The 207,833-nt window shown below is 40.0% G+C and overlaps 10 protein-coding genes across 21 annotated transcripts in view; 3 read left to right on the plus strand and 7 right to left on the minus strand.

Moving 5' to 3' along the window:
* Window positions 1-1,241: 1,241 nt before the first annotated feature.
* On the minus strand, window positions 1,242-27,905 carry thoc2 (THO complex 2). 4 transcript variants are annotated; one of them, XM_042430761.1, is made up of 39 exons: window positions 27,659-27,903; window positions 24,543-24,598; window positions 22,846-22,937; window positions 22,447-22,498; window positions 22,231-22,301; window positions 21,800-21,921; window positions 21,553-21,686; window positions 20,486-20,646; window positions 20,133-20,225; window positions 19,679-19,834; window positions 18,842-19,014; window positions 18,437-18,632; window positions 18,305-18,343; window positions 18,020-18,150; window positions 16,958-17,059; window positions 15,770-15,854; window positions 14,845-14,938; window positions 14,606-14,686; window positions 14,404-14,500; window positions 13,786-13,903; window positions 13,472-13,651; window positions 13,025-13,189; window positions 12,153-12,428; window positions 11,774-11,915; window positions 11,031-11,188; window positions 10,403-10,531; window positions 10,151-10,282; window positions 9,852-10,036; window positions 8,958-9,133; window positions 8,460-8,562; window positions 7,851-8,236; window positions 7,552-7,610; window positions 6,018-6,053; window positions 3,882-4,013; window positions 3,654-3,720; window positions 3,429-3,574; window positions 3,157-3,233; window positions 2,295-2,341; window positions 1,242-2,174 (listed from the first exon to the last, which is right to left on the minus strand). In XM_042430761.1, exons 1-38 carry the CDS (start codon window positions 27,721-27,723, stop codon window positions 2,314-2,316), a joined length of 4,695 nt encoding a protein of 1,564 aa, XP_042286695.1. In that variant the 5' UTR covers window positions 27,724-27,903; the 3' UTR covers window positions 1,242-2,174; window positions 2,295-2,313. The 4 variants fall into 4 exon arrangements, 2 of the variants coding, with proteins under 2 accessions (XP_042286695.1, XP_042286696.1); XM_042430762.1 differs by having other exon boundaries at window positions 1,242-2,177; XR_006099550.1 differs by lacking the exon at window positions 1,242-2,174 and having other exon boundaries at window positions 2,317-2,341; window positions 3,157-3,235; window positions 3,430-3,574; window positions 27,659-27,904.
* Window positions 27,906-28,499: 594 nt separating this feature from the next.
* On the minus strand, window positions 28,500-49,440 carry stag2a (stromal antigen 2a). The gene is made up of 34 exons (XM_042430981.1): window positions 48,354-49,440; window positions 42,811-42,938; window positions 42,637-42,715; window positions 42,146-42,304; window positions 41,318-41,414; window positions 40,335-40,411; window positions 39,996-40,200; window positions 39,736-39,887; window positions 38,744-38,817; window positions 38,350-38,473; window positions 37,862-37,960; window positions 37,592-37,671; window positions 37,348-37,455; window positions 36,856-36,964; window positions 36,607-36,724; window positions 36,377-36,480; window positions 36,185-36,277; window positions 35,981-36,070; window positions 35,689-35,892; window positions 35,508-35,578; window positions 35,239-35,326; window positions 35,028-35,108; window positions 34,579-34,671; window positions 34,283-34,457; window positions 34,031-34,170; window positions 33,838-33,939; window positions 33,400-33,548; window positions 33,146-33,274; window positions 32,823-33,031; window positions 32,280-32,520; window positions 32,023-32,133; window positions 31,750-31,876; window positions 31,339-31,416; window positions 28,500-30,681 (listed from the first exon to the last, which is right to left on the minus strand). Exons 2-34 carry the CDS (start codon window positions 42,852-42,854, stop codon window positions 30,658-30,660), a joined length of 3,834 nt encoding a protein of 1,277 aa, XP_042286915.1. The 5' UTR covers window positions 42,855-42,938; window positions 48,354-49,440; the 3' UTR covers window positions 28,500-30,657.
* Window positions 49,441-50,035: 595 nt separating this feature from the next.
* epd (ependymin) lies at window positions 50,036-54,132 on the minus strand. Its single transcript, XM_042430982.1, has 6 exons — window positions 51,907-54,132; window positions 51,702-51,733; window positions 51,460-51,597; window positions 51,168-51,354; window positions 50,982-51,063; window positions 50,036-50,871 (listed from the first exon to the last, which is right to left on the minus strand). Exons 1-6 carry the CDS (start codon window positions 51,980-51,982, stop codon window positions 50,745-50,747), a joined length of 642 nt encoding a protein of 213 aa, XP_042286916.1. The 5' UTR covers window positions 51,983-54,132; the 3' UTR covers window positions 50,036-50,744.
* Window positions 54,133-68,325: 14,193 nt separating this feature from the next.
* Window positions 68,326-72,256, plus strand: LOC121910557. Its single transcript, XM_042431798.1, has 4 exons — window positions 68,326-71,241; window positions 71,360-71,517; window positions 71,743-71,941; window positions 72,063-72,256. Exons 1-4 carry the CDS (start codon window positions 71,089-71,091, stop codon window positions 72,252-72,254), a joined length of 702 nt encoding a protein of 233 aa, XP_042287732.1. The 5' UTR covers window positions 68,326-71,088; the 3' UTR covers window positions 72,255-72,256.
* myo1ca (myosin Ic, paralog a) lies at window positions 71,832-90,836 on the minus strand. Of its 5 annotated transcripts, none has more exons than XM_042430874.1 (34): window positions 90,736-90,836; window positions 84,693-84,938; window positions 81,481-81,639; window positions 81,261-81,376; window positions 80,780-80,978; window positions 80,460-80,540; window positions 80,123-80,302; window positions 79,910-80,008; window positions 79,403-79,516; window positions 79,240-79,311; window positions 79,027-79,146; window positions 78,842-78,924; window positions 78,589-78,694; window positions 78,413-78,493; window positions 78,223-78,314; window positions 77,999-78,093; window positions 77,809-77,855; window positions 77,607-77,687; window positions 77,301-77,406; window positions 76,536-76,653; window positions 76,330-76,443; window positions 76,068-76,144; window positions 75,557-75,625; window positions 75,038-75,122; window positions 74,761-74,920; window positions 74,561-74,644; window positions 74,360-74,453; window positions 74,194-74,249; window positions 73,970-74,105; window positions 73,473-73,543; window positions 73,289-73,386; window positions 73,096-73,195; window positions 72,913-72,981; window positions 71,832-71,917 (listed from the first exon to the last, which is right to left on the minus strand). In XM_042430874.1, the coding sequence occupies exons 2-33, from the start codon at window positions 84,708-84,710 to the stop codon at window positions 72,955-72,957; spliced, it is 3,138 nt and encodes a 1,045-aa protein (XP_042286808.1). In that variant the 5' UTR covers window positions 84,711-84,938; window positions 90,736-90,836; the 3' UTR covers window positions 71,832-71,917; window positions 72,913-72,954. The 5 variants fall into 5 exon arrangements, with proteins under 5 accessions (XP_042286808.1, XP_042286809.1, XP_042286806.1 ...); XM_042430875.1 differs by lacking the exon at window positions 71,832-71,917 and adding an exon at window positions 72,221-72,261; XM_042430872.1 differs by lacking the exon at window positions 71,832-71,917 and adding an exon at window positions 89,458-89,563 and having other exon boundaries at window positions 72,564-72,981; window positions 90,736-90,822.
* Window positions 90,837-92,275: 1,439 nt separating this feature from the next.
* Window positions 92,276-101,781, plus strand: arhgap35b (Rho GTPase activating protein 35b). Of its 2 annotated transcripts, XM_042430223.1 has the most exons (8): window positions 92,276-92,748; window positions 92,864-92,927; window positions 95,121-99,012; window positions 99,332-99,473; window positions 99,905-99,982; window positions 100,172-100,303; window positions 100,529-100,634; window positions 100,757-101,781. In XM_042430223.1, exons 3-8 carry the CDS (start codon window positions 95,293-95,295, stop codon window positions 101,166-101,168), a joined length of 4,590 nt encoding a protein of 1,529 aa, XP_042286157.1. In that variant the 5' UTR covers window positions 92,276-92,748; window positions 92,864-92,927; window positions 95,121-95,292; the 3' UTR covers window positions 101,169-101,781. The 2 variants fall into 2 exon arrangements, with proteins under 2 accessions (XP_042286157.1, XP_042286158.1); XM_042430224.1 differs by lacking the exon at window positions 92,864-92,927 and having other exon boundaries at window positions 92,276-92,604.
* Window positions 101,782-107,098: 5,317 nt separating this feature from the next.
* LOC121909666 (Down syndrome cell adhesion molecule-like protein 1 homolog) lies at window positions 107,099-159,001 on the minus strand. Of its 2 annotated transcripts, XM_042430221.1 has the most exons (33): window positions 158,573-158,969; window positions 149,530-149,850; window positions 146,805-146,951; window positions 129,700-129,846; window positions 129,325-129,603; window positions 127,590-127,865; window positions 126,941-127,237; window positions 126,225-126,497; window positions 125,075-125,359; window positions 124,784-124,903; window positions 124,507-124,683; window positions 123,728-123,927; window positions 122,742-122,838; window positions 122,508-122,636; window positions 122,265-122,432; window positions 122,080-122,150; window positions 121,183-121,423; window positions 119,944-120,090; window positions 117,602-117,757; window positions 115,694-115,833; window positions 112,940-113,093; window positions 112,210-112,327; window positions 111,926-112,089; window positions 111,716-111,814; window positions 111,198-111,386; window positions 110,389-110,676; window positions 110,107-110,262; window positions 109,937-109,967; window positions 109,694-109,812; window positions 109,425-109,577; window positions 109,025-109,225; window positions 108,375-108,686; window positions 107,099-107,824 (listed from the first exon to the last, which is right to left on the minus strand). In XM_042430221.1, exons 1-33 carry the CDS (start codon window positions 158,826-158,828, stop codon window positions 107,391-107,393), a joined length of 6,345 nt encoding a protein of 2,114 aa, XP_042286155.1. In that variant the 5' UTR covers window positions 158,829-158,969; the 3' UTR covers window positions 107,099-107,390. The 2 variants fall into 2 exon arrangements, with proteins under 2 accessions (XP_042286155.1, XP_042286156.1); XM_042430222.1 differs by lacking the exons at window positions 107,099-107,824; window positions 108,375-108,686; window positions 109,025-109,225; ... (20 more) ...; window positions 124,784-124,903; window positions 125,075-125,359 and having other exon boundaries at window positions 126,347-126,497; window positions 126,948-127,237; window positions 158,573-159,001.
* A 2,862-nt stretch (window positions 159,002-161,863) lies between these two features.
* On the minus strand, window positions 161,864-173,794 carry scn4bb (sodium channel, voltage-gated, type IV, beta b). The gene is made up of 6 exons (XM_042432052.1): window positions 173,484-173,794; window positions 172,865-173,182; window positions 168,944-169,107; window positions 168,643-168,862; window positions 166,582-166,711; window positions 161,864-166,357 (listed from the first exon to the last, which is right to left on the minus strand). Exons 2-6 carry the CDS (start codon window positions 172,956-172,958, stop codon window positions 166,261-166,263), a joined length of 705 nt encoding a protein of 234 aa, XP_042287986.1. The 5' UTR covers window positions 172,959-173,182; window positions 173,484-173,794; the 3' UTR covers window positions 161,864-166,260.
* Window positions 173,795-177,892: 4,098 nt separating this feature from the next.
* On the minus strand, window positions 177,893-189,122 carry mpzl2b (myelin protein zero-like 2b). Its single transcript, XM_042432141.1, has 5 exons — window positions 188,768-189,122; window positions 181,075-181,244; window positions 180,210-180,420; window positions 179,654-179,822; window positions 177,893-178,743 (listed from the first exon to the last, which is right to left on the minus strand). The coding sequence occupies exons 1-5, from the start codon at window positions 188,826-188,828 to the stop codon at window positions 178,563-178,565; spliced, it is 792 nt and encodes a 263-aa protein (XP_042288075.1). The 5' UTR covers window positions 188,829-189,122; the 3' UTR covers window positions 177,893-178,562.
* A 14,039-nt stretch (window positions 189,123-203,161) lies between these two features.
* pafah1b2 (platelet-activating factor acetylhydrolase 1b, catalytic subunit 2) overlaps window positions 203,162-207,833 on the plus strand; it is a 12,789-nt gene continuing 8,117 nt past the window's right edge. For 2 of the 3 annotated variants that reach the window (XR_006099737.1, XM_042432142.1), the window contains exons 1-2: window positions 205,233-205,457; window positions 205,830-205,911. Coding sequence is in view for 2 of the 3 variants with exons in the window: in XM_042432142.1 (XP_042288076.1) it covers window positions 205,831-205,911 (81 nt within the window). In the remaining variant the exon portion in view is untranslated. Of the gene's footprint in view, window positions 203,244-205,232; window positions 205,458-205,829; window positions 205,912-207,833 lie in introns of those variants that run through there. The other variant, XM_042432143.1, reaches the window with a different exon arrangement.

The following is a 207,833-nucleotide window of genomic DNA, read 5'->3' on the forward strand; positions in this document are numbered from 1 at the left end:
GTGCCCAAATGAACAATGAAACATGTTTTTTGCTCGCTGTAATCATTCCTCCTGTTCATACTCACCATGTGTGCAAAAATGTATTTTGGCATTAAAAAGACAGTAACTTTGGGAAATATCTACTTGATTTGACTCATTTGGACAGCTGAAGCTTCATATTGGCTTCAGATAAACTTTTAAATACATTCGTCCCCCATCACTTACATTGTAAGTGCATTATGAAGGGATCTTCTAATGATCTATGAACAGGAGGAATTATTACTGCAAGAAAAATGTGTCAATATTAATTTGGGCACCTGACTTGTTTTAAGACAGACTTGAGAAATGTTGAAGCTCTCCTTTAAACATACATCTACTGTATGTAAAAAGTGATTTTAAAAGGAAGTATCTGTATTTTGCAGGTCCCATAATCTCTTAACCATTTTCCAGTTTTCTGGAAAGAACAATATAATTTGAATTTCTTAGTAAGTTCATTTATAAGCAGCTGTTGATGTGCAGTTTCTCCTCCACTAAAGTCCTAATACTGGGAGAAAGAAAAAAGAATTATAGGACACTTTATTCTCCTTATTTGCTGGACTGTGTGTTTTCATGTAGACATATTTGAATGCTCAGATTACCTACTGTGCACTGATTAAATGTCTACAGGTTACACAAGAAATCTGTTGGAATTAACTGAAGAAGTTTACTAATTTAACAGTTTGTACTTTTTCCTTACAAGCATTACCGAATTACCTTCCAGTGACTTTACAGTTACATTTTCAGGTGTACATACAGACCCTCACTAGGATTTCTTGAGAGCTATGTGACCTTTAAAATAAAGCGTTACTCATGTATCATGTAAAGCACTTTGTCCGTTAAGGAAAAAAAGTGCTATGTAAGCGAAGTCCATTCACCATTTCACGAAAACCTGCTGAAGAAAGGATAGAAACGCCATTTTTACTATGTACAGTGTTAGATTTAGAGTTTAATGTTCACTACAAGGTATAAATAAATCATTTGTCTTTTAATGTAACTATTTCCATGTTAAGTATAGATAAAACAGTGTGATCAGCTCTACTTTAGTGCTCTGGTTCAACAGGCTACAAATAAGAATGAACCTTGAAAATGAAAATTGAGGGATGAGTGTTTAAACTGTTTCTACCATCCAACTGTATCTGAGATAAAAACAGTAAGAATTCAGCCCTGTGGATAATCAACTTCCTGTTTGTGGAGCAGGAAAGAAAGAAAGGTAAGAGACAATATCAAAGTGACACACTAGGAAAACTTATTTATTGGTTTTTGTTTGTTTTTTAAAAAAGCTTACACTCATTGAGTACAGCAGATAAAATCTCCAAAAGTCATTTCGAAACATTTCAATTTGGAGTACAGTGCTTCAGAATGTTTTTGTCTGATTTTTCTTTACAATTCTATATTTGAATCAAGGTCGAACTGGCATTTTTATAAATTATGTAAAAACCTGATTAACACAAAACCACAGAAGGACACTGTCAGGGACATCCAAAACAAAAAAAGGAAAAAAAAAGAAAAAAAAAGAAATAACATGATGTGAATTTCATGTTACCCTCTTTATTATTGTACACAATATACAAACTGGTCCTTTATATCATTTTTCTAACTTATGCCTACTGTCTTACTCAGATTAAAAGGTGGAGATAAATAAATAAAAAGTATCTAAGTATCTCAAAAGGATATGAGGTAAGTGAGTATGGAAAGCATGTTAACTCCAATAAAACGAGCAAAAAGCAAAGCCTGACGACGTACAAAAAAAAAAAAAAAATACAAATTTTCAAGCATGAGATTATTGAATCCATGACCAGATGCTACCAAGAGATCATTTCATACAGTAACCACTTTTCTAAATAGAGTAACAACATTGTGATTAGAGCAGCACATTGTGCCCTTACTGAATAATAAAAAAGAAAGGGGAAAAAAAAAAAAAAAATCTTTCCGCTGGTTTACTGTATGATACTGAAATGGAAAAAATAATGAGGTGATCTGTAAGTTGAAATAACTAGAACTAACAAAACTTGGGAGGGGAGTTTACCAAAACAAACAAACAAACAAACAAACAAAAAAAAACCCAGCACAGGCAGAAATGAGAGTACGAGTTAACATTAACGTAGCACAGATGGAGCTGCGGGCGTCTTGCAGATAAAAGCACAGCTTCTCCAGTTCTGCTGCGGCGCACATGGATCAGAGGGGAGGAGAGAAAATACATCAAATATTGACCAAACACAGTAGTCGTTGTGTCAAGAGTGTGTTCTTTCTTTTCAAAGCAGCTGAATATGTCTTACCTTCACTGATTAGTGCACATTATCTGTGCTTGTCGGAGGATTTATGAGTATGAATGTTAAGGGAAATGGTGAATTATTGATTGTTTTCCTAATTAATTTGTCAAAAAACATCTGTATAGTTATAGTCAGTATTATTTTCATTGTCTAACTGTGGTATCAAAAAGCTGCGATCCAATTCAGTGTCCAGTGATGAACCCCAATGTAAGGAAAGTATTTTTTTTCCAATTACAGGAAATGACAGAAACATTATGAACACTTGTGAGCAGTGCCAGTGCGTAAATAATGTAACTGCCTTTTTTTGAAATGTCCAATTGAAATGATGAGATTCAAAATAAGGAGCACAAATTAGTTTAGTGATGGCTTGGCACATCGTAGCGGAGCAGGGCCGCAGTTATTGAAAACAGAAATGAGCGTACAGTTAAATTAGACAAGTTGAATGGTTATAGGCTGAGGATCAGTGCACTAATTATGTTTACAAGCAAGTCCTGTTGGCTGGCTTCTCAATGAAATTTAGCATCCACCGCAATCCAGAACAGTTATTGCATTAGAGTGTGTTTAGTGACACACGATGGATAAAAATGGAGGCAATTCTCTTGTAATGGAAACTAAATAGGAAACAAGTTTAGTGCAGTGAGGCTGCACCGAACACGTGTTGAAACACTGGTACACACAAGCACAAATCTTTACATAATCTAAAAAAAACCAAAAAAAAAACACAAGCTGTCATCTGTCAGTGACGACCACAAACAGGCGGCTGTGATTCACTTAAAAGGCTACGATTTAGAAATAAAAATATTCACACTGAACAGTACAAACGATACATATGATTGTGATTTAGGTGTCGCTCTATGTTTAAGGATATTGCTTTTTCTCTTCCTTTCCTCCGCTGCTGTCCCTCTTCTCTTTCTTTTCAGATTTCTCTTTATCGTGTCTGGACTCCTGCAGCACATGAACACAAAGAGAAAGAACGATTTGAGACAACTGTTCAGATCAGCAGTGATGGAAAATAAAGCTACATAAATGGTTAACATGGATTTAAATCTACTGGTCAAACAATGAAAACCTGTACTAAAAATGAGAGAGATCTGGCTAAAATTTCATGTACTCTGGAACAAAGTGACAAGCACAGTTGACCTTTTTTCCTCCAGAGGAAGTTCGCTCAGGTTTCACAGACTCGCCCTTCTCTTTACTGGAAGATTTGGATCTTTTGCTCTTCTCTTTTTCAGCTGACAGCGGGGAGTCACAGGAAGGACTCGTGCTCTTGCTGTTTTTGGAGGAATCTGGGGAGAAAAGTGTTTGTCAGTGATATATTTTGCTGTACTTGCTGGGCTGAAGGTTACTTCAGAATTATGAACTTACTGGTTCCATTCTCGTCCTTTCTGCGTTTGGATTCTTGGCTCGTCTCACGGTCGTTGACAGCATGGTCCTAACACAAACATACAGTATGTTATGATCTCTGTGAGAGATTGACAGAGAATATGTAACCTTTCCCTTGTTGCTACTTCATGATTACTCCAACTAACATGAACACTGTCTAACTTCAGAACAAGAGACATTTAGAAGGCTTAAAACTTGTTAAATACTGACTCTTTTCCTGTCTTTCCGATCCTTTTCTTCCTTCTTCTCTTTGGATCGGCCTTGCGTGTTCTCTGAATCTTTCTTCTCCAGCTCCCTCTCTCTGCTCTTGGACCGGGCAACTGAATTGTAGTTGACGTGGTGCTGTGAAGATAATTATATATTAAGAGAACAAAACAAACAAAAACATTTTTAATGTTGTCAGTTATGGAGTGGCCCCTCATTCAGTGTTAATGAACCAACATGTTCAGGTTATTGTGTAACAAATAAATGACCCACATTAGCAACAAGACAAGATGATGATTAACAGTTGTTTCTCTTTGTTGTCGAGTGTTGAGTGATTGTATATATAAATTACTGAGAATTTAATTATATGGAAAAACCACCACATGTAGATCTGATTAATGAGCTGTTTTCTTGTGGTTATGTCACCAGTGGGTATTTGGAGCCTGGGAGTTGTGTACTCAGTATTGATCAAGTGGACTGATTGTGGTCAGAGTTTCATTCACTACGTTATTGTTGAGTTCTATGTGCATTTAAGTTACAGGAAGCACTGCTGTTTCATAAAAACCTGACACAAATGTGTCCAAATGGAGCATGAACTTAAACCCAACACTCACACTGCAGTTACATGTTGTTACAGTTGTGATTTATTATTACTGTCATTCACAGCTGCTTGTCTGGTTGTGTTCTGGTCATGTCGGAGTGACTGGAGGAATTGCTGGAAATTCAGATATAGACAGACCTCAACGCAGTGTTGATGCTACAAGCCTCGACTGAGGCCCAGTGACCCTTTTGACCAGGACTGGAGGATTAGTGTTAGTTCCCAGCGAGCAGGGACCTCTACTTGTGGCTAAAATACTCTTTAAGAGAGTTGTCCATAAGCTATTATATTGCATGTTAATAGTGTATATTTCCTTGGTTGTTGGTGTGGGAACGAAGGATGTCTTACAATGCTGTTCACTGACTGATGTTTTTCATAATAACTCAGAGCATTCAGTGTAACACAAGGCATTTTTGCGTTTCAAAGTATCCGACCCACTTAAACTACATATTTAATGTCTTATAACACTGAATCACAGAGACAGTAACACTGACAATGATTGAGAGAAAGAAGATGTGCAGTGATGACACAATAATCCACACAGACACAAAGACTGAATTGTAGAATTGCCACCTCTACTAAATATTAGCTTGAATGGGGGAGAACACTGATGAAATTATTATTTTTTCTATTTGTACTTTATTTAGGTCAGTTAGTTCAGATTAGTTTTATTTTTTTTTCTGTTTATCAGTGTCAGAAAACCTTATTACATGTAATGTGATTCAATATTGTGACAAACAAAATAGGGCCCACAGCTGTGTGGTGTTTATGTTACATGTTTCAAATTGAATTTGGGTCACAATGAACTGGAATTACTTTTGTTGTCTACTATGAATTTCTGTCATCAGTGACCACTTCTTATTCTATTACAGAATGAATCAGGCAATGGGGCAGATACATGTTACTGAGTTGTTGATACTACCTCAGAAGATCACTTTTGAAGCTTTAAGTGAAGCCCTTAAAGCTTCAGTAACCAATATTATTTATATGAACAACAGGTTTAGCAGGAAAGGGGTTGCTTGTAGTGACAAACCCACAGAGAATTATCACCTGACTGAAGTCCTTCTCATTTCTACGAAACCTTTTAACCTTTTTACAGCTAATGAGATATTTCTCTCAAAAATTGCTGGAAAGCAAAAACAGACACTGAATCTTAGACTTGTATTTGTGAGGTGGGCAGAAACATGACATCCATGAATGCTAATGTCTGTTTGCGCCTGCTGAATGTGTCAACAGGTGATTGTATGCCAACACAACTTTATTAAAAAGGTGATAATTTGTCAGAAGTAGCTTGTTCGGCTGCCTCCAAGTGGCCAAAAAATATAAATTAACGCAGCTTTAAAGATTACTATCAACTTTGGTAATGGTGACACATTCAAATCAATCCACTGCTTTCCTTATGACAAAGTGTGAGGATACAACAATGGACAGATGAAGAAATCACAGACATGAAACATGAGTTATTTGTTGTCAACATTTTTGGCACCTGAACAAAGAAAACAGACAATCAGAGAGAAGGTACGAGTAGCAGTGTCAGTTCAAACCTTGGACGTGGACTCCTTGGGTTCGTTGTTATTGTCCTGTAGGGATGAATGGAGATGACAGATGAGCTGGGAGGGGGTGGGGGGTTTGGGAGGAGGTTGTCAGACAGCAGTAGAGTCGGAAGAAGGGGTGAGGGGGTGGGGAGTCTGGGCTGGCCGGACCAACAGCATACTTCTCCCTTGACCTGACCTTCAAGGACTAAGGCTTTGACAAGGTTATTACATAGAGGAGAGTTCATAGGCTCAACATCTGGAATGTCAATATTTAAATTGGAAAGACCCTGAGCATATATGAAATAACTGCTAGTCTTATTACTACAGACATGTCTGCAATTTCAGGCAGCATTATATTAAAGTCCTACAGCGCAGCTGGTATTTCAATACATCTAAAGTGCAAGTGCTGTAAATAATGTGTATGTGTGTGCCTGTGTGTGTAAGACAAATCACTCAATTCTTATGTGCTTGACTGCATCCCTATATAGGTAACTGTTGCTGTCACTTACAGTTCAGGAATGGATAAGACACAGGGAGCCTATTTCTCTGGTGGAAGGGTAAAATAAAGACCTATCACACGCTTCCAGTGGTTTGGGCAACGCTCCAGACGATTCAGGCTTCGCCCACTCTTTCCCTCACTCTCTCTCTTTGTTGGAGCAGGCTTATTTTCCTCTGCATTTTTGGCTGATTCAAAACTGCGACATTCATTTTCTCCGTCGTTCCCGGTTGCTGGTGGCTCCGATTTTCCATTGGATTCTTGCCAGGAGGTAGTACGACTGTTGATGCTGATGGCTGGTTGTTGTGGGGATAGTGCTGTAGGGGCCGGCAGGACTGACTGGAAACACACCGCGTGACGTGAAGGCTGCATGCAGGCCGTTCAACAAACGGGGATAGAAGGGGGACCGATGACTCAGCCGCAGTAGAGAGGCACTCCTACAGCAGAGCGGTTTGCTGAAAACCATCCTACTCTGCGCAGGATTCGGGCACGATGAGAGGAAAGCAAAAAACCTTGCATCACTTTAACCAGGAAATCTTCTCATCTCGAAAAAAAATGGGGGGGGGAAAAAAAAAAAATCTTGGGCACCATTTCAAGTAGTAAAACACTGCTCTCGGTGTAAAAACAAAAACAAAAACAAACTGGAGAAGGCGAAAGCTCTTGATTTGGCAAGCCATTTTACTTCAGGTGCAAAAAAATCCACAAGGAATATAGAAATGCGTATAAAAAAAATTCTTCCCAAGGCACACTGACTGCTTTCATTAATATGAAAATAGATAAATATTTCAATATGAAAATACTCAATATATACAATATTCTCTTGGCTAAGTCCTTCAGGGGGTTTTCTCCCAATTCTGCAAAATATTATGCTGATGTCCATGGAATGCTTTCCAACTCCCATGGATTTGGCTGGGATTTCCAGATGCCATGCCTGCATATATGACAACTCTCCTGGGTGATCTTCAGGGATGCTGGAATGTGCAACGGCAGGGAACGCTCCGGCAGATAGAGAAGAAACGGGCACAGCCTTCCTCAAGCCATACTAACCTTAACAGACGAGGAGTGGGACGGAGAAGAGTGGCTGTCGAGCTTTCGTCTTTTGTGATCTGCAAAGACAAGAGGGGTGACATTTGTTCTTATTTGAGCTGCACGTGACCTTAAAAAAATTCCATCCATCCATTCATGACTGACAGACATGTTGAAAATTCCTGCGAGCTTTTTCCTTATTTGGATTTGATGTATTCAAGTAACTGTGTTGAAATAATTTCAGGCTTCTCTTTAATGTTTCTGTATATTTTATGTGGAGAACACAGCTGTATAACAGACTACCAGAAAGGATAACTTACCCCTCTCGGATTCGGCTGACTCAGATCTGGGAACTGGTGACTTGAGGGACCCGGCCGCAGCACTCCTGTCGCCTTTCTCCTTGCTCTTGGACTCCTTGATGGCGTCGCGCTCCCTGGACGGCTCCATGGGCTCCCCGTTGCCAGCTTTGGCCTTGTCGTCTTTGCTGTTCTTCTCCTCGGCCTTCACTTTCTCCCTGTCTGCCTTGGGTGTCTTCTCCTTACCCTCACGTGCCGCCCGCTCCTCCTTCCCCGCTCTCTCATCTCTCTGCTTCTCCCGACGGTTCTCCGCCTTTGTCTCAGGAGTGCTGCCTGGTGTCTTTTCCTTTTTCTCTTTTTTCTCCTTCCCGCTCTTCTCTTTGTCGTCCCGTTCTTTAACGGCTTTGGTGCTGCAAAGAGGATGAATTTTTTTTTTCCTTTAAAATTCTTTGTTCAAAAATGTTTCATGCAAGATTTTTCTGATCCTAATACGATATTATATTCCTACTACTGTATCAAAAAACTTACAGGCAATAGAAACTACAGTGTAGAAGACTTGATATCACTACTCAAGGTGAGTTTGGATGCTTTTTTAAGTTTTGTTTGATATAATGCAGCTCTTGATATGTCTACCTGTTGAGAGCACCGTTCCCATTGCTGGTGGTCACTTTGGCCGCTGCACTGTTGGCTTTGTTCACTGGCTTTGTGGTCCCCTGAGATTTATCCTTGCCCCGATCTGCATAAAAAAAACAAAAAACAAAAAAAACAAGAACTGTATGAGCACATTTAAGGATATATCTGTTAGGCATAAAACAGATACCAACAGACACCTTTTTGGGAACCTTTAATGGATATTCAACCTATTATTCACATTTATATTGCTCTGATTCTCTGGTTAAATGCTTTTAGGGAGAAAATAATATTGCAGATAGACAGCAAAAAATACAGCCCAAGCATTTAAATGATTATCAGCTGCGATGGAACAATAAATCTGAAACAGAATGAACACTGTAGAATAAAACTAGATCAAATACTATACATCAAACTGTAGCATACTGTACCTGCTCCCTTACTTATTAGCTAAAAGCGCTGCATTTTAATAACAACCTTGCCAGGTTTTTCATCACTTACCGCCATCCTCTGATGTCCCCTCCTCTGTCTTGCCCGTGTTGGTGGCAGGCTTGCCTGTGCTGCCGGGGCCGTTCTGCTGATTGGCAGGGGTGGCACTGCGCGCTGGCTGCTCCTTATGGTGAAACTCATTCTCAGGGACCATGTGCACCTTCTGGCTTTTCAACCGACCTGAATAACTGCAAGACGCATAAAAGGTTTGCACAAGGCAGAGACAAAAACCTCATAGAACTTCTGAGTGTCACACGGTGCAAAAAATATGACTTTCAAACTGCGACAACAAAGCTCAAGTAATTGAGCTTTATCGTTGCAACATTCCCCTGCAAATACAAACAAACATACACACACATCTGTATATGGATAAGAGAAGTGGCAGCCACTGGAGGCCGCTGATGTTTCCCCATGAATCCCAATCTGCATCTGTATGTATGTATGTGTGTGCTATGAAGCAACTGAACTTGCTATAAAGCTTTAACAACTGAACACTACATTAGGAAGTCCAGGTCCTACCGATTCATGGCAGCTAGATAAAAATAAACCTTTTTACACCTGATTAATACATGGAGGCTACATTTCAGACACAGTGGAGGGAAAAAACTCCCATGCCCCCTCTAGAGCTAAAAATAAGATGCACTGCATGAATCTGCCAGTATATGTTAAAATCTTTAACAACTTGTCGAAACATCCCTTTTTATAACGACGCACAAACATCTGGGATGCAACATCACTCGCCGTTCCCAGATGTCTGAACGCAAATGTGAGAGAAAAAAAAACAAAACACCCATAATCTCAACAAATGAAATAATGCGCACTATTCTTTTTTTCATTATTACCACACATAATATATGTTAACTGTATGCTCCACAGAGAGCTGAACAGCACACAATGCTGTGTTACCCCATTGCTAAGGCATAGAGGTCTGGCCTCTTGTCCTTCTCCTCGAGGCAGATCTTGTGGACACGGCACTCCAGCGCTTGGCCCAGGTTCAGGACTTTGGGATAGCAGGGTAGGATCTTGGTAAGCACGATGAGGATGTTCCGGATGTGGGTGTAGTCTCCGGTCTCCAGGCAGTGAACTGAAGCCTGGATGGGGCAGAGACGAGAAATGATTATAGATAAATACACACCTTTAACAGAACTCTCAGAATTTTCTCAGAATTTCTAGAAGAAAAATGTTGGTAAAGGTGAAAAGCTCACTTTAGTCAGCATGTAGTGCCATTTGTGCACCACATGCCTAAAGTTCTCATAATCTAGCTGATCCACTTTGTTCCCTCCATCGAAGCCTGTGGCTCTGAAGATGGTCAGGAAGCCTGGGTAATTGCCACACTCCTGTGACCACACAATAAGAACAGAGAGATTAATTCCCAGATCATTTTACATCAAGAAGTGTTACAAATAAATCAGATAAAATCAGTGTCACGGGTGTAGAGAACAGGTAGAACTGGACACCTTCTCATAGATTGCACGGTCGCTGTGCCAGCGGGTCACCGTCTCCAGCATGCAGCAGAGGAAGCGTCCGTAGCGGTGAGACTCGTTCTCTGTACAGCTGGCCACCGTGTAAATGATGGCAGAAAACACCTGCAGAGTGACACAATGTAGCGTGTTTGCTTAGACAATTAAGTACAATGTTAAAAAAAAAAGAATTACATGTGGAAAAAGCTTCAAAGTCTTCATGAGTTTTACCAGATGGTACATCAAAGCTTTGATGTTCAGTATCTCAAAGCTGCACTTTGGGAAATATATTGTGAGCTCAAAATGGTTTTGATAAGCAAGCAGGTAATGAGCGTCCCTTTCAAGCTGTAATCTGATGGTTCACCCTAGAGCTTGTTGAACTGCTCAGATTTTTGACATTTACATTTATTCTTTAGTGCTACTTAAACTGATATTTCTACCACTTCTGTTCTGCTTAGAGGGCCAAATTACAGCCTAAGTTATTCCCCTTTATAGATCACAAAATTAATGTTTATTCATTGTATTAAAAAGGTACTCTGTTGCTTTAAGAAGGCTGCTATAAAACCAGAGTTTAAATAATTATTATCACCATTAATGCATAAGTCTGAGTATATCAGTGTCTTACCCTGTCATAGCACAGGAGGGTGCAGAAGTTGGGGGTCTTCTGCTGGTGGACCAGCTCAACGAAGCGGGCGCAGTACACGGCGTCGATGGAAGAGAAGATACAGCGAGGGAATAGACAGAGCTGCAGGAACTTTGTGATGGTCTCGTTCTTTGTGGATTCTGCCAGTAGACATTTAAAATTGAATTAGTAACATCGACAGCTCCAATATTGATGATGTGATCATGGCAATGATCAGCTTTGTTTCAATGCCCCCCCTTGTCCCCTACTGCACTAACAGTAGCGCTACAGCTAAAGACTGTTTTCATCATTGATTAATCTGACAAGTCTTTTCTCAATCAATTAATCGTTTTGTCTATAAAATGTCAGAAAATAGTGAAAAATGAGTCAAAGGTGATGTCTTCAGATGTCTTGTTTTGTCTGATCAAATGTCCAAAATCCAAAAGCTTGCACCATGAACGTTGTGTCCTAGAATTGATATTTTCGCTTTATTACAGGTATTACTGGTACTGTATATATCCAAACCATCTACTTCTGAAACCTTAAGTCCATTCATGTTGTTGAATATGTGCATTTTGGAGGAACCAAACTTATGCTTTGTCATTACTGTGGCCAAATGTATGTGTATGTGTGTTTGGGTCTATTTATGTACTTTTTAAAGATCAGAGAAGAGACAGCATTGTGGGAGACACATGCTGAATAAAATGAATCATTAGTGACACTGGCATGAACATAAGGATACTTACTGGCCAACAACCAGTTGTCTTTCTCCAGTTTGAGGCGGTGTAAGACCCTTGAGACGTGCTCCAGCTGCTTCTTCTCCTCCTCCTGCAGTTTTTCCTGCAGGGCAGTGCAGCGTTCCTTCTCCTTCTTTTTCTTATTTAAAGGCTACATCAGAAAGAAGACACAAGAATATTCACACCATAAATACACATAACACTCAAAGCGACCTATAATAATCATACTCATTTTACTAACACTTCTCTTATACACAATCACTGTAGGATCACCACAATATTATAAGAGCACTATGTCTCTGAGTCTAAATGATGATATAAGTGATCTAAATGTACGGGGATTCTACTGCTGCATTTATTGTAAACTGCACTGCATAAAACAACTCACTATCTCAGGGTTCTCCTCGATGGCCTTGATCTGGGCCTTGAGCTTGTTGACCTCACGGTCGTAGGCAGCATGAGGTACAGCCAGGTCGTACATGGTCAGGGACCAGAAGGTGGCATAGAACTGAGGCCGGAGGTCATCCCAGACCCTGGCTGGATGGAGGGACACCACAGCCTCGTGCACTGGTGTCATTACCTGTTCGCAGGCTGCCACATACTTCTGTACCTTTTGCTGCTGCCGGTTGCCTTTCTCTGCTTTCTTCAGCTCATCGTACTTGGACTGTGAGTAGAAAGTATACAGTGAGGTGTTAATTTCAAAAAAAGGTGTTATTCTTTATACCAAAGTTGTTTTTTTGGCGATGGTTTGACTGAAATAGTTGATGATAAATGATGACAAAATGCACAAAAAGTAAATGATATAAAATGACAAATATGCAGTTATAGTTTTCTATACTTTCTGCACTTCAATCTTACAAAAAACAGTTTTTAAACGTATCAATCTCCTGATTTTTTTTTTTTTATCTCTTACCTACCCACTGCTCTCATTAGACTTTCAGTGCAAGCAGCTTCAGCACATTTTCTAAGACCTAGTGCCTTTTTTCTTAAAATTTCTTAAGGCCTTAAGGCAGTGTGTTGAGAAAAACTACTGCACCTTGCTCCATTTTAGTCATCAAAAGAGTCAAAGTTTAGCCAAGTCAGCTGACATTAGTTTGCATTTACAAAATGAGGAAGAATGAGGCAGAATAGTGTGAACATATCGACTGCCTGACAAAAAATATATGCCTCATCATTGTCTTGATCACAAAGATCTGAATCTCTCTCCGTGACGTAAATGTGACATGATGCACTGAGGCTCTGACAGAGGAGTCCACTCACCAAAATCTGATGGGCGTACATTGGCCGAGACAGGAAGAAGGCAGCATCATGTGGAGTGTGGAACTGGTTACAAAGGATGTCAATGGAGGGAACTCGTTTGATGTAGTCTTCTGTGCTGAGGTTGGAGGCCAGAAAGCCACCAAACTGCACCAATGTATCATGACACTGCAGGATGACAAAGACTTCTATCAGCATCGAAAAGATGGATACTGTTTTACATTTATCTTGTTAGGGGGTGTAAAGTTAATCTGTAAGGTAGCAAATGCAAACAGAAATTCATCACTTCAATTCATTCACTTGCCTCTTAATTTTTTTGGTGGGTAATTGCCTAACAGATCATATGTGTGTTAATTTTTGATTTAATAATTGACTGTGGAGACATTTACTTGTTTAACTCAAAGCTAACAGAAGATAATATAGAGTAATATATCAAGAGAGAGTGTATACCTGGTCATAGAGGTGGCCAACCAGTTTAAGATGTTTCTCTCCGCCTTCTAAGAATACCACGCCATTTCGTTGCTGGGCCATGAGTAGACACAGTGGCAGGGCCAATTCGTGATCCAGCAATGCATCCTTCAGACGCTGCGATGACTTCTTAGTGTTCCTGATCTGGCCAAAGTAGCCACCCTGTGGACAGAGTCACATCCATAAAGATAACGTGGACCTGAGGGCAGGTGCAGCACTGGTCCAGATAATGATATAGATCTTGCAGATACTCGGGAGACTGCATTAGTAAATGATAACTGTACTTGAGTCTATACCTCAGCTTTGAGTTGCTCCCCTCCTGTCATGGCCTCTAACTGCTCTGACGTCATCTCATCTGTGATCTCGATGCCAGCCATTTTCTGCACCACTTCTTTCAGGATCAACAGGTCAAAACTGCAGGAAGACAAAGGACATATAAAGCAAATCGCATTTTCATTTAAGGAGCGGAGCAGGTTTCACAAACAACCCGTGTCCTCTTCCTAACATGGACATGTTTAAGAATTGAGTGTACATTGTGACAATTATAAGATCTAATTTAGAACACCTTAATGACATTTTACTGTCAACATATTTGTGTGTCTTGCTTTTAAACAATGTAATTTACCTATAATTTAAGAAAATAAACTTCTGACAATGACAGTATTTTCAAATTAAAGGGTTTTTCAAATAGAAACGCCCTAAGCCGTTAGCAAAAAGGTAGGGAGGCAGTTGTTACTATCTGTTTTCAATAACAGTTTATCTTGTTGTATTTAATATAAATTATTCAACATTTTTAATTGACATTGAAGGCAGTGTTACTAATGTGGCGGCTTGTCCATCCAGACCAACCATATTAATGTATTAAGATTGGACTCCTGCAAACCATCCATCCTGAGTTGTTTGGAGCTACTTACCTCTTTCCTGCTTTTAGCTGGTTGGTGACATACTGAAGAAGGCCAGCCAACTCAATTGGGTATTTTCTGAACACAGCTCCACACAGACTTGCAAGGCCTTGGTTGACAGGAGGAACATGTGTGTGTTAGATACTCATTAAACTTCAAACAGTTTCTTTCCTTTTGCATGCAAATGAATGGTGTGACTGTTTAAGAAACATACTCTGAAGCCATGAGGAGATGGTGGTGTCGTCATGCTTCATCTTCTCCTTCTCAGGATTGGCCAGAGCCTCAATGATGCAATCTGAAGACAGAGTTAAGTGGAACAACCTAGAAAATGGGAAAGAATCCCCCTTTAAACATACACCCCACTGCCCCCAACATCACACACACAACCACACAAACACACACACGATCTCTGATGTTTAACTAGCTGAATTCAGAGGGAATAGCATAGGATACAAGCCAAGACATCATAGTTGAGGGATGTGAGGTATTTCAAGGAGTCCACCACTGGAACAATGAGGTTGTCGTACCACTGGATCTGAGACAGCATCTGATAACAGGACAGAGGAGACGAGAAAACATCATCAACTATAGAGGGTATACATTTTACCTGACCTGGTGCCACCCCCTTACCTCCACCGAGTGGCCAAACAAATCTCTTAACTCATTTTACGGCACACGTGCATCCACACTTCACTATCCACAGATCAGGGAGTGAACTCAATGAAAAGTGGAAGTCATGTTGAAAATGCCGATGTGTAGGCAGAGATGTTTAAACATGCTGACCACTCTACATGAAGCATCATCCTATTACTAGATGTGCAAAGATTCTTTACATTAGATTATGTTAATTTACACATCTTGCATATTATAGAGAACAGAAACAGAAGTGTAAGGGTGTGAGGATATATCATAGCACAGTCACATTGAAAATGTTAAAAATGGTTTTATGCCTAAGTAGGACAAATGCTAATGGTAAATGTTACAATTATTGCAAATGCAAAAGACTATGAAGCCTGTATTGTGTATCATACCAAAGTTATGACTGTGTAAGTGCTGATTGTTTTTGTCAGTGCGGCAGGAACACAGCCCCAATTTTGTGAGTTTTTGCTAAGTGGCTTTTACTTTGATTCATGAATGCATGATTTGTAGGCAGAGCACTAGGTGTAAGCAATTCCCAAGACGGGCGCTAAAGCGAGGCAAGTCTGCATCGCTGCCAAGAGAGAGAGCCAGGAAAATATAATTAGCGTACGGAGCGAGTAAGGTGCTACGTGCTGTATCTGCTGTACCTGATAAAATATGAAATTAGTTTGTCTTTGTTGTATGTTGGTATCATTCAAAATGAGCCTCAAGTAAAATAGTTATAACAAAATACACTTACATAATCAAAAAGGATGGTGGGGTTGCTATGGCTCAGCTTGCCAATCTGCCTCCCAGATTGTTTCACATTCTCTTTGGTCAACCGCCTAGGGAGGGAAAAAGCATAAGACAGCAGATTAAAAAACACAAGAAGATGCAAAGAGTGCTGTAAGCAAAGACTGTCACTTCTGTAAGCATCACAGCAGTTACAGTTGGATGCTGTTATGGTTGTCGGCTTAAGATGAAAGTAATGTTATCGATTTCTTCAACAGCGGAACAGTGTTAGAATAATTACTTGCCCGACACATAAAAACAGCATTCCAAGTGCCATTTTAAATTCTTGTGCTGCCTGTGTTGAACTGTCCTTTTAATACAGCTTAACTTGAGATGGCTGGTGAAAAACAACACATTGACACATCTCTGCATGTTTTTACTATCCAATCGTTGTTCTTGGAACTGCGTTAGGTACACTGAGAGCTAGAAACTGGAGTTTAGTTGATTCTGATCTAGTCCACCCAAACTAAGTGGTGTTTTACTATGTTTGCAAATATTATAATTGCAACTTTATATGTTTTACAAGACACTTTCACTTAATTCCAAAACAAAAAGACTCAAAGACTGTGAGATAGTGGAGAAACCTATAAGAAATGAACTTAGCAACTGACAACTGCACAGTGACTTGACATGAATTAAAGGTAGAGTCAGTCAGTTCTGGAGGAAGATTGTTGATATTTGAACTAAACACTCAAGGAGCTCTGCCCCTCAAATTCATGTACATGCATTGCCAAGGCAGTGACCAAAAGAGAAACATGGCAGAATCCAGAGCAATGCATCAGCTGTAGAGTCACTTCTGTTACACACTTTATCACAAGCAGGATATTTGTGTGATTTAAACAGCTGCCTGCTCAAATTATACTTCACTAAACGCAACAGAAACAGAAGCTGCTGTGTTTACATGCCCATTTACAGAGCCAGGGCTGTGTATGGACACCAGATTTTTTTTCAGAACACACACAGAAGAGGTAGCTAGTGAACCATGAGGAGAAATTTGCTAATTTTGACAAAATTTATGTATGTATTGGATTAGAATTGCTGACTCTACCTTTAATGGGAACGGCTTGCTATTTATTTGTTTGGACTGGAGACAAAGCACAAATATGGTAAAGAAAGATGCATGATGTTATAGTAATGGTACACTGGGTTAACTTACTTCATAATGTATTTCGCCCTCTCCACAGTCTGGGCTTTGACTTTAACCAAAAGTGGATGGCTGGAATATGTCTCGTTCTTCCATTGTCCATATAACCGGTACCTGAGGGAGCATATGTGGAGGAAGCACAATTAAAAAGAAGGTTTCAGCTATGCAGCCCTCAAATACATTGGCAGGATCAGCAGAGTAGGCTTGTAAGCTTAAAGGGAACAGTTTTAACATAAACCAAGCACGTTCAAGCAACAAAGCTCGTAACTATAAACAGTCTTTGCATAGTAAAATAGCCACCTCCAATCTAGCAATCAAGCATAATGTTGAACTTCTGTTATGTCTGTGACTATTTGCCATAAAACAGCGGGGGTGAATTTCTACCTCATTTACTTCTAGCCCTCCAGTTTAATAAAAGAGGATTGCTCCTTAATGGTTGACTTGCTCTGATCAAGTAACTTGCTGTGTGTCATATTTGGAGCAAGCAAGGTCAAGGAGTATTTAAAAATCCCTTATGGTGCATCAACAAATTCAGCGCAAAGAGCAACCCACTGTAAAATACACCGACGCAGCAGAGCGTAAAGAACTGAGCTACTTGTCCATCTTCAGTTCATATTAAATCCTTTCTTTTAAAGTGTTGAAACATTTTACGGTGGGAGACAGTGAAATCATCTACAAAGTGCTACTATCTTAAATAACTAAAGAAGTTACATTATTAGCTGCAACAAACTGACACTGACAACTGAAAGAACAACCAAAACCTTTGGGAGCGCAGAGTGTCATTGCTCATCAGCAGCGTGCCAAAATATTCAAACAAAGAATCTAAAAATAACAATCTTGCATTGCTCGTGAGCAGAAAAGTTGGTTTGCTGAATAACGCATTTACACAATCAAGGTGAGTGTGAAGAACTGGAATTGATTGTGTGTGCTACTCTTTCCTTGCCAGCTAGTGAACATCATCCTAGAGCGCTGCCTAAGGGTTTACTCATTTACACAGCACCACATGTAGTGAGCGATACACGTGTGTGTGTGTATAGGTGTCTCTCTCTGTGTGTGTGTGTGTGTGTATCTCACCTGTGCTGGTAGGGAAAGAGTTTGAAGAGACCCCACAGTTCCTCAGACATGCAAGCATTACACTCCATCAGAGAGAGAGAAGGGAGTAGCACTTGGTCTGCAATGCTCAGGAAACAACTCAACAGCGTATCCTGCGATGAACATACAAATCAACATGAATAAGGTCCTAACAGTCATATACTACAGAGCTAAACTGGCAGATCCATTTAAGCAAAACTCTCTTGAATATTCAGCTACAGCCTAGTCCTATATTTAAAGATATATATACACACGTTTTATACTTACCAGTTTGTCTTTGACATCAGGTCTGCCATCACTTTGGTACTGAGAAGCAAAGGACACCAAATATGAATACAAGTCAAACTGAGACTTAGGCTTCAGTGCAGATGTAGTAATGTGGTGGTTACAATATGGTACCTCTTTCATGAATGCCTTGCCCAGACGCACAATCTTGGCAAAGAGGATGGGGTCGTGGGAGAGGTGAGGGCCCAGGTAGCAGAGCATGCTGAATGTGTCCCTGCGCAAGTCTTCAAAGCTCTCTGCAGGCCTAGGGGCCCGCTTGTTCCTCAGTGGATGCATCACACATCCCCTTGCTCCTTTCGGGACGCCAGCCCTGTGAGGAACAGATCAGTGTGTGAGAGACTGTGTTTTCTTTCTTTTTTTTTTTTAAACTTAGTTATTTACTGAACGTGTATTGAAATGCTGGTATCAAGAAGATTTACAATAGTCAGTTCAAACTGTGGTATGAGAGGTACTTGAGCATGCTTTCCGGTCTGACTAGATGTGGTGGGCAGTAAGTGAAACATTAAAAAAAATCAGCACCTTTTGTAGAGAGGCTCCACAGTCAGGTGCACAAGCTGGCAGAGTGCCAGTGCAATGGCCTTGTGAGAAGTCGCATAGAAGGAAGGCATCTGGTCCATAATACTCTGGGCATGGTGCCAGTCTCCAATCCTAAGCAGTGCTTCCAACAGACCAAGCTTCTGGTTATCAGGTGGCTGTGGGCACAGAAAAAAGCAGCAAATGAGTGTCTGCGTATCATTTAATATACCAAAGTTCAGTGACATTCAATATGGCAGAGCAGAGCACTGGCCAGAACTGAGTGCGGCTTCTGTCACACTCCAAAGTGATGGATTTTTAAAACCATTCCTTTCTATAATATTTATAAGGATGAAAACATATATTAGTTAAACTAGATCATAATATAGCATCTTAGACTATTTGGACAGAAAAATGTAAGTATTCACAGGCAGCAGAAGTACATTTATTAGATGTGAAGTTTGTTACAGAAGGTGTGCTTTCCCAAATTTTTCACACCACTAAACTCTTAACTGTGCTTATATACCGACAATTTGGTGTGAATTTTTAAGTTTGATATAATTCAGTGTTTCAATGTAATGAAATCAATTTTTAAGTACAGTTTAGCTTCGCTCAGTCTGTCTCTACATGATGATTTGACTTCAAGTGATACAGAACACAGGCTTTAGAAGTGGGCATTTCCTGCTCCATCCCTGCAACACCCCCCTTGTGTTCATTAATCACTCTCACTCCTCTTCCTCTCATCATCCATGCAGACTTGACAGCATCCCTCCAGAACAGGCCAAAATCTTTGATATCCAGGAATTTATAAGTAAATAATATGACAGTTAATGTTTCTGATACCTGCTCATTCTTCTCTTCCTCCTTTTCCTTCTCCTTTTCTTTGTCTTCATTTTTCTCTGAAGGTAGCACAACCATGACCAGCTTGCGAGCAATCTGCTTGGCCTCTGAGATATCTCGTTTGTGTTCCTCTACAATGGCGACATCTGGTGGCATAAGCTGGAATGACAAAGATAATTCTTCAGTATTAGAACAAATTATACTAGAGGCTTTACATTTCATACGGGTGAAATAACACTAAACTTTGTATTAAACCCAAAGATCTGATATAATTAAGTGAATATATTTGCCACATAAATCACCTTGACAACATTAGAGGATTACAGTCTGCCTCAGAAGTTGCTATCTTAAGGTTTGCACCACTCGTATTTCCAAATACACGCATATGTGAATTGAATGGTGACCACTTTGTACTAATGTGGCCATTAGCTAGACTCTAGCGGTTCCTTTTCCTTACATGTACGTAGAGATCTTCCAGCTCTATCAGGTTATGGTGAAGCAGAGCAGCAGCAATGTGGTAAAGTGACTTGGGGGTTTCCTCGTTGGGTTCCTAAAGATAGACACAAGAAAATAAATGAATACATTATCATGGAAATCAGACATATAATTAAGCGACACACATTAAATATGAGTCATGCCATAATCTTGAGGTTATAGTTTGGGACTGTTTGGACAGATATTTTAAAATATAAAAAGGCTACCACATGAACATATTTAGTTTTGGATTTGCCTACTTGTGGGTTAGGTCATACTATTAGACACATTTTCTTGCTTTTATTACTTTTTAATACCCAGAGTTGATATACTCACCTGGTAGAATTTGAATTTAAATCCCAGGATGTGGCAGAGAGTGAGCGGCTCACACATGTAGGACTTGACGAGGGACAGGAAGAACTCATCTTGGTCGGATCGACTCTCATACACCTCCAGGATTATGTCCAAAACACGATTAGGGTCTAAGTTGAAACATCCTGTAGGCAAAAGAAATGGGAAACCTAAGCAGGCAACAGAATAACAATAAATAGATAAGTAAAGACTTGTCCAAACAAGCAAGTGGTCCGTTAAGGGAAACAGGTTATTCCAAAGCCTCTGTGCTGCTGAGGCCTGAGTCCTGGTTGCTTTCACACCTGTAATTCAGTTCATTCGGAGGTGATCAAGGCAAAAAATTATTCTTTGTTGCCTTTTGGATCTGGTCCGGTTTATGTTCACACTGGCTTTTTACAAACAAACCAAGAGCTGTAAACATGAAGTTATACAGACTGACAGGTAACTCACTGATTGGACAGTTTTGGTAATTGTTGTCCTGCATCATCAGCACTACACAGACCCTTGTGGGCAATTTACATTCTGGTCAATGACAGCAAGTCATGCAGCACTAAAATGCTTCTTTTTTTGTTTATTTATGTTGTCTGGTGTCACAAAGAGCTCATGCAGAAATAACTAATTCTGAGCATTATCAGTGTCAGTAAACTGCAAATCAACCACATGTTATAAATAATGAAAAACAGGTTGAGACAAAGAGGTGTCTTATAACACAATATTACAGGAAGGTATGACTGTGGCACAAAGGACTGGCAGGTAGCATATGGGGACATATTTTCTGTGATATATGCAGGTACTTGTCTCTGCATGATAAGAGTCAATACTGAATGCTGAAGTGACCAACAGAATAAGGTCAAATTACTAGAGGTTTTGGTGAGAAGCCTGGTGATACAATAACCCCTAGTATATCCTCACTCATCTAATCAAATATTGTCAATAAAAAAAAAAAACACTCCGCACAATCAACAATACTGTACAATTTGCATTTGACATTTGCAAAAGATACAGAAGCACCAAATTCAATGCAGTCAACCTAAAAAAGATTTGTTTGGTACCTATGAGGGACTTGATGCTCTCCAGTACAATGTGGCTGGTGATGTTGCCCGACAGGTCTTGGCCAAGCTCAGTGATTAGTTTGGCATAGCCCTCATTCTCCTCCCTTAGCAAGTTGAACTTCTGTTGCTTGTAACTGAGAGAAACAAAATTACATAAATATTGGATGCACACTATAAAGCACAATAAGTATGCCCAGTACATTAAAATGGATGTTTTCTACATATTTATGTTTATATCTCTACTTACAATAGTTTAGTCTTGATTTTTACAATCTTCTGATTGAACTGATGGGCTTGTTTTATAAGTCCAAGGGATTCAAGGGTTTCTGGATCCAGCCGCTCTTTCAAGATGGCCTCTGGAACAAAAAACTGATAGAAGAAAAAAAAAATTGTGGTTTATTATTACAGGCCTGGGCATTTAAATCAATAATGCATTCCATGACTCTTACACAGTTGTAAACATTTCATCTTAAGTGGCCAAATTCTTATATACTAACTACACCATCTCACTTGCAGGACAATGAAAATTTATGAGTACTCTTGTATTTTGGGGGACACAGATGCCTTTCTTCAGGCAGTCTTTGTATTCTCTTTCACCCTGAAGTGGCTGCAAGAATAGTTTTTTTCCGTCAGTTATATAAACAAAATATTATGTTAATAAAGTAAAACTGTTCTTACCAAACATGCTCCCACCAATTGTGTGTAATGGTCACGTTTGTTTTTTTCTTCCAGTGCACCAGTCTCTAAATCTGTGAAAAATAGAATAAATAAGATATAATAATGAATTATGACACAAAAAATATAAGTTTGCTAAACAAGATATTCTAATATTGCAAGCTTTAATGCAGTACTTCAGATTATGTAAAAGTAAAATGTGTAAAATAAAAAGTTTACCAAGTATACTGAACACATCTGCTAAAATTGATGGCATGTCATCTCTGAGTTCCTGAAAGTAAAACAAAAGAGAACAGACAATGTTAAAGCTGGACAAAAACAGAATGCAATTATTTGCTGGCACAGTGAGACCCAAATCACAATATTGTGTTCAAATCAGTATCTTCTTATTAAACTTGTGTAAGAGACAATGCTATCACAGTATTCGTATCCATTAGTAGAGACTGCTGTGATATGGATACTACAATTTAACACGTTACACCACATTAACTCTTCAAACATAATTTCTTACTGAGATAATAAACAGCAAAAGGTTTTTATGTCTATTCTTTAAAACAGTGCAGACACTTCTATATATTTAACATTGTTTTAAACAACTCATGGGAAAACAAAAAGTACCATCATGTCCCCAAGGACGCTGGCGACAAGATCCAACTTCAGGTTCCCCTGTACAACTTGCCAGCAGAGCTCGTATAAGGCCGCCTGTATATCTGGACAGGTAAACAGACAAGACACAGTTCATCATCCAGGCAAGTGAACTTAACGAACTGACAGGTAAATACTCTCTTATTAAATCCAAAAATAAATAACAAATAACTACAAATTGACCTAAATAAGGTACAAATACAAGACACAAAAACTGTATTCACTATTCTGTATTCAGTGTTCACCCTCCACTTCAAAAACATTTAGAGGCACGTTTAGCAACAATTAATTCCTTGATTTATGTGAATAGGTCTCTGTCAGTTTTCCTCCATTGTTCCTTGCGAAACCGCTGAAGCTCTGTCAGTTTCTCACGGGACTGTGAGTGAACAGCAGTTTTCAGGTTCTGCCAATTTCTTAATTGCACTGAGGCTCACACTTCACCAGACATGCACTAGGGATCAGATGCTTAGCACTAGGACTGGGAAAACTAACAGATAAATGGACCATCATAACAAATGTTCTGAAAACTTTATGTAAAACAATTTACTTTCTGTGCATGTCACTTATTGGAAATATTTCAGTAAGCAAACACTCAAGTTTACTGTTGTGCAACAACAAAGTTATGATGACATTCATGAACTTATTACACTGAAACACACACGCTGCTAGGGCTGTGAGATATGACGACATATATCTTGTGACGATAGAAAAATGTCTAATGTTTCATATTATGATTGTTTATTTCATTGTGTCACAAATCAAACTCTTCACTGCAATTTTTTTGTCATTTGGAGTCTGTCCACCTTTTGTGCAGATTACATTGATAAATTACTGTTCTTAGCTTTTTACTCACAAAGCTTTTATTGCACTTACAGTAACATAACGAGTGTAGTTGTCATCATCTCAAGTACTTCACCTGGTTCAATGTCTCTCCTCTGTGTGTGCAGCACACACACTCGCAGTGAACCACAGAGAGCAGAGGAGAGTAGCACAACCATAAATGACAGAAAAATGCAGTAGAGACTATGTTTGTTAATATTATTTACCTAATTTATGCGCATTTGTTTCATTTCAGTTCAGTGCGAGACTCTTTGTGTTTTGCTTTCATTTATGGTCGCGCTGCGCTCTGTGGTTCACTGCAGGCGGGGCTGAGCTCTCTGTGTGTGCGCTGCACACACAGCACAGCAGAGGAGAGACAGTGAACCAGGTGAAGTGGTCGAGTTGATGACAACGACACTCGTTACGTCAGTGTAAGTGCCATGCAGACCAGAAATTATTTATTCATTGAATTTACAGAAAATGTGCTATATCATGATATGTATTGTTATCAGGATATGAAATGATCTATATCGGGATACGGGATTTTGGTCATATCACACAGCCCTACACACTGTTGTGACTGGGTTAGCCACACATCACTACTTGACAGAGAGTCACATTATGAAAATGCTGCCTGCAGTTTGACAGTATTTTGAGAAGTTGGAGAATGAAAATATGCTATTTGTGAATGATGTCAACGGAAACTAAAATGTCAAGGCAACGCAGCCAAGGATTTCTTAAAGATGTATATGTTTTCAGTAATGGAGGATGGATGTATCTGTTTGTACAACAACAAAACTTAAATAAATTGACAGAAAAGGGCAATAGAACTGATATAATTTTCAACTTACCTCTAATCTCACTTCCATGATCTGTTTTCTCTGTAAGGTCTTTGCAGAGTTGTACGCTATGAGGTAAAGAGACAAAATTTTGGTCAGCCTTAAAGAGAATAATTCAAGATTTTCTACAAATCAGACAGACTCCCAATTTGCAGATTTTTTGTTGGTCTATAAAACCAATGTAACTTAATTAGGCTAATGATAATAATAACAATAATAATAATAATAATAATAATGACAGAGGAACATTATTTGAATTTTGAATTGACTAACAAAGAGGCAACAGTGTTAGTATAAAACTTGGACTCTGGGACTGAAGTGAAACTACACGAGCAAACGGAGGGAGACCAAACAAAACATCAAAACTCAAAATATATTGAAAATATTGTTTTGTCACATCAATTTCCTAGTGAAGTAAGATCTATTTAGGAATCATAATGAAAGTGGGGCATCTGATTGTTTGAAGCCATTATATGGAGCTTCTTTTTAACATTATATGTTCTCCTGCAATGGATATGACAAATGGATAAAAGCTTGGCAATACAGCCATCAGTGGTACTGGATTACATGACAGACAATGGTGTCAAATGAGATGTGTGTGAAGTTTCTTCTGGCTTGGTATTACAAAGGTACTACTGTTGCCGTATCCAGTTTAATGGTGTATGGGTTAAAGTTAGTGAGAAACTATGCAATATATTTCGCAAATCTTGCACGTCTGGTTACATTGTTTTCCAGGACCTCTGCCAACTGCTACAGCAGGCACGGTGGCATTCATCCACATTATGAAAAACAATTCCCAGGAAAATCTTCTCAATCTGGCTGTGTCCAAGCACACAGAACCTAACTCAGGGATGTCCTTGTTGGCAATTCAACTGGCCTTGAAGAACGAGCACCGACAAAAGCAGACTGATCAAGCACTAAACGACTTACATTAAAACTTACAATTGAACACAATACACCACACCAGCTGAGAGCCAGCGTGTATGTTCTGCACAAACACAAACACACAAGTGAAAATAATAAGTTAGTGGGCTGTATCATGTGGACTCTCTCACTGACTGCCTCTGCCACCCATTCAACATGCTCAAACAGTTGCTGATATGGACCAACTAGTGCCAACAATGCTGGCCGCACTGCAAGAACTGCACGCAGTGCTCAGTTAAAGATGCTCAATAAAACACCCTAAGGTACATTAAGGTCAAATACAGTGGTTGATTTTTGCATAATAGGGTGACAGGGCAGATTTTCACTACTTTAAGCAACAAGATACAGCACTAATTCAACGTTACACCCTTGCCTCTCTGACTTCCCACTATTGCACAAGAACAACCGACTGATGTCAGACACAGATAGACCCAAATGTCCACAGTAATATTAGACAGCCTGTGAAGAAAATGCATTATTTTACTTGAAATACAGTGGTTACGTAATAACAATGTGACACTTTAGTTAGCAGCACATAGAGATTGCCCTTTCACTTGTTGTCAACCACTGAGAGATCACTGCATGGGATGGCATCCCTGAGGAGGTGGGGGTCTGTAGGGCTTGTTGACATGGAGGCTTTATCAGGGACCTTCTGACTGAGGGATTTACGACTGTGATGCCCAAACAGACTCTCTGTAATCATGCAATGAGTTGTTTTGTGTGAAGGGAAATAAGTATTTTTTTCCAACTGAAAAACGTTTGTTTAGCACTTGTTGGATGAACTTTGTTATGCATGTTCAGTATAAGATCTTTCACAGACTGTGTACAGGCATGGATCCCTAGCAGATGCAGAGACCCACCGGTGAAATGCATCATTTAAATTACATGTACAAGATTCTCTCTTAGATAATTTTACAAGTTGATAGTTTGATCTGGAGCAATTTTCTGTCAAAGTGTTATCAGCTACAGTGACATGCACTACATATATGACTAAGAATTAAGTAGTCTGAGTTGATGCATCTCACTGCAGGCCTTTTCTAACTATGCAAGGCCTACATCGACTAATAGCAGCTAGCACTGTGGATGAGCCTATTGTGTCTTTGCCTGCAACTTAAATAATGGCTGCGCTGAAGAAAACAAGTGAAAATATCATTCACGAAACCATTTTCCTTTGAACAATGACAACACTAAAAGCCCAATTCTGTGTTAATTTCAAGATGCTGCTAGGGGCACCCTGTGCCCAAGATGAGTGGATTTGGCGATGAAACGTTAGTTAACGTTAGTGTGAAAAGTTAGCGCTAGGTGTGTTGTACAGATATCATCGGTTATGGTAGCACCGAGGGCACATTGTTACACCACATTATAGCTCTACTATTGTTGTAGTAAGCCAACTGATGGGGTTAACTACATAAATATCTAGTTTAATATACCGTTGTTATTTGAAGAGGGAGGTTAAACCGTTAGCTGAACATTAAAGTTACGACTACATGTCCGAAGTGACGGTACAAGAGGATTTAACCGTCAGCAGAGAAAGTTTAAAGTCATTAAATGTCGTGGTTATTTTTCTTTTTTATGCTGCAATTCCCAGCTAATACATCAAGGGAGGCTATCGACATCATAAGCGCTCCAGCTAACCTGCTAGCATTAGGTTAGCTAGCGTTATATGCCAGGATCCAACGTTTCCCTCCACTTGATTACCATTACCGTTAACCTTAAAATAACGCGGACTAGCGATAGACTTTTAACCGCCTGCTCGTCAGTTGTCTGTTGACAGTTGATGTTGGCTAATTATATTAACTTTGGCACAATATTTTCTTCAATTTAGAGGCTAGTACATATCGATACCAGCCCGAGAGTGGGCTACATGAATGCTAACTAGCTTAGCTTTGATAGCCATCGTGTTTACACATTCACGAATGAATTTAAATAACGCCTCCACTACACAACAATGAATAAATAGAGCATATTCACTATTAAACGACTGCAACTACATGAATTGTTTATTTTTTCAGAGTTAAATGGCGGTGTCAACTGTTCCTTAGCTAGCCGACGTTACCGCTTATGTTAGCCCTCGCAAACACTTGAAAGACTGGCCTTGGATTGTAATGCTAGCTACGTAATTATTATAAGTAGTAGTAACATAAATCAACAACTGTTAAACCACTGTGACCCCTAACACTGTGTCGAAATTCAGATCCACTTACAATTCGTGTTTTCCTGATTTTTCCCAGTTTTTTATCCATTCACCAGGGAGGATAAGTGTCGCCATCTTCCATACACACACAGCCCGGATGTCTAGTTCATCATGGCACACACAGGGTCAAATGTGCTGCTGCAGCCAGCTCACTGTTGCATGGTGGGACACTCTGACAAAGGCTCCTATGCATGCAACACTTTCTCTTCAGTGTGTGTGTGGCAGTGCAACTCTCTGCATGCACCTCAAGGCTCTTGATTTAGCAAAGTACTAAGTAGTAATTTAAAAGGTTGAATTACATTTACCTACCCTTACACAACATAATTTTACACCAGCGTTATTCATTAAAAAGTGTGTAATAAAGCTCCCTGATTATAAATCATAACTGGAGAGCCATGGTTTCCAAAGTCTCTGCAGCACTTCAAGTTCATCTGGACAAGCCAATTACTGTTTGCTTGTTGAATGTGTGCACATAGTACATTGAATATGTATTATTATCTTTGTGCTATTCACATCCTGCTTACAGTTCACAGAAATGGGTTCACCTGTATAAAGTCATTCATTGTGTATATTTCTGAAGATTGTTGTATTGTTATTTTTGTGTAAGCACATTGAGAGCCACTAAACCGGAGTCAAATTCCTTGTATGGTAACATACTTGGCCAATAAAGATGATTCTGATTCTGATTAGAGAGATGAAACCTTTTTCATATGAAAATATGAAATAGGTTTAATATGGATAAGTGTTGTCAACTACATAAAAATAATCTAAGACATATACATTCAAATTAAGACAGTATTTCTGTACAATGAATGGTCATTCATACCAAAATTGGAGGTATGTTCTTAAAATTATCACACAGTTGCAGTGGTTTATTCTGTTCATGTTACATGTCCAGACATAAATACACACCTTAAAGGATGCAATGGGCACTTTGTAAATAGAATAAAAACACAAATTTAATATACACAAATATTTAAATATGTGTGTAAACATACAGATGTATGCACATTTTCAGCAGTTCAATGCAAAACAGAAAAGATCCCAAATGAAATGATTAATGTAAATTCACAGGCAATTCTTAGATGTATTTTTCTCATTGCCTAACATGAATATTTTGTATGTATATGGTAATGTTTAAGACCATGTGATCTGTTTCTCCAGTTGATAGTGAGATTTTGAGAAAAATCAGGGATTTGTTTTCTAGTGATATATGAATATACCTTTATCCATAAAATGTAGTTCTGCCAACCAGGCCAGTACATAGAGGTAAAGAAATATCACAACAATACATTGAAAGACAAACAAAAGTGTATGTATACTTGCAAATTAGTAGATTAACTTCAAATAGTTACATTCTATTTCTTTAACCTTTTCCTAAAATTTCAAGCAAACAGAAACTGCAAATATAAAATGAGCACCGATTCACAATATATTACACATTTGTAATTGTATAATATACATTTCTGATACTATTATAGTTGGCTAAAGAATTCTAAACTTTAGAATAATTCTATAACTCTTATACACACAACAGTGGTACATCAAATAAATTGGCTGATTGAAAAAAATGCTCTGCACACTTGAAAACTAAAAAAAGAACAAGAACAACAACAAAAAAAACAATACACACCGATATCAACCATTTTTCAAATCCTTTCTTTTAAAGATTGTAATTATGGCATGTCTGTGTTATTAGATATTATTAGATACTATACAGTGGAGAAAAATAGTCAAGATATAGGAGAGATTACATGTTTAAGGTTGAGTCAAATCTTTATGTATGAATGCTCCCAATATTAAAAAATAATTTTAGATGTAGCCATCAGTTTGTCAAATTACTACATTTGGGCAATGCATTACCTTTTCACCCATTCCTTCTAGAGAGATGAAAAGAAAATACAAACAGCTGGCCATATATATATAATAACATAATCATTTCCATTAAAAAGGATTATTTCAGCATCTATGTGAAATAACATGATTAGAAACCATTAATTTACATTTGATTGTCATTACAAAATTTCTATAAATCAAAGTCATCTATAAGGTATAAAAGCAGAACACATACATTTCTAAAAAATACCATCACAAAGAAATCTGAGAATGCCATATATCATTTGTGGCAAGGCCTTTGAACAGTATGAGACGCCAGTTCACATTATACTTTACTGTATACATGTTTCGATATAAGGCTACATGCCATGCCAAAATCTACAGTTGAAAAGTACAGCAGGTGAGCACAATATCATTGACACCTTTATAATGTAATGCAGTCCCATTCAGTAGCCCCGCAATAAATGCTGCAATTATGAAGCTTATTATGTTCAGTTTCTGTTCAGATTGCGTCAGAGAGGTGTTGATTTGAGGCTATGATAATTTCTAAAAATATGGCTGTAAAATTATCATTGAGTTGAATCAACACCTCTGTGACAAAGTGCAGTGTCATTATAGTGTCCAAAAAAATAACTGAACGCTACAAATATCATAACAGTAGTATTTATTCCAGGGCCGGTGGTCATGAAATTCTGCTCACTCCCTGTTTATTGGCCACTATGTATTTACATCAGACAATTTTTGTCTACTGAATGAAAACGATTAAAGGTATATATTATTCATTTGAATTTCAGTCTGTTATTGTCACCTCACCATGCACCTGCCACATAAGTACAGTCAGTACTAGCACTTTTATTAACCCAAACAGCATAACATGTTGACAGCAACTGCGACAGCTTAGTAAAAGCTAACATCGTGTTGTTTTTAGGGCAACTGAGCAAAACCAGAAACATTTCTCCTGCGGTGACAAGTCTGGTGTGTGAAAGTAACAATAAAATTCAAATTCAAGCTCTCCCTCTACGTTGTAACGCAGTGCTGAAGAGGCAAACATTGGTGTGTAACAAACCATTTTTAGTAGTCCATTTTGCTCCATTCTGATTTTCAGAGAAGAGTCATCCATAATATCTTCTAAGGATTTTGATGACACATTGTCCTTGATGCATCCAATCCGTATTAAAACATTGGAACATTAAGAACCTAAAGACATACAAAAAAGTAATTAAAAAAAATACAAATCCACAATCTTATAGGTAAGAAAAACAACATTATGGTACAATTTTACCCTTGTAAGATTTTTTCTTTTCTTGGTACATGTTGCATGTAAATGTAAGTTAACGTCAGTAAATTAATTTGGACAACTTGTTTAAACAGTAAAGCATCCACACCAACTAATCCAGGATTGTTTTATGTATACAGTATAGTCTGTATTTGGGGATTTTACAGATGTTTCAATGGATATTTTGGTGTTTTTTTGTCATTAGGCTTGCCATATGAATCCATTGTAAATGCTGTGAATCCAAGCTGAGTACTACTGGTGTCTTCTGTGATGGAGCAAGCTACAAATGTTTCAGAGCCAACTTTCAAGGCAACAGGAGGTGAGTATTTGATACTTAAAAGATAGATTTTTGGTGGAGTATTCCTTTAACTTACTGTGATATCTGACCACATGAAGAACAAATACTGTTCATAATTATCACTAAATAATGAGTCTTGATGAGAAAACTGTGTTACCTCAAGATAAAGACCCAAATATTACGAGCAACCGTGGCTTCTGTGCAACACTAAAAGTCACATTTATAAAGTAAGATTTTTAAAAGGAAACAAATGGTGCAATGAGAAGTGGAAAATACCTACCGAATCATCCATGATGGAAGATGGATCAAAGTAGTCTGGCTTTAGTTCGGTTCTTTCTCTGCGATTCTTTGATGCCGGCTGGAAAATAACAAATCAGTCATAACAATGCACCAGAAAAAAAGGAAATCTGATCTTAATAGGTTTGTCAAAGAAGAGATCTACTACATCTATTGTGGCAATCAAATGCTGACAATTTACACAGATGGGATATAATCATTCACTTTAACTGATATGCAAATTCAACACCACAAGAGAAGCAATAACATTGCGTTAGTATGTACACATTGATCACAGACATTCATGTACATTACATGCAGCATCATCACATCAACATCAGTTGTTTTCGACCACTTTCTGTTGTTTTTTTTCTTTCAAGGTACACAGAATCCAGATTAATGTTTCTTAAATTACCAGATCAATATCCATTGTGTCAAAATCCATGCCCTCGTTGATGTCTTCCAAGCGGTCCTCCGATGACATCATCACATCCTCCACTATTGGCTCCTCATCATCCTCCATGAGTCCGGACCCTCGACGTCTGAGGAGTACACAAGGGGAAACACTTCAGCGGGACATGTGTAAATTGTGCTTTTTCACATATTGTCTATTAGCAGAATGTTATTTCCAGCTCTCCTCCACAATTTAAACTCTATCAATGTACTCTTAAGAGCAGTGCCATCTTACGTCGCTTGCTGCATGTGGTTCCTCATCTTGGCATACTGCATGCTAACCCGCTCTTGCTGTTGACGGGCCTCCGCTTGTTGCCTCTGTGTCAACATCCAAGTGACCTGGGTGCTGTGGGACAGTGTTCAGTATTTAATAAGACTTCATAATTCTGAGTGTAACCAAAGTAGCATGGTATGCTGTAAACAGCAGCAACATTTGTAAATATTAATTTTAAGGTAAGTTAATAGAATAGGTGTGTAGAAAAGTTTTAGTACTTGTAATCGATAGAAGCCTGGTGGTGATGGTGTGGCTGCTGCTGGGGAGGCACAGGCTGATGGGGAGGCTGCTCTGTTGGCAATGTGTATGCGGTCGTGTAGCTGTCCTCTGGCCTCATCTTCTTTGGATCCCTTAATACAGTAGAGGTGAGATGGGGCGAATGCATCATCACTGGCGTCTGCACGTTCTGCTCACGGTTCATCCACACTGCATCACTGCTGCTGCAGCTGTTCTCTTCCGCTAGAGAAAATCATTTATTTAATGACATACAGTAACTACTTGTATTTTACGGAATGCATGCAGTGGCCATAATAATGTATGCAGTATATAAATAGATGTCCCCTACTGACTGACACATATCGTTCAAGTACGCATGTATGACAGTTCAAAGGCCAAAAAAACAGCGTTACTAACTTTGTGACTGTGGATTTGGCAATTTTAGCAACTTTACCAACAAACTATTAAAATTACTTATTTATATCTACGAGATGTGGCACAGACAAATACATTACAAAAAGTGTAATTAAGTTAAAATTGCTCACCCTCAGGCAATTTCCTTTTGCTAGCAGCAGCAGGCTTGGACTTCTTACTCCTGATGGTGGACCCTCGACTGCTGATCCCACTGATGACAGACATGGTGTCATCGTCCCCTCCAACTTGCAGGGAGTTCCTGTATGAGATGAGGGGCAGCCAGCAGTCCTCTCGCTGCAGGGCCATCTGAAACGTCATGAATCGTTCCAGGTACATGTGACTGTAGAAGTCAGGATGACAACAGTCACGGTTAGAAGCTTTTCAGAGTTCATCAGCTCCATGCGCACATCAAACATACGTAAATCACTGCCCACGTCTTGTGCCTCAAACTTACACTGTCCTCTTGTCCTGTCGAATTAGTTTGCTCGAGAACTCGCTCAGGATATCCAAAAAGGCGAGATTGAGAGGTGGACTCCCCTCTCCTTGGGGACTAGGTTCCTTAAAAGCAAACTCAATTCCATTCCTAAATAAAATACAAGGGAAATAATGAATGGAGGGTCTTGCTCGTTAAAAACAGATGTCATTGTAAGAACTGAGTGGCATGCAAGACTGTAAACCACAAAGATTTTGCTCTGGACAATTACTTACTTATGTAACATTGCAATAGCCTCCCTGGTCTTCAACTGATCCAAGCCAAAAGTCAATGAGAAGCGCCGGGCAAGCTCTTTAATGCCACAGAAGGCTGACGATGATCGATCAATATTGAAGCCAAGTTCAGACAACATGTCGTTGAATAACTACAAGAAAAAACAAAAGAAATATACTTTTCCACATTTCTTCAAAGGTGGTTTCTAAATCCTGAACTAAATGCATTTATGATCCGCAGTAACTAACTGTTATTATAATACAGTCAAAAGAAGAAAAAAGACCACCATCTTCCTATGTTAAATTGGTATGAAGGCATTTTCTAGAACTAACAGTGTACTAATGTGTCTTAAAAAGTGAAACAAGGCAATCTGGTATTAAAACATTAAGAATCTAAAGACATCGTTTCAAATGATTTTCCACGAGGGCCAAGATTCTTACCGTTTGCAGGCTCAATATAAGTGTCTTTGCACATTGTATTTTGTCGATTTGTCTTGTTTTACTCATTGTTTCCTTGATGATATCTCCATAGTCGTTGTAATACTAAGGAGAAAGGGAAGGAATACTGTATTAAGAAGAGCAGGGCCTAAGGGAATTCTTTATAAATTAATGATAAAAAAGGGTTTAAACCTACTCTCATATACTGTTTAAATATATCTGCTCCGGTGTTCATTTCCACAACATTGTAAACGATTAATTTGCAATAGGCAGCGAGAAGGTTTCTTCGCTTGTGCAGAGCCTCTATTTTACTGGCTTCATCATCTTGCTGCCCGTCTGAAAAATACAATATGATACAAATATTAAAAAAAAAAAAAATCATTAACAGTCTGTAACTTTTTAAACATAACTGTAGTTGGTTAACACAAGAATGGTGATTGACTCTGACCTGTGCTGTTGTTGTCATCATCCTGATCAATGAAAACTTGATCCAGGATGAAGTTGAGCAGCTCTGCCTGCAACGAAGAGTCTGGCGTGTAGACCAGAGGCTCCAGTTGTTCCCGGCCTGAAGACATAATTTGGTGACTGAAGATCAATAGCAGATCACATAGTATGGTGAAGGCCTGGAATAAACACAACACTTCAGCGTTTATGAAAATACTGACCAACAACATTTTCAGTTGCAGTAATGAATGGCCGATGTATAAAACGAAGAAAAGAAAAGTCCAGTCAGCGTAATCCCACCTGCTCTTTGACTGCGGTGTTGATGCTGTTTAGGTAACGCTGACACATTAAGCAGAAAGCTCTCATTTGCTTTCTCAAGGTCACCATATCACCCTAAAAGGAACAAATATTCAGATAAGAGTACAGTCCTTTCAAATGAACTAGTAAACACTTATTACAGGATTATAATGTGAGGCAGATTTGTGTGAATTTGAAAATATGAGCTCAGCAGGTCATAAAAAGAGTCAGTATCATAGTTAAAACCAGCAACACTTCAGTGCTCATGAGCGTTATTTACTTACTACATGCTTTCAAGCTGATTATAATACTATAATAATGTCTTTATTTGCCTAATTTATGCATAGAAACTGTACATATATCCCATTTTCACCAGATTTTTTGATCCTTCCTTTCCTTCCTACAGCTGGATATCTATGTGAAGTATCCTAAAATGCTTCATATGTAAATACCTTCAATGAACTGCTGTCTGAAACCTTTGCTAGATGCCACAGGATGATGTAATGTGTGCACTGCATTGCATGAATCACAATCTGGTGGGAAGAAAATCAAACAGATCAGATTAGCTGTGATGTTCCACACAATGATTGCAATTGTTGGCTTTGCATTTCAGGAACATGACTGACAAAGTTAGAGAAGACTCTACTGTCAGGGCTGTGATACCTGTTCAGGCATGTCCCCGTTCTGCAGACCTGTGTTGAGTAGCCGGTAGTTGCTGGTGAAAAGATCCCACTTGGAGAGGTCGTGTGCACTGGTAGCAGAAAAAAGAACACATGAAAATTAATACTAATACATAATAATATAATTTACATTCATTACTCACATCTAACCACATAAAAGAAAACCAAGACACAGTATATATGGAGTTGCTATTGTCTTCAACAAGTAACAACATATTGAAATCATAAGCACAAACTTGTTAACTGCTTTACTTGTGGAAAGCACTGATCTTCTTGAGCGTAGAGAGAACTTGGTAGGCATCATCATCATCTGGTTCTTCACCCTGACAAAGAAGAGATCAAACCCATAAAATCCTGGACATTCACCCTTGCCTGTTCACACGTTAACATGGTTTCAAACGATCCAGGCAAAGAAACATCTTGCAGCACCCACCTCTAGCAGGAAGTCCTCCAGGAGTCTGCTGAACTTATCTACGAGCTCGTCGAGAAGCTGGGAGCGGGCGATGTCCACACGGTTGAAGATGGTGAATTCCTCGTTGCAGAGGTAGTGGTAGGTGGTAGAGCAGGCCTCAAGGACCTCAATGTCTGTGTGCTTATCTACCACCTCCCAGATTTGCCGCAACAAGGCGTCCAAATGCTTAATAAAAGCACAAGACATAGTTTCACTGGCACTGCACGTAATTTACAAGTTGCATAAGTTGGATCAAATGTAAAAATTGACAAACCTTTTCTAACCGACCAGTTGTGTAGATGTCAAGATCAAAGTACTTTGGTATTTGTAGCAGATTCGTCACCTTATCAATATCAACGCAGTACTGTGACAAGGAAAGACAAAGCAGGTAGGTTGAATGGTTAGGGATCAAACCTCTTCAAATACACAAGTCAACTGCATGTAGCTGTTGGCTTTAGTGCAGAACACATGCAATTACCTTTGCCAATAACAGAGGAAGCGCAACTGCAAACATTTCTGTGATCCGTGTCCGATCATCCAGCTGTGTTTTCTTCTCCTTTGCAGTCAGGACCTTTTCCATGCAAAAAAGCCCAAACATTAGCAACATGAAACTGAAAGAAATCGAAGAAACAAAGTTAAGTCCCCAAGATGTTGAACATGCGGTGCTCACCCTCTTCCCTGTGCCCCTGCCTACTGGAGGGTGGCATTCACAAGCCTGCCGGATGGCACAGAGCATGATCTCAACCAGAGCCGTCTCCTGCCGATCACTCAGCGCTTAAAATCACAGACACAGAAAGTTACTGACAATGTAATGAAAAGAAAACAAAATGAAAAATAAAATTGGGAGTTAATTTTCTTAATATTATGAGTCAGTAATTGACTGAGACCTTGGTTCCTTACCCTCCTCCCCTGGCATGGGCTCATCCAACAGCAGGCTGATCATAGTCTCCCAGTCCTTCAACAGCTCTGACCCGCACTCCCACAGGCTATCCACCAAGTAGGCCCCATGTTCATGGAGCTGTAAAACATCAAATGTTATTGAATTAGATGAAAATATGTTGAAATGGGGTCAATTCCTCACACTTCAAACTAGATTAACTGACTTTCTAAAACTCTACAAGCTCAGGGTTAACATCCAGGAGTGATTACCTCGCTCTCCAAGAAGAAGAAGACAGTAGTCTTGATAAGGCTACCATTGAGGCTCTGCCTGCCCCTCCTGGGTAATCCCTCCTCTTCAGGACCTCGATGGCTGAAGAGCCTTCAATCAGCACAATACAAAAGACTGTTAAAAGTGCCTGGTGAAAGCAGGTGAAAAACATGATGATCAGGAGACACATTACCAGAATTTTTGATTTCAGAGGAGTTTCTACAATAGTGCCTAAAATAGTGTAGTGTAGTGTTGTGTTGTGTAGTGGAGATAGAATATTCCTTTAAGTCATTCTTCCACTGTGAGATTAACTCACATCAGATGTTGCCCATGTTTCTCTCAGATTTCTGATTCGCTGAGTGGGAGAGAAAACTTCTTGACAAACACAATCCCAACCAGACTGGGCACTAAAATCATGTGATGTGAACTAACATAAATGTGTTGATGATATGAATGATATAGGCTTGTCAAGTTTTAAAGATGATGAGACTTACTTCTTAAACAGAAATTCTCCTGCTGAAACAGCAATGGGTCGATGTGCTGAGTAAACCAGGTGATACACACTCTCACAGTCCTCTGCTGTCAGAACCTCATCACTGCTCCTGTTACATGACATGCATACGTTCTTAGTTATAAAGGCAAGTTTATGTAAAGGATTTTTTTCTCAAGGAAGCTAAGATCAGAAAAGAAATATCTTTTCCAGAAAAATGTGATCCCTTTAAAGTGGAGGTAACTTACTGTAAGACAAGTGTCAGAAGTTTAATGGCTTGCACAGCAACATCATATTCCTTGTCCAGTGTCATCGACACGATGCGGTCCTGTCAATGAGAGTTCACAAGATAGCTCAGCCTAGGAGAACTCCAGAGCATTAGTTGTCACATCATGCATAGATATAATGATGTCAATATTCCGTCATTACTAGCAAGTTATCAGCATATAAAGAGGCAACAGGTGGCAAGCCTGTACGTTTCCAATGATGTACAAGAAGTGATACAGCTGCTGGCTCACCTTGAAGCGACTTGTGAAGAGCTCCAGCCGTGTACCAAGCTCTCTGCTGTAATACAGGCCTTGCAGGGCAGTCAGGCACTTCAGCCGCACCTCACCTTGCTTGAAACACAGTAAAAAAAAATTAAATATTTATGATATTTGAATGCCAAAAACCCTTTTATTATTATGCATACATAACACATAAAATTATATGTGCTAATTAATAAGAGTTCTCCCTGCCTCTCCATAAAAATCACAAAGCACAGTTAGCACCAGTGGTGACAAGAATTTGACTGCAAACAATGTAGAGAAAATAGGGACCTTTTGTGTGTCCATTTTCCTGTCACATCGCTCCTGTAGTAGCTTTCCATAACTGACTATGATTAATTTAAGGACCCATTGGAGATCCCAGGTCTGTCACAGGTAATACATTCCAAAATAAAGTCCCCCATCAAAGTAAGAATCCTTACATTTTTTATACACAATACAAATGCTAACAGTTAGCTCACCTTGTCGTGCATTGTCCAGCCAACATACTTCAGGTAACTGTCATTGAGGAAGGCATCACTGTACAACTTCATCCACACTCCGATCTCCTCAATACAAATAGCTCGAATTTCAGCAATGGCGTCACTGGCAAACACAAGAGAATCGATACAATTTTATTAAATCTATAACTTACCCTTGCGTAAACAGAACTATTGAGAGCAGCAGAAGCAGTCCTCATTTTGAGCTCAAATCATAGACTCATATTGGTGTAGGCATCGATTTGACACTAGAGGGCGCCAAAAAGCCAAAAATGAACGCGATGTAAGGGGAAATCTCACTGTCATATGTACAGTGCCAGTCAAAAGTTTGGACACACTTTCTCTAATACAGTAAGTCAGTCAAGGATTCACATACCGGTATCTGTGAACAAACACTCCTTTGAAAATTGCATTCATCATGTTTTCGATTTCATCTTGATTTTCTTGAAGCTGAAAGACAAACACAAAATTATACTTTTTAAATAATTTCCATAATAATTTATAATAATTTGCATGCCCTGTTCAACCCTCAAACACAAAAAAATATAACATTTGAAAAGGGTTTGCAGGACAAGTTCTGGTAGGAGTCATTTAATGATGTTACAGGATAATGCTGTTATTCTGTAATATGTATTCAACAAATGACAAAAAGACTGAAAAGACCAAAACCAACAATGAGTTAGTCTCAACATTTTCCGACATGCCTACCCTAATAATGTTAAGTAATTTCCTAAAATAGCATTATTAGTTTACTCATCCAAGGTCTATCTTCAGCTGTGAATTAATGCACATTTGGTGCAGCTGTATGTGGGATTAACTGAAAATATACTGAAGTGCTCATGTTCATCTTAATGAGGAGGTCTATGGCACAGAGGAACAAGCTACTGTATACTTTATCAGGCTTTGGCTAGAGAGGTAATGCGCAGAAATAGTACAGAACTTGTTGATCTTGGTCTTTTCATGAAATTTGTTGACAATGAGGACAATATAGCATATCATCAGTAAACTGATCCGCACACTTTTTAAAGGATGTGTATCGACTAAAGTAAACCCCATCAAATGCTGATCTGGTCTTTACTTACTACTGCTGGTGATACCAGGACAGGCAAAATACACAGACTTCCTAAACACCATTGCAAACAAATCTCTTAATGAATCTTTTATCTCTTCTCTCTTTTTCTTATAAGTAAAGAGCAGCGTACAAAACACTCAGGAAGCAGCATCTCATCTTTAGCTGGTTAAGACAACAAACATCACCGGCAGTGACAAGTGTGTGAACATGGGCATTACTGTTGAAGTGTTTGGAGTCAAAATGTAGTGACAATGGATGACTGCTGCAATTGATAGACATGTGATTTTTCTTCTCACCTCTTTCCGCTTCTGTAACAATAACTCCAGCCTATCATTGGCCCTTTTTGCAACGACTTTGTTCCTCTCTGCCTCATATTGTCTCTGTGTGTTGTCCATATTGATGCTCAGGTTTAGAGCGACGTTCACCAAGGCTGTCATCAGCTTCATGGCTGACAAAGACGACAAAGTTCAGATGCTTCTGGGACAAAAACAGCACGAGCATGCAGCAACCACGGAGCTGAAATGCATCTATACCAAAGTGCACATTAATAACTGACCTGCTAGTGTGCTTGTATGTCTAAACGCCCTGACTTGTGAGTCAGAAAGACCTGTGAGCAGTGAGATGATGGTGTCCATCATATACTCGTCGTAGATGATGCTGTACTGACACTGACGCACCAGAACTGATATGAAGTCACAGAAGCTTATCCTGAATTTCTTCCACTGTGGCCCTGACAGAGTTAACGGGTAGTCACCGCTGTCCTGTTTGACAATGGAAGAGACATCATCGGATTCAGGTCAGGAGCATCTTATTTGATATACACATTTTCCTTTATGTCTGTTAGATTAAAAACACCTTTTATTTCAAGTGAATGTAAAAACACAGCTTGCATTACCTCATTAAACTCCTCTGTCATTTTTCGGATGATTTCGGAGTTCTGCATATGGCTAAACATCTCAGCACTCACAGCACCTGTGAGAAGAATCACACAGTGGCAGGAAAGTTCAGATTATTACGCCTGGGCCACACAGCCTAACTCTACCTGAGCAGCACGTGTGTGTTGCTGAACTGCTGCGGCTCGCAGGCCTACGGTGTCCACACAGACAGCATTGCTGCTGCAGCGCTGCTACTGCCAGCTCTATCTATCTATAATAGAATGTTTCATATCATTTCATTTACAATTTCATTTATATTTAGTTTAGACAGAAAAAGATAAAAAAGCATGTGCTCAATTGTGAAAAATAAATAAAGTGAATATGTGAGGTGAAAGCGGCTTGATGGAGTCTGGTTGGGGCTACTTCTGTGTCAGCCACATACACTCCTCACACAGGAAGGGTTTTTTTTATTGATTATACTGATTATTCTGCCAGTTAAACCCCGCTGTCACCACTCCAAGTGATGAAAATCCCTCCAGACAACACCAAGTTCCCCAAACGAGCCATCAGGAGTTGTGGATAGAAGCTCCATGTGTCACCGACTCTCCATGCTGGACTTCCCTGCCAGAGAGGCTCGCTGCCCCGCAGTGGTGACACTTTAAGTCTGTGACATATTCATATATTTGAAACTATAGTGAAAGGTATAATGTTGCTGGTATGATCAACAGATCATGTTCCCTGTCTATTTTTATTGGGAACCGTGCACATCACGCGGAAGAAAAAGACGAGACCCTGAATCTTTAGATGACTCGTTGCAGCAGCCGTGTGTGAGCCGGGCGTCTCACGCGGCCTGTGTGGCCGCTCTAATCTGTTAACATGGGTACTGAAATGAAAAGCACACGACGCACACACACTGCTCACACAGGCTGTGTGTCCCAGGCATTATTTTGCTTTCAGGCACCCAACATGCAATATATTAATACACATCATGTCAGATATTTACCTTTACAACCAGAGCACTGAATGAAGAAGTTGATTAAGTCCAAGAGAGCGATGTCCCTGTCCTGTTTGTATGCCTCGATCCAGTCATCAACAACAGACTAGAAAATAAAATGCAACCAAGACATTTTACCACATCGTTTATTCATGCATCAAATCCAAATACAAAAAGAAATCTTAAAATATGACTGTATGTTAACGATGGTGATGCTGTCTCAATACCACTACTGAAAGACTTACCCCATTGCAACCCCATTACAGTTTAATCAAAGTTCCTCCTGTAACATACTGTGTTAATTTATAGCTAATATTTGGGAAACATATTAGCTATGAAGAACTATACTTAACATAATTTTACTTTAGATACAATTGGTTAAGAGTCTACAGCCATGCTAATGGCTCTGTGGCGCTGTACCTAAGCATAGCAGTGCTTTAAGCTAAATGCTAACTTAAGTACTGAACAATAGAACCTTTGACCTGATGATGGCGCTTGATTAAAGTCAGGGGTTCAATGTGTCTAAAATTCATCATTCATGCTCAAATTTCACAGCAATCCTTTCAATAGGAAAGTCATCACCAAACCTCACCAAAGTCAGTAGGATTCATCCTCTGAGGACCAGGAATGTGTGTACAAAATTTCAAGGCAATCCAAGTGGTAGACCGATCCACTGACAGACCAACACTGCCATCCCTAGAGCCATGCCTCTAGCAAGGCTAAAAATATATCCCATGGCTACCACACTAGTGAGAATATTTTCAGAGCTACCAAACAATGTGACGAAAATGAGATGAAACAAGACACAATCTCTTCACCACATTATTGTGCACCCACCTGTGTGGCGCTCTTCCCCATTTTAACCACCTCAAACAGGGTCATACTCTCCATCCCGTTCGCCTGATGATGGCCATTCACCCAGCCAATAGCAGTTCCCCTCCCTCCTCCCCCACCTTTGGCCTTGTCTCCAACGGCCCTCCTCCCTTTCTTGGCTGCCTGATGGAAAGAAAGAGGTTGAACGAAAGATTAAAGTGTCATTGGTTTATAACATAAGAACTAACGGTGCATTAAATGTGTGTGTATACTGACTCTTATCCAGTTACTGGGAATTACAGAACTCTCACAGTGTGGATCTAAATCATATTAGAGATATTATCTTATTCTATGATAAACGCTGCTACATTATATCACAGTGTTTCTACTCTGTGTTTCTATTTTGGGAACCAGACAGAGGAGGCCCATGCTGGGATAAACTCAAGCTTCCCTGTGACCCTGATTACACATTGAGAAGTATGAATATATGACAATATCATGTTGGAAAAACATACCATGCCTTTTCCTGTTTTTGCATTTTTGCCATCAGGATCCTCAAAGTCAGTATCTGAAGACAACTGTGAGTCTGCCTCTCTGTGAACGACACATCACAACCATGGAGCTGAATTCAAAAATCACTCAAAGACATGTTTAAATTTGATAATACATTTCTGTGGTGCACCACTTACTGAGGAAACTGAATTTCTGTTTGCAAATCCTGCGCTGCTATCATTTCTTTAACATTTTCTGGATCTGTTGGGAGTAAGTGCTTCTACTGCTCTGGACCCCAAGCAAGAAGGTATCTCTTGCCCTGCACCTGGAAAATAAGACAAAGCACAGGAGTTTGTTGTTGAATGATTACACTCGCTTTAATAAAAGATGGCATTTGCTGTGGCTCATTTAACCTCAACAATTACTACACTAGGGCTGTAACTCATGATTAATTTCATTATCAATTAATCTGACAGTTATTTTCTCAGTTAATCATTTAGTAAATAACAGAGTTTTTTTCCATTATTTAGTAGTAAATAATGGAAAAAAAACATGGTGTAAAATGCACATCATAGTTTCCCAAAGCCTAAATTGATGTCTATTCATATTGCTTGTTTCCAAGCAACATCCAAAAATATTAAGTTTACTATCACTACAGACAAAGACAAGCTCCTCACATTGGAAAAGCCTGAACTGGGAAACATTGTGCATTTTTGTTTGAAAAACTACTTTAATAATTAATCGATTATCAAAATAGCTGCAGATTTTTATGCTGTTGACGGCAAAGCACTACAGTTATATGAGTCATGTACCAGTGAGCACAGGAAATCCCCAAATAATCTTTAAAACAGCTAAAGGGTTGGTGGGTCCTAACAGTTGCATGGAAGCCTCAGTAATCAGGAAATAATGCCTACGCAACTGACTAGTTTCCCCTCATACATACAGCAGATTGTGAAAGTTTTCTTAACTGCATTTACATACTAAATAGCACCCTGAGCTGTTTTTCATTGTTTTTCTCCTGAACAGACATGACAGATGCATCGCCAGCTCATAAAACATTTTCAAAGCTTTTCTTTACTTTTTAAAGCCACACTTTAAAAACATTTGTGCTACTCTACCGTTATATTGGCCCGTTGCTACTCTTTACAGCATACTGCCAACAACTGGATATGTCATCAACATCTACATAACCACTCACATCCCTGCGTTTGTTGAGCCAGTGCATGTAAGTATAACATGTACAACTAGAGCAAACACTGTAAGGGCTTATTCTATTAAAACATTTCTTTACTAGTGGTCAAAAACTCCAGAAGATACCTTTAATCAATCACTAAAACAATTACTTGACTAATCTGATAGTTGACTGACAGAAAAATTAATCACAACAACAATTTGGATGAGCTTAAGTAATCATTTTTTTAATTCTCAAAATCAAAAAATTCTACTTTTCTATGGCGTACAGCGACCCAGTGCTTAAGTCATTCAATTAATTAGTTGATCAACAGAATGATGATTGATGTCACCTTTGACAGCAACAGTTTGTCATTCATCAAATAAGAATACCAAACATTTGCTTGAAACTTCACATACATGTGGATTTTGGTGTTTTACTTTGTTTCATACTACTGTAAATTTAACAGTCTGGGTTTATTGCCTGCTGTTCAGGGCATTACTGTAGATACTGGTAACAAGTGATGTCATTATTTACATTTTACAGACAATATGACGAATTTACTCAGAAAATACCTGATAGAATGATACTGATAGCGAAAGCAGTTGCAGCCCTACCACAGTCAGAGTTCACAACTTACTGTTTGGAAAGCACCAGTGGTGGAGCCACCTGTACCGCGGAAGATGCAGTAACACAAAACTAAAGTTTAATCATCCAGTTTTGAACTAGTAGTACAAAGAAGGCTGAAATAACAAATCCAAATTATGTACAGCAAATTTAAGCACATTTTATGAGGACTGTGAGAGTATTTACAACTGGCTTATGAGAATTCATTTAATAACTGTTTTTAAATAACGTCAATTTACATGCTCCATAAAGATTGGTGAATATTTGAATAGTGATCTTGTGTAGTGTTATACGTGGCAGCTGTACTTGCGGGCAGGTAAAGTCTCTAAGCATTCAGCAAAATAGGAGGGTTTTCTTGAAGTAAAATCGACCATTTTTCATTGGCCAGGTGGTTATCTGGCAGGCCAGTATGACAGCAGTGCTGAACACTAAATCTACAAATTAGTTTCTGCTGACTCAGTGTTTCCCCTAGAATTTTTTTCAGGCCTGGTGGTACGTACCGAAAAAACCTTAAAAGGACAAGGCACGCAGGATGGCATATTCGTGCGGTCGGCTTCAGTCAGGCGGCGCAGCAGGCGGTCTGCAATTTATATTTTCATTCAAATTTTTGCTGCATTTATATTTATAATTTAAGCTGCATTTATTGCATAAAAATAAGCTGCCCCTCTCACTTCTTCCACTTCTGTATTTTTGCTTGAGTTTTGGAGAAAAACGTTGATATATTTGTTTGTTCTTCACCCGGGTTACAGCTTTATCTCTTTTTAGGCGGTGCCATGCTAACGTTAGCTAACCTGTATCCCATACACTCTCGCTCTCGCAACAACGCAGAGGTTGACTTAAATTTTGGAACAGTGTTGCACAGAGGCTCCCAAACGCATATGATTATTGATTTCTCAATTAATGGATATTTGGCGTTATTTTTGGCATTTAAAAAAAGATCTTTTTGGCCTGCTAGGGGTTCTTGTAGGCCTGTTGGCCGTCCAGGCCTGTACAATTATAGGGGAAACACTGAATGGACATAAATTACATCTTGAAAGTTGTCTGTATAAAAACTTGGAGGAGGAAGCCTGATGGTCTGGGGCTGTATTGCTGGATCCAGAGTGACTAGCACCCTGGACCAAAAGGGTGACCACAGCATTTTGTAGAGCCACACAATAACAAAACATACCTCCATGCTGCCAGAATTAAGAAAAGAACAAGACGGTAGGCTTCAAATCATGAAATGGCCAGCACTGTCTCCAGAGCTAAATCCCATTGAGCTGATTTGGGATGAACTGGATTGAAAGGTGGAGATTCCATTTTTTTTTTTTTCAAATACCTAATTGTTTATTTGTTCTATGCTTTAAATTCAGGTGGGGCTGCTCGATTATGGCAAAAATTCTAATCACGATTATTTTGGCCAATACTGAGATCACTTATTTAACACGATTACTCATGGACTCACAGAACAGAAATGCTTCCATTTTATTAAATGTATCAATCCACACAGACTCCAAGATACACACAAGTAAACGTGCTTCTCATGGAGGGCTTCGCTTTTTTTTTTTTTTTAACACTGCAAGTCTGTTTCTGTCACGTTTAATGAAGCGTAATCTGCACAGACAGCTGTCTAAATCACACAAATATCCCACTGTATCCGTGTTTTGAACTTATTCATGATATCTATATTGATTGATTGGCTCCCAATCTGTCTGTGAGCTCACCTGTTTCACTACAGGCAGATTAAATCGCTACTGTGGGAAATAAAATCAATGAATCTAGAAATGCAAACACTATTGATTTCTTCCTGTGGAGCTGACATGAAAACTATTTTGGTTCAGTAAATTTCCGCTGTCAGTCAGCCTGGTGAAGGCAGGTTAGCCGGCCACTGGTGCTGACAGACAGCCGGATCTGTGGACAGAGACCTGAACGCAGGTTGGAGTTGGTGTGGATTGAACGTATTGAATGTGTTTACATGCCACTTACATCTCGCTTCCTATTTGGATTCCCAGTGACAGTGAGTTTGGGCTTTTAGGGAGGGGTGAGAGCGCACTCCTGTAAAGGATAGCGGTACGCTGGATTCATAACACAAGACAAAATGCGAAATGGAATCCAGCACAATAATTGTTCTCTCTCGATTATCTTGGTGTTGGAACTGTTGGAAGCCAAAATCGTAATTGAAAATAACATGTGATTAATTGCAGCCCTAATTTCAGGGTACATTGAGACATTAAGCTATAGTAGGGCTGGGAAATACATTGATATTATATCAATATCGTGATATGAGACTAGATATCATCTTAGATTTTGGATATCGTAATATTGGGATATGGCATAAGTGTTGTCTTTTCCTGGTTTTAAAGGCTGCATTACAGTGAGGTGATGTAATTTTCTGAACTTACCAGACTGTTCTAGCTGTTTTGTTGTTTTGTTTGTTGTTTCTAGCTATTATTTGCCTTTAGTCATTATATCCACATTACTGATGATTAATTATCAAAAATCTCATTATGTAAACATTTTGTGAAAGCACCAATAGTCATCCCTATAATATTATCACAATATCAATATCAAGTTATTTGGTCAAAATATTTTGATATTTGATTTTGTCCATATCGCCCACCTTAAGCTATACACTGTAAATTTCAATAAAAACTGGAAAAATTGAGGTGTTCTAAAACTTTTGACCAGTAATTATGATTATTGTTATTGATTGACAATATAGAAGATATGTTAAATGTTTATTTGTAACCAGTGTCACCAGTACTGATAAGCATTAAGAAATAATGTGTAATATGTTGATGTTATGTTATATATGTTCTTTATATATAAGAGTTTCATGCTTCTGCAGTACTGGGAAATGACATGACATGATATTGTTATTTACAACCTCACCATATTGCACTTAATGAGCAGCCCTGCACTTTCCATGCATGCAAAGTCTGGAAAACATGGAGAACGTCTTTTACCTTTGCTGTGAACTTCTCAATAATTCCATTAGTTAAGTGTATTGCATTGTTTAGTAAAGGGGAGACTCAGCTACTGCAGCAGTGTATGTAGGGCAGTCGAGCTTTATGTTAATCTGGTAAATTTTAACCATGTTATGTCATTCAGCTTGACACATAAAGTATAGAAATGTCAGTGCTTCACTACTTTACTCAGTGACTTATTCAGGTTGCAGCAGATTCAGATAAGGGACATCTGCGGGGGCGTGTTTACACAACTCTAGCACACTATATCGGGCAACCCCCGGCTCCAAAATACAACATAAACATGACAAGTTGGTCTTATTCTGAACAGGCGAGGACGGTAAGTGGAAATGTGTGGGTCTGCAATATATAGCCAGTTACCTTCTTGGACAAGTAATATTATATCTCATTAGTATTTTCATGGTAAATCGTTGTGATAATAACTCTTATCATCGCTTTCAATCAGAAACAAGTTGATCCTAAAACAGCTGTGACGCGCAGTTGTTCACTTCCGAACTACAAACAACTACAGATGTTTCCGAGGCTCATGAGTGTTTTCCTGACTTTGCTACGACGGCCGAGCATCTCTCTGCCCAATGCGAGCTAATCTTCATGATATGTGGTGTCAGCCGAGACATTATCGAGCTACTTAGATTCTCTCGTTGACTGCTTAACTCGCACCGAGCTACGTTAGGATTCACTTCTTCATTTTTGGTTGCTTTGCTGCATTTTTCAGCGTCAGATTAGTCGCTAGCTAAGTTAGCATTGCCGTTAGCTGTAGCTGGCTAACGACACACCACTTTACTCCAGCTGTACAGGTTAGGTCAACCTCAATCACGGCTCTTTATTTTAATTTATTCCGATAACGTCACATCTCTGCTGTAATGACTCATGTTATCGCTAATGTCAAGTGTCTATTTAGCTAGCCAATATAACAGCATCAATGACAAACTCCCTGAATGTTAGCTATCCGCCATTTTACTTTAACGTTACTTACCTCGTTTAAATCAAAGGCGGACTGAAACCAAATAATCCAAACGTTGCTGACTTTGCAAAGAGGATGCTTTCGTTAATTTCCTGCACAAACTGTCATTTTCCAAAACTCAAAAATAATGGTTTTATTTGCTAGCTAACGTTAAGAGGCTCCCTGGTACAGTTTGTGTTTTCGTTGTTAAGCATGCAGCACACACACCACCTGTCGGAGGCTCCTTGTACTGCCAGGCAGTCAGAGGCCATATCATCCTGTGAGTTTACTGCCAGTCAGTCTGGGGCCATATCATCCTATGAGTTTACTGCCTGTCAAGAGGTCATGTCATCCTGTGAGTCAGAGGATGATATGGCCTCTGACTGGCAGTACACGCCTCTCTATTATCCTGAGTGCCCTAAAACCATCTGACTTCTGCCCCTGTGATCACAGTCTAATGTTGACAGTCACCAATCACACAGAGAAATCACCACGCATTGTTTAGATCCCAAGTTTATCAAACACAGTGTGTTGGAAAAATGTCCACAAAGACATCCAAATCTGACATGTATTTGCACGTCTCTGTGAGTGAAGAGATAGCCTACTGTAACTGTTACATATGGCCAACAGATAAATCGTGTTTAATTCACAGATAGTAAAAAAAAAAAAAAAAACTGTACAGATTAGATAAAGACCTATAACTTTGAGAGTTCTCCTAGATGTAGTTCTCCGAGATGTAGGAAAACATGGTTACCATGAAATGACCAGTTTGGTAGAAATTGTAGTAACCTGACTGTCCTCAATTTGACAAACATTAACTCCTGTCTTAACCCACTCTTTAGCTCATCTGCTCAATTAGTTGGTTTATTGATTAATTACATAAAAACATCTGAATGAATAATCCATGCAATTAGGACTATTGCACATTGTAATATAAAATATTAGGAACTCATTCCTACTGTTTTGAGGTGTAATAGATTGTGACCAAACCATGTGTTGATTGTCAGTGGAACAAACAAAGACCTTGAAGGACTAATAAAATCACCACAGTTTCAGGCTGGGCACCAAGATTAGTCTCACCAGTTCAGTATCCAACCATATGTGAAATATGGTTACGATCTCCTCTTCTGTTCCTGAGTTATGGCGTTGAATAATGTCCAGAAAAGTGTTTTTGTGGAGCATTGTGATGCAACAGTGAAGTTGACCTTTGACCTTTTGGATATAAAATGTCATCACTTCATCATTTTATCCTATTAGACATTTGTGTGAAACTCTGTCATAATTAGCGTATACATTTGTGCCAAATTTGAAGAAATTCCCTTAAGACATTCTTGAGATATCGCGTTTACGAGAATGGGACTGTGTTTGATAACACAATTAGAAACAATAGTTTTTAATATTCTTTCATGCACTACCTAGGTAAATGCTGGTTAAAAATCATAATAATGTCTTTATGTGCAGTGAAAAATGGGGTGTCCTAATTTCTCACTGTAATCACTAGAAGGCTCTGAAAATGATCATTCCGTGATCATTAACTCTCTCATTTTTTAGAGTAGTGTGTATCATGATGGCCTTGACGTTGGTATGAATCATCAAGGTCTCCAGACCAGAAAACTCTTGATACAACTCAGTAATAATACAACAATACAGATCAAACTGATAGTAATTTTAATATATTGATAATGACTATACTGATATTAACACTGTTAATAGATTCTTTTGGAGACAATGATTTCTTGAACTGTCAGTTTAAATATTTTTGTTTTAGCAGATATTGTGTTTGTGTTGCATATTCTCAAAATGGTGTTAAATAAAATGACCAAAAACTAATTGCCACTGAATCTCTGAGAAACACAGCTGAGCTGCAGGGTGTAGTCTGCTGTTTACACTGTATTTGATAGGTCTGTACAAGCCACAGAGAGTGGAGAGCACATGGCATCAATTTGGGCATAGCAGGTACTTTTTGCCCGAGGCCCCCCTAGTGGATTAATCCAGCCACGCAGTTCTGAAATGGTTGGTTACTGTACACAGTCAAGCCAAAATCAAACACTTCATCAGGAAATAATCTTGGCTGAAAAAAGTACTCTTCACACCATTGACAGCTTTGACATTTTATTGTTCCATTAATCATATCTTACAGGTTTTGTAAGCAGTTCCAACTTGAAAATCCACCAACTGTTAGTAATTATAACTAATTCTATAATCCATGTCACCTTTCTTTCCTTAAATGAAAACGTATGTATACAGTATGATCCCTTCAAAGCCATATCTTCATTGGGGAGTGGAAGATCAAACAGGTGTGAGGCAGTGCAGTGACACACAAAGAACTCAGGTCACACGTGAAAAAGGAGAGAAAAGTCTAAAAGTTCTGGCAGGCCACGCTTGGATAGGGGTTTGATTTTCTGCTGCATGGTGAGGCTTCATCTACATGAACTCATTGAGGAAACTATTTACTGTCCCTTCAGGTGTCTCCTCCACAGGCAGTCCGAGACAAAAGGAGGGGACCACGAGGAGATCGGGGTCCTTGATCTCGAGTTCAACATCCGTGTTGCTGTAAGAAAGGGATATAGAAATTACATTGTGGTCATTCATCCTAACCCTAACCATTATAAGTTGCAGAAAAACCCCTGTAGTGTTTATTGCTTCAAGCATTTTACCAACCTGATTAAGAATGATGTGGACTCAGTGAAGTAGAGTGTGCTCACAGGCAAACATCCCATGGTTACAGACATGATGTAGTGGCCTGAAAAAGAGAAAACATTCAAGTCATGACAAATGTCACCAGTATCAACTCTATATCTTAATCCCAAAACAGGCTCATGCATCATTCTATAGCATCTCCCCCACCTTTCAATTCTGGCATTGATCCTGTCCACGCGTTGATCTTTAATCCCTCCCCTTCAATGGATGGACTCCCACTGTGTAGCGTAGACAAAAACGTGGCATCATCGGGAATATCTAGCGGTTCCAGGGTTGATTGCAACGACTTTTTCTCACAGCTCTGGTTTTTGCTGTCAATCTCGTAGAATACCCCCTGCCAAGTGTAACAGTGACACACACAACGACACAGATTTAAAAGTCACAGCACAAAACCGTTTTACGTGGTCTGTGATATTTATTCAAGCAAGGAATCCGTTACCTCTTCAAAAAACATCAGTAGATCCAGACCTAGTGATGTGTTCGTGGGGTGGCTCTCGTTTGATCTGAAGCGCAGTTTCTTGCCCATTGACTCGTAAGTGAACGCACCAAATGCTCTAATCTCACCCTTTAGGGATATCTGGTTTCATTCAAAAGCATACATTGGGAAAGAAAGAGAGAGGGTTTAATTATATATTGAAAACAGTTCCAGCCCTGGTGCTGTAAAAATCATAGAAAACTCACCACAGTCATGAATCCTGTCATATTGGGTGCATCTGAAAGAGAATAGTTTCAGTTAGAGGGCTCTTAACACACGCTAAAAACAAAGTGTCAGACATTAGGCACATTTTTAGATTAATATAAATCTAATGGTCTTGAAAGATCCCTAACACATGGACAACTCATACGTAATTGAAGAACAAAAAATGATGGAGCTGCTCATTCTTACGGCAAGGCTGATGGTGCTCTGCATGGGTGGTGGCAGTCAAGCACATGAGGACGAAGAGCGTGATGGCTGCATACATTTTCGTGTTCCAGAGAGAGACACAAGATTAAAGGTAGAGATGGCAAAAACAACCCGAAGCGCATCTAACTTTCAGTGAAGTTACGGCTGCTTTTATAGGGCTAGATAGTGGTGCAGTCAGTAAGTATTGCGTAAAAAGACCCAGGATGATAGCCCCCTGGACTTCAAACATCAAGCTGTCTAAACATACAAGTCTCTGTCTTGGCTGGTGGTGACCCAATGAGAGGATTTTCATAGGCTATCTTTTGTGATTGTTCAGCTGTCCTCAGATGTCCTCATGTCATGTTTATCTTGCCTCATGCTTTCAAAAGTGTCTTTCAGTGTGTCATGTGTAAACTGAAGGTGGGAAATAGAGATATATCTATTTAACTGTACATTTATTGATAACAGCTTCCAACCTACAAAGATAACATGGCCAAGAAGTACTGTATGTAGGCCTATAGCTATATTTAAAAAAAAAAAAAGCCTAGATTGGCCAGACATGGGAGAATTTGTTTGCCAGAGACTGAAACCTTCTCACTTTCTGTTCCATAATTGCTGCGGAACCACATTTGATGTACCACACAGGTTCCAAGAAGTAGTTCCTCATTTCTAACAGTCTTCTAGTGTCAAAAACTGCACATACATTATACTGCACAGTGAAGATAAAACATGCATGTGAAGTAACAAAATGCGAAACACATTTTTGAGTGGAGGGAGACTCTGATCAATTTAAATTTACTTTTATGAGGTCTTAATTTTACAATGAACATTTGATTTCATTTCATGTAATTTTTGTTTTGTAATAATTCGTTAATTCTTCTCAGGAGTGAAATCCCATCAACCTTGATTTGATGATTCATTGATGATTGATGACTATGGGGCCTCCAATTGTAAAATACAAAATCCTAGAATAGCCTCTATCTGTGCTATCTGTCAACTGAAACCTTCCCAAAAGAATCAGTCTAAAATGTATTTATATGTGTGTGGAGGTCTTAAACTATAGTGAGGTATTACATTTATCTCTGATATCCACAGTCACCCAGAGGAAGATAATCACAGAAAATATATTCACAAACTGTGATCCAAATGATTTTGACCATAAATCACTATATGTGCGTTTGATCAGTGTTTGAAGCTAAACTATCCAAAGGTCAGGTTTCATATTTTTCCACGTTTACACCCCCCAGGTTGTTTTCCCTGTCTGTAACTGGAGTGTTGTCCATTACTAACACAACTACCTGTGTGTTCAATAAGGTTAATGGATGGATATTTAAGTGCAATTCAGAGCCCTAACTCGGGTACTTTAATGATCTTGGTGCCTGGTTAGATTTTAGGTGGCTATCACAACTGACAAACTGACTCCATTAAATGTTTTTATTTGAATGTTACAATTTGTTGTAACCCTTTATTCAGAAAAAACATTACACATAGACAATGAAGAAGAAAAGCCAGGTGTATGTATAATGTCTCTAAATGTAATAGTGAACTAACACATTTTACAATCCCCACTATGAAGCTGTATAACAGACTGAAGAGTCTTGGTTAGCAGTAAATTAGGCAGCCCCCCAAAACACCCTTATACTTTCTTTTCTAAAAGTGATCCAAACTAAATAGAAAGCCTGTGGTGTTTATACCAGATCATCTGCATGAGCCAGGTCAGAAATGTGTTGTTGTCACAACTACACTTTGTGCAGCTGTCTTTTGTTCTTCTACACACCAAAATGTCCCTGTTGTGTCAGGGCTTTCAAGCAAACAAGTCAGTGCACTCTGACAAGGGAGAGACAGCAATAATTTGTTTATCTCATGTATTTGACCGGGTTAAAGATGAGTCTTTCTTATCTGATACTGTAGGCTACAGTTGTTTCAAAAATTCCAAAGGTTTTGGTCGTTTTTATGTCAGTAGCGTTCTTCATTGGAAAAGGCTGCATTTATGTACACGTTACATTGTAAAAAGCAAAAATGAAGTTCCAGCTGCACTGAATTTGTCTTGAATATGATCTCTTATGGAATAAAAGCTTTTTTTCTGGTTTGTTAGTGCACTTGTGTTTGTGTTTGTTGTGTGACTGTAGCACATTTTGCTCCTTAAATGTTATATTAGTGGCACTGGTTTCTTATGAAGCTAAGTGGTCACATCTGTACAAGCATGTGTCATTTTTAAATAAATTGACTTCATGAACAGGTAAACACACCTAAAGAAGATAGAAAATAAATGTTGTCATTTAGGACAAACTAATTAAAATTTTTCTTCCTCATCACAGTTTTAATTTTTAAAGGTTTTATTGAGTAGTAGTAGTAGTAGTAGTATTGAAAACTGAAAACAATAGCTCAATAGCCCTTCTGACAGCAGACAGTTTTGTCTGTCATTGCAGGAAAAGCACAGGTGTTACTCATGACATAACGAGGGCTCTGATTTATTCAAGTGTCCCAGTCAGCCATGACATTGAGACAGAGATCCAGCATGTACAATATGGGTACCCTGAAACTGAAGCAGCTAATGGAATTCAGCTGTCATTAATTTTATTATTTGCACCTGTGCTTTTCCTACTGAGACATGTTAAAATATCTTCTGTGAAAAAGACATTGATGTCTATCTAAACTTTGATATTAGCATGCTATAGGCTTTTTAAAAGTACAGAGTAGCCCTCTAAATACTTCTATGAAAATCTCCTCTAAATTGTTCAGAGCCCTTGTAGTCATGAACATGTGATTAACATGTACTTTGCTTACTATAAACTAGGATGCTATTCATTAAAGAAGTCACTAAATGGAAAGAAAATGCATAACAAAACTAAAAGAGATGCGTGTAACCACAAACGTATGAGATTGAAAATGAAGGGAACATTGCAGTGGGGCAATGTTCCCTTCATTTTCAATCTCATTCATTTGTAGTTATCAAAATGAGGGAAGCCCTTCTCTTAATGCACCACTTCTTCTTCTACCAACCACATCATAACAGTTCAAGAAGATTCAATATTTGCACGGAAACGACATAATTTATGTATAGAGTAAATAGTTGGGGGCCTAATATTGATCCTTGTGGGACACCTTGATCAACAATCTGGGGACTTGATTTAAAGGCATCAGCAACAACAGTCTGAGCTCTACCAGAAAGATATTTGAAATATCTAATGAATCGAAATGATTACATAACTACTTTGTATTCCCATTAACAGGCCCTCGTTATCCTGATGTTACTTTTGAACAGAAAATTGAACAGTTTTGCAAAAAGCTGGTATTTTTGGTATGAATTAACAATTTAAAGGGATTTAAAATGATTTAAGAGATTCAATTAGATTTAAAGTAACACTACACATATACAAGCAATACACTTGATGAAAACATTTCAAATATTTGAGGCAATACATTTGTATTCATTGATTTTTGCATAAAGAAGAAATATGTATCAGTGATAACATTATGAAACGTGGTGTAGAGTAGATTCATTTATATATTAATTCAATGAATTGGGTCATAAATGTCTTGGGGGTTACAATAGGTTAACCGAGGAGCTGAGGTTGACCCGAGGAAATCACGTTAGCAATCTCAGTGTCTTCCTTTAAATCACTTCTCAAATCTTACTTTTACAAGAAGGCTTTATTATAGTAAATCTGTTGTTTGCCCTGTTTCTATTCCTCTTTTATCATTTTAATTTCACGTGTTTTTATTGTACACTTTGCTCTATCAGGTCTTATGGTCTAACTTTTGATTATGTTTTTGATGTTTTTATCCTGACTTAGTGTACTATTTTATCTTGTTCTGTAAAGCACTTTGTATCTGTTTAAAAGTGCTATACAACTTAAGTTTATTGTTGTCATTATTATTATTATTATTATTATTATTATTATTGTTGTTGTTGTTGTTGTTATTGTTGAATAAACTTCCCTTATTTTAATTTTCATTGTTGTCTAATTAAAAGTTGTCACAGCTACACTTTGTGCTGCTGTCTTTTATTTTTCTACACACCAAAATGTCCCTGTTGTGTCAGTGCTTTCAAGCAACCAAGTCAGTGCACTCTGACAGGGGAGAGACAGCAATAATTTGTTTATCTCATGTATCTGACCAGGTTAAAGCTGAATCTTTCTTATCTGATACTGTAGGCTACAATTGTTTCAAAAATACCAAAGGTTTTGGTGTTTTTTATGTCAATAACCAGCTTGTTCTCTCTCCCAACTCGTCACATATCGAAGCTTGGTCAGGACCCCATGGCGTCACTTTTTAATACTCTGGGTACCCCTTTAGCGTCATTTACAACGTGCAGGGTAGTCTGATAGACTTCTGTTGAACTCCCACAATGTCTGAAATAGACGCCATGAGACTGATGACGTCTATATGAGGTGACAAATTTCAGCCTCGTCGCCAGAATAAAACGTTGGCATTGTACGTTTCTGCAAAGCACAGATGCGTTGAATATATACATTTCAAACCCTGTAATACGTAGCATATTAACATTTCAAAAATACGTATCATATCAACATTTCTGAAGTGACGTACTTCACATGTCATCTATGTAAGCTGACTGACTTTCTTATTAGGAGGTGGAGGGGTCAGTGGGTGGCTTGCGATGTTGTTGGCAGAAAGTTGGAAATCAGCAGAGAGCACGGCTCGCGATCACCTTGCCGTTGTTATTTTATTTTTTATTTTAACTCAAACCATGATCTTTCCCTAATCCTAACCAAGTGGTTTTTGTACCTAAACCTAACCAGACCTTAACCACCGCGTTGTCACACCATAAAATATAATGATTTTTTAACAGTGACTGCCATGATACTGCGCGTTGGAGAATTATGCTAAAGGGGTACGCAGTGCGTTAAAAAGTGACGCCATGGGATCCTGAGCAAGCTTTGATATGTGACGAGTTGGGAGTGAGAACGTGTTGCAATAAGGTTCTTCACTGGAAAAGGCTGCATTTATGTACATGTTGCAACATTGTAAAAAGCAAATCTCATGTATCTGACCGGGTTAAAGATGAATCTTTCTTATCTGATACTGTAGGCTACAGTTGTTTCAAAAATTCCAAAGGTTTTGGTCGTTTTTATGTCAGTAACGTTCTTCATTGGAAAAGGCTGCATTTATGTACACGTTACATTGTAAAAAGCAAAAATGAAGTTTCAGCTGCACTGAATTTATCTTGCATATGATCTCTTATGGAATAAAAGCTTTTTCTGGTTTGTTAGTGCACTTGTGTTTGTGTTTGTTGTGTGACTGTAGCACATTCTGCTCCTTAAATGTTATATTAGTGGCACTGGTGTCTTAGGAAGCTAAGTGGTCACATCTGTACAAGCACTTTGGTGAGAATGTGTCATTTTTAAATAAATTGACTTCATGAACAGGTAAACACACCTAAAGAAGATAGAAAATAAATGTTGTCATTTAGGACAAACTAATAAAAATCTCTCTCGAATGTAAAAGCATCACAGTTTTAATTTTTAAAGGTTTTATTGAGTAGTAGTAGTAGTAGTAGCAGTAGTAGTAGTAGTATTGAAAACTGAAAACAATAGCTTAATAGCCCTTCTGACAGCTGACAGTTTGATCTGTTCATTAAAGAAGTCCCTAAATGGAAAGAAAATGCATAACAAAACTAAAAGAGATGCCTGAAACCACAAATGAATGAGACTGAAAATGAAGGGAACATGGGGGATTATGAAAATGAGGGAAGCCCTTCTCTTAATGAACCCATTCCCCTTCTACTGACCACATCATAACAGTTCAAGAAGATTCAATATTTGCAGGGAAACAACATAATTTATGTATAGAGTAAATAGTTGGGGGCCTAATATTGATCCTTGTGGGACACCTCTATCAACCATCTGGGGACTTGATTTAAAGGCATCAGCAACAACAGTCTGAGCTCTACCAGAAAGATATTTGAAATATCTAATGAATCAAAATGATTACATAACTACTTTGTATTCCCATTAACAGGCCCTCATTATCCTGATGTTACTTTTTGAACAGAAAAGTGAACAGTTTTGCAAAAAGCTAATTAACAATGTAAAGGGATTTAAAATGATTTAAGAGATTCACTTAGATTTAAAGTAACACTACACATATACAAGCAATACACTTGATGAAAACATTTCAAATATTTGAGGCAATACATTTGTATTCATTGATTTTTGCATAAAGAAGAAATATGTATCAGTGATAACATTATGAAACGTGGTGTAGAGTAGATTCATTTATATATTAATTCAATGAATTGGGTCATAAATGTCTTGGGGGTTACAATAGGTTAACCGAGGAGCTGAGGTTAACCCGAGGAAATCACGTTAGCAATCTCAGTGTCTTCCTTTAAATCACTTCTCAAATCTTACTTTTACAAGAAGGCTTTATTATAGTAAATCTGTTGTTTGCCCTGTTTCTATTCCTCTTTTATCGTTTAAATTTCACGTGTTTTTATTGTACACTTTGCTCTATCAGGTCTTATGGTCTAAGTTTTGATTATGTTTTTGATGTTTTTATCCTGACTTAGTTTACTATTTTATCTTGTTCTGTAAAGCACTTTGTATCTGTTTAAAAGTGCTATACAACTTAAGTTTATTGTTGTCATTATTATTATTATTATTATTATTATTATTATCATTATTATTGTTGTTTTTGTTGTTGTTTTTGTTGTTGTTATTGTTGAATAAACTTCCCTTATTTTAATTTTCATTGTTGTCTAATTAAAAGTTGTCACAGCTACACTTTGTGCTGCTGTCTTTTATTTTTCTACAAACCAAAATGTCCCTGGTGTGTCAGTGCTTTCAAGCAAACAAGTCAGTGCACTCTGACAGGGGAGAGACAGCAATAATTTGTTTATCTCATGTATCTGACCGGGTTAAAGCTGAATCTTTCTAATCTGTTACTGTAGGCTACAATTATTTTAAAATATATTGTTTTCAACCATTTGTGTTCTTTGCGTTATGTATCAGTGATAACACTTTAAAACATGGTGTAGAGTAGATTAATTTATAAAAACTTAGCACATTTTAGCAAATTTGTGTTTGGTAGATTATTTCTTTGTTGTAACAATGCTTCTTGGCAATAACTCTTATACCGTTGGAAAGCCTGTTTATTTCCCTTTTAAATGGTGCCACAATTGTAAGGAACATGCATTTGTGGGATGAGCAGCAGAGCTGAGTATGTGGGTTGTGCCCAAGAAAAATTTGCCAAATCTTCTCTGCCAATGCCAAACAGCTTATTTTGCTGTTGCTATTGACTCTTGTTTTGAGCTTTTGGCAGCACCTATGAGCATGGGCCCTGCTACAGTGGTCAGTGTCTTCTCCAAGAATCGGCATGCCACGTTTGACTGATCTGGATAGGGCCCGTGCCATAGGGCAACTTCAAGCTGGTGTTCTGCAAAACCAAGTTGTGGCATTATTTGGAGTGAGCCCTAGCACCATCTCCAAAGTGAAGGCCAAGTTCCATGTAACAGGGGATGTCAGAGTCAGGCCGCGAAGTGGGCGTCCCAAGAAGACGACACCCCAAGAAGACCGTTTCCCCACCCTGTCAGCACTTAGGTACCGTAGGCTGTCTTCTACAGATTTGCAGTCAAGGTTTGCAGGACGATATGGCCAACACCTTTCTGCCCAGACAATTCGGAACAGATTGCACGCAGCCAATCTCCTGTCTCATAGGGCTGCCAGAAGGCCTGCCATGACTGCCCTTCACCATCAGGCCCATTAACACTGGTGTCGGCAACACATGCACTGGAACCTGAACATGTGGAGGAACGTTATATTCAGCGATGAGTCCAGATACTGCCTACGGCAGTTGGATCGTAGGGTCAAAGTGTGGGGAAGACACAGAGAATGCTATGCTGATTGCTGCACCGATAGAGTAACATCTTTTGGTGGAGGCAGTGTGATGGTGTGGGGCGGCATCTCCCTCACTGGAAAAATGAGGCTTGTCATCATTGGAGGCAATCTCAATGCAGAGAGATATCGAGATGAGATTCTGTAACCAGTGGCAATCCCATATCTCCACAGTCTGGGACTGAACTCTATCCTCCAAGATGACAACGCTCGCCCCCACAGAGTGGGATTTATCAGAGACTACCTCCAGAATTTGGGAGTGGAGAGGATGGAATGGCCCACCAGCAGTCCTGACCTCAACCCTATTGAACACTTGTGGGATCAGCTTGGGCGTGCTGTTCGTGTTCATGTTCCAGAGTGACCAACACAACCACGTTGGCTGACTTGCGACAAATGCTGGTTGAAGAATGGGATGCCATCCCACAGCAGTGTGTGACCAGGCTGGTGACCAGCATGAGGAGGAGGTGCCAGGCTGTTGTAGCTGTGTATGGTTCTTCCACACGCTACTGAGGCTCCTGTTTGCTCCTGTTGACCAATATGTCTTGTTTCTTCAAGCTTCAATCATCCAATCCACCAAACACCAAACAATGTCAATGGCAGAATAAGCTGTTTGGCATTGGCAGAGAAGATTTGCTCATCCCACAAGTGCATGTTCCTTACAAATGTGTTACAACAAAGAAATAATCTACCAAACACAAATTTCCTTACTTTTTGTGCTAAGTTTATTAATTCAATGAATTGGGTCATAAATATCTTGGGGATTACAATAGGTTAACTGAGGAACTGAGGTTGACCCAAGGAACTCACGTTAACAAACTCAGTTCTTTTAAATCACTTCTCAAATCTTACTTTTACAGGAAGGCTTTATTATAGTAAATCTGCTGTTTGTCATGTTTCTATTCCTCTTTTATCATTTTAATTTCACTTGTTTTTATTGTACACTTTGTTTTATCAGGTCAAAATATCTTCTTTGAAAAAGACTAATCACTGCTGTTGTCACATTTTAGGCTTTTTAAAACTGCAGTCCTTTAAATGCTTTTATGAAAATCTCCTCTAAATGGTTCAGAGCCCTTGTAGCCATAAACATGTGACTAAAATGAACTTTGCTTACCATAAACTGTGTAGCATAGGATACTGTTTATGAGAGAAGTCCTAAAATGGGAAGAAAATGCAAAACAAAACTAAAAGAAATGAAACCACAAATGTAGGTGAGGGTGGGAGGTGGGGGGTATCTAATGAATGACTACATAACTAATTTGTATTCCCATTCACAGGCCCCCATTATTCTGATGTTACTTTTTGAACAGAAAATTGAACAGTTTTTGCAAAAAGCTGGTATTTTTGGTATGAATTAACAATGTAAAGGGATTTAAAATGATTTAAGTGATTTGTGATATGTTAGACACTTGATGAAAACACTTCAACTATTTGAGGCGATACATTTTTATTCACTGACTCTTGCACAAACCAGAAATATGTATCAGTGATAACACTATGTACTATGTGATGTAGAGTAGATTAATTTGTATATTAATTCAACTAATATAAATGTCTTGGGGGCTACGATAGGTTAACTGCAATTACACAGTAATAAACTGTGAGACAGAGACAGAACAGAGACAGAGATGGTTTTGCATGTCTGTTTTACGGCCGCAGACAGATGAGTTTTGAACCCTCTTTAACACTTTCTGTAACACTGACAAACTATGGCCTCATCTCTGCAGAAGTACAGTACAAAGAAACTGTCTAGACTTTCCTGCTGGCATGCAAGACTCAACAATATGCAAAAGTGAAACTGTTGCATCACAGAGGTAGGTTGAAACCACCAGTTGTTAAGTGTTTCTGGTGAAGAGGGATTTTTAATGATTTTATGCAGATTTTCTGATATTTTGAAACTAATTGCAGGGCTTATCACAGCGGAAAGGAAACTTCACAAAAAGATCTCATCTTTGCCCGACCTGTTTCTCCTACACATATTGTAACTCCTCTAGACACCACTATGAGATATGTATATTTTGTCATACCTGTACTCATGTGTGGGGTCCAACATTAAACTTTTAAAACTTGAAAATGTGACTTTACAGCATGAGAAATGTGTGTCATTATATGTAAGCGTTACCTGCCTCGTTACAAAAGGTAAAAGATGTTCACTGTTAGAGACCCGCAGCTGTGGAACTCCCTACCTGAGGAACTCACGTTAGCAATCTCAGTGCTTTCTTTTAAATGACTTCTCAAATCTTACTTTTACTGGAAGGCTTTTGTATAGTAAATATGTTGTTTGTAAAGTTTCTATTCCTCTTTTATCATTTTAATTTCACTTGTCTGTATTGTATGCTTTGTTCTATCAGGTCCTAAGTTCTTTTTTATCCTGACTATGTGTACTATTATAATTATTTTTATTGAATAAACTGCCCTTATTTTAATTTTCTTTTAACTGTTGTTTAATTAAAAGAAAAAAGTACCAACTTAAGTCCCATTTTGTTCACAATATCTCAGGAGTCTTTCTCGAAGCTTGTTTATATGTCTGTAAATTAGGCCTACATACTGGTATTACAAAACTCTTCTTTTTTAGAAGCAATTTGATATCATCCATTTGTCAGGTATGAAAAATGTTTCACAGAACAAAAACAACGCAACAGAAATGATGGAAAAAAACATTTATTATCTTTTAAAAGTTCCTCTATCCTGGCAGCGTGGACTGGCACATCAGATTAATGCATTATAGTCTATTTAACAATAGATTTTAAACAATTCAAATTTACTTTTATGAGGTCTTAATTTTACAATAAACATTTGATTTCATGTATTTTCATGCATTTTCATGCAGCCTTACTATGCAGACCACTCCGCCTGACAGATTTATGGGTTCATGTTTATGTCAAAAGCAATTTATGTTTCTAGTCTGTATAGCAAAGATTCTTAGGTTGGGAATGTAATGTTGAATTTTATTTTCTGTGTTTGTTCAGCATGACTTGTGCACTTTAAGCTATAGTTATGTAATTCTGAGACAGTTTGATTTATGATGGTTTATATATTAAGAGGATTGTGCATGATTATATTGTAGGCTTCTACTTTACTCATGGATGAAGTTATGTTTTTGATTTGTCCTCAGCCCAGAACAGCTATTGCCTTTTATTTTTTTTCTTGTCTTTCCCTCCTCACCTACTGTGTGTTAGTCTCATTAGCCCTGCCCTGTTCCCTGTGTCTTCCCCAGCCTATCACTTCCTTTCCTGTTCTCCTGTTCCACCTGCACCTCATTTTAGTTTGTATTTAAGTCCTGGTTTTCAGTTTAGTGTTGTTGGATCCATTCTTCTGCTCTGCTTTGGTCTGTATTGTTTAGTTCAGTTCTATTCAGTTCAGTTTTGCCCTGCACTGCCTGTACTCAAGCTTAAATAAAGAAGTTATTCTTCAACCTTGCTCTGCCTGCAGTCTCCTGCATTTGGGTCCATCTGCTCCACTGACAGGTGCAGGACATTTATCTCTGATATCCACAGTCAACCAGAGGAAGCTAATCACAGAAACGATACACACAAACTGTGATCCAAATAATTTTGACTACAAATCATTATATGTGTTTTATCAGTGTTTGAAGCTAAACTATCCAAATGCCAGATCTCACGCATGATAGCGCCGGCCAGAGGGTGTTAAGGAGAATTCGCCAGAAAGAACATGGTCAGATTAACTAATGATACCGTTTGCTTTCTGGACCACACGCTTGTTCCAGATGGAGGACAGGTCTTTCTGCTAGACTCCAATGATCTTGGAGCAGACTTTAACAATGCTGTTTAGAGTTTCCCTTGTCCTTAACTGGAATGTTGTCTATAACTAACACAAGTACTGGTGTGTTCAATAAGGTTAATGCATGAATATTTAAGTGCAATTCAGAACCTTTACTCGGGTACTTTAATAATCTTGGTGCCTGGTTAGATTTTAGGTGGCTATCACAACTGACAAACTGACTCCATTAAATGTTTTTATTTGAATGTTACAATTTGTTGTAACCCTTTATTCAGAAAAAACATTACACATAGACAATGAAGAAGAAAAGCCAGGTGTATGTATAATGTCTCTCAATGTAATAGTGAACTAACACATTTTACAATCCCCACTATGAAGCTGTATAACAAGCTGAAGAGTCTTGGTTAGCAGTAAATTAGGCAGCCCCCCAAAACACCCTTATACTTTCTTCTCTAAAAGTGATCCAAACTAAATAGAAAGCCTGTGGTGTTTATACCAGATCATCTGCATGAGCCAGGTCAGAAATGTGTTGTTGTCACAACTACACTTTGTGCAGCTGTCTTTTGTTCTTCTACACACCAAAATGTCCCTGTTGTGTCAGGGCTTTCAAGCAAACAAGTCAGTGCACTCTGACAGGGGAGAGACAGCAATAATTTGTTTATCTCATGTATTTGACCGGGTTAAAGATGAGTCTTTCTTATCTGATACTGTAGGCTACAATTGTTTCAAAAATTCCAAAGGTTTTGGTCGTTTTTATGTCAGTAACGTTCTTCATTGGAAAAGGCTGCATTTATGTACACGTTACATTGTAAAAAGCAAAAATGAAGTTCCAGCTGCACTGAATTTGTCTTGCATATGATCTCTTATGGAATAAAAGCTTTTTTTCTGGTTTGTTAGTGCACTTGTGTTTGTGTTTGTTGTGTGACTGTAGCACATTTTGCTCCTTAAATGTTATATTAGTGGCACTGGTTTCTTATGAAGCTAAGTGGTCACATCTGTACAAGCATGTGTCATTTTTAAATAAATTGACTTCATGAACAGGTAAACACACCTAAAGAAGATAGAAAATAAATGTTGTCATTTAGGACAAACTAATTAAAATTTTTCTTCCTCATCACAGTTTTAATTTTTAAAGGTTTTATTGAGTAGTAGTAGTAGTAATATTGAAAACTGAAAACAATAGCTTAATAGCCCTTCTGACAGCAGACAGTTTTGTCTGTCATTGCAGGAAAAGCACAGGTGTTACTCATGACATAACAAGGGCTCTGATTTATTCAAGTGTCCCAGTCAGCCATGACATTGAGACAGAGATCCAGCATGTACAATATGGGTACCCTGAAACTGAAGCAGCTAATGGAATTCAGCTGTCATTAATTTTATTATTTGCACCTGTGCTTTTCCTACTGAGACATGTTAAAATATCTTCTGTGAAAAAGACATTGATGTCTATCTAAACTTTGATATTAGCATGCTATAGGCTTTTTAAAAGTACAGAGTAGCCCTCTAAATACTTCTATGAAAATCTCCTCTAAATTGTTCAGAGCCCTTGTAGTCATGAACATGTGATTAACATGTACTTTGCTTACTGTAAGTTGCGTAGCATAGGATGCTGTTTATTGAAGTCAAGAAATGGGAAGAAAGTGCATAACAAAACTAAAAGAGATGCCTGATCGACAAATGAATGAAAGTGGAAATAGATTGAGAGTAAATAGCGTGTCACAAGGGAACTTTAAAATTACTGTATGAAAGGAAAGTGCGGGGGTGAAGGGGGGTGGGGGGTTATGAAAACGAGGGAAGCCCTTTTCCGAATGCACCCCTTCCCCTTCTACTGACCACGTCATGACAATTCAAGAAGAGCTCAGCTTGTTTCTATCTGAGAGGAAGTCAGCTTGTTTAAGTAATTTCCTCATGTCAAGTAGCTTACTGTATGTTATGACTAATAATGGCAGTACCCTATTATTTACCAAAACATAATAAGTTATTAACCTTTATTTATTAGATATTTTGGGGGAAAACAACATAATTTATATATAGAGTAAATAGTAGGGAGCCTATCATTGATCCTTGTGGGACACCTCTATCAACAATCTGGGGACTTGATTTAAAGGTGTCAGAAACAAGTCTGAGCTCTACCAGAAAGATATTATTTGAAATATCTAATGAATCAAAATGATTACATAACTACTCTGTATTCCCATTGACAGGCCCTCAATATCCTGATGTTACTTTTTGAACCGAAATTGAACAGTTTTTGCAAAAAAGTTGGTATTTCTGGTATGAATTAACCATGAAAAGGGATTTAAAGTTAATTAAGTGATTCAATTAGATTTTAAAGTGATACTATATACTAAGGGTGTGCCCAAATATGAATACATTATTCGGCAAAGCACAAATAGTGTTTTTTTTTATGAATATTTGTTTCATAAAAATATATTCGAAAATGATTTGTTTTTGGGAAGAAAAAAAAAACCCATGTCAAATACCAGCACGCAAGTCGGTTACATCGCTATCTCAGTCTCTCTCCTCTGCTTCGCTGTTACGTCTATCATCAGATCTCAACGAGGGGAGTCACATCCACTTGCTACATGGTGCACATTTCCTTATTTTGACATCAATCCCGGAGTTCGGGGTGTTCCCCAGAGATAAAGCTGAGCTACTGACACATGTGAAGTGCTCCAAAGGGACTCCATAGCCTGTTGCTCCCCTTCTCCTTTCCACAAAATTGGGTTGTAAAAAATAGGCAATAAATGAAAAGTGCAAAGCAAGAATCGCCTTTGAAGTTCTTCCCTACATGTTACACGGTGTGCTGTGTCTGTGTTATGTGCGTATAAATAGGCAGAGGTCTGTCTGCAATGAGGCGATGAGTAAAGTTTTAGCTCAGTAGTCAGTGCAGTCGTCTATGATCTGGGAGACTCCAGTTTGACTCCTTCATATGGTAGTTTATTCATGAACACCTATTGTAGCACTTTAATTTTCTAAAATTAAAAGCGTAATAAAAACAAAAACAGGATTTTGAAGCCTCTTTTCACTTTTATTCGAATACAAATATAAATACAAATAATTTTGCTGCCTCAACAAATACAAATACAAATACAAATACTGGGCTCTCTGCACATCCCTACTATATAATGTATATATAAAGTAAACATTTAATGAAAACACTTAAAATATTTGAGGCAATACATTTTTATTCACTGATTCTAAACCAGAAATATGTATCACTGATAACACTATGAAAAAAGTGGTGCAGAGCAGTTTAATTTGTTAATTCAACATATTGGGCTACCATAGGTTAACTGCAATCACCCAGTAATAAACTGTAGATCAGAGACAGAACAATTTATAGTTCTTGTAGTGGCTGCAGACAGATGAGCTTTGAACCCTCATGATCACTTACTGTAACACAATCAGGTCTGCAGAGGTACAGTACAAAGAACCTGTGTAGACTTTCCTGCTCGCAAACAAGACCCAACAATATGCAAAAGTGAAACCGTCACACCACAGAGGTAGGTTGAAACTGCCTGTTGTTTAATGTTTCTTGTGAAAAGGAATTTTCAAGGATTTTATCCATATTTTCTGATATTTTGAAACTAATTGCAGGGCTTATCACAGCAGAAAGGAAGCTTCTCATCTCATCTTTGCCCTGCCTGTTTCTCCTACACATATTGTAACTCCTCTAGACACCACTATGAGATATGTATATTTTGTCATACCTGTTCTCATGTGTGGTGTCCAGAATTAAACTTTTTAAAACTTGGAAATCCAGCATGAGAAATGTGTCATTAAATGTAAGTGTTACCATTGAATAAACTGCCCTTATTTTAAGTTTCACTGTTGTCTAACAATTCAACAATAATTTATAAGTTACTGCTCTGCCCTCATATAGTTTAATAATGGTAAGGTGAGTTATAAAAATCAGCTGCCCTGCCTTTTGTACACTAAACAACTTGTTGATTACACCAGAAAAACAAACACACCTATACAGCACAGCATACACTTTAAACGATATTCATTGTGTTCACTGATCGATAAATGAAAGCCTTAATCGACATAGAACTTTTTTCAGGTTTCACAATGACGATAAAATATCCCCAGATGTCATTCCTTTGAATGTTGGGTGACTTCCCATAGTGTATGCATTGGATTAATCCCTGACTTGGAATTCACCTCCAAGAAATGATCAACTCCTTCATGGTTGTGCAGTTTTCTGGAAGAGAAAGCTGTTCCCTTGTCCATAAGGAAAACTAAAAATATATACTTTCAATAATGCTTTCAGTTATACAACTGAAGCATACTTTAATAGAATGTGGCAAAGGATCTGACTAAATGAAAATTAAAGTAAGCATTTCAAGGCTAGAGATGTGCCTGAGGGCCATATGGAAATCTGCAGTCAAATAGTAATTTTTTAAAATAATCTTTATTTATTCAGGGAAATTTGACTGAGAGCCCAGCTGTCTTTTGCAGGAACGCCCTGACCACAGCTGCAGTTATGTACATTTATACCTCGAAGCTGCCAAGTACAACCACAGTCTGACCACAGAGCAGCTCCACTGGAGGAGATGGGGTGAAGGGCCTTGCTCAAGGGTACCTCAGTGGTAGTAATGAGGGAGAGGCAAGTGCTGCTTTTTCACTTTCCTCGCCCAGATTTATCTGGTCCAGGGATCGAGCTGGAAAACTTCTGGTCACAAGGCCGCAGCTCAAACCTTTAGGCCATCATTGCCAAATGGCGAATCATGAGTTCCTTCATGAGGATAACTCTGGAAGCAGTGCTGAGGAAACTTCCACAGTTGATTCCAGTAATCAGCCTCAAATTTTGTTTGCCCCAAGCCAGAGAAACAATATTGTATATAGCACATGACACTAATCATCATCTTTATTTGACAAGAACTCTTTAAGTTACAAAGCGCCTCACATAACAGCATGTTACAAACCAGCAATAATAAAAGCAGATAGAAAGACTTATTGGTAAATAGGGATATTAGAAAGAAGTTAAATAATATACAAGAAATAAAAAGATTCCGACAAAATCAGGATAAGATCTCAATAAAATAATCTAGTAACATGACAAAGGCTCTGCCACCCCTCTTTCCTTTTCACAATATATGCCCAAATGTTCAACAACACAATTAATTCATATATTTGTACAATATATATGTATATATTCTATTTCTTAAACCTGGACTCATGAACAGACTAAAACATCTATTCATTTAGATCTCAATCCAAATACAGGATCATATAGGGCAAAAAATAAATAAAAAATCCAAAACTTGTCAAGGAGTCAGGCCAAGACAAGCATTAAAGGTAATCAATAAAATCTTAAAATTCTTTATAATACATACTGGGAGCCAGAGTACGGAGGCTGAAAGTGTAATGCGGCAGAATAAAATAGATGTGTATGGAGACAGTAAAATACAGTGGAATAGAAAACTTGCAGAGCAATTATATAGTAACAATGTTTATATCTTTCTAAAAATGTCACCCCCTTGACTGATGATTATGGAGGTACTGTTAAGCGCACCATTCTTCATACGAGAGAAGTCGGTATGTGTTGTATATAATTCAAGAAATCAAAATCAAGAAATATTTTATTTACATTCAGATTTCATTTGTGATAATAAAAGAATGGAGAAGAAAAAAATTTAAAGTATTATGACCTGTTTTAAGTTCAGATGTCGAACTCTTTGTTTTACCAGAGTCTGTGTCTACTGCTCTGCTTCTAGGAACCATGAAATAGGAACTACTACAAGTTTTCAGTGAGTCAGTCATGAATGAAAATGAAAATGATGACAGGGGCCTTTCTGGCAATTTTTTTTAATGTTTTTTTTTTTAAACATTTTTGTCTTCTGTGAGATTCAGTGAAACTGTGTCGGTCATTACTCATCTACATCATGGGACTTCTTGAATATTCCCTGAGGATGCACAGTCAAATCTGACCTTCACCGTCTCTTGAAAAAAAAAAAAAGTTTCAGATTTTAGTTGTTTTAACACTATATTGACAACACAGTGGTTTTACCACTGTGGCTGGCTTAGTTAAATAACCATGTGATGAAACTCAGACTATGACTATACAGATGAAACTGCAGATATAAGTCATCTATGTTGTTATTCACTGTTTAATTTAACAAGGACATTATTGAATATTGCTGTAACTGTGCCATAGTGGAAAAGAAAAATTAAATATATAAAATGAAAGCATGTTAAATACACATAATCTGTACTCAAAGCCACAAGGGCATAATCAAACAACATGAGAGGAAACTCTTTATTACAAAGATTAAAATAATAGGTAACTAAAAAATGAATAGGTATTATAGACTAAGGCAACCTAAACATTTAATCAGTTCCGGCTACAAACACACATTTCCCACATGTCTGTGAAAAAAAAATTACAAGATCCATTTTCTTTGTGTATTGCCTAAGATCTTTGAAAAAAAAAAGGTATTACATCTAATGCTATATTAGGCTTCTACTGAACAACTTCCTCACATTTGCGTGTGACCACAAGATGTCATAATAGAGAAAGAGAGTAAAAAAAAAAAACTCCAGATCTGCAGAAACCGAAAATAAGAACAAATATATAAACCGAACGTGAGCTTCACAGTATAATGAAGATATCTTGCTCAGTGTGGTGTTCACTGCTCCTCCAAGGTAAGTCTATGCATATAGATATTTTGGACATGAGTTTGATGATTTGGGTATTTGTAAGCAGTCTGGGATACTTCTCAAGTCAAAAGCTTTTACACACCTTCTCATTCACTTGAATGAGAATGTGTCAAAACGTTTGACTGGTACTGCTGTATATAGATTAATATTTTATTTTTTGAATTATTTACTGTATCACCATGTGAGCATCTTGTAAAAAGAAAAACACAGCAGGCAACTGTAATCAAGAGACAGATGCAATGAGTGCATAGTGAGTATATGGCAGTGTATATAAATAGAAAAATGTGTAGGAAACATCTTATTTTCATTTCTTGGACTCAGTGTCCAAGTCAAACTTCAAATAACGCTTGTCAAACAGCTGTGATATTTCTGGATTTGAATTTGTGTAGACCTGAGAGAGCTTTTGTTGATAAATTACTAGGAGACACCATTGGAGGACACTGTTATGCCTAATCAGCACTGCAGTTTGGATAGAGAGGTGTTTTCAGTGAATGAGAAACATGATGAGTCATCAACTAGTGTCAGACATGAGACTGTCTTACACCAGCAACATGATTCAACTAAAAGACTAAAATGAAAAGCTCCTTCTCTCCACAGATTAATCTAGACAGAGCCAAGGAACCTGAATGAAAACATAAACTTAACACTTCTAATTCCGGGTCTCTTGTATTAGGCCAGCAGTGTGTAGTCTGGAGATTGGCATTCAGGATCTTGCACAAGCTTTTACATTTGCAATGCCCCCAACAAAAGGAGTCAACAATAGAAAAAATGCTTCCTTCCACACTGAAACCATTTAGAGGAATTAAGACGCTGCTTCTACTGTACCAATTGTAATGTTACTGTATTACATAAGATGTATGGGGACTGGAAAATATAGACAAAATGTGCAACATAACCCATAACTCTGGTTCTGTCTCTCTTCCAGATGACTGTTTGGTGGTCTGCTCTCATCCTCCTTTGCTGTATACTTAACTGTGTGGAGACTTCTGGTCCATCTCCAGTCCAGAAGGAATACAGCAACTCCTTTCTCCTCACATCTCACACCCGAAACCGTGTCAAGACGCTGCTGAGGGAATACGTGAGTGCTGAGAAATGCTTGCTGCCCTCCTCACTGGCCACCTCATACCTTTGTACACATCAAGCATGAGCTTTTCATGAATATAACTCATTAATTATTACTGTGTTTACTTTAACAGAAAAAGCATCAGTTGGAAAATGTGGATTTTGAGGACAAAGGCCGGCAGTTAAAGGACCTGCCGTTACTTTCTACAGATTTCTACAGCTGGCTACAGCTGACGGTTAGTGTCTGTTTGGGTGTTTCAAAAGAAATTCTACAGGAAGTCACTGTCTGGTGGTAATCATGCAAAACATTTCTTCAAAGTTTTCTGAGAATTTCTTCCATTATTGTCATCTTTTCATGTCATAATAGAGGGAAAAAAAACCAAAACCTGATGACTGTCAATGCCTGCTCTTGCAGAATGTAAAACTTGTGAAAATTTGAGAGGAATTCCCCTTTTAGAATTTAAAACATCGAAGGGGGGTTGTGCAACATTTTTATTATGTAATCATGTGGTTGTCTCTTGTTGTGTGCTAAGGACTGGGAACGACTACACACTGCTCTCTGGGATATGCAATCCTTCTGGAACGTGTTGGAGTTGAAGAGAAAGCAGCTGGAGAAGGAAAAGGAAGAGCGGATGCCAGCGAGCACGTCTATACCTCGGAGCATCAAGCACGTTCAGCTGGACCTGAGGGACCTGATGAACAAAGTCAGCAGTCAGGTATCACTCCTCCACAGTTGTCTTACTGAAATCCACCCACGCTGTGTCCACTCTTAGCCCACATACATTTTCGAGGAAGTGACACCAAGACTGATCAACTTTGTTTTGCTTTCCTCTCCAGATGAGTAAAATGAAGAGGTCTTGGGTGAAGCCAACCTCCCTCACCGTACGGACTCATCTGAACCCAGAAGCCAACTCCAAAACAGTATGGGACAGCCGAGTAGAGGGTTATATCATTCTGAGGGATCTAGACCTTTACCTCACCAAGCTGGCAAGAGATTTCCTCCTGCTGGCTTCAAGAACACGCATCTGACTTGATACTGAAAAGGAACAATAGTTGTAATAACCACTTTAATCAGTCCTTTAGTTTTGTCAACATTTACAAAGGGCTGTCATTTTAGTGAATTTGCCTTTTTTTTTTTATACATGATTTTTTACTGTATATTTAACGGGTTTCTTGGGTATTTCCCAGAGTTTCTGTCTTACCTCTAACTGTAAGTTTGCACAAACTCCTAGAAAAAACTGAGCACTTTCCAACATCCTGTTTCTAACCTGAACCCTCAATCTACTGGACTTTCCACAGATATATTTACTATTTATTGACATATTTATTAATATGCTATTTATTTTAAGTGGTTTGTTTTATTTCTTTTACAATACAGAGATACAGTGTTTTACATATGACATTTTATATTTGATAATGTGAAAATATATTTGTATATGAATGAAAATAAAGAGACGAAGCATTCAGAGCTGTGATGACTTCATGTTATGATTTTCTAATCTTAAAAAAAATATCGCTTATCAGTATTTATTGCAACATTGAAGACATTTTTGTAATAATTATGATGTCTATGAATCAATAAGGGATCTTGAGGACGTTGTGTATGCTTGTGGTATCATCCTGTTTGCTGCAAACTAACAAATAATAACTTCTGAGTGGCAATCCTCCATTTAGCTAAAAGGATTACCGTTTGCCTGGTTCTCCCAAATGAAGCCTGCACCCTGTTTCTTCAAGTGGTGTTGATCTGTGGGGCAGTCTGCGGAGCAAAATCAGATTGAACATAGTCATCTGGCTGAAATGTTTTTACTTTTAAAACACCCCTTCCTCCCTGCAGGCTCCCCACATGACATCAGAGCAGCTGCTGACTCACCACTAGCAGATGTCCTCTTTTGCCTTTGGCCACCTTCAGCTCTGAGCCCCTGACGAAATCAATGATTCCTTCCTTGCCGCGAGCCACAGCAAATCTGATACTGCATGCCATACAGGAGGTAATAAAGAACATGCTGTTAGACTGGCAATGGCTACGTCTACTGCCTCAGAATAGCAGTCCGATGGGGTCTCACCTGCCCGGGCTGATGTTGACGTAGTTGGTCTTGCTGGCCATCATGGCAAGTTTTGTCACCAGCTCAATCACATGGTGGCAGTGGAGCACCACATCGCCCTGTGAGGGAGACACAGCTGGATTTAGAGTGACCATGGGGATGCAAACTTGTGAAGAGTTGTGACTGCTGTGTTCTACAATTGTACCTTCTGCTTATTGTCCTCACTGGGCATGTGCAGAACAAACATCCCATCACTGAGGGAGCTCACAGAGATACCTGTTTAAAGAACACAATCACAAGTAACGTTGGGTCACAATGAATTAATCAGTAACATTTGTCCGTAGAAACAATGTTAAAGTGAATACTGGTTCAATATCTGTCGCACTGTAACAACTGTCAATCAAAAACACTTCCTTCAAATAGTCTTCTACTCAGTTAAAAGCATCTTTCTTTGAGAAACAGCTCTTTTTCAGCCAAAGGATGACAAGAGTATTAGACAATAAACATAATTTGGTTGCCATGGATATTTCTGCTGAGGTGCACAGAGAAGGTACAATAATTGAATGCTGAAGGTCACTAAAGAAATAAACTTAATTTTAGGGAAGGAAATGGAAAAGACAGATTACAGCTATAATAAATCTTCCTTAGCAGTAAAAATACACAATGATAAAATGATACATTGCTCTCAGGGCTGGTTTTCACCTCTCAGAGCTGGGTAGTCAATTCTCTGCTTGATCTTGGTCCTGTCCACCAGTACGGCAAAGGTGTTAGTGAGGAGCAGCTGACGAGGGCGAGGCTTGAAACCCCTCCTGTCGTATTTCGTGACTGAAACGCCGTACTGAGAAGCACAAGCAGACAAATTACCGTGAGGGAGAAGTTACGAAGCACGAGATCATGAATCTCGTGTTAAAAAAGTTTCATCTCACCTGCACTTTGTCATTGCCGAGCGTCTGGACCACTTTGAGATTGATTTGCTCACGTTCTAAATAAAGCAATGGGAGAGTGAATGTTGCGTGTTTTTTTTGGTGCATCTGTGTTGTAAATGTACAGAGGTAAACTATGTGATTGTGTGTACAGTGTATGGACAAATACCGAGCCTGGAGTCCAAAAACAACCTGCCAACACTCTGAGGGTAGCTGTCTTTCTGATCCTTGAAGATCTCACTGGCTACAACCTTCTGTGTCATCTAGAGGAGAGACAAAAAAAATCAAGCAACATGAAAAATCAGCAGCTTAATAAAAAAAAAAAAGAAAAAAAAAGAAAGTGAGATCATGTGTTCTGTAGTTAGTATACCTGCTTCTTCCACTCAGGCTGCACCCTCCTGCAATACTTCATTACCATGTTCCGCATGTGCAGCCTCCGCAGGTGCTCGGAGGCCTGTAGGGCATCAAAGAATTGACAATGTAGATTTGAATTTATAACTCTACAGATTCAGTTCTTTGTGCTCTGTGCGTGATGACATGTTAGTCAGCTGAGCGACCATCTGTTTGTACCTCAACGAGGGAGGGAGGAGGTGTCGGCCAGTTTTTGTCCAAAACACTCTTGGGCAGGTTTTTGCATAGCTTCTTGAGGAAGGACTGGCGTACGTGATCCAGGAAATACTCATTCTCAGGGCAGTATTCCTCATGACGGTAGATGAAGCCTTTTATGAACCTGATAAGTAAAAATTAAAAAAAGACAGATAGAAGGAAATAGTTTTACTATACATAAAAAAATGCAGTCACAAATATACATACAGTAAAAAACAGTAACAAAGTATCGGTCAAGCACCTGCGTATTAAATCAGCAGCCTGTCGACGCCTCTTAGCCCTCCTGCGTGCTTTCATCCCTCGCCACCCAGACTGGATCACTATCACTACACATACACACACATGCATATATTAACAGCAAGACAACTTTTATACTCAGCCAAAGAGAACATCCCGAGGTTAGTATAGCATAGTTTACTGAAACAGAAAGACAGTTTAGGCCAAAATAAACATGTCAGGAAATAAAAATAAAGTTAAAAAAAAAGCATGGACACTCAAATGCATGGGCTGCAGTTATTAAAATGTGGACCACGTGGACTTTGATGGTTAGGGAAGTAAGAACACTGTATATCAGTATAGAATCATCTGTTGAATAATGGGCCCACAAAACTATGATGGCCAATATAATATATCTGATTCGTTCTGTAGTAGTTATGTAGTAGTTATGCTTGTATTTATTTCAGTTTTTGGGACACAGTGGGACTGTTCTGAGGGAGAAGGAGGAAGCTGCGAGGGAGTCAACAGTGGGAGGTGCACCGACCTGCATGTCTGATGCGTTGGTATTTGGCTCTCTCCCTGTAGCCTCTCCATGATGTCTGCAAGGTCAAAGCTGGAACACAACAAAGAAAAGAGAGCGAAGGTGGATACATGCTTTTCCATTGAGGTTTTTCCACAGTTCCTGCTGTGGATATATGATTTATATTTACAGCATGAGATATAATTCACTGATTAGACATGTTGTGAATTATCAGGCTGTGTGGTGTATTTATTATATATTCAAAGTGACTGTGTTTAAAACATGTTCAATGTGTTAGAGAGTGACATTCACAGTGAGGATATGGTTTGATGTTGCTGGTACGCTTATTCTCCACCTCACGACATATAGCAATCCATTACAACGACATCACAAACTATAACCTCGGAAAGAGTATCGTCATCAGCTGTCTTACACTCTAAACGCAAATTACAATTCACACAATATCAAACATTCCATCTTCCATTTTCATTTTCAATTGTCAGCTTTATTTATAATCCTTACCACTGTTGCTCACCTATATCTGGCTTTTTTGCTTCAAGTGCATCTTCTGTGGTGAAGAGAGTTTTTGGGAAACGGATGAAGATTTTTGACCTGCAGAAAATGGACCAAAAAATGCGATTGGCACAAAGGTAATATGCCTTTTGAGGAACACAAACTGCATTGTTTTTATGCACACGTCCTGTCTGGGAGGCCCCTCAATCTTCTCTGTAACTTTCTCAGTACTGCGGGAACAAATACAGTTGGGGAACCACCATTATTAAACTCTCCACTCTTACCTGCCCAGTTTGTACTCTTCTGCTTTGTAGCCCAGGTGGTTGACCAGTGTGGACACACCATCTACGAGTCTGCCGTGCCAGTTGGGCCACGTCTCAGGACACAGTGGCTTATACCTACATACATAATTATAATGATAGAAGGCTGAACATAAAGTAAACAGAAGGAACAATTACTGAGGCAGTGAATCATTCAGAGAGAAGGTCACCTCTGTAGGAAGGCTTCGAAGCGACGCCTGTAGGCAAAGCCAGCTCTCCTGACCCTCAAGTTTTCCATCAGGCCCAGGTACTTCACCTGGTGTCTCACCAGAACTTCATCAAACCGACCTGCAGGGAGAGATCTTATTCTCTGGTGACTATGATACACTTAAGGCAAACATTTAGTTTACACACTGCAAGTTGTAAAATAGTGACTGAGGCCTTTATTTACCTCAAATGAAAAGACAACCTGGCTTTATTTATTTTTTACTGTATATATCATTAGAGACCTGCCTTTATTTCTAATCTTCCTTATTTTATGTCCTTTTTTTATCATTTAGCTATAAACCTTTTTGTCTGATTGAATCCCATGTGTTAATTTGCTGGTGATGAAATGTCCTGAATCTCTTTCATATTAAAATGTTTCAGATGGCGTAATCTCTTCCCTTCCCTGGAAGCCATTTTTTCTGAAACAGCTGCATGAATCTTTGTGTTTTATTGACAGTGGAATTAGAGAGTGAGGAGAATATTTCTGTTAAAGGGGAGAAAATTGGACACCCAATTGCCAGTATGTCGTGACAACTGATGGAAATAATGCTGTGAAAAATACATTTTGCGATTATTTTTTATTCCTTTTTCCCTTATTTGTACATACTATTAATTGGGACCTGAGTATTTATTATTGTTATTTTAAAAACTAACTCTTATTTGAGAATATCAGTAATGTAATATACAACAAACTCTTATTACAACACATACTGTAGTATAGAGCATACCTGGCTGCTTGGCATCATTAGGCTTGATACAGCGCACATAGGATGGCTCCTTAGACATGAGGATCTCCATAAGTTTCATCAGGCTGTTTTTAAACTGTGTGGCAGCCTAAAGGACAGATAAAAAAAACCCCATGAAACTGTGGGAAATTATCTCTGTATGTGTGTGTGTGTTGGTTTGTGAAACAGAGAGAGAGAGAGGGAGAGAGTAATAAGGTAGTCATAAGTGTCTTATTATTACTGTTTATAATTGGTTGACAAGGGGGAAAAAGGAGGGGGAGGGAGGAGAGAAAGCGAGAATAATTTTACCATCTCTGGGCGTTTCTGGTCTATCACTTCCTCTCTGTGGAAGCAATGACTTAGTATCTGGTTGTCTGACTGGCACATGACCTGAACAGAGACCAAACCACACAACCACATGTCAACACAGCAGGCCCCCCTCTTCCTCTTCACTCGAGCGATGACACACAGGTTTGTAAAGGTTGTGGTTGTCTATTTTCATAATGCTCACCTCTTTCAGGTTTCTGTTGAGCAAATCATTGTTCTTGTCTAGGAAACCTGAATAATACAAGCATAAACAGTACAGTATGTCATTAGTGGGTAGTGGGGCATGCTCTGTAATCAATGTCACCACTTGCAAGGCAATGAATGCATGAATAAAAATAGTCAACTGGTTAACCTAGTGATAAATTACAGCTTACCATTGACATTGTAGTTGACTTCACCAGCGTAATGCAGCAGCCTAAACTCCTCTCTACTCATTACCCTGCGAGTTTTTCCATTTGCCAACTTGTGACTGAAAGACATAAATGCACATGGAAATGTAGAAACATACACTACGTAGTCTTGCTGATATAAGAGGCTGCAGTTAGAAGAGTCTTTGTATGGTATGTCAAAATAATATCTGATATAACATGTTGCTTACGTGATGAAATGGGGATGGCTGCCCAGTGAGTCCTCCAATTTCTCTAAAAAGGAGACATCACATGTCTCTCCAGGTCTCAGACACTCCTCATCCTAAAAGACAGTCACACTGTTTAACTTTATCTACAATGACAGAGGGAAATATAACACTATATGCAGAGACACACACTTAAACTAGTTTTCGTGCACACCAGAATGGAGATGATGCCTCTGTGCTTCTCCTCTATCAGGTCACAAATGATCTTGTTGTCAAAGTACTGCACCGTCTCCCACTGAAATTAGACGGAACAGTGTTGTGTTGGCGTGGAAATATCAATATCAGTATCAAACTTGGGTGTTTTAACTACTCAACCAACGATGGACTCACCGCAATTCCCTCTGTCTCATACTCCTCCTGCTCAGATCTGAGGGTGAGCTCGATGAACAGCTGTTGGAGCTTCTCGTTGCAGTAGTTGATGCAAAACTGCTCAAAACTGTAGGCAGAAGTGCAAAAGAAATGAGGCCGAATGCATACTGGAGTTATAATAGAGACAATAGAGGTTACTACTGATGAAGAATTTGGTTTACAGCCTGTGCAGATTTAGGTACAATAGAAAAAGGGAAATTAATATAACTCATACCTATTGTTCTGCAGGACCTCGAAGCCATAGATATCTAGAAGCCCTATAACTGAGGAGCCTTTACTGCTGTGGTAGATTTCATCCTACATAACATATAAAGTAAACATTGTAAATCAGATGGTAGAACAACACAACTACATAATGGAATTTTAGCTACTGTCCTTGATTTGTTATCAGAACGGCACCTTCAGAGCAAGTGATTGGTTGATCTTCTCCACCAACCAAGTGAAGGTCCGACCATACACAGCCTTGGCTAAGGCATCGCGGGCAGACACTGCCTGCTCGAAATTTAGCGGGCTGATCATCTGTAAGGCACATAGTATGACACGGATTATAAAATCACACAATACACAACAGACAAGTGAAAATATACAAAACAAGGACAAAAAGATTGTCACCTCCTCTCCTTTGGCGGTGAGTTTCTTGTGAGTGAGAGCCTCCCTGAGGGCTGAGCCATCGACACCCAGCAGCTGCAAAACAACACATCTGTTCTAAGCGCTGCCTTTTTCAACTGTTTGTGCATATTTGAACATCCAGTAATACCAGTGGGACTTTTCTGACCTTTGCAAGATTTGTTATCTGAGTCTCAGTGGTGATATAAGTTTCTCCTTCCTCCCCTTCCCCAAACTGAGTGTTTCCCAGATGGAGAACACTTCCGATGATATTCAGCAATTTCTGAGGTCCAACACAAGAAAAACAGTTAACAACAATCTCAAAGACGAACTATTTGTTTTTTAATCAAATGAACATCTGTGCAGTCAATACAAGACATTGTATTCTTTGGAGTTATCCTGAATGCTTTTGTGATGATAAGAAATGTTATGTGATTTTTGGCAAGTGTAAAAAGAGACAGTGGACATATTCATGGGTGAAAATAATATTCCTAGCATAATGCAAATTGTCAAAACATTGCCTGTCTTAGATCCATTCCAATGACTCCACAGTTTAAATGTTTCCACTTTAATGTGGTAACTGTGGTTAAGCAGAAAATATGAGTGAAAAACGAAACAGCTGTCTTGTCAACTGCATTCAGGCGACTATCATTCAACGGTGTGTGATTGTACTAACCTGCACTTCTTCTTCAGTGAAGCCAATAACAGACAGAGCATTCATCACAACTTTCCAATTATTCTTGTCACTGATGGAGCTGACTCTGGGGCAGTTTCCCTGAAAAAGACAATTTAATATTAGGCTACACCCCAACTGGCAATATAATTGCACAGATTTTCGTTTGAAAACAAGTGATTCATCAGTGCAATCACACTTCTGAGCCACACACACCTTGACCAGATACTGGTAGTTCTGAGGGTTTCTTTCAAGGTCCAGCATGATAAGCAGGTCGTCATCCCCTCCATCCAGAAGCTGATAGAAGATGTGGAAGTTCCTCTCGCCATGGTTCTGGTGCACTACACGAGATTTCTCCAGCAAATAGTTCAGGATGTGACCGCCTACTGGTGCCCCCTATGGAAAAGGATGGGAGCAGATAATTAAAAGCAGGTTTAGTACTTCATAGATTTAAATATTTGAGCTGCTGTCCATGATATAACCAAACTAAATGCAATGTTATTAAAGACATTATTTCTATAAAAAATGGCAAAACCAAGGAGGGAGTGTTCACCCTGAAGTCAAACTGGACATCCATGTATTTTCCAAATCGGCTGGAGTTGTCATTCCTTAGTGTCTTGGCATTGCCAAATGCCTGCACAAAGCAGGATAGACAGGAAATTAGAGGGAGGAAGTGAAATTAAGACCAACAATAGAATAATAAAATCAAACAATCAAGAGAGAATGCTGAGTATTTATAAAACACAAATGTACAAAGGTTAGTCAGATTTTCCAGATCAATCAGATATGCTGAGAAAGATAATTCAGTCTGAATTTGCTGTGTTTTTTATTGTCATACTGGCTGTTCAGTTTGAAATGCCAAAGGTTAAATACCTCCAGAACAGGGTTGGATTGGAGTAGGCGGTCTCCGAGGGCAGCCATGTGATCATTGGTGGGGCAGGTGATGGCGTAGTAGAGGAGGATCTTCTTGGAGGCTTCTGTTTTACCCGCTCCGCTCTCACCGGATATGAGAATACACTGATCTTTCCTCTCAGTCCGCATGGCCCGGTAAGTGTTGTCTGACAAGGCGTAACTAAGGGAAAACGCAAGAGCAGCGTCAGCTACAGATCAATATAATATGAAATCACTATGGTGGAATACAGTGCAAACAGCAGCGCAGTGCACAAACATATAAATGATGATCAAATATTTAGTTTTATGATCAATTTATGTGGGCAAAATTAATATTCAAACAGAAATTTCATAATTACAGCAAGAGTTTCATGGTTCTCAGTGCACCGTGTGATTGTTTGGATGGCAACTGGCAGTGGAGGAGTTTGGTAAAAAACATGCCTGAGGACAAAGAGGGACTCACATGTGAGGCGATATTTCATAGAAGCTGACCCCTCTGTAGCGTTCCATCTGCGGCTTGGAGTAAATCTCCAGGTCTTTGTAAGGGTTCACTGACACCAGCACTGAGCCAATATATGTCTGAGCCAAGATATGAGCAGAACAGACAACACGTTCAAACATGTCTCACCACACCAACTGAAATGTTTTGGAACATACTGTATGAAGACAGGTAGCTTTATTACATAGATGAGGTTTTCTCTAAAGCGTCGCCGCAGATTCTCTATGAAGGCTGCCTCACTGTTGTAGTTTTCCAGCAAGACAAAGTCCTGCACCCCGACCCTGTCCCGGGCAGTCAGGGCACTCTCCATCACCAGACGCACTCTTCCTTCAACATCCACCTCCTACAGGAAGATAGAGAAGGAGAAGCATCACAAAGAGAGTTACACCATTCAGCAGTACTGCAAACAGTAGAAGAGTCAGTTATTCTGGTTCACTATCTGTGGACATCCTGCCTTCCAACAGCCTGTATGGAGTGATTCGAAAAAATGAGACTGAATGAATAAATCTGACTTACTCTCTGGATCCATGAGTTGACTTGTATTTTAAAAAAAAAGGGAAAACCGATTTCTGCTCTTGCTGATAGCCTTCCAATAGATGTAATCACACTGTTCACAAGCAGGGGGCACAAAAGACCACTTCCCATTTCATCTGATGCTACATGTATCCACTTATAAAAGAATTAACATCTGGTGCTCAACATTACAATAATTGCCACATAATATATTACAAAATAGAACTGATTTATGAAAAGAGACAAATGGCAAATGACTCAAGACTTACTGACCACATCACAAAACAACACTCTGTAAAAACACAAAATAACAGCTCCAGGGAGCCTCACCATGATTCAATGGTGAAGACATTTAAAGAATCCAAATGATAAACAGAAAGGGTGGACTCTTCTATTATGAGACAGAGAGATAGTGTATTATGATGTATGTACCGTACACACAGCTGTATATCACCAGACAGGGTTAAAACCAATGCAACTAAGGAAAGTGTGTGTACATGTCAACCCTACTGTGATGGTAAACATCATAGTGCAGACAGGAAATAATTACCAGTCTGCTGAGTGAAATCCTCAGATATGACCTAAAGTAAGATACACCTGCAACCACATGCACAGTCATGCATAGAACTGTACAAAGAGATAAAAATGTCAGTAGTCAATACTTACTGATGATAAATATCAAGACACATAAAGCAGTGCGAAATCAGTGCACTACAGCCTAGCTCAACCAGCTGCAGTCTCTTCAGTTTCAAAGATACATTTATGAGGGAAGCCCTGCTGTTTTTCTTTTACATCTATAATTGAAAAAAGCAAGCAGAAAGTGGAACAAAGGGGCTAGACTTCCACAGAACTTCTGTTTTTCTTGAATGCAAGAGCCTCTCTAGGGTCTCATTTGGCTGGTTAATACCGGTAAAAGGTCATTATCTCTGACCACTAGATGCAGGAAAATCCTTAAAAAAACAAAGAGGACAACAGTGGAAGATAGCCAAGAGGCGAGAGCAAAGGAAAGTCACCGGACACTTCCGCTGCAGCCACCCCTCTCTGCTTCACCTTGGAGTATTGTTCTCCCATTCCTGCAGGTGGGCTTTCTACAGATAGTAATTACAGTTCACAGTCAGATTTTCCAAAGGATACAACTGAGGAATGTCAGGGTCAGGTTTGGGGCAGGCATTCAGTAGATGCCACTAAAGGTTTCTATGCCATGTGTCAACAGCTGTGCATGTTTTTATTTCAAACACTGAGGATATTTGGGTTTTTTTTGACTGCCAAACATAAAATTTGCACTTCTGTTAATAACTGAGATAAGAGGTGAAATAATCGGCAGTGCAGACCAAGGATTATTGTTACACTGCTTGAGGTGTAGGGGATTCAACGAAGATGCACTTGTTGACAATTTCAACATTTCCCATAATTCTTTGACAGTTACTATGAAATGTGGTTCATGGAATTCAGGGGACTTTTTTCCACTTAATTTAGTAACTTGAATTGCGGAAGAATATTCATGCTTTAGTATGATGTAAATCAGTACATGTGGTTACAGCCTGTCGCATATGTCACGTAGTTCACTGTAGGCTTGCATGTCATAATGAAAGTTAGAACACGGCTCCGTGCATTCAGCATTTACATTGAATTTTCACATAGAAGGGAAGTGCCATTGGCCAGCGCTGTGAACTTAGACTTATTTGGTCTGAATCTTTCATTCCATTTCAGAGACATACCTTTTTAAGTGAATCTCTGATGTTTTTCAGATGTACAGTAGCTGCTGTACTGACAGTGTCTGTGCAGTGTCCACCTCTCGGATGTCTTAACATCAAAATCTGTGCAATTATCTGTCTATGCTCACTATTTTTTGCTACTTGAGAGAGACAGCAGTAGCAGTGCACCCATACACATCAGACTTTCCATGCAAAAAAACAGTTTCTTCATGTTACTCAAAACACAGCAAACATTGTTGTCAGTCTCTAAGCAGTCATGAGTTACACCTCTTTACTTTCATCCCAGGAACTGTATCACCATAACATGCAGAAAATATTGACTTTAAATGGTGGAGCCTCATCCGAAACTTCTTTGCTTTCAAAACATGGAAACACTTTTGCTGCTGTGGTTGCATAATCTAAGAGGAAGTTAAAGGATGAAGTGACACTGTGGGGAGGTATCTTTACGGTTACAGGACTGGGATGGATATTTAACCAGAAAACAAGGCCTAATCTTTGCAGCTTTGTTGTCAGTGAACTGACCTGAGACTTGTTACAGCAATGAGAGTCTGATCTGACTGACAGGCTCCTGGCAGGGCTTGATGTGTGATTTGATTCTGAGTATCAGGGAGTTGTAGTGTAATCTGCAGGTTTGTACTATAGGTGTTGCAGCAGTGACAACCAGTGAAGAGGCTAACCTCACAGTGGGACTTGGCTCTAGGCCCCATGACTAAGCTCTGCTGTGCCGATTACATTCGGATTGTCTTCCTTATAAGGCATGACCCACCACTCAGTCCCAGGGCGAGCTGCTCTGGTACCACAGCTGGCTCTCTACCACTGATGTGCCAGTAATGGTTATGATGGAAACCTACCAAGTTTATCCTCTTTGGACTGCTTGAGTTGAAGCTTATACAAAAATCCAAAATACACTATGACTCATAGGCATGCAGAGCAAAAAAAATTGACTCTCAAGTGACTCATTGTTCTGTTTTGGAGTCTCCATGAGTGACTGTTGGATCGGAGTTTGTGCTTTACTATAGGAACAGATTGTGCAGACATAATAACACACACACACACACACACACACACACACACACACACACACACACACACACACACTATACCCAGTCAGTGTGCAGCACCAAATGTAAAAACACAACAAGGAGCATCATGGTAGTCAGGCTCTTACCCTGCCTTGGTACCTCATCCTGTCCTGTTGTTCCTAGAAGAAGGCTGAGCTGGTGGTTCCCCCTCGGGCTGCTGCTCCTCCTCCTGTGTCAAACTGACTCCTCAACCTTAACTTCTCATCCACATTTGCCCATGGGCGACAGAATGAGGTGACTTATCTTCTTCTCCCCCCCCGTCAGTCAATCTCTCACTTTCTCTCAGCCTTAGTCGCTTCTCCTCGTCTTTCCTCCTCCTCGTCTGGCTCCCCCTGTGAGGACACAATCGCTCACACTCAGGCCAAAACACCAACAGCTCCTCTTGTTTATACCTTCAATTCATCTTCCCTTTGACAGGTCAAGTAAATGTCCGCCTCTCCCTGGATCCCTCTCCTTCCCTCTAAACTATAGGCTCCTGCATGAAACAAGGGCAGGAACTCCGCTCATACGTCACACAACTGGACAAAAAAAAAAAAAAAAAAGTCTAGGGAAAGTATGCTGTTGAATGGTGCCAAGCAGAGAGAAGCAGAGAGCTGAAAGGGTTTGGAAAACTTTGCTAAGAGCCCCAAACTACAAACATGTAATCACTATGCAACTACAACAGGGAAAAAAACAAATCACATGAGATCTGGGTACATTCTTTCTTTCATTCCCTCCTTGTTTAGTTTACTCCCACCCTTTTCTCCCACAAGTTGAGACTAATTCGCATGGGAGTTATGGAAGCGTTTCACCCGCAAGACCGCCTGCCTCCTCATGGCTGTCCTCCACTGTTGATGAAATAACTTACGCCATCATCAAAATATCAGTCATATTCTCCAGCTCCTTGGTTTTCCTGGCAACAATATCATGCAACTAATTTTAACATATCAATAATTTAACATAAAATGTTCTGTCTGCATTGACCACCATATTCTTCTCCTCTTTCCCCTCCAATTCTTGACATGTTTGGGGTGGGGTGGGGTGGGGGGGGTGTTGCTGTGAATGCCTCTTCATGAGAACAGCGCCCTCCTCTGGTTTCCCTCTCCTCCTCCTCATCTTTCCTCTCATCCCATTTTCCCTCACTCCACGCCTCACTCTCTTTCCCTTGCCAGCATCATCAAATATCCAACACTGAGGAATCTGAATAATGCTACCCAGATGGAAAAAGTCTCTTGCTCTTTTTCACAATCTCTTGCTGTCCCAGTAGTGCATAAAACAAGAAGAAAATAATCATGCTGCTCCATCCCTACCACTATTACATATAAGTATTATACACAAATAGGGAAGAACTTAAACTGTCTTAAAGGATCTTGTAGCAGTTAGTGTCTCTGTTGCCCTGCCTCATTTACTATACATGGCAAGCAGCCCTGCCAGGCCCACCCTATGTTCTCTCGCTTTTTTCCAGTCAACAGCTTTCTCACAACTTTTCTTTCTGAAAATGTAGTCTCCCAGTTCCCTCAGTTGCTAATTGTATGTACGTGCTCTTTTCACACCTGCATCACCTCAAATGATCAGTCATTGCAGGTCAATTTAGCGCAAAAATCAAAGAAACTCAAACAATGACTAGATACTTGATCATTTGGTTGCCTCATAAAAGTTGACTGCAGCAGTTTGGTAGGTATTGTTGTGGTCTCCTATCAAAGCCAAACAGTGTTGTGAGGAAATATTCTGGACAAGAGGTTATGTGGCCTGTACATTATACTTCAGGATACAACGTAATCTTTTGAAGTGAACGCTGAAAAATTAATAAATCTAGAACAATTCTGCCTATTGTTGGGACCAATGTTTCTTTTTAGATGGGTGCAGTATGTTAAGTAAACCAATATGAGTGTATTACAGTTTATGTTCACAGAAGCACTGTGAGTCTATGCCTGGCCACCAGGTGCTAAACTGTGCTCAGCCCCTGGTTTCCCTCATCTGGGCGTCATATGGGCCTTGCCCTTAGTCTAGACTCTCACTTGGGACAAATTTGGCAAGGAAGACCCCCCTGAGGCTATTACCTTCAACAACACAGCTCCTACGGTCACTGGACAAAAAGATTATTGGAAGCGACCAACATTTATTTAGAGTACAATAAACATTAAGCCACTCTTCAAAAATTCACCATTTGACAGGTTTATGCCTTTCTTAAGTCCAATTTACTATTTTAGAGTCATTAGAAATGTCAACTTGAAATTTTCTGAGGTCAAAACCATGGAAAAGGATTCTCAGACAGCAGACCTAAGGGCACCCAAGACATAGCATACGTATGTGACCACATGCATGTGGAAAACATGAGGGTACTCCCCTGACACATCTGGTTTCTCTAATCTGTACACATTAAAAACATCTGGTGCAAGTTTATTGCATGCTAAATTAAACTTAAGTCAGTCGGAAAGAAGCTACAGTTTAACTGTAGAGTCCATCTTCAGCACCTGAGCTCATGTTGTATCATCCTGAGTTGTTTTTAAATTAGTGTTCCTATCTTTGTTTAGCAGTTCCTGTAAGAAGGATTTCCTTCCTAGCTGTTTCCTGATGTTCAAGATCTTCCATCATGACCGTTCGTTTGAGCTCGGTTCTAATCTGAACTACTCCTTTTTAAACTTTACGTGTATGTGTACTCGTATGTATGTGTATGTGTAAAATGCAGAAAATCCAATATGTTATGAGCGATGAACTGGAGTCTAAAACTTGCCAAGAGTTTAACAACTATTAAAATATGTATGGTAGGACTGAGTTGATTCATTTAAACCAACTTGTTCTCAGGAGTACACCCACTTACTGCCCCAACTGTCACGACACCCACTTCTGTCAAACTCAAAACCAAAACACTGTAAGATGTAAGAAAAAAAATAAAAAATAAATATATATATATAAATATATATATATATGTGTAATGATATCTCAAAAGAAAGTCTCTTCCCTCCTCGAATGATTCCTACTTTGCAGATACGGCCCTCTCTGCCTGACTTCAATTTCATATAATTACATTAAAAACTAATTCTGAACATCTGACATCTTATGGAAGAAATCCAGAAATGCTAGCATAACCTTCTTGTCATAAACTGTCTGCCTGTGTGTACTGAGTCTAAGATATAATGGTTTTCCTTCATTTTGCACCTAAGTTGCTAAGGTTTTCCGATTCAGTGTAACAATGAATCATAGAGGAATGATGACTTATTTGGGTGGGGTGGAAAAAAGGGTTGTTTCTCTACTCTCTCTCTTTTCTCCGCCTCTGTCTCTCTCTCTCTCTCTCTGTCACACACACAGACAATGTATGTGACAGTATTTATGAGACTATCTCTTCCTGTCCCTTTAACCTATGCTGCAGTATTTATGCTTTAATGTAAAGCTATTATTAAGTTGATATGGGATATATTTGAATGTTACCTAAACTAGCCTCCCTGACTGTTTATTATGTTCATGGTAGAGATGCCTTTTCCCACCTATTGTCCATCTGCGCTGAGCTCCCTCAGCACCCATCTGCTGTCCCTTTCACCCCGTTCTCACCTTTATCACCTCTCATCCCCCATATCCCTGTTACACCACAAAGACTACTTTATAAATTGATCAAGGCGTAAAACAAAACCCCATCAATCAACGAGCTGTGGACACACATTTGTATATGTTACAGGATGTAAGAAACAAAAAAACACAAAAGGAAAAAAAGATATCTATTAAGGATCTAGTGATTTAAAGTCTTTTTTCTGTTGATGAGGAAAAAGCAAAGTCAACATCAGGATGAGGAAAATGTTTTAGGTCAGTAATGTAACTTCCTTTGCATGATCACTGGGACAAAACAAGCATGAGCTTATCACTACATCAGCCCCGCTTGATGTTCTGAATTATAGGAAGACTTAGGGCTCTGCCTAGTGGTGGTAATATTAATTGCACTGAATTGGCTCCTATGCTGCTATTTTTGTGAAAGTGATGGGTTGCCATAAAATTTGGGTCCCACAAGATGAATCCTTTTGAATGACTTTTCATCTAGGGCCACAAACTGGTGAAAACTTACACTGTCTAACAGTCCAGTTCATAACAAGATGATTCTAAAACTAATAACAGAACTCAAGTGAGCCTCAGCTGTAATTTGAGATTAATGCCAACACAGCATGCTAAACATTACATACTGAATTGCAGCATGTACAGTATGGTATGGAACAGAGATGTCTCTCTATTTGCCATCAACCCAAACACTTTAGGTTCAAAACCTAAGGGACACCTGTGTGGCCACAGACTTTAAGTCTTGTATTATTAATTTCCACAACTAAGTACTACTAAGTGCTATACTACTATACTTAAGTACCATTTAAGATAGTGGTACTTGAGTAGTATTCCATTTTATGGTACTCAGTACCTCTACTCCACTACATTTATTTGACATAACATATCAGTTCATAATATATAACGCATATTTTATGGACTAAACTTTCCAAACGTATGTAGAATTAGCTCCACTTTTACCTGCAGCAGCAGTTAAATTCTGCTTATTTGTTAAGGCATCGGTAATAATAATAGAGACGGATGAACACTAATATAACACACATACTAATACAACTGTAGAAAAGGAGTCATTGTGTATGAGTACTTTTACTTTTAAGTATATTTTTTTTACTTTTACTCAAGCAAAGCTTTGAATGCAGGGTTTTATTTGTAATATATTATTTTTACACATTTAAGTAACGGATATTTCTTTGACCACTTTAACTAATTTAACTCGACTACAGGACAAGCATAACAAGACAATTGTATGTATCTTGGACATCACCACACACATACATTTACATGCCTATCTGTAATATACAATAAACACATTCATACAAATGTACCTACCTGGTCTCACTTACTAATCAAAGGGCATGAGCATCCTCACTGAAGTTTCTCACTGTGAGCACTTTGTCCCATATCCTACTATCCAGTAACAGTCTGGTGTTGGCCACTATTTCGATTACATGTACAGCTGAAGGTGAGGCTCCCAGACTTTACCATCCATTACCAGGATGACTTTTTCCCTGCAGCCTAGACTAAATGCTCTCCCACTCAGAACGGCTAAATCCAAACGGATAAAATTACAACAACACAGCAGAGGTACTTTCTGGACAAAAGCTTCAAGTCTTAACCGCATTAAGCTTTCACTGCAAAGGTGATACAAAATTTCAGGTAGTTTTTAGCCTATAAATCCGCTAGGAGGCGGCAACGCTAAAGTTAATGTGTCTGCCAAAAGTAATCAGATATGATGCTGATAACTGGTGCCAGATTCTGGAGAGGGAAGAGCTGAAGGTTTCTTTACAAACCTGCTGTATGTCAGACGTAAAGTTCAGTCTAGATCTATGAGTATTTGAGACAATTGGGACATAATTTATAAGGTTGCCACAGTTACACATCGCTGTCTAGATATAATTTCTATTGAAATTATATCGATATATTTTCTGTGGACCTTTGGGAAACTGCTATGCATGCTGCAGTTTGATTTCCTTTTAACTGTGGCCTTCTGTCTGTTAACTCTTTAACGTTAGTTCTTTATCAGCCTGTGATATATAATTAACCTTAATCTACAGGCCCTATCCACTGTAGCTACGTCGTCTTGTGATTATTTAAAATTAAATATATGCTATTGCACAAGCCTGGGATTAAAATGTAGCCAGCTATTTATTTTTTGTTATCTAACGTTTCTAGTTTGTTATGATGTGAAGCTTAGTTTAACTGTCCAAAGACCTTACAATTACCGGTTTGTCTCTTGTGTTTCAACGGCCAACTGATGTAACGGTTCTGTCAACAACTTTCATGACTTGCAGTAACGTTAACTATTTTTTTTCAACAATTTAGTCAAGTTATAGTAGTAACCATAAATTCCATTACTTATGTAAAAGGAAACTTCGGTAATTTTCAACCTGGACACTATTTTCCCATCATTTGGTGTCTAAATGACTAACGGGGACAACAAGAGCGCCTCAGCTGGCAGCGGCGAAACGGGCTGCAATCCGACGGGGCAATTACGCCCCGTCAAAATAAAAGTGCTTGTTTTGCCACTGACAGGCTCAGATTGTTATTTTAAGTGTCTGAACATATTATGAAAAGGATAATACAGAGAAAATAAACTTTTTTCTTTACCTTTCGCGCGATCCGGCCTGTTTGTTATTGTATCTAACAAAGTCTAGTTGAAAAGAAGCCTCGCCTTGGAGTCTCGCGAGAGTTGAGTTATTGCAGGAAGCCAACGGTGCAAACGTGAGTGAGTCATGGATGTATTATAAGAGCTCTTATAATACATCCATGGTGAGAGTTGGAGAGAGGAGTGCCTGGAGGAGTTCATTGTCTTGGAGGACAGAGAGCATAGCTTATTTTTTAAAATCTGAAATATTTCCAGTCATGGCTTAATATTTAGCTGATTTCGACAACTCTCGTGTCCCGAGTCTCGCTCACGCTGAAGTCTCGCGAGACTCGGTTAGACAATAATAAACAGACTGGATTAAGCGAAAGGTAAATAAAAACGTTTAATTTCTCCGTATGGTCCTTTCCATAATGTTGTTAGACACTTAGAATAACAATCTGAGCCGATCAGTGGCAAAACAAGCACTTTTAGTGGACATACAATGACGGGGTGCAGTTGCCCTAAAGGATTACATTACAGCCCCTTTTGCTGCTGCCGGTGTTATGCCATATTTGGTGACCAATCAGATTCCGTGACCTGCAGTGTTGGAAGCACTTAAATCCTTACTTAAGTAAAAGTATCCTATCAATACCATAATGTAAAAATACTTCATTACAAATCCTGCATTTCAAATCATACTTAAGTAAAAGTATAGAAGTATTACCAGCTAAATTTACTTAAAGTACTGAAGCAAAAGTGCCAATTTTGCAGTAAATCAGGCTGTGACTGATATATTAAAATGCTGCTTATGCATTCCCTCATCAGTATTAATGATGTACTTTGTTAAATTTATTTAGTATATCAGCACGACACTTTGGGACCTGAGAACTTCTTCCAACACTTCAGGTCACGAAATCTGATGGGTCACCAAATACGGTGTAACACCGTTACAGTGCTCTCCCTCAACACTGGACCAATTTCAAAAATTGTTGTCCCCATTAGTCACTTAGACACAAACAGATGGGAAAATAGGGTCCAGGTTGAAAAATCCCGAAGTTTCCCTTTAACCGAGCTTACTGCAAAATATATGATCTCACATGGATAACTAATAGGCCTAGTTACAATATAAAATATTTACTTAAAGTTGGTGTAACTTAAGAAAAATAGTTTGTGTAGTCCTAATCTTAACGCCACTTTTTCTTGTTTTTCCAATTTACCTACAATTTTGTGTCATAACACATAAAAAGAGCTGACATGACTGTGGTGCCATTCACAGGAGGCGCAGTAACGTTGGATAATATTAAGCAGATAAATGGATATTTTATCAAAGAGGGGATGCAACTGCATTTTATTTATCTGGTGTAACAAAAAATGATTATCTCTGTAACGAATGGCTGTTCTGGGGCTACAAAGAAATGGTGGCAATACTTGTGAAATATAGCCTGAATGCTGAGAAATGGATTACTTGTGAGTAACGAAGCCCGCAGACGCAGCGCGCTGACTGGTGAGCGAGCAGCAGCGAGCCGACCTGGTGCAGTTGTGTGAGGGCGCCGCTGGGTGAGTCCCTCTCTCCGCCGCCTCTGTCTCCACAGCTCCCTTTTCCTAAAGAAAAGAAGAGGAGAACTAGGTCCGGGGAGGAGGGCCGCCGCCATTATCGGAAAGCTGGCAGAAATACCACTTTCACACACGCAATCTGCTCATAAATCGACCAGGACGTGAACCATTTCTGTTGCAGCAGAAGCATATTTCAGACGAAACAAGGCGATTGCAACAAACTCACCGTTGTCTCGTGTGCGCGACCGGCCCAGCATTATGTGGGCACAACAATGGACAGAATAATTATTGAAAAAGCAACGTGGTGAACCGAGAAGAAGACGGCTAAGCAGATTTTTGTACGTCTGAATTTCTTATGAGGAAAAAAAACCCCTTGCAAGAACAAAATCGGATCGTTCTATTATTTGGGATATTTATTTCTTCCTTTCGCGTGTTTAATTGCAACGCAAACAGTGATGCTGAACAGGAGAATGCAGGAATAGGTAACGGATATTTAAATCAAATAACCCCATCGCACAAACTGTAGTATTATCAGGATCAGCTGTGAATTGAGACGACCCATAGTGTATTCTGCGGCTTTATGCTTATGCACATCAGGCGGCGAGGGCTGCGGCAAGCGCTGGCCTGACAGATGCAAGAGGAGAAAGGGAGAAATGCGATGGTATGTACCCTGCATGCTCTCTCCTCTTATTTATGGGCTATTTCCTAGTGAAGCGGTGAGTGCTACACCCTAGACAGCTGGGTAAATAAATTCCCTGTCGGTGCGGAGAAGGTAGGCTATCCCAGATTTCGGCTCTGCAATTTCATTATGTAGACAGCAGGCCTGGCGTGGTCAGCCCCTCTCTGTGCACCCTAAAGACCATGTTAACTGTTAATCCTTTGCAAAACATATACGTTTCAAAATTTTTATCCAAGTAAGTAGATTATGTAAGTGAAATTGTTTGAAGGTGCGCTCGAGTAATCTGTATGTGTTTAGATGTTGCTAAATAGGGCAGTTTGGTTGTTTTTATCTGCAAATAACTTGTCTGCTCATTTGGGTATCAGGCCTAGCTCAGCTGAGCGGTGTGGACTGCCCATGGTTGCTTTTGACCCTGCCAAAGCTGTTTGTTTCTGGTCCCTTCATGTGACAGGTTATTCATTTCATTATAAGCTTATAATTCACATTTTGTCATGACGTCTGACTCCAGTGACTCATACACTCATTGTTGAAATTTTGCAGTTGGTCATTTCTGACCCTCTATAGAAATTGTGTGCAGTTATTTGCAGAATGTAGTCAGTACTATAATAATGGTAGCATTAATCAATGCTGTAATAATAGTGGAAGCTTTAAGGGTCTTAACGGGGTGAGCAAGTTCAGAGATCTTTTTGCATAGATTGCACGTGTCTGACTCTGGTAATAAGTTCTTCATTCATTCACTGTTTTATCTTTCGAAATGAGGCAGATAGCCGCTGCTTCGTTTTGGTTGAAAAGGTGTTGAGTAAGGCTGAAAATGGAGACTGAGGTGCTTGTAAGATAGTCATTTTCATGCTTGTCACCCCACTCAGTGATCAGCTGACATTGTCATTTAAAGAGCACCACTCCCACCATGTTTTCTCATAAGATTAATGTAATCATTTTGATCATGGTTTGGTATTATAAGAATTTATCATGAAATGACTGGACTGGAGCTGAAATCAATATAAGATGAATTGATAACAATTTCGATTATCAGTTAAGTAATTTATCTTGTAAAGCAGAAATGCCGAAAAATGAATCGGATCAGCCTCTTAAATGTGAGTATTTGCTGGTTTTGTTAGTCTTCTATTATTGTAAATTGAACAAAACAAACAATATGAAGATGTCACCTTGGCCACTGGGAAAATGTGATGTGCATTTTTAACTCTTTTCTGACTTTTTTTTTTTAAACAAATGATTAAGTTATTAGATACGAAAAAAATAATCACCAGATTAACCAACAATGAAAGTATTTTTTAGCCACAGAGTGGTATATTAATGAAATTTGCAAATATCCTGTCAGCATGCTGCCTCATTTAAAATGGTATTTACTGTAGTTTTGCCAATCCATTGCCTATATCAGGTGATGCTATCACTGGTTGGCATTGCTGAACTCACACTTGTTACAGACAAAGACAAAGTGTTTGACTTGATACATGATCTAGGGCATAGTCACGATCATGGATAGTAATTAAAGCCTAATAACTAGTTGAACTGAGAATCATTTGTTGTTCTTAAACAATATACTAGCCTCAATATGATTAGGTATACAAAGGAAATGGACACAAAATAGAATAAAATCTGCCACTTTTCATTCTCTTATTCCATGATTAGATTGCTTAGTTATTAAGAAGGATAGTAATTTAAAAAGGCCCTATGCAAAGTTGAAAATTTTATGAGCAAAAATTAGGGCTGAAACTAATGACTATTTTCTCAGTTATTTGTAAAATGTCAGAATATAATGAAAAAGGCACCTCACAATTTCCAAACAACAGTACAAAACCCAGAGATATTCAGTTTTCTACCATATATGACAAAGAAAAGCATCAAATCCTCACATTTGAAAGGCTGGAAACAAAACGTTGGACATTTTTGCTTGAAAAATAACTTTGTCGATGGACTAATTGATTAATGTTTGCATCTCTAGCAAAATTAATGTCCATTACCAAATATAGTAGTGTGTTTTAATAATATGTTTTTATTTTATCATAGTTACCTAGTATGACCTAGGTTTAACAGTCTGACATTTGACCCATTGGTTAATGAAGTTATTTCCCTTTTTAATCCAAAATGTATTTTTGTTTATTGTCCAGTTTAGCTGTCTGATTTCTTTTTTGTTTTGTTTTGTTTTTTTGACAGGATCTGACTCATATAAGGAATGAATGAAAGAACCCCCGGCTCTTTTTTAAAATTGGTACCCTGCAGAAGAAACTGAAATCTGATCTCTGCGGATCAGCAACTTTATGGACAAACATTCAAGTGAACTCCTTTATACAGTGCCTGTTTATGGCAGGATGAGCGTCAGAAGACTATGATGGCGAAAAAGCAAGATGTCCGATCGCCCATTTACAACCTCATTGTGGTGGGTTTGTCAGGCACAGAGAAAGAGAAGGGGCAATGTGGGGTTGGAAAATCCTGCTTGTGTAATAGGTTTGTACGGCCTAGTGCTGATGACTTCTACCTGGACCACACATCAGTGTTGAGCACCAGTGACTTTGGGGGTCGAGTGGTTAATAATGATCACTTTCTGTTTTGGGGGGAGGTGTCACGGGTTCTGGAGGAGGGGCCTGAGTGCAGAATGCATGTTGTGGAGCAAACTGAGTTCATTGATGACCAGACATTTCAGCCACACCGTAGCACTGCTATGCAGCCCTACATCAAACGGGCAGCCGCAACCAAGCTGGCATCAGCAGAGAAGCTCATGTACTTCTGCACAGATCAGCTGGGCCTGGAGCAAGACTTTGAGCAAAAACAAATGCCTGAGGGCAAGCTGCAGGTTGATGGCTTCCTGCTATGTGTCGATGTCAGCAGGGGCATGAACCGCAACTTTGATGACCAGCTGAAATTTGTCACAAACCTATATGGTCAGCTTAGCAAGACTAAAAAGCCCATTGTGCTGGTCCTCACCAAATGTGATGAAGGAGTTGAGCGCTATATCAAAGATGCACATACCTTTGCTATCACTAAAAAGAGTCTACCAGTAGTTGAGACATCTGCACGCTCAAATATAAATGTGGACCTTGCCTTCCTCTCTTTGGTTCAACTTATTGATAAGAGCAGGGGCAAGCCCAAGATCATTCCTTACTTTGAAGCCCTAAAGCTCCAGAGTCAGCAGATAGCTTCGGCCAAGGATCGCTATGAATGGTTAATCAACCGTATAGTAAAGAATCATAATGAAACCTGGTTAAACACCAGTCGACGCATGAACACCTCCCCAGAGTACAAAGAATATGTCTTCTTGGAGGGAACAGCTAAATGCAAGAAGCTTTTTCAACAGCATGTATACCGTCTGAAGCAAGAACATATTGAGAGGCGTCGCAAAATATACTTGAGCACTCTTCCTTTAGCACTTAGTTCCTTGGTGCCTGACCTTGATGAGATAGATCAGCTGAGCTGGTCCGGGGTACAGAAGGTTCTAGAGTCCAAGCAGCACTTTGCCCACTGGTTTGTTGTTCTGGAGGACTCTCCATGGGAGGACACGTCTCACATTGACAACATGGAGGATGAGCGAATCCCTTCAGACCTACTGGAGACTGCAGAAGCAGAGGAAATATTTAATGCCCACCTGGAACATTTGCGCAATGAGTGCAGACGGGCAGAGATGAGGCTGGAGTTTAAACAGAAGTTAGCTTCCTCTCCCTTTGTCACACCTGGTAAACCTTGGGAGGAAGCCCGCAGCTTTATCATGAATGAAGAGTTCTACCAGTGGCTTGAGGAGCCAGAGTACTTGGACCTGTACAACCGCCATCAGAAGGAGATCATTGACCGTGCTAAAGAAGACTTCCAGGAGCTCTTACTGGAGTACTCTGAGCTTTTTTATGAGCTTGAGGTGGATGCCAAGCCAAGCAAGGAGAAGATGGGGGCAATTCAGGAGGTTTTAGGGGAGGAACAGAGGTTCAAGGCACTACAAAAGCTTCCAGCTGAAAGAGATGCTCTAGTATTGAAGCATATCCACTTTGTCTATCACCCTACAAAGGAGACCTGCCCTAGCAGTCCTCACTGTGGAGACTCTAAGATTGAACAACTCCTAGTTTCACGTTTCCCCACTTGTTACCCCTTTTTTGATGTGAAAGCTCATTTTGGGGACACCAAGGCCGACAGAATTAATCTTGTCATACTGGGGAAGGATGGACTGGCCAGAGAATTTGCCAATGAGATTAGGGCTCTCTGCACAAATGATGACTGGTATGTGTTAGATGGGAAGATGTATGAGTTGACACTGCGGCCTATTGAGGGAAATGTACGTCTTCCAGTAAATTCCTTCCACACCCCGACTTTCACACCTCACGGATGTCTGTGTCTGTATAATTCAAAAGAGTCCCTCTCCTATGTGGTTGAAAGCCTTGAGCGACTTAGAGAATCAACTCTGGGACGAAGGGATAGCCAGCTAGCACAGCTGCCAACATCACTGCTTCTAGTCACCAAAAGAGGCGTAGGATCATATGTGGATATTGGTGGAGAAACTGCCTTAAACCTAATAACACAGGGACAGCAGGTTGCAAGGAGACTGCAGTGTAGCTTCTTAGACCCAGCCTCCCCTGGTGTGGGCTATGGCCATAACGTCAATGAGACTCAAATCAACCAGGTGCTGAGGAGCCTTCTGGATATTAGGAGGAGCACATCCTTTAGTAGCAGCTCCCCACCACTCCTCCCTGAGCCTCCAGGTCTCAGAGACTCTCCTCATCAGCCGGCCCCAGAGGCAGATCTTCGTATTGTCATGTGCTTAATGTGTGGAGACTCCTATGACATTGAGCAGCTCCTGTCCCCTTTCCTAATGCATCAGCACTGCAGGCCCATGTCTAATAGTGGCACTTCTGTATTGCTAGAGCAGACAGTTGGTGGACACAAGCTGGCTATAGAGCTCTCTCTGCTCTCATACCATGCCTCCTTCACTTTGCGGAAGAGCAGGTTGGTACATGGCTACATCGCTGTGTACTCGGTCACCCGAAAAGCTTCCCTGGAGACCCTGTGTGCATTCTTGTGTGAGGTTCAGGACATCATCCCAGTCCAACTGTTGGCAGTGGGAGATAGCCAGGCAGAGCTCACTGATAGTGACTATGCCCGTGAACAGCAGATCCAGGGGGAAGAACTAGCCCATGAGATTGAGGGTCGTTTCAACAGCGTGGTTTGTGGATCTGGGGGTGTGGTAGGAGGCCTGCACAGGATAGAAATGTTTCATCCTTTTCTGATGGAGGTGGTTGAGAAACGCAACATTGTGGAAGCCACACACATGTACGACAATGTTGCTGAAGCATGCACCAATGAAAATGTGTACTCCCCACGCTGTAGTTCTCCCAGTCCTGTCACCATGTTCCTGGATTCAGAGGATGATGTAGAGCCATCGCCACCGTACTATGATGGCACACTCACTTCTCACAGTGGGGGCTTCAACCTGCCTGACTTAGATTCCAGTGACATTTCTGTCATCTCCGATATCAGAGACTTTGAGAACAAACTCAACAACAAATTGCCCCCCCAAGTGAGAGTTAAACCGGGTGTCACTTTTGACTTCCGGAAGGTGAGTCGCAACCCATACATAGATACACTGGGACACCGTCGCTCCCTACCCTCTGCTGTTACCTGGGTTCCTGGTGGGGATGTGGGCTATGATCCCTCAGACTATGCTGAACCCATTGATGCTGTTTCAAAACCCCGCCCTAGCAATGAAGAAATCATCTACTCAGTGCCACATGACAGCACACAAGGCAAAATCATCACCATCCGCAACTCCAATAGGATGCACTCCAATGGAAATGGCTCAGACAGTGAAGCCGACAGCAGCTCTCTTGAGCGAAGGAGGAAGTTCTCAGCAGCTGGGGTGAAGCCTCGCCTTTACCGGGACCGCTCCAAGCGTCTTGGCAAGTTCAGCAGCTTTCGCACGAGCTTCATAGGCAGCGATGATGAGATGGGAGCTCTTCCAAAATCCAAGGAAGATGACTTTGGGACCCTGAAAGGCGAAAGTCTGGTTAATGAGGAGAGTGAGGACCCAAAAAAGAGGAACATTCTCAAGAGCCTGCGACGAACAGCCAAGGTGTGTATTACCATCTTCTTCCACAGAAGAAGTAGCTCCATGACCTCATATAGAAATTACTGTTAATTAATGATTACTTGTTTAACAGTTTTCTTAGATCTTGCCCTCATTAAAAACTGCTGTAATGTTTATCGATATAATTGTGATATTATAGATGCCATAAAAACATTTAGGATGTTTTAAACCTCAGTGTTGAGTACCTGTAACACTGTAAGTACACAGTTGCTACGTAAACAGTATTAGCAGGTTTTAACTGTGGTAATGTCTTGACATTACATTTGTGACTGAATGTGAGTTCTGTGTCTGTCTGTCTTCGCAGAAAACAAGACCAAAGCCCCGTCCAGCTATTCCCAAGCCCCCGGAGAGCAATTACTTTGGGGTCCCCCTAGTGAATGTGGTATCTCCAGACAGACCTATCCCACTCTTCATTGAGAAGTGTGTCCGCTTCATTGAGACAACAGGTAAGTTGTTTTGTTTTATAATCCTTTTTTAACTACTGTTAAGGAGCAGTCCATTGTGCTGTTGTGTATGTGATGTTTGCAAAATTAAATTTTAAGCTTTACTCTGTCAATGGTCATTTATCAGTTTTTATTCTTTACTATAAATAAATATATTTCATGAAATTAATGTTATTGAATAGTCACCTATGTAAACATGCTTATTGTTAGAACTAAACCAGTGCACCTGTTCATGACCACAGTGTGATGTGAAAGTTATACAAAGGTTTACTCAGCTAAGTACTGTTCCAGAAACTGCCAGCATCTGTATTGTCATGTCTGTTTGCAATGGGGCTAATGAAGTGTTTGTGCTTTGCTTGTTTCCCACTGTGCACCCCACCCACCCTCCCTCCCCATGTCTTCCCTTTTTCTCTGGTGTGCTCTTTTTTCCTCAGGCCTGAACACAGAGGGTTTGTACCGCGTAAGCGGGAACAAGTCAGAGATGGAAAGCATGCAGAGGCAGTTTGAACAGGGTGAGTTGCTCATCTGACTTGTTTGAACCAGCTGTTTGACATATAATTATATGGCTACTTAATCAAAACATAAACAGAGAGTTACCAAAGGAAAGTGACATGCAACTGATTGTTCAGTCCTGATGACAGCTACTACTGATCTGTTCATTTTCTCTGATCCCTTTTATCTCTCTCATTCTCCTTGTGCAGACCACGGATTAGACCTAGTGGAGAAAGACTTCTCCATAAACACTGTGGCTGGAGCCCTCAAAAGCTTCTTTTCTGAGCTGCCTGAGCCCCTGGTGCCTTGTGCTCTGCAGGTGGACCTATTGGATGCTTTCAGTAAGCAAACATTGCTGGGCTGGGAGGGTCTTGACTGGAACATAAAAAGATTATTTCTTTAGGAGGGGAGAGGGTAGGGAAGATTTTGTGAGACCTGCTTTGCTCTGTATTAGGTGTTTCAGTGTTGACAAGAATCATTTTCATGGTAGAACAGCGAGATGTGTCGGCTTCAAATTACTCTGTGCGATGATGAGTTTTAATAATGACTTGTCTCTGTGTGTACAGAAATCAATGATAGAGAACAGAGGCTATACACCATGAAGGATGTCCTGAGGAAGTTCCCCAGGGAGAATTATGATTCCTTCAAATATGTAGTGAGCCACTTACACAAGTAAGTTCCCCATCTACTTTTTAAAATCACTTTATGGCTTTGTTGATCTTCTGGTGGTAGACACCCATCTGTTTTTGCTGTACCATATGATGAGAATGAATAAATTTGTGTGTTTTTCTCAGGGTGAGCCAGCTGAGCAGGGTGAACTTGATGACCAGTGAAAACTTGTCCATCTGTTTCTGGCCCACTCTGATGAGACCAGACTTCTCCACTATGGACGCCCTGACTGCCACACGCACCTACCAGACAATCATCGAGACCTTCATCCACCAGTGTGCATTCTTCTTCTACAACCAGCCCTTCCTTGACTCCCCCACCGGCCTGGCAGGCCTCCCTGCCTCACCTACCACCACCCTCACTGGGAGCTCTGCCTACTCTTGTTACCGCTCCTCTCCTCCCCACACCACCACGCACTTCAGCCCCCTGCAGCAGTCCCCACCCACCACCCCCCAGTCTCCTCTGCAGTCCCTGCTCCCTCCCCTCCACCAGCACCCCCACTCCCACCACTCCCCTGCTGAACAGGAGACACTGTGAGAGACAATGAAACCACGTGTGCCCATGATGATGCTGGACCTTATCACCAACACACACACACACACACACACACACACACACACACACACACACACACACACACACATACACAAAACCCATGTGCACTTGCACACTACATTTTTGATCATGGACAACCTAGATTATGAAGAGAGGGGATAGGAAGTGTCTGAGAAACTTCCCCAACCTGCTATTTGTATCCATACTTGTGCGCATCAGGGTAGGCTACCGTTATCAGTGACTCTTCCTCTGCCCTCTGAGACCCTGATCTCCTGGAATTTGACGTCAGGTCAGAAGTGGAGGACAGAGGGCGCTGTCACTGCAAGCCTCTCTTCTGTCAGCCACCACTTATCCTACACTACCAAGAAAGAGAAACCTCTATGCCAAGCTGGAAGACATGATTTGTGGCTACCATGTTTTTATCTGTGTAAAACTGTTTTAGTTTTTTTTTTTTTTCTCATGAAAGTACTGCCACTGGATTTATAGACTGTTCCTCTGTAGGTCCTTTGGGCAGCAGTTTGCTCCATATAGCAGAGGTTCTTCTGTGTCTGCCTTTGGGGTTTCTCTCATCGGCTCTACTTGAGGGGTCAGCATGGGGAGGGAAGGGAAAGGGGTGGTGGGAGGGTAAGGTGGGCGGGGGGGTACACATCCAGGGATGCACTTTAATGATCACTGTTGTTTTCCCTCAAAAAGTTTTTTTTTGACATACTGTTTTCTTGTGTGTTTTTAATTTCACAGCTCAAACAGCCATACCCATTGCCTCTACAGAGCTCTGGCAGATCAAACTTTGTTTACATCAAACTTGTTTTTGTATCCACAAACTTATCTGAAGCACTTTTTGATAGTGTAGTGTTCAATTTGAAGAAATGCCACATTGATTACTTGTCCATATTGTTTTTTTTTTTAGTGGTTGAGTGTGGCATCAGTGCTGGCTTGTGAAACAAGATCCTTTTGTAAAAACTTATGTTCTTTAAGTTGATCCACAAGTCCCTTTTTTTAGGTTGATAGGAATCTACTCATATTCCTCATTCATCCAGCCATGTGAAACATAGTTTTCTTTTAGCGTTTGTTCTCTTTCTAGCTGTCAGTTGATCAGATTGGATGTTTAGGGAAGTTTGGTTTATTTAGGCCATTATAATATCAATGAAGACTTTGCCTGCCATCAGTCAAGTGAAGGAGACATTTTTCCATTGTTCCATCTTTGAATGTGTAACCTAGTCATACCATAACATAACTGTTGCAATCTGGTGTCCATGGAAACCACACGCTTGAAACATGATAGGTTGCTGGATGTGTTGCCGTGGCTGTCTATCGAACCAAGCTCTGTATTCATCTAATATTAAGGACCTTTTAATTCAGAAGGTTTAGTATTCTTGACGTACTATTACCGCTAGTCCTGCTATACAATACAATGATCAAGTAGAAACTGAATTTTTGTGGATGGGGCACATTTCAGGAAGCACCACCGGCCATTTCCCTGCTCTAGTGAAGTAGTAGTTTTGTGCTGGCATATTGTCCTCCCTTTCATGGAAAACAAGCAGCACTTTTTGAGTGGTAGCACTGTTAATGAAGACCTATGATTTTAACCCTTAAACTAGTAAACAAGTAAAAAAAAAAAAAAAAAAAAAGGACAACCAGACAAACAAGTTCTGGATGATTGTGGCTCTGTTATGGTTCTTGGTTGCAACCCAACCAGATTTGCTAGATCATTGGTTGTATTTGGGATCATCACTTAACTGGTACTTTTGGAATCGCAATGCTGTTGGAAGTCAGTCATTTTATGTGTTCATCAGACTAAACTGAGGGATCTTCTTAAACTGCTCAGAGCTGTAAGCTGTAACATTAAGACTGGCACAGAACCAACCAAGCAACTGTCCCCTTGTAACACAATTCATGGGAGTATATAACCTTACTGCATCGCTTAAACTTCTGACACAACCATGGCAAATCTGACACTCAATGAGCAAAAAGTGAGCGCATACTACTCTATAATGGTTGTTTATTTGTATGTTGGGGAACACCACCCTTTAGTCAATGGTAGAAAACATTTCTAGTGTGTATTTCAATGATCGAAAGTCCATTTTTACAATTTTTGTGAATGGTTCAAGGCCACTTAAGTTTAGTGCATGATTTAAAAACACACCGAGGGGAGAAGGATGAAAGCCTCTCCCTGTTTTAAAACATGAAATTAGAACAAAACAAATACTAAAGAGAAATAGCTGAAACGTGAAAGTTTATGTACTGTGCACCAAGAGCAAACCATGGAATTTGTCTGACTGAGAATAGTGTTTGAAGATGAAGGCCTTATGTGAACTGTATAATAGTTAATAAATTAAATCTTGTAAAATTGTCCCTGGCTTTCTTGTGATGCCTGTGTATGCGTGTTTCATTGATCCTTTTGCAGTCCGAGAGTTACCTCGTTTATGTCAGATTTTGTGAATCTCAAGTTTGAAATGAGATTGGAGCCTCACAGTTAAAAATGTCATTTTCTGATTATAATTTACACGCACAGTAACAGTTAGATTGATTAATATTGTGACAACAATGGGGCCCGAGGAATTAACAATATCAAGCACATCATTCTGTTGATTAAAAATGTCACTATTATGCACAAATGGAGAGGAAGTGCCCATGACAGTTTTTGAAAAGCCCTATTGCACCCTGTTGCCATCTGACAATATGTTAGACAGGCTATTATTATCTACAATTACCACTGGAATAGTGCAGTGTGGTTTTCTGTTTTCCTGATTGACAACTTGGTAAACAAACACAGCAAGGCATGAATACACGGCTGCTGCTGTGTGCTGTATCTGGTACATCATTAACAAATAATCTCTACTGAAACATGACTTCACCAGCATATTGTCTGCAAAGATAATTAATCTGTGTAAAACACAATATCTCTACAATGGATGCATCCTTCCAATAAACAAGCTTAATTCTAAAATTACATGCAGAAAGAGTTCTGCTGTAGTAACTAGAAGCTGTAGTATTTGGACACTGTTGCAGGCGACTCTGAAAAACATCAATTATTCACTGCATATCCGTCATGAGTGGCTGAACTCTTTTGGTAGAATACCTTCGTCACAGTATCTGTTATCCTCTGTGCAGGGGGCAGACATTATAATGTTATGACGCCATCTTGTGGTTGGTGTCCTTTAGTGTCAGCTGTTGTCCAAATGGCTTCAGCCAAATAGTAGAGAGCTGAATCAGAGTTGCTGTCTGTACTGTGTAGGAACTTTACTAATCTATGCTTACTATATGTAGATACATGCCAGATATATGCCATACTGTTTCTCCAGTCTAGACATATTTTCTGCATATTTTCACACATGAAAAAGCACATATGAGTCATTCGTTGGATCACCCACTTTCATGTTTTGATAGCGATAAGAATTCAAATCTGTCAGAGGTCACTGGCAAGACGGCACTTGGCAATGTATTTGTCCAAATACTATGTACATTATACTGCATCTACAGCATGTTCTTCTGTAGGCGTGTTTACTTACAAATGAGTATAAATGACACATTCAGACATTGTAAATTCACATTGAGTATTGCTTTTGGTTTAGCCAATTTCATACTGGATAAGTATTTATATTTTCATATAATCTATTCTTGTAGTACTAGCTGGGAACGATTATCAACTCCAAATACTCTCTTTACTTTTACTCTCTTCCCATCTCATCTCAGGTCCTGATCTGCATGAACTGCTGCTTTGGCTGTTTATCTTAATATGAAAGCATTCAGATGATATGCAAACAAACCTGTTGAGAATGACAGAAGCCGTGACGTATGAAAGATAGCTTTATTGCACAAGGTGTTAGAATGATCTTTTTAGTTTTTGCTTTCTTTTCATAGAAAATGTACTTTTGAACACAAGCAATTGCTATAACAAGCAACTCAAACAAATGTTTGGGATACCCTCAACATTTTTTTTTTTAGTTTTTGATTTTCATACATTTTTTCCTTCAATTTTTCCCTTTTAGCAAGCATGCAATGACTTTTTTGAGGATGAACAAAATACAAAATAATAATAATAAAAAAAAGTAAATAGGACAAATGACGACATCAAAAGACCTTTAAAAAAGAATAAAAATTCAACAAATTAGTATCAAAAACATAAAGGGAAAGAAAAATGTTTTTTTGCCCATTTCAGAAGTAAAATATTTTATTTTTGATACTATTTCAATTTTGAAATTGGGGCATTCAACCCTGATGTGTCCCCTGATTTATTCTGACGAAAATAGCTCTTCATACAAAACTGTGTTTTATGTACAAGACTTAATCTATAAACAACACTGACAAAGGTAGAGATGATGGATCTAGTATGTTTAGGGTAGTGATTTTTTACTTTAATTTATCTGAACAGGGGAAAAGGACAGGAGCCTGAATGCTTCAGGTTTACAGACCGACTCCAGTCCAGTATATACACAATAGTAATTTGTGTGACCAAAAGAGCTACGAGTCCCTGATTTCACTTGGCTGAACTGGTTTTAGCCACAGGCCGCATACCATAGTACTGTTTGACCTCTGGAACCAAAAAACAAATAAACCCCTCCCCTAAACAAACAAACAAAGCAAATGGATAAAGAAATATAAACCACAAAACACTATCATGGAGATGCTTCAGAAAGACATTCCAATAGGTTCTTGTGTGAATGTACAATAGCGCAAAATGGAGGGAGATGGAGATAAAGAAAGTGGGACATATACAGTACTTCAGACAGGGCAACAACAAAGATATCAATTTGAGTGAACATTATATAATTTTCAAAACTGAACTCCCTGACATATAACATCTCTCAACATTATATTATTTTACTTCATTCACATCATGACTGGGATTCCTTCAGCTAGTTGTCTTTCTTTCTTTCTTTCTTTGAAGAGCAAAGGTCGGCTGAGTGACATTGAGGCTGACTGAGAAGTTGGTGGGATGATAACTGTCACTGTGTAGTGGTCAGTTTCTGCCATTCATGCTACAAAGAGAGGCTTTAATACTGTATCATAACTCCAGACTGTGACCACTTTGCAGCAGCCATGACACTGATTTCCCTAAAACCAGGAAGGTTAAAATTTAGTCACCCAGTCAGCCTGCCTTTTCAGGAAGTGAAATTAAAACTAAGTAGCCTATCTTGCTTTTCCCATCTCGACATAGGGACACTTTCTGTCCGCACACAGAAACACTTTTCTTAGTCGGTCTACATACAGTAGCATACAGAACATCCTGTATATATACTAATCTTTTTTCTTTCTTTAGTCCAACCTTTTTTAAATTTCTTCTTATTTAAATTTCATGATTGAGCGATTGTCTCGTTCTTAAATTTGACATTAAATTGCTGTATATACTACTACACTATTGTAGTACATACAATTTATACTTTGTCATAATTTCACTTAAATGTCAATAATATACCTACATAGAAATATATATGTAAATTCTTTATAATACCAAATATTCTCTATTTGTAATGTGAGAAATTATAGCTGGTTCATTTGGGTTGTCATGATGGTTTGTTTATAAAGTTAGACACTGTTCAGCTGGAGAGAGATGTGTGGAGAACATTACGGAGATATAATTTTTTTTTATCCTTCTTGGAAGTGAACCTGAATAATTTCTTTTGGATTAACCGTTAAGAGAAAATCTGCCAATAGCTATTTGGGACTTTAAGAGACACATAGAGGGTGAAAGATACAGTAAGAATAGGGAACTTAACTGGAAGTCCTGCAAATTGACAGTAATACTCAAACTATGGAGGACAGTATGTGTGTGCGTATGAGAGACAGGATGGCCACACAGCTTCATACTGGCTATCGTAGTCCTCATCATCATAAACACAGAGCTTTTAGCTCCTCAATTATAGTCAATATTTCCAAATGACCACAGAATCGCTTCCTGTATTTTTTTGCTGTGTGACTCCCACGAGAACTGAGTGGAGCTGAGCACCAGCCGGCTGGAACTGTTAGTTGGAGTTAGTAGTTCTTTTATAGAGTCCCAGGTGAACATGAAAAAGTAAGGTTAGCTGGGTCTCTGTCTGGGAGAACACCTATCCCGAGGAAAATTAGACAGGACGCTGGGCAGTTCACCATTAGTTGGGTTTAAAGAAAGGTGGTTGCATGCCCTTTCTGGCCCAGACTAAAGAGTACCAGAGTGGGGCTGGCTGAGGAGTGGGACAGCAGTGCATGTCTGTGCAAGAGAACGGACTACACCAGTGTGTATGACTTGGAGTAGGCCCCCACACTCTGTTTCTGCAGTCTCCCCAGTGCAGAGGAGCTGCTCTCTAGCAGCGAGTCTCTGGAGCCCCCCACCTTGTTACTGTTGGTGGGGTTGCTGCTCGTGCTGGAAGTGGAAGCTGTTGCTGCAGTGTTGGAGCTGGGCATGGTGAGAGTCCTTTGGGGCAAGGTGGCAGTGCCTGAGCTCGCACCCAAGCTGCCCAGCCCAGAGTGGCCCAGCGTCAGGGCCTGCTGCTTGGCAGGGTCTAGAGTCTTGTGACGGCCCTGGGTGTGATACGCCCGTTGCGTCAGGCTGCGGATAGAGGCTTCCCGCGGTGGCACAGCTGGGCACGGGTCATGCAGCTCCCCTTGCTTGCGGAAGAATGGGTCTGTCTTCATGTAGAGGGGTAGGTTGCAGAATTCACCTGAGAAAGACAAAATAAGAGTCAGGTCAAGACCATACAATGTAGTCATTTTGAATTACAAAAGGCATTTTTGTCGTGTTGTCATTTCAACTGCTTAAATTAATGATTTATATAAATAAATTTGGCCTGGCTGATGATACAATGATACTGTGTCAATAGGGGCAGTAGTACAGAGTCTATATTGAACACATGCTTCCTTGTGTAGCTTGAGTCATTCTTGGTTGTTAAATAAAAAAGACTTTTTATTCAACTAGGATCATTCATAGTGACAGTGTCATTCCCTGGTCTTAAATGAGGTTTACCTATTTATCTACCGAATTACCAATTCAACCTCACTGTATATTGGCTTTTGTTTGGTATATATTTATTTGGCCCCGTTTGTATCAGGGTATCATTGGGTCACAATACAGAGGCAGAAGAAAGAAAAAATCTGAGGTCTATATTGAGTGTACTACACGTGACTTGAGTGCAAAACACCATAACAATAACCATGTATTATCAAAGGTACTAAAACAAGAAAAAGAAGGAGTTCTCGTCCTTTTCTACTTACTTTTGTTAGCGCGGTGGGGAATGGGTACAGCCACATTTTTACCACGGTCATAGTCCTGCGGTTTGGGTGGTGAGGCAGTGAAGCGGCAGATGCCAGGTTCAGACGGCGTGCTGAGGGAGGTCATGCTGTCTGCAGGGTCATTGGTTCCTGTGGTCATTTGGTCAGAGGAACTGTCGGAGATGAAACACTCTGTAATGGTGAACTTGGCATGCTGCAGGTGCTCCTCCAGCTTAGCGTGCTCATAGGCCCTCGCCAGCTCCTCATAGGTGGAAGAGGCGCTCTCTGTTGACACCATGCTGTTGCGTCCCTTATCTGGAAAAACAGAAATACATGATTTTGGAAACAGTTTCCTTAACTTCTGCTTTTTGTGAATGCAACGGTTATGCTGCCTCAGATAAGAGCTCATATAAGTCACATGTTTAATTTCCTTACATTGGCTTCCATGTGGTTTGATTGATTTCCATCATGCTATGGTGTATTTGTACATATGCCTCTAGATTGTGCTTTCATTTTACTAATTTAAACTATAGACTACTCATTCTTTTCCTAAACTAACTACCCCTTGGTGTGAAAACTAGAAATTGGAAATGTAAATGTACATAGTAGTAGTAGTGTCACTGTGTCAGTGGTACTGGCTGGGGCTTACTCACCTGTGTCTTGGGAGAGGCTGGCGCTGTAGCTGTCACTCTCAGTGGCCGTGATGCCATGAGAGCCCATGGTCCGCCAGTCTGAGGTCAGAGTTCGTGCCGAGGCTGTCGACTGGCTCTGACTTGGTCGGCTCAGGGTCCACTGGCTGGAGTACCTGTTCCTGGAGCTGTGAGCTGATTTTATGCTCTTCCTGGACACAGGATCTGAGAGAGGTCACAGTGATCAGAGAACAGCTTGGTAGTACAGAGACTGTGTATCCATGTATTGATTGTCTTTGGTTAACTGTCTTATTATCTTTATGACTGAAGTGGATGTAAGTGAACACATGAGTCAATAAGCTTTCGCCCGGATTTACCTGCTTAACGTATTTCATGTCTTAATTGACAAGTAAAACAAACTCACTCGTGCCAGGGCGGATGTCTGACATGTCAATCAAAGGCCCTGAATTCTGGATAAGAGCCTGATGGTGAAGAGACACGCCTGTGCAGAAGTTCTGCGGATTCACTGATTGGCTGAACTCAGTGTCTGTCACGGGCACCGCTGCCTTGTCCTCTCCTGTTACAGGTAAGAAATTAGCAAATACAACAGTTATAGAAAAAATAATGTTAATTATCTGATATAGGTTACTAGAAAATGACATGCTTGTGTTTTTGTCAAGTGTAGCCACATGCCTATCTGTTTGATGCCTTCCTTGTCCTCAATGAGCAGCTGAACACGTGGGATGTCAATATGGAGCCTCGGTCCTTGAGGAGGGCCCTTCACAGGAGTGTCTATACTGCGATTGTTCTTGCTGCACACACACATGCACACACACACACACACACGGAAACAACACATTTAGTCAGACTTACTGTATAAGGTTTTTTAAAACATGTAGACCTGTAGACACAGTAGACATACAAGATGTCTCTTACCTGATAAGCATCTCAGCAAGGCTCTTAGCATCTATAAGGAGACAATATCTTAATTAGATTATAATTGGCTGTAAGGATTATCATTTCAACTTGTCACTCTATGTTACATTAATCCATTACACACAATACCATTGATCTCTCTCTGGGCTCTCACTTTTCCTTTCTCTCACCTCTGAGTCGTTTAAGCCTCTTCTCCTTGCGTTTCTTGCGGATAATGAAAAGCAAAGCAACACCCAGAGTAACCAGGATGACAGGAGAGCCGATGGAAAACAGCTTTTTCACATCATCCCCTTCTCCGCGTGCTGATTTAATGGGAGGGATTGTACCTATGGAGAGTAAAGGGAAGAAAATGAGAGATTTAATACAGAAAAGTCAGTGAGAGAGGTAGAGATGACAGAAGACGGGCTACTGAATCAGTAGTCTATAGGTGACACACTGTATGATATACTTACTGCCATCATAGTCAGTGGTGGCAAACTGGGAACTCTGATTGCCACATCCAGCACTGTTGCAGGCCTTCATTTTCAGCTCATACCAGGTGGCCTCACGCAGCTCACTGAGAAAGAGCTGACTGGTGGAGTTGGCCTTGAGGCTCTGCCAGGCCCAGGTACCTTTGGGCCTAAAGTCCAGCATCAAGTCAGTGATGGGGCAGCCGCCGCTGGTCCAGCCCTGCAGATTGAGACCTGCATGTGTGGAGTTGATGTGGGTGAGCAGCGGCTGATCCTTGTTGAACACCGGCTCTGTAGAGAGGACGAGGTCAGAAGGAGGTTAGTAATGCCAACAAAGCAATATTGTACAGCTGCATTTCCTTGTAATGCTTCTCATGTATCACTTTCCCTGATTGCAAACCGTTAGTCACAGTAAAGATTGTCAGAATTTATCGAATTTGTTGCACTTTTGATCCTCTATAATTTCATGTAGAGACTGGGACTTCATCTCATTTCATATCACAGCAGCACAGCTATTTTGAGGCAGCTGTTACTAGTAATGTTAAGTAGTAATTTTCTGCGAGGAAAAAAACACACACATGAATTCTATATATAAAAATGTTTTCACACACTAGCATTGACTAATCTTGCGTATTGTGAGGGGGTAGTAGGCAAATTACCTTAAAACAAACATCAAATAGGAGGAAAAAAACAAGCAAGATTTAAAATTCAAGATTTGTCAAATTGGCCATTTAAGGTGAGTTATGTTCAGCAACTACAGTTTTTTTAAATGGGGTCCCAGAGTTACAGTCTATCTAACTACCATTCCTCACCTCTGCCATGTGTTTTAGCCTCAATGATCTCACTGATGCGCCCTGAGCCCACGCTGTTCTTGGCAGCCAACTTGACCTTGTACCACGTTCCACAGCGCAGATTGTCCAACCTGAAGGAACGTTCGCTGGAGCTGATGAACACATCCCTCCATTCCTCTGTGTTGTCCACAGAATACTGCAGCACAAATCCTGCAGAATCACACATCACAAGCTTCATGTCAAACACAAGTACTTCGAAACAACTGCTGCAAATCCAAATCATTTAAGACTGTGGAGGATGTTTGCTGCTGCTACATCTGTTGGACACCAGGGGGCAACAATCAGCCACAATCAGCTCTAGTTTGCCTACTTCTTACCCAGGAACATTAAGCTCATTGTTTACACTGTTGTGTGCAGCATTAGTACAACTGACAACAGCTGAAGCACACTGAACAGGATCTGTCACGTAAAGTATTATTTTTTATGAGACATCTGCAAGGCGGGCAGGTGTTTCTCTGTTCACAGAAAGTCTTGTGTACCTCTGATGGAGCTTCCACCGTTGTCCCCAGGGATCCAAGCCAGGGTGATGGAAGAGGTGGAGGTGGTGGAGACAGTCAGACGGGGCTGGTCAGGAGGAACTGGATGTACAAAAACAGACAGTGACTCACCAACTGAGCAGAAACATCATAAAGCATACACATCCTCTACCAGTCAGTTCCACTCAGATACATCATCCATTTTCTTCTTACCTTGCACCACAAGATTGACTATGATAGTGTCAAAGCCCAGGGTGTTAGTGGCCGTACAGGTGTAGTACCCAGAATCCTCTGCTTTGACTGAACGCAGCACCAGTGTGCCATTGGATAAGATCTGCCGCTGACTGTCGGCTGTCACTGGAATGGCAGAGTCCTCACTGACAAATTACAGACAGGTTACAGATGTTAACACCCTGGAGAAAGTTTTGTTATCTTTACAAGCGCCACTGTCTGTTTGAATGATGTTGACATATAAGTGGTATATGATGAACCCTGACCTGTCTTTGGTCCATTTAATCGTGGGGGCAGGCTCTCCCACTGAGCTGCAGGGCAGACGCACTTCCTTCATCCAGGGTGTGGTCACTGTGCCCCCAAAGGACAGGATCTTGGCCGGAACTGCACACAATGACATAAAAATATAGAATAATTACAGTGAATCTTTATCACATACTTTGAGACACAGATGATGATACTGTAGATAAACCAAGCCAGAACAAAAAACTGTTTCAGCATCTCTCTCACTAAGTACTTTAGGATGTCTAACTGTCCGTCTGCTGTTTGCTGAATGAGTGGCCCGGTTTGCCTGAGGGGAAAGGCCTTTATTCACTGCAGAGGGAATAAAAAGCTGTAGTGTAGTATTTTAGTGTAGCCCCTTCTTTAACCTCTTAGTTTCAGTCTATCTTTACTCCATAGATCCTCCCCTCTATTGATTTCTCTCCTGCTACCTCTCTCCCCAAGGGTCATTTTACTAGATAGGCCCTGTTCATCACCACATAATTAACAACAGCGTTTCTCGCAACATACCCAGTACTCAATCAATACTACAGCTGTCAATCAATAGCAGGGAGAGCAGACAGAGACAGAAGGAGAGAGAGAGTGATGAAAAGGATCTGTGCACAGGAGATCATGTGGCCGTTTCATAGCCATTTTTAGAGCGCTCTCCCTCATAACCTTTACAGAAATCTCTTTACCCTTCTCCTCCACTACAGGCTCGCCTGGAGGACTCACCTTTCCCAGCAGGCTCCACTGTGACCTTTGCGCTGATGTTGCCTCGGCCGGCAGTTGTCACGGCTGCAGCCCAGATGTGGTATTGTTTACCACGGCTAAGGTGCGTGATACGGTAGAAGAGCATCTCTGGGTTGGCCTCGTACTCACTGGGCGCCTGGGACGGAGGGCACGCAATGTCATGTTAGCAAACTATGATAACACAGTGACAAGACAAGCTGGGTGGCTGCTCTTGTATTAGAAACTCTACCAGACTGAACAAATATTTCAAGTTACACAGCTCAAATGTGTGTTGAAAGAAAAACAGTCTCAAATTTAAGTCTTTTAAGTCTTTTCTTGGAAGTGCACATTCAAGACATTTTGACTTATCACAGTAGGAAAAGCACAGGTGTTAATGATAACATTAACGATGGCTCTGCTCTATTCAAGTGTTCTGGTAAGCATGAACAATACCAGGACTCTGGAATTCAGCCATCGATTATTTTATCATTTACACCTGTGCTTTTCCTGTGGTGAATGTCGAAACGTCTTCCATGAAAAAGGCCTGTAGCATCATAACTGTTTGTGAAGCAGTTTTCCCTTTTTGGCGGGAAATTGTTTAGAAACATGTCGGTATCTGGAAACAATGAAGAACTGAAGGAAAACACAAACCTATTCTAGAGGAGCTGGCTTGCAGGTAGACATCAAAAAAGGTGTGTAAAACCGCTCTAACACCGATGTAATATTTGATCTTAAATTCTATAAGTCATCATTTCAGCACATCTTGCCTTTTTAAGGATGAAAGCCAGTTTAATCACTTCAGTGACATATCTAGTGTATAGTTCAGGTATTTAAAAATGATAATTCATTTGGTGATAAACATAAACATAGAAATAGAGTAAATAGTTATTTTCATGAGTTTTTGAATGTTATTTTTTACAGGGAAGTATTATTGTATTTTCTTATCAACTTTTTTTCTATTTGTATATACAATATACTGTATATATGTACAGAAGTGGTTTTATTTATTTTTGCCTTTTGATTAATGACAGGCCAATTATACATGTATTGTTAATTGAACTTAATTTTTTATATAATATATATTATTTTTAGTTTTGATTATTGATATTTTACATTTATTTTTACACAGTGACCTTAAGGATATTTTTATTTTTTTCTTTGTTGTTTAAGGTATATTTATATTATTTTATAGACTTAATCACAGCTTAATTTAAATTCAAGCATCCAGATGTTTTTCTATTTTTTTTATTTATACTCAGTATTTCTCTAGTTTGTATTTGCTGATTTTTGGATGTTGGAGGCCTTTCTTCATATGGATTTTGTTCTGTGTTCATGTTGTTCCCGCTATAGGTGTCACTCAGATAATCTTTTAATCGGAAGAGGTCAAGTTGTGCTAAATTGTTGATCAACAGATTTTAAAATAAAATTATTGCATTTCATTTATGAGTGTGTGGCTTTTCACTCCATTCTTTAGTTTCTGGGATAGAGCTAGATTAGAGCAGATTGCTCCACTCCACTGGTGTAAATTAATTTGAAACAAATTAAATTATTTCTATCCATTTAGGCAGATGTAGTCGCTTGGTTACAAAAAAAAATAACACTTTGTGCCTCGATACTGGATTAAATGATGTGTTCACATGGATATCTTTCCTACAAACACATCTTTGAAGCGATATTCACACATGCACCTGCAGGCACACAAACACACACATGCCAACGCGTGCTCAAAAACACTGTTTTCTCTCAAGTCAATCCCCGGTTCTATCGCTTTAATCTGCTCATCTCTCAGTGCTCATCTTCAGTTCCTTCACCATTTGCTTTCCCCTCTTTTCCTCTATCCTTTTCTGTCTAGCTCAGTGAAGAGGAGAGGATGGAGGGACAGAGGGAGGGAGGAAGGAGCATATGAGTGTGTGTGTGTGTGTGTTTGGGGGCGGGGGGGGGGGTGCGTTCGAACATTCCTCCAGCATAGTGGCGGTGTTGTGGTGATCCAGGGAGTGATACAGGGAGATAATGAAAAGACGGACAAAAGCACTCTCATCTCGATGTGACTGATACCCTCCTCTGCTCCTCCCTTCTTCCCTGCCTATCTCTCACTCACTCCCTCTCTTCCTCTCCCCTCATCTCTCTCTTTTTCCCTCATTTCCCCTCGGTCTATCCCTACCTCTAATGGTGTGTCTCTTTCTTTCTCTCAACCTCCTTCTCCCCTCCCTTCCTCTCTCCTCCCTGCCTGTGCTCATTTACATGGCACTCATGTACAGAGAGGGAGGAGTATTTGTGAATAATAAGAAAGTGAGATTCTAGCCTGATATCAGATTTCACTGTGCGCTGGTGTTTGTGTGCACATGATCTAACCACAACTGAAATGCCACACATGCATGTATAAATAGAAAATGTTGAAATGTGATGCCTGTGTGTGTGTGTATGTATGTGTGAGAGCGTGTGTGTTTCTGATGCGGCAGTGTGCATGTGTGAGCTTGTTCTCTGCCTCATTTGCATATCTACGTCTCATCACGTTGCCAAGACAACCTCATCTGTTCATCTGGGAGGGCAGGAAATAAAGCAATGGTGCAAACACGGTGAAAGAGAGACACAAAAAGATACACACACACACACGCACGCACACACACATACATGCACGGTGTGTTAATAATTGTGGTTACAAATACATTTTTCAATTGGTAGATTTTTATCAAGTTCACAAATGTCTCAATTCTCAATCACCTGGAAGATTTTCTCCTCCACAGAGGAAGGACTTACCGGCTGTCCAGACCCTGGACTGGAGCAGTAGATGGTGTACTTGCGGATAACACCATTTGGTTTGTGAGGAGGTAACCAGGACACAACCACACTACTTGGAGAGGAGGGGACTGCCTTGATGCCAGCCGGTGGACCAGGAACTATAGAAAACACACAGGCACATCAGCACGGCGGGCGTATATTCTATATGTATATGCTTCTATGTGTCTTTTTGTGTGTGTGTGTATGCACATGCTGGGTGTTGGATGCCTATTAAAGTGAGCAGGCTTGTTTGCAGATTGCTAGTCTTATCCTGCGCTAAGCCGCTCTGGGAGGACTTGGAGGAAGTCCCTTTGGGTGGTTGGTGGTGACATATGTTCATTCAGACATCGGTCAGCAGTTCTGACTTTGTGACACCCAGCATTCTCTTAACTCTCAAACCCACAAACAGATTAGACAGTGGTGTCTGATCCTCTGTTAGCCACTTCAGCTTGACGCTTTATACTCTGATTATAAGTAATCAAGCTAAAGGCACGAGGAGAGTTTAAAATGGATGCACGATTTACAGAAAAACACATCAGGACACTGGATACATGAAAGGTGAACAATAATGCTTTTGTCACATAGGCCATACAGTAAGGGGCTCACAGTGTCAAGCCTATTCAATCCCCACCATAAATATAACTTGCTCTTGACAGTGGGCCTCATCTGGGGTCTACAGAAGGAGGCTACCGCAGTGTAATACCAAGCCCTCTAAATCCATCCCCCAATTCCTTTTTTTCCTTCATGTGAGGCCCCCTTGATCCAGTCATTCAGCCAGTCCATGCCCTTGGACTACTTCATCCAGCACTTTACATGAGCAGGGATAAAAACAACACAAACTCTGAAAGGATTGATGTGGCGAGGTTTTAAAAGTGGGAGGTGGGGATGAAAGAATGGCGAGAACGATAGGTGCAGTTCCTAGGGGAGTGATGATGGTGGCGGTGGAAGTGGGGAGGGGCAGAGGGGGCAGTCATCATTATCATATCCATGTCAAAGTAGGAGTGGCGGTGTGAGGGTGTGTGAGGGTGTGTGTGTGTGTTTGTGGGGGGGGAGTTAAGTCCCATCTGGTGCCCAAAATCTGCCCAGGACTCCAGACAGACAGACAGTCTGCTGCACAGCCAGCACGGCCAGCGTGATGATGAGGAAGAGAGGCACAATGGTGCTAAGTAACCAGCCCCATCTTCATGAATGCATTATGGTCTACTGTACTAATCAGAGGTCACAGTAAAGGGCTGATACACTCAACCAAATACACAGAGAGTGAACTAAGTCTAGCAGTCTACTCTACAGTAAACTGGCTCAGAAAAAATACTTTGCTATCACATTGTTATTGTGACTCTTTTTGGCCCTCAATCGGCTGTATTTCCATCTTCAACCCCTGTTACCCCCCAGGCCCCTCCTCCTCACCTCCTCTATAAAGAGACATGGATCTGGCTGTAATCCCGCCTCCAATGGTGTAAGCACAAAATTAATTCTCTCTAATCCAAGTGGAGTTAATCCCTATGCCTATGGCAAGAGGGCTGGTGGAAAGGATGCAGGCCTGGGCTGATGGCTGACTCCTAGATGCTATATGCTGCGAGAGAGCACCCCTCCTCTCCCCCGGTGTCTCCCACCAGCCCTCCCTCAGCCCTGAGCTGTGGACCCAAAGCCTCTTAATTCTCATTAGCACTACTAATGGAGCTTCCCAGCATAAATGAGCTTTTGTCATGGGTTTGAAATACAACCCAGCACCCTTTTTTATCTATTCCCCCTCCTATCTCCCTACCGCCTTTACCCTTTACCCTCAAGCTCAATGCATGCTTTCTTCTTTTTGGACTTTTCCACACTTAAACATATTGAGTGAATAAATCAAATGCTGGCATTTTTCCTGTTTGTGTGTTCACTCACGGTCCTCTCGGGTTTGGATATACAGGACGTTGCTGCGGACCCCATCTCCAGCTTGTGTGTAGGCCAGCACCTGAACACTGTAGTTGGTAAATTTCTCCAGCCCTCGCAGCTCCACCTGTTCACGTGTGGTGGTGATATTCTGCATCTCTCCCCACTCTGTGGAGAACAGGAAGGGAAAACTGTTTAAGAGAGGAGTGTATGTTATCTGGTGGACTGACAACACAGAGGGACCCTGTCTCCTACAAAAAAACATTTACATGCTACTAAATTGTTTTGCTAAATATATTTTGGGGAAAATTGTGAAATGTTGTTGATACAGAACTTTGGTGACTAAAGCACTTGATTGAAGGACGGGTTCACAATTTTTCAAGTCTTTCTTGAAACAATAGTCAAGTGCCCATATGAACGCTGGATCAGGTTTTGCTCATTGTAATCATTCCTCTTGTTCATTCTGAAGATCCCCTCATAATGTGCTTAAAGTGTAAAGTGACAAAATACACTCTTGTGTATGTTTTGAAAAAAATGTATTTAAAAGTTAATCTGAAGATAGTATGCAGCAGTATGTAAAAAGGGAATTTGGCTCTAAAAAGACAGACAACAATATACTGTATATTGACTTGATCTGAATAGTTTGGGTGGCTGAAGCTTCATATTAGCTTCAAATATTTTTTGAAATACATTTTTGCACGGAAGGAGGCTTGTGAATTTTGTCCCCCATCACTTACATTGAAAGTGAATTAAGAAGGTGTCTCTTAATGTCCAGTATGAGCAGGAGGAATGATTACAACAAAAACAAAATCAGTCACTTTTCATTTGGGCACCTGAGTATTGTTTTAGGACAGACTTTTAAATGCACAATATGTAATTTCTGCTTCTAGGGGTCTCTCATTCAACACAATAACAAAAGACGGAGTTTGATGACGTTGTAAAGTAGCGTGGGATCATGGGAGTTGTTGTCTTCACTGTTAAACAACCAGCCTTTCAACCAGGTTAGGATTCCTTCAGTGTTCATCGTTCAGGGTTTTTTTTTTTACCAGGAGCTGAATTATCTGCAGAGGTCTCCTCTCCAGAACAAACAGACTCAGGGATTAAAACTCGTAAAAACACTGAATAAAGCATTTCACGTAAAAAATCAGTGTTTCTCTGACGCTGTTCGGCGGACACAGGACGTCCAGGAGGGGCTCCTTGTGAGCTGAGCTGCTGCTAACGTTTGCTCAGATGGTTTTTCTGACAACTCAAAATCCAGACGTCTGATTACTAAAATCTTTCATCTGGTTAATAGATATACTTAAAAATGACCAAGATCTAAAAAGTTTATCTTAAAAGCGTGGCTTAAAATGGGATAAAAGTCAATTTATGCCAGTTTCTGGTGGACAACCAGAACGCGGACGTATTATCTTGTACACGTGTACTCTTTGGTAGATGCTATTGTGGCGGACAACCACAACGCCGACATATGTGCACAAGATGTTTATCATCGTATACTCTTTGGTAGAGGGGGTATGACGCCATTGAAAAGTGACCAAATAAAACGGACTGTTACTTGAAAATAGCAGATTTCTCTAGGTTTGAAAAATGTTGGAAACATTTGGAATAATGTAAGTACACAACTCAACAAAAAATATAACATAGGTCTAGTTGTTAGACAAATGAGGAATAATTACATATTATAGCTTTAAGGTTAGGGAAAGATCATACTTTTGTCTCGTGTCACAATTCAGTGCTGAGTTATTCAATGTTTAACCAAGACCACAATCTGTCTTACTTTTACCAAATTCTTCAGTAGCCTAAACATAACTGTAAAACCAATTAATATGGGGAGCTCCTGTGGTTTAAGCTTTAAGATGCTGCCCATGAACCTTAACATACGCAGTTCACATCCGACTGGGGACCTTTGTTGCAATTCTCTGTCTCTCTACTGTCTGTAATGAAGGAATAAAAATGCCCAAAAAATATGCTTGAAAATATTAATCATGCTTTTGTTGCTGTTATCTAGATGTAATTTCCCACAAAACATATTTGCTAAAGCTAATTAGTTAGGACAATAATGAACAACATTTTTGTATTTGCACAGACATAGGAACTGCACACACACACACACACACACACACACACAAATCTAACTAAACCTTGCAGAAAGAAACAAGGGCAAACACAGACTAATTCAAAGATACACAGGAACAGGAAGTGCTTTATGAGATAGGTGCTGACACACATTAACACATACTGACTCACAACACTGACAAAGAGGTAGGTGGGTGGGTGGGTTTGGTGAAGTTTAGAATGAGATAGGTGATAATTACTCTGCATTGGCCACTGGGCCTGGCCCCCACAGCACCCACCTCCGTCAGGGAAGAGGGACCAAAACACAACCCGGTAGCCTTTCAGCACACCGTGCAGCGTCAGCCGTGGAGGCTCTGCCCATGTGATCACCGCCTCGTCCGACGTCACCGAGATGGCTCGCACGTTTTGCGGAGGCTCACTGGGCACTGGGGAAAGCAGGGGGCGAGTGTTAGTGCTGCATCGTTCAAATATATGAGTTTTGAGGTTGTTTTAATGATATCTCTGAGGTTATTGCTGTCGATAAGAAGACCTGACTGATCTAGCATGGCGGCTGAAGCACTGAAAATTGATGACTACTCAACACCACAACCCACAGGCAATCTCTGCTGAAATAAATCAGTCAAATAAGCTCAAATTAGCTCTCAATAGCTCCTTGTTCACTGCTAGCTTTTAGAGCACGGAGGAGAGAAGGAGAGGAGGTGTAGAGGGGGGGTTGATGGAGGGGTGGATGAGCACTGAGAGAGAGCAGCATGAATAGTAAAACAGCTACACCTTAAGGGGTTAAAATGCAGATGAGGAGGGCGGGGTGAGCTGAGATGTGGAGGATAAAATCTGAAGGAAGACAATGTTCATCTTTAAGGTAATTGCAGTTGTAGAGGCAGCATCAGACTACCTATCTGGACAATTACCATCACTATTACTGTTACCATGATCAGTGTCTACCATTACTGTCCACACAGACTGGGAGGATCCATATATTTCTGTCTGAAAGAAAGGATCAGCGGTGCAAAAAAAATAAATCTAAGAAATAAAAAGATGGAAAATAGAGGAGGGATGAGTAGGACGAGAAAGAACCAATGGCAGGGAGAGGAAGAGAAAAAAAAGGGGCAGACATTTAGAGAGTAATGGGGTTCCTTGTTCCTCTCTTGCTCTCTACCAGCCTAATGAGGGTGCTAATTAAAGTAGAAAGAATAATGGGGGATGTGCTTCAAATTCATTTCTACCATTTTGTTTGAGCGTTTGTCTGTGTGCATAAGTGTATATATATGTATACTAGCTGCTTTAATCTATGTTTAATAGTATAATATATATAATAATATATTCCATCCCGTTTGTGCATTTACCCTTCTTTTTGACAAATTAAAGAGATATGCTGTATGGATTTTTTCATTTCTGTCTCTCTCTCATGTCCTCCCACATTCTCTCCTACACTGAGTCCGACAGCCTGCACTCTCAGTAGTGTCTACAGTCCTTTCCCTTCATCTTGCCATCTACTTCTTCTCTCCCAGCTTTCTTACCATCTTCCAGTGTGGTAGCGTTGATCTCAGTACTGGATGGGCCGGTCCCAGCTCTGTTAAAGGCCTGGACCACAACCCCGTACTGGGCAAACTTCTTTAGGTTGTCCAAGGTGTACACTTCACTGTCCCCCGTAGCTTTCATCTCCACTATGCTGTACTGGCCGTTGCTGCCTGGACCGTTCTCTCTGTAACCGATCTGGTAGCCTCGGATCACCCCGTTCTGCAGCTCCTTCTTAGGAGCCTGAAAGAAATATGGTGATAATATTAAGCTACATGTCAATCTTCATCCCTGTTTAGCTGCATTAAAAACTGTGCAACATTATAACTGGTGAGTTATTGTTTTGGAATTTGGCAGTAATTTGTTAAAAATGTTGAAAAGAAGAAGAAGAAGAATGAAAATGCAAGATTTTATTGCATTTTATATTAATTCTGGATAATCTGAGCTCCTATCACTGTAATTGATGTAACTGATCTCAACAAATGTATATTTGTTAACTCAGAGTACTTTGGCCTAGTGCGTCAGGTTACACAAGGAAGTAGAAGTGAATCAATTTTTGTCATTTAAAAAAAAAACAAATTAAGCAGTTTTATCTATGTTCCTGTAATGTTGCTGTTCCTCATAGAGCACTAATAACAGCACAAACATCAAACATTTGCACTGCTAGCCCTTTCTTCTTGCTTGGGAACATCACTATTAAAAATTAAGACCGTCACTATGTTATGTATTCATAAATTAAATGTTGCCAAAACAAAAAAAAATATGTAGGTTAATCACAGTTAGCATGCTAAGCAATCAATGTTAGTGTATAACAGTGATTTTCACTGTGACTCAGCTAATCAGAATAAGCATATATAGTAAGACACATGGTAGTAAAGTGATAACAGTAGTGAGTTTACCCTCCATGTAACCCGTATGCTCTGAGATGTCATCGGCTGAAGGATTACTTCCATCGGCGGCCCATCAGGCGCTGTTGATGGAAGATGTCAAATAAAGTGTTACCGTCAAAATTCATAGCCCTGCTCCATACGGAGAAGTGAGAAAGACACTCACAGGATCATTAGAGGAGTGAACAATCACTTACGTGCTTCCTCAGTACTGATTGTGAGCTCTTTGCTGGGAAGGCTACGGCCAATCTTGTTGTAAGAGTACATGCGGATGCTATAAACACAGGCCGGGTGCAACTCTACAATGTTGGCCTGGTTGTTGGTAGGCGAGATGTTCCTGGTGGTGTACATGTGATCCCAGGAGTCTGTTGAATGTGGAGAGATTTGTAAGACATGCATCTTAAAAATCTGACATGCAGACTTAAGTTTTGAAAACCTACCTGACTTGTTCTTGTATTCGATGTCATAGCTGGTGATGATGCTGTTTCCATCAAACCTTTGGATCCAGCGAAGGTTCATGCTCCTGTCCTTCACCTCCCTTACTTCCAGCTCAGGGGGATCCGGTGGTTCTGTGTGCGTGAGAGAGAGAAAATTGGTGAGAGCTTTTCACTAACTGAAGACGTTCACTAAGATTTTCCCATTGGACTGTACAGTTTGTGGTAGAAATACTGTACCCTGCACAGTGAGTTGGATGAGCCCTCGACCCTCTCCGTAGGAGTTGATGGCATGGCAGGAGAAGAAGACAGAATCTCCCCGCTCGGCTGGGTTCAGCTGTGAGCATCAACACAAACAGGCAAAAGTTACAATGTGCCAAAAAATATACAGAAAATTCACAACAGACCTCAGCAGTAACATATATCACAAAAATCATATTTAAACCAAAACTGAGCATTAAATCCTGAATCTGTGAGGTCAGATAATTTCACTTCTTTCTGATAGAATATACTTAAACTAATACTTCATTCATTGCTACAAAGAATAAGTCGACATTTTTGGACATACATTCATTTTCTTGCTGAGAGTTGGATGAGAAGATCAATACCACATATTTATCCTATAAATATAAGGCTACAGCCAGCTGTTGTTGGTTAGCTTAGTTTAGCATAAAAACTGGAAACAAGGGGAAATGGCTAGCCTGGCTCTGTCCAAAGGTGAAAAAAATCAAAAGCGTGCTAAACAAACAAGATGTTTGTTAATTAGTGAGCTTTATAAGAGCTGGTAAGACAGTGCCGGGGTTGCTGTTTCCAGTCTTTTGCCAAACTAAGCTAATGACTGTGACTGTTGCCTTCAGCCTTATATTAACTCGACATATATGAGAGTGGTATTGATCTGATCTAACTCTCAGCAAGAAATCGAATAAGTGTATTTCCCAAAATGTCAAACTATTCCTTTCAGAGCTGAGAGAGTTTATAGCATTATTGACTTAATTTGCCTTCTACTGCTTTACTTTTTTATTTCACAAGACACTTGTGGACAAACACAAGCCAACACTGCATTTTACAGAAATAAAATTAACTGTTCATTAGACTAAATAACTAAACTTTTTTGCCAGATAATTTATTTACATTACTCTTTGCTCTGTATTCTGTTTGCAGCATTAAACAATCCCTCTCAGTTTTGGTGTATTCTGCTGAGTTTAAATGTCTGCTCTGTATCTGACCTTCAGGGTAGAGATGACTTCGTCCCCCTTCTTGTTGATGGTGATGGAGTAACGGGGGTTTCTCTCAGCGTCGATGACGGTGTCCCCTCTCTCCCAGCGGATGATGATGGGCTGCTCACCCCGCGCTGTGCAGTTCAGCTCCTTGGTCTGGCCCTTCCTTGCCATGGTGGTGTTGGGGTGGCTGGTGATCATGGCAGGAACTGAGAAAAAATCACAGACACATGTCAGTGTGACGAATAGTATTATATGGGGTAATGAAACGAGGGAACAGAGATGTGGTATTGGAAACCGAGGATATATTACAGATGTATATCTCTATTTCTGCCCTTCGTTCTCCATTTTCATTTCACGCTTCAAGCCCCGCTAGCCCTCTTGCACTACCTCCTCCCTGTCTGCCTTCTTCCTCTCTTCTTTCCATACTCCTGCTTCTATTCCTCCGTTCCTCAGACATAGATTATTGATTGTAGGGGTTCCTGAGGTTTTGTTTTCATCACTAATTCATCAGCCCTTTTTCCCCGCCAAACATTCAGGAGCACATAGACCGGCAGCCGGAACACATCAATCAATAGCATACCCCCAGTTAAGGATATACAGGACAGAGACAAGGTTTTGTTAGGTTCAGTACAGGCCGCACTAGCCTGGGGCAAAAGTGCATCTAAGAAGAGTTGATTCCCCACCAAACAGCTCAGGCTTGTCTCTGTATACAGTACGTGCAATCCTGGAGATGTGGTTATGAAAGGAAATGTGCTCAAGCCAGAGAGAGAATGATTGACACTTACTCTTGACAGTGAGGATCATGCTCTTACTGATGTCTGAGCCTACTCCATTGGAGGCCTGACAAAGGTAGTACCCGCGGTCGTCCTCAAGCACATGACGGATGAGCAGAGAGCCGTTTGACATGATCTGGATACGGCCAGTTAGAGGGACTGGATGGTACTGCTGAGGGTTTCCCACACCTACATGGCACAACACAAAGCAAATGCATGTTACTGCCTTCATTTTTCCTTGTTTATGTGACCTTGATATTGTGATGTTGCTGGGATGTGATGGTTTTACCTTTGGCATGTTTCCACATGACTTTTGGAGGTGGGTAACCCTCAACAGAGCAGTTGAGAACGCCAGCTTTGCCATAGATACAATCCTGGTTGTTGGGCTGCACCACAAAACGTGGTGGCACTGAGACAAAAAGTTGCGATTAACTTAAATGAAAGAAAATCTTACATTAAAATGGGAATGTTCTTAAAATAACAATTCAATACAATTCTATGCTCCCTCTGCACATTAGCTATCACATCACATCTGACCTAATTCATCATCATGTCATTCTCCGCTCGCTCAATCCCTCACCAGTAACAATCAACTGCCTTTCCCAGCTGACGGTGGCAGCGGCGTTGCTGGCGATGCAGGTGTAGTTTCCGTTATGCTTCAGTGTCACCTTGGAGATTTGCAGGGAGCTCATGAACTCTTTGGTCTCTATTGCGACGCCAGAGGCGGAGCCTGGCACGATGAGCTGGCCGTCTTTGTGCCAGGTGATGCGTATGGGCATGTCCCCGGATGACACCACACAGGCGATGTACATGAGCTTCCCCACTGAGGTAGAGGGGATATCGAAGGGCTGGATGAGGGGCGGCACTGGGGGAGAGAGGAAGATTGACGAGAGTCAGTGGAATAAAGGCAGCGATAGACGTAGAAGAGTGGCAGTGTGGCCATCTGGAGCAATGCTGAGAGAGAGAGAAGGTCATTGGCCAGTGGGCCCCCCCTCCCCTTCAACCCCCATCTCCTGCAGCCCATAATAGCTGCTCTGGTTAGAGTCCAATTGGCAGGAGGAAGTCATTCCGTTGCCATAGTAATGGAGGTTGGGGTGGGGGTACTACAGCTGAGACATCTGGGGGATTTAATCTAGGCTTCATTATTATTCATCTAATTAAATCAGAGACACACACGCAGGCACATGCACACACCCTTAAACACCTCTGCAGCTGCCCTGCTACCATCGTTACCCCACTCACAGACAAAACAAAATGACACAAACTGAGACATGAATCTATCCTAAAACACACAAATCTACCTGTGTCATACAGCATTACTGTGGAGCTCCACTGCACAAGTTTGAACATGAACATTGCTGCTAATGGCAGTGACCAGGTATTCTGATATCCAGAAATATTTTTTTGCTAGAATGCTAATACTAACATCTGTTACTCTACACATCAAGGTTGTTTTTTTTTACCAACCTGACCAGTCAAAGAACAAACTTTTGGTGATGTCAGCTTTCTTTAGATATATTGCTTTCTCACTACTGTTTGAGACATTTTGTGGATACAGTGATGTGTGCAAATGCCCATAGTATGCAGGAAAACGTCTTTTGGGAAAATAGTGTGAAGGTACAGCAGTGTCACTCTATCTCTATTGTAGCCTCACTTTCGGTGTATTTTTCCCTAAAAACATTTCCCAGTGCAGTTTTATCCATTTGAATCCATTCATCTCTTCTTCTTACCTTTGACAGTGACATGGACAGTCTGGTTGATTGACACCTGGGGCTGGATCAGAACGCTACACAGGTAGGTGCCCTCGTCCGCGCCCTTCTGCACGTCCGTCAGCCGCAGGGTGCCGTTCTCAAACACCACTTGACGATGATTATCAGGCAGCTGCATGCCGTCCTTCAGCCACTTGATGGAGTAATACGGGTAGCCAATCACACGGCATGTTATGTAGGTGTTCCTGCCCGCCACTGCGGTGATGTCCCGCATGGGTCTGATTCGGGGCGGACCTGGAGACACAGGGAAGAGAGGGAGGGGATGGAGGGAGGAGGCCGAGAGACACACAGAGGTCGGAGAGAGGGGCAGATGAGGTGAAGGAGGTCATGGCAGAGCAAGGGAGCAGCCACGGAGACAGGAGGTGAAGAGATAATGGTTGAGGGATAGAGTGATTGGGGCAAGTTGAGAGGTGGAGAGGGAGGTTAGTTATGCTCCCTTTGCTAAAATCTGATTGAGGATATGTGTTGATTTTTCACCTACTCATATATTCTGTGTATCTAAATGATTGTGTGTATTTCTGAATTACTCTCAGATATATAGAAAGATAGATAGATAGATAAATGCATGTACTGTGAGTGTGTGTCAAATGCAAAGTGATCTATGCCTCTCACTATCCCTCATGTGTTTGTATAGAGTCAGGTGTAGAGTGCATTTATATTGAAAAGCAGACAGGCACCTCTTACGTTTATGCGCGCTTGGTACTCGGCGCTACCGGCCGAGTTGCGTGCGACGCAACGATACACTCCTCCATCTCGAATGAGCGGGCTGCTGACATTGACGTGTGACACGGTCAGGCCGTCAGACAGGGTGTACTGGCTGGTCTTGTAGGTGGAGTCTCGCACAACAGGCTCATCGTCCAGCGTCCAGGTGATGGAGGGGGGTGGGGCTCCTTTGGCCGCACACATGAGGGAAAAAGGCTCGCCGGGGTTCACCACCCGCTCGCTGAAGGAAGACACGATACGAGGAGTACCATCTGAGTGGAGAAACAGAGAGAAAGAGACAAAATAGAAAATGACATAGTGAGACGATCTGGAAATCAGCAAGTTCAACAACGGGGGTTAAAATCTGCTTATGCTGATGGTTTTGTGTATTTATTAGATGACACACAACCCAGCAGTGTCTTATTTATGGATGTATCAATGACATTTGTAATGGCAAACAATTTATGCACCGATATTCAAATGAAGAATTCAACAGTAAACGTAGAAGCTATAAATTTTAAGACTGTGGTTTCCTGTTACAGTGTTGTAATAAAATGCCTGCTGCATCCCTGTTTATACAGCATCTGTTCTTGTTTACTTCTCTGACAGTCTCTGTCCACATACCCTCTAGCAGAATAATGGAAAAGTCCTGAGCAGTGTGGCCCTTGCGGGAAGCGAAGCACTGGTAGGCCCCAGAGTGGAACTTCTGTGCTGCGGTGATCTGCAGCGTGTCATTGTGTTGTCCCTGGATGGAGATGTGCTGGTCTGGGACGATGGGCTCTGTGTTCCTGTACCAGGTGATGGTGTATTCTGGAGAGCCCTCCACAGTGCAGGTGAAGAACAATGTGCTGCTGATGCCAGTTTTCAGATTCTTAGGGGACAAGGTCACTCGGAGCGGATCTGAGAGAAGGAAGCACGAGGTCAGAAAACATGTCCGACAACATACATCCAGACAAAAACGTTAAAACATACATTTTCTTACTTTTGATTTAGGCATTTCTTGTTTTATGTTTCACTGTAAAGCAATTTGTATCTAAAAAACTACATGTAATTTTTTATTCTTATAATATTACTTTTGTTTTTTTTATCATATAAAGTATGTGTTGCTTAAAAACTACTCTTTATTTTCGATTTGGTATTGTTTAAACTTGATGTGCACAAGTTTTTAAAGGGTTTTCTGTTATAAATGCAAGGATTATAAAATGTTATGTTACCACTGTACAATCAATTATAAAAATAAACCCTTTAATTAGTTGTTATTGATCAATTTATTAGTGGTTATTAATGCTTCACAGAATGATCATCCATTAGGTAAAAATATATTTTAGGTTGCCAGTTTTTGAGTAAACATTTGTTCTCTACTTCCTGTTCCTGTTTTGTAAGAGTTTATTATTCTTGCAAAACATGAATGATTTATTGATTAATTTATAAACAAATTATAAATCTTTTACTGGTACGCCTTGTAATGTGATACCAATTTTCTCATCTCTTAAATGACTGTAAAATAACTCAACTGGATTCAAAACATGACACCTGGATTCATGTAGACAGCAGGCGTTTACATTCACAGAGACAGGGAGAAGGAGAGAGCACAATCAGTGGTGGTGACTCAATCATTTCGACGCACTCATTAAAAAAGCAGCTGGAGATATCTCTTCACATCTCTGTCCACTTGTGTGTGTAAGTGTGTCTGTGTGTGTGTGTTTTTGTGTGAGAGAGAGAGAGCGTGTGTATGTACGTGTGTGTGTGTGTGTGCAAATGTCAGTGAGCAATAAGGCAGCTGGTGGTGTGTGCTGGGGGGCATTGCTGTGCCTCCCAACCCCCCCCTCACCCTGTCAGAGTCACAGAGTGTGCTGCCATGATGTGCCCACTGGCAAAGCCTACCGCCTCTCCATTCTCTCCCTCTGTCTCGCCTTCTCCCGCTCTTTGTTTCTTTGTATACTTTACACAATGTATATTTATCTCCGCCTCTCTTATTATCTTGTTATTACATTGTTGATAATGTCATTCCAGCAGTGTCTGGATGTCTGATCGTCCCCTTTTTGACCCCTTGTCTTTATCTCCGTCTTCCTCACCCTCCCTCTTTCTCTCTGATGGTGAATGGTGCTGGCAGCTCTGTTACGGATTCAGTCTCAGTCAATTACAGCCCTGTCCTCCCGTTTTGAGACATGATATGATGGGGCATCATACAGCTCGCACACGTTTGTTACAGACACACTCTAGGTGCGATTTATATGTGTGCCTCAAACCAAAAGAAAAGGAGTTTGTGAACATGTGCGTCTGTCAGCCTGATTCACTGAAAAGACAGCGGGAGTGTGTCAGATTGTTTGCAAATGTGTGTGTAGTCGTGCTCACACACCTATCACGTGAAGCTGTCCAGACACCTCCTTTGAGCCAAAACTGTTGGTGACCTCGCATGCATAGCTGCCGCTGTCGTCCTGCCTCAGGTCACTGATGACCAGCCCTGTCAAACGCCGTGTCCAGCGGGCATCTGAGGGTATCGGGCGACCATCTTTCAGCCAGCGCACGGTGGGGCCGGGGTAACCTCCCGCTGTGCAGGGGAGCTCGATACTCTGGCCCGCGTACACCTCCCCTGCTTGGAAACTGTCCAGGATGGTGGGTGAGGACTCGTTGGGGTCTGGAGGGCAGAGATTGGATCATTATTTTGTCAAGACGAAAAGAAATATAAGACTAACATGAGTAAATTAGACAGAGAGGGAACCAAGCTGCTCACCCATTACGGAGAGCCTGGCTCCATTGCTTTGGCGCGTCTCGCCGCTGTACTTATGCTTGGTGATGCACCGGTATGTGGAGAGGGCATCCTCCTTCTGAACATCAGAGATGTAAAGAGCCCCGAAGGAGGTCAGCGAGAACCTGTTGCCTGAGGAAAACATATTCAGTGAAGACAAATATTAATTACCCCCAAAGGAAAACTACTGACAGACAGAAACATCCAGTGAAAATCCTGCACTAAGATGATTGTTCTGGTACAGATCCATTGTGCTCATTGCAAAACCTTATTGTGCTTAGAACAAACAGCTGCCTGAACAGTTGGCACTACCTGCCTGATAATGTTGCTTCCCAAAACTTGGCACTCTTTTAAGGCGTGGAGGACACACAGCGGTCACTTACACCACCCACAGATAAAGCAAAGACAGATTTACTATCCCTCTACACACAATGTAAAACACTCGGGTACCACATTATCTACGCCAATCTGACTAACATTCATACAAGTGCAGTGTAACAAAAATAGAGGGCCAAAGATCAAGTGTGCCACTATGTGATGGGAGCGGCCTGTTTTCATGCTGTGCTCACTGAATGGAGGAAGAGAGTGAAACCAAAAGCAGAGAGACATAGAGGAGTAATGAGCACTAGTCCGTTTAGCCAGGTATGTGCTGTAAAATTGTCAATGTTGCACATTTAATCTTGCATACAGACACACACATATACACTCATTCCCTTTTGCTTACTGTTTGTATATGTTTTTGTGTTTTCTTGAAATACTTGGACCTTATTCCCAAATCCTATGCCATCCAAAAAAAACATCCTCCAGATTCACCACTGAACAGATTCAAATAAAAGAATATATCTCATGTATCTAGAGGGATATAGGTTCACATTTTAAGGTAACTCAAACATCCATTGACTGGATCTGAAGCTACAACTAAGCCTACATTTTGATGAAAGGCTGTAAAGATCCCATGAAACAGAATCTTTTGAAATTAAACTGCTTTTCTCTTCACAATTAAAAGAACACACTCTGTGTTTAATGTTGCGCCCCTACATCATGTTTCAAAAGGAAATACATCACATTAAGGAAGCAATGATATCATGTCATGGGACCTTTAAACATATAGCAACAGTCTCCCAGCTCAAGTCTGACCTATTTTAAATGGTTTGAACAGAATACAGTAAGCTTTAACTATCGCCAACATTAACTATCGCCCATGTCTGGATCCAAAGAGACCAGCGGCTGGATTGGCTGCCTTCATGTGCACTTGTGTATTTATCAGTATAAGTGTTTTATCTACAATCTCTGTGTTTGTCAGGATCTTGCAGAGGGTTGAGCAGGTATGCTGAAAGTAGCAGTTATGGACTGTGCATGTGTTTACATGGAATATACTGTATGACCCAAGAGGAGGCACAGGCTGCAATTTCACTGCAGCCTTTGTTTGCCCCCCAGAATGAAGCCTTACAGGATAATAAGCACTTTAAGACTGCTACTCCCACAACACCGATGACTCGCCTGTCACAACACTCTGACATAGGCAGAGAGAGAGAGAGAGAGAGAGAGAGAGTCAGCTGGATCTGTCAAAGCCACACTTTCTGTCTTTAGCATGGGGCTGAATTCATCCCCTCTGCAGGGACGTGCTGCTGATTCAATCACATTATTTCCTTCACTATCTGTCCATCTTAACTGAGTGGCTTGTTCAGAGAATCAGCCCGTCTGTAGTCGACTCTCTTCATCTCTTTGTGTGAACCCTTGTCTGTCTCACCCTTTTCCTCTCTCTCTCTCTCTCTCAGCCTCTTATCCCAGTCTCCAAGCAGAGTGGCAGACAGAGTAAAATATTAATTACTAAATCACTGTGCTCCCTCAGCTTTTATTCATGCTGACTTGACTAGATAACGAGAAACAGAGCCAATGTGCATTAAACGCGCACATACACACACATACACACACGCAGACACAGCTGCAGCAAAACATGCAGACATGCATACACGCCGGCGCTCTGAGTAGAAAAAGGGTGCAGTTGTTGGTGTTGCATAATGTTGTTTTTCACTTGTGCCACCTTTACATTACACTTAAATGTTATAGTCTCTCTCTTGAGGTACGACAGTTTGATTTTCCAAGTATTGAACGTTTTTACACATACCTGTAGTCTGCCCTGATTTAACTCATCCCTATTCATTAAGCATCTAGAATTACGTCTCAAACATGTATGTATTTTTTTTTATTTCATCTGATTGGAGGAAATATGTGAAATGCACAGAGGAAGGCCCTTGTTGATCCAACTGTTTTCTTTTTCCGTTTTCTCATGGAAGAATTTTACCAAAAACTAAATAGATTGAGACATATACATTTGTGTGGGATTTAAACCTGTATTTAAACTTTTTTCTGGTATGTTGTTGGTATGGGTTCAAGGAGTGGTCTTTTAGCAATCAAAACTATCATTTGAACATTTTGGTTTGCACATGCCATGAACTAGGAAACCAAAGGGACCATTAGGTAAAAAAAAAAAAAAAGGAAGTGCCCATGGACCTATAAAAAGGCTCTGAACAGACTATTTAGAGGTTTACTGCACATATTTTTATCAACTATAAATGGTTTTTTAAAGAGTCCTTTCACCCAGAAAGAAGCTTTTTGAAAGAAGCTGTATTGCCTAGAGGATGGCACACATTATTGGATTTTGTATGAGCATTGGTCAGAGTCTCAATGAGACCCATTCATGGAAAAGATGCAACATCTTTCATTCATTCAGAAGGGTCCGGGGGGGGGGGGGGGGGGGATTTTTTAAAATTTGTATTTGTATTTGCTGGATCAGGAAAATAATGGGCATTTTTGACAGAAAAAAGGTTAACAGTATTGCAAATTGAAACTATTTAAATTGCAGTGTGAAGTATTATTCTCAATCTTTACAAAAATGCTAAACATACATTTAAAAACAGAGAAACAAAATATTTGACTTACACATTTATACTACTTTTAGAACATTTCATAATTGATCATTTTTTTCTTATAATGAAAAACAAACAAGTTTATGTCCCCCACACCTCTCTCATGCCTTTTCCAGCTGTCATTGCTTTTACTGTGTACACGACACATAATGCATAATAGCATACTTCTTCAAATCAAGTCAGACTATTATATGCAATTTTAGTCCTTTATTTGTCTGCCCTTGTCTGTTAGGTTACACACATTTATTTGAGGCTGATTCAAACCCACAGACTGCTTGAAAGGGGAAAATATAAATGAACGATGCCCATGAGCAAGGCACTTAAAATCCAACTGCTGTATTGACTGCGTGCTCAGTGGTGTGACTGTGTGTTCACTGCAACTGTACGGGGCATTACTCAAATTAATCGTATGTCCTTAGCGAACCTTTTTCGTGTAATAAAGGTTCACTTTCATTTTATTTTCTAATCTGACAAAATGCCCACAGCCTCGCACACTCACAACAGGCCAGACTTGCTGCTATGACAAATTCCAAAGTGGAGGAAGGAAAAAGGAAAATAATGGAAATATAAATGTGCGAGAGAGAATAGGAAAAAATGCATGACAGAGAGTCTATAAATAGGATATATACTGTAGCCCATGTGGGTCCAAGACTTTGTGCGTGTAGCATGTGTTTGTGTGTGTGTGCGCGAGTTAGTAGCAGCCTCATTTTCTCACATGCAAATGAAGGCGTCGGCGCAAAGATAACGAGGCCCATATTTCCACCTCCTCAGTGGGGCCATTATTTATTGATGCTCTGCATCTTTCCCCCTCCCTCCCACTCTCACGCTTTCTTCATACTCTCCCTGTTGCTAGGGTCTTCTCATCGCCATCCTGTTATGATTTCGGTGTACTTTCTGCAATTATTAAAGCGCAACGTGTTTACAATCATCAAGGACAAAACCATGGAACACACTGGATTGTGTAACTGCAAAAATCATAATGGTGAATTGGTGGTAGAAGTTAAGAAATTAATTAAAAAAAAATAGCATCACTATGAAGTTGCTAAATATTTCTTTTCAGATGTAAAAAGGTTTCATATCTAATCACAAATATTTTGCTAAAAACCTACAACATAACACACCATCTTTTAGTTCAATCTGGAACTTTGCAGGTGTCTAAAGTTTAGTTCCTTAAAATAAGGACAGTCTGTGGAATTTATTTAGCTTTTAAACCTTCAAGAATACTCAGCTGTGTTAGATGTCAAAATAAGGTTGTGAGTCTCACCTCCTCTCAGAAAGTAGTGGAAAATACTTGGGGCCTGGTCATTAGCAGTTTTATGTGCTGGTCTGAAACTAACTTCTCTACTCTCAACAGGAAACTAATTTAGCTCTTGCAAGTGAATCTGACCTACATGCTTTAGATGAGCAAATTTCCACACTATCAGGACTAATCTATTTTAGGAGACAACCTTTTTACTCTCTTAGCAGGAATTATCTTATGACTTTAACCTGTGTGAAAAACAGTTTTTCTTGTATGTGAAAATGAACATGCAGCAGTTATAGCTCTAAGTGAAAATACCGGTGTTCCTATGGGAGTTCCCAGTATGGACCCCATATCTAATCAGTTTGGAAAAGGCTAATGAGCTATCGAACTCACATCCCTGTTTTCCTTCTGGCAGATCACTACAATCTGATCCCTGGAGTCTTCATCTTACTCAACACTGTTGATGGTCAAAGGCAGTGGTTCCTTGCCTTGAAGGGGTTTCCCAGTTAAATGAAGGTTAGTGTATTTTCTCTGCTCATTATGATGACTAGAAGTTAGCACAAGGAGAAAATGTGCCAAAACAACTGAGGGTCAGAGGTTTCACTCCTCCACAAACTGACAACAGTCTAAATCCTCAGATAGATTCCTACAGTGCAATATGTTTATCCTTTAAAGAGTTGTGATCTAAAGTTAGCAGCTTGGAAGGACTTTAAACACTCATTCTGAGGGTTATTTTTAGGTTTTTTTTCTCCTGCATTAAAACCCAGCTGTATATTAATTGTACATTTTTGTACATTTTTCTGCCTCAAGCCCTTGAAAAGAAAAATGGAAAGTGGTTTCCTCTTTCAGTTTCTGAGGTATCTATCTATAGTGACATGTTGCTGAAATACCTACACATTAATATGAGGCGATAAACATCACATATTCTTATACACATAGTGTATGTCTGCCTTTGTAATTGATATGAAGGGCAAAAATAAGAAATGATGTGTAATTCTTTAGCTCTACTCAACTTTAAAAAAAAAAAAACTGTGTGCAGTTGCTCTAAACTTTTAACCAAACATTCATTGTTAACAATTCTTACTCAGTAAAGTGGTTTATTTTCAATAAACCTTCAAAAGAGAAGTATAGTTAAGTAAGACATTTTTGGAGATATAACTTTAATGATAAAAAAAAATCCATATTTTATTTATGTATTTCATGAGCAGAGCAGTTAATTGATGTAAACTTGATGGCCGACAAGCATTTTGCCACATGAGATCCAAATATTCCCAAAACACTGAAACACACATGCATGCAAGAACACAAATGAACCCACAATGAATATGAACATGAAAGTTTAGTGAGCTGTTGTAATTTGGCAAACAAAATGAAGATTATGTCCCTATAAATGTTTTAAGTTGAAAAATTGGGTGATATTGTGAGTTTGACGTTAGAAAATTGCATTCTGTATCTCTGCCGTACTCTTGCTCTCAACTGCAAGTTGCAGAGAAGAATTTGAAAGAAGGTGAGAAGAGAGAGGGGAGGAGGGACGGATCAAAGACTTGTGACTGTCACAGAAAGAAGAAGAAAGAAAAAAAAAAAAAAAGCAGCGTATTCCGGAGATATTCTCTGCGGTGCTCACAAATGCAGACATGCTTATGCACACACACACACACACACACACACACACATGCATGCACATACAGAATCACCAACCAGGCTTAAAATAGGACAAAAAATATTTCCCTGCTGAAAACAAAAAATAATAAACTATGCTATAAAATTAGCACCGTGGAGTCAGTGAATGGCAGAGGTCCGGTTTTGCAGCAGAGGAATGTGTTAAAGCAGAGATTTGATTTAGAGAGGAATGAGTGGAGGCAGGAAGAAAAGACAGTAGAGGAGTAAAGCAAAGGGAAAGATGGAGAGCAGAGAGGAAAACTGTGGAGGAGATAACAGTCCATGTCTGTGTGCTCCCCTCCTTTCAAAACCTTTATGCAAAAAAAAAAAGGGGTGTTGCATCTGTATTCAAAGCGAGCACCCACTCCACCCTCCCGTTGCTCTCTCCCCTCTCTCTGCTGTGTACATTAAAAGCCCAAGTAGAAGCAGGTGTCAGCCAATTAAATATATACACTTTCCTGGCTTTTATTCTGCTGCACACTTACTTAACATCTATGAATGGCGCCCTCTTAACTCCTTTCAATTCACATTCAAAGCAGGTTTTATTGGCACAACTGATGTGTAACAACTAATTGTGCAATGGGAGCCCACCCCGCTGCATCTCCTCCATAAAAGAGACTTTGTTAACACGACCGAACTGTTCAGACGGAGCACGAGTCACTCTGCCAGTTAAGGCTACACTGCATGAGCAATATCTGAATCTCTACGCTCAATTCTTTCTTTTCCCCTTCTTCTCTGTCGCTTGTTCATTTTCTGGAAAGGAGGGCGAGACGCAGGACGTCGGAGGGGGAGAAGGAGAAGAAGAAGAAGCCACGGCTCTGTCATGTTTTCATTAAAAAGCCACGCTTCACTGTCTAATCCTAACTGCTGTCCTCTTTCCTAACCAATTCTGACTGCTTACCTCATCTTTCAATCATGCCCTCTCTGCCTACCCCTTCCCGCTGTGTTGTGCTGTTCACCGACTCACCGTGAGTAAAGGGGATGCTGGAAAGTTGAGGGGGGACAGAGGTGAGGAGCAGACAAAGGTGGAGGTTGAGGAGAGGCAGGGGGAGAGAGAGAGACGCAGAGCAGACAGACGGAGCAGAGTCCAGTTTCCACTGCGATGGGACCACGTCTCTTCTGCTCCACTGACTGCTCTGTCCCAATTTGCCCTGTGTGACTTTAAACAGTAAACACTGGGGGAGGGGATGATGTGGAGAGGTGTTGGGGTGGGGGCGGCCTATGGAAGAGGCTGAATGGACAGCGGGGACAGACATAAAAACTGTTCATATGCAAAAGACGTCGTTTGCGTACATATAACTCAACACAACGCTGCAGAGACGCCATGTTCCCCCCCATAAACCCGTCCAAACCAGACAGGCAGACGATGCTGCATAAAGCTAAATGGACCATCTCAGATAGAGGGAGCGCTGAGGAGATTAAGCATCAGTAGAGGCATCAGAGGAAACGAGGGATGGAGGGGAAAGAGGGTGGGAGGATAGGAGAGAAATGGTGAGAGATGTAGAAATAGGACTCCATTATTCATGACGTGTGTTTTATGTGCTTGGTGACATCTGGGACAGCAGTGATAATGAGAGTCCCGGGAGAGAGAAACCACATACATACGCGCACACACACACACACACATACACACACACACACACACATCCCGATGCACCACACCATACAGAAAGCGTGCCACCATGGTCCAAACACCTACCCTCAACTGGATATCCCATTAACTCCTATTGAACTGTTAATTGTATGTGAACTAAGGCTTAAACATTGAAGTTCTTTAAAAAAAATGTCACTCAGTAAAAGTAAACATCCAGCGTCAGAGGTCTCGCCCCTCCACCTTGTTTTGATTTAGCCGCAGATAAGAGACAGAGCTGGATATATGTTGTGTATCTGCCATCATATGCGTGCGTGTGTGTGTGTCTGTGTGTGTGTGTGTGTGTGTGGTGTGTGTTTGTGCAGCAGTTAAGCCCTCTCTCTCTCCATGCTGGGCAATGACACTCCTCTGCCACCAGCACTCTAATAGGGAGGGACCAGGCAGCTCACAGTGCTGCTAATGCAGCTCACTGCCCCGGGCCATGGGCTAAGCTGGAGTACACAGCATCACACACACACACACACACACACACACACACACACACACACACACACACACACACACACACACACACACACACATTTACGGTGTTTACCAGAAAGGACAGTTGAGATCCCCAACTGAAAGCCAAATGAACATAAATACACTCAGAATCAAAGTATCAAATATCACAATCTCACATTTACCAAAGTCAAATAACAGAAATGATCGTCCACATCAGAATCATTATCATCAACAGCTAGTTGAAAGTGCTGTGTAAAATCCACTGTGTTGCTCTTTAGAGGTGGTAATCACCGAAGATGGTTTGAAAGTAAAAGAGATCACCCGCTGGCCTCTGCTCAACAACATTCAGCGGGTAAAGTTTGAATCTGCATCCCATCTGCCAAACAGGAAGAAGCCTCTTTCAAAACCTCTCATTTTTAATCTGTGGCTCACAGTTCAGACTATACTGCTGTCTCCTGAAGGTGCCATAAAGATGTTTGTATTCATTCACCTGAGGGAGATTGGTGCAGTGGTGCAGTGGTTAGCACTATTGCCTCACAGCAAATATACTAAGTTTGAACCCAGAAATTGTCAGTTTGGTCGTCTCTGCATTGGATTGTTCTCCCTGTGTCTGCATTTCCTCCCACAGTCCAAAGACATGCAGGTTAAGTGATTTGGAGACTTTAAATTGCCTGTAAGTGTGTTTCCTGACTACTGTATATGTTTTTGACTTATAACAGACTGGTTACCAGTCCAGGGTATACTGGTATAGGCTCCAGTCCGCTTGGGTATTGATAATGGATGAATTTACATCCGCTCTTCTCCAACAACTCGTCTCTATCATCTCCTCTGTAATCTTCTTACCTATTCAAGGTAACTTTGATAAATTAAAACAAATTAAATTGATGATGGTCATGATTGGATGCATTCAGATGCTTCCTGTTCTTTGCGTTTCACCACCACTGTGTCTTGCATGCTGCTTGTCCCTTCTGCTTTTTCATAATTTAGTTCAAAAATATATTTTAGGGTTGAATCTCAAATCGGTTTTCAAAACTTCTCACCTTGTCATCATCTTGGGATCTATGGTCTTTTAAAAACAAATCCCCAAAACAAACAGTGGGTACCTTTACAAACCTGGCAAAGTGTACATAGTGTTCTGTATATGTTAATAGATATCCTATGATCACATTATCTACTGAATATACATATACTGGACATTAATGTAGACACAAACTGGCAATATCACTCTTTGCAGGATACCATCCCGTTGTCCTGCAGGTGACTTGCATCTGCACAATACTGAATTTCAATTTTGGAGTGAAACAAACCCTCTTTATGTTATAAATCCACAAAGAAAATACTGATTGCCATTTGCTCTGTATCTGTATTTGCTCTGTATAATATGTATATTATAGTGTATGCAGGACTGAATTGTTAACTGAAGTCTAAACAGAGTGTGACAGTACAGAGAAACAGAGTGAGCAAACATGCTGTAACCATGTTGAATTATTGACTTGCTTACACATGACATTTTCTATGTACATACTAATCCACCGCACCAACAAACAACAGCCGAGAAACATGGCACCCTTTTCCTCAGACATTTCTATCACATTAACCCCAGAGCAGCATTTTAGATCCGCTCACCTCCTTCACCTTCCCGCCCACCGCAGTCAATCAAGGCCTGCAGTGTTGATCTGGCCTTTATGTGTGTTTGGACAGCTAATAGTGAGGCGGATCAATAGGTCTGATTGAGATGTCATGTAGGAACATGGCACTCGGATGACCACCAGGGATCCCATTTGATCCCCGATCATGTCTGCTGTCGGTCTCCGGACAACCAGCTGCGTTCACAGCAACACCGTAAAAAAGAAATCTCTCCATCAGTATCACTAAAATATGAAATTTATCACAAAAAAAAAAAAAAATCAATGTGGAATTTGTCTATTATGGGCTTCATTAACTATATCTGATTTTGGCATACACCTCCAGTTTCTAGTTTTTTTTCCCCTAATTTCCCTTATTATACTGGGAAATGATATGGGAAATTTATTTGAATACTCTAAAATGCAGGTAACAATGATTATTAACCATTGCTGAATGATGTCAATTTAAACCATTACATTAAGAAATGTTATAAGGATTAGAGAGAAAATGACTAAGAAGAAGACAGGAATGAGCCCCACAAAGATGGAGGGAGTAAATCAGAACCAAACTTGTTGCCATTGCAGCGAGCTGTTGAGTAAATAAGCATTTCCTTAAATACAATTTCTTAGTAGAGCCTGCTGTAATCTTCTCGCACTAATCCTTCTTTCACTAGCCTAAACAAAAGAGTGGAAGAAAGCGGGAGAAAAGGGGTAAAAACCTCTTTACTCAAATCCTATTTCTTAACCCAATCCATGCCACATAAACCCTCTACTCTCTTCCTCTAAGCCTTGACACAAGCTCTCCTGCTTTCACTTTCCTTAACGACTCCAAGTGTGTGGTAGAGGGGAAGACTTACAATAAGAAGTGCAGATTAACAACTATCCTTTACAGAGCCAGTGAGTAAAAATTATTTGGTTACTCTCATTTGATAAAACACTAAAATGATCCTGCAGGAGTTGGACTGGATGATATGACCTTAAATCTATGTAATGATCCCCATATCTTGTAACAATACTTTGTTTATACATCACTGCATATGTTTTCTTTCTCATTGTAACTTACTTCTGCCATGTTTAATTATAGTATGATCAGTTAAGGATACTGTGCTTTTGGCTTATTGGTTAGTTGCTTCTGGTTATTTATTGTAGCTACTTTATAAAGTAGATATTTATTGAAAATATCAACAAATCCTGAAGATTTCTGCAATAATATAATAATGATAATAAACTTGAAAAGAAATAAAAAACAAAAAAAACCTATGTAAATTACACTAATCCACTGAATCATGATTTTTCTACTTGTTTTGTTATGTTGTGTAATATTGTTTTTCCCAGATCTCAGAAATTAATTGGCGAATACAATGTTATCGTAACCAATAGAAACGATGGCAAAAGCTGTGAAAATAAGACCCTAGTTTTTAATAAACTGTAATTATCTTTTAAGACACATGATTAGAAATTTGTAAATCAAAACCAGACTTCGCCAACTCTCTCTCAGTTTTCTCACACAGCCTGGCTTGGAGGGTGAGATAGTGGCCAGATTTCTGTCAGAGTGATGTGCTCGCAGGGGCTTTCCCATCTCTCCCTCTTACACTGATTGACACTGATACACTGATGCACTGTAAACATGCTCATACTGCATATGTGTGTTAGTCTCTGCGTGTGTGCGTGCATGTACTTCTGTGCTGGAGTGTATTTGACAGAGACACAAAGAGAAAAAAGGCAGGGGAAAGCGATGGCGGCGGCGATAGAGTGTGTACATGTCTGTGTTAAGTGCACGTGAGCAGGCGTGTGTAGTAGTGTGTAAATAGTCAATAATAGCCGACACTTGTCAGCCCTCTGCTCCGTACACACAAAGCCCGTGGTTGGGCCATTGTTGAACTCCGCCTCTACGCTACCCCCCCCGTAACTGGGCCTCTCAAGCAGAGATAATTATGCCTATTGTGCCCCTTGCACACGCAGACAACGTGCACACACGCACACACACACTTGTTTGTGCTAATTAACACACCCACCACGTGCCTACTCAACCTAACTGAGTAAAAGATGGCTGCCAGCACCCCATCTGTTCCTGCCCCGCTCTCAGTCGCTCTCAGCACATTGGGGCAAATGTGAGAGGGGCAAAAATATCCAGTGAAAGTGGAAGAAGCACAGACAGAGGTGAGTAAACTCATTTAGTTGCATTAGAAACTTGTTTTTAGACGTTAAAAATAAATATATTTCCATGTTATTTTGTCATTCCGTAGTTAGCTGCTCATTGTTAAGTTTATATGTTACTGCCATGTGTATATATACATTGTAGTGGCACTATCAGCTGCATGATTTAGTCTTTAATGTCTCCCACTAACCCCCACCCAATGCCCTGCTGTGTGCCACATGGGACAGAGGAGGGATGGGTGAGGGAGGGATGGTGTGAGACCAGTAGGGGGGCGGGGAGAGGGCGACAGTCGATGGGGTTATGTTCCATGAGCCCTGGGGACGCCACGTGCTCCCGGACCTCCTCTGTCACACCACGTCCTGAGCATAACAAGACAGCCGTCGCACAGCAGATCGGAGCAGAGCACAGCCTTAATGTTTCCCGATTTAATGTTTAATGAGCGCTCCGTATTCAGGCAGGTTCATGCAAAATCTGAAAATGGCTTTATTGTGTTTCTTTTGAGGGGGATGTGTGGGTGTGTGCGTGTAAGGGGCAGGCTTGTACATTTGCTCTTTCTAGAGGTGAATGTGTGTCTATGTGTCAGACCGGTGTTTACAAGAGTCTGCGGTGTCCCAGACAAGTGTATCTATTAATGTATTCCTGCTCTGAGTGCACAAGCACAGATTTACAAACAGACACCGTGTCCTCACACACCCCTGCTCTCCATGAGGTCCCTCTGCCTCTGTCACCTCTCTCCTCACTGCACCTGTGTGGAGCCTTATGACACTAACTTTTCAATTACTGAGAGGAAGCTGCAGTATATACATACTGTATGTGAAGCCTTATATATGTATATATATATGTACATAGCTTTGAATGATTCAGCATACTTTTTCAAAGCTTTGTTGCAAGTTCTAGTGTCTTTTTTTCACTGTTAAGTATATAACAAATGAAAAAAAAAAATGTGTTCTTATATTCAATTCATTAAAATTAAATTATTTGCTAATGTTGTACTGCAGATGATGAAGTTATGTAGTGGAGATCAAGTAATGAACTTAGATTAGTTACTGCAACTTGCTAAGTCCACTAATTGATGAACCCAACTGTAATTTTCCAAGTGTTTCCAATTAACCCCTGTGGTACTCTGTGTGTGTGTGTGTGTGTGTGTGTCTTTGCTGGACTGTCTGACTTCCAGCAGAGACCCCCGGGGCACAGGATTGATCAGTAATGTAGCCTGTAAGTGACCTCGCCACCCGGTGACACCCATTAGGATCCAAAATCACATTAAGGCCTGATAATGCAGCATTTAAACGCTGACGGGCTAACACAGGTTAAATCCAACCTTACTTTCACAACAGTGGCTACACTAGACCGATGTGATCAGATACACGTTTCCTTTAACAAACAGTGTCTGTTTTGCAACCTATATGAATGAAAAACATTTCTGTATCTTGTATAATTTGACCCTGAGGGAGCAGGAGATGGAGTGGAAGTTTAGAGTGAATAAGAAAATGAGAGGATAAGAGTAGAAAACAGTACAAAGAAAGAAAAACAGAGTATTTAGGGACAAGTAGCTGAAGTATTAATGTGTGTCATTTCTAATCTCATCCATACGCTGTAATTGTTTCCCATCTATTATTGCATTTTACTGGGTTTTATCACCATGTGTATCAAATTACTTTGTAAATATATAAACAAGACCAAACTATGTGGCAGGTGGATTAGATGGAGCATAGTTGGGCATCTTCTGTGGACCACCATGTGGCCGCAGCCATCTGCTGGTCCAGTCTCTATTCATCGGAGCCACTCATTAGCTTTCTGCTGGTTAGACTGACGGCTTCGATCTGCAAGCTGAACCCTCTCTGTGTCCCAGTGTTGTTTTTATTCCCGTCCATAAACCCTCCATCTCTCTGTCTCCGCTCCAGCTCTCCTCCTTCAGATCATTGCTCAGACTAGCAGGCCTCCATTGTCTCGTGAGGGTCACACATACACGCACACACGCACACACACACACACACACACACACACACACACACACACACACACACACACACACACACACACACACACAAGGCTTAACTACAGGGGTAGTATGGGACGGGGAAGAGAGAAGGAAATAGGTCAGTCTGCCTGCACCCCTCCCCTCCTAAACCCCCTCACTGTCCTGGCTGGACAGAAAAGTGGGGCAGGCAAGGGGACGGACACACACACACACACATAAGCGCACACATATACGGCTCCAGATGGGGAACATGTGTGTTTGACAAAATGGAACCTGTTGGGGTTCAGAGGGCATGGCCGCGTTGTGTTATGTCATCAACTCAACCTTCAGACCAGTATGTGATTGTGCTGCTGATCAGAGTCTGAACATAATGATTCCTCAGTGCGAAGGCAAAGGTATGAAGTAAAGATGAAGTACATGATTTAGATTTAGACTTTAAATTCAAAGTGGGCAGTCTGCTCAATTTTGTATTCTTAGTCTGTATTTAGAGGGAGAGGAGGGAGAACAGAAAGTAGAGAAAGACAGAGAAGGAGAAAGTGGAAGAAGACACAGGGAGGATGTGTGGCGGGATTCAGCCTCAGGTGGAGGACTTGCATCACTACCTTTTTTTTTCTTTTTCATTGTTATATACAGTAAGTACACAAATCAGACCTTGTTCATGCATCCCTTATTAGAACAGAGTCTTTTTTTAAAAAACTACACATAAAAAAAGTTTGTGATGTGACAAGGCCTGCCCTGAAACAGAATATTCAACAATGGATGAATGCTTTAACTTGCTGTTTGCAGTGTGTTTCAGCTGACGATGTCCCTCTTTATGAACAGAGTACCATTGAACATCACAGGCAGAGTATTTGTTACCACGGAGACAGCTAATGGAGATCTGAACAAAATAAGACATGTAAAAGAATTGTCTATCGCTCTTTGCAGAGTGATCAACTCACAAAAAAAGTGAGGGTATTTTCTTGCTTTCTGCCCAGTGCATGCTGGGATAGGCACCAGCCACACAGGACCCTGAACAACAACAAACAAGTAAGGAAAATGGTTGAATGAATATTTTTGAAAAAAAAAAAGGCATGTGGGGAAACTTTACACAAACATATATGGATTTACCTGCTCAAAAGCTGTCTGTGTTTCTTAAGTCGGGCATGAGAACACAAGAAACAATGACATGGCAAGACAGGTGACCACCCACTCACTCGCATGCTGAGAGCTTTCAGTCACAAAATCAATTTTAATTTTCACATCTTCATTAGACCAATCCAGACAGTCCTCTGCTGGCCAAGAAGGGGGGCAGAAAGGCAGAAAGAGAGTTTGACCGTTGATGTTAGAGAGATAGTTAACTGAAGAGTTGGAGATCAGCATCAATAACGTTTTGCTTTGGACTGTTTATATAACCTCATTATCTACTGTATATGGATATTCACTGTATGTGTCAGGGTTAGGGTGCATGTTTGCATATTGTTTGTGCATCCATGTGAGAGTGCAGTTACAATATTCTGATTCTTGTTGTTCTGCAGACGTTTCACAGAGAAGTTTTGCTGCTGATAGGTGGCTGCGTTGATTGGCTGTAAGGGTGATGAGGTCACAGTGTTGATTAGCGGGGAGGTCGGGGTCAAGGTCGAACACAACCTCACAGCGCGTGCTTGTTGTGTTTGTGTGTGCTGCCGCCGAATGCCGAGTTCAGTGAGCAGCTCATCATGTTCAACATCTGATCCTCACACTCACTGCTCATCAACTGACCTATATACCCCTAATTACACACAGCAGCCTCATATACACAGCAACACCCCGTACATAGAAACCATAAATACACACACGGAGGACTGGCGCATCCAAAGTAGAGCAACTGTATTTATGTTTGGGAATCATGGGAAGTCATCCTGCCACTGTGAACCAAACATGATAGGACGTAACGAGGCAGTGAGCCAATCAGAGGAAAGGTAAATAGAGAATCACTCTTGACTTTTAAGTGAAACAGCAAATCGGAAAAGAGAAATAATGAAAGACGTGTTCATTTAAAATGTGATTTGAAAACAACAAAGTTTAAAATCTCATTCAATAATTCACTGACAGAAATTTTTATGCAAGTTCAATTTAAATGTATTTAGATTTTTAAAAATAACATGAGAATAATATCTGATTAAAGTGAATTTAAAAATAGGGAGCTTTGTGAGTTTTTGTAGTAAAAGCCAGAATTGAAGTGGAGCACTGTTGGAGCAGAAAGACATAGAAAATTGATGTAATACATCAGAGTTTTGATACAAATTGTACCACAAGCATGTTTTAATAATTCCCACAAAAAACATAGTTTTTTTACTGTAGTAGCGATTTTAAAGCTCTTCTGTCAGGGTGGTAACTCAAACACAAATAACTGGAACACTAATAATTAATTTAGAAAATACACTGAAATGTCTGAAAATAACAAACTACTCTAACCTTGGTGCATGTGTATGTTTGACACAGTCTCCGTGTGTTTTGCATACATATAATATAAAACGCCATCTGCCAGGACCTGAGGCCATTCTTGCCCTACTACCCTCCTTGCTTCTCTTCCTTTGGTTCGTCTTCCCCTCTATCTCTCATCCCTCTTTCCTGCATTGTTATTTCAAGCATTTTGAATGTACAAATTGTTAAAGAACAATCATGCACACGTCTCAAACACACACACACACACACACACACACACACACACACACACAAACACACACATAATACTGTATATAATCACATAATAAAATACGCATAATGCATTTACAAACAGCAAGACAACACACGTAAGAGCTATAAACTATATATCTCCTTCTCTCTCTGTTACACTCACACACACTCACACACACAAATGAGGTTAATGAAGATGAATGTGAGGGCACAGTACTATTGACATCCAGTGTCTCTAATTGTGGCCATGTTCTTCAAGGACATGGTGGTAAGACAAGCGGGGAGAGGACAGGAATAGATCTGATGAGGAGAACTGTGGAATAGTCATGCGACGTAATGTCAATCACAATTAAATTCAAGATTTGACATTAAGGGGGAAAAAAATTGTATGTGATGAGATGTAAAAGTATTGATAGCAGAGAAGGAAATGTCTAAGAAAGGAAGAGGAAGACGGAGGGGAGTGAGGGAGGGAGGCTATTCAAGCAGGAAGGAAGGAGGAGGAGGAGGAGGAGGAGGAGGAGGGGGACCAGATCAGTGATCCAGAACAGTGAGCAGACAGAAGACATGAGTTAAGAGTTCGGTCAAACATAGAGCAGAGCGGTGCATCAGCCATCCACACGCGCGCACACACACACACACACACACACACACACAAAGAAGATAAAGACATACCCAAATCTTAAAATGCCAACCAATCGGCCAACCCCATGATGCTCCAAATTCATTCCTGTGGTGTCTTACCTGGGACGATGGAAACAGTGTCTCTCTCCCAGGACACGACACTGACGTACTCCTGCACGGCAGCGGGGATGAGGCACTTGAACACAGCTACGTTGCCCCGCATCGAGCGCTGGTCCGCCACCCGCACGGTGTAGGGCTCCCTGAAAACTACACAAACAAACACATGATGTTGGGGTTACTGATATGTCAGGCCAAATGATTTTCCTACCACTGAATAGCTGAAGCGTGATGACACAAATAAATTTTTTTTTATCATAGAAAAAGGTCAACTTTAAAGAAATTGTTGATGTGCACAAAACATCTCCCATCATCTAACCAGAAGATGTGCATGCGATCTCGCAGCAGTCCAGTGTTAATCCCGTTCTGACAAAAACAATAATCTACTCATGTTTACATCATCAAAAACAACACATTAACACTCCAGAGAAAAACACCCTTTCATCAGTTACCACAGCACTCCACATTTATTCAATGGAAATTATTGGCCTACTCTTGTGTATTGTTTGAACTCTTCTAATCCTGCCTCTGCTTTCACCACAAATGGCGCAAGCCGCCATTAAGCAGGATAATCATGGAAATTATTTTCTAGCTTTGGCATGACATCATCATGAGGCATTGATCTACTGTTTTTCTACAGAACCTGATATGGATACAACAGGGAGGAGCGCATTCAAAGTAAACTAAAAGGTTATTGGTGCTTCAGTTTATGCAGGTTCATGCAATATTTCACACTCTGTTGAATGAGCAGGGACTCATTAGCAAAATCACATGAAAGCTAGGACGTATCTGAAGGTTGCTAAGAAACTGGTTTGGAATCCCTTCCCTGGTAACAGACACGATGACAGCGTGCATACATTCCTGCTGCAAGAGGGAAACACATGCAAGTGCATGGAAATTTACATTTTCTTTAAACAGATGAGTAGAATAAAACAGATCTGTTGAGTTCTTTGAAATACTACAAAATGAGGCAGCTCTGATGTGAATGTGCTTAAACATTTGGACTGTCGTTGTTAGCAACGATGCAGTAAAGGTGATTCAAATAAAATCCCAGTTGAATCCCAGTTGAATCCCAAATTTGAACCCCTCAAAAAACATAACGTCCGCATCCTGTCTGACCGCTCCTTGTGCACCAGAGCTGCCGGGGCCCGACAGAGGCCGCTGGCTGCAGGATGTTTGGTTCATGCTAATCCCTCGTCTCCTGAGGCCAGGCTTTTGGGTCATGTGGGAATGAAGGCAGCAACCGGCTGGCATGCAGCTCAGGGTCCTGGCTCAAATCCTCAACTTGGCGCTAGTATTAGTATTAGAATGAATATGAGTATTAGTTCAGGTCGGTGTTGGGAGGCAGAATATGAAAACAGATGTTGATGGCAGGAGGGAAGGGGGAGGGACTGACTGGCCTGAATGAATGATGGGGAAGGGGGGGAGACAATAGATGCAGTGTAAATATCATCCAGCTGCAGCTTTACTTGATCTAAATGTTTGCTTGGTAAATTTTAGTTTCTTCATCATGTATCTCTGCTTGTTCTAGAGCTGGATGAACCCAAACCCCCAGACGTGCTATTTTACTTTAGATGAGGTCTGGCTTATTAAAGCAGCCTCACACTGTCTAATCAATGGAAAGCACCAATTAGGTTTGTTAATGAGAGATAATTAAAGAAGTGTGCTGTTGCTATATTTAGTCTGGCACAAGAGGACAGTTTGAAGAACGAGGGAGCAGGGAGGAGAAGGAGGACAGATGAGAGAATAAGATGGCAACAGAGGCAGCTTCTGGTCAAATTTTCCAAAAATAGACAACCTCCAATCTCTGCTAGTGTTTATTGACTATTTATTCTAATTGACTTCTGAAAATAATTCATTTCTTCTGTGGTTACCAAATAAATAACTTACAGCTCCAAGAAGAGTCCTGAGATATTTTTGTATGTACACTAACTGTATACTCAAAAAGGATTAGTTTATAAAATAAATAAATTATTAGATTAGCATATATTTCTATAAAAATGGTGGTCACTGAAGCTTAAGACTATATGTCCTTGTTTCTAAGTGTTGAATTAGTTTTCACTCCTTGCAAACCTTTAAAAGTCATTGTTTGACAAAAAAATCCAAGTGGCTGTCAAGTTCTTGGCGGCCTTTGTTCTACTGACCTTTTATAAAGTGAAGGACTGTCAACAAGGATGAGCCAGTAATGTGATATAACCTTTTTCCTCCTCATCTGATCTGAATTGGGTTATATCATCTAAAAATCACACAGGAGTTGCTACTTAACTCTAAGTACTTTAGGGGTTGTGTTTTGGATTTCATCCTTCCAGATGGTGCGCTGCCATGCCGTAGATGGAGTTAAAGGGGTTATGTCGGTGTAAAGCGCAGTGGTTCATCACCAGCTCAGTCAAATAGGTGTGAGAGAAGGTCCAGGCCTGGTGTAGTATGTGATGCAGATGTTCTCTCTGTAGACTGTGTTCTAGGTCAATCTGTGTTCAGGTCGAGATGGGCTATTTTAGGGCAGGTGATTCTGTGTGTGGGGTGTGGGTTGGGCTTTTTGCAGCTGCCAATCACATCTGCTCTACTTTATGCTTTCAGAACTGTCTCTTTTTGCTCTGTTCCTCATCATGTTGAGTCTCGTTTTGACCTTTTGCTCCACAACTCCTCTTTTCTATCTCCATCTCTCAGATCCTTCAGTCAATCTTTGCTCTAAGACCCCCTCCCTTCCTGCACTGTCGGACCAACTCACCAGCTTTGATGCGGATGTTGGGGCTGCGGATCTTGCCCGCCTGGTTTTCGGCAGTGCAGAAGTAGTCGTTGTCATGGATGTAGCTGTTGTAGGCGGAGGGCGAGAAGGGGTACAGTTGCAGGGTGCCATTGGCGTGCACGTGACGGATGTGGGGCACGTCGTAGATGTCGTCGCCGGTGGCCAGGTACCAGCGCAGTATGGCACTGGGGGTGCCCCCTGCTGGACAGGGCAGGGACACCCCCACCGAGCTGGAGTAGGTTACCCTCTGCAGGGAGGCATTCACAAAGTACAGCCTGGTAGAGCCCACATCCTCACTGTGTACTGCAGGGGCAAAACAGACAACACAACATCAGTGAACACACCAAGGTGAAGGTGAGAGGCCAACAACAAACACCTGTTAATGTTCCACGTCATATATGAATCAATGTACGCTAACACTGCTACTGAATCAAAGAGACTGGCGCCACATTGATGGGCGAAAGATGGACAGAGTGGGAATGTCCTTCAAATGTGTTCCAAAATAATCAAAACAAATGTATGTCAAATGTCCAGCTGCAAACATCAGTCATGTGATGCAGAAAGCCAGGGATTTGGGCTAAAGCTTGTGGTGGTTTAGGTGGATCGTTGGGGGAGGAGCCTGTTACCTCTGTACAGTGTGCACACATACACAAACAAAGAGCGAGAGAGAGAGAGAGAGATAGGGAGGGAACACGCTGATAGGTTATGTGATTGGAATTTCTATGCCAGACGCAGAGATTTAAGTCTATTTAATCTCCTTACATATTTAACACACACACACACACACACACACTCACACACATACACACACACTCACAAACACACACATACAGGAATGTTCTTCATTGGCACTCAGATTAAACACATACAGCTCCAGCAGAGAAGGGAGAGTGAGAGGGGAGAAAGGAAGAGGAGGAGGAGGAGGAGGAGGAGGAGGAGGGGAGTCTCTGAAATTTGGGGTCATTATAGAAAAGATTAGAGGAGAAATAAGTGGGGGGACACTGCTGACAGACAGATGTGGACGTTAACCACCTCTGAATCTCAATTATGTCATCTAATACATACACATCCCACCACATGTTCACCCCTGGTAATGTTCAGCACAGCACAGAAAGTCTTTAAAACATCATGGAAGATACTAACAGATACTGAGAGAATGAGGACTTTGATCCAAATTGGATAAAATTAGCACTCAAACTACTGTGGTAGTTATTTCTTTCTTTCTTTTTTAACAAAAAAAATAGATCAAATTGATTGAAATTGATTCAAAACAATGTCAACATTTAATGCATAAATATATGATATATGATATATATAATGATATAAATAAATGTAATTTTTCAGTGGCAGAATCTATAAAGTTTGAATATATTCATATTTAGATTAAGATGTAAGACTGTTTAAATTAAATTTTACAATTATATAAATGTTATCACTGACTTTAGTTGATGTCTGAAAACATTTTACTGACAAAGCTTCAGGTGTTTTGGTGGTTACAACAGGTTTTTTGTTGTTTTGCAGTGAGACAAGATGGTCTTTGTGCTTCTATACTTAATCCTCTCTGATGACATGTTTCCTAATGCCGATATAATCAACAGATATGATATAAAACTGTATATTTTGTCCTATGTTTTTGCAGTGAGTTTGCGCTACATTTACAAAACAGATCTGATCATTTCTTCTGTTCTGGAAACATTTTGTAAAAACTTGCATAAAAAAGTAATGAAAAGAACATAAAAGCTGAAGGTCTGAGGTTCTGTTACAACTCAGCACAAATTGCTTCCAAAATGTCATAAAATCTGTTATTTTGCATGGCAAAATGGATAACATAATAGGTTAAACACCTGCTGATTGTTAAGCTCACTTTAAATAACACCAACCAATCACAACTGCTCCTGTACTCAATGCACGAAACAGCCATCATGTCTTCTGACACAAAGGCACAGACATCTTATTCTGTGGATGCAACTTTCAATACTTAGATTGATCATTAAATTATGTGTCATTATTAACTACCTAGCAAAATGACTGTCCTGTTCAAGGAGCTTTGTTGCATAATTTTGAAAATTATATAATCATGCTATAAAGTTGAGGAAACTCAACTGGAGAAACGGAGTAACATCCTTGCATTCAAATTTTAAGGTATTAAGTTTGTTATATTGTTGTAGAGAAACACAAAGTCAATCAAATATGATTCTGACAGCAAAGACCCCTCTAAAGCACTAAAACCAAACACAAGAAAGTAACTATATAGGACTGTCCAGTGCACCCAAACATTTAGACTGTATGTGGACTTAGCATAAATGTGTGTTTATAAGGCTGTTCAGGCCATGCAACTTAAATGAAGTGTAGCTTAAAGCTATGAGTGATGTAGACAGAAAAACATTAGCAAATACAGCCTGGCAGAATCAATCATTGCCATCAACACTGTCACTGTTTTGGCACTAAGCTCATTGCACCACATCGAAGAAAAATGCAGCTATCTCTTCCATCCAGGGGGGTTAGTCAGTAATTCCAGCCTCTTTTCAAAGAAGTGTTAGTGCTGGACTAGAGATTGATAAAGCTGGGCAGCATGTTACAGATGGTATATGAAATGTGTCTGGCAGTCCGGTGGTGGGCTGAAAAAACCAGGTCAGACTCCCTCCCCTCTGCAGATTACTGATAATGGCCCCTGAGCATAAAGCCCATATTAAAGATTGCAATATCTATAATCTCCCAATGGGGGGACAGGACTAAAGTGGAGGAGTGAGGGGGTTACCCTGAGAGCTTGGGGTGGGGGGGGTGGGGGGAGCTGGGCAGCAGGAGAACCTCTCCAACAGTAGATTATATGGCCTGGGGGCTCGGACACTGGGGGGCTGGGGAGTACTGGGAACTGATGGAGCGGGAAGTGGAATAGAAAAGGGGATCAGAGCAAACTCCCACCACTCAGAGTCTGTCAAAACCAGGCGATCCACACATGCACTCACCCAACACACACACACATGCATACACACACAAACACATTCATCCACACACACACACACACACACTCCAAAAGCAGCTCTCGGCGCTCAGTCACACTGGGAGGAGACAGAGTGGGTTGCCATGGTGGCACTAGCACTTGAAAGCTGCGACTGAGTACAAAAACAATGCAACAATTTAACCTAACAACAGTGACCCACTGAACAATCTAAATTTAGAAACTTTAAGTCACCAAACCCCAGATTTTGCCACATTGTGTCACATATTTGCAGGTTGCAAAAAAAGCAGCTGAGGTGAGCAAAAGTGTTTAAATGGCATAAAGGTGGAAACGGAGCGCATAGGCTGCCTACATAAAAATTGTATGCAAATAGTGTTCATACAGTATAGAAAGAATTGTGTGTCAATGACTGACATGCCAGCGGTGGCTGAGCGAGTCAGTGATTGGATGAAAGACTGCTGTTTAAGTTAGGTGTGGTCAGAAACAGCGTCATTAGTGCATCACATTGGGTTCACTCATAAACTCAATAATCCTGCTTTGTGCCGGCCTGGCGGAGTTTCCACCCCATTTAAAACCAACAGAAACATCACACACCACCACCTGTGCCAACCTGCATTGACAGTTTGTGTGGCAAGAAAACAAAATGCCACCTTTTACCGACAGTGAGGTAAACAACAGAGACTGCATCGTCAGCACATCTTTCTCATGGCTAAATCCAAATGGGACTTTAATGTCTTTGTCAAAGGTATGAAATTAATGTTAGGTCACTCGACCTATCACACAGATGTACATTAGAAAAACTCATCCTCAGTGTTACAACAGCTACCTCTGACTGTTTGATCCTCAGCTAGGTCAATGTCAAACCTGCCACCTCACAAACACACACATCCATTGAGCCATTATACCATTTACACCACAAGTACATTAGATCGAGGAACTATTCCCCAGGTGTCTGCACGTTAGATGGTCATAGATAAGGTTAGATGCTGGACCAAACAGAGCAATTTATCAGTAACTTCAGGCTTAATTCATGGTTATTCAATTTAACAGTGCCTTGAACATATTGTTTTTTATTACATTAAAGTTTAATTTCCTAAAGTTAGCTTCTTGCTTGATAAACATTAGGAAAAAAGGGAAAGATATGTGTCAATTACAGTCTTGAAAGTGACAAGGACACACAAGGACTGTTATACAGTCTTATGTGAGCTTATGGCAGGTGGGTTAAAGTTGGGTCAGATTCCATTAGAAATACAAAGAAACCTGCAAATAGGCTTTAACAATGTGAGACAACAATATCCCATGCCCCTTGTCTATTTTGGGGTCACAAACTTTCTCAGCTGTGTGTGTCCATGAGGATCTGACCCTAGCAGCGTGTAGACAGTCTACACGCTGATCGCAGTATTGAAGAAAGCTGTGGGGGTTCCTGCGTTGCTGCTGCAGCTCACCTGCACCCAGGAGGCTTCATCAACCTCGTTCAGACACAGAGCCAGAGAGGAAAACCAAGCCCTCACTTGGAAGGTGTTGGAGCACTGACGGCGCCGCTGGAGCTAAAGCTTAGCCTGTCAGAACTGCAGCCACTATTTTATACATCCTGCCAGAGAGCCATGCATGAATATGTATGTCAGAGAGGCAGAAGTCATAACCTATGCAAGGTTTCATCATGCATAATGCAGCTGATCTACGCCTCTCCAGGATGTGAGTGTGCACGGGAGTGTACACACACACACACACACACACACACACACACACACACATACACACGACACTCACAACTGTATTGTGATGAGGAGGTAAACAAACCCAGAACCCCCAATGTTTCACACATTCTCACACCCAGAGCTGCCTGTGCCCAACCACAGGCATAATACTGTCTCATGTTCTTCTTCTTCTTCTACTTTTCTCAACCACTTCATTCCAATTACTTCTTTTGGTAAAACAATTTTCACAGCATGTCAACTTTATTTGATTTAATGATAGAAATTGCTGCATTTTGTAAAGGTCAAAAGTAGAAAGCAGAGATGCAACGTGCACATCAGCCGTGTGATCTGTCAAAAAACGCCTTCTACCTCTCCCTCCTCTCCTTGAGCGCTTTCTGTTTTGGAAACAGCTTCATTTCCAAACAGATTGTAAGTGTCTTGAACTTCACTTTCTTCCTGCTCTGCCATCTCTCCATCTCTCATCCTTCAGGTGTTTTTGGGAGAGACTTCCAAAGTTGTGTTTTTGATACGGGGGCACGAGGATTGAAATGGTGTGTGGAAACATAAAGCAGCAGAGGAGGAAGTGGGAGGAGACGCACTGTAAGAAGGGGTGTGAATTGAATATTGGTGGGCTGCGGGGAGATAAAGATAGGTGTAAGCTTATGGATAATCCTCAGGGGTCTGGCATAAGTAGGTGGTTGGTGGGTGGAGAAGTAGGGGGGAAGGTTGTTCGGGTTACATCTAATCAACGAAGGGGTATCGCCGCTCCCCACCCACTGTCTTTCTGTACACCCTGTCCCCAACAATCTGCTACCCACCCCACCCACCACCAACCCCCTGTGGCCTGTGCTGTGTCAGTAAAAAAAAAAAAAAGAAAAAAAGTGTGCTACTTCAGCAGTCCCCTGGGACCTGCTCCCCCTCACATCAAAGCAGCCAGTTTCTCTCTTAATGTGAATATCAAATCTGTGGATCACAAGTCCCAGCACAGTCTGCATAAACTGCCCCTCCCCCAACCTTTAATTCTGCCTAGTGATGAGGGAGAGAGAGGGAGGGGAGTTACTGCGAGAGGAAGCGATGGAGGGAGGGAGAGATGGAGAGAGAGATGGAGATAGAGATAGAGAGAGAGAGAGAGATCCAACAAAAACAACTACTTGCTTCAGAGATTTGACATTTGCCGAATGCACCCTCCTTCCGAAAATGTGCAGCCCCAGCATCCAATAAAATTTGGAGGGGGTCTGACTCAATTTAGCATCAGTGTGGTGATACAGAGTTCTTGCTGGAAAAAAAAAAATCACGGTAGTGTTCATTTGCATCTTTTTTTTTGTTGTTGTTGTTTTTAAATGATAAATTCTTAGTCGTAATCTCGTCGGGATTTGTAATAGATTTTTGGACGAATGGGAGAGCAGGGATGCCAGTGACAGAGCTGTGACATCCAATTGGTGAGCTGGGAAGTGCAATGAGCTCCGTTTCCCTGCTGACAGCCTCACACCAGCACACTTTTACCCACCATTTGGCATCAACACTGATTAAAATTTGACTGCAGATATTTTTTATTTGTTAGGTTGTGAAGGATAAATGACATTTGTGTTGCTGAATTATAACAGCAACACAGCAACAGCCAGTTTTGGGAGCTAAAAGTGTTGAGGATGTAAATCAGGTTGTTTGATGAAACATCAGACCTTGACATGTTATTTTAAAAAATGTCCAGGAACAATCAGTTAATAAGATTTTTTTTTTAATTCAAAATATTTGTTGGAGGACATTTCTCCCTTTTAAAATAAACCAGAATCATATATTCTAGGACCAAATTACAACCAAGACCACACTATAAGCTCAGTATGTCTGCTTTAATGGCCTTTAAGATGGATGTTTTTTGCATTTATGAATGTAAAATTAAATAATACCAGATTTGAGCTGGCAAAAAATGAAGACCTGCACCCTGTCTGAGTAATGATTGGCACCCCTGTGGACCACACAGCTCTGTCATTGAGTGGTGCCTATAGCTCACATTGCAGTTTTAATTGTGCAGCCTTGCAAAGGCAGCACAGGGAATTGGAGTGAGGAAGGAGGGGGGGGAGGAGGGGGGGATTTTTGCATATTTCTATTTGTAGGGGGTGAACAGTGGAGAGGACAAGAGTGTGCCAGGGTGAGAGATCACCTTATTGCTTTACAGGCTTCGAATTGTTGAACATATATTATTATTTTTTTGTTTAATTGATCACGTTTTAAACGGAGCCTCAAAGGCCTACAGCAGGCCTGTGTGTGTTAAATTTGATTTTATTCGCTGCTAATTAATCCACATTTACAATAAATACAATCTGCGAATTTGAACACAAATAGAATTATAGGCAAAAGATAAAAACAAATTTTTGTTTTCAAATTACCAATTAAAAAACACGATAAAACCCTCCTTTAATTGGGTATAATACTTCAAATTACTGAAACATTACAGACATTGTGCTCTAATAGGGTAACTGTTATTATCCTTCAAGCAATTTTCAAAAGATGCGTTAATTAGCCTACACCCGGACTGCCTGCTAAACCTGACGGTCTCTGACATAATTTAGCAACATTTTTATGTGTTGTGTGTGTGTTGTGATCATTTTGTCTGTATTTTTTCGGTGTGAAGTCTCGTGAATAAATGAAGTGAACTTACTCTTCAGTTTCTGCGGAAATAACACCCAAAGTGTTCAACATTTTACAGCAAAACCGACAGGGGTGTCCCCGTCACTTCCCCTCCTCTGCGCGCGCCGCCACGCACACATACACACAAGCAGTGGAGCACGCGCCGGCACGCGCGCGGACACGTCCGCGGGGTCCAGGTGCGCTATTAGTGAGGAACATGACCGGGCAAGTCTATAATCTGCACCCACGCCCCTGGAGTTTCTCATTTGGTGAAATAAATTTGCGCATATTAATATGATTGCGCTTAACACAGAGAGGCTCTGAAGTCACAGCTTTTCAGCTGAATAATTGAGATAAATCAACGGCAAACATTTGACAAATGTAGTGAATTTAAGAGTTGAGTAAAACACAACATAAACAAAAAAACACGAGCAGCACATATGTGGCTAATTGCTCATTTATATTCGCCGACATTTAATGTGAGAAAATAACAGAAATTAAAATTTAATTGAATTAATAGCCAGTTTTGATCCACTGCAGGCTGTTTGCATCGAGAACAGTCAGAGTCCTACATCCAGTGAATTCTCCATATCCCAGAGTTTTTGGATAAATAAATTTGCACCTTACAAGGCCTGTGCTAATGAAGACAAAACAATATGTAAACATGGCTCCAAACAGGCAGGCGACACAAAGGCCTAGAAAATGCTCTCATGTGGAGATAGTTTTGAATTTCTGTTATTTTCGACGCAGATTTGTCCAGGATTATTATAATGCACTGTAATAGCTGAAGATCAACTTTGCAATAGGGTCAGGGATTTACTGCATATACTGAACAAAGAAAAAAAAAAAATCAATTTAAACAAACAGACATCCCTTTGCATTTATACATTAAATTAAACAAAAGACAAAAACGAAAAGAGCAATAAGGAAGACAAATCTGAAGGCACTAATTATGGCCTTTATGTGGGTGTAGACCTATTAAACTAATAAGGCCGTTGTGGAGAGAAAAAAAAGGCCTTTTATTGGTTAACCAATTTAATATGGCAACAATTTGTCATCACACGGACAAAATAAAAAGAATTAGAAACCCTCAAAATCTCATCCTAAAAAATGAGAGCATCTCTGTGGAGAGGAGCGCTTGTGCCAAATACAGTCCATCAAAACAGCTGCAATTAGCAAAGGCTACACAATCAAGAGCAATCCAAACATCAAAAATCACAAGCACACCCCTTAAAAACTTTACAGGAGTGGTGGATTTTGAAGAGAATTTGTTCTGATTTTGTAAAGCAATTCATATAATTGCACGTTTCACCTGTTTTCATTTCTCTCTCACCCTCCCTCTGTATTTGCACCTCATTCTCCCTATTCAGCCATTTTACATATTCATAACTGGAGTTGGTAATGCGAAAACAATCCGTGCTATCAGCACCATCCGAGGCATCACGGGCCGCAGCATAAAACCGCAAAAGTCAGGCACAAAAACCACTTTATACCTTTACTTCCACAATATTTCTACCTGTTCAACTGCGGAGGTTTTATAAATGTTGATTTAAAGAACAATTTCCCCTAAATTCCTAATTACAAGGCATGCGGTGATACATCAAAGCACAAGCCACCCTTATCATTCACAGCGACAAATTAGTATCAGCTTCGATTAATTATCACTTTTCATTCAACTTAAAAACAGTAAGACTCAAGCACACAGTGTACAGGGTGTCATATTCAAAGCCTTTTTTCCTCTTACCTTCTTGGAGAGAGTACAGCAGGAGTAAAGTTACAAGCCACATGCCATAAATAGCAGGTATATTTTTCAGGAATATTTGGCAATCCTGGCAAGTGTGAGGCGCGGTTTTTTGGCCAGGTGGGTCTCCGTGCTGGACTGGCGACTGTGCTCCCCGGAGGTCTCTCCAGCCCTGCTGCCCCGCTAAGCATGGAGGGGAAATGAGAGGAGCCTCAGCCCCGCCCATGTCCCCTCCTCTCTTCCCAAGACTACCGTGCATACAAATCCATCCTCCCTATACACTAATCAAACACCGCGGAACGATGGGTCACAGCAAAGCAGAGGGTTGATATGAGCTGAACAGTGGGATTTTGGTCCATTTGTGTCCAAATTGCCAGTTTGTGTGAGCGGTGGAACTGCGCAGACAGATCTCTTGGCACCTTGGAGAGCGCACCCACCTGTGCGCCCCAGATGACCGCGTTTCTTTGCGCAATATAGACCTACAAAAGCCGCTCAGGCTGTCGTGAAGACTCTAAAAAATGTATACATGTCTTTTCCTCTTGAGTTTGGGCATTAATCACAGGGACGTGGAGCTACACCACAGAGTACAACTGTTTTTTCTTTGTCTTTCGGAGCCATGAAACGTGCGTAGACATTTGCGCACAGAAATGCACTGCGGATAGAGAGGAGGAGAGAGAAAGAGAGTAGCGGGGTGTGGGGCACGACACTTTCCACACAGCAGGCACAAAACACAGCAGGTAAATAACACCTAATTATAAAAGGTTTCAGTGAACCCTTAAAAGAATATTGAGCAACTTTCCAAGCGGCTATTTCCCCTCATTCACTCTGCTCTCTGCTGCGCCAGATGTGAAAAGCTCCACTGCATAAGCATAAATTAATGGAGGACGGTAAGTGGCAGGCAGGACACTCCCAGTTCATCGAATATTTAAAGTGACTGTGGATGCCGGTGGCGGATCTGGAAAGTGACCCTCTGCTGCAACAGACGCTTCAGATCCAACTGTCCTGCACAAACCTCCGGCCGCAGAAAGGTTGAACAATTAAAATTATTATAAGAAGACATTAAAGTTAATTCAGTGTAATTCTGAGTTAAAGGTTGACTGATTGGTAAGTTAAATTTGCAGAGGAGAGCCTGCACAATCAGAGAAAACAGAATGCCACTGGTGCGTCTTCAGGAAAAATTATTAAGTATTATTAGGCTATTAAGTGTAGGAATAAGTTGTTTTAACATTTAAATACAGACATGTATAGACCTCAGACATATTAACACTCCACACAACAGGCCCTGAGGCCGGCAAGTATGTGGACAGATCAGATACTTTTGCAAGGGAGAGACCGCTGTCAGAAATGATACAATGAACACCAGAGTTGTGTGATTTATTGTGGATTTATGTAATTAATTAACTATACATTAAACTGTTCAACTGCTTTAATTTTGAACCTAAATACCAGCTTGAAATAGGCTCAGAATCGTATGAAAGTAAACATTTTCCCATATAAGCATCAATAGCAATCAATAAAACTGGCAGAATTCTAGATATGTGTATTCGTCTGAGGGTCACTCATTGAAAATGTTGTTGTATTTGAACTTAAACAACTTCAGGAAAAGGTCAGCAGCAGCTCGTCTCCAGCACTGCTGCCTGCAGCGGCCGCTGAGGTCTGACCGGAGGATCAAGCCTCTGACTCCACAGGCAGCTCTCTGCTGACATCTGCTGGTTCAGTTTACACAAGCACATTTCTGCACAATGATTTAACATTTTATGCCCATGCAGATGTGATTTTATTTACCAAGTGGCACTTTATTGTACTAATTTTTCAAGCAGCTTCAGTAGATTACATAAGAAAACAAGATAAGGATAGCTTTGCTGTAGAATAATCTTATTTGAAGAAATTGAACTAATAAAAATGTTGACATAATGTTCATTCATTCATTCATTTTAATGCAGTTGCATAAAGATTATAATATATGATGCATTGTTTCATAGCAACCATAAAGGATACTGTGGATTCTTTAAAAATCAGCTAAAAACCATCTGTTCAGACAGGTATTTGGGTAGCATGTGGTATTCTATGTCATCATTTGTCTCTTATGTCTGTTCTCCTTGTATATTTCATCTGGTGTCTTTGTTTTTATTTATTTTGATTTGATTGTATGTCATCTTATTTCTTTGACTGCAAAGCACTTTGTGACTGGTGTCTGTGGAAGGTGCCACATAAATAAACTTTGCTTGTTCTGTAAAGAAAGTGACATCTAGTGAGCAAAGTCGGCACAACAGAATCAAGAGTACAGAGCACATAGAAGAAAAGTATCTGTAACAAACACAACAGGCAGTTTGATACATAATACTAGATAGATGAAATATCAAGCCCCCAAATGCATCATGCAAGATTTTATTTTTGCATATTCCTTTAAAATCCCTTTACTTTTGCATGGTTGAACACAGCAGATTTTATTTGATTATTCATGTATTGCCGATGGGTGTACAAAAAACTTTCACCCAGTAATATGATCACAGACTCCTAATCATTCCCCCACCACTCAAAATATCAGAGAGATGGAGTGTGATGTTATAGTTCATGGAAAGAAAATGAAAATAAGATCAGTAATTTGCTTTTAATATTCATTTATTAGCAAGCAGATGATGGTTTATCTCCCTATCTTTCCACTGTGCTGCTGTAGGGATCAAATGGGCACTTTAGAGCGATTTCATTTTGCCCTTCAATTTTTTATTCATATAGCCCAATATCACAAATAACAAGCTTTACTCAGGGGGCTTTACAATTTGTAGCAGCATACAGCATCTTCTATTCTTAGACTCTCTATTTGAATAAGGAAAAACTCCTCAGAAAACCCCTTAAAAGGGGAAAAAATGGAAGACAAACCTACAATAGATGTGTGTTTAGAATAGACCAAGATTAAAGTTACAGTATGGGAAAATAGGATGACAAAATTATTGATAGATTGATACATTAATGAACATATATAACAACGTTGATGGAGTTGCGAGAGACAGATTAAAAAAAGAATGATCAAAAGTATGCAAAAACACTGGATCCTACATTCCCCATAATGCAACATGATAGAGTCGTTCATTTGACCCTCCCTGTAGTCTCCAAGTTCTCAAAGTTGACATTATACTAGTTTCCACATTCTGACTAGTATTACCTACCCATGACTAGTAAACTGTCAAATTGGTGGAGCGCCCTTTTTAAAGTGAACATTTTTCAGCAAGAAATGTAGTCACTGTACCTCAGAGCAACAAGAAGTAGTGCTGACAAACAGCATAACAAGACAGATATTGTTCCAAACTTTTATTAGATTTCATGTTTCTATAATAAACAGATTAAGAGCTGATATGCACGGATGAGAGGTTAAAAATAGGGACATCATTTGAGGGCGAGCCAGAGCGTTGTAGCTGTATATTTATGTGCAGAGAGCAGCGGTGGAGTATGACTTGGTGAGTCTATTTGCTCTTCAGGGTCTGATCGAGTACAGGGGCTCCAGTCCACTTGATGCTCCTCTCTGGATGTTCCCCATTCACCCTGCATCCCATCATCCTGACTTCCCTGATCCAGGACATCTCCCGCAGTTGTATTGCTTGCAGTATTTGTCACAGTAACTTAGTGGTGCAGTGTGACAAACTGTCACTGTCAGAGTATCAACTTCTGCTGTGATTTGCATAGAGTCGGTCGTCATCATAAGGCCCTCACCGACACAATCTCAACATTGAATCAGAAGTTTTGTTTCCTCAATTCATTGATTCAGTGAGACTGTATTCAAACAAATCACACTCCTCGAGTCTAAATATACAACAACTGATTGAAAACACACTCTTCGACAGAATTTAATTATTTGATTTCATGATCCCTGCAAAAGTTTGTCTTCATGTTTCCAAGTAACAGCAACAGGCCAAAAGTTAAAGATCTTATTTCTTGACAACTGTATTCATAAACCTGCTTGAAGGTGGAGTTCCCGCTTTTAAGGCAAACAAGAACATGGTAACCACACATATGACAAATGTACAGTATGTCGTCCATAATATTTCTTGCACCTCATGTACCTCAGTGGTGGAACTTAAGTGGATTTACTCAAGTGCTTAAATACAGTTTAGACATACTTGTACTTTAATTTAGTGTTTCTATTACTTATACTACTATTCTTTTACTCCACTACATTTCATATATTGTATACAGCCAGAGTTGCATTTTTAAAGATGACAGTGGATCCCAACCTTTTGGGTTTATGACCCCTTATGAAAAAGCAGTGTCTAGTTGGGATCTCATGTTTTTTAACTTCACACATAGTTTCATTTATTTTGAGAGGCCCAAAGAAGTCAAATTATCCAATATTTCATTTAAAAAAACAGCAAAGATGAGAGAAAAGTCCAAAAAAGTAAGACAACATTTTCACAATCATTGCACGATAGCCCAGATTTATCTTGTGACCCTTTGGAGGGGACCCAACCCATAGGTTGGGAACCACTGGATTAAACTAACTGTATATTAAGTGGTTAAAACTAGCTCTACAATATATCAGTCACAGGGGGCACACTACTAAACAGGGGGCAAAACTACTACTTTTACCTCTAAACTTTAAAGTACATTTTGTATTTTTACTTTAGTAGGATTTTGAATGAAGGATTTTTAGTATTTTTAGTAGTTGTACTTAAATAAATGATCTGAATACTGAATATTCTTCCACCACTGGTGTACCTGCAATATCTTTCTCAAAGATCCCATGAAATGGGACAGTCGTCACAAATTTTTCAGCAATTCTTCCTTTCTGCCAGTCCCATCAAATCATCAAGAAATACATCACATTGAGTAACTAATGATGTCATGTCACAAGACCTTAAACAGTGTTAGCACCTGACTATTTCCTCACATATGCTGTTTGGTTTCTTCTCGTCTCACTTGGGTGAACAATGTGACAAACCAACACTGATTTGGACTATTACATACACAAAAATATACATCTTTTTAAAGTGCCCAACACACACCCTTTATAATATTGCTTCGAGCCAGTGATTAAAGACTGGAGGCACATTATTATTAACATAACAGTGAGTTTCAGGAAACCACCAGAAAACACACCTCACTATACAGTACGTTCATTTAACACATGTTGCGACTGGGGAGGCACGCTTATATCTGACCTGACACAGTGTTTAAGCACACGTTTGTCCCACGCTCCAGAGGTATTTTTTAAAAAACCTGACATTCAGTGTCTTGAATGTGCAACAGCAGCTGAAATTGTATTTTGCTGTTTGAGTTTGATGCAGATACAATCACCTCCTGATGTGATGCTCAGAGGACTTTTAGGAATCATCCCTGTTTGGTACAGTCAGTGGGTGACACAAAGAGCATCACTAGTCTTATTTCCAGCTTGAGCAGGGTATTTACTTGAACTACAGCCCCCCTACTCAGCCTGCTATCTGAGACCTGATCCCATGATCATTTCAACTATGAATTTATGGGGCATTTACTGTACCCATGGGCAGGGCTTTATCACAGCAGTGCATCTGGTAAAAATTATTTATTGCAAAGAGTAAAACACTGACTGAATGAATGTTTATCAGTATCCAGAAGAAATGAACCATTTCCATGAGGGGGCACATACTAAGCAAAGGGAATATGTTGTGTCTAATCCAGGCAAATAGTATCCAGGGTCACATCACCAAACAGTGCTTAGCCTTAGCCTGGGTTAGCACAATGAAGAGCATGGCATAAAATGGGATTTACATTTAACCTCAGAGCTGATGCTACCAATGTTAGTATATTAGAACATGTTTTTTTAAGTGTGTGTGTGTTTTTTTACCAAAAAGTTTACTGTTTTCAAGCATTGTGTCTAAAATCTGGTCCACGTTGCACATGCTTAAAATGCATTGGTTATTTGTCTTAAAAGCAGCATCATCGGAGGGTCATTCATTTTTCTAGGGGGTGGGGGGTTTGTTTGGGGATTGTCTATCATTTCAGTTCAGAAGCGTGTTGTATTATTACTGTTTGCTGAGTCTTATAAACTGTTTTGCAATATGTAGTTGTCCTCGCTGACGGAGGAGCATAGAAGCACTAACAGGCACCTGTGTTTCATATCAAGCAAAGAGAAGGTACAGGATGAAGAGCTGGGCTGAATCCTATAATATTCTGTCAATACTGTTTGTGTTAGTACTACTTAAATCATCCCTTGTTTTATTACACTTGTCTGAATAAATCAGACAACATGCTTCAGGTGTTTTGTGGAAGGTAGCCCCAAGTTGAACACTGTAAAATCAAAACCAAATTTTGATTTTGATTTAGTGGGCTATTATAAAGAAGGGCTACTGTGCATTTGGTGTTAGTTAAAGAAGGATTCAACCCAGCTGTAACTACATTACATTATTTCCTGTCTCAAGCATATTTATTTTGTTTTGACTCCAAATGAAAAACAGTCAAATATTCATTTTTTATATGTAGTCTGGCTGTAGCCACAGACAATTATGTATATACCATGGCTACAAAGTACTTTAAACAGTGCACAACTGTTCAAAGCACTTTGAAGCCACAATATAGTACTCAAAGTAGTGCATCACTGTGCAAAATGACATACAACTGTTTAACACATTTTGGTGATTAACCCACACACTCGAACAACTTGTACACACAAATTAAAACATGCAATGTGCACATAATTTCGTTTTAATCTTAAGAGTTCAAAAAGAAGCAATCTACCAGAGACACTGCTTACAGATCATAAGAAGTATGCTTTCACTGAGCTTATACTCACTGCATAATCACTGTAAACACACGAGACCATTGTGTCGACACAACGTTTCTGTCCTGAAATGCATTACTGTTCCTTCTTGGGTGCTCTGTGAGGCATTTAGAGTAATAACAAATAGTCAAATTACAAACATAAAACCAAAGAAAACCAAAGAAAAGGACAGTTGAGCATTCAAAAATTGGTTAACTTGCTTGGTAAAGTTCATCCATCAATAGATCCATACTCATTATGTTTGTAGTGTTCAGAGCCTTTAGAAACAGAATCTATCATGAATGAAACCTCTAACAATAAGTAAAGACTTTTTGTTGTTGTGTTGTGTCCTCTCTCTTCCTTTTGCATTGCTACAACAAAGGTTTTTTCCACAGAGGTATAGGACTTATTGGATTTGATAATCATGCTCTGTGTGCAATCAGACCACATTTCATTAAAATTCATTTGGCAACTAAAAGTCCGAACTTCACGCTGGTTTAACTTGTCTAAATGTTAAACTGTTATCAGGGCCTATTCTGCATTCTCCTCAAAACACTGACACAAACAAATCAAAGATAACACCTTCAATGTGTCCTTTCAGGTAATGTACTGAGCAATGTGGGCAGAGGAGGTAGATATGTAAAAAGAGGGGGGAAAAATAAAGCTGAAGTGTCTCTGGTAGGTGCCACCATTTTTTCAATGTATTTTACTAAATTATGTGCACTTGTGGTTTGCACATTCTTTAGTTGTATATCACCTGCACTATTACTCTCCTGTGCATGTGTGGTAGCATTGTGTGCACATGAGCATATACTGTATATTCCGCTTTGATGGCCACAGCCAGGCATAATGTTTAAAATCCCAACTTGAACATAATGAAGTTGCGTGTGTGCAAACATATGCGCATATACAAATATATGCAAAGAAGGTATATAAATATGAGTACTCATATACATGCACTTTCTCATTTCTTTTTTGGTGTTGGTTTTGAATCAGCTTTGGATCCTGAGAGGCCATTTTCTGTGTTGTCGATCCCTGATGAAGTTACAAGGCACTCCTTACTGCAGTGGGGTAGGGAGGGAAAAGAGAAGAAGACAGATTAAGATACACAGCAACACAAAGAAACATCTCGAGCTTGCTTCATTTATTATCTACTTCTACTTGTGTACAATATCTGAGCTATCTGAACATGCTGCCAATCACCAACAATGTACAATGTACTCTGATGAAACAGTATGAAAAGGTTGCATTGCTGATAAATATACAGGTGGTTGGAAAAACTCACTTTTTCTCCTCAATCTTGGAAAGAACAAAGAGAGTGAAGTTCTTGAGCAACATGAAGCCCATCAACAACGCGATGCCTCCACCTACAGCTGAGGCTATGATGATGGTCAGTGTGTTGTCCACCACCCGCACTGCAGACATTAATGGACAGGTTCACAATTTTTCAAGTCAGTCAGGTGCCCAAATGAACATTGACACATGTTTTTCTGTAATTATTCCTCTTGCTCATATAGAAGATCTCTTCATAATACACTTTCAATGTAAGTAATGGAGGACAAAGTCAACAGTCCTCCTTCTGTGCAGAAACTAAAAGTTTATTTGAAGCTAATATGAAGCTCCAAATTAGTCAAATCAAGTCATCAAGTCATCAAGTGTTATGATCCATCCACTGCAGCTACATAGGAAAACATTGCCTGTTGAGACACACAAAAATACTGTGACTGTGGAAGATATCCACTTTATTTGACTAAGTCAGACGACTGAGGCCTCACATTATCTTCACAAAAAACATTAAAATACATTTTTTCCTCAAAACGAGGGCTGTGGATTTTGGCTCCCATCACTTACATTGTAAGAGCATTTTGAAGGGATCTTCTAATGGTCAGTATGAACAGGAGGAACGATTACAGCGAGCAAAACCTGTTTCAATGTTCATTTGGGCTCCTGACTGGACGGATTTGAGAAATGGAACCTATTTTTTAACAAGAGAGGAATAATGATGGGGGAAAATGACATATTTACATATCTATTTCAAAAGAAGCATTAATAAATCACAATGTTATGTAGCAGATGAGCCAGAGCTGCTTTTTGTGCCGCATATTACAACCAAAACATATTGATACCTCCACATGAGATTAGAGCTGAAGTGGACCACATTGGGAACTTTGGTCCTTTTAGTCTTTTAAAGCTATACTGGTGGCACCATTTTAGTGATATTTGCTGATTTTTTATACCCTGTCAGTTACCTACAGTATCTGTAAATCAAATGTTCTGAGAGAAAAACCCAGATGTGGGTGATGAATTATTTTTATTGTGAACTTTTTTTTGCTCATGTCCACAGTTGCCACTAGAAATTATGATGTCATTCCAATTCTGAGGTGATACTAATTTTGGTTTAATGTGTTTTCAAGAAGTGAGTGTGTGTGAGGACCAAACCTGAGTTATTAGAAAATAACTTACTGAATAAATGAACAAAATACACAAATTAAAATGAGTAATAAATGTGTCAAGAATTCATTCCATATTATCTATTTTATCTTTTACTGTCGCCTCAGGATTTATTTTCCTGCTGTAGGACTTCTGTAAGACTTAAAATGTCTTCAGCAGGACTGTCCTTGTATATGTGACCTAGTTTTCTGTTTTTCTTCAACATACTTTCTTGTTTATTTTCACTTCAGTTTGCATATTATGGGAGCATCAAGAAAGCTCCAATGAGTTGTCCCATATTTGTGATTTTTACACTATATTATATGTCAGTGCATGTAGTTAAAGATCCCTTTCAGATGTGTTTTAGGACATATAAAAATCCTTAAAATGACATCTCCTCCTTCTCCCTCATTGAAAAATCCAGATTATGAATATGCAAATATTAGTCATTTCAAAAGAGTAATTGTGGTGGGACATTACTTCACTGTAAAGTCAATTCTTAGTGTTTGTGCACTGGAGGCTTTAAGTTCCCACATCACACTTGTGTAAGTTGTATACTGGACCTTGATTGGCTGCCAGACTTGCTGTGATTTAATGTGACAACAGTCTTCTTGTGTCAAACTCTACACATACATTACTCTGCACAGTGAAGCACAAACATAACATAACAGAGAAAAACATATTTTTAAGTGGAGGAGGACCTTCAACTAGAAATGTCCATAGGGCAGTGTTGTCAGATTGGGCAATAAACAACTAATAGGACTATTATTGCGTAAAACCTCCCTTACTGAACAGCAAATCATGAGGGTTTGCCTGACATCCTCATTAATATGTAGTAATAAGTACAGGAAAGTAAATCAGGCCCCTCCCTCACATAAATCACCACACAGTACCATCAAAGACTTTGGCCACTCACACTCGTCCACCACAATGAGTTCAAAGATAGCACTGTGGTTCTTGTCCTTTTCTTTGGGGTTGCGTCCAAAACACGTGTACTGGCCTCCGTCCTCAAAGGTGATGTTCCACAGCAAGATGGAAACATTGTGTTGAATGTTCTTCCCCACAAACTCCACCCGCTCTCGATATATTTTCACATCTGGCACCGAGTCCTCCGATACGATCACTGAATCACACACCTGATAGGACCGGAAAGCTGTCAATCATACAAAACTACTAAAGCCTGAACATAAAACTTTCTCTAAAGAAGAGGTTCTTACTTTTTGCATGGTGCCGTTGTCATTGAACTGCCAGTTGAAGTAGAGGTTATCGATGCCGATACAGCTGAGGTACGTGCAAGGCAACATGACTGTGCTGCCATTCACTGCCTCCAGGAAAGGAATCTTCCCGACAGACATCTCTAGGGCCTGAGTAGACCACAAACCTGCAGAGGAAGGTGAATAGAAAACGCAACAAGGTAAAACTACACAGGGGTCTGCTTTAGAGCGACAGTTTGACATTTTGAGAAATTTGCTTATTTGCTCTCTTGCTGAGATGTGAGTCTGTGTCAGTCTTCTCATCTAGCTCTCGGCAAGCAAGCAAATAAGGGTATTCCACAAAATGTCAAACTATTCCTTTAAGTTCAGTATCCAGATTGCTAGATGACAAAGCAACATAATTTATCTTAATGTGTGTGTCCTGTTCATGCCCTGGCAAATACATTTCAGTGCCCTGGTACAATAAATCATGTAACCTCAACTTTTAATTCTCATTGTGTTTACAAAAGAATGACTGACTACTGATTAGTTTTCCTCATAAGCCAATATATTCACAACACCCACCATATAGCTGCAAATGAAAATGAAGAGCTTCAGACTGACTGCACTTTATGCACAAACTCCTTGGACTCATTTTGTGGTCACGTCACAAACTGAGTGCGGTCTGCTCGTCCTGCTACATGTAAACAAAGAGAATGAGTAGAAGTTCATGGACAGTGACAGTCAATCTGTCTCATACACACTGAAACACTGGAAATAAAAGACTTCAACTTCTCTTTAATGTGGTGCACAATGCACAGCGAACGGTAACACGTTTCACAGGTTCACATTTTACATACATGTCTATTTCTGGCACTTGGCTTGTCAAACCCTCAGTAACATGACACCACAAAGTCCTTACTAAGACATTACTGTAAATAAGGGAGGATGAAATCTGATCTGCTCCTTGTGGAAAAATGTAACCAGGGAGATCAGGAAGTCGCAGTGATTAAATCTTGCTTCCTCCCATTTTGTTCCACCAAATTTTTTTTTAAAAAAAGGGTGTTTGTCTTTTCCTTGTTCCTCATTAATTCTAGATATACTGCAGCAGGTATTCACTGTCCTACTTAGCTGCTCAGTTTTGTGCCCAGGCGTGTGTCAAGGTCACATTTAATAAAGACATACAGTCTCTACTCTTTCCCTCTTTCTTACCTTGTGCTTAATACCTCCATCTAGTGTGTGAGGCGTAAACTACGCTGACAAGGTGCTGTGCAGGACTAGCACACAGATGCACAGGACACACAGAAAAAACGTTAACACTTCTAACATACTCCACGAATGCTGGAGCCTCTGTTGCATTTTTTCTATACTGTATCTTTTTCTAACATTCCTGTGATTCTGCCCTCTGTTTTATGCACACTGTGTCACGTTTTGTTCATGACGTGGTCAAGGTCAATGGCTGGACAAGCACCACTGCAGCAAATAGGAATAACATTGCTAAGAACAGCACAGTGAAGGAGAGTGTATGTGAGAATGTTATTGATTCATTGTCATCTCACTCTTGTTATCTCACAAACTCACTCCCTCCAATCTTTTCCACAGCTGGTCCAATGCAGCACAGTGAGCTTGCAAAAACAGTAGAATAGAAACAATGACGAGAGAGTAACAGCGTCACCCCTCCTGTCTCTTTACTGATGCACATTATTCTGTGTCACAATCACATACAGCTTTTCACTTTTTTTTTGCTATGCTCCCTTTTCATCATTTCTGAATTCCACTTTGTGTCACTTTGTGACACTGTGTGTTCTTAAAATCTCTGCTCTCCATTGTTATTATCACTCTTAGTTGCTGACAAGACTACAACCGAGAACAAAACAAGCAGAAATACATGATAAAGTATCTCTTCTTCTTTCAGGGACCTTGAACTCTGTTGTGTTTTGTCTCATTCAAGCATTACAAACTTTTCAAAACCATTTTAAATCAGTAGCTGACTGTTCATCGTCCCTGTGTTTGTTTTGCAAGGCAAAATCTTGGGTGTTTCAGATAAAAGTAGAGCAGTGGTGCTCCAGTTTTTAGCCTACATATGTCAACTTTAGAGCAATACATGTTGCATTGATGCACAAGAATATGCTCTCTGTGCCATTTTTTTATATTTAATATATCCAACTGACAAAGAACAAACAGCTTATTTTAATTCATATTAGGTTTAAGGAGGGATAAAATCATTTGACCTCACTAAAGGTCAAAGTTGTGAAACAACACAAGATGTTTCTTAAAGTGGAATAAAATTCAATGCAGAAGTTTGCTTTGCGAGCACTGCCCAATCAGTATTTCAGCAGCTCATATTGGAGACATGATGTCACCAGCTTTAGTCTATAGAAGAATTGTTACGTCTGAGTCTGAATGGCTTTATTTACAGATTTAGACCTGCTTAAGCGCACAGTCACTATCTGTGTCTTTTATATATCAGCTTTAATACTTGTATTTACCCATTTTAGCCTGATTAGTAAATGAGCATGTTTACAAGAACTGATCATTCTGTCCACTGCTTTAAAAAGTGTTTTTTTTAACCACATCAGAGTGCATTGTAGAACAGTAAGAAAATATGACGGTTTATCCAGAATATAATGTGTTTAGGTATCTGATGAACTTTGATGCTTCTCAACTGCTGTAACGTCTTTCTTGCTGCAGTACTTGGCCACCTGCGTCTGCTGCTTGAGTCTGCCATGCAGTTTTTGTTAGGTGGTCAAATGCTTCTTGCTCATTTTAAATAAACAAAATATCTGTGACCAAGAAATAGCTATTCTTGCTCTGTGAATAACACAATGTGTGTAAATACATCTAAATGTGATGTGGACACATTTTTTAAATATCAGGAAGGGTTGAGCAATATTTTAAAGAAGAATTCATTTGATCAACTTAACTAAATATTTACTGCACTATTGCTGCACTGATGGTCCACACCCATGAGTCAGTTTAGAAAATTCCAGGAAATGTATAAGTCATGAAGAAATACATATACTGGCACATGCATTTTACTCATGCAAAATAGATGACTAATCAGTCTAAAGTCTTTCCTGCATTAGCAGTGCCCTGTTTAATAATTGACAGCCTATGACTAACATAATTCAGTTTCCACATCTGATACTGTATATCCACCACACCATAACCTACAACAACAATGTGTAATCTCAGTACATTCTGTTACTGTACAGTCACTGCCAAATCTATCTTCATTCTCTCCAGTCTTGACTCAAGAGTTTCTGAATAAAAGATGGTTTACTGGCTCTTAAGACTTTGCTCTAAGTGACTCTGCTGATCTTTTACTGCAGATACACATCAGGTCCAGTACAATACGGTGTGAATGGCAGGGCCTAGTCTAAAGTGTCTACAGTCTGACAAAGCTTTCCCATCACAGGGCCAGTTCACTCTGCTGACATATCCTTTTGTGGACATTCAATCCCAATCCAAACCATTATGGATCTGTAACTCCACCAGCCACAGTACAGTATTTCAAACTGTACCAGGTTTTTATGAGAAGTTCAGTCATGTCCTTTTTGTGTTTCCAGGCAGAACCAGAAGCACATTTTGCTCATGAGTTGAAACACAACATCATAGGAAAAAAAATACTAATCACAATATTTTCACACAGCCAACCAGTGCAGTCACCACAACAACATCCTTTTGTAAAAACGTAGTGTAACAACACATGCAAAGCTGCTAACACGTGGGTACGTAGGTCAGAAGCAGATGAAGGTCACTGTCAGATCTGAAAAAGCCACAGCGTCATCTTTGCTCTGCATAACAACTCAAACACACACTGATGTTGGGTACAAGCTTTTGGTTGTCAAAGAGAGAGGAGGAAGAACTGCGCACATCAGCTGTAGCATAATGACCACGCAGCAAAATAAAGAGAGGTGACCCAAAGTGAGGGATAGACATTACCAAGCAGCATTGAGAAGATCAGGCCCACAGCGACGTGCGGAGGGCCTGGCCTTGGGGCTTCGACCCCAACCCACTGGACCTCCATGGCAGCCATATCTACGCCAAAACAGTTACTGCTGCAGAATCCAGCCCAGGCTCGGGATAGCTAGTAGAATATCCTTCAGCACAGCTCAGAGTCTTTGGTCTCCAGGACTCAATGTGGATGCTGCTGCCTGGGTGTCTGGTCCCCAAATGAGACACGTCCCAATCTTGCACCTACAGCAGTCCTGGAGGTTGTGAGCCTGCCTGCCAGCCCCCACAGCAGTCCTTTGGAGGAGACTGTAGGTTAGACAGAGGGCAGAGGAGGAGGAGGAGGAGGAGGAGGAGAAAGACAGAGAGAGAAGGGATAGTTTAGGAAAAAGTTAATCAACTGAAATCTTGAAATAGGACATTGAGCTACTATAAAAGCACAGATGGTACAAAAACAAAGTTACATTTTACAGATGTTGTGTGTGTTTGCATGTTTCCTGCATACATGTGTGTATGTACATACAAATACTGCAACACTTTGCCTGAATGTAAAGCTAAAAGAAGAAACATGATTTGATGGTAAGTGCGGTTCTAGTTTTGTCATGCCTACCTGCTTCTGCAGCCGGTGTTCACTCAGAGGCCGGCGGGCTGCCTGCACAGCTGAGTCAGTGTGGACAGGACAGCGGCAAGCACTCACTGCGCACAGTCAGGGTTCACTCAAGGAGAATCCGCTAGCCAGCACTTTCACTGCAGAGACAGCCACATTGCAGCGCCAGCCGGGATGAGAGACAATTAGAGAGGAGGGGAGAGACTGACAGAAATGTAAAAAGACAGACAGACAGGAGGAAAAGCTGCTGCTCTCGTTCCTCTACAGCAGAGCCCCGATGAAGCTGACTCCTCTCCCTGCTTGTCCCTCCTGTTATCTCACAACTTTTCCCCCCATCCTCTTTGTTTGCGTGCCAACTCTCTCTCCCTCATCCCTCTGTCTCCCCTCCCTCACCTGCCCCTGTACCCCTCTTATTATCCTTCTCTCTTCCATCACCCCCCCCCCCCCATTCACCCCTCCTCTCTCTGCTCCCTCCCTCCTCCCCATCTCCTGACTCAGGGCGTGTACTGTATGCAGACTCAGGCACTTTTGTCAGAGTGTTTGTGAAGATCAGAGAAAAGTTCTGCAGTGCAGGTTGGGGAGGAGGTTGTGTAATGCAGCCACAGGGCCGAGCCAGACACACAGTACCGTATCGGAAAGCTCCATTCATAAATAGATTTCTTTCACTAATAATGTCTCTGTGTCATGGCTTGCTGATTGTTTTTTTTACAACTATGCGGAATCAAAACTTACAGAATTACAACTGGGAGGGAAAAACAGCACAGTTTTTATTCTCTATTCTACTACCATTATTTAAAATGTCTCTGATTGTTTACCTTTCATTTTCTTTCCTTTCACTGTGCACTTATCCTTGACAGAGTTAAGTTTTTCTATGACTCCTCTCCTCTCCTCTCCTCTCCTCTCCTCTCCTCTCCTCTCCTTTCCTTTCCTCTCCTCTCCTCTCCTTTCCTCTCCTCTCCTCTCCTCGAAAGGCAGCCTCCTACCGGGATTCATATTCCCCTGGCTCAGTATAATCAACATCCACAGCCACTTTGTTATGTGTGTATGTGTGTGTGCATGTTGTGTGCCTCATTCAATGCCTAGAAGGTCAAACTATCTTGTATATCATGGGGCATTCATTACTCTCTTGTGATCATTGTGATGCAGCTGCAAATGCATTATGATATGAGGCTGTGTGTGCAACCATTTTTCATGAACAGGACAGCTCCTTTCCCATAAAACATAAGTCAACAACAGTAGACCAGTGCGTTGTGTCTGCACTCGTCACTGCAGGACATTACAGAAGAGCTGCTTAGCTCAGACTTTCCAGATTTAATTAGTCAATTTTAGACCTGACTAACGTTGCATTCTTACATGTAATAGGAGCATGTTATCTCTGTATGCTGTCAAACTTAATCCATTACTGTAAGCAGGGGACTGTACAGTGATAATCAGTTTATAATACAGTCAGTAAGAGGTTAAATAAGCTTTCATATAGAGCAAAGAAGAAAAACAGATTTGCGAGCACTACCAAGGTTGCAAGCAGACCATGTGACAGTGTGTGCCATCTGAGCTGAGGTATAGTTACACAGGCAGAGGACAAGAGGACAACTACACATCCATCTTGGACTAACCTGCTGGTTGTTTTGCTCAGCCACAGAACTGGTATCTTTTTTTACAGGACAAAAAAAGGTAAAGTTTGCAACTCTGAAGTTTATGTTGGTAGATTGAACTGGCAGCTGTTGGTATTCGCCATATATGCTTATACTGCTCTTTACAAGTACTTAACACTGTGATCTATTATTAATCAAGCAGGTTATTACATAGACATACTCTGTAGGATGGATTTTTTAGTTGCTCAGTAGGATATGTCGTGTTTTGTGCTGATCTAGTTCAGCTATACACTCTCGCTACTCGCATCTTTGTATTTTTACGGAAACATTTATACTCAAACACTAGTTTCAGTGGATCTGAATGAACATGGCATCATCCTGACACAACTGACTAAGCAAACAAAAGCAAACATAGCACCGATATCCAAATGTGTGTCATTAGATGTTGAGTGAACAAAGTTAAACTCCATGAGATTGAATCCAGTTAGAACCTGCTATGTTAGCCAGAGAATTACAAACGTACACCAGCATCCTGGTTCATGGCTCCATAATGAGCTGATTACTTTGATTTCTTTCTTTCTGAGATGATTTCTTTACAGGTAGGTGAAGTGTGGTGCGAGGTGACAGTAGGCGGAGTGGAGGATGGTTTAGTGGGTGTGGAGCTCTAAGTGAGAGATAATGTGGCCAGGCTGCAGGCTCACTGCTCTCCTCTCCAGGCCCCTCCACTGGAGTATCTATGCAGCAGCGGTGGGAACTCTTCCAGAACTGCAATAAGGAAAAAAAAAAAAAAAACACAACAGCATTTTGCTGCAGAAAGACGGGCTGCTGCTGCAGACCTGTGCAGGACCACTGTAACCACACACACAGCATGTCTATGAACAGTCATACTCACTCAAACATAATCATGGTGGTATGTACAGATATTCATTAGTATGTGTCCGATATTATTATTCATAAATGCCATGAAGGTGCACCCTCAGCTTTTAAAAGGGTGTCATCTGCTCTTACTGCAGCAAAATGTCGGCTGCTCCAAAGCAAAGATGCAAGGACAAACCAGTCTTACAGCTGTTACTGTACATCAGTGACTTAGAGTAACACAAGTGTGTTCACACACAATAAAACCAGAAATCAAGTGGTGGAAGAATTATTAAAACATAAAATACACTCCTAAAAGTTCTGCATTCAAAACCTTACTTAAGTACATAAGTATGATCAGCAAAATGTATTTGAAGAAAAATGGTTCCTCTGACTGATTACATATTATATATAACAACTACTATACCGTTGCATCAGTGCATAAGTAGCATAGACCTACTTAATTAGACCTAGGAAACTGTAGGTCGAGGTGGAGCTAGTTGCACAGTGACTGGTTTATATATAGTAAGGTCTTTTAATCCAGTGGTTACCAATGCAGGGGTCGGGGCCCCTTCAAAGGGTCACAAGCTTAATCTGGGCGGTTGTAAGATAATTAATGACGCAGGAAAGACGCAAAAACTAATTTCTGCTAAACAATTTTTACTCATGTTTTGGACTCTTTACTCTAATCGTTGCTTTTTTTTGTGAAAAACTATAAGTTGACCTCTTTGAGCTTCAAACTCTTATTGAAATGAAGCCATCTGAGATGTTTAGAGGGGAAATCTCTCTTAAGTGGAACCGCTAACAACTATAGATAACTAACAACTCATAGACATTAGAGACATTGGGCCCCCATATGATAAAGGAGCTCAATTATACACTGCTTTTTGTAAGGGGTCACAAGCCAAAAAGGTTGAGAAACACTGGTGTAATCTTTAACCATTAATTGCATTTTATGAACTCAAAACCTGGCTAACCTCAAAATTGTACTTCGGTACAGTGCTTGACCAAATGTTCTCAGTTACTTTTCCACCTCTGCAGTAATTACAGAATAATTGTTTTTTAAATTTTTATTTTTTTTATGCGTCTAATTTGCCCCAGGGCATTTCACTGCTCACGCATGCACAAAGTCAGGTAAACCCAGACTCATTTTTGTGGTTCATTTTTATGAACAAGTGTGGACCATTGCTGAACAAGTTTATAATCGTCTGTGCCCCGAAGTGTTGTATTTCTTACCCATCATTAAATTATTTCTCTTGCTGTTCCTTTCCTTAAAAACATAATAATCTCATGTCATGTGCTTTGAAAATGTAATTGTTAAAAGACCATTCAGAGAATGAACCTGTTCACCAGGACATGTTTTCATACCGTGAGAGGTTCAATGTGTGTACACTTAGCAAAACAGTCAGTGTGGAGAAGCATGTGGTTTATGAAAAGCTTGTGTTGTCCCAGACAGGTTCACACATGTTCCAGGTTTGAATTCCAGCACACTTGAGTTTTGTTTATCTGTTCTGATAAAAAAGAAAATGAATATGAAAGCATAAATAAAGATTGTGTGTAAAGTCATCAGAGAAAACATTATTGATGATACCACCAGGGGGTGATGTGTCCTGTTGTACATTTTTCTTTTGTTTTTTTTTATGAAGATATGCTTCACTGACTGCACTGGAGAGCTCAGATTTTCCAGTGTGAGTGACACTGCACACTTCCATGTTTGTTCAGGGGGTGAAAAGTTAGTTTATGGACTCAAGGTGTGGCTGCCACTCATTGTTATGTGTGACAAATACAGGAGTGGCTTATGATTAGTATTACACACACAAAGCTTCCGTTTCTTGATACAAAAAACAAACACATGCCACTTATTAATTTCAAAAACAGCTCTTTATTCCAAAGATGCTAAATAGATACATATATGACATCATTTCATGACCTGATTTTTAAAAAGTGTAGTGCTCTGCTTATTTATCACTATATACAAAATCAAAGTACAAAATTATTTGTGCAATGTTGCCAATATAGTAAACACCCTTGCTTGGTTTATCATTTGTAAATCTAATGGTGGAGTGGACTTTCTGGACGTGAAAATGAAAGGACAGCAGTCTCGTTTCTTTTCAGGTAGCATCCGAAACACCCTGTTTACGAAGCACTATGACACGGTTAAAAGCTGTTTCTTACTGTCACTTTTAATTTGTTTACTCTCAGCTGATGCTTTTACAAATTGAGCAGGAGAATCATTTGATCTGGCGGCAGCACAGACAGCACAGGCAGCACAGACAGCACAGACGCTGTGTGCATTAGTGTGGGGTGGTGTTGGTAATGAGCCAAAGTTAAACTGGCTCTGCTTTTTAAAAATCTATAGTCCACTTATTCAACATGAAAATTCATGAATTTTCACAACATTGATCCGAGGCAATGAATTTCCAGTAGCGGCTGTGTGGAAATCCAATCACATTAGCATAAAGGAGCAAAGCTAGGGCCATCATGTACAACAAATGAGACACACATCCATAAAACTTCTAATATAATGCTCCAATTCAGTGGCCACTGCACTGAACTCTGTACAATAAGTTACATCAACATTTCAACCATTTTAATGAATTGCAAAACGATTCTAATCAAGGGAATGTGTCTGATTTCAATCATCATCATCATCACCACCACCGCAATCGTCATCGTCATCATCATCGTCGTCGTCTTCTTCGCCGTCTTCTTCCTCCTCATCATCTCCGCTACTGGGTTCAGACTCCTCATCGTCTGAACTACCAACTTCTTTCTCCTTTGTCATTACTTTCAGGTGAACTGCCTCTTCAGGTTTACTGACGCAGCCCCCCGAAACAAAATCAGTCGCACGCACGCATCGACAAACACACACACACACACACACACACACACACGTAAACAGTAAGATGGGCTATCCATGAATTTGTGTAGCAAATAAACAAAAGACCCACGCTGGTTTACCTCATGAAAGATCCATTGTGAGATTTAAGCAGAAAGAATACAATACCCAGAATGCTCAGCTTGAAACAAACCCAGACAGAGTACCGCAGAGAACTGATGCACTGCTTCCTTTCCGTGGACAAAAGTGACCAAAACATTAGCACATACACATTTCTCCACCAAAACCAGTTCATGGTTCTCCAAGTTTAAAATAGAGAGGATATGACTCAATTCACTGCAGCAGTATCATGTTTGAAGTGTTTTTTATGGATATAATCATAAAGCTTCAAGTGATGATTCATGAAAGCATAATTCTATAAAACTCATGATAAAATAACTGTTTTTTTTTTGTTTTTTTTTAAAAAAGTAGTAAAAACAGTCTATTCCATGGTTATATGACAAAAAGAGCTGTGATTGGTGCGTCAGCTGCTGCTGTGAATTGAGGTTGATAGACAAGTTTCAAGAACAGCAAATTCATCCATATTTACATCTCCTACTCAGCAGTTTAAAAACTCTGAATAAAATTAAGTCAGTAGTTACAATCATTGGTAAAAACATATAAAAGCATATAAAGATGTGGCATTACAACAAATGGGAGGGATCGCACATTATATCTCTAATACTGAAGCAAATAAACTATAATAATATCTGAGAGAATCACATTGGAGGAGCAAACATGGAAGAAAAGACACCTTCCTCCCCTGCTTTCATTTGTCTCTTTCCAAATAGCCACACCAGTCCCGAGAAGACGAGGAGGAGAGGAGCTCCAGCCCCCCTGGCCCTCACCACACGGTCGGGTCCTTCCACTCTTGCTCCCGCGAGTGCATCTCAATGTCGTCTTCCGTGCCCCTTTTCCTGTAGAACCTCACTACCACAATGATAATGAGGAGTAACAGGATTACACCGCAGGCGCCTCCCACTGCTGCTGCCAGGATGCCGATCTCAGAGATGGACACTAGAAACAACCAGAAACAGTGATAACGGAGGGTGAGAGCTGAAACTTGTCTGTTGGGAAATTGAGTCACAGCAGCAGCAGAGAACAAAATAGAGATAACATTAGAATACATAAATACGGCAGAGTGTTCTAGTGGTTGAACACATTGTACTTCTACTTCATGTCGCATGTTTTCCACTTGATAAAGTGCTTTTGAGCAAGATGCCAAACCCCCAGCTGCTCGAGGGACAACCCTGACCTCTGACCTCCCTGTGGAGAGGCCTGAGTAATACAGTATAAATTTTCCACAAGGACCTTATAAATACACAATACACATAATAACTGAAAAGCAAAAATACTCTAACTACTGTAAACATGTCCTAAAGTATGCAGCGCTGCCAGTCTAACCTTTGTTGACAACTTTAAGGATGATCTCTCCATTACTGCCGTGCACATCTGGACGGTTGCGCACTTGGCAGATGTAGGTGCCATTAAAGGTCGGCGGCACATCCTGCAGGGTGATGGAGGCGTCTCGTCTCATAATATCTCCCGACCACACTGCACGGCCTTTAAAACGCCCTTGCTGGGGAGGGTATGGTACCTCCTGGTAGTAAAACACCTGACACACACACACACACACACACACAATCCAGTAAAATTGCAGCAAATGTATAACTCCAAACAAATAAGCAAGCATGAGGGTTTTATTCAGAGGATAAGGTGGTGGCTCTTCTTCTGAAGATGATCATCTTCTGTTTCACAAAAAAGCAGCTGCTATGGTGAGATGTGCTGCTAGCTGGCTAATATAGGCCCATAACTTCCATAGCTCAGTTTGGAGCCATAACTCAGGAACAGCGCTGGGCTGTGCTGCAATTTTGCCGTAGTGGCCACAGTACAAACTGCAGGTCTCATATATATATGATACCCAGAGACACATTTTGCTATACACATTTTCTGAGCAAGTCACTCATTTAAAAATACTCTTTGAACTGTCACTTTTACAAATATCAGGTGCTGTGTATTTGTTTAAAAGCCACCAAGAACCATATTAACATATTACTTTCCGAGCGTGGCAGAGATGGCCACCAACAATGGAAGATAACACACTGAGAACTATTAAAGGAGAGTAAATATTTTGTCTGACTGAAGAATGGAGATGTGAAAAAAAATTTAAGGCCATATAAAAACCATGGCTAGATGTCATAGATAATAACATTTAAACACAATAAAAACACATTCAAAGCATTTTCTCAAAAAAACAGTTTCTACTCACTGACTCATCAGATCTTGAATTCAGTGAACGGAAGTTCCAGGACACTATGGTGGTCTTAGGTGACAATGGGTGAGTGGTGGTGAATGTGCATTTGAGTTTCACATTTGTCCCGTTGAGTGCTTCCACCTCAGTTGGAGTGTAAATCTCAATTCCACTGACATGTCGCACCCCTGGAATAAAAAAAGTGAAAAAGGGGTTGAGACAGAACACTAATTAACAAGTAACCTCATACAAGAATCTTTAACAACTGACTAAAGTTATATTTCAGACTTCCAAGTTGTCTAAGTTTCTTATTTAATTCCTCGGTAATTCATTAAACCCTTTAAACAAGAGCAGAGCTGTTTGCAAAATTCAGTTCTGAAAGGCCTAAAGTGTCCTATACTAAGTTCACCTCCAGAAAAAAAAAATCACAGTAATTCTCACATTATAAAAAGGTTTTTCTCTGATTTGTAACTTTTTCTTTGTCATTCATAGATTAAACTTAGTTGTCACAGCTTATTTAACAAAGAAACTGTTAAGAATAAAGTGACACATGCCTCAAATATCCGGTGTCTGTTGTCTGATGTGCCAACAACTGCATATAATCTATTCTGCAGCCACTGCTTGAGATTGTTAGACCTGATTTTCTACTTTTCTACATGACTTCCTTCAGTAAAGTAAACAAGAGGTCAAATAATTCAAGAGCATCTGATAAATAGCACATGTTCTTGTATTTTGATCATATGGATCAGTGTGTATCTTGTTTTTTGTGCTACATTTCCTGCAGGTTAATGATTGCATGTGTGTACGAGTACAGAGGGTCAGATGGCGAATATTAAAAATATCTTCTGAAAAAAGCAGGTTTGAATCTTTGTGAATCCACGTCTGTTCAATCATCCATCTTATTAGCGACCTGAAAATGAAATTTTCCATGGTCAAGTATACTAAGTGAAGAGCAACTTGGCTATTAGTCTCCTTCAGGGAGTCTCATACAGTTAAATATTTGAGCTAAATCTGGATCACAGTGAAGAGCAGTGCTGCAGACTCTTCCTGAGGATTAAAACATTCCTTCTAATAAACCACAGAGAAGAAGAGCAAAGAATGTCTTGTAATCCCAGACAGAGAGGCATTCAAAAAATCATGACTGCAGAGCAAAATTAAACTTAACACTATATCTTTAAGAGACCCTACAGCAGCTTGTTTTATGTATTGTCATAAAACAATTCAGTGGGATTAATAAAAGACTTACCAAATAAAAAATAACCAACAACCCATTACTAAAGAGATGGAATGATAGTATCATTATAATATTATAACATAATTGACATTTATTTTTACAACAGATATAGGAATCAATAATAAATTTAAAATAAAATAAATTTCAGAAGCACCTCAAAGCAAGTTCAGCTGTCAGCCAATAAAAACTCTTTTATATACCGTGGTGGATTTGAAATTTCTACTTCTACTTTTTAGATAAAAATGACACGTTGTACATTTGTACTGTAGAGGTACAATATATTTATTTATTTAAATGTATCTATTTTTAATGATTTTGTCACTTGTTTTATTTATTGAATGATTCACCAGTTAAAAAGTTGTAAAGTTCTTTGATCAATATAATTTACTCCATTTAAGTGGGTGTCTTTGTCTCATTCTTGACCCTTTAAGCTCCAACATCAGATAAGATAAAAATGAAAAATGCCATTTTAACCCTTTAAGATCACATCGCCGCTCAGACTGTGCACCTATTTAACAATATATGCCAAAAAAATACAAAAAAAAAAAATCAATTTCTTTGTATTACATCTTATATCAAAATCCAATCATGTTTTCTTCCTTTAAATCAAAATATGACGTGTGCTTACGTAGGCTTGAACCAACCAACTTCAACCAATAATATCATGACATCCACCCATCAATCAATCTTCAACTTTTAGCGGCACAGTGCTAAGATTGATTATGACACGCTCACTTTTCAATATTCAAATCAAATTCCTCCCAACGTTACATCCCGCCTGTCTGTCCTGTTTCACTCAGAAATACGTCACGATACAGAAGTTAGATGCTCTCAAAATGCTGTTTCATCTGGACGTTAATTATTGAATTGTAGAAGGTGCAAACCTATCCAGTCGCCTCTCCGTTAGCTCTGCTAATTTTACGCTGACTCTGCTACCTGGCCAGTCGAGAATTTCAAATGTAAATACTGGAGTAAACATTGAGGAAAAGGTGGGGGGGGATAAACACCAGCTATGATCTAGACCACATAAGCAAGCAAAACCATCTCTGCATCCATCTCAACATCGAAGGAAACACCAAGGTAAATGTGGACTGATTAAACACCAGCTGTGATCTGGGCCACGCCTGCCAAACCTCCTGCTAGCCAATGTACAGGCGTTGGATAATAAACTGGACAGGATATCAAGAACTGAAATGTTCTTGTTTCATTAAAACATGGCTAAACCCTGGAATACTGGACAGCTCCATTCAACAACCAGGTGACTCTTTTTCGGTATACTGATCTGACAGAACAGAGAACTCTGGTAAGAAAAAAGGAGGAGGCGTGTGCTTTATGGTGAATAAGGATTGGTGTGACAGTGGGAATATTAAAATGCGATCCTGTTTCTGCTCACCTAATCTAGAGTTATTATTAATAAAATGCAGACTGCACTTTCTACCAAGGGAAATTACATTGGTCCTTATCACAGCAGTCTACAACCCACCACAAGCGAGTACAGAGGATGCCCTGCTGGATCTTTGCAAAGACTTGAGCTGCTAACAGACTGGTAATCCTGATACTGCGCTGATTGTTGCTGGAGACTTCAATCAGGCTAACCTTAAGAAGGTTATGCCTAGAGCTGCAATGATTAGTTGATTAATCAATTAGTTGCCAACTATTAAATCAATCGCCAACTATTTTTATTATCAATAAATCATGTGGTGTCATTCTTTAAGAAAAAGACGTCCAAATTCATTGATTCCAGCTTCTCAAATGTGAATATTTTCTGGTTTCTATGATAAATTGAATTTCTGAGTTGTGGACTGTTGGTCAGGACAAAAGAAAACATTTGAGGAAGCCATCTTGGGCTTTGGGAAACAGTCACTGACATTTTTCACCATTTTCTGACAATTTATAGACCAAACGACTGATCGATTAATCAAGAAAATAATCCACAGATTAATCGATAATGAAAATACTCATTAGTTGCAACCCTAGCTATGCCTGACTTCCATCAATATATTGACTGCACCACAAGGGGAATAAACACTGCGGATCACTGCTACACGCAGAGTTTACGTTAGCCAGCATATGCCGGCTTTTTGTTGGTAGCACGTGTAGTTATCCGGCAGATGAAAATATCGATGGCCAAAATGTCTGGTGGGAAATATGACAATTGCCAAATACATAAATAAATTAATTAATAGCATATTAAATAGCCTAATATTGCGTGACCTATAAGATATGTTACCAAGACAACTTAAATATAAACTTACATTATGCAAAAATTTGTTTTGCCTTTGTTGTTAAGACATTAAAAGATTCAGAGTCATCAGGGTCATGTGACTAAGTGTGGCATGAGGTTAAAAAGCTGCACACTCCATCAACAACCCTGCTCAACTGCTCAACAGCAGTTAACACGACTCCAAAAAGTCTTACCGTTTTCTCTCAGGTAACGTTACATTTAGCATTGGCACAGTGAAACAAACAAATCAGCCTGGAGCCCCACGGTTAAATAACATGTAATTGATCAGTAGGAAGTTTAACTTTTCCCCGGCCCCGGTGAGAGGCGGGCTCAGGGAGACTGCAGCAGGTGGAGGTGGTGGAGCTGCAGCTGCAGGCTGCCCGCATGGCTGCATATAATTAACAGTAGCAAGGCTATTTGTTTTATTTTATTGTTGTAGCCGATCTGCTCAGTTCACAAAGTTTGTGAAGAGTTCATTCTGCTGACGACTTTTAATAAAATACATTTGTTGGATCACAGTGTTTTCGTGTTTTACTGCTGTTTAAATGTAGGATATTACATGGCTATTTAAACATATGTCCAGTAGTTGTTCTATATGGCTGGAAAAAAAAAGTCTACCGTAAACTCTGGCTACACGCCATTCAGAAACAGCTACAGAGCAAAATTGCTACCCACATTTGGGAAGAGCAACCATGCGGTCGTCTTGCTGAGATCAAAGTATGTAAACAAACTATGACAAAGGCCCCCAGTGATGCGAGAGGTCAGGAAATGGTCAGGCCAAACAGAGGCCACCCTACAGTCTACACTACATGACGTAGTCTGGAGCACGTTCCAGGACACCACCGTCAACATCCCCAGTGACTGTGGCAGATTTAATTTGTGAAACAACAGAAAGAACTGAACTACAGTTAAATCAGACCACAACTAGAAACCATGGATTACCAGAAGCATCCAGGATGCCATAAACACACACTGCAGCGTACAACTTTCCACACTGCAGTGTGGAAACGTGGATAATTAAAAAGCAGCAGCCTACAATGAAGCAGTAAAGGAGGCAAAAAGGGACAATGGGAAGAAAGTGGAATGGCCTGATCCGCTGGAAGCAGCTTAGCAGCTGATAGTGGACTTTGGGAAGAAGCAGGGAAGGACCTATGCCCCGTCACTATCAGTGGGTCCTCAGCGGAGAAGGTGGACAGCTTTAAGTACCTTGGTGTCCACATCACCGAGGACTTGACCTGGGCGCTGCATACTGACTCGGTAGTGAGAAAGGCAAGACAGAGACTGTTTCAGCTCAGACACTTGAGGAAATTTTGGGTATTTCCTCAAATACTGAGGAATTTCTACTCCTGCACCATTGAGAGCATCCTGATGGGAAACATCACTGTCTGGTACGGAAACAGCATCGATCAAGAACGCAAAGCCCTGCAAAGAGTTGTTCATTCGGCTGAACGTACAATAGGCGGTGCTCTACCCTGTCTACAGGATATTTACATCAGGCACTGCAAGAATAAGGCTAGAAGAATCATTAAGGATCCCAACCACCCGGATAACGACCTTTTCTCCCTGCTGCGGTCGGGAAGACGGTACCGGATACACCAGGCAGCACTGAGAGGCTCAGGAAGAGCTTCTACCCTCAGGCCACTAGGATCCTAAATGAGGTCACTTCCTATTCTATTGAAACTCTTTTTAATGCATGAATTGAAGGAACTGGCGGGATTATATTTCACTGTGTTTGTACCTTATATGATTACATGTGACAAATTAACTTGATTGATTGATTGATCGATCATCTCTTCTTGTCAATGCCAGCATGCTGCAAACAGCAACTTTACACCAGGACGCCCCATGGATGCATGCTTTTTGAATTTATTGTCATGGATTGTCAGCAATGCTAAAGGTAAAAGGGAGTTATAATGTGTGGGCGACAAAGAACAGATCATACATTTGCATGACATTTATACCAACAACATGCAACATTTGTTTGCAGACCATACAGTGAAATTACAGGGGTGTTGAGTTTCTGAGGGGCGAGTGCTGTTCTCCCTTCAGCAAGTAAAAGATCTGATACCAAAGGCAAAATTCATACAGGACGCCTTAGCAGTACTAGGAGTGCTAAAACTTAATGATAAATGGATGTTTTGCAAACACACTGTAAACTTTGTTCAAGTAATGATTCATTTTCAGATATGTTTTTAGTTATTATTGTTCTTATCAGTTCAGTACAGTATTTGTGTAACACAGATTGAGCAATGAAACTGAATTAACCCAATAAAACTTTCATGAGCTTGTTTAAAGACAATTTTCTAGATAGTGAACTGACAAAAGAATGGGATGAATAAGCGGAGTCAAGATTGGAAGTGGAGTTATAAAATACTTCCTTTTAGACATCAATGCTAAAATCTGGTCTATTTGAATTGATGAACTAATTTATTTGTTTGCAAAATCATTTTCATCAATTGTTCTTTTTTTTATTGTCCAATTAAAACTCAGTCAGTGAAATGCTTTCCAACCTTTTGCAAGTCTCTTAAGGTGAATACTATTGATAGTCTGCAAACAAAAAACTGGCATGCAAGAGACATCATAATTTAGTTTAAGTTCTGCCAGAATATCTCCAGCACAGGAAAGAGTCTGGGAACACTATGAATCATTAGTTCTGTTCCCAAGCCTGCTCCATGTTATGACATGTTAAGACTATCAGTCATGCAACCTTAAATGTAACTTTACATGCAGATATCTTCAAGAACACCACTATTGTAGATACTAAACGACTGACTGCCTACAACCTAAATTGATGGTAATGCTGGAAAAGTTTTAATGTTAAAAATAAATATAATCTAAAGCCATAGGTTCATATGTAAATTCCATCAAAGTGAAAGCAAAGGGAAACCCAATACTTGTTTTCTTAAAATCAGGAATCCCACCACACCAGGTGATTCCAAGCTTGCCTGTCTGAACAGCTCCTCTATATCCACCAGCAGGATGTTTGAGCAAAACAAAATCTGATGTCAACACACAACATAAAGATTGTATTCTGTCTTCTTCAAATGTCTTTTCCCTTGTTGCGTGACATAATTTTGAAGTTTTTGGAATTAATTTAGCAGCAATTCAACTTGTTGCCGTAAATTTACCTTAAAACTTTAACTGCTGCTGACTGGTATTCAACAGGGATTAAAGCAAGAAAAGTGAGTCTGTGAGCCTGAAAAGTTGTCCAGGAGGAAATGTGTACAATGTATTCAATCAAGTATTAAATGAATTTAAAACTGCTCTATCAGGCATGGTGCCCAAGAACTTTAACCCCTGGGTATTCAATCTATAGTGTAGATCACTTTTATAGCTGTGATTCACTATACCAGCTGCCTGAATTCGAAAGTGCAGTTCTGCACGTTTTCATCCTCCTTCCCTTTTTACACTAAGATGAGGTTATTAGAATGTTTTGCCCTTTATACGCAGTTTTCATCTTCATTTAAGTAAGCACTTCAGTCAATGAAAGAGGAAACTGCAGAAACATATTTTCATTGGGGATATTTTTGGTCTGGAAAGAAAAACATTAACTCATGGAGCCTGCATGGTCTGACTTTTTACCCCCGAAAAATGAATCACAAAGTCACCATTACAACCACATGAGCATATTGCTGCTGTTGATTTGTGACAGTGATGACCAGTTACTATAGTTTAAGAGAAGAAATTTGTTTAACATAAATTATTGCTTGCTATGCTTTGGGAAAAAAATGTAAATAATGCATTCTGAGGATTCAATTATGTTCACTGATTTACACACAATTTTGGATTATATTCTAAATACGATGAATTGTAATGTTATGGATATAGGCTATGCATGGTGTGTATAATCTATATAATGGGGTAACAATCTAATATGACACAGTTAGTTTACTTATGGCCTAAAAAATGACCGTACAGTGAGCACCTGTGACATGAATGTATAAATGTTTATGTATTTATGAATGTACGGTATATGACGCGCTAGGCCAGTATATACGGTGTAAGCTTACCAGTAGGTTACTATTCACTAGTGAGCAGTCTTTGTTTTAAAGCTCGGCCTATAGGCCAAATGAAACTAAATAAGCTCCCTACAGACTCTCTATTATGCTTCTGTGTCCCGCAGGGAGAGGTGAGTAATGAACTTCTTGTCCAAAAATCACACTTTAAGGGTATTTAGAGAATTGTCACATTGTTTTGCGTTAGGAAAGATATATCAAAGTCCTCGGTCTCACACGGAAGTTGCTCAAACTCACCTGGCACCACCAGTCCTCCCAGGAGAAACAGAGGCCATATCCGATACATAGGATGAGACATTTATAATTAATCCCTCTGTTAAAGTCCCTTCATGTAAGTTTATTGGAAGGAATCACGTAAGTTACCGCTGTTTTATCGGAGCAAAAAAGGCTCTTGGTGAATCTACACTTGGCTTGTAAAAATGTGACACACCTGATGGGCGGTGTTAAACGACTCCTTCCCTTATTGCATAACCTGTTACCCTCCCTGACCAACCCGCTGCCCGACCTGTGCTTTTTCGGTTCTGCTGTCGTCCACCCAGAGAGCCTAAAAATGCAGACTAACAGACGTGCGTATTCGGTTTTTGGTTTTCTACTCGGAGGTAATTGCTGAGTGAAATTAGACCCTGACTTGTAAAGTAAATTCTCTGCTGACTGGTGCCATCTTGTGCCCACAGTTTCACAAAAAGAGGAATTATTCATTCAGGTTAAAAGTCAACAAAAATAGTATGTTTGAGACGCTGTGAGTAAAACTATAGAATATCTATAAAAATGTGCATTGTGTGGTCATGTTAGCAGCTTATTACCATCATTAAAGAGGCAAACAGACAGATTTAGTTCTGGATTAAATTACTAAAAACAGTAAAATAGCCCACACCTTTGTCAAGATGCTTATGTCAATACAAGTATCGTTATGGTCATTTTAATTACTGTTCAGCTTTTTTGTATATATAATTTTTTTTGTCACAATAATAAATTCTGAGTTATTTAGTAATGCTCCCAAACTGCCCCAAAACAACCACTGATTTTCCTTTGGGTACCTCTGAAGATACTCTGAATCACTTAATTTGACAAGTAAACCTATCTCCTAAAAATATAATTATGGCAAGGTTTAAAAAGAAACAAAATGAGTCACTGACATTTTTCAAAAACAGTACACTAATGTCCAAAAGCTTAGACAATTCATTTTGTTGATGTTCTCAGTTACTGCACCCTTGAATATAATATATTCCTGTAGAGGACATTGATGACGTTTAGTCAAATTTTAAATTCAACTCATTTATTTACTGAAAGATCCTCACCAAACATGTTTTAAGAGAGTTAAAAATATGCTGCTTTAAATAATACTTTATGTCTAATGTGTTTTTTCCACAAAAATGTTTATGTTGTGTTGTGTTCTTAAAATTCTCCTCTTCCTGATCCTTCTCCCTCATGAAAAATCCAGAATATATGAATATACAAATATTGCTCATTGCAAAAGTTTAACTGCTGCCTCCTACTTCATTGTAAAGTCTATTCTCAGTGTATGTGCACTTGTGTAGGTTGCATACTGGACCACAAAATCAGAGTTGTAGGAGGTGGTTTGGGTCAGAGGGCTTTGTGAAAAGGAGTTTGAATTCAATCAGTTGTGGGAGTTGTATCATCATTAAATCATTAAAACTTTCCCTACATGTCTTGAATTGCATGATGAGGCAGTTAAGTTTGCTTAAAACATCCAGCAAAAGAAAGTTAAAGTGTGATTAAAGATTAACTAGATATGATCTTAACAAATACAAATGACCCAGAAGGCAAACAAACAGTCTAACAGCGTATTGATCCAGGTTTAAGCCAGCATGCAACCTGCTGAATTTAAAAAAAGGACACCCCAAAGATTTTCAGCTACCAACAGAATATTTATTAAGTAAAAGTGATCTAACTTTTCACACTGAAATCTTCGATCAGCCAGGCTTATAGTCATTGTTCCACAGAAGGCCATTTAGATTTTGTAACATGATGTAGTACCAATGTATTGTCTCTAGTTCTAATAGAATACAATACTACTTATATTCACTCAAACACCTCTCACAACCTTCACCAATCGTATCAAACAAAGCAGTGAACCAATCAGATGGGTCTAAACCTGCAAAGAAAAAAAGAGGAGGAGAAAGTTACCCAGATGCTAAAATTGCTGTGGCTCAGATCCAGTCCACAACGGACACTTTCCGCACTTTCATCTGGCATACCACGTGAAATGATGGCACTTGGGCGGTCCGCTCCTGTTTCCCAGATCTGGGCCACAAGGAAGCTGTATGTCAACCAAGAACAAATCAGATAAATCAGAACTGGCCCACATCCAAAATACACATACCTGAAAGCACCACATCATTACCAAAAAAGGCCCACCTTTGATTTGGGATATTTGGGCCATATTTGCTTTTTTACATGTGGGCCATTTCAGGCTTACATCCATTCTGTCTGGGCCAGAAGAAGGCCAGAAGTGCCGCATCATTGCCTGAAGTGGCCCACTTCCATATGCTATCAGAGTAAGGAACAATAGTGGTTTGCATGTGAGTCTAATGGTACATTTTGGCGGTTCTGGTCAACTCATACAGTTTACATTTTTTTTTAAGTTTAGCCCAAAGAAGATGCCTGTGAATACCCACTAAATTGATAAAAACCCCAGTGGTAAAACTGCAATTCCACACTGATACATGGCTTTGTGTATATCAAATTGTCATAAAGGAATATCCTACTTGCAGTCTAGTTGATGACTCTGAGGATAACATCTCCATTTCTGCCCTGTACACCTGTTATGTTGCACACCTGGCAGATCTAGGTACCTTCAAAAGGTAGGGGACACCTGCTTCAGGATGATGGAAGCTTCTTTTTTCATAAACTCCCCACGCAACCTTAAGACGCTCTTGCTGGGGAGTATAGAGCATCCCAAGGTAGAAGAACACCTGAGAGACACACTGCTAAAAGTCTCATTTGCAGACAATATACTGTAGATTTTAAAGCCCTATAAAGTCAGCGCTGGATAAATAATATTTTGAACTGAAACACAATAAAAAGACATTTGAAATCTCTGCACACACTGACTTTTCGTTTCCTGGATGCAGAGGTTGGACCTTTCATAAATCCAGTAACCTGATCATTGAACCCTCCCCTGTACCCCCATCCAGTGAGGCATCTAGATAAACATATGTTTAAAATTTAGTCCTGCCCCACATGGAGGTCCCCTCCTGCCCCACTGGCCTCCAACAGTTATTTTACTGTTACTGCAAGGTGCTATTGCAAATAGAAGAATCCATTAAACCACGAGAACTGAACAATCTAAACATACAGCATTTTTGTTTATCCAATGTCAAGAACTGGATGGCAGCTAACCTCCCTGCAATTTAGTAGCAGTAAAACGGAGGTTTTGATCATTTGTTCAAATGACAAAGTCATGACATTAAAGCAAGGGAACTTTGTAAGGTAAAAATGAACTGTGTGATAAAATAGAGTATTTCCATTTTGGGTTGTGACACTTGCAAAAGAAGAAGAGTTCCCTTGTATTTTCTATACAACAAGCTTTGTCTGAGTGAAACTGAATCAGCATAACTTCATTTAAATATTTAGAGATTTAAATGCAAATGATAAGACAAGACTGATTTCAAAGCAGATATTAGAATTTAAACAGTTTTATTCAATGAGTTCTTGCATTTTGAAATAAAAGAAACCAATTAGCTTTTCGGGGTAATTTAGAATGTCCAATTGATTAACTGTTTTGAAAAAGTGGGAGGAAACTTTAAATAACCCAAACACTAGTTTTTTGGGGTTTTTAAAAAAAAAAGTTTTTATTGTGAATAACAGTGGGTACAAAACAGGTGAGGTGCGTAAATACATAAACAACTAAGAGACAAAAGACAAGAATAAAGGAGGATAAGACAAACTAAGGAATATGACATCTGACAAGAGGTAAGCAAGTAGATGGATGTGTCTGGGTGTGGGGTGTAATGCCTGTGTGCTTGTGTGAGACGAGGGCGATGGGAGTGGGGTTTAGGGGAGTTAGATGAGCCAAGATAGAAACATTCATGCACAAATACACTCTGGCCCATACAAATACTGGACACACAAACATATACACAGAGCATGTGTGCATATATTCCTCCTCCCTTATATATGGGGTAAAAATAATAAATAAATATGTACATAAATAAAGCAAAGCACTAATAAGCAATTAGAACAGTCAATTGATTCAGTTGAGCATGTAAAATTGAGTGTCTGTTTGTGCGTGTGTACGTGTACGTATTTGAGTGTGAGTTGGGGTAGAGGGAATGGAGCCAGTTCGTAGCAAAGGCACCACACCTACACGGTAGAGGAGTGCAGGACTGCATGACGGGACGGTGCCAGTGCTCTGAGGTGCAGAACCAAAAGAAGTTTATTTGTTATTATAATAATTTTTGATTAAGTGGCTGAAGCTGGGACCCTGGAGGGCAATCCCCAGAACCTCAGGAGGGGATCTGTTGAACCTGGTCAGCCCCCTTTTCTTTTTTTCCTTCTCCTTGGGAAGCAGTCAGCACCAACCCGCACCATCCATATATCAGGGCGGCCCCAACCAAGGACATCTTTAAGTACAGACGGACATGACAAACAGGGGGACATACAGGGTTGAGGGTTTGGAGTTATGAGATTGGACTCAACAAGTGTGTGTCATGTTGAGTGAAGCAGGTGGACCCAAACGCAGATGATGGCTGGCAGGCAGGATCAGATGCAGAAATTATTTATTGAATCCTTCAAAAGAAACAGACAACACTGAGCCACAGGAACACTGACCAGATACGCAGACAACTTGACAAAAACTGAACTGAGAACGAGACTTAAATATGCAGGGTCTGATTACAAACTGAACACAGGTGGGTGAAACAAGACACAGGTGAAACACATGAGGCAATCAACAAAGGTGGGAAAACACAGGAAGTAAAGGTAACAAAACACTTAAGTAATCAGATCAGACAAGGAACAGGTGACACAACACAAGGGTAGACTGGGAGTTGAAGACGTGGTGGAAGACACTAGGAGCAGGGCAGGGCTAACAAGGGTGATGCAAGGCAGGTGAGACGAAAAGCACATGAACACAGGAGGAGAGAAGGAAAACACAGAGAAAACCAAATCCCAGAACACACAACACGATCCAACCGAAAATGCAAGAAAGTCCCCAAAAGTCAAATAGCATAAACAAGCTCAACCAAATGACTAGTCAACATAAGAATAACACAGAAAACCCAAAAGAACAGGAAAAGGAAAGGGAGGAGAAATATCTGCATCTCCACACACGTCCATTAAATAAATAAATAAACATATCTATTTCACAGTCAAAAAAAAATTGTGTTGAGATGTGTTATACCTTTTTTAATCATGATGTGAAGTTTTTTGGTTTCCTGTTCATTAAGAAATTAGAGTTGTTCCGGATGGGATTCTGACACCAGGCTGTCAGAGTTGAAGCTATCGTTGGGTGTTTGAAACAAAGACTGATCTTATGATGCACATTTTTTGTTTGGATTCCAGTGATGTTTATGTTTCGACGGATTGCTGCTGCAAGTGGTTCTGAGAAGATGGCGAATAAAGATGGGGAGAGCGAGCATCCTTGCCTGGTATCCCTGTGAAGCATTGTGATGTTTGTCCATTGGTGGTTATCGTGGCCATTGGTGATGTGTACAAAACGTCACCCAGTGGATACATGATTCACCAAAACCCAAACTTTTTTAATGTGAAAAATAAAAATTCCCAATTAACTTTATTGAACACTTTTTCTGTGTTCAGGGAGACTATGGCTGTTGGAAATTTGTTGTGTGATGTGTAGTGAATTATGTTAAATAGTCTGTGTAGGTTGCTAGAGATGAGTGTCTTCCTTTAATAAAGCCAGTTTGGTCTGAGTGGATGATAGACGGAATGACTTTTTCAATCCGTATTGCTAGGGCTTTGCTGATAATTTTTGTGTCTGTGTTGATAAGAGAAAGAGGGTGGGGATGGGGAGGTGGGGCCTTTGGTTTAAGTAAAAGAGTGATTGTAGCAGTGTTCATGTCTGAGGTAAGATTTGATTTCTGTTATTAATCTACTGAAAACGGGCTAGAATATTCCAAAAGTGTTTATAGAACTCAGCAGGGAAGCCATCAGGTCCTGGTGACTTAGTGATTGATATAAGTTTGAGTGCACTGTGGAATTCAGCTATTGTAAATGGTTTGTCAAGTGTTTTTACTTGGGCTTCAGTGAGTCGTGGTAAATCAATATTGCTGGGAAATGTGTTGATGTTTTCTTGGCTTGGTTTGTTACTTGATGAGTATAAGTTGGCATAGAAATCTTTGCAGGTCTTATTTATATCTTCTGGTGTCTGCACGATCTTCCCTGCTGAGTTCATAATTGTTGTGATTGTTGTTTTTTCTTTATTTCTCTTGATTTGGTTGGCCAGGTGTTCTCCAGATTTATTACTGTATTCAAAAATTTCATATCTAAGTTGGCATATGAGAAATCAAGTTTATCTGTTAGTGTATTCATTCAGCTGTAATTTATATTTCTGTAAATCATTCTGGGTTTGTACTGTGGGATTAATTGTGTTGATGTTCTCTAATTCCTTAACTTTTGTTCTATGTACCTTTCCTGTTCATTGTTCTTCTTTTTCTTGTATATGGCATATGATATGATTTTTCCTCTTAAGACAGCTACCTTTACCTGTTTCCCAAAGTAATGATAGTGTTATTTCTGGTGAATCATTTATTTCCATGAAGGAAGCCCACTCTCTTTTAATGTAATTATCAAAGTCAGGATCGTCGAATAAGGATATATTAACAAACATTAAAAGATTCACTGAGTGTTTGGTCAAACGTGGCACGAGATTCAAAAGCTGCACACTCCAGCAACAGCCCTGTGCTTTGGCTCAACAGCAGTTAATACAACTCGTAATGTTACATCTAGCATTGGCACAGTGAAACAAACGGATCAGCCTGGAGCTCCACAGTTAAATAACATTTAATTGATCAGTAGGAGGTTTAATATTTCCCCAGCCCCAGTGAGGATGCGAGAAACGTGTAAACGGGAGAAAAGACAATGGTAACTGAGGAAAATTAGGCATATGTTTAACTTATATCAGGGTGCATGAGAGTTAGTAACTTATAGGGCTCGAAGCTAACTTTTTCACCACCTTACCAAAACTGTCCCAAAGCATATTTTTGTATGTTTGGTTCCTGTGTGGATGAATCTGCAGATGTGGAGTGCGGACACATGATGCAGCCAGTTTAATTTTCCGGCCCCGGTGAGAGTTGGGCTATGGGGGTCAACTTGCAATACAATGGCGGAAATCCTGCAAGTTAGTCTATGTTGTTAACACAACACCATCAAAATGGCTGGGTCGTCAAGGATAGCTGTACATAGCTGCGTGCTATTGCTATTTGCAGTGGAGCACCTCATAACGTTCTGCTTAAAATTTTCACTTTAAGGACATGTGCCAGGTGTGCTACTAAAAATGAAAGACATTTAGATTAAGTAACAACACCTTGTGCAAATACATACATACAGATAAATCAATGACTTAAAAACAAAACAAAAAAAATGCAACTCACATAGCCATTCCCCTCCATATCTCCATATCATGATAGTGTATTTCATGATCAGCGCCTTGGGAACTTGAATATACTCTGCATTGGTTGGATACCTAGCTCAAAGGCAGCAACGAACTCTCAGTCAACCTGTTGGTTTTGTCTAAAGATCATTTCACAATCTATGAAGGCCACAAGTACTCCACAAGTTGTAGTAGCAGAGGTGGTAATAACAATTAAACTTAGAGGGTGTATTCTGCCACCATTTCATACAGCACTCTGATGATTTTGTTGTGTAGTTTTGGCACTTTGTGACATGATTCTTTGGCATCAAGCTTCATCTGGACATCTCTGGTTGGAATGACAATCACAACAGGTAGTCTCTTGGGGCTGGTTTATCACTGCAATGCAACAAGATTACATCAGCTTTTCCCAATTATGGGCTATTAAACAGTAGACAGTCACAATATATGCAAGTCTGTGACAAACTATAAACTGAACCAAATTTTAAAAAGATTGACTGTAGACTGAACTTGTACTGGCTCTAATGTAACAATGGTCTTGTCTTCCTTGTATTGGCGCACAAACTGTTGAAATTTTATTTGCTTTTTGAAGGAACCATCAAACAGGTACCCAACCATGAAAGTTAGCTAATGTTTTCAGTTGAACGCACAATATGTAATTTCAACTGCTAGGGGTCTCTCAATCAAAACAATAGACAGAGACAAAAGACAGAGTGTGATGACGTGAGAGTTGTTGTCTTCATTGTTAAACAACCAGCTTCTTTGGGTTAGGATTACTACAGTGTTCATCGTTCAGGATGTTTTTACTGGCAGCCACGTTATACGCAGAGGTCTCCTCCTCTGCAAAACAAACAGACCTGGTGATTAAAACAGATAAAAACACTAAACAAAGCACTTTCACGTAAAAAATCTGTGTTTCTCTGACGATGTTCAGTGGGCACAGGACGTCAAGTAGGCGCTGCTAGCCAAGCTGCTGCTAACATTTGTCAAGCTTGTTTCTCTGATAAGTTAAGATTCAGACATTCAGCAGGTTTTTACCGGGAGCCAAATGATATGCAGAGGTCTTCTCCTCTCCAGAACAAACAGACCTGGTGATTAAAAGAGGTAAAAACACTGAATAAAACAGTTTCATGTAAAAGAACCAGTGTTTCTCCAATGCTGTTCGGCTGCCACCGGACATCCTGTAGGAGCTGCTAGCTGAGCTGTTGCTAACGTTTGCTCAGCTTGTTTCTCTGATAACTTAAGATCCAGACATCCAATGACTAAATACTCTTTGGTAGATGTCATTGTGGCAAACAGCCACAATGCTGATGTATTATCTTGTAGGTGTAAACTCTTTGGTAGATGCAATTGTTTCAGACAAACAGAACGCAGACGCATGCATTTTGTGCGTGTATACTCTTTGGTAGAGGGGTATGACACCACTGACAGGCGACCAAAAAAAAAAAAGAAATCTTTTGAAAATATTGGTAACAGTACTAAATGTACAGACTACAGAGCAAAAATGTAATTTAAAATTTACGTTACAGAAATGGTAGCCAGCGACCATGGTAACATCAAGAACATGCCATCGGGACAGATGGTTATTTACCGTTACTTTTGGAGGATGAGACTGCGGTGCCTACTACAAACAGACTTACTACGAGCACATGCCACAGCAGACTGTGGGTGAGAGGGGGTAAAATGGGTTGTACTCAAGTGGCAACCTCCGGGGCTGAAAAATTAAGCCAATGTGGAAGTGCCAAAAACTGCAGTTCCTTGAATGACCACTTAAGGCTAGCTCCAAAAGCAAATCAAGTCGGGAGTTAGGCAGAGTCATGCACTGCCAAGATGGCGACAACTGGAGCGCCTCACTTTGAGCTTCAAAACTGCTCTTCAGAAACCAATGGGTGACGTTACGGTGACTACGTCCATAACTTAATACAGTCTCTGGTTGCACTACCCAAGTAGTAGTAAAGATTTTGTGATCACTGATTTGCTGCATCATTTGCCTGTACCTTAAGCTTGTTAAAAGTCACCAATGATTTTGTACCTTTAAAATTAAACTTTCACTTTAAGGACTATTTCTGTACCTTACAGGGTACTTTTCTGACAAATGTACTTTTGAGTATAGAAATGGTACCTCTATTTCTCTGTGTGTGTGAGTGTCCTTGTGTGTGTTTGTCTGTGTATGTGTGTATGTGCGTGTACATGTGAAGGAGAGAGTAGGTAGATATGGGTCCTCTCAATGTATGTTTTGTTTAAGTGCTAGAGTGCCTAGTGAAACCAAGGTGCGTTATCATGAGTAGGTTTAGAACTGTTGATCGAAATGAAGAATTATGGAGTCTGAAGATAAAAATACTGCTGGATGACTGAATGAGACTAGAATAGCCAGGGGGTTATTTTTTTGGTCACGGAACAGTTTGCCATCAATGTATAACTTGCCAACTGATATGACTGCTTTTTTTTACTTCTCGTATTTTGTTTTCTGACCAGGAATAATAGTGTTTTACATCTGTCCCAGATTTCTGGAGGGAATTGGTTGTTCAGTCCGTAGTTCATGCCTTTTAGTTGCCTGCCATGCTGTTTTACCTGTTGTTTTTGTTTGTAATGTTGTGGGTTGTGGGCGTTTGTTTGTGGTGAACTCAGTATAATGTGATGTTCACTGTGACCGGGAGGATTTTGAGATGAGTGGCCATGATGGATCAAGGAATGGTCCTTAATCAGATGTTCAGGGTTGTCGTCATGTGTTTGTTCTGGGATGCCAGAAAAAACAAGGTTATCTCTCATGCTGCATGACTGTAGATCCAGTACGGTTTGTCCAGAGAGGATGGAGTCAGAATGACCAGATCCAGTCCAGAGAAGGGTGTATTTTTTGGGAAAAAAATCATGGTTGTAGTTCTGTATGTAATCTAGAAGCTAGGGGCTGCCATCTTGATTCTCACACTCACAGGTCCAGCATGCCTCTCCTCTGGTCCAGCATCTAGTTCTGAAGGAGGCCCTCAGATGAAGAACAACTGTGACCTCTGAGATGGCCCTGAGAGCTTCTGCCTGTACTAGCCTAACTCAAATTCAAAGCTCCACGATCACTTCTCTGATGGGAATCGAGGGTCTTTCATTATTACAAAGATGAAATTAAACCCAATTAAGGGCATGTCTACACAGCTGGTGACTAGCACTGGAACTAATAATTCCTCTGATTCTGTTTGTCAGCTGTCAGAACAAACATTTGTCGCCCAGTAGGTAAGTCACTTAAGGGTTTTGTCTTCTTATCATTTATTTTTATCCAGACGCCACCTGAATTTCTTGCCATCGGTATTGCTCTAGGATTGTTTCGTGTGTGTGTCTATGTGTGTTTCTCCTGCCAAACTGAAACATTTTCTGACTCAGTATATAAACCTAGAGATGGTGCTCTGTTTCTTGGGAGGCTCTTTCAGGTGGCTGATGGAATGAGTAGCTATGTATTTTTCAATTTGTGGTTCCTTTAATTTAATTGATAACACGTTGTTTGCACCACCTCACTTCTTACACAGGTCCCTAAAAATGGCCTTGTCTTAAAAAGTTTCTGGTGTTACATCAAAATCTATACCCTCAGCCCATGTTTATTCAAAGATGCACTTAATAACGGCTTCTGCTTTTCCAAAGAGGTTCACCTCTGATTTGTTGAAAATCTGAGACAACATCCTCTCAATGAGTAGAGTAACACATATTTTCTGCTTTTTTTTTCTCTTCACTGTCGAATCCTTTGCAGATTTAGCCTTTGCTCCTCATACATTGCTGCACCCTCCTCTGCAGCTTTATTAGTTGTAATCACAAAGCTGTCTTGTGATGTGACTTTGTCCGCAATGTCTTCTTCCCCAATTTTCACTGGTGACTCACAGCGGTCATCAGTGTTATTCTTTCAGCATTTCGTGGGCATAATGAGTCATGGCATTCAGTGTAAGGGCGGAAATGTTAAGGTCAATTAGATTTGGCTTCTCTCTGGTGTGATTAAGAATTAGTGTCATTAGTTTATTTGAAATGGATACCATTAATCCTGCTATGAGCTCTAACAACAAGAACAATGTGTCCTTATCATAATCATCTGATTTTAACAGTCTATGCTGTTACACAGTCATCCTTTCCATCTTTCCATCTATCTGTGATTATCCTGTAGTTAAAAAAAAAAACTAGTCCGATAAAATATGATGGTTATCTTTCCATCATTAAATTAAAAATGAAACGCCTCCTCTTTTATCTGTCCATTCGTCTATCTATCTATCTATCTATCTAGTTACGCTACATTTTGGAGTTCAAACTAAGAAAAAGATTGAAAATACATTTTTCCATTTTTTTCGTCTATTCTATGTAATTTCAAAATTATTGAGTGTGTTGCTTTATTTTAAAAACGATTTATGTAGTAGCCTAAATTTAAGAAAACAAGCTCTAGAAAATGCTAGATAATATTAAAAAATATGTGTCCTGAGATTGTGTGTGAAAACTTCTAGTTTAGAATTTAATTTGTGGTAATATACAGGAAGAATGAAACATGACAACTGCACAATTCATTCTAAGTATTTTATTGATATAAACCAGATTAATTAATGTAGTGAATTCATGTCAAACCAAAGTAGTAAGGACACCCCACTCGAATGGGCAAGGAAAAACCTTGTTACACCTTCTAACAGGTGAAACTGAGAGAAACCTTGGGAAGGACCCCATAAGAGGAGATCCCATTCCTGGACTGATAGGTGCCAAGTTGGAAGCATGACAAAATTCAGTTAAGAGCCTTTATTTATCAGACAAAGTTTTCAACAAAACCAGTTTGTGGTTCAAGCACTGAGAACAACTGTCCTCATGGGGGCAAAGCTATGCAACTTTTTACTGTGCATGTGCATGTACAGCAATACATAAGAAGAAGGAAGAGATTTTTTTACAAGTATTTTAATACAAACCATGACAATTAAGACAATTTTATATACCAAAGATCATGTTCATTTGGTCCATTAGTATTTGATATCCATAAGACACAGCTGAAGTCCACATCTGTATATGAAAAATGAATTCACATTATTCTTAAGACGTGTGTCTGGCACGAGGGAATCGAGAGATTTTAAAACTTGCTTAGGCCTGCTCTGGAAAAAATTTAATTTTGTCCTATCCCCTTTTGTCCTCTAACAATTGTGAAATGCTATTATTAAATAATAAAAATCATATTAACTTGGTACAGAGAGATTTATCTGGCAGTGATCGGCTAAATCAGCATTGTGTAAACTCGTTTGGCAAGGGCTTGAATGTAACAGACATTCATTTCATGACATTCATTCATCAATAAAGCCCAATGTTCTGAAAGGATATTTTAAATGTCTCGTTAGCTGCTTTGTAAAACACAAATCTCTGTAAAACAAAGACATGTCAAGAGACACGACACACGCTTTAGAAGCAGGTGGGTTATGATGTTCATTCTCTCTTCTTTTGGTCTGAATGAATCTCAGTACTGTGCATGCTATTAAATATAAATTAAATACATTACAAATCAGATTTCAATGCAGCTGCAGCATAACATTGTGAAATTAAGCTTATACTATTCAGATCTACATGACAGAGGCACCACCAAAAGGCAAAAAAGTCACAATACAACACAACTGAATTAAAAACAGTTGTTATTCTCAGTTTATTTTTTAATTTGTGTAATTAAAAAAGATGCTTGCAGACATGCTGTTACCAGCGACAAAAGCTTGCCATAAATGGAAAAAAAATAATGAAAAACAATGTAAAGTGATGTTTCATATTTTTTATTTCAGTCAAGTCATTAGGAAAGGCACATAATCTGGGACAATTTGGCACAAGGAACACCTTTTACATTTCCAATTTCTTCTCCAACTGTGATATCTGAATTATCTTCTCATATGAGTAGGAAACACCTTGGGGATTTCATATCAGTATTGGGTGCAGATATAATGTGTTGGCCTCATATCGAAACGTATTGCTGAAGTGCCAATTGCAAAAATTGCCCCACATTACTATAATTCACACTACGATAGTTGAAGAATTACAGTAAAATACTGTGCAGAATGGCTTCTCTTCGGGTTGGCTGATCCGCTCTGAATGACAAGGAGAGAAACTCAACAGTTTGGAGGCTTCAAGTGTGTTATGGATCAGATCAGTCCTGTTCAGACTAAACAACGGAGTTCACATTCTTTGGCATACAAAAATATTGCAATCTCAACCATGAAATTTAAGGTATAGTACCAGTCAAAAGTTTGAACAAACCTTCCCATCCCTTGAATGAGAAAGTGTATCTAAATGTTTGACTGGTCCAGTTTCAGAATCAGAATATGTTTATAAGCCACATATGCAGCATACAAAGAATGTGTCTTGGTGTTTTCTCTCACAAACACAACATAGAAGAATAAAAATTGAACAAGAGTAAGGTAATAATAATAATGAAGTAAACAAAGTATTGCTCAAAAAAATGAAAAAATAAAATCTATTTACAGAATGGCATAGTGATAGTTTTGAACTAATAATACTTGAGATGAAATATTGACTATACAAAGGAAATATGGACTGTGCTACAGACAAAGAAATGAAGTGTATGAAATATATGAAAGTGACAAGAGCAACAATTAAATGTGATGTGCAATAAATAATTCAACTATATAACAGTGGAGATTGAATGTAATGTACAATGTAAAGTCTAGTTTGATGAAATATATGAAAGTGACCAGTGCAGGGGATTAAACGAGGGATGTGAGATGTAAAGTCCAGTTCATAACAGTACAGTTCAGTTAGTTAAAGGGGCAAAAGCTTCTGTGTCTGCTGGTGGAGGTTTCTATGGATCTCAGTCTTTTTCCTGAGGGACTAAAAGTCCAAAGAGTCCAGTAGAAGTGTCCTGTGCTTTAAGGGTGTTGACCAGAAAATGACTTGATGAAAATCAGTCATTTCTTCTGGCTCCATTTTAAAGCATGCATTACTCCCTAATGTCAACAGATACTTACAGGGGACTGAAATTCCCTTTGTTTCCTACAGTACGGGAATGCAGCATTTGATCTACGTGACCATGATGCATTGCGATCAGCTGACACTCTGGGATCAAAGATGGGTCACGAGTGGAAGTGAGAGATCAGTCCATCACATCACGCAGGAAATGCATCGGCAATGCTGCACGTAGTGTGAGCAGTAAAAGATACTCTCACACTTTACAGTGTTGTGTTTATTTCTTGTGTCCCAAACCACCTGAATGTATCTCGAATAGCGGAGAAGAAGCACGTTGTTAACGCCAAAGACCCACCCATGATTCATTGCGGAACCAGCTGTATATGGGTGTTTGTTGCCCTGCGTTTAACCTCTCAGGACTGAACACATAGACCTAGAAGGTTTTTCGGCCTTTCACAACATCTGATTATCACGAAGGTAGTAGTGTTTTCATTTATACTACATACCTTTATAACAAAGGTCGTAGATGGAATTTGACTCTGGGAATTTAAGGACTCAAACTTTATTCTTGTCAATTAGTGGGTTAGTGCAGTTCAAAGAGCTTCACAGATGACTGACGTACCAATAATATGAGAACAAGTGTAAAACTGAGGAAACAAACAAACAAAAAAACCCAATTTCAGACCCGATGCATGCAAGAAAATAAATTGATGAAAATGTAATACAGTAACATAGATTTAAAAGAATTAATGATAATAATAATAATGATAATAATATTTATAATAATAATAATAATAATAATGCATTTCATTTGTACCACACTTTTCATTCATAGTGAAACTCAAAGTGCAACAGTATTAATAACACAGAGCACACAATATAAATAAAATAATAAGAAGAAGAAGAGTTAAGATGAAAAAGCCTTCCTGAACAGGTTTTTGAGGCCTTTTTTTAGAAGAGTCCAGGGTAATAATCCTAAAATGGAGTGAAATAAAAACTAGAAATCTAGATTAAATAGATTAAAAAGACAAAACAAAGACAAATAAAATTGATGAGGGATAAATATATATATATATATATATATATATATATATATATATATATATATATATATCGACAAACAACAGAAGAAGAAGGCAGTGGTGATAGACGTAGCGATCCCAAGTGACAGCAACATCAAGAAGAAGGAACACGAGAAGATTGAAAAATACCAAAGGCTGAAAGAGGAGCTAGAAAGGATGTGGGGAGTAAAGGCAACAGTGGTGCCAGTGGTAATTGGAGCACTGGGGGCTGTGACCCACAAACTGGGAGAGTGGCTCCAGCAGATTTATATATATATATATATATATATATATATATATACTAACAATAAATAAGATCAAATAAAATACAAATTGTAAAACATGAATACAATAAAATATGTGGATAAAATAAAGCAAATAATGTCTAGAAATCATTCTTAATCAAAAGCCAGGCTGAAGAAGTTCACTTCCAGCTCCTCTTAGATCCTCAGACAGATGGTTCCAGCGGCTCTGAGCAGAAAAACTAAAAAGCTGGCCCACTAAAGGTTTTTTTTTAGTCCTGCACAATGGAACAACTGAAAGACTCCAATACACTATAAGTATGTGAGACATATAAAGCTGCCTGACAGACTATTCGTAGGGTAAAATGTATAGGTGGCAGACGGGCTACTCTCAGGAGCCCTTTTCATATAGAGATCCCGTAATACTGCTATAATGAAGACCCGTCATTATGCCGGCTTTGCTTGTTTATACTGAACCAAACAAAGCCGGCATAATGCCGCCCCCATGTGTGACTTTAGATATCATGCTGGCGATAGGGAACCAGACGCGTGAGTGTAACACAACAGCGTCAGCATCTAGTGTTTATTGTCCTGCCATGCCGGCTGTCCATTTTACACAGATGTTGATCCGGCAATGTAACTACCTCCGCTGCTCTACCTCCTTAATGGTGAAACAACAATACCCCCTCATCCCGTGTTCGTACATTTTACACAGAACAGTGAAGCAGAATAGCGGTGCAACATTCCCGCCTTGAACAGGCTGTGTAAAAGGGGCTAGGATAAAATGTATAGGCTGCCTGACAGGCTACTCTCAGGGTATCATATATAAGTTGCCTGACACTCATGGACATGCTGCCATTCTCAAGTTATAATGCACTGTATATGGTGCCTGACAGGCTACACTCAGGGTAAAGTGTGGCTCATGTGTTGCCCTCCTGCGGTGTTACAGCTCCTAGCAGCAGATCGGCGCTCTCCCCGCGCTACACTCTCTGCAGATTTTGCCTTCTTGACACACCTTTTGTTGTCTCGTCTAGCTGGAGTCAGCTAACCATTTGCTAGCGAGCATCTGCCGCATCGGCTACCCGGACAGCAGTCAAAGTGAAGTTGAGGCAAGCCCGATAGGAGCCGAGAAGTGACGGCCTACACCCAGCCAGGTAGTTTGTCTCGTAGTTTAACAATGGAAATGTTCATATTAACGACGGCTGTGTCAAAGTGTCAGATAGCTAACGAGCTAACGTCAGATAACCAGTCAGCGGGTTTAATGCGATCTGCTCTGTCATCTGTAAGCTCCCGCCTTGAAAGCGAAAGTAGCCTACATCCGTATTAGGCCAGTCTGTCTGCTGCTGAAGCGCTAAGCTGCTGCAGCACAGCGATGGTTTCTGCTAGCTGGTGGTGCTGATGCTTGCTTTCCTCCCACTGCTGTAGCAGCAAACCTAAAACAGTATGAACCCCGCGTCCTGTGACTGTGTCTCTGTGTAGCTGTGTGTGTGGTTTTATGTAATAAAGGCGGTGGTGTCTCCATGCAGGATGAGCGGAGATGAACTGAACCCAGCTGCAGTGGCTCAGCAAGTAGAGGATGTACAAGGAGATGAACGTTGGATGTCACAGGTTGGTGGTATTTCTTTTCTCTTTTTTACACTGCTTTTCCCCCCTAATGTAGTTTGGTAAGAGCACAGGGCACACAACACGAAATGAACTGCCATGCAAAGAGTATAAATCAAAATCAGGTTTATTGCCATGTGGGCTTGCACATACAAGGAACTTGCTTTTGTGTTGTGGTGCAGAACAATCAAAAAATATATATATACAAAATCAAGTAGTCCTTAATAATATCAAAAAGGAAGAATATGCAATAAAAATACGTGAGAAGTGAGATAAGGGAGAAGAGCTGCTACAGGATTAGATTTTAAATTGAAGAGAATGAAATGTATTAAATATTGACCAGGAGAAAGCAGTATATGGAGCGTGCAATCAATAATATCATAATAATAATAATAATTATAATAATAATAATAATAATAATAATAATAAGGTGTTTCAACATCTCTGTCCAGGGTCTTTACATTACCAAAACAACTCAACAAACAAAAGCAGCAGCCTGCACCCTCCCACACTTTATACTTTATACCCCTCGGCTCTAAAGAGAAAAACCATAGAGTGTAGCTACCAAGTTTATAATTTCACCTATTTGTACACACATATTTAGATATACAGTATAATAGCATATGCCTACTGTTGTAGAGTATACAGGATCTTGAAATTCACAGTCCAATCACCCAGATAGAAGAACATATTAAAGAAACTGTACCCTCCTCTCCCCCTTTGCCCTCCAACTTTGTTTACCCTAAAAAAAAGTTTAGTTTGAGCTCTTGAGCAGCCTTCATCAATGCTGGAATAGATTCTATTTTAGCTCCTCGTGCCTGGGCAAAGGTCAGTGGTATTTCTGATTAGTGTGAAAAATATTCACTTTTTATCCTCGTGTATCATAAAGAATACCAGATTTGACCCTTATGTATGCAGGCTAAAATGCTGTGGCTCAGGAGGTAGAGCGGGTCGTCCACTAATCAGAAGATCAGCGGTTCAATCCCCGGCTCCACCGGTCCGCATGTCGAAGTATCCTTGGGAAGATACTGAACCCCAAATTGCTCCCGAAAGCTGTGCCATCAGTGTATGAATGAGTGTGTGAATGGGCGCTTTGAATAGTCAGAAGACTAGAAAGGTTCTATATAAATAATAATATACATTTACCATATTACCATCTGTAAGATTTACATTGTTTCTCAACAGGATTGTGTCATTCTTGGACTTCTCCATGCTTAGATCAGTTTTGAATCAATGTAAACAAAAGTTTCCAGCAGAGAAATGCATGACTGTGAATCTTTTATTGCTCCCAACACCTTAGATGGAATACTTAAGTTTTTTTGGGACAGCACTGTTGTCATATTTTTAATTTTACATGCTTTACATTAGGTGTTTTCTATATTACTGTAAGCTCTGAGTGCTCATAAGATAAACAGAGGACTCTGACTCTCCAATCTCACATATAAAAACTAAAGCTTAGTGTTGTCAAGATTTCCACGTGTATGTATGTTAAAGTTATAACATGTAAATCAGCATTTCACAGATTCATGTGGATGATCATTATATTAGGATTGTGACCTTACTCAAAAAAAATCATTGAATTATAAGCATTCCCAAGTCCTGCTTTCTTTCTTTATCTAACTTGTTTTGATGGCACCTCCTCTTATGTCTATGCAAGGTTAATCCTCCAAAGCTAATAGGACTGAGATAGTCTGCTTTATTCCAAGCTCTCTATCAGATGGGGCAGCAGACGTGTCTCCTCTGTGATGAGCTTGCAGGATTTTGTCTGACTGGGAAGGCTAACGAGTATTATCCTAGAAGAAGATTTAGAAAACTCATAACACAAGCTGTTAACTTGGACTGAAAGACCTCAAATGGAGCTGATTAAGTTATATTGTTTACTGTGAATGACATGTAAATACTCATTTATCTATCCTGTCTGTCACAAT

Source organism: Thunnus maccoyii, chromosome 13 (genome assembly GCF_910596095.1).
Source record: "Thunnus maccoyii chromosome 13, fThuMac1.1, whole genome shotgun sequence".
Lineage (NCBI taxonomy): Eukaryota > Metazoa > Chordata > Actinopteri > Scombriformes > Scombridae > Thunnus > Thunnus maccoyii.

Bases quoted from the DNA above. Each gene is read 5' to 3' on its own strand.
- thoc2 (XM_042430761.1), bottom strand. From the start codon at position 27,723: ATGGCGACACTTATCCTCCCTGGTGAATGGATAAAAAACTGGGAAAAA. The intron at 22,938-24,542 runs GTAAGTTGAAAA...TTACCTGTCCAG, and splicing joins TCATGGAAGTGAGATTAGAG to ATATACAGGCGGCCTTATAC. The intron at 8,563-8,957 runs GTAAGTGATGAA...TTTTTTATGCAG, and splicing joins GGGGACATCAGAGGATGGCG to ATCGGGGCAAGGATAAATCT.
- stag2a (XM_042430981.1), bottom strand. From the start codon at position 42,854: ATGATAGCAGCGCAGGATTTGCAAACAGAAATTCAGTTTCCTCA. The intron at 42,305-42,636 runs GTATGTTTTTCC...TCTTTCCATCAG, and splicing joins CAAAAACAGGAAAAGGCATG to GCAGCCAAGAAAGGGAGGAG. The intron at 32,521-32,822 runs GTGAGCAATTTT...GATTTTCTCTAG, and splicing joins CAAAAGGAAATTGCCTGAGG to CGGAAGAGAACAGCTGCAGC.
- myo1ca (XM_042430874.1), bottom strand. The intron at 74,454-74,560 runs GTATACTAACTA...TCTCTCCTCTAG, and splicing joins AGCCTGAGTGGAAGAAGCAG to ATGACACAGAAGGTTGTAGC. The intron at 72,982-73,095 runs GTGAGTCAGCAG...TTTGCTCCGCAG, and splicing joins AAAGAGGACATCTGCTAGTG to ACTGCCCCACAGATCAACAC.
- arhgap35b (XM_042430223.1), top strand. From the start codon at position 95,293: ATGATGGCGAAAAAGCAAGATGTCCGATCGCCCATTTACAACCTCATT. The intron at 99,474-99,904 runs GTAAGTTGTTTT...TTTTTTCCTCAG, and splicing joins CCGCTTCATTGAGACAACAG to GCCTGAACACAGAGGGTTTG. The intron at 100,304-100,528 runs GTAAGCAAACAT...CTGTGTGTACAG, and splicing joins GGACCTATTGGATGCTTTCA to AAATCAATGATAGAGAACAG.
- LOC121910557 (XM_042431798.1), top strand. From the start codon at position 71,089: ATGACTGTTTGGTGGTCTGCTCTCATCCTCCTTTGCTGTATACTTAAC. The intron at 71,242-71,359 runs GTGAGTGCTGAG...TTACTTTAACAG, and splicing joins AGACGCTGCTGAGGGAATAC to AAAAAGCATCAGTTGGAAAA. The intron at 71,942-72,062 runs GTATCACTCCTC...TTTCCTCTCCAG, and splicing joins TGAACAAAGTCAGCAGTCAG to ATGAGTAAAATGAAGAGGTC.
- LOC121909666 (XM_042430221.1), bottom strand. From the start codon at position 158,828: ATGCACGGTAGTCTTGGGAAGAGAGGAGGGGACATGGGCGGGGCTGAG. The intron at 149,851-158,572 runs GTAAGAGGAAAA...TTGCCCCTGCAG, and splicing joins GCTGTACTCTCTCCAAGAAG to TACACAGTGAGGATGTGGGC. The intron at 115,834-117,601 runs GTGAGTGAACAC...TGTTTTCTATAG, and splicing joins TATCCAAACCCGAGAGGACC to TTCCTGGTCCACCGGCTGGC.
- scn4bb (XM_042432052.1), bottom strand. From the start codon at position 172,958: ATGGCTGCCATGGAGGTCCAGTGGGTTGGGGTCGAAGCCCCAAGGCCA. The intron at 168,863-168,943 runs GTAAGAACCTCT...CGGTCCTATCAG, and splicing joins ACAACGGCACCATGCAAAAA to GTGTGTGATTCAGTGATCGT. The intron at 166,358-166,581 runs GTGAGTTTTTCC...ACCCCACTGCAG, and splicing joins TCCAAGATTGAGGAGAAAAA to TAAGGAGTGCCTTGTAACTT.
- mpzl2b (XM_042432141.1), bottom strand. From the start codon at position 188,828: ATGTCTCATCCTATGTATCGGATATGGCCTCTGTTTCTCCTGGGAGGA. The intron at 181,245-188,767 runs GTGAGTTTGAGC...TTTTTATTCCAG, and splicing joins GGGAGGACTGGTGGTGCCAG to GGGTGCGACATGTCAGTGGA. The intron at 179,823-180,209 runs GTTAGACTGGCA...GGTTGTTTCTAG, and splicing joins CCTTAAAGTTGTCAACAAAG to TGTCCATCTCTGAGATCGGC.
- epd (XM_042430982.1), bottom strand. From the start codon at position 51,982: ATGTATGCAGCCATCACGCTCTTCGTCCTCATGTGCTTGACTGCCACC. The intron at 51,734-51,906 runs GTAAGAATGAGC...ATTCTCTTTCAG, and splicing joins AGAGCACCATCAGCCTTGCC to ATGCACCCAATATGACAGGA. The intron at 51,598-51,701 runs GTGAGTTTTCTA...GAATGAAACCAG, and splicing joins TGACAGGATTCATGACTGTG to ATATCCCTAAAGGGTGAGAT.